The sequence below is a fragment of the Meleagris gallopavo genome, chromosome 4, assembly GCF_905368555.1.
Source record: "Meleagris gallopavo chromosome 4, MGAL_WU_HG_1.1, whole genome shotgun sequence".
NCBI lineage: Eukaryota > Metazoa > Chordata > Aves > Galliformes > Phasianidae > Meleagris > Meleagris gallopavo.
The window spans coordinates 62307305-62574317 of record NC_139407.1 but is presented as its reverse complement, the minus strand read 5'-3'; the positions used below and the strand labels follow the sequence as shown (position 1 = coordinate 62574317).

At 40.2% G+C, this 267013-nt stretch overlaps 3 protein-coding genes across 14 annotated transcripts; 2 read left to right on the top strand and 1 right to left on the bottom strand.

Moving 5' to 3' along the window:
* Positions 1-47529: 47529 nt before the first annotated feature.
* ZFYVE28 (zinc finger FYVE-type containing 28) lies at positions 47530-192824 on the bottom strand. 6 transcript variants are annotated; one of them, XM_085223591.1, is made up of 14 exons: positions 192471-192823; positions 122111-122251; positions 103798-103935; positions 101033-101235; positions 99255-99344; positions 97951-98040; positions 93521-93622; positions 86199-87560; positions 77154-77258; positions 63834-63988; positions 63145-63261; positions 61347-61451; positions 49975-50078; positions 47530-49785 (listed from the first exon to the last, which is right to left on the bottom strand). In XM_085223591.1, the coding sequence occupies exons 1-14, from the start codon at positions 192507-192509 to the stop codon at positions 49654-49656; spliced, it is 2883 nt and encodes a 960-aa protein (XP_085079717.1). In that variant the 5' UTR covers positions 192510-192823; the 3' UTR covers positions 47530-49653. The 6 variants fall into 6 exon arrangements, with proteins under 6 accessions (XP_085079717.1, XP_085079718.1, XP_085079721.1 ...); XM_085223592.1 differs by having other exon boundaries at positions 63834-63985; XM_085223595.1 differs by lacking the exon at positions 192471-192823 and adding an exon at positions 118877-118926.
* Positions 192825-193221: 397 nt separating this feature from the next.
* CFAP99 (cilia and flagella associated protein 99) lies at positions 193222-241904 on the top strand. 3 transcript variants are annotated; one of them, XM_031553201.2, is made up of 17 exons: positions 193222-193381; positions 193457-193592; positions 195358-195485; positions 201692-201836; positions 204644-204738; positions 211066-211178; positions 213195-213369; positions 217059-217139; positions 219716-219781; positions 220793-220855; positions 224794-224882; positions 227026-227230; positions 228364-228505; positions 229684-229835; positions 233438-233643; positions 239174-239336; positions 241391-241904. In XM_031553201.2, exons 2-17 carry the CDS (start codon positions 193508-193510, stop codon positions 241556-241558), a joined length of 2076 nt encoding a protein of 691 aa, XP_031409061.2. In that variant the 5' UTR covers positions 193222-193381; positions 193457-193507; the 3' UTR covers positions 241559-241904. The 3 variants fall into 3 exon arrangements, with proteins under 3 accessions (XP_031409061.2, XP_010708760.2, XP_085079723.1); XM_010710458.4 differs by lacking the exon at positions 193457-193592; XM_085223597.1 differs by having other exon boundaries at positions 193222-193592.
* Positions 241905-244559: 2655 nt separating this feature from the next.
* RNF4 (ring finger protein 4) lies at positions 244560-260730 on the top strand. 5 transcript variants are annotated; one of them, XM_085223599.1, is made up of 8 exons: positions 244560-244698; positions 249636-249803; positions 250322-250442; positions 251359-251438; positions 252736-252745; positions 254006-254171; positions 257685-257733; positions 258104-260730. In XM_085223599.1, exons 2-8 carry the CDS (start codon positions 249795-249797, stop codon positions 258251-258253), a joined length of 585 nt encoding a protein of 194 aa, XP_085079725.1. In that variant the 5' UTR covers positions 244560-244698; positions 249636-249794; the 3' UTR covers positions 258254-260730. The 5 variants fall into 5 exon arrangements, with proteins under 5 accessions (XP_085079725.1, XP_085079729.1, XP_085079726.1 ...); XM_085223603.1 differs by lacking the exon at positions 249636-249803 and adding an exon at positions 249532-249608 and having other exon boundaries at positions 244594-244698; XM_085223600.1 differs by having other exon boundaries at positions 244636-244769.
* The last annotated feature ends 6283 nt before the right edge of the window (positions 260731-267013 follow it).

Sequence of the window (267013 nt, the reverse complement as noted above, 5' to 3'; positions counted from 1 at the left end):
TAAAAAATTATAGGCTTGATTTCTCACTGCCGTATGTAGTCTCTTATGCCACATAAAGCAAGTGCAATCTCCTACTCTCTTTTATGGGTAAAAACATAGAAACTGAGTGAACAGTCAGACAGAAGGTCTGCGAAGATCTCCTGGGCCACTCTTGCCTGAGACTGGATGGAGTTTTGTACTTCACCACATTGTGGTGACAGGGTGTCTGCTATTCTTGCACAAAGGGTAAAGCAGGTAACATGAAAATGTGGAATCTGCAGTAATTAATTAGATAATGGGAAATCAATCATGCTAATGGGTACGTAAACGTTGTCAGGCTCTAAACATTACTGCATGGATGGAAGTGATTTAGTGAATACTTCTTTCAGAGGTTGTGGGTGGGAGGCTGCAGAGCTCTGGCCAGCAATGGTAGCGTGTGGTGCTTTCCTGTGCTGCTTCACAGCTCAGCTTCCAAGCTGAGAGCTGGCTTTAGTGCTTTAGTGCCTTAGTCGACACACTGAACTCCAGCAAAAGGAAGATCTTTGCTCAACAATCCCACGACACTTGTGACGGGTGGAGAGTAAAAGGCATGGCCTCCAAGAGACACAAAATTGCTGAAAGCAATGCACGGTTGGATGGTGATAGGACAAAGGGGAATGATTTTACACTGAAAAAGGGGGAAGATTTAGATTAGATATTCAGAGGAAATTCTTTATTCGAGGGCAGTGATGCTCTGGCACAGAGAGCTGTGGGTGCCCCATCCCTGGAAATGCTCAAGGCCAGGTTGGATGGGCCCTAAGATGGTGGGGGGCACCCAGCCAACAACATGGGTTGGGGGTGGTGAGCTGTAAGGTCCTTTTCAACCCAAACCATGATTCTGTGATAAGTTCTAGTCATGCCAAGTAACTCTGTCACTCATACATTTTTGAATGAAATGACGAGGATCATTTTAAAATGTCATGTATATTGGCAGTTATCCCACATGGCGTGAAAATTAGTAAAAGTACATGCCTGGATAGAAAAGGTAGCTCTAATGTTCACAGGTGCACTGATGGGACTTAAAACTTTAACTTCGAATGAACATCTCTCCGGCATTTGAGGTAACCCCTGATCTACAGCTATGAGGGATTGTAATTAAAATCCAGACTCCTGTGAGCTCAGAAAGTCCCTATAGGCAATAAAGTCTGATTGCTGAGCAGCAGTACTGTTCACTTCTGAACTGCTGTCACAGGCTACTCCAAATATGAATGGATGAACAAGATTCAGACAAGAGGCAGCTATTGTCATGACTGGGGCGGGACCGAGGAATGGTTGTGGCCTTGTGCAAAGCAGTGTAGATCTCCAGCCCACAAAGAAAGAGTCGGTGCTGGATGCTTTGGTCCTGCAGAGCACTGGTTTGTGCTTGATGGGGGACAAAAACCCAAGAGATGGCGGTTTGTTTGTGCACACCATGTTGCAGGTGGGTGGACTTATTGCACAGAGCTGCTGCCATTAGCAGAGGAGCATGTTGTGTGTCTGTCCTGACATCAGGTAGAAGAACCCTATCTGATGGCTCATCTCTCTGCTTACAAGCTTGCCTCTGCTTCCCAAAGAAAGATAAATGCTTTACACAATGCAGAGAGTATGACGGCTTAATGAGGAGGTAGGAGGTGACATCTGAGCGTGACCTCTGCTTTCATTGTTTGTTTGTGCCTTTGACATCTCATAAAACACATCAAACCACCCCAAATGCACACATCTGGGCTTTTTGTGTTGAATACTTGATGGTTTTTTTTAGGCCTTTAGTTACCTGTGGAGCCTACTATTTATTGCATGATGTTTTTTGCCACTTAAGCACTCCGCTTAATCAGATTTGTAAATTAATTCTCTCCTGGGGTTTCTCTTTGTGTGCTCAGAAAGCATAAAAAGTGTTCATGACATGCTTCAAAACACACTGGTTACATTAGTCATCCTCTCAGCATAATAGTTTTATGGAGAACACTTCCTGTTAAAAAAGTCCTTTAAACCAGTGTCTTTATCCCCCTTTGATCCCTGCAGTTATGTTACATGTTAGTAAACAGCTATGCAAAAGCTGTAATCGTGATTTTTCTCAGGAGGAATTACCTACTGTTTCTGTCATGAAATATCTATTATTATTTTTTCATGATTTATTCAACTGAAAGCATTTTCATACTGGATCCTGACCTTTTCCCAGCAGCTTGGAAGCTACTTAAAAAAATCAGCACTGCTGAATCATTGCATGCCTCATGCCTGTTCTCCATCACCTCTTTGCTCACCAGTCTTTCACTTCGTGTTTAACAGGAAACCAGCAGATAAATCACTGCTTTAAATTTCATAGAATCACAGAATAGCTTGGGTTGGAAGGGACCTCAAAGATCATCTGTTTCCAAACCCCCTGCTGTGGACTGGGCTGCCAACCACTAAGTCAGGCACTAGATCAGGTTGCTAGGGCCTCATCCAGCCTAGCCTTGAACACCTCCAGCGATGGGGCAATTTCCTAGTTACTGAAAAAAAAAGAAAAAAAAAGTAGAAGCTCCTAAATGTTCAGAGGCTCAGAAAGGCTGAAGCAGTTGGAAAAAATAAGTAGGCAAAGGGAAGACCTGAAAGCAAATGGGGATTTCACATTGCTGATGCAGGGATCTTGCAGACATTGCCAAACTCTTGCTCGTGGTTATATTTGCCAGAAAATGCCAGAAGCATGTGGTGGAGAGAGCCATATGTTGGAGAAGGATGCAGTAGCAGAAAACACTTTTATCTGACAGAACAATCCGTGATCCTGAAAAGAGAAAGCTTTGCCTTGAATCTCTGCTGAGAGGAATTTGCTCAGCACAGTGGGGAAGAAGCTGGCTCTGACATTGTTCTCCAACAAGACCTTGGGGCTTTCTAGACACATTTCTCCCCAAATCATTTATCTCTCAGTTTCTCTCATTCCCTGGATCTTGCCTCAGAGCTGTGGGATGGCCAGAACCCCCAGGAATTCCCCCAGTCTTCACCCATAGAGCACATGTGATGGCAATAAATGCAGATGATGGAGCCCCAGAGAGAAGATGGAGGGCAGCTGTGCCCTCCAGTGTTTTCATGGTCCTTGGTCACCTGGAGAGCCTGAGCTCACCGAGCTGCTCCCTGATCTCACATTCACTCTCCCATTTCTTCCTTCTCAATGTTGGTTTGCGGTGCATGAATTAATCCCTTCCAAATGTTCCTTCATTTGGAACTAATTCTGGGAAACAGGAAAGTCATCCACTGGGATGAACCTGTGGGCCAGGTTGATGGGACTGGACCCAATCCATGGGTATCCATTCAATTCTGCCACCACTTGAGCTTCTCTCTTGCTCTTTAGCTGCTAAGCCCTCTGCTTTCCCCCTTCCCTCTGAGAACAGCACAGTAACATGTAGGAAGCAGGATTCTGCTGCTCTGCTGAATTTGGGGAGCAAGTGCTACTGTTTTCGGCCAGGTGCCAAGAAACCCTTGTTCACAGGCACAACTTGCATTTCCTTCCTTAGCAGTTCCTTTACTCACCTGCACATCTGGGCCAGAGGGAGATGGGAGGTCTGCCAAGCACTGTTGGCCAGGCTTGTAGGCAGCTTTGCATTTTAGGAGACGATCAGGAACCAGTATGATATTTGATTCCCGTTAAAGAGAAGTGTCACACTACATGTGTCACACTAGAGGAAAATAAAACAGATCTAAGGAGGACCAAAGTGGTATATTTTATGGCTCTATATAGAGCTTACATCACAGATTAACTTGCCTCATCAGTGCAAACTCTAATTTTGTCCAGCAGTAGCGAACAAGCCCAGGGGCTAAGGCAGAAGACATAGGGACAAGCACCTCAGTTTTGTTCTTGATGTGAAGTGAGTGGGATTTGGTTTCCTGTATAAAACCAGAGCATTGATGTGGATGGGACAAGGGGGAATGGTTTTAAACTAAAAGAGGGGAAGATTTAGGTTAGATGTCAGGAAAAAATTCTTCACTATGAGGGTGGTAAGGCACTGGCCTTACCTTACAAGCTGCCCAGAGAGCTGTGGATGCTCCATTCCTGGAGATGCTCAAGGCAGGATTGGATGGAGCCCTGGGCAGCGTGAGCTGGTGGGGGCAACCAGCCCATGGCATGGGTTTGGAACTGAATGGGCTGTAAGGTCCCTTCCAATCCAAGCCATTTTATGATTAAGCCATTCTATGCTGACCATGTAGAGTTCTGGGGGTGGGGAAAATAGGATATTAGTGCTACAGATGCTGTATTTTTCTGGTGATGCCGCATGACATTTCTGATGCTTGTCCAGCATATCTGACACACTGAAGAAATTTAATTCCTCCAAAACACTGCATACACTGAAGTGGTACATGTCCCATGGGAGTCAGAAATGGATAGTAGCATGAGCTGGATCAGGAAGATGAGCTCTTTAGAAGGTGAGGTCCTTACTATCCACTCCTAACAGGGCCCTGGGGAACAGGTCGGAGAATCACGCACCAAAGGATTTCAACTCAATTGGGCTCCTTCCAGATCTTCCTGTTCTCACTTGCAATTGTTTTATCCGTAGCTATTGCAGAATTGCACAGAGTGCACGTTTCAGCCTGAGACTGTCCTGCTTCCTTTTGTATTCCCCTTATGGTATTACACACAGCAGACATTTTTGGCGACATGCAGTCTTTTTTGTAGTTTGGGTATTTCTCATAACAAAAAGACTTCTAAGCCTGGTGTTACTTCTTTCCCTTACTGGGAATATTCAGTCAGCGATTACCTTTGCCAAAGATGATGTATTGCAAGCAGGTGTTGTAGTCTTACTTTTAGCTGTAATACATGGAAAACACATTTTATTTCTGACAGAAATCTTGCTGTTTCAGTGGGAGGCTACCCCATGCAGAGATAGGCTGGTAAGATCAAACTGTACTAATTGCACAGTGCTTTTGAAATCTGTTCCACTTGCAAACAGAATGAATCTAACACTTTGTAACATTGAATTAACAAAGGTCACATTTCATGAATATTGCAGAGCCATTTTCATAGATAATGCAGCAGGCTAGTTAATGATTAGATCAGTAAACTCTTGACGTAAAGCCACGATGAATAAGGGACATATTTTTACAGCTTCCATTATTATTGCCTTAGGAATTTTAACCAAAGCCAGCAGAAATTACAAGGGTACCACATATCTTTAATATCTAGCCCATCCATTTCTGGTCTTTGCATTGGCTTCTAGATCAATAACAGCAGCTAGAAAATGTAAGAGATTTTATGGTGTCAGTCAGATTCTCAATGGAAAAATAAGCACATTGGTTTCAATCCAGTTCTACTGGATTTTGCAATTAAAAAGCACCCGGCCTCAATAACTGATGAGACTTGGCAGCACTCAAGCTAGGCCCAGATTCAATTCTCCCTCCTGCTCCAGTGCTGGGGCTGTCAGGTCAGGACAGAACATGCAAGGAGAGCTCTGGTTGTGCTCCGAGCACAGGCCCCAGAGATGGGCTCCAGCTCCATTTCTTCAAGTGAGAAGTATTCAGGCTACCTAAGCAGCAATCTGGCTGAACTCTGTGGGATTAAGTCTGTAGTGGGGCAATATTTGATGTATGACGCGTAAGAAGGCTGTGGAACGAAAACCTGCGTGAGCTCAGATTACTCAGAAGCATGAAAACAGGAATCTTGGGCCCGTGTATAAACAGAGCACATAAAACTGGAGAATGTAATCTTCCAGGATTTAATTAGGTGTGATTTATATCCAATGCTGCACACACACAGGCAATCCATATTTCTCAGTAGGGTTTTATCTACTGTGAGACTTTTGTGTCTGAATTGGATGGGCAAGGGAATCTTGGTGTAAAGCTGTGCAACCACTGGCACCATTCCAGGAGGAATTTGTATTTCCTTCATCCACAAGAAATCCCCAGGGGATGGAAAGTGACTGGTGTTACTCTGCAATGTATTATTGAGAAAAAAATTTGAAGGTAAAGCCTTTTTGGGAACATGTGGCTGTGCCCATATACTTTGGTGGAGAACTGGGGCCAACTGAGCCCGTGCTGGGGAAAGCTGTTGTCCGTGCAGTGGCACTTGCCGTTTGGACATTACAGTTCTTAAATTTTTACTTTTAGACATTTCATGCCTTGAGGCCATTCAGAACCTAAACCGTAGGTCCTTGAAAATCTGATGCAAATTGAAACAAAACCAGAAACAAAACTAAACTCACCAACCTTTCTGCAGGCAGGACGCTCAGCTACACATAAGCCAGCCTCAGCTACAAAACCCAACCCAGAGCAATATCGGCACCAGGGTCACACAAAACCTTGAAGGCTTTTCCCACAGCTGGACTCCGGGGAACCCTGGCAGGAAGAGGGAGGGCTGTGGGGCCACTGCTCCTGCAGGGCTCACCCTGCCCACAGTCAGCACTTTCTCCAGCCCTGCCTCCGTCCCAGCTGGAACGGGCTGAAAAATAACTGGAAGTTTCTTGTCGCAGCACACGCACGGCACAGCCAGTTCTTCCTTTGACAAATGAGCGAAAGAAAAAAAATATATTACGCTGTCATTTAAAAATAGCTCTGGTGGAAATACAGCAGGGAGGGCTTTGGTATTATCAGCATACCTGGTGCTGGATAAAACCTGATCCTGCTGCAGGCGTTCTCGCTCCAAAGGACGGACTGTGGTGTTGCAACAAACACCTGAGAAACTGTAGTTTTCTGATAGTGCTGGAGTTTGAGACAAGGGCTCTCTGCTCCTCGCCTGCAGCACAGCTTTGGATAAGCTCCACATACATGGTCTCGCAAAGTGATGTTCCTGGAGCTTGTTGAGTCAGGAGACAGTGAAAGAGCTTAGGCACTGTTCTTCTTCCATACCAGTTCGCTGTTCATGGAAAAAGCAAGCTGGCATATTCCACTGCCAATCTGGGGTCAGTAACCCTGTGCAAGAGTGATACCATCCTCAAAACTCAAAATGAAAGTGATCATAAAGACAAGATCCTATTGTAAAGCTCAGCCTTGGTATGGAAACTTCAACACATGATGTTTGTGCTTTCTATCCATGCTCTGACATGGTATATTTTTGTCACAGGCTTTACCATGTGATTTTTAGGAAGTTGAACTTTGAGCTTTCATTGCAGGGTCATCAGTGTCTTTTTAAAAAAGCAACATGAATCTGCAACAGAGTTTTACAATGACAGAGCTCAAATTGTTCGAACCAAGGTCAGGGTCACTGCAACTTTTGACATTCTTTCTGGTCTTCATCCTCTCAGTTCTGCTCATATAAAGAATTCAGGTGTTAAAATGAATTTATTTTAGATTTAATTTAAAATGAGTTTAGATCCATAGAACATCATTTAGTTTTCAGCTTTTGATTGGATCTACTTTCACTGTTCCAATTATTTTCCCCAAAAGGGGAATCAATATTCACTAGCTGAAGAAAATCAAGCAATGAACCAAAAAGAGTCTCTTTCAAGAGACTCTTGGATATATTTAAAGGTGAAAGAAAAAGTGGATGGAGAAAGAGCAAGTCCACAATAGGGATTCTGGGATAGTACCGCTTGCAGTCCATTGCAGTGCTCTCAAAACCTGCATCAACCCATCACTCACCTAACACTTCACAGCTGGAGACAGGGGTGAAATCTAGAGGCTGGAAGCACCATTGGTATTAAAGGAAAACAAGTACATTAAAAGTAGAGTGATTGCAAATGTAGCTTTGCTAGGTCAAGTGTCATTCTCGTGACCCTAAGATTAAAGATCTTTCCTGTTTTTATGTAGTATATCCTGACTGCTTTTTACATGGGACTGCATTAGCAAAGCACATCCTGATCAAAATATATGACAAAAAAACACCTGAAGAGATACATCAGGTACCGGTGACAAGCTCCAAAGCAGGCTTGTCCCAAGCTGCTCTTGCAGCCACAAGCCTGTGTGTCCTCTACATGGCATCTGCAGTGCATGTGGCAACATTCCTTCCCTTTGGGATCCACACAAGTCATTGCTGAGGCATTGACATATCCACCATGCCACCGGATCTCCGCTGTCCTGATCTTGAGACTAGTTTAATACCAAGGGGCTATGGAGGACTGGTTCTTTTCTCAAGCAATATAGGACTGCTCTTCAGCTCTTCTTCATGCTTTTCTGCATGAAGAAATGGAGGGCTCTGTCCTGACATACACCTGCTGCAGATACAGAACATTCAGTCTTCCTTTAAAAAAGTCTGCCAAACCTTGAGCAGCTTTCTGTTTGGGCTCAGCCCATTCCAAGGATGGGGAGTTCCTCTCCCAGGGAACTGGTGGAGAGAGGCCAGCAGCACGTCCTTCTGGAAGCAGGCACCCTCTACGCTGCTGAATGCTTCACATTCCTCCTGGAAGCTTGTTGGGACATCAAGAAGCACGAGAGACCTAACAAAGAGGTCAGTCAGTGTAAGACATTTGTCTCTGATTGCTAATCCTATCACCTGAAAAGATGGGTAAGTGTTGTTTTCTTTTTACCCTTCTGTGTGGGTGAAGCCACCGTGACCATTCTCCTTCAGTATACAGTATATATAGGCAAGTGGATTAGTAGTGAAAGGCAGCATGGCTTGGGCTTTTCCCTGTGCTGCGATAACTAAACAACCCTGCCTACCTCCCATGAGTCTAATAAGTATTTCTCATGTATGAGGTTCAGATTTTGAAGAGCTCAGCACCAGCATGTCCTACTGAGAATAAAAGGAGTTGCTGAAATGTCAAGCCAAAAGCCATTTGCCTGTAAACACAAGATTCAGAGCTGCTGTCCCAATCCTGCTCCTCCTGCATTTGGAGTCAGAGAGGGAGATCAGCCTTATTTTAGGAAGGAACACAACCAGGACAACAAATTGAGGAATTTATTTTCTTCTCCCCGCCTCTCTCCTCTTTGACTTGTTCCCACACTTTGTGGCATTGTTTCCATTTCCCCAGTCTGATGTGCTGCTGTGCAGAAAGGAGCTCATTTAAGAGGGAGTTGGGCCAAAAGAAGGAAAGCAGCATCTGAGGACAATATTTTAAGAATTACTGAAATAGATCCTGGTATCACTTATTTTTTAGAACAAGAAGTCAAAAGTAAAAGAAAACTGGAAAGTGCTGCATTTCCCCTTTCTATCATCACAGTTGTTAAGAAGAAGGTGACATTTGCCATCTGCCTCTGAGGACACTGACACCCAGGCAGCTTTTCCTCCTGCCCCAGAGTTTGCCCTGCGGTGCTGCTGCTCTTTGCTCATTACTGCTGCTGTTATCACTCCCCAGGGTTATGGGAAGATAAAGCAACAGAAAAGTTTGCAAATCCAGGTTTCAGGAAGAAATAAGAGGCATACATCTGGTGGGGGAAAGAATGAAAAATAAATTGTTCTGGTGACATGCAGTTGCCGGCTGTTAATTCCTTTGAGGATTTTGTAGTGCTTCCAAAGCAAATACAGGATTAGCAGTTGGAGTGGTGGAGTAGAATGGGATACAGATCCCAGGGTTCTTGTAAACCAGATGTTATTTTTTTAGCCATCACAGAGCAAATCTACTTACAGATTAAATTTTGTATTCTCGGGCCAACTGTGAAGTCTGGCCGCCCAGTAGCCCGTATGATAACCTGAGGAAGCCATGATCCTGGTGAGGCAGTAAGTGGTGGGACATTCTCCAGCTCCAGACAGGATGGATGTCCCACCCTTGGAGCACAAAGTTCCTGAGTTGCCAGGAGGGTGCCAGTCCTTTCAAAGCAGCTTCATCTCATTATGCAGAGGTGAGCAGAGCGAAAAGCTGCCCAGTTGCACGTAGCAAGTAGAAAGCAGGTCTCATTTGCCTGGCACATTTCTGGTGATTTCCCAGCTGGAGGGGCTGCCCATCCCAGCTGCACCAGTTGGTGGTGCTCAGAAGAAATGCCACCGCTATAAGAATGCCACTGTTTTGTAAAGCTTTGTCAGGACCTTCCAGTGCCAGATATCCAGACATGCTAATGCAAAATGCATTAGCCTGAGCAGCAGGAGCTCTGGAGTTGCTGGCGCCATTGAGTTCCACTCGTTTCATCTTTATTATAAATACTGCATTGTCGTCTCTTTCTCTTCTCTTATCCTTTCTTTAGAAAAGAATTAGAAGGCTTTAGCTGACTGGTCCCTTTGACGTAGTACAGTTGTTAAACCACAGGCAGTTAATACCTCCTTCAGTTGTTTAAGGTGAATATGTGTATTTCATCGGATCAACTGAATTAAATCTGTAAGAGCCAAAAGTCCCCTCCTCATGGCAGATGCATTTCTCCACCTCTGAGCTAAACGCAGAAGAAATTCCTTCTACACCTGAAGTGCAAAATCAGCCCACCTTCAGGCTTGCACCTGCTCAGAGTTCAGCTTTGGGGGGTTTAGGATGTATTCTGATCAGGGATTTGGATGAGTATCAACGCTCATTCCGCAGCTGAGCTTTCCCACCAATTCCCAGCCCACACAGAGCTCCAGAATGGGGCTGAGCAATGCACGTCCACCCTCTGCTTCTACACTAAACCTATTGCACAGGGCTGACTGTGGGGGAATTTGCATTTCTCAGCTATACCAGTGTAGTCATCAGCTGCGCAGGACATCATGGGTTTGACCCAGTGCAGTTTGAGATGAAAATATATAGATAGGGAGAAAGAAAGAAGGACTATCATTTGAAGATTCGGACAACAAGGAAAAGCTTTCACTGATTTTAAGAACTAATATTGCTTACTTTCTTTGAAGTTAATTTGCAGTCTACTTAAAAGGAAACAAAACAGCATTTAACCCAACAAATCTTTTCCAGCCTCACATCTTCCCTGATTTTGCATCCATTCACATTCTCTGGCTCAGTTCAGCTGCCACGTACTACCTCTGTGCTCCTCGCTCCCATTAGCAGCTCTGTCTGGCAATACACTTGATGCAGTGTGGTTCAAGCCCATCCCCAAAAGGCCAAAAATGCACAGCCCCAGTGATCAGGAAAGGCCACCAGTTCCTTTCAGCAGGGTGACTCTCTGCAGGTGACTCCAAGAGATGAGACCCCAGCTCACAGCACACTGTTTATAATTAGTCTTCTCTGTATCATTTTACAATTGCAAAGCATCTCAAGATCTGTCCCTCCAGGAATTCTTCAAGTTTATTGTACTATATTGGGATTTTTCCGCACACTCACTTTAGTGACTGCCACGTAACATGCTCTTGAGGTTTGAAGGTTAATATTTTATTTATATATATTATATATATATCCTAAATTTGTATATCTGATTTTGTTTAAAAGTGATGTTATTTACTTGTTTTAGAAATACTTTGCTTACTGGGTACTTATTACAGTCCCATCTAAATCTTGGGTGGTGGATGTTATCAGCAGCAGCTATAACTGAACCAAACAGGCTTTCAAACATCTGGATTTCAGCCCCCATCTAGCTCTCAACCTGCTGCCTCCAAGCTTCTGAAGTGATACACCTTAAGGGTAAAGAAGCTCATACTCAGCTGCCCTGAGCTCAGTATTTCCTCCAGGACTCCACTCTAACTTTCCATTCTTCTAGTTCTTTACTCCTGGCAGCTCATGTGTCTGACAGATTGATGTACAAGAAGACTCTGCAGAGGAACTGATTAAAGTTACGTTTGCTTTATGCTTAGAAACTCTAGCAAATGATGAAAGCACCTCTGAAAAACAATAAACACCAGAATGCCTTTCCCTGTATGGGAGTACTTACTGCTTCTCCAGTCCTTTGAGGTTTCACTGGTATGTTTCAAAAATTGGCATAAAATGGCTCACCACCCTTTGCTTAGTCTTTTGTTTCTAGACAAGGTGTTGGGGTTTTTTGTTTTGCTTTGCTTTTTTGTTTTTGGGTTTTGTTGTTGTTGTTGTTTTGTTTTGTTTTGTTTTTTAGGCTGTCTGTTTATATTGGGTATTGATCTATGTGGTGTCTTTATAATGCTCAAATTTTGAATTTCTCTGTTCTTTTTTTCCAGTAGCATTTTAGAAGAGACCCCTGGAAAGCCAAGGTCTCTCAGGGCAGTGCTGATGATCCTTGGTACTTTGATTTGGAGCTATGATCATTTATGCTGTCTGCATAAAACAGACATTTTAATTGACACTGAGTTAAAGTTCATACAATCTTTAGAATTCAAATGGAATTTATATATACATAAGAAAATTCCTCAGACCATGTGTGCATAAACATGTATTTACAGATGTATGTCTACATTAATACACACAGAGACACAAATGAATAAAAAACCCAAACTACATTCTGGCAAAAAAGGTGTTAATAAAGCTGTATCACAGAAAGTCAATAGTCAGTGTATTCAATAGCATAGAAAACATCCAGTTACCCTCACAGAAGACGCCATTTTCCTAGTCTCACCCACAGGAACCGTGTTACCATACCCATATACACAGTGTCCACATTACTCAAGGATTTAAATGGTGCAAAATAGCAACATATTTTTCAGCTGCTGGTTTTCAGGGAACCTTTCTGCTCCGGAGTTTCTCAGCTTGAGGAAGTGCTAAGCTGTGCATAGAAAATTCCTGCATTTAGGCCAGCTGTGCAAATTGCAGTATAATTTTTACCACGCCCAGCTTGAAATATAACTTCCATCTTTCTCCTTAAGTGTATCCTAATGTGAGACAATACTGTATTGAGAAACACTTCAAACTACAATAGTAGCAAAACAATTCTTTTGTTTTACTATCAAGTGAAAAGAATCCCTGAGGACTTGAGAGAACTTCAGAGAAGCCTATAGAAGCAAGAAGAGAGCTTTCTTAGGTTAAGCAGGGTTCTTACTCATGTATTGTCAATGTGCATGTTCACACAAGGAATGCGCAAACACTCAAGTATGATGGGGATTTTGGTGAGGGACCCTTCCCTCTTGCCCATACTGGGGGACCAAGGACTAATATCTGTCACCATTCATGATATTTCAGACAGTCAGATGAAGCATACGAGCAGAAACAGGTCCTGCCATAGTCTGACTCCTTCCTTTTTGTGGACAGATTTTCTCCTTTTGTATTGACATCTGCAGTAAAGATGTTTCATTCCAAGTGTCTCTTGCCTGAGGAACCAGCCTACAAGGTGGCAGCATTTGTATTCCATCAGAAGTAGATCACTCAGGCTGTCAATTAAAAGCATTCACTGAAGGTGAGCAGTGGATAAATTAATATATTAGGAAAGCTCCATGGGTCATCAGTTCCCTGTCAGGGACGGGAATGTCACAGCACATTGCTTTCTGGCATTGCACATGATGGTAATACTGTCTGTCATCACCTGGAAGCAGTGTTAATGACACCATTGCCTGCAGCCTGCATGGGCTGTCTGCACTTGGGAAGCAACTCTGCCTCTTGCACTAGAAGAACTATTGTCATATGCCCAAGAGGAGGTAAGTCTGGGTCTGTGTATAAGCAGTACTATGTGGAGTCAAGATTGCAAGTGATGAAGTGCAGTCAGCGTGGGGCACGGCACAGATACAAGCCATAGGAGATCCTCACAGGTGTCAGCAGCATTTGGCAGTAGTTATCAGCCAAGGCAACAGGGACGAGGAGGTCCCACATGCTCAGCAGTTTTCTCCAGGTCCAGAGCACCGGCAGTGGAGTCCAAAGTCACTCCAATGGAACACAGACCAAAGTAGTGAGCTCCCAACCATTCGCGGTGAGTTCCTGTCCTCTAAAGCAGAGGTGGCCCAGGATCATAGAACCACAGAATGGAAGATGGAAAGGGCATGATGGAAGGGACCCAAAAAGATGATTGAGTCCAGCTCCTAGCTCTGCACAGCACCACCCAAACCCAAACCCCATGTCAGAGTGCTGTCCCAAAACCCCTTGAGCTCCAGCAGCTCAGGGCTGTGCTCACTGCCCTGGGCAGCCCGTTCCATGCCCACCGCCCTCTGGTGCAGACCCTTTCCTCAACCCCCAGCTGCCCCTCCCCTGACACAGCTCCATGCCGTTCCCTCGGGCCCTGTCACTGTCACACAGAGCAGAGCTCAGCGCTGCTCCTCCGCTCCCTGTGAGGAGCTGCAGCTGCCATGAGGCCTCCCCTCAGCTCCTCTGCTCTGGCCTGGACAAACCAAAGGACCTCAGCTGCCCCTCATACACCTTGCCCTCTAGAGCCTTACCGATCTTCATAGCCCTCCTTTGGAGTTTTATGTCCTTATATTGGGTGCCCCTACCACTAAATAGGAAACAAATTACAAGCAACGTGTGAAGACATGACTGCTCATAAGATGCAGAAGAGCAAATCTACACACAACGTACATCAGAACTTGAGGAGAAGGAAAGGAAAAATGCTGGTGCTCAGCAGCACACTCTGATGGTCATTTGTTGCCTAGAATAATGTTTAAAACATTGTATTATTGGCTGATGTTCCTCAGCCAATCAGTTCACATCTGTTTTTTTCAACTTCTTCATATTTATCCTCCCAGAGACCTCTAAGCGGAAGTACATGTTTTCAGAGATGCAAAAGGAATTCTGGATTAGTTTGGGGTTTTTTGGAGATGAAGAGGAATTTGAGGGCAAGAGCAGTTTATATTTACTCACCAAACCCTGTATTTTGTAATATAGATACAGACATGAAAGAGGAAAGTGATGGAGATTTCATGAACAGCAAGGTACCTTCTATCCGTTAAACATATATCCAAAAAATTATTTACAGTCCAAGTAATGAAAAAACATCCTTTACTGGGAGACAATTGGTTTGTCACAATTCAGACAAATATTTGTTATGGAAAAACAATTCTTAATTTAACAGGGCAGCACAGTACCTTTGGGACTGCTCCCACAAGCTGTATTCCTGTCTCTTTGGAAAAACAAAATGACCCAAATCAACTGTTTGCATTGCAGCATTGGGTCAACTGCTCCGAAGGCATGATCACTGGGCACAGGAGCTTCTTCTGCCAGAAATCCTAGACATTTTACGTCATGTGAATTCTGGTTCTTAGTTTCCTGTTACTGTTTTCTTTCAGTTTAGGGATAATCCGAGATGTATGGTTCTTGCCATTTAAAACCAAGAGAAAAACCACAACAGTGTATAAAGCCAAAATCTTTCACATGTGCCAACTGTCAGAGCAGACAAAAGCGCTTTGATCATAGTCAGACACCATAACTAGCTACTTGTTTTAATTACAGAAAGTTTTAGCTATTATTACACGACAGGCTGCCACATTCAGCACAACAGAATTTTATGAAAGCTTTTCATTTCTCTCAGCACAACTCCAGCCCTAGGCTATTTCACTCACAGCAGAAGCATAGGTTTGAATGATCCCGAGGAGATAACTCAGCCTGAGTCCTACAACAACCCCCATGTGCACCAACTCTGCTCCCAACAGGATGGGAAACCATCACCTTCTCTGCCCCATCCGGTGCAGAGCTGTGCACTGCCCACAGGTCATGTGCTTTCTTTTGTTCTTTAAATTCTTCAGAACTAAACAATTCTAAATCCATGGGTTTGGGGGACATATTTCAGCTATTTTAGAATTCTTTTACTTGATTTCTATTTCTTTCTATTTTTAGTACACTAGCTGTTTTGAGGGGCTGATGAGCTCTATTCCAAACTATTGATTTTTTTTTCCTGCCTGGATTGCTGTCAGAGAATCAGAAAGAAATAGCTGTGGCACAGGTCAGCCCAAACATTTTCTTGAGGGCTGTTACACGTTTTCATCTCTATTAGCAGTACTTTCATTTTGGCAAACCTTTCTGTGAGCAAACTCACAAAAGCGCTGATGAAGAGCAAATCAAAGGGAATATGACAGTTGTCAAAAAGGTTCTGTGTTTTCTGTTTGAACAACTGCTTATGAGTACTCATTTTCTCATAGCTCGGAGCTCTAATCCTCATCTATTCAGCACATTACAGAAAAAATACTAAATTACATCCCCTATCACTGCATCTAATTCCAAATGAAGTCAAATAAGTGCAGTAAAAAGAATAAACAAATAATTAGTGACACTGATAACATAGGAATTGGGCTGAAAGAATGTCTTTCCTTTGGAAAAAAGAGAAGCAGTGTCAGAGTTGTTGATTAATTTAACAGCCATTAAAATATCTTATTAACTCAAGTGCTAATTGAGTGCTTGGCAGGAATAACAGAGCAGAGCCAACCACATGCATACATACAAATCACTAAAATTTGAAGAAATTCTCTGGCTTAATATTTCATTACTTCTGTAACTTGATTTTGTAGTGTGTTTGGCTGGCTTATGTGGCCTCACTTGCCTGCTTTGTGTCGGTTTTGAAGATGCCATGTTCTGATAGCTCACAGCCTCTATTGTTCTTTAAAATGTAAGTCCATTTACAGTCCTCATGGCTGAGATCTTCCAAATCTGAGTTAAACAAGTGTCTTGCAGTGTATCTGGGTTTGTACAAGGGCTGAAAGGTGCCAGGTGCTGAGCTTTGGAAGGTCTCAGTGCTGTAACTGCTGAAGTAACAGGCACCAGTGTGAGGAAACAACTGCTCCAACCATTCCAGTCAAGAAATCACAATCATGCTCACCTCCACCTTCATGGAATCACAGAATCATAGAGTGGCTTGGGTTGAAGGGACCTCAAAGATCATCGAGTTCCAAATCCCGTGCTGTGGTCAGGGTTGCAACAATAAGTCAGACAGCCAAGAACCCATGAAGCCTGGTCTTGAACTCCTCCAGAGATGGGACATCCACAACTTCTCTGGGCAACCTGTTCCAATGACTCACCACTCTCTGAGTGAAGAATTTCTTCCAAACATCTAACCTATATCTCCCCTCTTTCAATTTAAGTCTTCCCTTGTCCTATCACTCCCCCTTGTCCAATCCTGTGCCTTCCCAGGAGCAGTGTTTGGTTTTCAGAGCACAAGATAATTTTTTTTTTCTTGTACACGGGCAGTGTGCAGGAAGAAATTAGACTAACATTGCTCCATCATCTGTATTTGAATCCCAGATGTTTGTGGTTGAAACATATTTCTTCCCATGTCTTTTCTCCCCTTGTACTCATAACATGTAAAACATCCCTAGATGGCAAAAGGACAGCCACATTGCTGTACTTCGCTTCTGTAGAAGCTCAGCAGAGAAACCTCCACTCCTTCTCCACCATTGCACCCAGTGGGAGGGAAGCAACTAGTTTTTCCTATCTGAGCAAGGGCAGGACATCACACTGTGTGAATTTTGCTTGGGATCTGAAGGGGAATATACACCACTGCAGAAATTGTTGCAAAACTCCAAACTTCTCCCACTGATGACTACAAATGTGGTGGTAGGGAGCTCACTCCTACAGGGCAAACCCAAACTTCCAGTCATTTCATATTAGTTAGCCAAATACAGGCAGGAGGTATTTTGAGCTCAGACACTTCAACATCAAGCGATAGCCAGCAAGATGGAAGAAAACTTACAAGTCATGAAGACCATGCATAATACCACCTTAAGTCTGTCTTCCAGACCTCAGAACAGACACAGCTGAAGTTATTTGTTTTTAAATACACAGGAAGCAATGCATGAAACCAGAAATTACAGCCAGTCTACAGCTGCCCTCTTTGACCCAAGCTCCTGACTCGTGTACGGCTTCTCCATGTGCTCCCATATGACTTCTGCACGAGCTCCTGTATATTGTGAGTCTGCTGTTATTGCAGTATCTGCTGCTCAGCAGCAGTTTTGCACAGAGCTTCTTTGAGCCCGTAGGAGCCTCTGAAAGATTATTTAGCTGCAGCTTAAAATCTACTAAGCTGCCCTGGATGGTCTGTTTGCAGCTCTACTGGAGTGTGGGCCAATAAGCATGAACAGTCAGGGCAGGGCTGGAAGCTGTGTCTGGGACAACATTTAGGCTCAGGAGCTCAGGTTATAAAGTGCTCTGAAGAGTCGAATCCACTGGGAACCTTGGTCAGAGGAGAGTGGGTGTTTGTGCTGTGTCCATTGCCTTTCCCAGCCTCCTAGAAATGATCAGCCACCTAGCACTGGTGCTTATTAATAACTTTGCTTAAGGAAATTGGCTGGAGTCTTACTTTTCATTGTGCTGAATGAATGGGACTAAATATAATCCAGGGCTCATTTTGGTGGATAACAATGCGAGAGAAACTTCCTGTTCGAGCAGAAATCCTCTGTTTAGAAGTAGGAGTTTCTCCAGGCTTGGTGAAATTCTTCAAATTTCAAGAAACATTAAGGTCACCATCTAAATCCTCTATTCTCCCAAATAAAGATATTCTTTTAATACTCTGTGTGAAGGGTAATGTAGTGTCTTTATTAGAATCCAGCTGAAAGCATATTTTAATCAGTGAGAGCTCAGAAACAAAGGAACGTCTTGGCTGAAGACCCACATTCAATAATTATTATTTTTTTCAGCTGAACTGAAATAAAGACATTATTTAAACATTTATCTGTCATCTCACACTGCCTGCAGCTAGCTGCTGGGTCTCTATTTCTCAGGTGCACTATCTCCTTGTGCAAAGGGAAATATATATATATATATAACAATTTCCTTGCATGGCTTCACTTGGGATTATGTCTTCTTACATCTCTGTTACTGGAGTACTGTGTCAGGAGGGTTCCAGGTGCTGATGGAGTGTGCTCCATCTTTGCAAACATGCCTGCTTGTGTTGCTGGTTTGCAAAACCAAGGCCCATAGTGTCTGATTTGTCAGTTGATGCTGATTGAAGGACAGGTGCAGAGACTGCAGGAGAGGGGAGCACAAGAGAACCAGGAGCTCAGCAGCAGTACTGCTGCCAAGACTGAACTCATGAGATTCAGTGATGAAAAAATGCATTAGCTTTGCCCATCTCCCTTCCCTCATCTTGCCATTAGTTACCAAGCCATCAGCCTTTCTGACAAATTCTCCAGGAGCTCTGATCCCCTGGTGCTGCTGGCATAAACAGCTTCCCTGCAAAGATCTTCTCTCTGGAAGAAAAACAAGCTCACCTGTAAGTACTCTTTCTTTGCAAGTGCAACATCTGTATTTTCCTGTTTGAAGAGTGCCACACATAAACGGACCTGAAATCAGCACTGCCAATAAACAGACACTTCGCCGTCTCAGAAGGGCAGAGGCAGCTTGGTCCTGCTGCACTTTGAGCTGCCCCATGCATCAAAGACCAAGGTGCAGGGGATGGAAGCAAGGAGGTGAGTGAGGTCAGCAGGCTGTGTGGGGAAGGATGTGCTGGAGATGAAGAGGAGAAAGGGCAGGAGGCCCTACGGGTGGAGGAGTGAGAGGAAGTGGAAAGGAAGAGACACACGAGGTACCTGCTGGGCTTCTGCTGGTGATCCTAGAGTTGTGATTCTCCACAGGGGTCCCTCCACTGCCCTCAGAGGAGCTCCTGGCACCAGTAGGGCCATATTTCTGAGCCTGGAGAACTTGGATGAAAAGCTGGAAGGCACGCTTCTGCCTGTGTGTCGTTGAGACGGCCAGTTGTGCAGGACAGACAGCTCGCACCCAGGCAGGCCCTGCAGAAACCACTGCGTGCAAGGACTGGCTGCAGGACACAGCAGGAGATTTCGTGCTCTCTCCCTGTGCTTTGATGCGCTTGGCTAACAGGTTAATCAGCTGTTTGTTGTCAGGCCTGATGGGAAAATATCAACAAACACAACTAGAGGATGGAGAGAGCAAAACCTTTTCTGGCATGTGCTCCTTTGACTGCAACATCAAAGATCTCATTAAGATATTTTTGTAGAAGATTATTTAACTCCAGAATAGTCAGGGACGTCAAACCCCATGTGCAGAAAAATCTGGGGAGGAGAACAGCACTGAATGGGCAAGGGTGTTTAATATTTCACAAAGGGCATGCACAGATGAACACACAGTTCTCAAAACATCCTAATTAAAATGCTTTAATGAGTGTATGTTTATAAACTAGCAGACAGAGCTTTGCAAGTCGCAGTTATATCAGGTACCACGGGGGTATCCTTTCTTTTCCCAGGGGAAGGATACATCTTAAACCCCTCAGAACTTCCTTTTGTCACTGGATGATTTTCCTCATCTCAAAGGGCCAGGAGATTTTTTTTATTCATCTGGAAACCAGTCACGCAAAGCAAACAAAGTCAAGAGTGTGAAGGGAGCAGCAGAGATGATCTCGTTTCCTCTCTAGGGCTGTAGTTTCAGTTTCCCAGTGTCATCAGTGGCATCCAGAGCAGGCGCCCTCCAGCTCTCCCACAGGTACTAGGAGCGCTCCTCCACCCTCAGCCACTTCGTCTTGTTCTTGGAGAAGAGACAAGAGGAGTCCTTCAGAAAAAGCCAGATGATACAAATCCAGGGACATACTCCCATTTCCAAAGTGACATTTTTTAAATGGAGAAAAAAAACTGCTTTGGACACTGAGAAGAGACAGTGAGACATGCATCTCTGAAGAACAGGGCTGAAAAAGCAAGATAAGAAAAGGCAAGTCTCTTGGGTCAGGAAGGGCTTGGGGGCTCTCTAGGAGAAAATCTTGCTGCCAGGACTTAGTTGCCACCTTCACAGGAAAGTCAAGGACTAAACATGCTGCAAAGATCAAGTGAATTTGCTCACAAGGAAGCATGCTTCGCTTTATCTGCTTTATCTGCACAGAGATAAGAGTTGGCTGCTGCCCTTCACAAACAGCTCCACAGCCCATCCCACTGCAAAGCCACAGAAAAGCAGGATGGCAGCTCATCTTGCATGGCCTTTTCCACTGACTATTAACCTGGACTGAATGCACGTTCTCAGCAGTTGCATTTGGGCAGCACTGAGAGAGCAACCACGAGCTGGATCTACAGAAATGTGCATGCTGAGTGAGCAGCTGGATGATGGAGGAGCCTCCACCTCAACTTGCAATGGACAGGGAGAATATGCATTTTAGTTATGCAAACCACGTGCACATTTTTCTCATAAAAGAATGAAAAATAGGTCTCCACTTTGTCTTTCTGTGAAATCATCACTCGGTTTGGAATCTATGGATAATTAACAACATCATCAGGCAAATTTAAGTGCATTGTACTTTGTCAACTTCACCTACCTTCCAGAGAAACACGGCACTGCCATCAGGAAGCGCTCAGCACTATTTTTAGTGTGACTCTGTGAGAGAGGGCCTGTGGGAGGGCATCTTCCAAAGGAATGTGGATGATATCCTCTAGGAAGAATTAATCCTTAGGAAACCATTACCCTCTCTCACCAATGACCAGAGGTTATTTTTCTCTCTGGGCTGGAGTTTATACACAGAGCGCCGCGTGCGCTGAAAGAAAATCATGACTCATTGAATTTAAGAAACTGTTCAGTAAAGCCAAATTTTCCAGCGCTCCTCCCTCTCCCTTGGCTGGCTGTCCCCTGGGCACACCAACCCTCTATCAGCAGTCACAACAGAGTCACAAAGTCCTTTTCATTTCCTCTGAATCGGAGAACTCAGGCTTTGTCAGGACTGCGATTCCGCAAAGCTCTCGTGCGTCCTGAGAGCTGTGTGAGAGGATGCTGGCATGTTAAACTCAGCTCATTTCTGTGCTCTGTGATTTTGCAGTGCTGCTCCGTCAGCTAAGCGCATCTGGCAGCGGGCTGGGCTCCTTATCTCTGCCCCAAACCCCACTGTGTCTGGCACAGCAACATCACAGCATCGTGTCTGTCACATGGCTGCAACATCTTCCCCAAGGGCAACCATTGTGTGAATGAGTGTTGCCCTAAAAGTAGCCACTTTTCCCCCAAGTACCTAGAAATACATGAGCTGACTCCTATCCAGGCTGGAATGTTTTGCTAGTGTCAAAACCCACATAAACTCACATTTTACCTGTGTATGAAGTACTCTTAGCAGCATCACCTATGGAGAAAAAAACTAAGAAGAGAAAGGCATCAATACTTTATCAACAAACAATTGTAAATAAAGTTTGTGCATTTTTTTTTTAAATACATCCCCTTCCCTCTGTTATGACTCAAAAATGTTTGACCCCACAGACAGCATTCACAAATCTTTACGAAGCTGTGACTTCAGAAATGTTGCTGTCTCCCTGAACATGACTGGGGTGGAGTTTTGTGATGCTGTGCAGACGGGACTGCAAAGCCTTTCACAAAGTTATCACTGAGGAAAATAAATAAGCAAAAGCTGCAACTGGTGTTGGCCTAAGATTTTAAAACATTGAGTGACTTTTTATGGGACACATTTCCATTTATCAGCTTCACAGGACATGTGGTGGGGGTCAGGTTGGCCACTCATCCATAGCATGAATCTATATTTCTAATTTTGCATCCTGCTTGTTGAATCTTGCCTGCAACTGCAAAGTCTTTAGGGAAAGACTTACATTTTCCTATGTGTCTGCAAAATGCCTGCCACAATGCCCAAGCTCTCGAGATGCTACCGAAATAATACTAATAATTATAACCATGAGCATAATTCCCATTGTGAGCAGCATGCAGTTAGGCAGCCAAGAGCCCTGCCGTGAGCAGTTTTATAGTCTGCTGTCTAATTACTGGCATAGAGAGGGTGCAAGAAGATTGGCTATATAGGGAGAAGAAGGAAGAGCTCTTGGGGGAATCAGAATAGCTTGAGTTGGAAGGTACCCCTAAAGGTCAACTTGTCCTCCTCCCCTGCAATGAACAGGGACACCTACAGCTCCATCAGGTGCTCAGAACCCCATCCAGCCTGACCTTGAGTGTCTCCAGGGATGGGGCATCCACAATCTCTCTGGGCAACCTGTGCCATTGCCTCACCACCCTTATAGTAGAAAACTTTTTCCATATACCCAATCTAAATCACCTGTCTTGTAGTCTGAACTCATTTCCCCTTGTCCTATCACAACAGACTCTGCTAAACAGTCTGTCCCCTTCCTTCCTACAGCCCCCCTACATACTGAAAGGCTGCTGTCAGGTGTTCCTGGAACCTTCTCTCCTCCAGGCTGAAGAGCTCCAGATCTTTCAGACGGAGAAAATGTGAGCGTTTTACAACAAGGTAGACTTGCTCTCCTTGCCCATGCTTAATGAAGGTACTGTGACTAAATATCTTGAAGGTATTGCCCTAGACATCCCTGTTTTCTTCTGTCGGGGAAGTCTGGATGGATTTTGAGGTCCTTCTGTGTTTCTGTGGGATGTCTACAGGCTGGAGGAGGCCTTGAAATGCTCCAAAGCAGTGACAAAAATCTCAGCATGGCCAACACACATAAAACCACCAAGCCTGGGACAAGGCTTTGCTGGCAACAGGCTGCACAGGTGCTAAGGGCACACGCAGAAAGTTGGATGTATCCTGAAACCCTCTGATTTATGGCCCAGCTCCAAGCCATCTGCCTAGCACACAGCTGAGAAATCTCACATGGAAACAGAGCAGCCTTAGGCCTGGGACAAAAGGGACCATCCAGGCAATAAATAAAGCACTGTGGTTTTGCAGGGAACCAAGCTATGTATTACATTTAGAACTGAGCCAGGAGGGAGCTGGTTCTTGTTGCATTTGGTTTATGTATTTTTTTTTTTAATGGGAAACCCCAGCAATTTTGGAATTTGTTTTCCACTCTGAGGCAGGTAATAAATTTGTCATGCATTGCAATTCTAAAATTGCCTAATTTCAGCCAGATCAAAGTACTTGGTTTCCATGAAATCAGCCTTGAAAATCATGCACTATATCTATTACACTTTTGTATGAGATTGAAAGAAATTCAACCCAAACATTTCAGGATGGAAATTAAAATTGTTCTTCCTTGTTTTTCTTTCAGTTTCTCCATAGAAATGAAATTCTCCAGTTTTCCAAGAGGATTAATTTCTCAGCACGTTGGCCTTTCCATAGAGGACACCAGGTGATCCATCCCCACTGATGTGACCACACTGCTGCTAGAAGCTTGTGCCAGCAGGGTCAGCATTTGCACTGGGAGCTGGTGGCAAAAGCCCAGCCTGCAGCTGCAGCTGATGATGAGATGCTAAAAGGCAGCCTAAAAACTAACCACTGATAGGGGTGAGGAGAACCAGCTGTTGTATCACTGCCTCAGTCAATGACAAGCATGGCACTGACTGGGAGGATTTCCCTTCATCAGGAGCTGTGCTCTGACTCACAGGTTGTTGCGTCTGAGCAAAAACAATCTGTTGACTTAATGCTGGTGCAGGTGCCGGGCTGCATCTTGCCCAACCACTTATCAGGCAGAGCAAGCGGGGCACCCCATAAAGGATATGAAAATCCCACAGCTGGAAGAAGCTGGGGATTTTCTTGTGGGTGCTCAGCTCTTCCTCACTTCCCCAACGCTGGGAGTAGGCAGAAGGGAACATGGACAACACTTCTCCTGCAAGGAAAAAAAACAACAAAAAAAAACCAGTTTCACATCATCTGCACAGCATGAGTGGACCTCCCGAGCAGATGTGTTATTTAAGGAGCATTTCAGCAAGCGCAGAGTGGCTTTCCACTGCAGCCAACCACACCTCCGGGTGCCCCGTGGTGGTGCTCAGCAAAAGCAACTGGTCTGGCTGGGCTCCGGTAGCTGTGTTTACCGGTATTAAACCAAAGCAGGGATCTCCGGCCGCGCAGCACCCAGGGGATGGCGTCGGCGTGGTGGCTGTGGTGGGGACGCAGCCATACCAGGCACCATCCCCACCGCGCCGGCAGCCCTCGCCGTGGGAAAGCCTTTGATGTAACCAGAGCTCCGGGGCCGCGTTTCCAGCCCGGTACCTGATCTCGTAAACATCAGCGATGGCGCGGCCGCCGCGCACGCAGAAACCACATCCTGTCATCCGCTCGGCAATCGGCGGGGCCATCTCGGTGGCCGGGACGTGGAGGAGTTGCGACACTTGTCTGCGTGCTGCGAGCAGGAGCGGTTCCGTCAGGGCGAGGGGTCAGCGTTTTGCACCCTGCGACCCCGTGGGCTGATGAAAGCCCGTCCGTGTGCAGCCGGGGTTTGAGAGAGCCTACGTGTATCGGCTGATTTTTGCCAGAGATTCTCCTTCCACGGGAACACGGAGCTGACTTTATAATTCATGCATGCCTGGGAAGTGCAATCCAGTCCCGCTGGAGTAGCAAGCTCAGTGGGAGTTTATTTAAAGCAGTGCATGCAATAGCATGGAAAAAAGCAAATCTATCAGAAACCATAAGTCTTAATCCTGAAACGGCTTTGCTTTTTGTAAAATACGGTCTGGAGAATCTGCTTTTACAATGTGGCTTCCACAGAGCCTTGGCTTAACATTTCAATCCTCACAGAACTATATTATAGCATAATAATTAAAACATTTACAAAATGAAGATAATCTATGGCTGATCCAAGTTTCTATGGAAATTTGGAGGCTATGGTGTATGCAGCTGTTCCCATCTAATGCAAAGGTTGGCTGTAGCTCGGCTTCTGAGCACATTCGTAACTTAGGGGATAATTTATCCACTCTGTTTACACAGTTCTCAGCTTGCACAGCCCTCAAACCTATTCTGTGGTTCCCAAGGAAAAGGCTGCCTCCCTCCCCTCTCAACCTGAGCAATGCCAACAAAACTCCTCTACTGAGAGATATGTGTGCTCACATGGGTGCCGTAGGCTCTGTTGGAGATACGTCAGAGCAACTCACAAGAGACACAGAGATGCGTGCACTCTGCCCTGCAGTGTCCCATAAACACAGTGCCACAAAAACTCACTGCCTTTCCCCTTGGTGAGGAGTTGAGCTCCTGTTTGCTCCCTTCCTTAGCAGCACCCCAGTGCTGCTGCCTTTCTGGGCAGCAGAGGAAGGGGCAGAGCTGGATGGCACTTCTGTGGTTCACCTGTGGGTATGGGATGTCCTGCTCCTGAGGGGATGTTTCCTCCTGCTCACATTCATGGTAGGACAGGGTCTCACATTCACAAGTTTATCAGCTCCAGTGAGTCTGTGGATGATGCAAGCAGTTTTCATTTTGCACTGTGAAATTGCTAATGAAGGTGTTAATGACCGCCAAGCAAAGGAAATAAGCCAGCAGCACGCAGCTCCAGCAGCCACGCAATGATCCAATGGGTGCAAATATCTTTTTTTTTTTTTTTTTTTTTTTGAGTCTGAACTCAGAAAGCCTTAGAGTGTCAGTACTTTGCAGTCTGAGGGAAGAAAAGGAAACCAATAAAAAATCAATCAATCGATCGATTGATAACACAAACAAGAGATACCGCAAACCCCATTGTTTTAATTCCGGGCCATGTGTAACTGCTGCAGCACAGCTGAGCTGCTGTGCGGATGGAGGTGGTGGGGGCTCAAAAGTGCCACTGATTTTGAAGAGCAGCTGTATTCATAGGCCCTCAGTCAGTTCTCAGTGAAAATAATTTGCAAATAAAGATACACATCTCAAGACACTGAAAAGCCTGTCAGAACAGAGGGGAACTCAGAAGCTGAGATTGCTATCACATGCAGCATGCAGCAAGTCTTCACTAAAGAAGCAATTGCTCTGTTTCATGCTGCCCAAATCTTAGCACCTCAAGCTTGTTCATGTGAATACTCAGAGGAAGAAGTGTTCCCTGCCATCCTGAGAATATTAATTTGGCTCACGTGTGGTATTGCAGGAGGTCATGCCAATGAGGAGAATCTCTGCTAATAATGATGTTTGCAGGACTCACATGCCCTTTACCATGATATTACTGCAAGGGAATGTTTGTGGCATGTAGTTACTGGGCATGTGTTTATTTTACACTGCTCTTCAATGTATTATAAAAGACACCCAGAGCAGAAAAGGGGTTTGTTTTGTCTTTTTGTAGACCTCTGAGTACATAAGATTCCAACACAGAGAGTTGGTAGTGCAGAGGGATGCAAGCCAAGCTGCCTCTGACCGAACCCACTGCTGACTGTAGGTGCAGAACCACAGCAGGCCAATGCACAGAAATGGCCATGCACAGAAATGCCCCACTCACTGCCTGACATCACCTGGGAGGGTGTTAGGAGCAGGGCTGGGCTTTGGAGCAACACCAGCATGCTTTCCTAAAAGCAGAGAGCTGTGTTCACACTTGGCAGTGCCAAGGGCTCATTTCAGGATCATGCTTCCCTCTTTACCTATGCCAGTGTTTGCAGCAACCAGTTCTGTCTCAGCCGTTTGCATTCCTTATTCCCCTTTGGAGCCGTGTTGCTAAGTCACACAGTTGTGTCACTGAGGAGAACCTATGACATTCATAGTTAATTTATTTTATTTTTTCCCCAGCCTACAGTCTGGATGTCCTAAATTTGCAGCTGTATATCAGCTGGCTTTTTCATCATTGTCTCACCTTCAGCTTGGACAGGCCATGAGGATGTCTGCATCTAACATCAGTCCCTGACCACCACATTAACAAACTGGAATTAAACAAGAACTGGAATAAGACACTGGAACAGGCTGCCCAGAGAGATGGTGGAGTCATCCCTCCATTCCTGGAGGTGTTAAAGAAACACAAAGATGTGGCACTGAGGGGCATGGCTTAATGGGCATGGTGGGGATGGGTTGGACTTGATCTTAGTGGTCTTTGCCACCCTTAATGATTCTACAACTCTAAGAATTAAACCAGATTAGACTAACAATCATTTAGGACCTTCAGAAATCCATCAGAAAGCAATTTACACAGTCTGCTTGCTGTTTTGCAGAACACCTTCTCTCTCTGGGATTACACTTTTTTAAACCAAGAACCTAAAAGCTCCACATGTTCAAGTCCCTTGCGTAGGTGAAGACTTCTGATTTTTTTCAATTACTGACATTTTGGTAGAAGGTTTTCTTTGTAGCTACTACAGCCATGCTCATTAAAACAGATCTGAAGTTAACAGCAATTAGAGCAAATGCTAAGACCCACAGCCTCTCAGGTCTTCTAAGGCAAAAACTATTCTCAAGGCAATCCAAGAATCACAGCCTCATTACAGTGTGATGTCTGTGCAGTTAACAAGCAGCTGTGTTACTGCAAGGCACCTCACAGTCCAAACTGCAAAATGCAGTGGTTGGTGACAGATAGGCTTATAGAAGCTGCCCTCATAAGGAGAGGCTGCTCTTTCCCTCTCTAGCACTGTGCAATACTCAGATCGATGCTTTCCTTTACCCTGACCCAACGCTCACCTCCTCTGCAGCCCATCAGTGCCCATTGCACCCCAGCAGGACTCTGGTGGATTGCTGCCCCATCAGTAGTGCTTTCTGTGTCCTCAGGTTCTCCTTGCTGGTGGGAGTCTCAGCATTACATTTGGGACCATATGCTAAGCGATGCACAATTTCAACACAGCAGGTCAGGAGCCATGGTACCAGCTGAAAATATGAAGCACAAGCATTTGCTCTCACATTTCTGTGGCTGCTGGCTGGCTCCCCAGGAGACTGAGCTCACACTCAAGAGCACAAGGCAGGCTCCCATTGTGTGGGGGAGATGGGACAGTGAATCACTGCCAACAGGGATTTACCTCCTCGACGGGGCAAGGTCAGGTTGAATAGCCAAGCCCACGCTGGCGAGCTCTGAGCCCAGCCCAATATACCCCAGCAGGAGTTACCAGCTACCTCCCTCCTCATTCTCTTTGCAAAGTTTCATTGTGCAAAAGTCAAGCAGCAGCTCTGTAGGCTGCATCCATCTTCCTCTCTTCTTTTTTAGAATCATAGGATCATTAAAGTTGGAAAAGGCCTCCAAGATTTACCAGTCCAACCATCCACCTACCACCAATATTTCTCTACTAAACCATGTTCTTTTGTACCAAATCTACACATTTCTTGAACACCTCCAAGGATAGTGACTCAGTCACCTCTACGGGCAGCCCATTCCAGTGCCTGACCACTCTTTTTGAGAAGAAATTTTTTCAAATATCCAACCTGAACCTCCCCTGGTGCAACTTGAGGCCATTGCCTCTCTCCATATCGCTGTTACCTGGAAGAAGAGGCTAACCCTCACCTCGCCACAGCCACCTTCCATGAAGTTGTAGAGGGGAATGAGATCTCCCCTGAGCCTCTTCTCCAGACTGAACAATCCCAGTTCCTTCAGCTGCTCCTCCTCCAGACCACTCACAGCTTCACTGCTCTTCTCTGGACACACTCCAGGACCTCGATGTCTTTCTTGTAGTGAGGGACCCAAAACAGAACACAGTTCTCAGGACATGGCTTTACCAGAGCTGAGTACAGGGGGATGATAATCTCACTGCTCCTGCTGGCTGCACTTTGTATGATATAAGCAATAGATTTTAAACAAAAAGTTTTTTAAAAGTGTTGATTCTGCAGTGATTTTGCCATTTTCCTTTGAAATGAATCTGTCAGAGGGAAAGCAGAACTCATCAGCTGTACCAACAGCTAAAACAAAAAGGATGAAGATTGAAAAATGGCAAAATAATAAAAAGCAATGCCAACAAGAACATTCTTCAAACAAAACGGAGAAGTAGATAGAGAGAAAACAGAGTTAGGCAAGAGGGAGAAGGTAAGTGCCTTATGCTATGCAGTCCTCAATATCCTTTGCTTTTCAGAGAAAAAAGAAGAGAGCTGGATCTCAGTTCTTTCACAAGGACATTAGGAGATGATTACATTTGCAGATGCTCTGTCACCTCAGCACATTAACATCCCATCTCCACACCCTGTGCAATACTTCCCTGGAGATGTCACCTTTCATCACATCTGATGTCTAATAAAGATGTAAGAGAATTTAATAACAGCCTGCACAGGGGGAGTTCTGTTCAAACAACCAAGGGAACTGCTGATGTGTTGTTACTGGAGATGCCCAAGAAGGATAAGAATGATCAGGAAATTATGGGGTATCCAGTTTTGGAGGTGGTGGTGTTGGATCCACTGATATTACCCCAGACGTACTAAATGATGCACAAAATCTTTTCCAGCCATTTCAGCTTTGTCTGAATGGTGCTCAGGTCCCACCACTTGGCTCCACGCTTGACTCCTCATAGGGGCACACCAGCCCCAAAACTGTGTCAAGCTGAAATAAAGCCAGTTGACCTGATCGCTTTGCCTTGAGATTCTGGTATAGGTTATTCATGCAGTGTCTGCCAGTTCCTTTTTAGCCAATTCTCACTCTGCTTTTATAAATCCATATTCACATCCTCATTTTGCAGAGACATAATGGAACATTTTTTATAAAGACTTTTATTGCTCATGAGGGAAGGCAGGCTTCACTGCAAATTGTTTATGACTATTCTCAGGCGTATGTTTAAACAGAGAATGAAATAACCCAAGTGTAGACAGATACTTGGTTGCAAACATATTATTGATATTGAAAAGTAAATATGGATGGGACATAGAAATGCAGACCTGGTTTTCTGAGAGCAGAACCAGGTACCTGAGAGCAATGCAGCCTGTGCACTTTGGCATCCAGCTCCCAGTTCTGGCTTTGGTGTGCCAAGGTGTCATGGCTCCATGTTACCCAGTGACTGTGTATCAAGGCCAAACAGCAGCAGCCTCCTGCTTTTCACAGCCCCCAGGCCTCAGCTTCAAGGGGCTACCCTTTCTCCCTTAAGACAAAAACTTTTATGTTGTTTGAGTAGTTTTAAATGCAAGTAAAATCCTGCTTACAGGATCTCAGGATTAGCACCTGCAAAAGTTGACATTCTCTCCAGTGCCTGAAGGGAGCTTATATACTGGAAAGAGACCAACTTTTTACATTGTTTGATAGTGATAGGACAGGGGGGAATGGCTTTAAACTAAAAGAGGGGAGTTTTAGGTTAGATGTTAGGAGGAAATTCCTTACTCAAAGGGTGATGAGACTGGCACAGGCTGCCTGGAGAGCTATGGGTGCTCCATCCCTTGGAGGTGCTCAGCATCCTCCTTCTGCTACTGAAGTCCCATCCTGGCACCATAGAACTTTCTGTGTCAACCTCTTCTGTGTCACCCATTTCTGTGTCACCTTCCTCTGCCACTCAGTTGGTCCCCACCACCTTGCTGCCAGATGGACTACTAAGTCACAGAGAAGCAGAGGGTTGCAGAGCCCAGAAACAATTCTAGGGAGAGGAAAGGAACATGCTGACTGCTGGCCAGCTGACAAAGGCTCTGTATTGTGCTGGAAGGTCACATTGATGTGGGCTCATTGCTACAGACTGGCTTGCATTCACTTCACCAAGCATCTTCTGAAGGGCACTGCCATGGTTGCACTGGACTCCTCTGAGCTCCCTGCACAGCCTCATAGACTTTGGGTCAATAATTACTGTAACATAGACTTTTTTTCTTTCTTTTTTTATTGTTTTGAAATTCATCAAATAATGAAAGGGCTGGGGGCCACAACCAGAACTACGTGTCTACAGCAGGATGTGAAGTTATCTTGTGTTTCGCAGCATGGCATGAAGGTCTGGGCATGGCCTCTCCTGAAATGCTTGGAGAACTGTCCATGGCAGAGCCTGGTGCAGCCCACAGCAGGTTTTTCCATCTGCGTAACACTGGAAAAAACAGCAGCCTGCCAGTCGTGGCGAGGCTTCTCCTTGTGATAAACCAGTTGTTTTGCTCCAGAGCAGAGACAGAAGGGAGCTCATATGCATGCTGTGGAGACAGCCGGTGAGCAGAGCCCTGGGGGGGAGCACAGGCAGCCAAATGGGCTGGGCAGACCGAGGTGCGTTCAGATCCCGCCTGGTGACACCAAGTGATGCCATCTCCCTTCACCCAGTACCTGTGATCAGTGCTGCTGGTCCCTGCTGCCTCCTGGTGTTGTCACAAGAGTCGTGCTGAGGGGTGTCTGGTAAGTGGGTGCCCCTCATTAGGTGCTCTTCCTGCACTGGAGGTCCTCCAGATGAGGACAGTCCTTGTGTCCTGGATCCACAGCATTTTAGTTACTTTTAGAAGTGAATACAACTGAAAAACAATGCTTCTCTATCTCAATTGCCCTAGCCTTTAATCTGGGCCCTGAATAGGGTTTTAGGTTTTGTTTTAGTGTCTAAAGGGGAACAACTTTTTACATGGGCAGATAGTGATAGGACAAGGGGGAATGGATTTGAACTAAAAGAGGGGAGATTTAGGTTAGATACCAGGAAGAAGTTCTCTACTCAGAGGGCAGTGATGTCCTGTCCTGGAGGTGCTCAAGGCTGGGTTGGATGGGCTCTGGGCAGCCTGAGCTGGTGGGGGGTACCCAGCAGGGTGTTGAAATGGATGGGCTTTAAGGCCCCTTCCAACCCAAACCATTCTATGATTCTATGAAACTGAATAACCCGTAACTGACTGATTTCAGCAGCTCCCTATTTACAGCGCATGTTTTCAATATGGCTGTTTGGGCTGCAGAGCAGTATGAGACAGCCTTATTCTCTATAACACACGATCTATTTACAGTAATACATGAAAATGTTTACTTTAAAATATAAATGTAATTATAAACGTATAATTACAGATAAGACTGTGCCTCTTTGAGCCACCTCAAATTACAGCTTCGTGTTATAACTATAAAACAGGATCGCATGAATGACCTTGATTAATTTCATTACAGAGAGGAGCGAGTGCACTCGGCACAGCGCTGCCTGACCTTGTTCCACCTGCACTCTGCCCTAGCCGTGCCGTCAGCCCCATCGCCATCAGGTGAGCCCAGACGTTGCTAAGCGATCGGCTACAGGGTTATAAATGTGCAATGCTTAATACCTGGAAGCACAGATAACTTTTTTTTTCTTCCATGTATTAAGAGACCTGGGATTTGGCTCAATAGCATAGAATACAGAGCCAGAAATTAACCCAGATTTAAGGCAGCCATCAGTACTCGTTTACAGACTGAACTGATTTATCGTGCATGCTATGCGCTGAGTTGCAAAACCTTGCTATATGAGTGATTTAACCGGAGGAACAATTTGATTTGTCATTACCAATAGGGATGTAACTAAATTAGTCTCCCAAATGCTATATGTTGATGAGGTCATGCTTAGATTTCCCTTGTAGATTTACATTTCAATAGCTTTAATCATGGCTAAGACACGTAGCATGAGTAACACTATTATGAAATGCTGAAGTACTTTCAGAGGGGTTTACAAACCCAGGAAAATTATGGAAGTCAAAGTCAAAGATAGGCTTTAATATCCAGCTCTGTGCTATATATCTGATTAAATATTAATTCACAGCAGTGTTTTAGGTACTTACAATTGAACTCTCTTGACCCATTTGAAGTGCACAGCCGTATATATGAACCTGGTATTGAAAAAGAGTAGGTCAGCCCCGTAGATTCTACTTGATTTTTTCCAACAGTTCTTGCTTAATTAGCAGCCTGACCCTGCCTTTATAAGTTGTTGACTTGATCACTGGCGTGTTAAAAAAACAATGCTGTAAGAATTGTAATGAAGGCTTTGAAAAACGCAGAGGCTCTCCGCAATATCATTTTGTTCTTATCAAGGAACAAATGCAACCAAATTCTGGTTTATTCAAATAATTTGTCTTTTTGCTGCCAGCAACAGAACTGCAGTCTTTATGGAAACATTGGGAATTGGACTGCTATCTAGCTGAAAAGAGTAAAATAGAATGTCACTGTATGGAGCAGCTTCCTGAACTACTTAGAATCATAGAATTATTTAGGTTGAAAAAGACCACTGAGAACATCTAGTCCAACTATTGGCCGATTACCACCATGCCCACCAAATCATATCCCACTCAGTAGAGTATGATGTGGGAAAACAAGGGGATAGCATAGTCCACTTAGGATGCCTATTTCTCCAAAACACAGCGGCGCAGTACAGTCTTCATCTTCGGCAGGGCACTTGGTGAGAAGACAATACACAGTACAGGAGTTCTACCGCTGCTTCTGCCCTTCAGCTTCTCAGGAGGTACGTGATATCCTCGGCCATTGGCCAACGCATCCACATCTGTTGGTGAAAGATTTGCTCCTCTCAGCCCCTGCTTTGTCACAATCAAATAGTCAGCACTAGCATGGGGCCACCTTATCCCTATCCACTGCCAATCCTCTGTTCCAAAGCCTTGTACTGAAATTTCTTGATAATTTTTTGCTTATAAGAAAGTGTTAATAGCTTTTTATCTGGTATCACTGCTTTGCTCTCCTGACTTAAATACCGTATTAATTCAGAGCTCTCTTGGGTGGATGAGTTTGCAGTATCAGTAAACCTCTTCTGCTGGAAGTCTCAAATATGATTTGGAAATGATTTTGTGCATTGTGACAGAAAGAAAAACTCAGTTAATTAAAATATAGGTTTAAAATATAGATTTATATATATATAAAGGTTTATATCTTTAGGTGAACCAGAATTCAGATACCAGCTCTTTGCATTGTTTTTGCACCACATTACAGCAAGTATTTATATTCTGCATGATCAGTCTAGTAAGACTCCTTTCTGGTAGAAAACTAAGACATTTTCCAGAATGCCTGTGAGCAATGAGCTAGCTGGATCCAGGAAAAAAGTAGTTATTGATTCTTCTTTTGGGAATAGTAACTGAGCTGCAAATTTTGGGAACACCCTATTTGCATTACCCCCTCAACTTGTGAATACTTTATTTTCAACTCTGTCAAGCAGTCCTTCAAGGTGTTTTTTGTTGGGTCCACAAAAGGATCAAGCCTAAGTTTTGCAAAGAGCCTCTCAGCTTCCCACGTATTTTTTATTTCTCACCAGGAACTTGCTTGTGGGCACTTGGTAACCTAAGTCCTGGCAGTACTGAGCTGGCTTGGTCTGAGCTTTCCATCCTACTTCCCAACAGCTGCCAGGTGCTTCCAAGAGCAAGAGAAGGAACAAGGTGACTTCATCACCCAACACCAGAAGAAGCCTCTTTGCTGGTGACGATGATCACATCTGTGTAAGACTCAAGTCTACACAGTCTAATTCCTTTGTTTGTTGCTTTTATGTTGTTGTATTGTTGATATATTATTTTCTCACCTTCCTGTCTATAATCAGCCTACTGAATGCCGTAATAACTAACTAAGCCCTGGGCTCTGTGTTCCATGCTCTACCTTCAGTCCCCATAACTCTTACAAGCCTGGTCCTGGGCAGGACTGAAGCTGCTGTGGAGGTTGTGGGATCAGTCTTGTGATCCTCCAACTCTGTCCACAGCTTTGCAGGACCCAGAGCCTACATCTCTGCACTGGTTCTATTCACCGGACATAAGACACCATCCTACCAATAATGACTCTAAAGTGGGCTGAATCCTAGTTTAATTCCACCGCTGAGATCTCCTCATCATCTCAAGGGAAAACCAACCCCTTGTTTTCAGTGGACAGGGCTGCCACCTGGAGGCACCCCACTTTTCCTGCATAGCCAGAGGGTCAGACTGCAGGGTCCAGAGATGTCTGAGTTGCACAGGGTGTTGTTTATGGTGGCCATCTCCCTCTGCTAGTGTCAGGAGATGGCAGTTTTGGAACTTAACTCAAGCAGAGCCTGTGCTGTTTCCTGCAAGGCTGAGCTGAAGCATGCAGGGAGTTTACCTCCAAGACCCAAGTTCAGGTAGGACCCTACCTCCTGTCTTCCTACTGACCTAACATTCTGTTAAATAAACGTGGAGCTTCATTCCCCTGTGAGCACAGGCACCTCACAAACTTTCTTAAAGACACATTTTTAATCAACTCTGGTCAGTGCCAACCTCTGGTTTCTTCTCCAGCACCTGCAGAAAACTGAGCCTGGCAGAAGGCTCAGATTGCCCAACGGCACTGTGCTGCTGTGAGGCACAGCAGTGAGAACAGCAGAGTTGCAACACGCCTTTTGGCATGGTGGGATGGCAGAGCCTGCACTCACCCACATCCGACAGTGTGATAAAGGGGAAACAACCTCAAAAACACTAAATTGCTGCACATTTCTTGAGAAGTCAGTGCCTAGGCAGAAACAAGGGATGCAACTGAGGACCCAGCAGTTCCCTCATCAGCGTACAGCCCAGTCACCTCACTTCTGCACCAGCAAAAACAGAAAAAAAGAAAAAGAGGAAAGAGAGAGAAGAGTCTTTTCCAAATCTGCCTTAGTTTCATTTTTTAATAGAAATCTTGAAGGATGTGAATTCCTAGGCAACAGTCTAAGAATTCAATAAATTAACTATAGTAAATTCCCTAAATTAGCTCTAGAACAAATCTTACCTTTTGTCTCACCTGCTCCTTGCTTTGCTCCTAGCTTTCTGTTGGCTGCAGTTTCACCAACCATTTGCAGCAAGGGAAGTTTTCTGTCTCCCACTAGGTGAGTTTCTTCAGTTTCCAGGGCTTGGGCTTCTAGCGCTCTTTGCCTTTGTGATTAAAGGCTTCATGTGGAGAAACAGCTGTCACGGCAGGATTCAGTCTGGCCCTACACATTAACTGGGGTAACTGGAGCTGAAGCTCAGTTGAATCACAACCTTGATCTTAGCTCAGGGTGACATTTCTCCATCTTCTGGAAATGAAAGGCAGAACAGCATTGTGCCACACAACACTGAAGAGCTGGCTTGCACCCCAAAAGTTCCTTTCCAAATGTCGTTCTTTTTTGTTGTCCTTTTAATGCTCATTCACACTTGCACAACTCTACTCAGCAATATAAACTTATTCTTTGCTCCATCTGAAGCAGCATTCCCAGTGCTGGTACTGGTGGTGCTGCTCCTGCTCAGATACCCTCTGCTCCCTTGCCTTGATGCCATCACAATCCCCTCATACTAGTAGATGTTTGTCTGGAGCAAACCACTGCTGGCAGACTTTTGCCACCTTACATTCACAGATTATTAAACTCCAGTCAGTTTAAAAACATTCAGTACCTTCTATATGTATATTTATTTTGTGTGATTTGTGGCTCGCTCTGAACAGTTCAGCTCCGGTGCTTTGCTGGGGCTGGCTTCACTCCCTCCGTTGCTGAGTGCTGTCTTTGCAGCCAGGATTTTGGTGCTCACACTAAAAGACAGCCAATTTTAAATCCCCTTTCCATCTGTCCTAAAGACAGGAGACCTCTTCCTCTGACAGCTGTTGATAAAACTTGGTTGTAAAGTCAGAGGCACAGAAACATAAATAGAATGTCAGCATGCAGTGATTTCAAATGCATGTATTGAAGGAAACATTCTTCAGAAATGTATTTACTGAGTCCTTCTTTTGAAAGGAGTGAAGATTTCCCTTTCCTGTATGTCCAAGGGCCATTTGTGCTTGGATGGTCTGGAGGTTTATTCATTTCTTAGACATGAGGGATGGAAAATGCAGCCTTTCAATAGCACATTCTCCCATGAGAGTTGTTAAAACATTACGGAGCTCCTCTGTGGTTTTCATCAAGAGGAAATTTCTTCAGGAAAACCCCACTGCTATGCAAATACAGTGGCCAGACAGATTGGGACAAACCATAACCATTCAGCTTTGTAACAGTAACCTTGGAAAAGAGAGTGATATGGTGGGTCTTCCCTTGGTATGGTGTGAATTCCCTCTGGAACTTACCTGCAGACTCAATGCTGGGGTACAGAAAGAGTAATTTTTGCTTCCTTTTATTATGTCTGCAGGCTCTTGCCACCCTAAACACTCTTTGGGTCAGAAACCAGCCAAAATCCCCATCCCTGGGAGTATTCAAGGCCAGGCTGGATGGGGTCCTGGGCCCTACCTAGCACTTGATTTAGTGGTTGGCAACCTTGCCCATGACAGGGGGTTAGAACATGATGATCTTTAAGGTCTCTTCCAATCTAAGATGTTCTAAGATTCTAAATATCTTCCCTCTTCTGTTTTCCCCCATGGATGCCCTTCTACCAAGGCTCAGAAGCTGTGAACTTGCTTAAAAACTCCCGTTTCTGTCCCAGTGCCTTAGAGGAGAGGTGTCACATTTTGGAAAAGGACTGGAGAACCTCTAGGATGTTACCTTGCAGTTTTCCACCATTTGTAGCCCAGCTGTACTCAAATGTAAAAAAATATATAAAATAAAATAAAATTAAATTAAAAAAAATGGCATGAGATTGGCCCAGACCTGCACCACGCTGGTTGCTCTTGCTGCAGTTTTCTTGAGACTTCCTTGTTCACGGTGGGCTGATGGCTCCAGGCTTTGGTGGGAAAGGAGATGTCCTCCCAGGAGTGAACTAGAGGTCAGCCTGAGGAAGGCCAGCTGCATTGGGCTTCAAAGAATTTTCTTTTTTCCTAAGTAACGAATCAAGATGTATATTTTTCAACTCAGTCCCTGTTTTAAAATGAAGCCCCAGTGTAATATCCATGCTAATCAGATGAAAGCTTGCAAAATACAATTCCTTCAAGATCTGGGGGCATGCATGAATTTAACTCCAGGTGACCTGTGACTTTGTCGGTGACACACACCATTTAAATCCGCACAAATGAAAACCTTGCCTATGCCACAGGCACATTCTTTGCTTTTCCCAACTCGCAGGGAGCTGGAAATGTTTGATGAGTGAAGTCTCGGTGATGCATTTCAGCAATAATTCATATGCTATACATAATTTAGGCGCTCGCCGCAGTCCCCCCGTAACACAAGCTGCATGGTGTGTACACACAAGGCCAGGAGGAAGCTTTAAGGAGGCTCCAGGCACAATCCACAGCAAGACTAAGTTTGATCCGTCTCCAATTTGCACCTGCCAGATCATGAAGGGAGCTAATTGGATTAAAATATTGTAATTATCGTTTCATTTACATGCGGTAAAACCTTAGGGAAACATTTTAAATAGCAGAAAAATTCAGTCTCTGAAGTCTGCTTCTTAAAAATGTAATGCTCTCTATCCTCTGTTGCCTGAGACTGGGGTTTTTCCCTAGGAAAAGGCGAGCTTAGTGAGGGATGTGCATGGAGCCAGTGTAGCACAAACACAGCACTGCTTGGTTGGGTCATTGTCATCTTTGTTATGGCTGCTCAGATGCCTTTTTCATCACCAGTGACTGTACTCAACTCCTACAGGATTTCACCCAAAAGTCCAAAGGATGTCAAGGTGCAGAACTAGCTGTGAGTCTGGAGAAAGAAAGTCCCTTCCCTGGGCAGTAGAAGCAGCCTTCGTTTATTCTCCACAGGCAGATAGTCCTGCATTCATTTGAGAAGCATCATGTCTGCTAGGAGGTCACCCTCCGGGTCCAGCAGCCTCTGGAATGGAGGGCAGCAGCGGTGGCATGGGGTAGCCATGCTGGTGGCTGGGCATTCACAGGCTTTATTTCAGAAACTGATGTAGCAGAATACAAGAAAGGACAAAAAATAACTGAAATCAGTGTCTCCTCACACCTAGCAGGTGCCCGCAGAGAGGTAACTCATTCTGTGCATTGCAGAGGACATACCTGTTTGCTTCACAAGCCAAGACTGGACTTCACCAAGTCCCACATCAGCTGAAGACCTCAGTCTGGATCAGGTGTGAAATCATACCTTGAAGCTGCGTGCTCAACAGTGAGGCCTACACCAGAAGATGTCTAATTAACTTCTGTATTCTTTCTGTGACAAGGAGTGAAGAATAAAATCATGGCCATGATGAGAAGTAATGTTGCTATGCTCTTTAGTTTGGATCTGCTCAGGTCTCCTGTGGAACTGGCACATCATTGCTGATCAAGAACAGCTTCAAGCCTGTCAACGGTTTATGGGCTGGTTCAGCCCAGTTCCGTGACTAGCAGGACAGAGGGATGCCCCACTGAGCAGCAGGACCTAAACATGTAGACATGCTTTGTGCTCATTGAGAGCAGAAAAGTGGCAATGGGAGAGCCCATATTATTCTCACAGAAAAGAAAATGAAAGGAAACCCCATTTAGGGGAGTGTATCAGCCCCTTACCTGAAGACAGAAGGCTTTGAAAAGTATACTGTACAGTGCAGGCCCTGCTCACATCACTGGTGAAGAACGGAAGCACATGAGGGCTGCTTCAGGAGCTGCCTCAGCACTTTGCATGAGCTTTGGCAGCCTGCAGTCTGCTGCTGACACACTTACCCGATCTCAAGGTTACAGCTTCTTTTTTGGAGCACCTAACTCAAGACACAGTACATGGATCAGATGTTCAAAGGGCAAGCACCCCACCCAGTCTGGAAGCTGGAGACTGAAAGACATGTCCCATTAGACAGACAGAAATCAATGCCTGCTTGGCCATTAATCACCCTGGAAGCCTCCACCTTGGTGAGTCAGCCCAGGAGCCTGGCATACCTTGCAAGCTGGAAAGGAAGATGCCTTTGTTTTGTTCCACCACCTCGCAGTTCTAACTGGAGAAGCACAGGCAGCAATCACCCTCCTTGGGAAATCAGACCTTCACACGACGTGAAATCAATTTCTGATCTCACCAAGTCACATCTAACGTGTCTAAAGAACATCTGGCTGTCAAGTTCCCTCTCTTCAGCAAAACAGCAAAGAAGGAAGCAAGCCTCACTAAAGCAAGCTACTTAATGAGCTTTGTTAAAAGCACAAGACCCAAAGAAGGGGGAAAAAAAAATCAAAAGGTAGAATTTCCTGATACATCTCCAAGAAAGGCAGCACAAAGTCCCATTGCACTCAATCACACCAAACATAAGCAGCATTGGTTCAGCCAAACGTTGATCAGGACAGCATTGCCATTCACACTGTTCTCCAAGCTTCAAGCCAGATATGTCAAGGCCAGTCTGGATTTTCATTCTCCACCTGGCCATCTCAGAAGGTCATGGGATCCAACTGGCACAGCATCCTATGGACTGCTGCAGAAAGTTAAACAGCACGATTCCTGTTAACAGAACAACCGCAACTGCTATGTGTATATGCAGTATAAAGAAGCGATTCAGAATTGCATCTGTTTAGCACTGGCTTTGCTTGCCTTAGCCAAGCAGTATGCAAGATACTCGTCCTTCCCAGGTTTAAGCCACTGACACACCTTTGTATGCAGGCAGTGCATCCTCCATGAGGTTGGAGAATCCACACAAGAGCCATAATTTACACTCTTGCCAACTCTATGTCCTGCTTGGGCTACAAATGCACATTTGTTATTTCAAGTCTCAGTTCTTTAAAAAAGTGTTGATACTGACAAAACTACAAAAGACAAAACAATAGAAATAAAACTTTTAGCACTAACTTGCTGAAGTAATGCTAATGATGGTTTGTAACCATTGTGTTTCTGTGAACCAAGGGATTTAACCTTTACATTTTGGACAGGAGAGGAGACCATCAGCACAACTGCTGCTTTAGTTTCCTTGAGACACAACGGTGAGTATCTGTTTCCTTAATAACAAGGCTTCTGATTTCCAGTAGAGCTGCTTAGGTGAGCACCAAAGAACACAGGCAGGCACACAAACCCACCACAAGGCAAGGAAGCCCAACACTTCAGTGCTTTCCTAGCTCAGCTCATCACCCCACGTTGTACCACTCAGCACAGAACTGGGATACGTTCTGCTGACTCCCTCTAATGGTGGATGGCTGCAAAGTTCACAGCTGTAAGACTTCAATGCAACGTTATTTCAGAGGTGACCCAGAATCGTAGAATGATTGGGGTTGGAAGGGACTTCTGGGTCCGTCTTGTCCAACTCCTGCTCAGACTGGGCCACCTACAGCAGGCTGACCACGTCTTAGTGCAGGTGACTTCTGGGGATCTCCAAGGAGTTTTTTGATGGTGATGGTGATCCCCTGGGCATTGCATTCAGAGGAACAGAACTTCAAGCTCATAGCTGAGTTTTATGCCATGATGTAGTTTCTGGCTGTGGAGAACTCTGAGGCTCTACCAACATTAGGGGACCATTTATTAAGCAGATGTACAGATAGTAGCCAGAGTTTTGTACATGTTGCTATGCTTCATCGATGACACAAACCTGAGTGCTATGCTGGCTGCCAAGGGACACTTAAAATACTCTTTAAGCATCATTAAGTGTTCAGAAGTGCCCAGAAGCAGCCCAGCTCTTTTCCTTGTGCTGCAATGTATTTCAACATATATTCCTACCCTATGGCATTTACTTGGCAATAAGACTTTCCCACCTCCTCTCCTGGAAGGGTGTTAGGGTTGTCTTCCCTGGGGACTCATGGAATCATTAAGGTTGAAGAAGACCTCTAACATCATCTTGTCCAACCCCAACCCATCCCACCATGTCCACTAAACACGTTCCTCAGCGCCACATCTACACGATTCTTGAACACCTCCAGGGACTCCACCATGAAATGTGCCTTGCTCAGTGGTGGGAGTGGGGAAGGTTGGGACTGCACGGGACTGGGGTTTGGAAAAAGTGTCCTTAAGGCAGAGAGGGAAACATCAGCACTAAGCTCACCTCAGTCACCTCCTGGGTATGCCCTGGTTGCAACCTGTGTCAGGTACTTGATATTTCATGTAGAGAGCACAGCAGAAAGGTGAAAACATCTGACGTCTGGTCAAGGGGACATAGCTGTGCAGCCCTGCTCCTCTGCCCATAGGAAGGACGCAGGCCTGGTGGGACAGCCGCAGCCTGCCGCACCACAGAGGCATTCCACGTGCGGTGTGAACTGTCTGCCGGAGCGCTGCAGAACGGATCGCTCAAGGTTAAATTGGATTAAACTGTTACAGCTAAGCTTTCCCACGTGTGGTTTAAATTTAAACGCTATAAATTTCATGGTGAGTTATTAAAACCTTCTTGGCAAGGAGAAGTCATCTCTGTAGGAAAAAAAAAAAGAAAAAAAAACATTCTGCAAGTTTGCAAACCCACGGGGAGGCTGTAAGTCGGGGCACGGGGAGACTTCCAAGCAAAGGGGATGGACCAAGGTCTTTCAGTGTGGGACTGGGGCTGTGGAGGAGTCTGGCTCTGCTCCCAGCTCAGCTCTCTGGTTTGTGAGCGCTTGCCAACACCAATTAACAAACAAGCAGCACAGGAGGCCATGAAAAGCCTTTTTTTTTTCCCCCCCTAAGAATTCTCATCCTTTCAGTCTCAACAACCTCTGCGGCTGCCACATGGTGTCACACCAGCTCCGCACTGCCGTGCTGCTGTGCCACGCTCCGTCATCAGCTGCTATTTATAGGGACAACCAGCCATTTCCAGCCCCAGAGAGGGCACTGGGGGCCAGGACGGTGGCAGCAGGGATGGGAGAGGGGATGAGAATTGGGGAGGTTGGAAGTTGCAGTGAGATTTGCTGCTTTTATCCCATTGCCATGCTTGGGCCAGGCTCTTGAGAACCCCCTGAGGTCAGTGGGACCTCTGATAACACCTGCGATGGGAAAGCTTTGGGAGAACTAAACAACCTGCAGTTTACCCAAACGATGTGCTTTGTGTTGGAGCAGTGCCACTGTGTGAATGCTAAGCAGAGAGCAGGAGCACTCAGAGCTCACCATCAGTTCCCGTGCTACATCTGAGCTCTTGACCTAAAAGTGCAATTATACAGTGCAGCACTGTGACAGCAGGTAGAGCAGGAATGCTGTGAGAACACAGCCTATTGCTATCCCGGATGCTGGTCCATTAAAAGAGGAGACACTATGATTAGGCGAAAAGGCTTGGCACGAACAGCTTTGCTGCATTTTCAATATGAAATGTTTGTTTTGTTGGAAGATGACTCTAGGATACTGTACCATGTCTTACCGATACTCAGAGTCCCCAGTTGAAAAAAAAAAAAAGCAGAAACAAATCCAGTTGGCTGCTGAGAGTAAGGTGAGAGCAGCAGGGCATCAGGTCCAGCACTGTGGGACAGGGGCATGGGAAGAGGACAATCAGAGAGGCAGGCAGATAGGAGATGTCTTCCATGTGGTTATGCAACATAGGATGCACAGACGTGGCTGAGATGCTCCTCCGAGCAGACAGGCAGTCAGCCACTTCCAAATGTAATTAACTGCATCGTTACCATCTAAGCAAAACAAACTGTTCATTCTGTGCTACACTTAGCCAGAGAAGATATCAGTGTTGAGACCCCCAGACTGCAGCTATTACACTGCAGTGCTGCTGACATCCTGCAGCACTGCATTGCTTTCTTATTCCCAGTGGAGTTACCAGGAACATATTCCAGGTTTCCTCAGGTGCTTCTATTTGCACCAGAGAGCCACTGCTATATCCCCTCATATGCTGAGCATCCTCAGGATGTCAGGGAATGATAACTGAGACAGAGCTGCCCCAACAAGCCCAAAGGAAGCAATGGATATGAAAGCAGAATTGATTCTTTGGAAGTTGACCTTGACCTGTGGTTGAAGTGTTCGGCAGAATTGGAGATTTTTAACAAACCAAATGAAAGCAAGGGTCTGCTTTTAGGATGAGGGCAGCCTGCCAAAGAGCACGGAGCCTATGGCACACCAACCCCTTTAAGGAGAAACTGACATTTTTGAGCTGAAGACCAAAGCCACCATAGGCACCTATTTATATGGAGTGGCTTTTGGAGTGGCTTAGATGTTTTCTACACATACTCTTTCTCACATCTCTAGGTCAGAGTCCCAGTGACAGGCACAGAGTAAAAGGGGCCTTTTCAGGCAAGAGGAACTCAGGCTGTAGGGAAGGGCTAAGCTTCAAAGGGTAGTTTAAGCATCAGAGCCTGGGAACTTCACCATCTCAGTCTTACAGTGTACTGAGAAGACTGAGGTATGGCATTTGTGCGTCTTCTTCTATGCGTCACAGTAACGTTTGGGCAGGTGCAGCTGCTTTGATCTATGCCCTGCTCCCCAGCAGGGTTATCCTCCCTGCTTTCCTGCTGATGGCAACTGCACACAGTGAGAGTTTTGCAGTTCCAGACTTTCCCTCCCTTCTTTTAGACCCTGGATTCCCAGACAGCAGCACACTTTTCCCCAGCTTCCTCCTCCACTGTGTTTGATCTGTGTTATATATTTCTTCTCTGCTGTCTGCAGCCATACACCACTATGACACCAGCCCTGGCACAGGACCATTCCCAGGGTGGCATGGGAAGAGAAGGTGCTGAAAATCATAGAACCATAGAGCTGTTTGGGTTGGAAGGGACCTTTAAGTACATTTAGTTCCAAAGCTCCTGTAGCGGGGGTGCACCTCCCTCTAGACCAGGTTGTTCACAGCCCCATCCAGCCTGGCCTTGAAGTCCTACAGGGAGAGGGCATCCACAGCCGCTCTTGGGCAACCTGTTCCAGTGCCTCATCACCCTCACAGTAAAGAATTTCTTTCTAATATCTAGTCTAAATCTACTCTCTTCCAGTTTAAGGCCATCTCCCCTTGTCCTGTCACTACCTGCCCTTATAAAAAGTCTTTCCCCAGCCTTCCTGTAGGTACTCTTCAAGTACGAGAAGGCTGCTATAATGTACCTCCAGAGGCTTCTCCAGGCTGAAGAGTCCCAGCTCTCTCAGCCTGCCCCCTGTCATGAAATCATTAAGGTTGGAAAGACCTGTAAGGTCATCTAATCCAACCGTTGACCTGTCCTCCCCATGCCTACTAACCATGTCCCTCAGCACTGCATCTATGTTTCTTGAACACCTCCGGGGCAATATTTCAACCACCTCCATGGGCAGCCCATACTAATTACTCTTTTAGAGAATAAATTTTCCCTAATAACCAACCTGAACCTCTTCAGGTGCGACTTAAAGCCATTATGTCTCATTCCATCACTAGTCATCTGCCATGAAGCCTCTGCTCAGCCTCCTCTGCTCTGGGATGAACAAAATGAAGGGCTGCAGCTGCTCCTCACACACCTTGTCCTCCAATCACAGAACAGTTTGGGATGGAAGGGATGCAGTCCATCCAATTCCAACCCCCCACGGTGGGCTGAATGCCCCCTACCCACTCAGGCTGCCCATCCAACCGGCCTTGAGCACCTCCAGGGATGGGGCACCCGCAGCTCTCCAGGTATAGCATGCCCTGTTGGAGGTCCTCACAGCACTTCTTAGCACTAGCTCTGCTCAGGGCTATTTCTTCAAAGCATCTTCCCCCATGCTGACAAGCTCAGCAGTATCACAGCCTAATTCCAGGTAGAGCCTGAAAGCTGGGCACTGCTAAAATATTGCCTAGAAAGTAGTCACCTCAAACACCCTCCCTACTGCAGTTTTCTTTCTTTCTTTTTTTACTATTAACTCAGAGAATAAAAAAGTTGTGGCAGTAACATTTCACTGCCCTGTAAAGTACTATGGAAAACGGAAAAAATATGTAAATAAGACTCTGTGAAACAACACACTGGCTTAGTGCTTGTTCAGGTGATATAAATGCTTGGCAATGGTTATGCTCAGGAAATAAAATCTCTGTACTTCTCACCAGCCTGCAGGAAGGAGGGGATGGCAGCAGCCCCAGGACCAGGCAGCCATGGGTGCATTCCATGGTCTTTCCTGCAGACCAGCTCAGTCAGATCCCAAACAGCAACCCTGTGGTGATGGCGTGCAGAAAAATACCATGCAGAAAGCAACAACTCAACGCCGTACAGCTGAGTGAAACAGAAGGGAACATCTGGGCCCACACCTAGACTTCAGAGCTTTCATGGTTAGCGAGCACAAGAAATGAGCTCATGAAGCACTAATTGCCTGGTTTGTTCTGTGCACAAGCATGGTCGTGGTACCTGCAGTTACAGCTTGTTTTCAGACCAATTATTTCATTAAAACATTACCTCCGCATTTCCAGATTTGCTGTAACAAGTCTTCGCTTCATCCTTCCGGCTCAATGCTTTGCCATTTCTTGGTTTGAGACCATGGGAGAGAAAGCCAGATACAAAATCACAGTCTGTATAACATCTATCACCCCAACAGCTATTAAAACCTCAGACCAAAGATCTGTCCTTTCTCCTTCTGCAAAGCCAAGGGGCACTGCGGGACAACAGGAAGGACTCGAGAAGGGGATATCTTGCAGGGCCAAGGACACCAATTAGAGGTTTGAAATGAGCCCGTGCCTGGAACCTGGGGGGAAGCCACGGAGCTAAAAGCTGCTGAGCTGTTAAACGCAGCCTCTGCTCTTTGCTGCGAGGCCTCTTCCCATGCAGCAGGAAAGAGAAGGTGGATGGCAGCATGGGGGAAGGGTGAAGAAGGGAAAATGCTGAAGGATCCTAAAAATGTCCATTGAGAAGAGCTCTTCCAAACAAGCATAATAAATACAGCACAATACAATTCAGTAAGGTGTTATTATCAGAAAAAGGTCGACAGCAAGCACTGTGATCTCCAGCACAAATGAGGATGCCGAAGCCATCGCAATCCCTCTGACGAAGCAGAAAGCTGCTGCCTGTGCGGGGATGGAGCGCTGCAGTTCTGGTGCCTGCTGATGAGATGCTATCGGGGTTACCACAGCAACGGGAGGATGCAGCACCAGCAGCTTTGACTTTGCATAAACCGACAGCGGGTTCAGCTGGGGACGAGGCACTGAGAGCGCTGCTGCTTTCCTCCAGCTCCAGGAACAGGCGCAGTGGGGCTGTGTTCTGAATCCCTATGGCCACGTCCTCTGCCCCCTCCACTCCTACAGGCAAGGCTTTGTGTTCCCCACTATGCACGCACCCCAGCTTTGATCCTTCTCCTCCCAGACCAGCCAATGCACACAGGGGTTGTTTCCCTCACACATCGCTTCCCCCAGCTCCCTCCTCCCTGTACTGCCTCGTGACCTCTTCAGTCCTTGGTCTCCCAGACAATGCAGAGACTCTCTGCCAAAGCTCCTCTCATGGCCAGGGCAGCCACCAGGTGAATGGTGGCCACGTCACTCACTCCTTACCTCGTATCTCTGCCTATGTAGCACCCCAACAGGAAGGGAAAACCACAGTGCAACACAGTGCTGGGCCTTTTCTTCTGACAAGTACTGCAGCAACATGAACTTCATGAATTTCCTTTGAGGAAGCTCTACTCTTCACTTATTTATAAAAAATTAAGGCTGCATTATTTGTCCATAAATATATACACATAAATTCAACTGCAATCCTAAGCCTGCATGCAGACATCCCATTCATTTTTCCTGCTGTAGCAGCACTGAAGCAAACATCCCAACAACACAGAGCTGTAACATTTCTGCAGGGAAATGGCATCCCAAAGCCCTGCACTGAATCCTATGGGAAAAGAAAAGAATCCCAAACCCAGTGCAGTTCCATCAGGCAGGTGGACAGGCTGGTGCTGGCACTGCCATCCCTCTGCATCAGCTCCTTTCCTTCATCGTATTTGCAAAGTGGGCAAAGTGAGAAATAATTAAGGACAGTTTCCTCGACAGTCTGGCAGCTGTCACTGCACGCCAACAGACCCAGAAATGAAAGAGCAATCCAGCACAGGGAAGTAGAAAGTCCTGACATTTTAATTATCTGAAGAGATTACAAGATGAAAGTCTTCCTTGAGGCAAATGTATATTAGTATTGATATAGTCATTGTGCTTTTCAGTAAGAGAAATAGGAGTCTGTATTTACATAAGAAACTATAGTGTCTGAGATCTTTAAATATCATATTTATGGAAATGATTCTGAATTACAGCATTTACAAAATAAAAACAAGCTTGAATAAATATCCAGTCCATTAAATAAGATTTTTTTTCTCACAGAAGCAACTTTTTGTGCATATTTATTACACAACTGAAGTTTTTGTATTTTTATCCTATAAAAGAAGCATTAAATTTGTTGGTTTTTTTTTTTCTTTCTAAAAATAAAACTGCAATAATCATTGCAATGTGAAGCCTGAGATTTAAGCCTGAATAAGTACCATTGCTTGCACCGCGCGCCCGCCCTCCCTGCACTGCTGCAGCCCTGCTGAGTGCTGACACTCCCACCCGAGGATTCCATTGGAGGAATTTCAGGGAAAAAAACAGGAAAAATATAAATAAGGTGAGGATAACACATTACAGCTGGCATTGGTTACAAACAGCATCGTACAGCTTGTGCGTAATGCATCAGCCAGGTGAAGCTGCTTCAACTGATTTAAAATGACAGCAGTGCCAAACTGTGACAGCTTTCAATGGCTCATTAATGCTTAACATAAAACCACATAACGAAGGGAATGTCCACAAGGCAAACTAAAACCAAAGAAAATCACCCCGGCCAGTTTTGTTTTGTCACTTGGAATGATGAGTTCTTGAGAATGACACTGCAAACAACTTCCCTCATCTCTTTCTTGAAGTTATCGTTTTGAAACACACCGTGTAACACTGCATGTCAGGAAAGGGGATAAGCAAAGAGCTCTTGATCTCCCTTCCTCTGTAACCACAGCACACAGAGCCTTGCTTTTAATGTGGCTAACTCAAAGCTTGTCCAGACGGCTTTGAAACCTCAGCACTCAGGGAGCTCTCACTGTAATAGTTTGTGCAAGATCATAGCAGGAATCCATGTGAATCTGACTTCTTTCCTCTCCAAGTGCAAACAGGAATGAATCCCTGGTGTTTCAGACAAATACAAACGTCTTCCAATTTGTTAGCATGAGTGAAGTTGCAGTATGCAGTATTTTACATGGTTACTCTGCCAGATATGGACAACACAAACCCTTCTCTGGTCGACCATTGTAGGACCTTTCCAATACATCAAGTTTGCCTTTTAAAAATCATTTTAAAAACTTGCGTGGGATAAATCATTTGTCACAATACTGAATTCTGCTGCTAAGCTCTTCCAAAAGTATGCATTTCAATATTAATTCATGCATTTGGTAATCATTTCCTCTGAACTTTGTTTCGTTAAGTTTTAGGTGCTGATACAGAAATCAAAGCTCTGTCTTATAATTCTATTACCAGAATTTAGCATAAGTGATGCTGATTATAAACAATATGGAACTAGGAGTCATAAATCTTAATTTTTAGAAGACAACTTGGAGTTATTATTCTGCTCAGTAAATTAAAGGCAACAGAAATTTATTGCCTCAAGACCTCCAGTGTGAAAGAAAGAAAGTTTTGCTTTTAGAAATACTGAAAATGGATTCCAAGTATTTTGCTTTAATGAATCCTGTCATAGGTACAAAACCCCTAGTGCTGGGAAAGTTAAACCACAACGGGAGGGAGAGGGCTGATGCCCATAGCCATGCTGGAGTTAGTGAGCACATTCCATGTCCAAGCTCTGGGGCTGCTCTGCTGTAAGGAACTAGTTAACCACCTGCTCTGAGCTTAGCATGGCAGATAAGCAGCAACGCTTGTTCAGTTCACTGAGCCCTATTTCTTTCCACGCAGTGCATTTGTTCTGCATATGGCATCGTAACATTAATGTTATAAATTTATGGAAGACTACTGCAGCCTTAGAGCTGCAGACGCTTCATCCTTCCCTTTAGCAGCTTAGTAAAATGCAGTAAAAACTGTCTGTACAAAATTTATAACAATGGATGTCAAAGCTTATACACCCTCACCCGCTCCCTCTTTCACATTAACTCTTGGCTTAGGTCAAATGCATCGGTCCGTGTCAGACTCCAGTGGACACAGCAGTACTTTAATATGTCAGATACCGGCTTTGTCACTGTAGAAAGGAGTGACATGGAACATGTAACAGTGAGTGCAAACGCGGACAGGCTTCATCTGACCATAACGAGGTAACGGCGCAGAGTGGGAGGAGCAGCGGGAACAGAAGATCTGCAAAACAAGAGGAGATTGCACTTGAGTTCCTTGGAGAATGGAGCGAGGAGAAGCTGATCTCACCTACACACAGCAGCCATCCCACGTAGCTGAACAGTCAACAAACGCAAACACTCATCGCTTGAAATTCTTGGGCGAGAGCACGTGGCTCTCAGTAGGTTCCCCTACATCTGACTGAGTCATTACCTTGCCACAGCTCCTGCAGTGGTGCTTCCTGCGGATGACCGTGAATGGAGCCTTGCAGGCAGTGCAGTAACTGCAGACTTCATCTGGAACCCAGTCAGGAGGATCTGTCAGAAGCACAGCAACAGAAGGGGAGATAAATCAAAAGGGAATAGCACCAAACATGCGGCTGCCAGGTCCTCCAGGGAGCAGGGAGGATAAAAACATAAAGACAGCAGCTTTCACCTAGGTCTCTCCAAACACTGTGTGAGCAGGCAGGGGGGTAAGCTGAGGAATCAGGGAGGGCTCCTCTGAGGCAGTCACCTCCAGGATGAGCAAAGCATGCTGAGGGCTCTGACCATCCCCAGCCCCTTCAGCCACTGTGACAGGAAAGCTGGCTGCTCTTCCTACAATTAGGCAAGCAGATAATCAGCTCAGAGCCCACTTATTTGCTGGTAAATTATCAGAACTCTTTCTGGCTGGCTGCCTTAACAGCAATGAAGCAAATACTGAAAATCACACATAGAAGACACCAGAAAAAGAACTCAAGCATTATCCCTAACAGCATGTCTCGATTGTTTATTTTTCCTGTGAGCTCTACAACCTCTCACAGAAGCCAAGCAGTGAAATGATTTGTTTTTGGCAAAGCAGAAAGTATTGGGCTTGCTTCTGTTGAGCTGTTTCTGACTGTGACAGGCTGACGTGACCTCTGGGAGACTAAAATTATGAGTGTAGAAATGATGGAGCCGATTGCTTAATTAGGTTAATAAAAGTCTAATCAAGGGCAAGCCAAGTTCTATCCAGAAGGAATCCATGGGCACAGTGGAACGCAAACTGCTGGGCGTATTTACCCACATGGAACTTCCCTCCAAGCACTATTTACAGTATGCGGCCCAAGCGACTGCTGATTTATAAACTGACGAGCAAAATCCCTGCCCCGAGGAGCACATAATCAAACAACAAACTATACGGTGCACTTAATGCAGAGATCAAGTGGATGGTGGCTACAGGTAGAAGGAAGATAATTACATGAAAATTCAGATCATTCCATTATATCTATCAGCCAAATGTAACTGACCAGTCTTCGTCATACAGCAACATGTGTGAAATTGAAACTATAAAAGATAAGCATACCAATGAAGAAAAATGTTCAAAAAACAGGCAGAAAAACATCTGAACAGAACTTCAGATTCTGAAGGATTTTAAGGACTGCACATAACAGCCTTCACCTTATCCCTGGGAACACCAGAGCAGTTCTCTGTGGAAGTAAGGTCACAAAATCCCATTTAAAAGCCATGCCTTCCCACAGCAGCAGGGAGAGGCAGCACTGCCGGCTTAAGTCGAAGCAGTGATGTCAGTGAAACCAAAGGATTTCCCTCTTCTTTCTGCAGCTTGCCCAGCTACTGCACATAACACTCACCCAGTGAAAATACCCCTGAAATCAGAATGTGATGCTGACTTTGAAAACTTCCTATCACTTCCATTGGAAAAAACACAAAAAACAGATCCTTTTTGTATAGGTTGCATCAGGACAGTATGGAGCATCCTGTCCCATAACTCCTCCTTTCCCCAGATCAAACTAATGTAGCTCTGGAGCTCATCAGCAGAAAGCAGCTTTCCTATCAGTAGGAGTTGACCATTTGGGTTTTGTGTTGTTTGCTTTGTTCTGTTGCTGCCCCTGATATGCACTGGTGAAAAAGTTGTTTTAAGTGACTTTACATGGATTCAATCATTCCCAGAGGTACATAAAAGGGAAAATCGCCAAAAAAGACAAATCAGAAACAGAAGTTTTTTGGTAAATAGTGACCTTATAAATTCATAATAGTCACATAATCCATAGTTACACAATTACTTGACTGTCAGATGAATTCATCTGAATACTTTGTTTTAATAACTGCATAACACAAAATATTAAAAATCACATGTCACTGGCACTCAGTGTACAGAAAGATATAACCCTCCCTACAGCATGTTCTCCCAGACTAGGGAAACACCTTTTACTTTCAAGTTGGTCTCAGTTTGGCCAACTCACCTCTCCAGAATGAATGCACCAGCAGAACAGTCCTAGGACACATTGTCATTGCATGGTTTGGGTTGGAAGGAGCCTTAAAGCCCACCCAGACCCAACTAATGCCATGGGCTGGCTACCCTCATCAGCTCAGGCTGCCCAGGGCCCATCCAACCCAGCCTTGAGCACATCCGGGGATGGGGCACCCACAGCTCTCTGTGCAGCCTGAGACACCTGCCCCCAGACAGAGACTCAGCACACTGAAGCACTTAGAGCCATGCAACCAGCACTGTGCCCCTTTGTTTCTGGGCTCCAGTGCCCTCCTAATGCCCAAATTCCTTGCACCAAAGTGAGCCGCACTACAGCACTTCCCAAATAGTAACACTTTGTTACATAAAGGCATGTAACATTTAAAACGCCATGCATGCGTTGTCTGCTTTCAGTCACCACTCTGTGTGGGGAGAAATCAGCACAGAAATGCCTCACTCAAATCATACACTCATGCCATGGTGAAATAGGAACCTCTGGGGGTCATCAGCCCTGTGCTTTTGCTTTCACATGTGACTTACATTCAATATAAAGAATGGAATGCTCTTTACGCTGGATAGAGACAGAAGCTTCATTTTGAGGTTCTGCCCTTGCTCAGGAATGAAGCCCAGCCCACCTTCCAGTGCTCGCAGGAAGATGAGGCTGGGAAAGATCACACAAACCCCAGTGGTGACAGAACCCGCATCCCTAGGTTCTGTCACAAGCTTTATCTCACTCAACCTTGGGAGCAGCCTTCTGACTTATATACATTAAGGACTGAGTCATCAGGCTTTTTATAGAACAGGTTTTGGAAATATTCTCAGAAGAGCAGCCTCAAGAGGGCATGAAGCTTCAGTGTGAGTAGCTTAAACCTCCAGCATTATCCCACAGACAGGCCGGGAGCAGGGCAGCAGCAATGCACCCAAAGGCTTTTACCATTACAGTCCTTCTTCAGACTCTGCTGCTCTGCACACAGCAGCAGATGGAAGCATCCAGTCTCACAAGCCCTGCCCGCCTGTGCTTCGGGGACTTGCAGCAGGCTTGGAGGAAAGGTTCGCTTCTGGGCTAATTGGCCCTCTGCTTTATCAGGCAATAAGAGCTAAGAAATCTGTTGGGAAACAGCTAAAGACCACGGCAGAAACATCAAAGAGGAGGAGGGAGGGAGGGAAGGGATTAACGAGACAGAGTAGAGAAATGAAGTTTAGAAGAAAACATAAAAAGCATGTACAGGAAAAAGGCAGAGAAAAGAAGTGAAACGAGTATTTTAATGCAGACGAGTAAGTTTAGAGAAAGGAAAAAAACAACTCAAGATGAAATGGTGTGAAAACTAAAGAAGACATTTGAAGAAAAAGAGAAACAGCATTTCCAACTCCAAACTATTCAGAAGTCTTTCATTATGACAGCCAGTAAAGTGAGAAACTTTATGGTCTTTTGTTTCATTTTATACTGTAGCTTTCAGAATTCACCTTTACATGTCCCTGCAACCTCAGTAGCTAAAAAAGTTCGTTCTATGCTACAGAAGTTAAAATCTCGTATAAATCCAAAGCGGTGGAACTTTAAGAAGAAAAACATGATCACGACAAAATTCAGACACTAGAAACAATGTCAAAAAGCCCACATGAATTTATTTTGCTTAAATGCCTGCTACAAAACTGCTGCAGCCATATGTAACCTGACCAAAAGAAGGGTAACGTTTGTGTCTCAAAGCAGGCGAAGAGAACCTGCACCTGGATCTATCAGCAGCGCTGACTGAAGCAGCATCAGGATGCACTGCAGTGTATGCCTCAGGGAGAGCTCAGTGCATTTGGCAGCAGCAACCCTGAAGACTGAAAGATCAGAATTAAAAACTGAACCTAACTCTCTATGAGCATATACTTTCCAAATCCAAGTTCTGACACCGTAGAGCCACAGCTCAGAAGTGACACTGAGCTCTTACAGAAAGCACAAGTGCGCTGTGACATTGAGACACAAGAGACTGGGTGAGGTGGGCAGAAAATATCCTCAGAGGTGTTGAAGCCTGCAAGCTGCCTTCATCTAGCAAATCTGTAGACTGAAAGAAAACAAACACATTAGAAAGCAAGCACACCCTGACTCCCTGCTGAGCCCTAAGCTTACTGCAGTGCCTGACAGCTCAGAGGATCCCTCATCTTATGTTTTTACCAAATATCCCTCATGCAGAACTCCAATCTGGAAGTTCCTCCCAGATCGATGCATAATAGACTTTAGAGCACATCATGCATAACCCTGAGTACACATTTACCAACCATCCTTAGGAGGGCTGTTCCTGCAGCCTGTGAAAGTCATATCTCTGTAGCTATCAACGTGCATTATCCTCACAGCTGCAAGAAAAGTCAGGCTGCCTTGCTGCCGTTCCCTCAATGAATGCAGGAATTGTGGTCCACCGTAAATTCAGTTTTAAGTACAAAAAGTGGAGAATTAGGGTGACATGACTTCACCTCTCACTTCAACTTCCATGGTGCAACGAACCTTTTTGACCCTTATGACATTCAATTTTCCACGTGTCATTCTGGGTAGACTCCAAATTTTATGTAAGATTCCTTGGAGGCAATTGTACCACAGTAATCTTTTCCCTTGCTCAGTAGATTCAGTGTTGATTACAGCTGGCTTGAAATTTTTCAATTAAAATAATTTTCTGCTTCAAGAATATTATTTGATAAAAATTGGGGTGGGGGAGGTGAGGGAGAAAACGGAGGTACAGGCTGGCTAGCTTCGAGAGCAGCTTTGTCAAGCGGCTTCCTTAGGATGGAACCTCTGCACAAAGCTAGGGAGCTGAGGGCACAGCTTGGCACTTTGTCCCTGCAGAGCTATGATAGAACACAGTCCTGACCACAACATGCTGTATCTGCTCTGGACAGGTGTGTGACCAGCAACTCATTCTGTGGGCTAACTAACCATTACTAGGAGTCCTTTGTAAGAGCTACCAACAACCAGAACAGCCATCTTCTGGATTTCTCTCAGAATGTTCTGTTCTCCCTTTGCACCCCTCCCCTCTTTTTCTTTTTAATTTTTTTAATCTAGTCTTCTCTTCAGAACAGAGAATCAAACATATTCTGAAGCCTAAAGATTGTGATTTAAAAATTATATATTATAATAACACACATTTAGAGCAAGTATTACTCTAATAACATTCTTGACATAGGTTCTAAAAACTAGAATCAAGTTGACACTGTAGATCTACACCACATGCCAGCAGAACACTAAAATGCGTATTTTGAGGGTGAAGAAAATTCAAACCTAATCGAAATCTCAATTATGTCACTGTGGAGACAAATGAGCTGGTGCTGTACGGTAGTTGTGGGGTGTTATCTCCTCTGCAATGAAGTCTCAAGTTCCACACTGTGCTGACAGAGAGAGATCGTATTTGAAAAGATAAGAGATCATGGGCAAGTTTTTAAAACAGAAGTCACACTGAATTACTGCAATGCTACCTCAAAACTGTACAATTGGAAATCTCGTAATGTTGCATGCATAATTGAATGTGCTCAGCTGATTATAAAACAGTGCCTTATTTTAGAAAACTTTACACAAAACTCTTCTCTTGTGCAATGAAAGCAGGGCAGCTAAAAAAGGAAAAAGTGAGAAGTTATACAGACAGAACTTGTTTGGCCACTGAACTGTGCAACAATTTAACTTCTTTCATTTAGCAAGTGTTGCTGGTCATCATTATAAATAATAGCATAGCCACAGGCATGCAGAGGACAGAAGAAAAATGGAAGCATTCAGCTAGTGTTGACAGCTAATTCTGGGCTGATGGTGATTAGGTTCTGCACACACAGTAGCACGGGCAGGTTTTCTTGACTGTGTGACTTCATATGGCAACGTGAACAAGAGCTTGAGCTTCAGGACCATAAATTACTGAACTGTGCTCATGCTGCTGGTTGGAGAGAGCAAGGAGCTGCTGGTAGACAGAAGTGGGTGGGCTAGAAAGTTATGGTATGGGAAGGGATTGCAGATTAAGACCGTGTTGTTGTGCAGCAAACAGATGCTAACACCATTTGGCACAAGCAGTTATTTGTACTGGCAGGCACAGCACATGGATTGTGGCTGGAGTTATAAGCAGGTGGCAGTGAGCAGGGCAGTTCTGTATAAACAGGAGAGGAACGGGGAGTGAAAATGAATGTATGGCTGCAGAGAGCAGTGGGATGCTACAGAGAGTATTCTCCTAGAGAACAAACAGCTTCCTAATGCTTTCTGATTTTCCTTGAGAAAACCTTTTGATTTCTGAATGTCCCATGCTTGTTCCTAGAACAGGAATACAACCTGTTTTGTTAGCTTGTCTGTAACTTCGTGACACTGACACATTAGAATATTCACCTTTCTTCAGGGAAAGCAGGGATTTACGTTCCATCACATTTATATACTGATAAATAAAGGAATATACACAAATCCTTATCAAAACAAAGAAGAGAATTTACTGTGTATATATAGGAAACTGCTGGCAAATAGAAAGTAAATGTTGTGTTGGGACTGGAATCAAGATCCCAGACACACAAACTGCATAAAGATATCACATTTCTATGTTTCAAATTAAGTCTCTGGGAGCAACATGGCCCTGACCTAGTTGGGATACGCTTTAAGTAGGTTAACTGAAAAGTAATTTTCTTCTATTTTCAAATACAAATGTTTGCTTTAATCCCTATATGACTCATGTTGCCCACTCCCAGTCCCAAATGCCTTGGTCAGTTTGTTATCTGACTGGCTGGACCCACATCAGAGCTTGAGAACTTCCCAATAACCTTCTCCCTGTGCAGGCTGCGAGGTCACCACTGGCAGAGGGATAAAGGCAGTACCATAAAAGGCCCCAGGATACACAGCCCTTCTGTTATCACCTCAGAGCAAGCACCCTGGTGCCTTTTCTACTAGCAAGGAACCCAACCTGCTTGTTTCTGAGCAGCTGCCACCACCATTTGATCTGTGTACAACAGACTTTGTACCCACTGGCCACCTTCTCTATCATATGATCAGAGCATATTTTATTATATTAAAAACTCATTTATGGAATACTGCATGAATTCATCTTATATTCTAGGAAAATATATTGCATTCTCTCTCTTTAAAAACAGAATGCTTTTTACAACTATACATTATAAATAAATATGCTTCCTAAAACAAAACAAAACAAAAAAAAGCAAACAACAATAACAACAAAAAACAACCCTAGAGCATTAGGAAAGCAAAGATGGATATATACACCACAGGCTTATCTGGACTTTTGAAAACGAAAGTGCTTTTGTTCTGGGATGCCAATTAATCTGCAGTATATTGTATTTCAGCCTTCAGGAGGTCACAGGATCCAATTCTTATATTCTTGCCAATGTCAATTGGCTCATAATAAGCATTCATATTTGTTTTATGACCCAGACCAGCTGGTGGGTTTTATATAGGGTAAGAAATCTGACAAAAACAACAACTGATTCATTTTTATTATCTAAGTAGAGGCTGGAACCTTCAGGAAAGTCTTAACACTTTTTTTTTTTTTTTTTGAGGGGGGGGGGAAGGGGGCTTCTAGGCTTGCTTGTTGCTTACTATTAATTAACATTATTTGAATACAAACTTAAGCATTTGGTACTTGTGGTAATAGAGTTTTATTTGATAATTGGAAAGAGTTTTCCTGGCAGGTAGCTTGCTGGACTTTCTCAGTTTGATCCATGCTTGTCTTATGTCATTATGGTAGAAGGGAGGAGCTTACCTACGTGCTCATCTGCTCTAAACTGCTTTACTTTTTGCTGAATCCATTAAGATTTTAAGTGTAAAAATGATGTAAAAAATGGATATAATTAATTTTGGTGCAGTGATGTCAATAGATTGGTGCAACGATCACAGACTTTGCACTGAACCATTTACATGACAACTGCAGTGTATTCCTGTTGGTGGCCTACTTCCCAGTTTTAGCCTGAAGGATGCAGCCAACAGGCTTGCTGCAACAAATAAGGAACACTGTTAATGCAGCAAAGGTTGTCCAAACCACCAGACAACTTCATATGTATCCAAACATCACCCAGCACAATGTCAGGGGCTATTGCTTTCAGAGTGACCTGCAACAATTATACAAGTGGGGAGGTGTTACGAGGTGGGGAGGAAAGCAGGTATCTGCTGAGGTTAAAATACTGCTGCAATTATCCATCTCAAGGAGGATGCCTTCAAGACAGCAAAGATTGTATCCCATTAGCTATCACTAAGTATCTCAGTGATAGGTACATAGGTAGTAGATACAAGCCTGCAGAGCTTTTCTAGCAATGACACCTGTGCCTGAAGTCTGGAATGTACTGGAAAGGGGACAAGATGGATGTTTCTAACAGTTTCCACAAATGCAACAAAACAATCCACTTCAGGTGCCCCTTTTTGTAGATCTCGGTTTGTTCTGGTTGGGAAGTCAGAGTTCATCTCCATGCTTTCTTTCACCCTCTATCATTTTGTAATGCCTCCCAGTATAAGGAGGATCTGGTCATATTGGAAATAGTCCAGTATGAACTACTTGGTGACCACCAAGAAGATGAAGAGACTGAACCATCTCTCTTTATGAGAAGAGGCTGAGAGAGCTGGGGCTGCTCAGCCTGGAGAAGAGGAGGCTCAGGTGGAATCTTTCCAATATCCACAAATACTTCAAGGGAGGCTGCAAAAAAGACAGCCAGGCTCTTGTCAGTTGTGCTGCATGACAGAAAAGGAGGCAATAGGCACAAGCTGAAACACAGGAGGTTCCATCAAAACATCAGGAAACATTTATTATGTGAGTGATGGAGCTCTAGCACAGGGACTCAAAGACATTATAGGTTCTCTTCCTTGGGGATCTCCAAAAGCAGCCTGGACATGGGCCTGGGCACCCTGCTCAGGGCAGCCCTCCTGGAGCAGGGGTGGGACCAGAGGGACCCTGAGGTCCCTGTCAAACTCAATCATTCTGTGATTCTGTAATTGTGATATGTGCCTCTTTCTGACAAAGTTCCGCTCATCTGACAGCTAAATCACGAAGCAGACTGAAGAAGTTAGTTTACACAGAGTAGCTGTACTGGTTTGTACAAGCAGCTATTCATAGCATGAGCATTTACACACCAGCCAAGTAAGGCTTCGAGAGAATGCTGCAAGGACATGGATTCAGACTCACCCAAGCCCTTCTGGTGAACGAGGACAGGTATCAAAAGCAGAGTAATTGCAAGAGTATAGTCCCCACTCAAGGAAGGTGTCAGCATGGCAAAACATGGTGCCAAGACAGCCAATCTGATTCTGGGATCCAAATTTACTTATTCAAAAGGGGCTTGGACTATCTCACAAGGCTCTGCTTCTGTCCCACAGACATACATGAAACACATGCTATTTACAAAGTTGCTGGCAGTGATTTGTTCCACTGTAGTTATCTCCACATGCTACTGAAACTACAGGGTGGGTTTTACCACTCTCATAGGGCAGGGACACACCTGATTTACACTGTCTGGATGCTACAGGGGCTATTGGAGCTCCCGGCACATAACTGGGATTACTTGGATCACCGAAGATTCCCCCTTACCACACTTCAAAAAGCCAGTCATAACATCAAGACTGATGCTCTCTGTTCCTATAAACAGTATCTAAGTTCAGAAGCCGTGCTTCTCCATACACAAAACCTTATCGTCATAAGCTAAAAGTCTTAAAAGCTGAATAACATGCCATAGGAAGGAAGTGAATTTGCTTTGAGAAAATACACATCCACTGTGAGAAGGTTATTCAGCACCCTGCAGTTCAGAAAAACTTGCATTCAATTCTGGAAGTCAAATACACTGACAGCATCAGGCATCGATTCAAAACAAAAGAAAATGAACTGAAATGGTAGGGAGTGAATCATCTCTTGCATTCTTTTCCACATCAGCCTGTATATGGCAGATATTTTGCTTAAAGATTTGTTCTTCACTGTGCCTTCTGTCACATTCTCAATTATGGCACAATAGAAAAATCAATTAAAATTATTCTGAATAGTTCTTTACTTTATCTGTCCTCAAATCATCTTCCTCCAGAAGCGATAATTTTTCTACAGTACATTTTACATAAATTAGTCCTGCTGCTCTAAATAAATAGATTAGTTTTGAAATCCTTTAGCCTGTAGCTACAGAAGAAGGGTTAGCAAGCTCTCCATGAGTTTTATATAAGCACAAAACAACTTATAAATACATACATTTCTTTCAAATCTAATCTTTAAGGTGGTTGTTTTCCTGTGATTTCTGATCTTTATTACAAACAACATGAACTAACGTTTCTTGACTGTTGGTCATCCCCTTCTGCATACAAGCTGAGATGTATGTTGCTTATCACTCACATCATCCTGGATTCAAAAACTGACTGGAGGAACAAAGATGTACATAGGCAAATGGACAACAACAGAACAAAGCACAGCAAAGTTACTGCGCACCTAAAGTTCAGGGAAGTTTAAATATATTTTCACAGTTTCTGGTTGTCTAGTGCTTTCCACCTGACCAGAGACAACACCTCTCCAATAACAGAGCTTCTGGAGTGATGAAATCATCATTCAGCCCTCACGATCAAAGCCAGCTACTTTCCTGTTTGCTCCATCTCATACATCTATTTTTTTTCTCTTATATTCTGACTGCAAGTGCTTTGATTTCTTTCAGTCCATTTTTTACACACTGTTTACTATACTGAGGCTGCAGTCATAACTGACTCCTAAGCACTCCTGCAGCTCAGATTCAAAACACAAACTAGAAACTTCTGAGCTCTCACAATGCTTGAATCCTGACTCAAACTTTCAGTTATTATGCATTTTCCTTCACTCTTAACCTTACAGTCAGTGAGACTTAAGTACCCTCAGAAGATTTACTAGAACTGTCTTTTCTTTACTTTGAAGTAATATGGCGAAGAGTTTGAAAACAGTAACCATAGTATTTTGATCATTTTCCTCAGACACAGATGTGCATAAAATATGCAAAGTATTTCTACTGGGGAAAAAAAGTAGAACCTCCACATCTAGCTAAAGACATAAGAGCTGCCCTTAGATTTGGCTGCACCACCTTACTTACAGCAGTACAACTTACACAGCTGTTTGAGAGCTGTCACGTGTGGTGTCACCTGCTGTATTAAAGTCTTTACTATGGAGAACCTTCTTTCACTGATACAGTCATAATGGCTTTGACAATTTGTAGAACACAGTTTCATGAGGAAGTTAGGAAACATTCTTGAAGACATATACATACAGTTTGTCTCTAGACCATATAATGACAACATTTTATATTCCCTTCCCAGAGCCAAACTTGAAAAGAGTTTTTTGTTTTAGTTTTTGTTTTCTATTTCAACATGGATTTTTTTTTTTAATATCAATATTGTCTCACTTTTAATTACCAAAAAAAAAAAAAAAAAGTACCTTCGAAGTCTCCATCTCTGGCTTTTGCTGCAAGTTCTGAGGATGATATACTTTCTTGACATAAAGCACAGTCTTCCAGTGCTGCGCTTCTTAAACCCTGATTAACTGTAAAACAAAGCAAAAAGTACCTGAATTCACATTTTTCCAATTTGTACCTAAAAGGTCATAGTTAGGACTTCAACTAGTAGATATTGGTAGAATCAATATGTGGTTCTTCTTGCTCTTTCTTTACCCTGCCACACTTAAAAATATCTCCTGAATCCTTCTTTGAAACAACAAGAGCAATTAAAGATATTGTTACAAAACATACAGTCCTCTTACTTTCAGCAGCTGAGCTGCATCCTATATTTCTCAGTTTTAACTTTGCATACTTCACAAAGCAGATAAAAACAGAGAATCGCTAGGTGTATCACACAGAACACAAAGAGAAACATCACCTCAGGAGTTCCTGGCTTTCATTCTCTTATTTTGTTTATACTTACCTTTGTTCACATGCTTTCTTTTTTTAACCTAACAGTTCATTTACTGGAAATCATTCCAACTAAGTACCACTGCCTACCATTTATTTTCTAGTGGTAATTCTGTAAACCTTCAGTTTCTTCATTATTTTCACTTGAATATTCAGTAGGTCTCTGATCCACCTCTTTCATTTTTGCCCTACCTCTGTCTACCCCCTTTTCTTCCTTGCCAGTGAAAAGTCAGTCTGTTTTCACATCAATACATCCTGCCACCACCAAACGCCAGGGAAGTTTCAGCTGCAAGTAACTGAAGACTTCAGTGCATGTTGTGCACTATTCCACTGCATAGTTGAGTAGCACTGGAGTTTTTTCTGCTAAATTTAACCAACTTTAAACACAGTGTTCTACATAAAATCTCCAGAGGAAAAAAAAAAATAATAAAAAAAAAAAACCAAAACACCAGAAAATCCTCATTGAAACATGGAGAAGTGGAGAAGGAGCTAGAAAAACTTTTCAGTCCTGAGAAAAGAAAGGAAAGAAAGGAGCTCTGATTACTTTTAGATGCTGACAGGTGTAATCACAACAAGGACAATGGTAATTGCAGTATTACTGAGATGGCATGGTTATTTTTAGGTAAATTAGCAGACTTGAATCTTTGAAAAAGAAATAATCCAAATGGTGATAGAGGAAAAATGAATAGAATAAAAAAAAATGTTGCACTGGCTGATAATTCAACTCTGGCTCCTTTATCTGAATTATCTAGAATTCAAAAAAGGCTATTTTTTTCTATTTTGAAGACAAACTCAGCATTCTGTGATTTACATAAGACAGGCCAGATCCCAGCATCATGGTGGGCATTCTCATATCTTCTAGTCTGCTTTTCTTGTGTGGTTATTTGAAGTCCAGAAGCAAAAACAAACAAACAAAAACACCAAACAAACAGATACCTATCTTGCTAAAATAAAATGCATCCACTGTGAAATAGAACAAGGAAAAATAAAAATAAATATTGAATCTGTGAACTCCAAACATTGCCTACATCACATTACGACAAATAGGCTAAAAACATTCTTCTGTTATACACAGGGATATGGAAAAAAAGCAGATATATTTTGAATGCTTTGAACATTTGCTTTAACACGTACTCCCAATATACAGAATTCCAGTGGTTTCACCCTGTTTAAAGTCCATTTTCATGACTTGTTTTAAACTCAGGTAAAACCATTGTACAGTGAGTCCAAATTCAGCATGGTTTTAAGGAAATTCTTGTCAAATAGTTCATATTTTCACACGGGGCCACCAGTAGAAATTCACTACGGAGGCTGTTTTAATCTGGTTACCTTTCTTTTGCTTTTCCTTGTCTTCTGTTTCGGGTTTAGTTGCCATCACTTCAAACAAGGTCTTCAAGATACTTCGCAGATCACTAGCATAGTTTGTCTGCAGCTGGTCAGCAACTCCTGGGGGTTTGAGGAAAAAGCCAGAACATTACTAGACTATTAGAACCCCCTTAAAAAAAATTAGATTTGTTGATACCAGTAATGGCCTGGTATTTATATTTGAAAGATCACTAGCTCGTATCAGTAATAAAAACTGATGATTTAATTAAATTCATTTTCTGTAATGGCCAAGCCATATTCTGGCCTTTATGTTAGCTGCAATTTGAAGCGCATCTTCCTTGTCTTTTTGGCAGAAAGGGGACACTCCTCCTGTGTCAAAATAAAACAGCTGCATCTTATTTCTTCTCCCAAAGACATAGGGCATCATAAAGAGAAAGGAAGCAATACAAAGGCAAATCCATTGCACGCCCTAAACCTTCATCATTATGGATCTAAGAGGTCTGCATCTCTGCGTACACCGCTCTTCATGAGTTAACAGGTTTTTATAAGACTTAAGATCCACAATACAACATTCTGTTGTTTCGATCTCTAGTCTGTTGTAACATATTTTTATAAACCTTAAATAATAATAAATACAGTGTTTTTAAACTCAGAACTAAAGGATACTCTTTGTGATTCTGTGATTCTCATACCTGAGATACAGACAAAAAGGCGGTGAATAAGATCATTGCTGCCATGGAATCTGGATCTGATCTTTTCTCGGGTGGCTATTTTAGCAGCCTGCAGGGCAAGCTGGATTTCTTCCTGATCAATGTCATCGGATGAACAAGAACTAGTCATTAAGCTGCTGTTGGAGAAAAAAGGCATGAAGAAGAAGAGTAATGTAAGTCCTCACTTGGTTGATCAGAACGTTTAGCAAATCCTAAAAGATTTATTACTCAGGCAATACTCTATAGCAAACAAGAACTAATTGTTGTAAATTCTTGCTGAAGGTAATCAACATGCAATCAATCACCGTCATGTTTGATTTTCACTCTGTGGCATAGTTGCAAAAAACTTTAAAGCAGAAAATCATTTGTCTGTATTTTATTGCATTTCCCTTAGCTATTTCAAAGCACAGGACTATTTTTCACATTAACTCCAACTAAAAGCTCTGTCCTGAGACCATAACTCTACCAAAAATGTAAGAGGGGAATGTCAGCCTAAAAATAAGAAGGTCAGTTCTGAAGTCAGATGAGAAATTTATTAATGTGGGAGTTAATTTGAAAAAAGAATTTCTGAATTATGTTACCTCAGAATAGTGAGAAGAGAATCCAAATATAACCTTATATAAAAAATGGAATGGGTGACAAAATACAATTTACACAGTAGAGATTAGCCTCTTTATATACCTAAGCATAGAAGTTGCCGAAATGTCAAATGATGAGCAAGAAAATGGCTCATCAAATCCAAGGAGATTAATATGTGTCATCAGGTGTCTACTAGAGGCTTAACCCTTCTTTTTCAAAACCAGATGCATGGTTGCTAGCAATTTCCATCACTATCACTCTTAAGAAAGGAAAGGTTGAAACGACCTGAGGCTGCAGGAAAGCTCTGGGAGGAATCCAGATTCTTCAAATATCAGGAATTACCTAAACTGCCTGTAAATCAAAACACATTAAAGAAGGAAATACTTTGGAAAAATGTAGCACTTTGCCAACAAAAAACCCTGAATTGGGAGTATAGTATGGAATGCAATCACACCGGAGTCTTAAGGATTCACTTTGCTGACCAGAAGGAGACACTGCCCTCTCACTCTATTACAATGAAGGACAGAAGAATACAAAACAATTTTCCCCACATACTGGAGATATAGTAATCTCATCAATGACTAAAGAAAACTAGAATGTTTTACTTGAAACCATACTTAGGCTATCCAGAACTCAAGTATTCCTTACTATACAGACATCCACTATGGGGGAAAAAAAAAATCAACATAGAAAAAAATTATTGACTACATAAATAGCATTTAAGAGGAAGGATGTAATTGCTAATGCATTTTGAGCTCGACCTGTAAATTTTTTTAAGTGCTGAAGCCAAGTAACATTCACCAAGTAACAGATCCTATCCTTATGACAAACAGTTATTGCAGGATAAGACATAGGCAGCATTTAGAAAAAAAAATAATTATTAAAAAAAAATTATGGAGTATCATTTTGAAATTCCTCTCTGTGAGCCATATAGATAATCCTTAAAATGTAGAAATGAATTTATTAGACTATACATCTCAAAAGTCCTGGTAAAAACAGAAATGAAAACACATAAATACTAGAGATCAGTTATTGATAGAAATATCAGTGGAAAATGTGCAGCGCAAGTACTTTAGCTGGCTTCCCATTCTTTCAAATACTGAGTAAGGAGTACACTTAAAAGAAACTAATTTCTGTTTATGGCTCCATTGCTATTAACAATTGCAAATTCCTGTAAAAAGATATTGTGCTTTATGTTTAAAGCTCCCTCAGCAGGTTGACTGACTAGATTTATTGAAAATACTGAGGATATTAAGAGTTCTCCCTCTCAATTTTCCCTTTGCTTTTCTGTAGAGGATAAATGATATATACCATCAGTGGGTGTGTATATGTACGTGTATCTATCTATATGTGTATATATATTCAACAGCAAGTCTGTCAGCGTGGAAAGATCTGTGTTGAAGATGATGAAAAGGTCATGGAAGAATGTGGCTTATGAAGGACTAAACTGAAATTTACTAAGCACCACGATGATACTCTTGCTTCACAATGGCATGCAGTTGGAGGATTTTCTGTTTGCAGAAATGCTCACATAAACAGACAAAAGGGTGTCTGTCTGCCTCCCAACATGGACAGATAAGGTCTACCCATTTTTTAATTATTATTATTTTTTTTAAAGAATCAGTCTCATACCTATTGTATGGTAATGGAATATTGGTGGGTATGTACAAGCTCTACTGCGATATCACCAACATCATCTCTGATGTCGTGGGCCAGCATAACAACATAGGAGGCATTACTTTCGGAGCAGCCCTCATATTTAATCTCAGCACAGCAGTGTCCCTAGAAGTCTCACTCTAAGCCAAATCCAAAGTGCAGGGCACAGACCGTGGTGCTTCAGGGATGACTCCCTCCAAGAGTTGCATGGTGCCTCATTAAGGCTGGCTATGTCCCGTGGTCCTTTTCAGCCCAGGCCATTCTATGATTCTATGATCATAAGACTGTCTTGGGTTCACCCTAAAACTCCCCAGCACAGAGCGCATAAGAATTGCTGTGGCACTGTGGAATGAAGGTCAGTATGAACATATACTTGCATTCATAACATACATTCATAGCACAGACCTATACCATACCTAAGTATGATTTCTATACACAAAAGGTTCAGGAAAAAAAATATTTTGATTGCTTGTGCCACTGCCAAGTGCAAAGTGAACATTCAAGAATAATTTAAAACTAAACCTAAGTATCATTACCGTTAGAAAGAAATGTTCACTCTGCTTTTACCAATATGACACAGTCAGATTTAGATCAAAAATGACTCTCAAAGAGTGACTAATGACCATCTGTTCTTTACTTGAAAATACATCTTACTCCTAAAGAAGGTAGTCAGAAAATATTTTAGACACAGTCAGAAACACAGGAAGAGCAGAAATATAACTGTTTCAGATACACAGCTTCTCTTGCAACCAAGTATTCCAAATAGCAGTAATTGGATCTATGCAAATGTTAGAGATCTCTGGATTTTTAAACTGACAATTTAGAAAGCAAACCTGAATTCTGATCTATAGAGTTTTGCTTACCTTTTGTCCATATTATTCATTCACGCTATCTTTATAGCTTTAAGAGGAATGCCATTCCTACCAAGCTTATCTAACATGCATAATTTGGATAAAAACTCTCATGTGATACCAAGTGTGTAGGAAGCATTTCATTAACGTCAGGCTGTGCTCAGATTTAGAATGTTTTATCATCAGGATCTGCAGAAATACATATCACTGAAGAACACAAATAAACATATTTAAGTACCAAGTGGCTAGCGATGTGTTGTCTATTTTTCTACCTTCTCTGTTCAAGGTAACCCCCTGCACTAGCCAAGGAATTAGTTTATAAAGAGATACAACAGGCATAGAATTCCCTCTGTGAAATGCTTACTGTAAAAATGCTCATGTATTTATTTTTCGTACTGTGAAAACACTGCAAATATAACATGCCTGAAGGTGAATATAAAGAAAGGAGACATTATGTTAAAAGTTGATTCCCAACAATAAATCTGCTTATAAGTTATAAAGGAACTGGTAGATAGAAAAAAGCAGCTTTTCACCTGACTTACGGTTTTAAATGACTCTCCATTGATCACATTATAAGAGCAGCAGGACTGTCTCAGCACGCCACAGCTTTCTCTCTAGAATGGCTGCCTGGTCTCAGCACTTGACTGTGAAATTTAGTCAAATATGTACAAGCAAACAAAAGCCAGTAATTTGTTGTGCACAAAATCATCTTCCATCCATGCAACCAATACGCTTCACAGCTTTTAAATTCCAAAGCAAAGTAACGCACACAGAGTGGGGAGCAGAGCTGTGGAATAGAAGAAGTTATGACCGATATCTTCAGAAGGGGACAGTCATCTTAGGTAACCAGCTGTGATCCAGCATGCCTTGTGCTCCATTTGCTGAGCACTGACACTCATCCAGAAACAGTAAAAGCAGCAAAGCCTAAAACTGAGCAATCAAACCCTACAAGATTAAAAGTCAGTCTAAAATTAAATACTTCAAATTTGTGCTCAAAAAAACAGGCAGCGGCAGTAGAAGTCTATAACATGTCGTAGATGCTTCTTTTCAAATTTACAAGTACTTCCTTCACAAAACCTAAAATCTGTTCTGTATTGAATGCAAAACATAAAAGAATCTCTCAAAGAATTCCGCCTTACTCTTCAAATCGCTGAGAACCTTAAGTATCCATTAAATACACACCAAAGTGGATAAGCACCAGGTGGTCACTCCTTTCAGAGGAGAAAGAAAATCCAATGTATCTATTCTACTAAACACAGCACAACTACATCAGCAGTTTTTAGAGGAAAGTAAGACCATCCCCTATCTTTCTGATCTCATGCAAGATTTTAAACAACTACTTTTCAGACTTCAGAAGATTGTCAGCGGTGCCTTTAAATCAGGAGGGATCAAGTTCCAGAATGACAAACTCAACCCAACTCAAACATTTAGAAGTTTTATGAGCAACACTACAGATGCCTACCTGAAAAGTGTTAACATACAATTCAGTGACTATCCTCTCATGTTCACTGTTCAAAATGCTGTATTTTTTTTTAACATCTTATAAACATAGAGCTGTACCATGTACAAAAAGTTCCCTATATGAATGTTTCAAATATTTGTTCTTAAATACTTCCATTCTATTTCCTCAAATAATTTTCTCATGAGCTCCCTGGCTTTCATTTTTGATCATACAGAATTTATCAAATTCTGCGCTCTGTGTCTAATATCAGTAACACACACTTCTCCAATCTGCAATATTTAAGCTTTTTTTTTCTCTCATCCAAATTCTCTTTTATTTTAAGTAAAAAAAATCCCTTTTTGCAGGCAAGTCTGCTATTGTCTGAAAAGAGCTGCTAGAACTACTTGGGCAACTGCTGCATCCATCCCACTGATGCTTGCGTAGGTTGTAACTGGAAACCCCACCACTGAGCTGCAATTATCTCTCCTAAGCTATTACTTTTACTTGCTTGTGCACTTCATAAGTGCCTGAAGGCTGCCTTCAGCATTATGTTCCATTCTGCAAAAAGAGCAGCCGACTGCTCCAAAGACCATCTGAAAGATCATACACAATAGCTGGGGGAAGGTAAAGGGTGTATATGTGAGGAATGACAACAAGAAAATGATAGGGGTTTGAATAAGAAAAGTGTGACTTCATGTAAGAAAGAAAAAAAAAAATTACTTGTTCCTATCCTGCATTTTGCTCTGGTATTTCTTTTCAAGTTATCTAACAGAAAAAAAAAAAAAAAAAAAAAAAAAAAAAACCAAACAGAAACAACCAATAAACAGTAGGCAAAAACTTTTTTGTTTCTACTAACTACTAGTTTTGATATGATTGGGAGGGAAACTATGATGAGATTAATGGCTTCTTACAATTATTTTAAGTGAAGTGGGTGGCTACACACTCAATTGTAGAGTCATTTAAACCAAATTCAGAACATGTCTCATTATTCGGTTAATAGCATACACGTATTTTAATCAATGATCTCAGAACCTACATTTAAAGCAGACTAAAAAAGCTTTAATTCTGAACTCTAATTCCTGACTTTCTACCCTCGTATTATACATAGGCAAGAGGGTTCTTGTATGCAATTTCTTACGTATTTTCTCTCTATTTTAAGAAAGAAGACAAAAGAGGAGGGGAAAAAAAAACCTTAAAATGTTACCAAGTCTTCAAAACTTTATTGCCTTGAGAAATGACTACTACAACAGCATGCAAACACCTCTAGCAATGACAGCTTAGCTGGGCAACCCGACTGCACTGCAGTATTAACACATGTACCACTTGTGTCCAGCTCTATACATACCAGGACACATGCTATAAGCCTCATCAGCCTCATCTGCTGTCTGCCTTTTGAAGTCCACAGTAGAAGTATTTTTCTATAACTGCAAGACTTGCAGAAGCTCTTTCTTAGCCTTTTTTTGCCCCTGCTGAGGTGAGCAGACTAAAATAAATAATTTGGCAAACAGGGTGATTCAGTGTTCCAACTGATATCTTCAACCAGAGGAAACTGAGTTTGAAGTCAACAAAAACAACCTCTACCCACAACCTGGCAGCTTCAACAGCTACCTGCTCCATTGGAAAGTCATCTTGAATCCTTCCTTTAGCATCTCAAACTGAAGAGCACTGTTGTTGTGCATACAATGTTGGACTTCTGAAAAGCACACCTGTTGAAACACCATGTTGCTAAGCAGATCCATGCTAAGAAACTCTGCTACACAACTGCCTTATTCAAAACTCATTACCACTCCAGCCTGGCTTTTCAGAAGAATGCCGTGATACTGTACTCCAACTGGGAATTAAAATGAATGACATTGCCAGCCCAGGAATTACTGTCTTGGATACTGCAGTCTTCCAAAGATCATTTTCTTATTTGTTATGGATAAAATGACTATAGGAATAAGAACATATTGCTTAGAGCACTAGTAATAAGTGCAGCTGCTTTCTTACCATCAAATTAAATATCAGGTACATGCAAAGTACTATAATTACCACTTTCATGAAAATTCAAACCAAAGAGGATAAGATCTGCAAGATAAGAACATTGTAAAATTCAAGAAAAAAATAGAAATGGAAACATAAGAAGTTAGAATTGCTTAGGTTCTACTAAGATTTTCCCAGTTCCAGCATGATGTTCTGTTTCTAACGCTTCCCTGTAATCAAACATGCATTTAAAGCTCTCAAACATTCACTCATGTTGCGAATGAAAAATAACGAGATTAGAGATTAGAAATACTTAAACTTCAAAAATAACCCTGGACTGTAAAAATTGAGAGTGAAAAATAGAAATAGTTAAGTGCTTAAGAAGAAATGGTTTGTAATACCAGCTCTGGTATCTGTTACGATGATAGAAAAGTAGCAGTCCCAGCTTTTCATGTCTTATCCAGAACTTACTGTCTTATCCAGGAACATACTGCCCTGGATATTTGATGTCATATACAAATATTTCCAGTGGCAAAGTCATATCATAGAGCTCTTCAGCAGCGTCCTCTGTAATATGCAAGCAATTATACTGTATAGTTTAACTTAAAGTGAAATAATTTAGCATCCAACTCCAGCAGAAACTCTCCAGTTAAAACTGCTGTGTGTGGCAGACACAGAGATGGAAAAGAGTGGAAAACAGTTTGCAGCACAAAGAAATCTTAATGATGGAGAAGCTTATCAGCAGAAAGTTTTCCTATCACCTCCTTCAGTTCTCACAAAAGGTTATAGAAAACATAGAGGTGAAGCATTAAAGCATGCAAATCCCACAGGAATTCTGTATCCAGTCATGGGAATCAAAGCTGATACATAAATACATCACAGTATAAGGTGGAGCTTAAAAATTGTAATTAGAAAATATCTCTCTCTTCATTTTTCAGCTTCAATGCTGCTGTAAGTATTTTTTCTTTCAATATAACCTTGGTTTTACGCATTGCTAAAAAACTCAACAACCTGGAAACCTGCAGTTGCTATAGTGATTTTGGTTAATTACACAATCTCAAAACTCCCAAACATGCTTTTCTAAGTTTTTTGGGGGCATTTAAAAAAAAAAAATCTGTAAAAGAGAATCTAATTTCTGCGAGGCAACAATCTTTGTTCCATTAGAAGCACAGAGAACACCAAGTGACATTCAACAGCAGGTTTTACACGTCATTAAAATGAACATAATTTTAAATGTGGCCAAATTACTAAAAATGGAAATGACAATTTAGCTATGTAGGAACACAAATACTAACCCTTTACGATCACTTTGTGCCTGCCTCCAGCCAAACATGCTGGCTGGAATGCAGCCCCATAATGGCAAATATGGGGGTATTTAGCAATTTTGGTAGAACAGACTGCTTGCCTCTGTCACTGACGCTACTCAGGTTAAAATATTGCCTTATTTCACTTCTTTTACACGGAGAGTAACACATTTTATATTTAATTCACTTCAAGCATATTGGGCACTTTAACATCTTTAAAATATGAACCTTACCATTTCAGTAATGAAAGAACAAAACAAAACAAAGCAAAACCCCACCAACAAACAACTCCCAACTGTGTTTTTCACTTCCCACTGTAGCAAGCACTTGTTAACAAGTTGCTCACACAAGATGCCTGGTTCACTCCTGAAGAAAATAAAATCTGCACCAGCTTCTTGTTACTCAAGACAAATCTATACATATAATTTACCCAGAATTATCTTATGAAATTTCCTATATAAGGGAACACTAAGTTTAGAAAATGCTGCACTGTTTGGAGATTTAATTTTTGTCTTGCAGGGTGAAGAATAAGATGGCATGAAACACATCAAGAAGGATGCTGGCAGTGAGAAACCAGAGACATCTGCTGCACTCACATATGCCTCACTGACTGAAATCAAGCAAAAGCTGACAGACCTCATCAGCGCCGACGGGTTTGTTTTGCTGGTACTGCTCAGCTGGTTGTTGGGGCAAGGGATTTAGCTGCAAAGCAAAGAGAGTCCCCACAGCAGTCTGCTTATGATGGTATTAATATGCATATTAATTGCCCTCACACTGCTTGAATGACAGAGCTATACAAAGCAGCACAGACTCACGGTGTTTGAAACATGGACTGAAAATTTGCAGCTCAAAACCATTAGGAAGCATTAGCATCCATTTCAGAAGTCATTTTAATTTTCTTAAGGTACAGAACTCTTTCCTGTCCTACAACTTTTTCCACTGAGCTTTTTATTTCTGTGATTCCAATACAGTATACTGCAATTATCATCAATCTTCTGCCAGTTGTAGAAGCATTAAGGTTGGAAAAGATCATTAAGATCACCTAGTCCAACTGTCAATAAGCAGCCTTTCCATAAGGAGGGGAAAAGGAGGAAGGAAAATCTAAAGAAATTAATTGATCAAATCAAAAATGCCCACCACAGTGAATCCTGAATTCATCTGTTATTCTGCACAGCTTAAACAAGTGCAATTGTAAAACTGCAAGAGGGAAGATTTGGAGACACAGATGATGAAGTGACTGTGATGGAGCAATGGAAATAGATTGGTGGCACATTTGTTGTCCTCCACACTATCACCTCCTTGACCAACCCCAGGAGCAGTTGCCATCTCTTGAGGGCAAATAATCTGTGCTGTAGTTTAATCCGTAGGACGGATTAATGGTTAACACTGGACCATAAGATGAAGAAAATGAATTCTCCTTCAAGTCCTGCTGAACAACTAAGTTCTGTTGACTTCTCATGTTCCCACTGAGGCACTGAGTTCTGCTGAAGAAAAACAGTGTAATGTGTGTGTTTGTAAGGAATGGTCCAGTCAACAGGAGCTGGCTGGCAAGGCAGCTCCCTGCAGGCTCTGAAGCAGATAACCAAAATCTCATCTTTCTCATTTGTATACTGAGATAACCCTGTTTCACATGTACGTGTTCATTCAAACAGGGATAGACTGAAATTATGCAATACAATAGAATATCATTTACTGTATTCAGCTACATCCAGCAATCTTGGGCTTGGCCTAATGCATGCAGATACAAATACTGTAACAAACAGACAGATAAACATCCTGCTCTAATTGCTGGCAGAGCCTTGCTGCTTTGGCACAGGCTTGAGCCACAGTACACTGTAGATACCTCCCTTATAAACTGTACATAACACGGGCTAAAAATTCACCACCAATTCTTGTAATGACACAAAAAGAATACTATAAAATATTAGTATTTAGGACACAGGGATATACCTCAAAAAAAAAAAAAAAAAAAAAAAAAAAAGTGACCGGTGAAGGCATCTATTGCATCATTAAAGTTGCTTTGGAAAGTTACTTTTTAAAGTTACCATTTACTGACTTATCACAATCCCAAAATGAAGAAGTAGGCTTTACCATGTTCTTTAGGCAGGCTAATTACTTGAATGCAGATTTGTTGGTGTTTCTTCTTCCTTTGCATCATTTTTGTCAAAGAACTCCAAGGCGGCTTGAAGTCAAATAATTATAGTTACTTGTTTTTCTTCTGCCTCATTTTCCCACCCTCGTTATTCCAAAAAGTTGTGTTTCATGGCCATTTTCAGCTCCAGTCTTTCAAAGAACTTTGGTTCTTTGGCATATCAAGTTATCTCATTCAGTTAGCACACAACTAGCCTTCACTTCTGTTTCCACTCAAATTAATGGCTCCCTCAGGATCCTGCCTGATAATTTTAATGCATGTTGAAAGCTGACAGACAAACAAATTTCTACAAACAGTTTATTTTTAAAAGCCATTGGCTTTAGTACTTCTAACAATGAAATGCATAAGCTCCCAGCATTGTACTGAAACACTAGCTGCCTATTGACAATAAGTTATATTAAAAATTGCTCTAAAAATTACATCCAGGAAAGAGATACCAATAAAAAGGAAGACCAGGATGCATCATTTCCCAGAGCTCATATAAACAATGGACCAATTGCCACTTTTCCTTGCTGTAGTTACAAACATCTGATTTGCACTTAAGTAAGCTGTATTACTCCACGTTCACGTTGATGTAAGAGAAAGATAATACAAACTCACGAGTCTGCATAAAAACATGATTTCTCTGGAACTTTCTGAAATACATAGAGTATATTTACTCTTCACCGAGAAAGTTGGATACGTATATATAGGGATCTCAAATCTGTATACTACATTTTGCAACATATCTTCTGAACAGGGACGAAAGTTCAACTTCTAAAAGTTTTATTTTAACTTCTAGTTCAACTATCTAACCAGATTGCTACAAGTGAAATAAACAAATCAAACTTCATTAACAAAGCCTCCTCAGGAATCCTCTGTACTTTCTTTTTTTGCCCCTCAACTCGTGCTCTACAGGCAAATATTTCATCAGGACAGTCGGTAATAATAAATAATCACAGTTCTGATTTAAGCCTGAAATTTTGTGGCGTAGATGCATTTGAATAAAACGCACCGAACTAAGAATTGTTTTTCTCCCTTGATGAAACAGGGAACCTAGAGCAACAAAACTGATTGAGGTGTATTGGTCTGGTGCATAAAGTTAGGAGGGATGAATCTAGCTCAGAAAACTACACAGCACTGACTGAAGATTTGAAGGCGCCTCCTTTACAGGATCCCAATTGGATCCTACAGTTTCTGTTGCTTTTTCTTCCCAGTTATAAATAAAACAGCAAACAATGAAGCATGAGTCAAACTGTGCTCCAGGATGTATGGAGTGAGAATTTTCTTTTTGGTTCTCCACTTGGAAAACAATGCATGCACAGATAAGTGGAATTTCATATGTACCATACTTCAATGTTTCAAATCCACTACATTTATGCTATTTAATAAACTAGTTCATTCAACACTGTATGCTAACTCTTCCGCTAATCATTTTTCAGAAAAAAAAATCTTAAAATTAGTAACTGTTAGGATTACAAGTGAATACAGAAAGAAATTGAAGACGTAGTGAAATGGTAAAATTTTTTCAGAGGAAAAAAGAAGAAAATATTTTAGGTATTATTTTGAGTAGGCATATGACATCAGGGAGAGTTTGGTTATTTCATACAAGAACATTTGCATAGTCTGTGCAAAGAGCATTCTTGTTGTTGTAGATAGATAACAAAATTCTGTTTAAGTTGTTTCATAGCTTAAGAAAACACTTTATATAATGCAAGACAATAGTGAGGCCTGTAAAAATAATTTTGAAATGTAATATAAAGATGTGCTGAAAACTCCATTTTTACGCACGCAGATGTAGGAACTTCTCTGAAGCAGTCAGACTTGGGAGCTTTATTTCTTTTTCTTTTTTCTTTTTTTTTCCAAATTAAGCTGTGTAAGCATTTCGAAAGGAGAAATCAATTCACACCTGTATAGTCAAGCAGGCACCTAACTGTTTCTATAGGCTCGTTAACTACAATAGCTAGATCCCTAGCAATATCAATGAGATATAGAAAAATTAATAACTTGAATTCCTACATGATACCTGGGGATGATATAATGCTATAATCTACTGGGCAAAAGCTCAAATACAAAAATATTGTCCTGTAAGCTAGACCTTAAGAAAAAAAATGAAGGAAAAAAAAAGAGAAGAGAGAGATCTAGTTTATTTAATCATCAGGATAACTGAACACAGTGACAAGTACAATATCAGCATACAAAGGCAGCACAGTAAGGCCTTGAAAAAAAGACATTGTGCATAACGAAGGAAGATTCATTTACTTTACTTCAGATATGCCCAAAGAATCATTGAGGTTATTTCTGTTGTCCATTCAAATAGTCAAACTGTCTGTTCCATGCCACTGTCCTTAGCAGAGGGCAACCACCTCATGTTGTCAAATTGAATTTTGTTTGAAGAACAGTTAAAAGTTAGTGTATTTCAAAACAAAAAAACATGAAAAACAGATATGCTGCATCTTCCTTCCCTTATGCGCCCTTTTAAAACTTGGATATATAAAAATATTGAGCCTGATGGTGAGAATATCCTGAAAATACTTATTACTTTATGTAATATTTCCTCTATCACTTTTACTGCCTTCTTTTTCTCAACTCTATACAAAAATCAGGAATTCCTGGAGTTAAAATGAAGCACTTTGTAGAGATAAATGGATGAAAAAAGGGGAGATGAGTAGCAGTGGAAGATTTACCTTGACTGAAATTGTGGTATCCTCTCTACCTGTACCAGAATAACAGTGTTATTGAGTAGAGTGTATGCAATACATGACATACATGTATGGCATACATACCTTGAAAATAGTCAAATAAATCAGGTTTTAGTAACTTTTTTTCTAATCTTTATTTCTCTATTATTTGCTGCAGGAGTTCTCTGCAAAACAAACTGAAGTTAAAACCCTCACATGCAGGCTCAGAAGATGAGAAGGTAAAACCAGTATTCTTAACAACTTTAGCCAAGAAAGCATTGGAAGTTATACTGCAGTTATCTGGCTGGCATGCAGGTCTCACTTTACTACTGCATTCTTCACTAAGTGAAGTTAAGTGGAAAAAAAAAACATGCTTTCTAAAAATGCAAGACCTAAGACAGACATTCGATGCAGTTCAAGCCAAAACCTTCAGACTCTCAAGAAATTCTACATGGACAAATAAGAGGAAGATCACTGACACATCGTATAATTCAATGAAACATGCATTAAAACTTTTCTGAAAATAGTTGCCTCTTCATTGCGACAGTGCTAAAGACAACTGCTGGGGAAAAAAGCATCCGCTGTTCCAAAGGAAGAATATTCAGAAGTGTTGCTGTCACTTGATTGTTAATGAAAATTTTCAACCAACCATAATGCAATACAATTAGTCAAATCTGACTGGGAAGGGAGTTATTACCTCAGAGCGTATATGCTGGAGAGACTACATGTAGTGACAGAAACACTCTCATAGTCACTGCTGGAGATGGAGCTGAGGGGGGAATCACGTAAGCCATCCTGAGAACTGAAAAAACATATGGAAACAAAATGAACTGCTGAAAAGAACAAAGGCAAAAAAATAAAAACAAAAAAAAAAACAGCAGTGTGGTAACATGTGGGTTGTCATTGAATATACAGAATTAAAAGTAAATTGATAAGTGTATTTTCTGTTCCTCTGTGATATCTACCTGGGGTTCTTCCCAAAGGGACAGGCAATTTGGCAAAGCTGGTGAGCACACATTTTTATAAAAATCCTCAGTTTAATTTATGACATACAGTTACATCATACAGGAAAGAACCAAGGATCTTGCATTTTCATAAGCCATAGACAGAACAGTGCACCCACACTCTTTTAATCTTATAACAAAGGCATAACATCACTGGAGGTCCATAAAGTCACTGCATGCTTCAAGGCAAGATCATCTTCATCAATAAGATCCAAGAACTTCTGAAATACCACAGGTTTGGTCAAGATTTTCACAGAATGAGAAGGAAAAAGTCCATGAGAAAGCAGACAGCTGACTTTTAGTAAAGGAGATGAGGACTTGCTATACGTTCATCTCTAGCCTGTGGCTCTACATCAACCAGATGAGCACAGAGTAGAAGTCCCATGACAAAGCATGGAGACTTTGTTAAAGGAAATCCACTAGCTACTAAATCAAAGAACATGAATAACTTCAGTTGATGCTATACAACTTGCTTCTGTTGTCTCTGGACTAATGAAAAGCCTTTAAGTGGTACGTTGCTTCAGATCTCATGTCACATTAACAACACAAACTGGGATTAGGAGGTTAAAAGTAGTTTCATAACTGGTCTTGGAAAGACCAATTTTTTGTTTCAATAGCAATGTAGTGCTCAGCTACTGAAAACTGCACTAAGCAGAGGAAAATTAAATTACACAAGATAAGAAAATATGTAATCTTGAGCAAATGTATCAAAGCTGTATGAACTCTAAGCTGCGCAGAAGAATTACTCAAGGCTGCTGAACTCAAAAATTCAGTCAAAAGAAATATTTGGAAAATGCAGAGAGAAATGTAAGAAATATCAGTAGTTAAAAGAAAGAATCAAATAGATCACAATTCTTTTACCTTGCTCCTCCTCCACAACTATCAGATTTCTTAGGCTTGACTGAATTGTAGGAGCACGTGGGCTACATGTTCAAACCAGCTGCGTTCCAAATTCTTTCCTTCTACCAAATTTACTATTGTAGCTGTTTTTCAGCTAAAAGTCTGGAATAATGCTTAAAAGGAATTCTTCAAAGCAGCATACAGAAGGTATGTGCTCTAATCCCTCTATGGAATAATAGGATTTGTTTGCATACCTCCCACTAATCACTTGCAAAATGGACCCCTTCGTGTACTTCATTTCTGATTGCCAATTTGAAAACAAATTCCAAGTATAATATGCTTTGATTAAAAGGAGAACTGTTGCAAGTGGAAAATAATTTATCAGACTTGAACAAAAATCTTTTTAACTTTTATTCATTTTATATAATTTTCCTTGCTAATTCTGCTCATTATGAAGAGATGCATGCATTTAAATAAAGGCTTCCACTTTTATACTTCATCACCTTAGGCATCCAATCTTACAACATGGTCATGCCACTAGAACGTACTTTTGCTTCTGTGCCAAGGATGTAAAAAAAACCAAACGATATTAGAATGCGATTTCACAGCATGATTGAGCAGGAGAAACTGTCTTGCAAAGATGAAATGTATCATTCAGAATAAAATAATCTTTAAACAATAACACCAGAAAATGACTAGCAAATTCAGCATCTCCTTTTGTTCTTTCACCTCCCCATCATTTCCAGTTTTTTGTAGTCCAGCAATCCTCCCTGCTGATTTGGGCAGTAACACTTTTGAGAAAGGTAAGGTTTGTTATTTATCTTTGAGGGCTTTCTTGAGAGTTAAGCTCTGCCTGATATGTTTGAAATCCAGTGCAAATATATTTTATCAAATCAGTACACAGAAAAAAAATCATGAGACTATTTAAGAGCCTAAATTCAATTCACTTTCATAGGTTGTGTGTGGTTTTTCTTATATATATTTTTTTTAGAATTTGAATTTTTCAGTTATACTCAAGACCAACAGGCCAGCACTTTTCCTTTCTGTAAGAGCGAGGTATGTTTCTGTGACCTAAATGCTTCAGGCTAGAAGATGACTAAAACAAACCAGCACCACCCTAAGTATCATCTCTCTGCTAAGAGAGATTTTAGCAACTCTGTCCCAAGAACAATATCACCTCAATCCTCAGCTGATTTTTTGGATAGTATGGTCCAAGCCAGAAGGCAAAATGATACAGAGGGCTGGAGCACAACGGACTGGGACCTGATGGTGGATAAGCATAAAGAGGAACCACAGAATTGAATGGTATAAGATTGGTGCACATTATCAAAAATCTTAACAGTACCTTTATTTTCACTTTCATGGATGTCTGAGTCACCTATGACTAGTTGTTAGCCGTAACAGCTAGCATAATTTTTTCTCTTCAGTTCTACTACCCGTCTATTTTTAAGTCTTAAAGCTGATTGTCACTGCCTCATAAAGCCCTCATTTTCCTCTGCTTTATCTCTCACTCACTGTAGGAGCCTGGCCAGGTGGAGCCACCCACTGATCTCACCCAGCTGTCAGTAACCACTTGGTAATGTTGTTTGGAGATGCTCTACACAAATCCTGCTCAAACAGGTCAGTTTCTTGTACAAAAAACCCACACCATTTAGATAATTACACTCTGCAAATATTTTTCGCACTTATTTGTACCACTGCAGATTGAATTTTTCTACCAGAAAATAATATTTATTATTTATATTTATTTCCACTTGATATTCATACCGGAGTGCTTCAGAGCCAGATATTCTGTGTTTATTCAGTACCAAGAAATGGAAATCGAATAATGAGAAGCCTGCTTTACACCTTTCTCGGTACTACATAAAATAACTTTTTAAGAACAGATTTCTGACATATTCACAACATTTTTATTCCTCAGTATACACAGATTCGGGACACCTCTTCACACAATTTTCTTCTCATTAGCGCCTGCCTGACACTGTAGGTACTGATGTGAATTGAGCTGCTTTTCCCAACTCGTGGCTGCCGTTACAGCTGATGCTAGCAAGGTGCATGTGTCCATTAGCACAGTTATAGGAAGGGACACAGGCAGGTTCTGTGGCAGCCTGCAGACCCACAGAGCAGCTTCTCTTTCCTTCCCACACCAGCCCATGTGTGAGCTGAACTTCATGGCATTTCACACTCACGTGAACTCAGTGCCAGGCTGCATTGGACCTCTGTGCTCACAGGATTCATGAAGCTGTGTTCCAATTATGTAAAGTGGCAAAATTCTGTTTCATTTGTGAGCCCTTAAATGCCTACTGTGTTAACTTTAAAATTGCATTCTAGGATGGCATAAAACCACCATCCACACTCACCAAAATAAAATTATTCAGCACTTCTGATAAGGACAGAATAAAGATCTGAGGCAACAGACCAAAGGGCCATGGGGTGATCTCTTTTCATGCGCTGCCATCAGACCAAACCACTTACTTACAGCTGATCTTTGGTATTTTTTGCAACTGTGGTAAGCTTAAATAAAAAATGAATAAATCAAAGCCACTTTTGTCCTGTCTTTTTTTTTTTTTTTTTTTGTGTATGTGTGTGTGTGTGTGTGTGTGTGTGCTCTTTTCTATTGGAATGTGTTTCCAGCTTCCTAGAAGTTCAATTAAATCTCATGTCATCTCACTGAATGCCTTCCTTGTGCACCTTACTACTTGAGTTACAATTATATTCCACATTATACTGGTTAATTAGCACTTCCCTTCTTGGTCTGTCTCACACTACATGAGAGCTAACCCTAATGCCTCGTGTCAGCAGTGCCAAACCAACTCAGAAAAGTGACTTCTAAAACATTGTTTTACCAACTAGACATATAGATATGTACGTTGTCAATTAATACAGTTCCCTGATGCTGCATTTTGATATATGGACCTAGTAAGAGGAAAACTGCTCTACAACACTGACACCTTTTATTTGTATGCTAATACTTCCCAACAGGAGTTATGTTATCAGATACCACATGGAATCTGTTCCCTGTTGAACACACAAGGTCACACATTGTCACTTTTAATTTCAGACTTGTCTTGTTAAAAAAAGAAATCAATCAGAGCAGGAGGGATTGAAAGAACTTATTTGTATTACATCTGAATTTTTTCAGTTGCATGAATAAAAGGTTACATAGCAAAGAAACAGAATACCAGCAGAGGAACAAAGGAATTTCAATCAACAGACAGATAAAAGACTGCTTAAGAAAAGTTTTGCAATCAGAAGGCTGGTATGTTTTCCCCAATCAGCTACTATTTCCTTCTTGCTGATGAGAAATTCTTTCTCCTGAACAGCTACATAAAAGACTAATCAATACAAGCCGGCTAAGCAGACGTGTTACTGCTTTTGTGAACAAGCACAGCTGTCCATTAATTTCTCTGGAAGAGGCAAATTGTCATGTGAAGACAGGCACAATCTTCTTAAGTCTTCCTGTGATAGGAATATTATAGGGAAGACAAGAATTTAATACACTTAATCGAGTTATTCTGTACTGCTATATCAATCTAGTTTTGATAGAGGAGCCACTTACAAAATCAAATGCTATAAACTCGAAGACAAGCTAAAAAGGATTTTTTAATTATTACTATCATTTTTTTGAAGTAAATTCTATCCAAACTCCAGATTCAAACAATTGTTTTCCATCCATTAATAGTGGTGGAATGACTGTAGTATCTTAAAAGTTTTCCTAAAGAAAACGTAAGCACGTCACATGTTGCTAAAGTGAACAAAGTAGAACACCAAAACTAGAACATCTACTGTATAAAACAAGTGTTCATCTTTTTACAAAGCCATTCTAACATGCTGAGAAAATAACTATGTTAAGTATATTCTAGTTTTACAATTTTTAGACTACTATTTTAGAAGTTGAAGCTAAGTAATGGGATATGTTGAATATCAAGAAGGAGAAAATTAAATTATTAATCTCACTGTAGAATTGCAATACAGGTCAGTAAATAGCAAAACACGCTCTTCTGGAGGAGGATGTCTCATTCCTTTTCCTTACACTGCAAAAGCATATGGCAAAGCTATGCTATTTTTTAAGCCTTTGCAAAGAAATGCAAACAGTGTCAGTATCTAGCGGCCAGTGGATACACTTAGAACTTGCAGAATGAATGCAGATGAGATGTTCTCCTCGCCACCAAACTCAGCTCCTTTTGCCAAGTCTCAGCTGCACTGTAAAAGGCTTTGTTAAGAGTAGTATGCTCATCAGATATGTTCAGGTCACAGAAAATGGTAAAAAAAAAAAAAAAAAAAAAAAAAAAAGGTATGATTTAACTTAGACATAACAGATGTACAGAGGAAAGGAGAGGAACTGTATTTAAGAATTTTTTACACACAAATTGTTATGGGTCAGTATATAGAAAACGGAATATGCCACAGAACCAAGTGTTTAAGACGGATGCACAAAAACACTACCACAGCATGTCAGTATGAATTCCTACTGTATCTGTAGAAGTAACAGAAGTTTTACAAGGACAAATCAATGCTGAACAAAACAGAAAGCCAGAAACTTCCAAAACACCAAACTAAAGACAAAATAAACACAATGTGTTTATCTTTATTTGTCCTTGTACATTCTTCCGTCAGAAATAAGGAGGGAGAAAATTCTGACAGAATGAGCATTTAGAAACCTGCAGCAGATCAGATACGAATGACATTTTTGCCAGTGCCTCTCATATTTGTATAACATTAATCCTGCTGACAAAACTCTGTGTTCTTTGTGCAAACAAATAACGGAGCAAAGGACCCAAAGCAGTAAAGACACACCACTGTCTGGATCTTAAGCAGAAGAGCATTTAATCTTTACCTTAAGCTCCACTGAACATTGATGCTAGATCAAGAAATACAAGGCATTTCAGACTTAAAGGATTAGTTACAGTAAACCTGACAGGATCATTGAAATTATACTAATAACATCATATTGTGCTGAATAAGAACAGGTTTACTAAAAGAAGCAGTTTATGTCACAGCATACACATTGATAGCTGCCTAATTCAGTCAAGGGAAAGAAAATTTTCTTTTCCTAGTTTCTGAGTTACAGTAACTAGAAAGTAAATACATTTATCAATTTGATGAACGAGCAAGCCCTGCAGCTATTCCATGTATATTAGATTGCTTATTGTTCTAGCTAATGGGTCCATCATTCTGTGAATTATCCACTGTCTCAAACATTTCCCCTTTGGTTAAGTTGGCATTCACAACCATGCAACAGGGAGCAGTCACAGAAGCCTAATACAGTCTTCCAATTTAAAAATACCATTGGAAAGCAGTGATTAGTCACCACTCAGGCAGCGTAAGTAAGAAAAGGTCCACAAAGTTGTGTTTTCTGAGTTCTCTCTTCCTGATAACATGACTCGTGATTCAGAGGCAAGAACCCAGTATATAAATAGGCATACATGTATCTGAAAACTAAGGAGCAACATATGCACTCAATTTTTTTAAGCTAATGTCCTTGATAGACCATGCCAGCACCTCCATTTCCCACAGAATACACTGGAGGAGTTACATCAGAACAGTTTCCAGTAAAGAAGCAACAATCTAGCATCAAAATGCCTTTCATTTCACTTTCCCCATTTCTGGCAAAATGGACTGCTGCTTCTTAAGTAGTAATAGAGGCACTCCAGTCTCCATAATGAGAAGAGAGAATTAGCTGTAATTAATAAGGGAACTGTGGAAGAGGCAATGGTGAAAACATACAAAATCATAATTAAAGAGCTATAGTATAAGAGGAAAGGTCCCAAAATGGGTAAATAATTCTTGACCGTAAGGTGGGAGGAGTTGTTAAATGAGCACTTCTCAAAATAGCAGGAGGTCATTGAGGGGGTTTTGTTCTCATATTATGTCCTGCAGAAATGGGGAGAACAGGCAGGTCTGAAGAGCACTAGAACAAGGGCAGACTGAGGAACAGGACAGGATCATAAAGACCAGATAACAGGTAATAAAATGGCAGGAGCTTCAACTGATAAACACTGGGAGAAGAACTTAAGCTTCACTAAACCGATGGTCTCCGAGCTCAGAAGGGGGATTTGGGGAGCTGGCAGACAACTGCAAAAACCACTAGCTCATCACTCAGCAATAAGCCAAAAAAATCCCAAGTCAAATATTAGGAATCATTGGAAAAACCTTAGAAAATGATGAGGTCACTGCACAAATCCACAGTTTGCCCACATCTTGACTAAGTGTAGTTCTGATTCCCTTATCTCTAAAAGGAAACAGTATAATAAAGAAAAGTTTAGAGAAAGACAAAAAGAAAGGTTACAGTTATGGGACAACTTCAATACAAAGAATGACCAAGTAGGCTGCGATTTCCCCAATCTCAAAGATAAATCATATCAGTGAAGCATGACAGGTCTACAAAGTCCCAAAGGGCACGGACTGCAGAAGGACTTGGAAAAGAAGTTGTTGCATACACAAACCATGATAGGCTAAAAAGACACTGATAGATATTTTTATTATATTTTATAGAATTGCCCTCACAAATTTCACTTAATATCCTACCCAAGGAAAAGGAATTATTAGACAAACTGAGTTGTGTAATAGATTCATAATTTATCAAGACATTGTAATTAAGCACACAACAGTATTCTACTTGAAGTGCTGTAAAATCATTAAATGTCAAAGGGATTTCTGAATTATTTCTTAAAATAAAAAGCACACAGTGTTTCAGTTATGAGGCCCTATTAGTGATCATACTTGCAAAGCCTAATATCACAACCATTCAGAATAATGAGGAAAATAATGTTTTCATTTCAGAAGTTGAGTTTTAAGCATGCTAAGTTGTATTGTACCTGTAAGAAGAATCAACTCTGGCCCAAAGAACTCTTAATTCCATTTCCACAGCTAGCAAAATATTTCATAATTCAATTGGAACATTATTAAATGATTATTTCTGCAGCCTTTATATTGTGGAAATGCTTCATGGTTCAAGCTGTCTTGAACTCTGTACACATACAACAAGAGAAATCCTGCACCATACATCCTCTTCACTGGACAAAGCAAGGCATAAAGAAAATTATCACAGAAATAAGGAAGACAGCAATAACTCATTTAATTTCTTTCCTCTGCTTTGTGATATTAATGCTCTAGGGATACTGAAAATATTATTCATTAAAAAACAAGTTATTCTCTAAAGAGTAAGAAAAAAATAAGTATAAAAATACAAATCAGCAAAAAAAAAGTTTGGTTTTCTACAAATGGATGTAAGATCCCAACATCCAATCAAACTTGAGTTGAAGCATAGCTTTTCCTTTCACAGACATTATGGTCTCTCAGTGTTATAAAGTTCCTTAATTTAACAAAATGTCAAACATTAATCTATGACCTCTATTCTTCTACCAGTTTGGGTTAAAATGGTATAATAAAGTTTAAAAGCTGTGTCTGCATTCTGTTAAGTTCCTTTGACACACGTATTCACAAATCCACTCATGCCCACAGGCAACTTGATTAGATAAGCCCTGTTTTCTTAAATGAAGTTAAGAATTGGGATGTATTTAAATCACAATTTCATCCCCTTCAGTGATGCAGAATTTAACTTTTTAGTATCTGCTAGACACTTTTTTCTGCAAAACAGCAGAATGCAATAAATACAGTCAACCAAGTAATGTACAATGGCAATACATCTTTTGTTACATTAAAATGGGAAAATTAGTCTACTTGGTTTCAAACTCAGCTGTTCTCTATTAGTTTTCTAAAAAAAGCTGATGAAAACCAACAAAAAGTTACTTGCAGTAAAATTATTTATAAAAAAACTTAATCCTTCAGCACAAATTTATTGCAAATCATCTATTACACACAGATCACTAAAGAAGAAGGAGAGAAGGATTTGTTTATATGCAAGTCTTACTAACAAACCATCAAGTTGGTCTTACCTTGAACTAGATCTTGACTTTGTGTCTTCCTTTGCTGTCCTTTCACTACCAGCATCTTCATTATTCTCCACTTTTCTCTCACACAGTTGTTTTCTCTTCTCCCACCTTTTCTGCTGACTTGAAGTGCTTTCTGCTTCTCCTTGAGAGTCATTTTCTGCTCCTACCTGTGAACCTGAGGAATGTGCCAGGCACTTAGAGGAGATGGGCAGATTTTGCTCTTCTCTGCCAAAGTCTCTTTCTGCTAATAAAGCAGACGTTTCAGGTTTTAACGTTTCCTGTGCAGGGACTGAATTGTCCAGGTTATCTACATGGTCCATTTCCTTAGACTTCACTAATGTGTACGAAGCATTTACAACACCTCCTGCAGAATGTTTAGTCTTTAAACCTTCCACACTCTCCTCCCTGCTGTCTTCACAGCTGCCACAACACACACAGGAATTAATTAGACAGTTTGTGGCAGCTATACTGAGTTTATGAGATTCATCCTCCTCCTCATTTGCTAACGCATTAGCAGATCCAGGAACACAATTAATAGCTGCTTCGGGTGTTACTGGGGATTCTGAGCTAGAGGGAGATTTAGGATTGAATATCACAGTAGCAGATATTTTCATTCCCCCTGTCCTGTGAGCTATCATTTCTGCCATTTCTGCATCATCAGCATAAGCATCCCAACCATTGAGGTATAACTGTGAATCCGGACCTTCTAAACAGCTGCATGAATTTTGAACTGAGATGCCAGACATCTGTTTGCTGTCTTCAATATTGTTATTATTGCTTACATCATTTTCTGCGTGTTTTAAAAGCAAAGTTTCCTCTGTTTGCTGACCGTTCTCATACAGTAGAGCATCTCTATATTGCAGGTTCTGTTTTGAATTGTGACAAGGGTTATTCACCCAAGCAAAAGTATCACTTACTGAATCCAACCCAGCAAGAGCCTCTCCTGCTCCATCTAGGTCATCCATAAAAAACACTCTGTCCTCTTCATCAGTTAAATTGTCAAGATGGTGTCTTGTTGGTGAAGCTTCTGCACTGGAACTATTTCTTAGGCTAGGTCTGTGAGCTGGAGACTGACAGATGCTTGGAGGGGAAAGCAGAGAAGACATTTCATCTCCAACTCTGTGTACCATCCTATTCAGCTGTTCCAGCTCCTGTTCATCATACTGCATTGAACAAGCCAGCTCAGCCTCTGTGTTCTCAGCTTTTGCTGAGAGCTCCTTTGCTGGCAAAGTTGCAGTTATGCCTGGTGTAATGACAGAGGGTACTTCAGGATCTGTTCTGACAGGAAAATCCACATCTTGAGAGATGCACAGGTTACGCTCCAGTGTGTGCAGTTCATCCTCAGTTAATGTCTGAAGTAGATCCCTAAAAATAAAGAAATACATGTGACATTGCTTTTACAATTACAGGAGGCACTGACATTACACAATTTAAAAAAGCTTTTACTGTCACTACAGAAATCCAGAAAGTGAACTTGGGAGCACAGAATGCTTTCAACTGCATAACTCAGGAAGCATTTTGCATTCATGTTCAGAACATGTGGGACTACTGGTGTCTGACTTTGAGAACACTCAAGCAAATACAGGGTACCAAATTATTTATGTCCTTGCAAAGAAGCCCCAAAAAATAAATCAAAGTAAAATAGATCTTCTTGCCAACTACTCAGAGTGAAAACATTGCTCAAATAAGATGTGCTTTGTAATTTTTAATTTGCAAATTTGATTAGTAAAGAAATAATTTGCCATCCTTTTTATTAGATCCTGAAAATTATTCTACGATAGAATACAGTAGAAGTTCCACACCCTTACACCATCAGATAAAAAGAGCTCATTAAAAGTATTAATATCACTTACACAACGCTGATATCCTAGAAGCCTATTCAGTGAAATAAAGACTGGAAATTGGGTATCCTCTCTACATGGAACAAAGTATCAGGGAGCTACACTTTTGCATGATCTTAAGAATCATGTGGGCCTAAAAGCATTTACTAAACTGTTTTCTGGAGACATAAAGCATTCCTACTATTATGAAATTTTGGACTACAAGCTCCTGAAAAAGTGTTGAGACTTATGTTTAAATGCCTTATAACTTTAAAACTTCAAAACAATGTAGCATACAGTTTTAGATCTGAATTTGATTTACACTATGCTTCTAAATTAGAAGCAGCACATAAAAGTGTCCTGCCAACAGCAGTCCGGTCACCCAGAGTTACTCAGCTTCCCTTCTAGAGACACAGAAAGCCTGACTGCTCAGATCTATTTATTAAATGTTTCACATACTCATAGTAAAGACAAATATATCTACAAATCCTGGAAATACATATTTACTGCATGCTAGTCAAATGGCCAACTTCACTGAGTATTGAACTCTTTGTTTCTGCCAATAACACCTTAAAATTTGAGAATTTGCAGTTAAAGGATAAGTAAACAAAGCTTGATTCAAAAATTAAATAAATCAGCTGACATTCATGTTGGCTTTGAGGATTTTGAGCTGGATCCCATGCCGCCTACAATGCTGTATACAACCAGTCTGACTATATGTTGTAGTCCTGTTATTTTAGTAGGGAAATCATTCCTACTTTAAATTCATGTGAAAGCTGCTCAACTTTTGAATTGCAACATCAGAAATGTTACTATGAACAGACATCATTTGTCCTCGGAAAAACAGAATCTGACAATTGCCTTCAGTTTCCTGCTTAAAAAAAACTACACTCACTGTGTTAATTTAAATACAGGTTTCCTTGCAACACGACAAACTTTTGATTAACAATTGTCACTATATTGTAAATGAGAAGTTATACACTGTATAGTAAATAAGAAAGATTCATTGCCAACATTAGGAATAAGGCATGTTTAAAATGCCTACACATTTAAAACATCTTGTATTGGGAACAGAATTAACGTTAACCACAACACAAAAATAAATAGTAAATCTCACTAGTGGAAGTTTAAAACTAAATGGCAGATATCATTGTCAAAGCACAAAGTTTAATTAAACTGAACCTACTTCCATGGTTCATTTCCTTTCTGTTGAAGCATCTGTAACTCGCCAGTAGATCCAGGCAAGTACTGTGCTCATATGAAAAAAAGAATTCTCCCTCTGCTCTCATTACTCACAAGACACATGTAATGAGGGCTTCTGCAGTTTACCCTGACAGCTCTGGTGCACTTGCTTTTCACTGAGGCTTTAGAAAACAGCAAATTAAGAAAAGTGCATGTTGGGTTTCACCTCCTTTTATTAGCATGGTATCACAGCAAAGCAATCTAACCTTGAAAATACAAGGAACATTTTTCTTACAGTGGCTTCAGCCATGAGACAAGGTCTTAAAATGTACTGTGGCTATTACAAGCCAGTAGTAACATCTACTCTGTGTACTGCAAAAACAATAAATGTATTTTACTGCCAATATCCAGGATGCAGAAATTACTTCTACAAAGATTGAGGCCATATGTCCACTCAAGGATGGCCAGCTGAGCAGAGGACAGGGCCACCCAATCCAGCTGCAGGGATCTCATATATCTGCCTTATTCATGGACTCTGCTCCTTGTTCTGACTGGCACTTTACACTGTTTTCAGAAAGCAGCATCATTGTTACTATTGCCAGCCTATGATTCAGTCTTTACTCTGAACAGAACACAAACAGCTCTCCGTTTTATGGGGTTGCCACTGGAAGACGTGATGTAGGTCTGGAAATGCAATTTGTGTCCTGCTTCTGCTGCAGCAAGCCAGGCTCAGCACAGCAGCACCAGCAGATTGGCTCCAACGCAGCACACTGAGAAACTGACGCTGATAAATAACAAACATCACAGTGCTCTCTTACTATAAAAGTCTTGAAATCAGCTCCAAATTTTAAACACAGCCATCTTGGAAAAACTAACATATTTTCCCTAAGTCACTGTGTGCAAGTTTCACAACCTTTCCCCCTGTATTCTTTAACACACAGACAGCAGGTATACTACATTTGATTTCTAGTGCATGTGGAAAGATTTCAGTGCATGTAAAATGGTAAGGTCCCCTGATTCTGCACCATTTAATCTTCAGTCTGCTTGACTGCACACCACTGCAATCCACAGGGACCCTGCCATCAGCTGTAAGAAGTCCAGAACCAAGCAACAGGGGGCTTGGAAAAGAGGGTAGGTCTAAAGAGTATTGCAAAATCCCTGATTTGCTAACCTCAAAAAATCGCCACCTAGCAGCCACAAATGCACACACAGCATATGCAATATTTTATCTCAAGAATGTTCAGTCATAGGCACCTAAATTAAATATATAGGTATATACCAGGTTATATGCTTGGTGTACTTGTAAGGCTGATTAAAGTAGTTTGGCAGAAATGGTTCAAATATCAAATGTAGTAACTCTACTACATATGCTCTGGTAGATAGATAAAATACAATGCTGATGTTTTATTCTAAAATCAAAATCAACACAAGGACCTTGCACACATGACAATATTCAAACTGACCATATGCTGTTCAGCTTCACCAGACCTAAACAAAAACCCTTAATACTTTTGCTGAGAGGGTCTCCACAAATAACAATCGCTACTATTTTCAGTGCTGACAGCCACAGAACATTGCCTGAGACAAACATCTATTGACTAGTATGTAAACATAATGCTTACTGCCTTTAACAACAGGCTTGTTTTTGGATAATACAACTTAAAAGTTATCAGCTGTATACTTGGATATATTGGAGTGAAAATATTTATTTGGCTAAAGCTTAGAGGACACTGAATTACGTGGAGAAATTTGTTGGGCTGTCACCATATTCTGCAGTAAGATGTTCTATATTCAAACATCAGACAACTGCGATGTAAATGAAAATATTTCGCAGAAGACTATTAGAATTATTTTTCATGTCTTAACTATTGTTGATGGAGACTAGAGAAAGACTCTGGAAAATAATGCTCCCTTTTTGCTGGAAGTATATTGAAATATCTCATTCCATCTTCCTTGTAGGGCTGTGAGCACTCTCAGTGGGCAAGGATTGCAAGTTAATGAGTTAAAAAATCTGTAGTAACAGAAGAAAAAAGACCTACTTTAAAAGTGCCTAAACTGTCTATATTTCATTATTCTTGCGCTTACAGCCCAGAAGGCCAGTGGTATCCTAGGTTGCATCAGAAGAAGGGTGACCAGTAGCATGAGGGAGGTGATTGTCCCCCTCTACTCAGTCTTGTGAGGCCCCATCTGGAGTACTGTGTCCAGGTCTGGAGCTCCCAAGAGAGCAAGGATGTGGAGCTTTTGGAGAGGGTTCAGAAGATGGCCATAAAGATGATCAGAGGGCTTGAAGTACCTATCCCATGAAGACAGGCCAAAGGCTTGTTCAGCCTGGAAAAGAGAAGGCTGCAGGGAGACCTCACTGCATCCTTCCAATATATAAAGAGAGTTTATAAACATGAGGGAAATCAACTTTTTACAAGGGCAGATAATCACTGGACAAGGGGAAATGGTTTTAAACTAAAGGAGGGGAAATTTAGATTAGATGCTGGGGAAATTTTTACTGAGAAAGTGGTGAAGTGCTGGAATAGGCTGTCCAAGAAGGTTGTAGGTACCCCATAACCCTGGAGGCATTTAAGGCCTTGGGCAATTTGATCTAGTGCTTGATCTGGTGGTTGGCAACCCTATCTGCAGTAGAGGGGCTTGGAACTTGATGATCCTTGAGGTCCCTTCCAACCAAGCCATTCTATGATTCTAAATGAACTGCCCTCTTATCTGTATCACATCCTTCTTTGTTTTCGTACAATGTATTTTTCACTCAAAAGTATTAAAAAGGACTTTTTTAAAAGCCCAATTCTTTCAAGTAATCAACTTTTTTTTGGAAGAGTTCTTTGACAGCTCCCCCTGACAGCAGGGAAGTTGGAACAAAATGATTTTTGAGGTCTCTTTCAACTCAAGCCACTCTAAGAATCTATGTGATTCTATGTCTGATTTCTTCAAACCACAGACTGCCACTGAGAAAAAATTTCATACTGTACCTTAGCTTGTTCAATTTTTTCACAATGTCCTAACAAATACTGCCTCACTAGACACACTTTGCTAAGTGTCTGCAAGAACACCAAAATAACATTTCTTAATGGTCATTCGAAATAATAACTTATATACATACGTTTTAGAATATCAGAATTCCTTTTTCGAAAAATGAACCTGAGTCTTTTCCTTTTTGAAAGTGTGTAATGAAATTTATAGATACTGAACAGACAAGGATGTTACTCATGTCTTTTCAACCCGTGAATTAAGTCCAGAGTAACTGAAAATTAAATGGACTAAGCAATAAGCTGACTTCACTGATTTTCATTTTCCTCATTGTAAGGAGTAAGCACAAAGTATGGATTTTGAGAAGTGTATTTGTTTTTAAATATATTTGGCTTTAGCCAACCAGTGATCTGGATATTTATAAAAACTAACTGCAAAAATAGGCTCCTCACCAGGAGATTAATCTGAATAAATGTAGTCTCCATGAAAATCTTCTTACATCAAACCAGTATTGTGACAGACAAAAAAAGGAAACATAGAAGTGAAAGTTGGACACAGGAAAGAAAAACTGCCAGGAACTATAGAAATAAAATTTGCAGTTGGCATACGAATCTGAATTATAAGAAAATAATAGAGTCCATGGATTGAGAGAACATGTGGTTTTACAGGCTGTTTAAAACTGTATTTATTTTTTAAAATTTCCAGAAAAACACCATAAGTGCAAATACAAAAAGCGTAAGGAATAGCTTGATATCTCCAAAGGAGCACATCAATCTTCTAAAGCACCTCAACTAAGCAAAAAAAAACCTATTTTAATACCCTTTATACTTGAATTGAGACAAAAAACACTTCTCCAATGGTTACTAAGACTGGAACATTGTAAAAAAAGGTACATATAAAATGATACATCCTGTAAAAACAGATCCAAAATATGAAAATTTATAGTCACTTCTATTAGATTAAGAATGACCTGAGTACTGCATCATAACATACCAAGAAAATATAATAAGCCTAGTTAAACAGAAACATTGACGCTAATTAGAAACAGGATCTCCCAAAATAAACTGCAACTTTAATATTTCAGGCATCAACCTACTGCAGGGAAAAAGTGAAATGTAGTAAAATGATATTCAGAGAAAAGAAAACAGCAAAGAAATGAAATGTTCAGAAAACTCCTGGTTGCTGAAAAACAAGTTAGACATTTCATGGACACACAAGGCAGATGAGAGGAGCATGTATCTTAGTGTTCACTTAGCAAACAAACACTTCTGCAAGCATTTATGCATACTATTTTATCATCTGATTTTCAATGCAGAAAAGAAGCAGTTCTAACCGTTGTTTATTACTTGCCTTATTTTTCTTAACAGTGTGTGAAAGGGTCTGAAGAGTTCAGACATATCTTCTGGCTTGTGGTCCAAGTTTAATGGTCCCTCGGAGTAGACTACAAGGCCACTGCAGTTCAGACGTGCATGAATAGACAAAAATGAAAATTTAATCACACAGAGCAACTGCTGGTTGAGGAATCAGAAATGAAACTGCACATAAATATTAGAACTATACTCAAGTTACTGAATTTTCATACTGCTGTCTTGTCTTATTCACCTCTATTAGAACTAAATGTTACTTAAAGCAGCAGGAGAAAGATCCCCTTCCCTCCATCCCATGCTCCTAAAGCATGGGAGAAAGAGCAATGGAAGCCGAAGAAAAAGAAATTGATTTTAATTCACTGTTGCAGGTGGACCAAAAAAAAAAAAAAAAAAAAGAATAAACCAAGAAATTGATTATTATTAGGTAAGTTGGGGAAGAATCACTGGCTTGACAGTGATTACTAATTACTAATAGCTTTTTCTTTCAAGTCTAAATCATTTCTAGGCAATAAAGATGACTTGAACTCTTGTTTTTCTGCCTTTAAGTATAACCTGGTGGTATAGTAACAGGAACTAGAAAAGCCACACATTAAGTTACATAGAACACATTTTGATAATAGCATGCTTTTAAATGAACTCTGTACTTGTAAAATTTCCCTGGGAAAAGGTCAGTTCCCAAATAAATGCATGTACTTCACTGAAAATACCTAACTAGTTGTGTTAGAAAACACTACACTAGTAGTGATGAAACCCATCTGCCATACTGGCTGAGAGAGTGGATCCCACCAACATCATGCATGTTGCTCATAGCTATTTAATCCTCTGCCCATTGCAAAAACAACTTTTATTTCTCAAAGGCAAATGGGTTTTGTTCTCATCTCCAGATTATATATCACAAAATCACTGAAACACAGGAACTGGAAGGGATCTCAACATACCATCGAGTTCAAATCCCTGCTAAAGCAGGTACCCTACAATAGGTTGCACAGGTAGGCATCCAGCCAGGTCTTGAATATCTCCATAGAAGGAGACTCCACAACCTGTCTGGACAACCTGTTACAGTGCTCTGTCACCCTCATTGTAAAGAATTTCCTCCACATGTTAGTACAGAGCTTCCTGTGTTCAAGTTTTAGGCTGTTATTCCTTGTCCTACTGCTACACACCACCAAGAAGAGCCTGACCTCATCCATTTGCCTCCCACCTCCCTTTTAGACATTTATAAACATTTATTAGATCTCCTCTCAGTCTTCCCTTGGCTGAATAGATCCAAGTTTCTCAGCCTTTCTTCATACAGGAGATGCTCCAGACCTTAATCATCTTTGTGGTTCTCCACTGGACTCCTTCTAGGAGATCCCTGTTTTTTTTGAACTAGGGAGTCCAGAACTGGATACAGTAGTCTAAATGTGGCTTCACCAGAGCAGAGTAGGGGGGGAGCATAACTTCCCTCAACCTGCTGGCCATGCTCTTTTTAATGTACCCCGGGACACCATTGGCCTTCTTGGCCATCAGGGGACACTGGTGGCTCATGGCCAACCTGTTGTCCAACAGGACCCCCAAGTCCTCTACAGGGCTCCTTTCCAGCAGGTCATCTCCTAACCTGTACTGATGCATGAGGTTATTCCTCCCCAGGTGCAAGACTTTACACTTGCTCTTGTTAAATCTCATCAGGTTCCTCCTGCCCAACTTTCCAGTCTTTTCAGGTCTTGGTGTCTTCTATTCACTTGTTCACTCGCAAGCACCTTGCACAGCCACCTAAAGCTTTCTAAAATACACTAGCAATGCTGCTGTCACAGGTAATACAAAACCCACTGAAGTATTTTAATTTTTTTTTTAAAAAAGACCATCTGGGAAATACTGCTCTTTGTCTTCTGTTTATAAACTTCAAGTCTGGCTTACGCCCCGGTACCAGGATAGTACTGTAGTCTCCCATCAGGCTGGAAGATGGCCATTGAAAAATTCAGAATTGTCAAGGCAACAGAAAGTTCAAGAAATCTGACTAATGAACTTGATTAACCTTGCTCTGGGGGCTGGTGCTCTGAGGGCAGGAGCAGGGAGGGGGGAGAAGTGGAGCAAGAAGCAATTTGTTTCTTTTGCAAGTTTGTGTGTGTGTGTGTGTGTGTGTGTGCGCGCGCATCTTAATACAAATTATCCTGTTACCAAGGATACATACTTTTTTGTTTTTATTTTAAGCTTTATGAGCTTCAACAAGAAGACTGACACAAAGCAACACAGTTATCACTGACTCATGTAGTAATGTTCTGCCTGAACGTCCCTTCTTTCTGAGTAGAAGCTAGAGACTGCTTCTGCTGAACTTCAAGCAGACAAAACATCATTCTTTCACTAGTTTCTAGGTTCTCTTTCTTTAGAGCTTGATTCTAAGAAGAAATAGGAAAATATAAGAAATAGAAAAGGGCTACAGCTCTACATAGAATGATTGCGAAAAGGTCTCTATTTGATACCTTTGAAAGAGTTCTGATCCAAGCTTGAAACTAGCTGTACCATGGAACGAAATAAAAACTGCAAAAAAAGTGTATCTTAGTATTTCTTACTAAATTCAAAATTCATTGACACTTGTTAACACACAATGCAACACACAATGTGTACAGCAAGCCAATGTCTGAAAAGAAATCGTAAGGGAAAATGACTCTGAAAATGACTCCTTAAAGAAAAGCCTTGCTAGTAGAGGATCGAAGGAAGCAAGCACTTCTCCTTGCCCTAGATGCATACTACATAGATTATATAACACCAACAACACAGCAATGTGAAATGAGAGACAGATGCAACTCAAAGGCTTCTCCTTTCACAGTCCAAATAAAAGGCTTGCAGTTCTTTGAGACACCATAAGGATGGTGTAATTTTCCTGCATAACTTTGCATGGCAGTGATTTATTTTCAAGTCACCAGATACTCGGGAACAGTTAAATTGATATATTTTCTCTCTCTCTGTCCTTCTTTGTAGCTTGGGATTGGCAATGCATGTGTTTTCCAGAGAGCCTTTGGTTTTCCACTGAGCGATTATGTTCTTATTTGTGTCCTCCAAGAGCTTCAGATTGCATTCTCACATTCATGCTGTCTTTTGATAATCAGATTATTACTGTTATTTTCATTAGAACATCACTTACAAAGAATATCCTGTTTAAGAGAAACAATGAGCCACAGGGATTTCCAGAAGAACGCTACACTCAGGATTTGAGGCTTCTTATTCCCCTACTACCACTATACTGCTCCTATACTACTTTTATTAGCTAACTTTAAAACATTCCCAGTGGTAAAATATTTAAAATGTACTGGCTTTACTCCAGAGAAACTGCTGTCTTATTAAATCAGGAACAAAATGCACTTGACCTGATCAATCTTGAAAAAACTGTGAGAAGCAAAAAATCTGTTTTAATTCAGTTGTTGGAACGATCATTACAGTTGGACCGGGTCCAGAGGAGGGCTACTAAGATGATCAGAGGGCTGGAGCACCTCTCCTGTGAAGAAAGGTTGAGGGAACAGGGCTTGTTTAGATTGGAGAAGAGAAGGCTCCAGGGAGACCTCATTGTGCCCTTCCAGTACTTGAAGGGAGCGTATAAACAGGACGGGGAACAAGGGTGGACAATGATAGGAAAAGGGGGAACAGTTTTAAACTGAGACAGGGAAAATTTAGGTTAGATATTAGGAGGACGTTCTTAACACAGAAGATGGTGACACACTGGAACAGGTTGCCCAAGGAGGTTGTGGATGCCCCATCCCTGGAGGCATTGAAGGCCAGGCTGGATGTGGCTCTGGGCAGCCTGGTCTGGTGGTTGGTGACCCTAAACATAGCAGGGGAGTTGAAACTTGATGATCATTGTAGTCCTTTTCAACCCAGGCCATTCTATGATTCTATGATACAGGGTACAAATTCATACAACAGTTTATACTTATTAATACTTTCCTTGCAAGAGATTTAAACGAACTCACTGGTCGCAATGTACTCAGCTTGTTATGACAGTTTCTATCAGATCTTGACTAACTAAGAAAAACACACAATAACTAATAAATATGTTTGCTTTTCAGAACAAGCTACATTATTTTTGAGTGACAGAATATCTGCTTTCAAAAAGAACTTTTTTTGACAACATGGCATTCTATATACTGATGTTCTTGATTCACCATTCAAATACTATTTTTTTCTGAAGGATGACCAGCCAGTAGTTCTAGTACCCTGCTTTCTATAGCCCACCTCTTCTTCTCTTTCTTTTTGCTCTTGACCTTCTACAATAAACTGGCAATGACTCTTCTTAAACAAACATTCTCTCTTTTCTGTAAGAAAATGCAAGAAAACTCAGGTGAAAGAAAATTTGTCAACATTCGGAGCCAAGTTTTCTAAATCTTAAATCATTTTGTAATTGAACAGAAATGAAGCAAAATAGTTAACAGAATTACTTACCATACAATGGCTAATCTTGGAATAGTAAACATTAAAGCTGGTTCATAGTCATCAATCATATCTTGAGTGAGGTATCCAAGCCTTAAGGCTCTAAGCAGAAGAATAAATTGATTTAGCAAGAGATTAGACTCACACAGAAACCATTTCAACAAGAAAACAATCTGAAAATAATGTTGTGAGGTAAGCCCAAATGACTGTTGCAGTCTCCACTGTAAAAAATAATATAAGAAAAAAATATTTCAACATTAAAAGCATTTAAGATTATCCAAAACCAAAATAATTTTTACGCCACTTTCCCTTCTTATTCACTTTTTCATGACTGTTTTCACTTGTTATTGGATAATACTGGTGGTTATGGGCTTGCAAGCAAAATATTTCTAAAATAACATGAAGTATTTCTTTGCATTTTAATTAAAATTTGCTAAAATCTTTTCGGTCAAAACACACTAAGATTACAAACATAACTAAAAGAAGTTAAATAAGGAAACAGTTATCAGAACCCCTCATCATTCCCTAATAACTCTTCTACCTTAAGACCCTTTTAGGACTGAAACCCTATTTTTTAACTTTTTAAGGCTTTTCAACTTGACAAGATTTTCAAGTTTCTAGTTTCTTCATAGTTTCTTAATTGCTTTATAAGTTTCCTAAATTTGTCTACATAACTGTGAAAGATGACAACCAAATGGCACATTGCTGCAGCTGATAGAGTTGTTCCTGAGCAGAATAGAATTAACAGCTTCCTCTTCTTCTTTATCTGTACTTCTATTCCCAAAGGCAATAAAATGACCACAGCTTGCTTGGTACTAGCACTAGATGGACTTATTTGATATGTGACTAACTACAATTTCTACATTCTTTCCTACAGTCCACTGCCAGATTATCCAAAGCTTCAAAAGACAAGCCACGATTTTCCTCTGAATGGGCAAATATATGGTATTTATATTCATACTTGTTGCACACATTCTTGACTGAATTATCATGAACTGTTGATGTCTTAAACAGATTTAGCCCATTTAAATGCTAACTCTTTGTTCACACAGCTACAACTAGCCACACCAACAATATCACAAGATTATTGCCTTTTCTTTTATAACCAAATGAAAACACTTGTACCTGGCAAGCCTGCATAATATTTTTTACGTTTGTAGTTGGATACTTGCTAGGAAAGCATTTAGCCAATACTTTTATCATGCTTCTTAAAGGCTACTGGTAAAGTATTTCTAGAAAAGTTCAGATTGAAAGCTGAATGCTTCAATGCTATGAGGCATTGAAATGAAAAACTAGGAATTAATTGAATTGCTTACCTCTCCACAGTTTCACAAAAAAGTACGATTACCTCCTGTTGTACATAATATTCTTTTGGAGACTTCACAGGTACCATAGCCGACACATAACTGCAAAGATTAGAAAATAGTCAGTGTACAACTTTTTTTACATGACTTACCAATTCAGACCGTAAATAAAAACAAACCTAGGCCAAATCACCATGGAAATATAACATTTCCTAAACCACTTTATATCTGAGAGCTCTCACTACAAAAACTGCACAGGGTAAGAAGCTTTATGAAATGCAGCTGATTTACTTATTGCAAATTGAGGTAATACATCTCAAAATTAATTTATACGTGTAAATACACACGTCACACAATTGGAACTTCATTCTCAATGGCACAGGGAGACAGGTCCTACAAAGATCTTTATTACCACATCTTGACAATAGAAGAGTTGATGCTACATTTCACAGAGAAAAAAAAAAAACAACTCTAAAATACATATCTTATCTGAAAGGTTTCAGTTGAAATTCTATTAGTGAAATTCATTTATTCAGCACAGACACAATTTAGGAGACTTTAAAAGTTGGCCTCATTTCTATGTGGGATTATATCCAGAAGCCCTAATGGACAAGGCAAGAAACACCAGTAGAAGGAAGTGGTTTTCTGTCATATTATCCAAACAGTATTTGAGGACTACACGCAATGTAGAAAGGAATAAAGTTGCTTCAGAAAACAATGGCAAATAAAACTGCTGTATGTACACAGGTTTGAACAGGTCAACTGTGCAGAATCAGTGACCGATTGTCACTTGTGTCTGCATGAAAGTCACACTTAGAAAATGTTTTCAATCAGTGATTTTAATGTTTCGCAATACAACAACATATTTATAGTTTTCTGAATAAAATAAATGAGTAAAATAAAAGAGTTTACAAACACTGAGGTACAACAAACTGTAACGGAAAACAGTATATTCTGGGAAATACTCCTAAGAAAAAATTAAGATCGCATCCAAGAAAAACAGTTCTGCTAAAGGTAGGAGCAGCTGTATTAGATCCATTGATATTCTTGCTCAGGATCCTGTCTCTAAACCAGCACCTCATACTTCTACGAGACATACAGGAAGCTGGCTTAAATCACGCAGCACAATACAAGACTCAGTCAATAGGATCTTTAACCCAATAAGTAGTTATTTTTCTAACCCCAGAAGCAATTATTTTTATTTCTGCCATAAACCTCCAAGCCATAATTCTATCACAAGCTTTTAAATCAATACGTTCTTGACTTTAATTATGGCTCATGTGTAAAAGCATTTCCTTCATCAGATTTCCATTTGCCTTCTTAAATTCAGAGTACATCCCACTTTTATCCCTTAGAGGAGAGGGAGCAAAATCTCATAATCTCTATACTGTTTGTTATCATAAATATTTTTTTAATGTCTCTTACTTGTCACCTCTTCTCTGACAAAGAAAACATTATGGGAAGAGATTTATGGCTTCCTTTTGTGTTTTGGATAACCTCCCTCAAACGCCATATGCCAGCATGCAAATGGAAGATTACAGCTGACTTGCAGAGAGCAAATGCCATTTGCTAAAAAAGCTATTTAATTTTCTATTATTGCTACAGTGGAAGAGAAAAATATAACAACATAGCACATTACTGAAGAATTCAACTGCCGTGATAAAAAAAAATATAGATTTTTTTTTTTTCTAGAAAAAGAAAACAGAAAAAAATAGCCAGCTTCCAAAAAACAAAAAGTAAGAAACAATGACAGGGAAATGGTCTCAATGCATTTACTTTGGATACGTTACCTTAATTCAAATTCAGCAAAAAGGACATCAAAATGCTTGAGTGAATCTTTCATTTTTTCAGTGTAGAGGTTCAAATCTCTCAAGGCCTGGTCACGTATGATATTTCTAACTTCCTCTAGGCTGCGGGTCAGATCCTTGGCCAGTGGTCTCATTGCCATACTCTCAATTTCCCTATTCATAATAATTGAGCCAGCAGCCAGACACTATGAAAACACATTGAGAGAGAAAATATTTTATAAAGTTAATTTCATGTTAACAAAAGCAGAAGATATTTGATACTGTGACCAGGGGTAGGGGTTAGCCTCATTTGTTGCTAACTGTTAAATAACTCAAAGATTTAAAACTGATATGCTGAGAGTCCTAAGACTTCACCCAAAAGGTCAGGGGGCAGCTCAGTCAAGGAGATAAAAGAGTGAGAGGAAGGTCAGCAGATGAACTTACAGAATGCTCTCCCCCGACTAACAAGGAAATCTGTAATAGAATGTATCCTTGGTGTGTGCATGGATTGCTTGCAGAAAAGGGACACAAATGCAGATTAAATATGATCAATGGACTGCTTAAATTCAGGCTGGACTGCTTCAATTTATAAAATAAATCCACCCTTACAAAAAGGAAATAAATTCTGCTTAAGAGATTCCTTCCTCTGACTAGCTCAGAGCCACTGAACGTATACTTTTACTTGAACATATTAACAAAACTTTTTTTTTTTCCCCAATAATAAAAATAAGTTACTTAATAATCTTTGCTCTTGGCTTTGTTCCCTTACAGATAGTTTAGAAGACAGATTAGAAGACAAGAAGCACAGACATAAGTTCTCCAAGCTGTATTAACAGAAATATTTTCTTTAACTGAAAATGTAGAGGTTTGTTTTAACCTAAATTCTCGTTTTATTCTTTTCAAATTCCCCTCTGCAGCTCTGTGTCACTGCTCCTCCCCCCTGCACTCTGTGGAGGGACCATTTCCGCAGCCCTGGATGGAGGAGGGGCAGTCCCAGCACTGATCAGCAGCCACATTTCTGCTTTACCAATTGCATTGTTTCTTCTTTTAAGCCAAAGCAAGACAAGATAACGAACCTATAGGCTCTCTTAGCCTGATGACTGAAAGTGTCCACACTGACAGGACACGAGTACTGTGTGTAACTTCAGCACCGCATACATTACATCTCCAAAACCAATAGGACAGCTCAGACCACAATGAAAGTTTGAACTGGAAAGATTACAAGTATGAGCTTTGGGAGGAAGTTTTTTTTCTCCTAGAAGATAGTGGCTAACTCAGTGATTCCCACAGCATCTTCCACCACGCACTCAAAGAGAGGTTATTACCTTCATTGAGATTTTTCCTGTTTGTTTCTGCAATCCCAGTTTGTTAGTCCCTTAGAAGAGAAAAATAATGGGACTCACAGGGATTCAATATGAAAGATGGCCATGCTTGCAATGGGGGAAGATTGGAGCTTGATGATCCTTGAAGTCCTTTCCAATCTGGACCATTCTGTGACTCTGTGAAAGGTTTTATAAGGAATTACCCCATCTTATTCTCTCTAACTACCAAGGAAGGGCTACTAAGTCAACGTAGCAGACATCCTCAGCATTTTAAAACTGAGCTGGGTGCCATCTGGATGAATGTAGGTAAGGTCACATCTTAAGATGAAGAAAAACTGCTGCTTTCACTGCTGAGCACAGGATTATAAAGCACTGATACTGCAAATTCCTTTTGTAAATTCTGTCCAGGACAACCCCAACCCAAAGGAGCCCACTATTAACAACTGCCAACGAAATCTTCAGAAACAGAACACACAGAGATATATTGGACACAAAAAGACAGGATCTGCTGATATAAAAGGAAAGGAGGCACTGGTAGAGGTTAACAGCAGAAGCTGAGGGATTGCTTCAAGTAGAAAAGATGCAAAGCTGAAAATACCACAAGGTGCTGTTATGTGCTGAGATGCCTACTTCTCCTCTACCTTAACAAAAGCACTGTGCTTAAAGTCATCTCAAGTCTAGCAGACCTGAAGATAGTAAATTTATCATAAAGATGTCATAGTGATTTTTTTAGCCAACAGATATCAGTATTAATGAATAAGTACCTTATAGACCACATTCTTTTTACTAATTCTTCAGGCTTCTCTTGGTTAATATAATTGTGGCTTACTTACTATAAAATCCCCTGCTCCTATAGGATGCTGTGAAAGTAGGTCTTTGAGAGAAACCAGGTAAGAGAAGGAAATGTTCAATGTTTTGCACAGAATCCATCATATTTTCCACATATGTATAGAATGAGTACATTAAGTAATGTCAGCAGAACAAAATTCTGCATGTTTAATTAGTTAATACAAATACACACACACATTACAAGAAAATGGCAGCATACACTTAAGTTTTGCACAAGAACTTTTCTCCTGAGAAAATTTCCTTATATCCCTTTGCTTCTAAGGCTTTCAAAAGCATGAGCTGTGAGATGGCCTATCTGGATAAAATTCATAAAGAATAGAAATCAGATGCTAATTCAAAAAAGATCAGTTTTTATAAGGTGGTCATATCGACAGCAAAGAATTACAAAAATCTGTTCCCAATAACCAAAGCCATAGTGAAAGAATCCCCTTCCAGTATGCATTCACAGCAAGTTCTCAAAGATCTCTTTCCACAACTCTGTAACTAGATGGACCATCTTCAAAGAAGTCACAGGGTATGTATTAAATTCCAACTGCAAGCTTTATACAACAAAAATTTGTCCATTAATCCCAAGTAAAAGAAATACAAGAGACTTACTTCTGCTCCAAACCAAAGCTGTCCTGCAAGGTTATCATGGCGTATTTCTTCTGGAAACTTAACACAAAAATCTCGGTTGGCCCGTTCATGAGGAATGCATTCATCCATGATTTGATTTATGATGTTCAAAACATTATCCTGAAGAAAAACACAAGATAACATATAAACTGTTCCAAAGAAATTCCAAACATTTTTTTTTCCTAATTTTTAATGAATTTATTAGTGAGACTCCAAATAAGTAAGGTAGAAAATGCAGTATGTAACCCACAAGGTCATCATACACATGCACCCCCTTTGGTGAAGAAAAGCACAATATTGCTTGGAAGAAACTGTATAATCACAAAATACCCCCGAGATGGAAGGGACCTATAAGAATCATGAAGTTCAGCCCCATTCAGGACCACCCAAAGGAAGAGTAGGAATCTACTTTTTGTAGTTTTCTGATTGTTTCTCAGACTCACTTCACTTAACTTTGAGTACTTTAGTGGGACTTCTGATGAGGAGGAATGACTTAAAGACCTTCTTACCTCCGGCTATCTATCTGCAAGATACTGGCAAATCAGCTAGAAGTACAAGTAAATTAGATTTCTTTCATTTCCTCTCAGCAGCCCCAGTGACATGCATTCCATTCTTCCTGAAAAGAATGCCCTACAGAGTGACCTGGAGCCATATAAGAAATTGATTTATGTTGTGATAGTCAGGGTTGTGTAAACTTGAGTTTGCCCCAGAAATAGAGACAAGGAGGTTTCACCACTCCAGCCCCCAATGGGCAAAAGCTGGCACTCCTCTGTGCCTTCCAGACCATCCAGGAGGATGTGGGGACACAGCACTAATTAGAAAGTGCTTAGTAATGGCTCTAACCTACCTCTGGAGCAGGACAAAGAACAAAGTGCTCTAACCAGCTTCTTGATATGCAGAAAATAATCTGTATACATTGACTTGAGAAGATAATTTTCACACAACCCTTTTGGGTACTGCAAGGAATTTAATTACCATAATAAAGGTAGACTCAGAGCACGGGGAAGGCTGAGTGCTTTCATTATAAAGATGCTTTGTTTGTCTCGGGCTTTTTGCTCTATTTACAGAATTCACATTCTACTTAAAATATTTTTCAAGCAAATAAAAACAAATCTGTCATGTATAGAACTGTTTAACAGGCAGAATTGCTTTGAGAGTGCTCTTCGCTGTTGTATCTTTCTCTGCATTTAAAAAAAACAACAGAGGACGAGAATTTTAAATAAAGCTGCCTCTTCTGTACGCTCCCCAGTGAGAAAAAACAAAACCTACTCTTAAGTAAAATAAATAAATAAATAAATAAAAATCTATATTTTTTGTAATTCCAGTGCAGACTGCTGGTAGTGCTCTTGCCACAACATAATCTTAGTATCAATCCTATAACCACAAACTCCATCCAAAAAATAAACAAATCAACCAATTATGAGCGGCAATATTTATTACACAACCATATATGGTATTTTATCTATTGCTGTAATTATTGAAGCACTATTATATGAATGTGTCTAGCTTATTTAAACACATGAAACTACTAGAGAGCGTGCAAAGGAGGGCGACAATGATGGAGAAGGCTCTAGAGGGTGAGATGTGTGAGCAGTGGCTGAGGGCCCTTGGTTTGTTCAGCCCAAAGCAGAGGAGCTGAGGGGAGGCCTCATGGCAGCTGCAGCTCCTCACAGGGAGCTGAGGGCAGCGCTGAGCTCTGCTCTGTGTGACAGTGACAGGGCCTGAGGGAACGGCACGGAGCTGTGTCAGTGGAAGGGCGGGTGGGGGTTAGGGAAAAGGTCTGCACCAAGGGTGGTGGGCATGGAACGGGCTGCCCAGGGCAGTGGGCACAGCCCTGAGCTGCTGGAGTCACTTATTTAGCATTTGGTCAACGCTCACAGACATCGGGTCTGAATTTGAGGTGGTCCTGTAAGGAGACAGGAGTTGGGCTCAGTGATTCTACAGGACCCCTTTCAGCTCAGGCTATTGCATGAAGATGCCCGCACCAGGCTTGGCACTGGCACTCTTGGCCACTTGCTGAAGGAGCAGCAGCCTGCCACCACTTGCCTTCCTCTGGGTAAACTGGACTGAATTATGTGCAAATTAATAGGTAGCATCAGGGTGACGAAGGCAGATTAATGGCAAGTTACTATTTTCCTTCCTCCCTTCTCCTCCTCCTTCTCAGTTCTGTATAATACAGATGTAGATAAAAGGATCAGTAGAAATGCAATGTCTTAATTCCTTCTAGGTAGTACTCTCCCCACATCATTATACAGGCAAGATCTAGCTGGGAAACCAAAATATTTTGAATGTAGGTCACACAAGGAAATCAGCTCCTAAACCATTTATTTCACTTCTCAAAGTAACAGAGCAAAGAGCAGAACTGAGGTTTATAACATATAAATTGGAGAAAGTCACAACTCACTCGTGATGTATTTTAAATCAGTTACAACTGATCTATTTCAAGTGCAGGTGCTTTGTCTGTAGCTCTCTATTGGCTCCAGAGCAACAGAAGTTGGCACATCAGAATGAAAAAAGCAAGATTTCTGTTTTCAGGGTATTGGTATAAGTTTGCAAAGATCTTTTAATCTCTGCATCAATTCAGTATTAAAAGTAACCCTACCAGCTGAATTTTTACAATGGCTGCATAAAATGTAATAACATATATTAAAGCAGGGAACTCAGAAAAGAATTGCATTTGAATCTGATTTGTATCAGTTTAAATAATCCAGTCCAATTTTAGTTTAGGACATGATATTCCAACTGATTTTACTTGGCACCAAACTTGAATATGAGAAAGTATAGTTTCCCATTTCTTGTTTTCTAAGAAGCTGCACAGAAGAAGATTGAGGTCCATATTGAAAAGCCTTTCCAGATTGCCTATTTAAATAATCATTTAACATTAATATGCTCCTTTTCACACACTACCTTATTTTACAGCAACACGACAGACAGAACTCCCATTTCATAATCAATTACATTGTTACTTAAAATTTCTGATACACCAAAGACAGCTTTATGCAAATGGAGTGCAGGCCTCATACTCGTGTTCACCCAAGTTCCCAACTAAATCATCTCAGAAACTAATTACAGACATTATGAAATTTTGTACCTTAATGCACAAATCACATATTGTATCTGAAAGCAGTAATATGCAATAAAGATAACTATATTTTTACAAAGAGGTATATTCCAGTTCTTCAGTAAATCATTTGTTTACAGTGTAAAAGGCATTTGATATTTTTTCCATTTCTTCAGGAATTCCTAGAGCTGGCAGATGCTTCTGCTCTAAAACACCACCCAAGATCTGTCATCACATCTCCATATATGCCATGTTTAAAATAGGTTTAAGAAAGAAAAAAATAAGCAAAAACAAAAATACGACTTATTTGTTATTTGCACAGTACTAGCAAGTTAAACCATTGGCAATAAGGGTTTTAATATAATACACACTTTCTACTGGAGATAAATCACTCAACCTTTAAATAATAGCAGGTTTTTTTCAAGAGTTACCTGGCTTCACATTGGCAGCTGGTCACTGGGACAAAAAGCAACATGAAAAACACAACTAAAAAGATGATAGATAGATCCTAATCTATTGGTGATACTGGAAGATTAAAAAAATAATATTTCCTAGAACTTTAATATTTAGTAAGTGCTGAGACTGTTTTCGATATTCCAAATGCATAATTTAACAAATTCTCTCTACTGTGTTTATTTTATCCTACTACATGGAGAAGAAATCAAATACAGTTCTCCATCAGGTTCCTCCTCTGTTCCATTCCTTCTTCTTATGACATCCAGAGCAAAGAAACCTAAATAGGAAATTTAGAACACTTGCTACTATAATGATTTCAAATCTCAGCTGCTTTGAAACTGGAAGAATGCCAGCCAATTTAGACAGACTAGCCAATGCATTGTAAGCAAATTAGTCTTTCCTTTAAAAGAGCTTTAAGAAACATTCAATTTAGTTAATTACAGCATTCTGCTTTGTAAGTGAACGAATGGGTTCAGATACATGGCAGCACAGAGGTTTTGCTATAATTTAAGCAACAGAAATCAATTAGTTGGAATTGAAGTCGTAAATCTTTCACTTGATCCATCTTTCTACATAAAAGCCTCCGGATGTTAATGTATCCTTTGGTGGCTTTATCTGTTATCTGCTGGATCATTTGCATACAGGGATGACACTTCTGTTTCAGCTGCTCTCTTCAGGTTTTCCAGCAGCACAAAGGCCAGTGCTGCTTTTGGGATTTCTTCCAAGTTCTGCATTTCCTGGAAAACAGAACTTCCTGTAATGAGGAACATTTCCTTATATTTATTTTGATAGGAAATATAATGAGCAGCAGAGAGACAGTGAATGCAGTTAGCCGCAGTAGAGGACAAAAAGTTGGTTTATTTTTGGCCCAGCAATAATTGGCCATATACTCAATAATCAGAGCAAAAAGCCAACAGTAACCACTGCATTAGCCTTTGGATATGTAGAAAAAGAAGAGCTAATATAGCTCCATCTTAGCTATGGTCTAAAAGGTATGCTTCTGTCAATGAAAGGCAGACTTATCTAACCTTCCGTACTTACCCTTGATAAAATCTGTGCTGCCCTCTATGCCATTAAATTTAATATAATTTTCTTGAAATCCTCTACAAGAGGAAAGTAGCTTCCTGTGTTGCTAAGTACCTACCTCTCTGTTCTCCATTATTTGAATTACCGTAGTATCTAGCCATGGTAACACAGTCTGATAATATTACCATGAGCTCAACAGACAGTGTTTTTTAGCATCTTCATTGGAATATGTCCTTCAAAATTCCTGCTTCTTTTTCTGGCTTGACATTAAGTTGCAGACCACTTCAACAGTGTATTGCTGATGAAGAGAAGCGACTCATAAACAGAAATTACATAAAGGGACATATAGGAAGATCCTTCTCTAATTTAAGGAATTAGCTGGCACTCAGGTTTTTATGGCTTACTCTAAGCAAAACATAACAAATGAGGTATGCTTTGTAAGTAAACAGGACTTCAGAGAACACCCACATTCTGGCTTCAGAACCCCACAGGGTCTCTGCCAGCCCTTTTCAGTGATCACAGTCTCTTTCCACACAGCAACAAGTTCCACTGCTTTCCCTCCACCCCATTTTGCACAGATGTCAAGTCATACTTTCAGTCCCTTTTTTGTCTGATGAGCTTTGAAATTATTTCTCTCTGCTAACTTCTAGATGTTCCCCTTTCTAAAAGTAACTTCTGACTTTCCTCAATTTCGTACATTAGCTAACTCAACCTAGCACACTATAAAATTCTTCCAGAATTCACTGTGACTGAAAGACAGCTTGGATCTCTAGCAATTTAAACACTGTATCTCTCCACCACAGCAGCAACAATTGCTGCAGTCTGTGTTGAACTGCAGCAAAGCTTCTCTTCCCAAACAGCCTTGATGGCATATGCTTACAAAGGCACAGCACACTCCAAATAACACAGGTTTATTATCGGAAATGTTGATCTTATCTCCTTTATATGCTCCAATTTATTATGCATACACTGAAGAATTACATCTGCAAGCAGAGTAATTGATGCGTATGAGCTTGTGAAGATGGGCACCAGTTTTCAAACAGAAGTTGCAGATATTTGATCAGAGCCTCAAACACAACTTTTTTTTTTTTTTAACCAACAATTATTTATTTATTTCCAGACTAAAAGGACATTTTCACTAAGCCAGCATGCATTCTTCCAATGGATTACATTTATATTTGACTTAAACCTGCTCTGAGAGTCTCCCATTAACACAAAGTCCTAATCGTGGAATTAATTTCTCTCTTTTTGTGCTACCCATCCAAATATAGCTCTCAGTGAATACAAGAGAAATCACCATTTACAGAAGGGATGTTCCTAACTACCACCAAAGTGTAAATCGACATTAAGTAACACATCATTGCAGGGTATCCTCCCTTTGCAAAGAAGAACATTTTCAGATCTCAGAAGATCTCAGTGTTCCCGATGTCATCATAGGGAAAAAAAACAAAAACAAACAAAAAAAAACTTGTTTTACTTCTCCACACCAACAAGCCATTAGTTAATAACTGGCATGACAGCCTTAACTGAAATGAAGCATACCTGAACTCGTACTGAAGAACTGGGCTATCAGCACAGAGCTTTTTGGCCAAGCCTTCCTTCAGCAAGAAGGGAAAACTTAATTCTGTACACAGTAAAACAAGGTATTACTAGTATTACTAGATAAACACTGTGGATAGAGACACGCTCCTAAAACAGTTTGATAACTACTTGAGCTTTTTCCACAAAGACTCTACAAGATTTGTCTTGTAATAAAAGATGCTTGAAAACAATCTAGTAAGTAAACTGGTACTTCAACATCCCCTTTTATATAGTTTCATAACAACAGAGAAATAATTTCCTCTGAACATGGGCATGTGCTAGAATAAACATTACCAGGTTTCCTGGCACAGCAACCTCAAAAATGCCTGAAAAGGCACTGCAGGATCTTTCAAGAACTTTAAAGTTGGTATCTGCTTCTGAGCATTGCTTCAAAGGTACTCAGCAGCAGAGGCCAAGAGCAGAACAAGGAACGCACCATCATGACTTACTGCCACCTCTAGTAAATGCTACTGCAACTCTTTATTCCAAGCAAAATATTTTAAAATATTAATATCCCAACACAAGACCAAAAAACAGAAAGGGAAGAGAGTCCTTGGTTAGTTGATGGAGTTATTTGATGACCCCACTTATGGCCAAGCATTTTGTATTTTCCAGCCTCCTTGCTCATCATTCTATAGTCAAAAATAATGCAAATCACCAAACAATTCCCAACAAAGAAGAAAAGCAGTTAAATAGACATAGAAAGCATAGAAACAATAACTATTTTATTTTCTAATTTAAAAACATTTAGTGCTGCACATTTGTTTTTCACCAAGTTCTATCACTCTGTTGGTAACTTAACTTCTGGAGAAAAAAAAAGAGAAAAGCAAATGTAAAATCTGCAGACATAGCCTACTTTGGTTATAAAACCAAAAAAAAAAAATCAACATTTCTGATACTAAGAGTAATGAAATAAGAAATAATGTAATAAATTATTAAAAAATAAGATGAAACTACAGCCAAAAAAAAATCTTTTATCAGATATAAACAATGCAGTACAAGCATTCATTTTCTAGAATTTAGGGATAACCTTGATATCACCAATTAAATTAATCAAAAAATGCTTCTGTTTCATTTTTCTTTGTCTTTTTTTTTTTTTTTTTTCCAACAGACACTGTTGTCACTTTAAATCAAAGCGTAAAAGAGAACAATTTTCTCTGAACAAGGCTAGGCTCACTCTCTTATCAGTCAACTGCCCAGTCCTTCTGGCATGAATGTCTGAGTTTCCTAAATCTGTAGCAAGTCTCTTAAACATAGCGCCTGTGGGAATTTCTCTAGAGCCCAGCAGCTCTGTTATACTTCATGTAAACTCACAAACAGGTGCAAATCAGGATACCAGCATGAGTCCATCCTTATCACAGACCAATGAATAATGAATACCCAAGTGTTCCAGTTCTATTTGATGGAGAGATTCTGCCTTGGATTCCTACTTTTCCCCTCTGCTGTTCAAAAAAACACCCTTATTATCTACACTTTGGGAACAGTAAGACAAAGATTTTCAATTTCTTTAAGTTCATTTCTTCCCTATAGCTCAAAAATTGCCCGGCTGTCTCTTTCACTGACCTCCACTAATATCACTAATGCAACGTCTCAAGGGTTGCAAATTGAACAGACCAGAAACACTTGGCCATTACTTCTTCTAAAAGTACTCCGGGCTCAAGTCATGCTGTTTAACCTTTATATCATTTAACAAAATAACATAAGAAATAGATTCTTGCCAACTTCTAACCAGTCACAAGGTCTCAGAATCCAATGGAGAGTTTCTAAAAGCCTTAGTCTAACTTGTCTCATTTAATGGTATCTATTTCTGTCTAATTCCAGAGGAAAATGTTCTTCGATGGACAGATGCAATCAAACATGAAAATGTCACACCTCTGAATTGCCTCACCGTTCACAGTGATTACAGCACATACTCCCAGTTTGCACTTGTCAAGAATGCTAATGAACACAATTAGTATTCCCGAGATAATTTGCTGCCAATTCACTATGACACCATCATTGTCCTATGAGTTATTTAACAGCTCTTCACAGGTATCTTCTTCACCAAGAGATGTTCATTAAAGCTGACTTTCATTTTAAACACTGCTTTTTTCATCAGCACGGATACAATTCAGATAAAATAAAAAATAAACGGCCTGTTCTAGAGATCCCTGACTGTCATACCACTTGAAATTTTCAGATAAGAGAAGACACTTTCAGATTAGTCAGTTTTTAAAGATGAGCAGCAAACAGCATTAGGCCATTCTGCAGTATAAGCTGACAGGTAGCAACGCCAGCTCGAGAAGCCTAGCTCTTATCTCTCCCACTTTGCAGCTCTCAGTCTTATCTCCAGCCTGTACCAGGCAGTCTTATCAGCACTGGCAGCTTCCTTGTACACAGGGCATATGTGAAGGGGTTCAGTGCACTGATCCACAGTAATCCAGGTCATTTCCCTGGTAAAGTTCATGGGATGACACTGCAAATATTTGCATCAGTACAGGTGAAAATGAGGCTTCTTAGCTGTCTAAAGCTGGCCACAGCTTATTTAAACTGGCTCTGGATAAGGATCTATACAACCACCCCGCTCTCCACTCCTGGCTGTGGATACTCATCCAGCTGCACATCAGCAATTTTATACCATTGCGCAACCATACGTACAGCACATCAGTTTTGCTGGGAAAGCAACTCCAAAGATCTGGCTACAGGCAGGCTTCCAGGCAGACTCAACCCACCTCAGAGCTTGCTCCAGCCCTGCTGGAACACAAACCTGCTTTCTGGGACAGACAGACTGCTATAGGAAGGAGAGACAGATAAGGCTGCCTTCTGGGATAGCAACACAGACTCAGTTTAGATCACTTCTAACATGGAGTTCTGTTCTGAGGTTTTACCATGCTAAAGTGCAGGGATAGGAACAAGAATTGTGTGAGCTGGTGATGGAAAACCTTTATAGTAGCACTGTCAATGGATCATAGAATTACAGCCAAAAGGAATCACGTGCTATAACACCAAAATCCATATTTCAGGAAATGTTTTCAAAATGAAGTTTATCTTGTTTGCTCACACTCAGCCACGTATTCAGACTAGTACGGTACAACACCAGCCATCAGCCATACAGTTCTATCCAGCAATAGTTCAATTAAAAAATACCCAAAAAAGAGCCTAAAACTTTGCAGGTACATATTCTGAAACTGAGTTTTCAGGCTCACGAACATTTCAACTGTCAGTATATTTAACATGACTAATTTGAGAATTTCCTTGTAAAATAAATTACGGAAAGAGAATGCTGCCTGTTGAGGAATGCACTTAGAATTTGATTTTCTCAATTATAAAATATGATGTGCTTTTAGGATCTTATTTGCAATGCAGAATAAGTCAGACAACCACAGATATGTTAATTAGATCTACCAAGAGAGCCCTTCTCATTCCAGTTAGAGGGTTAAATTATTTCCCAGGCAAATTTGCAAAACCCCCACAGAAGCACAGATAATAAACAAGGCAGATCCTGAGGCCACTGGTTTGCAGAAATACACAAAAACAGTAGAATACTTTTTTAACCCAGCTACTGTGAAAATCTGAAGTACACATTGCTACATAAGCCTGATAGAATCCATCCTTTAAATATTTCTAAGATTACACCATCTCTAACAAAAAAAAAAAAAAAAAAAGAGAGACATTAGGTCAATATGACAGTTCGTCTCAATGCCTCTTGTATTTACGCAGATCAATTCACTGAGCTTTGCAGTCTAAGAATGATCACTTAGCTATTTTATCCCTGGGGCTCCTGAAAAATCACAGAATACAAACATCTGCTGCTTGGTACTTGCTTCTGTAAATTTCATCCACTGAAAACTTACTCATAGGACTGAACCAAAAATGCATATGGGGTACCCCATACAACAACACCAAGAACACAACTGCTGTTTTTCTCCTCTTGCCCTTTCTCTGAACAGGGAGCACTTCCACAGTATTGCCATTTGGGAAGGACCATGTACTAAGGTAATACCACTGCTGTTTATCTCACCACTGCTTTTAATGGAAGCAATACTATTTTGTGTAAGAAGCGAAAATCCAGCAGAAGTAGATGCATAAGTGAGAAAGTGAGCATTCTTAAACTAACAGAGCATTCTTCCTGCATAATTCATTTCATACAGATATTTGTTTTCCAAGGTGTCCCAACTTTTCGTGTGTACAAGTAGTGCAAAAAACTTGCAGGAACAAAGTCTACCATCTGCTGCCTGCCTCCAATAAACAAACCTAGGCTCATCATAAGCTGTTTACATATCAACCTTTTCCATCTTCTCTGAAGTGTTCCTAACTTACTAAAACATGTAGTACTTTGAGAAACTAAGTTATTTATAATTAAATGACTGTTGTAAAGTCTGCACCAATCATTTGAGAACATTATGCTGCAATGAGCTAACCCACATTCTTTCCAATGCAGTCTGAGGAAGACATAGATTGCATCTTTACAATGCAAAAGGAGCTAGGAGTTATGACTGAACTATTTATATTTAGTATTCTTCTCTCTATCTTATGATAAAGTCCCAATGACTGATCAACTTAGCTTAATGGCTAACAGTTTTTTAATTTTTCCTGTTAATATGCAGAAATCCTTGGTGTGCCCAATGTGTAATACATGTAGACATAGATCTGTATGCAGACTTTGTATAAAGACTTCCTTTTGTTAATAAAAACTTACAACCTATACATGATAAAAACAGGTTGCGAAGTATTCCACGAAATATTCATAATAATCCCATATTTGAAATACATAGGCAGTATTATTAATTAAGTATATTGCTGTTATATTCATCCAAAACAGGAAACAGTTAATGACTTATGAATGATTTCATATAGGAAAGTTTAACCTTTAGTTTTCAAAGCTTTAAGATCCCAATGTAAATTGAATTCCACTGCTACAGATTTTCTTTATGAAATTAATTTGTCGTCTTGTGTTTCTTATCATACTTATCCAGGATGAAAGAAGAATTAAATGATTTATTTTCTTAAATGATTAAGTGAAAAGGCATTTAACAGCAGAAAACAGACTTAATCGCCAAGGACAGAAATATCAAGTAAATAATTTGTACATACTCAAAATGGCTTAGGTTGGAAGGGACTCGAAAGACCATCTAGCTCCAACCCCTCTGCCATAGGCAGGGTTGCCAACCACTGACCAGGTTGCTGTAATGGTTGTCTCGGATCACCTCCTTGCTTTGCATGTGCCTTCATTTCTTCCATGACCTTCCCAGCATAGACATGAGGCTCACCAGCCTGTAGCTTGCTGGGTCTTCCTTTCTCCCTTTTATAAAAAGGGTAGCAATGTTTCCCTTTCTCCAGTCACAAAGGACTTCACCTGACAGCCGTGACTTTTCAAATACGATAGAGTGCAACTTGGTAACCACATCAGCCAGTTCCTTTAGGAGCCTGAGATGCATGTCATCCAGCTCCACAAGTCTTGTACATGTTCAGCTTTATGACTCTTCTCTGTCACTCAGCAGTACATCCCTCTTCCCCCACTGAAATCTAATTTAAAGCTCCAGTGATAAGCCCAGACAGCTTGCTATCCAACCCAGAATACTCTCGCCCCTCCTGAGCAGTTGCATCCCATCCAATGTCAACACACATAGTCTACTGAATCTATATTGTTGATCTTGCAAGGATGCTAGTAACACGTATGGAGAAGTTGAAGAAAGAAGGGATGTTGCAGTGTATTTAAGTCATAAGACTGCATAACTGGTTTAGATGCTGATATGTGAATTCATCCTGCTTTGCAATAGTTAAAAAAGAGAAAAGAGAGAGAGTAAAGAAAAATGGAAGTGACAACAATTCTCTGATGACAACATTGAAGAGTGTGGAAAAACTACAAAACTATAAAGCCCCTGAGAGTGAGACACATTAGATTAGTGCCCACAGAACTGGATCTGGTATATTCCATATCTCACAAATGCTGAGTAAAGTCAGTTTCAAAATGACCTTACACCCTAGCTAGTCCTTGTTTAGCCTTCAAATGCACAAAAATTGCCAGTATATCTCAGATACACCAAGTCAGCATTCAGTCAAGATACTGACACGTCCATTCTTCTTAATATGAAAAGTATAATCTAGGGCTCACAATCACACATAAGAAATAGAACATCTTTTTAAACAGTGTCAGAAGACTCAAATGAAGAACCTTCTGATTATTTCTGGCTTAACCTTTAGCAGCTGAGTTCTCTTTCTCATAAAAGAAAACACTTTTATTTTGGACAGAAATGTCTTGATAGAAAAAAAAAAGTTTTAGCTTTCTAATTGAAGCGCATATAAAATATTAACCTTGTTTTCCTGTTAAATGGCTGACTACCTCATCTTCCACCAAAGATAAATTATTTTTCCTTACAAGTTTGCATGCAAAGAACCTGGCCATCATGAGCAGATGGCGCAGCGTGACCGAGCATCACAAGCCCTTTCAGCAACAACCACCCGCCTCCCCAGCATGCGCTACTTAATACAAACACATCCCTCTTCACACTGATAAAAAATTAATCGTATTTTATATACAAAGACAAGTTTCCTTTTTTATTATTTAGTAACTTGTGATTCTAGCTTCAGCTTCATCCTTGTGAGACAGAAATACACACAAAATAAAGAAATCACACTGAAATACTTTCCATCCCTTGCTGCAGAGAAATCCCCACATGCTCTGTGACAGCTTGCTGCATGCAGGGATGGCTCTCCCCAGCTAGCTCAAGATGCAGCATAAGCATTTTTGGAATCCTGCAACCACTTCTGCACTCTTGGTTTGGCTGTTTTTTAATTAAAGAAAAAAAGAACCTTAGCATTTACAATCTTAGTTATGTACATGAAGCAAGCAGAGGCGAAAGGCAAGCAGACTGTCTACCTCATATCAGGCCATTGCTAACTCCTTCCAGATGTGCCCCATTATCAAACAGCGATGCAGTTTCATCTGAACACCAAAAAGCACCAGATCAAGAGACTGCCCATTTTTAGATTTCTCTTACCAATCCAATTCCAGCATCAGAACGCAAATAATATTTTAATGCTTATTTCAATGACGAAGGCTGGAATTCTTTTCATTTCTAAATTAAAAAACAGATTTTAGCACGTCAAGCTGTGACAAGGGAGGATCCTCAGAGGACTCCAGCAGCATTTTGCCTTCAATCTTTTTATTTGTTTTTCCCAAAGCCAGTTTTTACCCACTTTCCACATAACACAGGCAGCTCATGCAGCCCGTAGCTGAGAACCAGCTTGTAACAGGTGCGCTCCTACAAAGTAAGAGCCAAGCTCTGTTTTCCTCAGCACTTGAACAACAAGCAGCTCATCTCAAACTGATATTTTCAGTTGTTGAAATAAGCTGTAAGAAATAAGGAGATAAGTATGACTGGATGAAAGAGAGCATTTCTGATACCATTTTCACAATGTATTTTCTATTGTTACAGAAAGTGAGGCAGACAAATGATAACAACGAAATGTGTGTCAGCTTCCTCTAAGGGCTCTGGTTCCCCAGTAACATCAATTTATACCAGGATAGATAATGAGGTTCAGACTCGTAGGTGCCTACTTGGCCATCACTGTATGGACTAACCTGTATTTGTAAGTTGTACACTAAGGACTACATACATTTAAAGCCTGACGTCTCATCAAGTTGAAACTACAGAGCGATGACTCAAAAATGATGGACTTCCAATTTAAGGTATTCAAGTAGTGTTTCCCAAGTGGCTCCATCAAGCAAATAGCAGGAGAAGAGAAGAGCCAGTATAATGTTACCAGTCAATCATTCGTATAAGAGCTGAGAAAAATAAGGTTTCACAAATAGTAGAAATTTCTCATTTTACTACTCTGTGGCAAAGTGCAAGAGGTACCTTATCTCAGCGAGTAAATGTCTTGCTTCAGATCAATGCCCTGGCAGGGGCAAATTCCTTCCCAGGGTGCTTTAATGGATGGAATGACACAGTGCTGAGACATAACCTGCAGTTCAAGGAATTATTTTGATAAAACCATGCTGGGAACTGACTCATCTGCTATTCTGAGATCTTGCTGCTTTACAGAGAGAAGTAATTCTCAATGTACTAACCCAGCAAGTACTATGATCCTGGGAAAACTTCGCAATGGGAAGCTCTCACAAACCATTCAGTTTTGGCCTCTCAAGATCTTACAAAATCTCTGGGTTAGAATCAAAGGTGTTTCTACTGTTCATTCTTCAACTTAACCATGATCTGCCATATTTAACATTAAACCTAATTCCATTTAGATGACTGAGAAATCATGTTAAATAAATCTATCAGTTCATTTATCATAATATCAGTCAATGTGAAAATAGTAATGGTCATGACAAATACATTCAGAGAATTACCACAAATGTGCGAACGATTAATTAAGAAATATACATCAGGTATTGTTCCTCCTTATGAAATTCAATGGCAGAAAATGCCCTCTGATGTTGGGAGGGGTGGGAACCACACAGAAAACGACATCTACTACTAACCCTAAGATAAAAACATTTCAATTAGTTATTTGTATTGCAAATAGAAAAAAAATACTTGGATGAATGAGCACTGCATATTCCTCAAGACACACAGATGCAAACATCTTGGTTTGTTTTTAAGTATCTTCCCAGTATTATCATCAATCAAGTTCAACAAATCAAAGTATATCGCCCTACCTTTTGGGTTTTTTTTTCACTTAAGTGCAACACATATAACTTTTTATCATGCATCTCTGCACACAACAGAGGAAGTGCTTTAACCTGTTAGATATTAGCCACACTAAAAGTGCAAGACAACATATCTGTTAATACAATACATTCTTATAATACTTTGTTATTGACACGCAAACACCAAAGCAAAACAAGGGATATCATTTTTGCAGTAAGTTACCATAACCACAGCAAACCACAAAACACCACCTTCTTACGAATTGATACATTCTACTTGGCACCATGCTAACCAGTCAACTCACTGCATTTAAAATTCAAGCTGCAAGATCTTCGGTTTTTGCAAGTTAATTTACTGTAAGAAATGTGATTTTATCATCAGTGAAATGGTACTAAAGCAGAACAGTAAAAAAAACAACAATCAGAGTTGCAATTTATTTTTCACATCCTTGAAAACTGAAGTTCTCTGTATACGTGAAAAAAAAACCACCACAATCAAATTGTTGAAGTACCAGAGCTTCAGCTTGCCTTGACTGATATTGCTATTATTGATAAGACAGAAAATACCAAATATATCCATTAAAGTACACTCTCTAGGTAGAGTCCTTCTGTTTTGTCTGAATTAGTTTACATACTGCAGTAAACTTGGAACTCTTTTGAAACAGTTCCAAAAATTGAAAATATAGACAAAGATAGAAAGCACATCTCCTGTGTTACAATCAAGATCCAACAGAATAGAACCTCTTGAAAAAAGAATCAGTTCCTAAGACTTGTGGATCTGTCATAAAACAGCACTAACTTAAAGGCAGTTCTCTCTAGTAAACAAAACAGTAAAATTTCATAATATCACCTACTAAGGAAACACTAATTCACCTGAAAATAAACAACCTAAAAAAATTTTTTTTTAAGCAAGAAAAGGTAGTAGGTCAAGGGATTTCAGAAATAATCAAGTCTGATAGAAAGAAAGACTACGTATCTAGGAACTTTAAGGAGATAGTTTTTACCTAGATTGCAAATTACCTAGATTTAATGAATTATCCAGATTGAAAATGAGCTATACATCTTACTAACACATTTAAAAATCAAGGACAAAATACGAAGGAAAAAAAAAGAAATTTTAAGCATAAGGTTGAGAGTCTGTTTAGCTATATTTGCTGTGGGCACAAGACCTTTTTCAGAGACATCATGTGAAAGAGCCCATTTCACACAATGTAGCTGCTGCATTGCTTTCACATGCACAGCCTTGCACGACAGTTATTTTGATCCATCTGCCTCAAACACCACCATACTTCATCTGCAGCCCTCTCTTCTCCTCTCTTCCTATGCGATATTTGATTAGCAAACACCTACACTTGGAATCCTTTCTAAAATACTGCCCTTTATTCTGTGTTCTTTACACAACAAATTCTTAAGGAAAAAAAAAACAAAAGCATAACACAAATATATACTTTTTAAGCTGCTTACTACAAAATAATGCAAGGCCTGAACAGCAAAGTCATTTTTGAAATAACATTTGCCTATAATCTGACCTATACTGTAGAACACTGAAAATTAGAAATTGCAAAAATAGCTGCATAAAAAAATAAAACTCAATCTTTTCTTTCTTGTCCAGCAACAGATTGTTTTAGTAACAGCAATCTGTTAGACAAATGAAAAGAAGAAATTACCAGGCATCAGACTGTATTAAGAGTCATAAGACAGTGAGTCATTACACAGCAAGCCAAGTAAACTGACCAAGGACTATGAGAGCTTGCATTTCTTGCATTCCTACAGCTAAAAGATTCAGAGAAGCAATTCTCTGAACAGGAAGGTCTGTCTAAACTGCAATAAACAAATAGGAACACCTGTGCACCTGCCGAGAATCGGGGAAGAAGTTTTTACATCCAGGGATAAAGCATCAAGAATAAACTGTTCATCTACCCTTGTTATCAGAAAGCCTTCACTAGTATCAGTCGGGAAAGAGTTTGCCTAGGAAGTCTGTGGAATGTCCATTACTGGAGGTTTCTAAAAAGACAAGTCAGATAAGTTTGTGAAAGGTGGTTTAGGTATAGCTGATTCATCTCAGAGAAGATAGACATCAATGACTTTTTAAGATACCTTCACACCTATCTTTTTCCTCCAAGGTACTGAATTTTGACTGTTTCCAGTTTGGTAGACTCAAACTCCACATTTTTTTCTAGTGACAGTGCAGTAGGAAACCGAAGATAATCAAAGCACACAGAAGTATTAAAATTGTTTTTAACACAGTACAGTGGCTGACGGCTCTTTCTCTGTAAATGATCTTTGGTAAAGAAAGGAAAAAAAAACGCACTTTTTCAGTTACTTTCTTTTCCTTCCCTTCTTCATCAACAGACTCAGGTAACTCGACGCTAATACTTGTTATGTTGACAGGGCACTACTCTTCATATTTATCTCAACTTGATCACCGGTAAATTTTTTCTGCATTAAAGAAGTTTGGTACATTCCAACTAATGGTAATATAACAAATTCAAAAAAAAAGAAAAGTTGAAGCAAAACAAATCCTTTGCATAGGACTTAGATTTTTAAATATTCAGTGGGAATGATTTTTTATTACCATGGTCTCCGCACTTGCATTTCACTCAATTGACAGCAAGTGCTTACTTTTCATAAAGAAATCCTCCTGAGCGTGCTGAATCATGGACTCCAGGACTTTGCATTACGGCACGCTGGTCGGTGCGACAGGGAGGGTAAGTATGGAAGCATTTGTGCAAGAATGAAGTGTTCCACAAAAGCAGTTTACATTTCTAATTTATTGAATTTTATTGTTGAAAAAACTTGTTGTAGAATGGTATACATTGTGACATGGAAGTCATATTTCTCAATTATTTTTCAATTTCTGAATTGTTTTTCTTAACAAATCAAATCACAAATTCATCCAAGTTAAAGAACTAGATTTAACTTGTCTTTGCAGTCTCCAATTCTTCTCCCTTCAAGTCTTGCTTAAATTATAGCCATATTTTCAGCAAACAGTATGAGGAATCATTTCCTCAGTGAACTATATTATGCAACAAGAACTTAGAAACAGATTCATACTTTTGAAATACTTTTGAAATATTTACAAATAAATACCCTCTTCTGTTTGGTTCCTCAGGAGTTCCTTAATTCCAAAGCTTTTTATGTGAAGCAGATAGTATTCTTTCCAGTTAGCAAAGATACCAGCTGCTCTTACATAGCTTATTTACTAATTAAAAGCTATCAGATTTATAAAATATAAAAGCTAAGCATCTACAAATGATGTGGCTACTTTACACTGCCTAAAATGTTGCGGTATTTCTCTCATTCTAGTGAGCTCCATGTGCAAAGAAAAATCTTTATTATGTGCCCTCATTTAAAGGAAGCCATCAAAAAAACGCTTATGAATAGTGTTTTCAAAGAAAATAGGTTTTAAACTAATAAAAGGCAAATATCTACCAAAGTCATTTTAAAGGAATTTGACAATAAAAATTAATTCATACAATAAATAGCATTTAATGCACACAAAAATGCCATCTAAATCACGAAGATGTCATTTTCATTACCTGACAAGAACGAAACTGGTTGACCAGCAGTGTGCATCTCTGTGGGTCTTTTCTTCCATCTAAACTGTCCAGTTCAGCTGCTACTTGATTTAGTTCTTCATCGGCATAGTAGAACTGAGCAAGGAGCTGTGGGTCTGTTCTCTGTGTAGAAGAGATGCATAGAATATTGCGTTACAGAATATTACATTACTTTTTCGCAATTAAAAAAATACTCCAGTGAATTATATTGATTGTAATTTATTTTTTAAGTCATTTAAGCCAGATTAGTAGGGCATCAGCACAAAAAGAATGACATTGAGACATTTACATACACTCACAAAATCTTCCCAACTTGAACAAAAAAAAATCTCTCCTCCAACAAAGTGGGTATTATTAAACTACTGTTATCTCCAAAACCATCCTGGCATTCTCACCCACAGTAGCATAATTGCCTGGTGGACAAACAACTGAATCACAAGCTTTGTTTATTAAATAAAAGCTTGCTTCAATTTTGGCAAAACAAGACAACAACCACCACCTGCTGCCAATACAAAGCAATGCGAGGGGCCTTCAGGAGAAGCTTCTACAGCTGCTGGTTGGACTTGTGACCACTGCAGTGACTCCTGAAATCCAACCATCTGCAGAGGTTTATGGACACTGGCGAGATCCACCTGAGCATTCTCTTTTCTAGGCTAAGTTGTCCAGCTCTCTCAGGCTCTGCTCAGCAACAGAAACGGTGAGAGCACAGAAAGTAATGTGAAATATCATATATTCACAAAATACAGCTCCAGCAGAAAAAACCCTTTGGGCCTTTGCATTACACAAGCATTAAACCTACAGAGCTGTACAGTCACGCAGTTAACTACTGTGAGACCTGGTCTCATTAGTGATGCTACAGACCGCCTCACCGGTGCATGCTGCATGGTTTCTCAACTAGCAATTTAACGGCACAACAACAACAACAGCCTTCCCTGAAAGCAAACACACCAGCTCCTGTTCCTACATGTCCTACTTATGCATGGATATAATGATTTTAGGCTATCTTTCAGCTTTCTACACTGGTAGTTCACACCATTTGAACTGGAAGGCAACTCAGATATACTTTTTAAGTTGATGAAACATAGTAATAAAAGTAATAGTTATGAAAGTTAGGATTTATTTCTTTAAGCAGGAAACCAGTTGCTTACTACAAAATAAATGACAGAGAGCCTTGGCAATCTTTAGATTTTTCCTCCGCATTCTTTCAATGTTGTCTTTTATTAAGCAGCTACAGTACACTGAGCATAAGCTGTGAAACATTTAAATTTTGGCTCCATTAAAACCTTGATAGAAAAATACGCAGGGAGAGAGATAAAGCTTGTAGTATATGGGGAATAAACAAAATCCAGAATTAAGGACAGTCCGGAGAGACCCTAAAACTGAATTACTTAATTTGGTTGAGTTCAGCACTAAATTCTCACATCTTCCCTACCCTATTATTTTTATTATATCTGCTGTTTACATTTTCCTTTAGTATTTACTGACATCAAGAAAACTTTCTAGATAAAATCGTTAACCGAAGTCACAGGAATTCGTGCATGGAAGTGTGGCAAAACACAACTTATTTATATGCATCTAAATTGCACTGCAGAAACAAAATAAGGCAATTTGTTGAGTGGTCCCAAGCTAAAAAAGCAAATGTAAGACCAAGACAGTTAGCTCCCATGTGGCTGATCTTTTAAATTGGAGAAACAAAAGTTTTAATTGAGTTCTCTCTCCCATGTTATGTTTGTTGCGGATTAGTATCGTGATCCTTGATTAATTGTGTCAATCATGTGGGCCCTGGCAAGACAAAGCTGCATGAGATTTTAAATCTCCTAGCAGGGAGGCATTTAAATTCAATGGCCACAACTTTCTAAATTCAATTTGTACCAACCAGTATGAGAAAAGAGGTAGCACCATACTCTGTGCCAATTTTTGCTTTCAGTTTGTGCAAAACATGGTTCAAATGATTCCATCAGAATAGGTTACTGTTCACTGGCAGAGTAACAGTATTTCTCATCTTCAACTGTTTAAGTTAATAGAAAAACTATATTTGAGTGCACCTAACCTATTGCTTAATATTCTACTTATTTCCAGAATTAACCACATTTACAATCAAATTTGTTCATCTAGATTCTTGTTGTGATTAGCTGGATTCATCCTCTAGGTTTTGGATCTTGCCTTTTTCCACTAGAGCATCATGTGTTGCAGTTACTTCTGTTCACTTATTTTTGTATCCACAGACTGCAGGAACCCTTGTTGCCACAATGTCCTTGCACAACCCCTGCAGATTTTTGTTCCTGTTTTGTTGGGGTGATAACAGATAAAAAACATAGCCAAACACCACCCTGAACCTGGACTCTCCACATAGGAATCTCTCCACTGCACAAGAACATCTCGTATTCCCTCTGATGTTTTTCTGCATTTCACAAGTCATGTTCTAAAAGCCCACCAAGTGATGCAGGTTATCCTCATGTAGCATAATTGCCAGCATGTGACTTACCAACACAGGACTGCATTCACCACAGATTCAAAATCAGTTTTTTGTGCATTGGTAATCATTTATTATCCTCATTTATAAGATATAAATCAAGTATTACTCCAGTCAGTACAAAGGCAGGAATTGGCATATCATCAGTCACAGTAATAGTGCATTATTCCTTCTATTAGGAAAGATCACTCACAGAATTTTTTTGATGTGTGCATTCTCACCCAACAGCACACACACTTATTTCTTATTAGGTATTACTCTTCATTCTCAGCTCATTAGGTCAAAGATTCAATGCAGAAGACTGCCTACCATTGCCAAGCTCAGTACTGAACAGCCCATGTGAGAAGCTGTATTAACTACCAAACTGGTTACACACAGATTTTGCCAGCAAAACCCCACCTAGATTAGGTTGGTTCCGTTTACTGCACAATAAATTCTGATCTGATTTTTATAAGGATTTACATTGACTATAAGAGAGTGGTAAAAGGAAAACACCTTAGGTTTAAGTAAGCTGTCAGATACAGGTTATTAGATAAGTAACAGGTCTGTAAGATTACACGCTATCAGTTGAAAAGATGCTATTCTCACATCTTGTAAACAAGCTGGTCTTTATCAAAAACAGAAGTTGTCACTTAAAAAAAAAAGAAAAAGAAAAAGCGTAAGCAGACTGGAAAAAGAAATTCTAGCTCACACATCTCAACGCAGGACACAAGCTAGCAGCCAGACAGAAAACAGATACTATAATGAGAAGCCAAGGTGCTAAGAGAAATCTCAAACCAGTCAGTAATTCCAGAATTGTTTTGAAAATCAAGTTTCCAGAAATAAGGATTTTTCTAGTAGAGAATTTCCTTCTTTTGAAACAAGATTTGAAGCATCTTTCGTATGATTTTAATGTCACCTTTTAAGCATACTGCTTTTTTTTTTTTATTCAACTAGCTAACAGATAAAATATGCATGGTCTTATAAATATAAAAGACAGCAGCCCATAATTTGAACACCGAGGAACATTTTCCCCAGATTTCTGTGATCCTTCATAGAGGATTTTAAATTCTTCTATAGATGTCACAATACAGATGAAGTCTCCACCACTACCATCAAAAATAGAGAGGGAAGATGTCATCAACATCAATAAGCCAAAGAATAGACTGAAACAAAGGAACCAGAGAGATCAACAAAATCCTAGCTAGTGATACTGTTATTCCCTGATCTCCAAAAAATAACGTTCATCATGTTTGAATTGCTGATATAAAGGTTTCAGAACAACAACAGATAAAGCCCAGCCCTGCTTAAATAAAATTCACAGACTTGATATGAAAAGCTCCTTGGTTGTCCTTTTGCACTTCTTCATTATCTTAAGTATTCACAGCTCTCCCACATGCTCAAGCCCTGATGTGACTGAAAGAAACTACAAGGAAAAAGCTTTAAATATATATACCTTCTTCTGATGGTTAATCTAGATTGCTTTTTGACAAGGGAACACCATAAGCCGACACCTACTGGGGAAACTTTTCAAATAGCATAAACTATATTTTGCATATATTTTATTACACATTAAAGCAACTCCATCCACAAACATCTACGAGATGATATTGGGTAAGAACAGTCACTCCCTATAGGATAATTTTAATTGCTGTAGGTGCCAGGTTATGTTGCCCTTCCATAGCCAGGATCATTTAAACATCAACTCTATTCTGCTACAGCTGATGGGATTTTACTAGCTGACATGAGAAGCTGTAAAGAAAGACCACGGTGTTTGCATCAGCACAACTGTTATATCTATATGGCCTCCATTGCTCTCCATTCAGAAATGGGAAGGCTAGTATAAATGTCTGTTACTGAAGGCCAAGTTGTCAGTCTAAATCTGTTGCCTACTGTGTTTTGGGGCAAAGGAAACAAGTGGATTGCCACAAAACCAGGCAAACAGGATCAACCTCGAACTTTCCATTCTCTGGAATAAATGTAGCAGTTATTGGACTTTGCCAAATAGGAACAATTACTGCATGGCACAGAAATCAGAACAAAGTCCCCACAAGTGAAAGTACATTGGCTTTGAGATGGGAATTTGAAAATGCTATAAGTAAAAACATCAGTCCTGTTCTCCAGCACACAGATAATATTATGTAACATTTTAGAAAACAACTCACTATACACCATATGCTTTGTGTATCACAAGGCAGATCTAGGTGCTAAGAATTTAAGTATGGTCAGTTCTACATCTCAGAGGCGGTGTTATGTTTTCAAAGCCTAAAACAGATGTTGCACATTACTAGTTTTAAACTCATTAAACTCATTTAAGACTTATGTAGAAAAAAATAAAAAACTTGAGGGTTGGTTTCTTTTTTTTTTTTTCTGAAGTAAAAGGATTTAGGCTCCTTTTACTTAGACTCCCAAACATATCCATTGTAAGTGTGAAAAATAATAGAATCCTTAGAGTTGGAAGGGACTTCTGAAGGCCATCTAGTCCAACTCCCCTGCAGTGAGCAGGGACATGCACAGCTACATCAAGTTGCCCAGGGCCTGGTCCAGCCCAGCCTTGATAGTCTCCAGGGATGGGGAATCAACCAGATTTCTGGGCAGCCTGTGCCAGTGCCTCACCACCCCACTGTAAAAGACCTTTTCCTTTTATCCAACCTAAATCTCCCCTCTTTAAGCTTGAAGCCACTTCCCCTTTTTTTGTCACCACAGACACTGCTAAAGAGACTGTCTCCTCCTTCCCTGTAGCTCCCCTTTAGATACTGAAAGGCTGCTGTCAGGTCACCTCACAGCCTTGTCTTCTCCAGGCTGAACAGCCCCAGCTGTCTCAATCTGTCCTCATAGGAGAGGTGTTCCATCCCTCGGATCATTTTTGTGGCCCTGCTCTGGATGTGCTGCAGCAGCTCCATGTCTCTCCTGTACTGAGGACTCCACATCTGGACACAGTACTCCAGGTAGGGTCTCATCAGTGCAGAGCAGAGGGGCAAGATCACCTCCCTTGCCCCACTAGCCATGCAGCGCAGGGTATGGTTGGCTTTCTTGGCAGCAAGGGCATATTGCTAGCTCATGTCCAGCTTGCCATCTACCAGTACCTACAGGTGTTTTTTCAGCAAGGCTGCAGTCAATTCTTTCACCTATCAGCTTGTATTGGTAATAGGGTTACGTCCACCTGGGTACAAGGCCTTACATTTGGATTTGTTGAACCTCTGCCCACTACTCAAGCCCATCTAGGTCCCTCTGGATGACAACCTGTCCCTCTGGTGTGTTGACCACACCCCACAGCTTGATGTCATCAGCAAACTTGCTGAGGGTGCACTCAACTCCACTGTCAATGTCACCGATGAAGAATTAAAGACTATCAGTCCCAGCACCGACCCCTGGGGGAATTAGGGGGACTCATCACTGATCTCCATCCAGACATTGAGACATAAATGGACCTTGAGTGACCAACACTTATTCAGTTGAAGCACAACGACACAGGTCACTGATGCACTAGCAGGCTCGATTGACAGATGACTTATTCCAAAGATTTAAGGTATTTCTTCAAAAGGGGATTGCCAGTACATTGTTACATAACTTCATTGTCACCTCCTCTACAAGGAATGTGTACCACATCCTTTCCTCAGACAGATCCTTTGAAATTTTTTCATGCTTTGTAAGTGGTAATAAATATGAACAAGAAAGAATCACTCTCTAAAAGATGGATGAGTCAATATCTGATACTTCATTTCAAATATTATAATTTCACATTAAAGGAAAAAGGGTCTCAGCAATTTAAAACATTCAAGTTTTTTGTTGTTGGTGTTTTGTTTATTAAAACTACCAATTTTACGTCAAAAGCTGCCTGTTAAAAAAGTGGAAATTATTCCCCCAAGGTTTGTTATGTAGAATGTATGAAGCCTTAAAAATAATAGAAGTGCATTTTTAAATGATCTTGGCTTTCTGATGTTGCACATGCATAAAAAGGAGTCCAAGATGAGCCCAACAATTACCAGTTGGATGTAAGAATTCATTAAAAAAAGCAAGTACTGTGGGAAACGTTGCAGTCTGGTTAAAACCTTACCAGCTGCTCTGTGTTTATCTATAGAATATCATTACACAAGCTAGAAAGACAGGTAAACAGGTTGTTAGCACAAAAAAAAAAAAAAAAAAAAAAAGAAAAGAAAATGCTAGGAGTGCCTTAAGCAAAAAAGACAGTGAGATAACAAATTATTATTGGAAAACAAAAAATCAGGTGAGTTTTTCCAATACTAGCACACTCTTCAAAAATCACATTTAAATGCTATGTCTCCACTACAGAATGGTAATACCAGAGCAATATCAGCCAAAAAAAAAAAAAAAAAAATCAGGTTTCGCTGAACTAGAACAGCAAATATTTGAGACTGCCACAGTCAGATTTCACTCATGATGGATTAAGTCACTGTACACAGCTTCTATTTTTGTGTGCTCATAATACTAATCTAAAGAAGCATGTGCTCAAATTCATATTTTCTTGGGGAAGCACATAAGCATATGCTTAACATGTGTTACTTAAGCTTTTGGACATGCACTCTGCTGAACAGGAGTGGACTGCAGCTGAACCACAGCCTCTGTATCTAGGAAACAAACATAATCTGAGGAAGAAGAAATGGTTTTACTGTGGGGATATGAAGATGTCAGGCAGTGATGGAGTAGCCATGGAAAGCATGGTAACTTCCAGTGCTGCTTCCTCCCTGAGCCCACTTGCCAGGGATTTCCATTTCCAGAGTTGTCTCCTGCTAAAAACAAACACAACTATGAGGAGCCTTAGGGAGAGCAAGAAGTCATTTCCGTCTTTATTCTGACCTGTGAGCTTCTTCATCCTATTTCCTCCCCTTAGGCTATTGAGGAGCAATAGAGCTGCCAGGTGGGAAGCTAGGCTAGTACCCACCAACTCTACAGCCCTTCTTCCAGTCACAACCCACCTCCCTTCAGTTTGACTTTAGGATAATCATCATTCTCATCTGCTGCAAGAATATCAAGCTTAAAGGACAACCAAGTATTTAGAAAGAACAAATTCAGCTGGTTGAGAAAAGTAGCAAAACAGACAGACCATTCTTCAAAAGCTTTTATGCAGCTTGCTTCAGATTTCTCTATTTGTTTGTATTTGCACTCATAGGTTACACTAAGCACCCTTTCAAACAAAATTGATTCTCCCACATTTTTAGTCATCTGCTACCTATCACAAGGAAAATCACACATTTAGTCCCCCGGGCTTCCAAAGCTACAGGACCCTCTTTAATGTAGGGATAGCATTTGGAAGTGGCATCCAACTATTTTTCCCCCAATAATATGAAACCCTCCACCTTGCACACACACACAACTTCCTGCAATAAATGACTCAATATTCCACTACAGTTGTTACAATGTTTTACGAATCTTTTCAAGTATTTTTAAAAATTCCCAAACACTGAGATAAACCATGACCCCACTCTCGCAGGTCTTCAATGTCTATGTCTTCCTATTATTTTCTACAAGTTTTTTTCTTTCCTAAAAATCAAATTTCTATTAATTAAATAAACAACAACAACAAAAAAAACACAACTGCACATTTTAAGAATTGTTTTGCAGTCTGTCTGAAAAGCTCCATCTTGCTCTACATTGCTATATCAGGATATTTTTTCCTCCCAGGTGTGCAAGGTCTGCAGTCCCAGTGCTTTGCTCATGCTCAGCAGCCCTGGTTACATGCCAGCTTTGCCTCACTCTTCAGTACCAACCTAGTTTGAACAACCTGCCACGTACAGTATTTTACTTTTGAATCAAGAAATAAATGTCTTACTTAATCATGGCATAGACAAAATACTAGCAAGAGGGAAACCAGACCCAGCAGCAAGCTCAAGCACGCTGATTGTAAGAGTTACTACATAGTCTCTCTTGAGTATGAAGAGGCATAGAACATCCCTTAGGTTTTTTTATTTTGCAAGTGCATCCTTATTTTTCTTTGCCTCAGCAGATTTGCTCATGATGCATCTGAGGTGTTCTGTACTATATTTTATTAAAAGAACAATCATCTGCTTAAAGTTGCTCATTCATAAACTTGTTTGTCTGGTAGGAGGCTCTCAGTAACCCCACACCTTGCCAGATGTGCAGAATTTAACTACCTTGGCATCATATCAGTACCTCAGTCAATCACTGCAACAAAAAGATTTCATCAGAACTTTATTCTTAAATGCACCTGTTCGAACCCAGCAATAAAAGCAACCAGGCTCTCATCACAAAACCCTCTCTCAGCTGCTGCCTTCTATCTGACAATAACTTCAAATGAATGTCTGCCTAAGTAAAACTTTTGATCTTATTTCCACTATTCCAGCTAAAGAACACAGAAAAGTAGCTCTGAATGCCATCATCTGTCATACTGGATTTGTTTTTGAGATAATAGCAAGCTTCAGTTGGTGTTTGTCCACGCTCAGTACACAGGCACACAAAAAGCATATATTTGCTGGCAAGCAGTATGCTAACTGGATTCTGCTGCATGGCAGTGTGATCACCCATGTCCCTGCTCAACCACTGCAGAGCTGAACATTTTTGCTCCAATAAGGCTTTCTCTGGTTCAGTCAGATCATGTCCTCATGGTCTGCCTTTGGCACACAGATCTCTCCTGGGAAAGAAATGGATTTTTGTACAGCTATTCTTGTCTTATGTTTTCCATGCTAGCTCAGCACACAGTTTGTTTGACCATTTCTCCTCATCAGCATGCAGATGCTGGGTAAACTGCATCAGGCTTAGCTGTTCTCCCACCCCATCCCCAACTTTAGCAGGTTCCTTTTAAGGCAGGACACAGAACACACAAGAACTAAGCAACAGTACAACACGAACGCTTTCCTGATATATGTTTTCCTGGTCAATTTTATATTCACTATTGAAAAGAAAACCATAGAATGATAGGAGTGTTTGAGCTGGAAGGGATCTTTAAAGGTCATCCAGTCCAACTCTTGCAATGAACGGGGACACCTACAGCTCCGTCAGGTTGCACAGAACCTGAAATAAAGAGAAATAGAAGTCTTAAAGAGAAAAATCTCTAGCCGTCATGTATGCTAGGATGTCAAAGCCATATATTGTCTCTTCTGGCAAGATCAATTTTGAGACCTGTCTGCTTCCTGTTTAGGCAAATACAACAATCCAGCACAATTACAGCTCTACCTATTTAACCAAGAGATAATTGATTTTCCTCATTCCAGAAAACAATTGTCAGAAAAGCTGTAATACATACCGCCTACTGCGTATCACTCCCTATTGATCAGCAGTATCATTTTCACATCACAGCTATATACTTTCATGTTCCCCCTCAGCAGCATTTCTCAAATTTCAGGCTGCCAAGTATTTTTTTCAGTATGTTATATGACAGAAGAGCCAGAGGCATTAATTGCAGAACTGCCTCTGAAAGGAAATGCATTACCAGTAGTGCTTATTTTAACATTTACAGTGCTCTGGCAAGAATGTGATTCAGACTAGTTTTAGTTTGCTATATTTGATAATGGTATCAAGAAAAAGAACAACAACCCGCTACACTGGAGACACCAATAAAAGAGAAAAGTGATCTTTGAAAAGAGAAGCATGATTAGTTAACGCAAAAAACTCAACTCCCACAGGAACAACAACTTCCATTTCCAAAGTAGACACCTGCTGCTGGTCTTTGCAGTAGAGAGCAGTAACCTTCAACTTCCAAAGCTGAGCTTTCTTCTCTGCCACCCCAGGCAGACTCCTAAAATGAACCCTTGCCAAGCAAAGTACCAAAACTGGAGGCTGAACTGTGATTTTTCTCCCACATAATGGGATGAAGAATTCCTATGCTTCCACAGCCTCGGGGAAGAACACCTACTGGAATATCTACAGCTTACATTACAACAGCACTACAGGTCAAAAAGTTAAACTGTTTTACTATAGAGATTGCATTTGATATAAAGCTCCACTTATGTGCAGTCTTGGATCAAAGTTATTCATTGCTTTTCAATTAAAAAACAGGGAATATTTTTCTCTGAATAAAACAATCAGCATAAAATCAACAAAGGGTCAAAAAAAGTTTTGACATTTCTGAAATCAAAGTTATTAACTATTCTCAGTAACTTCATGACTACTCTGCAAATAGATGATATGAGGTGAATTCATTCAATATGCACATGTTCTGCTTACAGTCATGCAATCACATTATTTGGTCAGAACAAGAAATATTGTTCCAGAACAGACAAAAATAACAGTTGTCATTTCCCAGCCTTCCATCTTTTTTCCAGCTCAAGACTTTGTGTTACAAATGCAGAAGCAGAGGTCACAACGTGGACATAATTTCCATCATGGTCTTCACTTGAACCAGTCAGCAGTTTGTCCTCATTCCTATGGACACTTGGATGTTCTAACAAAGGGGTCAGAGACAGGAACTGCAGAGAGACCAGCCCCATTAGTCAGGAGCATGGTGCTTCTGTCTAAAGGTGAGTTACATCTGCTGGAACCTATCAAAGTTCACACAACCATCCTTGCTGTCTCAGAAAACACGCAAACAAGCTGCCCTGCTTCGGCATTAGGCTCCAGCTTCCTCAGCCCTTTCACTTCTGTTCCAGCTGTGGCTGATAGTGACAGACATGAAGCCCGGGGGTGATCTTCTGCAGCCACCAGGTTCAAAGTAGGGAAGAGTGCAGAATGTAATTGTATTTAGAACTTCAGAGACTACCAGTGATTTTCAAACAGAATCTCAATGCATTATTAGACACAAGAGAAGTGCTTTTTATAGATATGACCAAACATGAGGGGAAAAGTACTTAAAGGATACCCGTATCGTGCCCTCATATAGATAACTGCAAACACTCATCAATTAAACAAAAAGTCTTACAGTAAAACGCTTTATTATTCTTCCAAGCAGTTAGCTTACCTAATTAGGCAACAGCTTCCTGATACACTGAATATTTCACAATTCTAAAGCCACATGACTTTTCCCTATCAAATCTAAGAGAAATTCCTTGTTCTCCATCAAAGAAGAAACTGTGGGGGCTGACAGATTTTTTAAACTACTGATATACATGTTAATAAAGCAGAACATGGGGGGGGTTGGCTCTTGTCAATTATTTTCCTTGATATAGCTTCTTACATTCAGTTATCAATCATATGTATTGAAAATCATTACAGTTAGATTAAAACAGAATATATGCAATTAAAGTCTCTGCTGAGAAAGACACCAGCTTCAGAGAATGATGTTATCATAACTCAAAATTGCACTGAGATCACAAGTACTATTCAAAATCATGACTAACACTCATAATTACAGCATGTGTGCAGAAACAATTTTTATTCATTTACTTTTTTGTTTATTTATTCGAGAGGAAAAGAAAGTCCAGAATTAATCAACTGGAGATGACAGGCAGAAGAATATAGCCTGGAATTTATCATGACTGGGGATACACATCGTTTGGAGGGATATCAAAGATGATTTGTAGTCAGCAAAACACAATTATGGTTTTGAAATGGACCGAAAACAGCAGTGTAAATCAAGCAGGCATTATGCTTCTGTTCTCCAAGCAGCTACTGCTCAGTTGCTGACAGCAGCACCTGCAACAGCACTGGGCAGCTCCCCACGAGTCCTACACAAAGGAACAGGAATTCACTACTGGAAGGGAAAAAAAAATTACCAGTAAGATTGTAAAATTACTGACTGATTACAACATGGTGACACATTTCCGCGATATGTGTTTATACATTTATTTTGTATATAGAAAAATGATATCATGTAAAGCAAAATAATCTGTTGGAAAAAAATGTATGGCAAAAAAAAGTGATTTCTAGGGGGTATATGAATATGAATTGTTTCAGAAAGATTGGTTTGAGACAGACATTCTCTGGAATTAAATTAAAAAAAATAATTTAAGAATCCACAGAAAATATAGTTCAACTCATCACTGGATGCTCAGGTGCTACAACAAGGAAAGCAGTGAGAAACTGAAGTACAGGGCACAAAAGCACAAACACACACTTGGGCGTAGACAGAAACTAACAATGATATTGGCATGGAGAACAGTGCAAACACAGGAGATAAAAACAGAAATGAAAAGATGGGTTTATAAGCTCAACACAAACCTCACCTCCTCCTCAAATGTTCAAATTCCATAGCAAACGTACCCCCTCTTGCCTACTGGTAACTTTTGAGGACCAAGCCCAGTCCATCAGACAATCAGCTGTTAAAACCAACTTCTAAACCTATGTTTAATTCAACCCTTATAGAAAATCCTTGAGTAAATGAGGCAACTTTAATTACAAGAGTTACACTAAGAGCTCTTCTATATATGCAACTGTCTTTGCAAAAGACAATTTCAAGAAAGCTATGCAATTTATTTTATTCCACAAAGGAGGAAGTATATCACTTGTGAAGTGAGACCCACTAAATTACCAGAAAAGCCATTACAAACAGCTTCATCTCCCAGGAAACATCTTCATTACAGAAAACACAAAAAAAACACGAGACTGCTAGGACTCCTAATGATTACGTATGTTTCTTACCAGAAAGCAGTTTACACTTCCAAAGTGCAGGTGAACCTGCCTTCCATGCTCCACGTTTCTAGAACAGAACCCAAGGGGAAATGGGAGAACTTTCTCACTTAAATACACTTAATTTCTCTCTGGACATATTACATACAAATTTGTTTTACAGCAATCAGAGCAAAATATATTGTACACAAAATTTGGAAAAGCACAGTTTAAAATAAGTATTTTTTCCCCTCCGTTCTGTCCAGGCCATCAGTGACTGAGTGCAGCTCCCCAGGCATCACCCCCTGCAACAGATGGGAACGCTCTCCTGCAGAGTGCTGTCACACACTTCAGCAATGAAATGTATGTAGTAGAAGACACAACTCTCACATACTGAGGAATTTATTCTGCCTTGCAATGGGAGATGTAAAAATAAAGGCTTGCCCTAGTGCATCTCACTGCAAGCATCAGTATATTCATGTGTGGTGGTAAAAATTAACATTTAAGATTTGAGAGGTCAGGTTAAAAAGTTTATCCTAACTAAAAAAAACAGTGCTTTTGACCCCTCTTCTGAGCTAAGATAATTCTGAGTGTACCATGGAGAAAAGCTCCATCCACCAAGAGCCAACTCTCTATATTGCCACACATCCACTATATGATTCCTTCTTGGGAATGTGTCACAGCAAGCTCCTCGAGCCCATTCCTGAAAGATGTAGACACCTTGCCCTGTTAACACAAATAATTGTCTAGAGCCCCAAGGAGGGATATCTGGCTTTATTAAATTTTCCTTCATTCATTTTCTCTTCCGATAAAGAAATGGATCTCTGTGATCACATGGTAGAGAACAGAGGAGCAGAAGGGAGTTGCTTTCCCAGTGATCTCTTGCTATGAACATAGTTAATAAAGTTTCTATTTGACCGGTCTTAAATTGTACTGTTATGAGACACTTAGAGCCCCGATATTCTCTGACACAGAAAACTGGAATTTAAAGAGGACATTGCACTTACCCAAGCAACTCAATTGTGTCACTCCTCAGAAAAACATTGGAGCCAGAAAATAGTTATCACAAGAGGTCAGTGCTTAAAAGTGACAACATAAAACAAATATATAAAGCAAGCTTTTTGCTCACTCCCTGGAACAGCACAAAGTCTCTCTTGGGATTCTGGAAAGCAGTTGCAGCATGTGTGAACCTGCTCGGACTGACTGGTCTTCCCTGCTCTCTGAATCAGCCCTGCAGACACGAAGCATGTCAGCCTGGGTATGGCAGGATGTGGAGATGTAATGCAGAGTAAATATGCACACAAGGTTCAAACTTCACACCACGATCCTATTCAATAAAGCAAGAACAAATCCAACATCATAGGAAAACATAGATAATAAAGACAATAATTTGCAATTAAAAAATCAAGTCATTATGGCTGTCTCCATTTTTCTTGGCTTGTCACTAGAGGTGCTTTCATTAAACACTGGATTATTCTCTCCTCAGTTAGCTCAGAACTGCTAGGAAGGCTCAAAACCAGCAAACAGACAAATGAAACAAATTGATTCTCAGGGGGAGTCACAATCCTAACTGGAGACAGCAGCCTACGCAGTCTTAAAAAATTAAATCAATTATGTTCTGAGAGTTACACACCCAAAATGTGGCCCTCTACTAAATACACACCTTACAGAGGAACTGATAATTAGCTGTTGTCTGGGAGAGACAAATCTAACCTGGTAGGGCAACAGTGACATGCAGAGGATAGCAGACAAGACATATGTACTTCAACAATTCAGTATCTATACTTTGTTTCCACATTTAAAAAAAAAAAAAAACAACAACAAGAATTGCTACTTTCCCTTAGGGCAAAAAAAAACATGGGCTTTCTTCTCCCACTCCAGCATAGTGATGTCACAGGAGTTCACAGCCCCTTGCCCAGCACGGCCAAAAACTTCTAGACTGGGCCAACCTGTACTGTGGATTTCTTCCCATTTGTAAAATCAGCACTATTCATAGCTGGGAAGAGAATCAAAACAAGTGCTTTTCTCAGACTTAGGTTTGACTGTCAGCTTGTGCCAAGGAAAATCTTGCTGAAGCACAGTCTCAGCACCTCAGGCAGAAAGAGGAAAAACATCAAGTTGAGCAGTCCAAAGGAAAACTGAGCTCTGGTACAGATTACACCACGTTCTACTGAGAACTGAATATTCAGGAGCTGTTCTCACCCAGACATCACAGCTCTGCATGAAGGCTGCCTGACCCCACATGAGACTGTGCCAACAAAACGACCCATTCTGCATGGGAAATTTCAGCCAGGAACCTACAGATGCAAATATTGACTTACAAACTTCCATACTATAGGTGGCTCAGCTATCCTCAAAAGCTTCTATTTCTGAAGATGTGCTCATTCATAGTAGCTTTTCCTCCTCAATCTCCCCACACGCCCCCCAGGCTTACCCTAGAGATGGCAGCCCTCTGCTGACACATTTTTTCTCTTCAAAAAGTTATTGCAAAGTGGAAAATTTGATCATCATGCTTGACAGCTCCAAACCATGCATGGAATAGCAGTCTTGGCTTATCCTCCAAAAAGCTTAAATGGGACAGCAAGTATGGTGTGGAGCACCAAGGTTACTTATAAAGAGAAGTAGCACTCACTCTCTAGGGAAACAGGCACATTACTTGGATTAGCCATAGTCACAACCTTGCCCAGGTAGCCCTGCACCAAACATAAACAGGATGAACATGAACTGAGATCAAAACATTCAAGTCTAAATCATTGGAAGTACAACAACAGAAAATGGCAAAGAGAGGGAGAGAGGGAAGAAGGAATCTCCTGGAAACTGCATCTACTGCCAAGGTAAGGTAAGATGAAAAAAAACTTGAATTAAGACTACATTCTATCTGTAATATAGCTCAACTTCTGCCAAAAAAAAAAACATTCAAAAAATTAAAAAACAATCAACTAACAGTATTTAGTTGTATGGTCTTGCATTGATTCAAAACAGAAAAAAATTCAGTGGATTCATCAAGAAAGTATGACAAGTGAAAAGCAGATTCTTGATTCGGGGGGAGGGGAGAGAGAAGAGTAATCTAGTCAGTGGAGTTTACTTGGTAGTACAATCATAGGGAACTTTAGTGGTAACAATGCACTGTGAATGTACACACTGAATTTGTTCTTCCTACTGCATTGAAACAATCAACTCTCCTGGAAAAACTGGAAAAAGTTAGACTGCAGCAATTGGGGAAGCCTGAAAAGGAAAGAGGTACGAGCTCTGCTTAGCAAGAAAAAAAAGTTATTTTTGTATAAACTCAGGCTTAATTCTTTCAGTTGTCCACATGTTGTTTCCTTAAAAATAAAATGCTACCAGAGTCTCATCAGAAGCAAAACAACCATAAAAAAGATTTTAAAAATCTGCATAGGAACATCTGGTATAGTATCATAAGTCTGTTTCTAGAGTAGAAAAAAAACTAATTTCGCACTACTCACATCCTAGTCAGAAGTTCACAGACTAATGTTACGGCAGCCAAGCAGTTCTAAGAACCCTGACATCTGTTTCTATCCAATAAATCTTTGGTTATTTTGACTCAGTGTGAAAACAAGCTGCAGTGTGAAAACCACTGCAGCACAGCTGGAAGAAAAAACAAAAATGTTTAGAAGTTGGTTTATGCGCAAGAACATACTTCAGTGTGGAATTACACAAAGTCCCTGTACGACTGTTTGCATTACACAGGAAAGGTTGAACTGCTTTGAGAAATGGTTTTGTAAGATACTAGAAAACAAACAGCATTCCAACGTGGTATCACTCTGCTAAAGGACGAGGGCTGCTCTGAAAGTAGCTCCTCCTATTTTATTGTGATGGCTTGTGCCATCAGACATGGATACTGGTACGGCAGTAGAGGCTGAATCATCCCGCCAGTATTCCATTTCACCTTGTTGCATTGCAACAGCGACATGAAAGACAAGCCATTTTTCAGATGGCCACACACAGCTGTCACAGCACAAAAGAGGAGCATCTTGATCAGCTCATCCCCATGAATCAGCTAATAGTGGTGACAGTTTCCTTTATCAAAGTAGCATTGGGCTCTTTGCATCTGTTGGAGTTTCCAAATAAATAAATAGGTGTTATTTTCAGAGCAACCTAATAAGTATGAACTTGTTTGCAAATACTCAGGTGAAAAATTGCACTGAGTAATAAAAAGCTACAAAGAAATATCTCCAAAAAGTGCTTATTACCTTTCATAACCAATATACCAGAGCACAGCAAAATACTGTAAGAAATAGCTGCATCCCCATTCTTGCAGCATTCTGCAGCATATGGATGAACAACCCAGCCAAAGGCAGATTTTGACAGATTTAGAGAAGGGGGAAAAAAAAGTCTTTGCTATTGGACTTGCTATTGGTTGCTATTGGAAAGGTTCACATGGAGTACCAGCCTGACAGACTGAACTTGTTGCTGCTACTGAACTGATGTAACACCATGCATCTTCTTACACACTTAAGATAAAACTTATTCATAGCTCTTCACTTATCCTATTTATGTCCCATACACAAAACAATAACATTGCAACATCCACTTTTCCCTGTAGTAACCCACGAAATTGATCAAATCACCAACAATAGTAATAACTCTCACAACACTGAAATGGATGTCAGCAAAATCAAAATGGGTTTTGTGCCACGTCACATTTCTTATCTTTCATTTTTAGACTATTAACAGAGTGCTATCTTCATTTTAGTTGGAAAGTAACTTAAGTTACTGCAGGTTTTCAAAAGCTGCTGCGTTCCATACTACAGTTTAATAACCACCCCCGGCATTTATGGTGCCACAGCTTTCACAAGGCTCCATCACATGGCACTACCATGCCATTCTGTGCATAAGAAAAATCCACTGCAGAATCATGTCTTTGAGCATTAATGGACCTGCTTATGCTGCAATGGTCCTGAATTGCACTGAGAAACCATCTTTAACCTCTTGAACTCCATGAAAAGGAAGAAGCCCACAAAGCAGAAAGCATGCAGCAGGTCTGCTTGGTCAGTCTAGATGGGCTGTCAGCTCCTCACTACCTCCCCTTTCTGCGACACTGTTGAAGCCCTCATCTATGTGCTCTGCTATTAAGGTTCGTGGTTACTCACCTTCTCAGTAATACCATTTTCTCTCTATAAATGCATTTAAGTTGCTAGAGCACAGTTTGATATAGAATAACAGGTTTTGTTTTCAGAAGTTGGCTTCTGCTTGTGTGTACTCTTCACAACAATTTGTTGCAGAGCAACAAGTAATTATGTGGATTTGACTTTCGTGTCAAATGGTTACAGGCATATCATTCTTCCCTCATTCAACAGCAAAGCACAAGCCAAAAAAGACAATGAAGACTGAATCACCTCTATGTTTATTCTTTTTTCTTCCCAAAAGTAAACAAGAACACCAAATCAAGCATAATATTCTAGTCCTGCTGTATTTAGCATTTGCTTGATAACAGGTTCATAGAATCCATAACAACAAACAAGTTATTGTGTTACATACATACACACAAATTCTGTAGCTTGCTCCTTGTTCTCTTAATAAAAAATAAAGCGTTTTGCTAAATTTAGAAGTAGCCTCATCATTCCTTCCCTTGAAGTGCTACAAATGAGAACCTGAAGGTTATTTTTTAATATATCAACATTCCTTTCCTTGAAACTGTGCCAGCAAGCCAGCCAACACCTTTCCATAGACTCACCAGGTAAGTGGACAAACATGCCCATTAACCAAGCAGTTGGCTCAGGATGCAATGAGAAAACTTTCCCTTCCACCAGGATCTCTGTACACTATTGTTACCTACCCAGGATTCATAGCATCAATTGCACCCAGCAGCTGAAAACCCTTACTGTGATAGACATTACAAATTCAGTAGCTTCTTCAGTTTCACTTAAATTTGTAAATTAACAGAAGCTTTATAACACTAAAAAAAGTAGACCCGAGATGCATTCTTACTCCAAATACAACAGACATGCCTTAACCTCCCATATACAACAGCAACAGTGGCATCAGTGCAGAAGTAGTGTCTGCTCAGGCCAAAGTCTTATTTCCAGCTGCGGTTACAGCAGACATCCAGCAGCTCAGTGCAGAAATCCAGCAGTATTTGAAGCCAACCAACTTTCTGAGCTGGTGCGGTGTCCAGAACTTACGCCATTTGTCCAGTTGCTTTCCAAAAAGGCTGTAAATACTGGGCATCTGCATATTGCTAGGGGGTGTTTCACAGGTTAATCATGTGCTGAAGAGTAACAGCAAGCCATCTGTTCACCCTGAACATGCTCCATTCAGCACTGCTTACTTTTTCTACTATTAGAAGTCACTGGACTCTCTTCCCCGCTGACCACAGTGTTACCATGTAAGCATCTGCTGTGTCATCTTGTTCTGTTTTGTCTCACATCTTTGAGGTAGGAATGGGCCAAACACATTAGCCTCTAAGCATTCCCATTAAGTCTGCCTGCAAGTAATACAGGATCCCCAGGAAGGGACACTTCAGAGTACCAGAGAAGACAGAAGGAATGGCTCAAAAAAAAATCAGTGTTTGCTGAAGCAGCTTCCAATTACTAATGGTAGCTAAGGCAGCAACCAGGGATCTATGCTTGAGACGCTGAGTTTCCTCCAGAAGTTTGTCACAAATACTCTGTGCATGTGCACATACTAAAATAGGGTTTTTTCCCACTCTTTCTGTGAATACTGTAGAAACTGAGAGTGTCTGTACACTCTGTGTCTGTCCCAACACTCTTTACAGACACTACAGTGTCTGTCCCAACAATCTTTATTGAAGGGATGAATGGTTGGACTATATGATCTTATAGGCCGTCTCCAACCTTGGTGATTCTATGCTCATGCACATTGCTTCAAAGGCAGATGCAAGTAGAAATATCACTAAATATAGATTGATGCTTAGAAAGGGTTTACTTAGGCATAAAAATAGGAGAAAAGAAAATCAAGAGAATAGATTATACATTACAACACAGAGAAAAAAAGAATGAGTGGATTCTACATCTAAGACAAATGTTATGGCTCAAAGGAACATCACATGTCAGCTTTAAGTCAGACACACAGTAGCCAAATCTTCGAGAAGGGACAAGTCAGACAAGTGCCTTGGCACAGATGTTGAATTCATCCTGCCTAACTTTACCTTCAGAGCAAGAGGATTTGTACTGTTGTATCGTAACTGAAAAGTTGCCCACCTGGGCAAGTTCAACATGAACAAACAAAGCACCACTGTGAATCTAACGTCTTTTTAGTTTTATTTTTAAACATCTGGAGATGAATAGCACTTACACAATTTATGAGTAATCACACAGAGTATTTCACAGTAACATTTGGTAAATTCTTGAAAGTATAAAATGCAAAACAACTGAAGAAGATGAGGTTAAGAAGTGCACTTGAACAGTTAGAGTGCAGTAATTCAATGCACAATTAATGTCTTTCATGATTACATATCTGATCTGGAATGAACCTTCAAGACAACTAATATTCTAGGAAACTTACAGCTGTAGCCCAGAAACTGCTGGGACTGAGGATTGCTACCAAACTAAAGCACTAGAAAATCCCATTTTCCTCACTGGATGCATTCTGCAGAATGAAACTACGAGAAAAAAAATTAAAAAATAAAGGACTTTGCAGAGAAAGGGCAAGAGAAGCCTGCACATATATATGGTAGATAAAGTTTAATGGCAGAAGAGAAACTAAACTGGAGTTCTTCCAGAAAAGTCTCATAATCCCAACTGAATTTTGCTAATTTTTCTTATTAAACTGCTTTTCATCACTTTGTAAGTCCTACTTGCATATTTATCTAGAGGCATCACTATCCAGCCAAAGCATAAGTGTGGTATCAATCAAATCTGGAAATTCATCTTCACAACATGTTACAGATTTTTTTCATTATTCACTCATAAAAGTCAACAAAAACCTGGCATGCCAACTATATAGGTAAAATGGATAAACTCCAATTCTGCAAGTAACTTCTTTGTAAGCAGAAAACAATCCTGGCTACCCAACACCATATGGAATTCCTATCAGATCCTCAGGGAAGGACTTGTGGTGCTGCACACTATTGGTGTCACTCCTTTCTTTAGTTCTTTCCTAGTCAGCCTCACAGATGCACAAATGATGATGTACCATGAAAACTGGGGATAAGAGTATCAACATAACAAATAAGATGACTTAGATGAAAAGCTTTCATAATCTTATTCCCTTTTCCCATTTTTATAGAAACATTCAAATGCATCAAAGCAAAAGCAGAACCTGTCAGTCAAGAATGGGAAACTTAGTATGTAGAATTGAATTCCTCCATTCAGAAAAACTTGCACTCATTGACATTCACCAGCACTTGCTAAGTGTTTACACCGACCAAACTGTGGATGTGAGCACAGTGAGGCAGTGGGTGGTGTTTCAGTAGTGGTGACAGCAACAGTGTGTTACCTCTATTGGCACAGATGTTTATGAGTGTGGCATGCAGGCAAAACTGCATAGTGAATAGTAGAGACTATGTTGAAAAACAGTGTTCTGTAGCCGAAAGTTTGCTCTATCACAGTTATTGTGCTCTTCATTATCATTTCCATAGAAATAAACTGGAGGCATTACTTTTGGAGCAACCTATTGCATTTCAAGCATTTCACACTCTATTATACAAAACCTCCCTCTCAGCTTATACAAATTCAAGTAATATAATCCAATTATTTTGAATCCATAGGAAAAAAAAACCCAAAGCTTGCACAGTTTGAGGGGGGAAAAAAATCATTATAAACAGAAAATGCTTCTGTTTTAACTGCTCTGCTACTCACAGCCACAGTGTTTAATGACAATGTTAGGGACTTATGAGCAAAAGCAACTTCAGCTATATTTTTAGGCTACTGATGTGATACAGATTGTAATCTGAAGCACCTAGGCTGGTGACATTTTGCTAAGGAACCATGATATGACAAAAAACTATATTGATTAAATAAGAAAAGGGGAAAAGAAGAAAACAAAGAAACCGGGAGGCCCCAATGGAAACAACAGAACTTGCATCCTCTTAACTCTTGCAGATGAGTTGTTTTCTCTTCCCAGTTTTCCCTCAGCTCTCTAATTTCTGTTCAAGTCATAAAACTCTGCAGCACAGAATCACAGAACACATCCTGAGTTGGATGGAATTGAGAGGAATCCAACTCCCGAAACCTGACAAGCCATTTAAAAAAAAAAAAAGTATTACTTAGAAGCTGTGAAAAATAGTATTAAATACAGCAAAACAAGAACAAAAAGCTTAATAAACTCACAAGTGATTAAATAAGGAAAGGGCCTCCCTGACCTTAGTTGCTCTTGAACTTTTATGTCCTGTGAATGATGAGAAAACCACCAGCCTGGGTACTGCAACTGTATGATTACCTGGGATGAACACTGCTCCAGATCATTCTGTGGCTACAGAACAGGTCTAGGCCTTGAACAATATGATTACAGCCTTTAATTTCAGCCTGTAACTGTATGAAGCGTTATGAGACTGTGGTCCCCCCTGTGACTTGTGTGAAAAGTCATCACAAACACCTTTTGCACTGGAACCACACGATACCCATCTCGCGCATGGAAAATGAAGGTAACATTTCATTCTCACAGCACTCCCTTTTTGCAAAGCATTGTAATACAGAAGGAATGCTGTGAGAACAAAGCCACTGGTGTTTATAAAGCAATTGGAGATTCTGGGATAAAAGTTGTTGTAAAGCAAAACTTGTTTACTCTAAACCAGTGGAAGCACTCTGCAGCAGGGAAGGAATCCTCGGCTAGCAGTGCCCATCCTCACAGCTCACAGAGAAGGCACAACATGAGCTGGTGCCCAAGTGCAGCTCTGCTCCGAGATCTGAAAGTACAGCAGGTGAGAAACTCCATCTTCCTCATTTAGCCGAGGCTGTGACACACTTGATCTGAAACTTCCAGGCACACTTCAGCTAGGAACCAGTACTGTAAGCCTTCAGTGGTGTTGCTCCCATTATCCTTCTTTTATTTTAACTAATTAATACTTACAGGGGGAAAAAAACATGACTAAGCAGTACAAAAGGTTAATGGCAACATACAATCAAAAAAAAAAATTTAACATCTGTTCACAGGATTTTTTTCAGCTTCACCTGGCTTTTTTCATTACTTGAGGACTACGTTAAAAAGGCCCGGCAAGATTTGCTGAAGTAACTTCTCAAGTATACAGCAATCATTTCACACAACAGAAGAGCTCTATTTCAGAACCCACTATGCTTGAAACTCTACAAACACACTGCTAGGGCCTCCATGCCCTAGAAAAATGACTTTAAGACAACGCTGACAGCAAGAATTTGTTGTGCAACAACTGTATAGGTAACATCTCCCTCTTTTGCATTCATAGGAAAAGCAAGTAGCAAGCATACAACAATTTAAAATAGGTAAAAGCTCAAACATGAACATTTTCCTATTTAAAGCCTTAATTTCTGTCCTGGCCTTGACTGGACAGCTCATCCTTTTTCAGAGCATGATGCTGCCAGCAGTTGCATAAGAGAATTAGAGATTTTCAGAAATACTGCCAAAAGGAGGGAAAAAAGCAGCCATTTGATTATGAGCACCTTATCCTAGACATATTATTCACAAGCAGTAATAACCAAGCAGTGTCTCAGCATTCTGTTCCATATTCATATGCTCCATCAAATGCAAAAATCCAATTATATATATTTTTTAATTATTGCATATTTGTGCTATTTCAATTACATGTAAAAATACTGCAACTCACTTTCTACCATATCCAGCAGATAAAAAGGTCAGATAACAAAAGGGGCCTAGTCTCTTTGGGAAGCTCTATCTTGAGCTTAAAAAAGTAAATATAGTGGGGAAAAAAAAAAAAAAAAAATCAGCAAGTCTCCAAACAGCAACTTGTGCTGCGAGCCTGGCGCAGGCCCTCTAGCAGAGATTATGTGATTATTTATGGATGCTGCAGTCATGTGGCTGCACAGCAAAGCTTTTGTGGGAAACATGACACAATTAGATTTGAGTCGAGCTGCTGGCAGTGACTTGTAGTCCTGCATTCTCCTAAAATCTGTCCTCAGTGGTAAAGAAGTCTCAGCATGTCGGTGCTGCCGCCCCAGCTGGGATGAGTTCACATTCCTCAGTGCAGTGCAAGGAGCGACTTCAAGGCCCCTCATCATGCAGTGTTCCAGCAGTGAGTTCCCTGGTATCACTACAGTTCTGCATCCCTGCTAAGAATGATCCCAGCTGAAGGAAGGTGCGGGTGCCCAGCCCTGCAGCACCCTTCCCTCCCATACACCAGCGCTTCCAACAACTCAACCACAGCATCACACACCGCACGTCTTCCATTGTGCTGCCTTCCCCATACAGCATCCACCGCAATACTGCATGACTGAATGCTAACTTCTTCCAAACAGACATTTGTCAAATATTATCAGTTTCCCATTGTATTTTTCAGAAGATGACCCAATTTGCAAGAATACCTTACAGTAGTACATAGACCAAGTAACTCATTTTAGTTTACTCAGCTAACTCTGCCTCCTATCACGTTCATCACATCTTTTACCCATACATACTACATTCTCACTGCCTGACACTTAAGGTACTACAAAATACTTGTCTAAATACCCAATTTCAGGACAATTCACATTTGGCCACAAAATCCAAGTCTTCTAACTCAACCACTTGCACAGCATATCTTTGCAGCACTTTGCTTTCTTTCTGAAAGCTTGCAGAAGAAATGCTCAGCCAGTAAAACGCACTCCCATCCAGCAGCACTTTGCAAAATGCTGTGAAAATGAAAACCTCATATTAAACATCATGGAAACCTTCAAACCCCACTGCATAACTGCATACCTTAGGCGGGTTCTGTAAGGAAGAAACTGCTATCCCCAGATTCACATCAGCTCCTGCTGCCAGCTCTGCTTGCAGAGCTATGGCCACGTTTGCCATTACAGCAAGGTAGGATGTGGCCCCATCCCAGCCACCAGCACCAGCACATGAGGCTTTCCTTGCACACCTCAACTCAGCCCATAGCCCACATGCAGCAGTTTAGCACAGCGCACATGGGGTGAGGTAGAGTTTAATGCACACTCAAATACAGTTGACTAGAGATTGGATTTTTTTTTTTTTTTTCCTTAGGAACATGCTAAATGAGCCAAGCCATAATGAGCTCTGTTGTAAATGGTTAATGACTTTCATACTCTAAAATAACCTCTGAAAATGAAGAACAGCTACACAATGAAAGCTTGAAAAATATTATTTTGCACTCCCAGTACCAACGGGTCTCAGTTTAAAGCAGCAGCAGAACCATCAAATTTGGACAAGTAGCAGCACATCGTAGTTAAATATCCTGCTCATCATTAACCAGCACAATTACTCATAGCAATAGGAACATCGAGCTCCCATTTGAAGCTAAAGAGAGCTGAGTTAAACAGGGATAATTAGGAGAAAGTGCAGCTCTGCCAAGTCTTCTGAAGCGCTCTCGTCACACACACCTTTCCAAAAAAAATCTGCACTATTACTAAACCTGCCAAAGGTCAGACAAAGTGACTTTTCCAACCACATTTATAGTAAACAGAGGAAACAAAAAAATTACAGCAGTTAGCTATTACTAACTAACTTAACAGATTTGTTCACTGTAACTCTCAGACCTTCCCATGACTAATCACAGCCCCTTTAATCTGCTCTTACTTAGCAAACAGGCCAGTTACACAAGTACAGTAATAAAAGAAATGTACTGCAGACTTCCTTTTTGGGCTTTCAACACCTCCTTTCAACTCCACTTCTTCCAGATTAATTCAGCTATTCAGTATCTGGACTTTAGAACTACAGAATTGCATTCAGGTCTTGTAAATATATACATATATTATTATTTTTAATTTTAATTCCTGATCTCTAATTGAGCCAATATCATAGAATGGCTTGGGTTGGAAGTGACCACAACAATCAAGTTCCAAGCCTCCTGCCACGGGCTGGGCTGCTGGCCACTAGATCAAGTACTAGATCAGCTCACCCAGGGCCCCAACCAACCTGGTCTTAAACACCTCCAGGGATGGGGCATCCAGAGCCTCTCCAGGCAACCTGCTCCAGCACCTCACAACTTGCTCAGTAAAGAACTTCCCCCGACATCTAATCTAAATTTCCTCTGCTTTCATTTAAAACCATTCCCCCTCATCCTTTGATTACCTGCCCTTGTAAAAAGTTGATTTCCCTCAGATTTATAAACATTCGTTAAATATTGGAAGGCTGTAATGATGTCTCCCCACAGCCTTCACTTTTCCAGGTTGAACAAGTTCCTTCAGCCTACCTTCATAGGAGAGGTACTCCAGCCCTTGGTTCATCCTTGTGGCACCCCCTCTGGACCCTCTTTAAAAGCTCCACATCCTGCCTGTACTGGGGTCCTCAGGCCTGGACACAGTACTCCAGATGGGGCCTCACAAGGGCAGAATAAAGGGGAACAATGACCTCCTTCACCCTGTTGGCCACCTCTCTTCTGATGGTGCCCAGGATACTATTGCCCTTCCAAGCAGCTAGTGCACACTGCTAACACATGCTAAGTCTTTCATCAGCCACAATCCTTAAGTCCTTCCCAGTAGGGCTACTCTCAAGGACATCTGCTCCCAGCTTGTATATGTATCTGGGATTATCTCGATCCAAACACAAAATCTTGTACTGTACTTTGTTGAAGTTCACTAGATTCACAAGGGTCCATCCTTTGAGTTCATCAAGGTCCCCTCGGATGGCATCTCTTCCTTCTGCTGTATCAACCCAAGCCATTCTACGATTCTGTGATCAACCGCAGTGCTCAGTTTGGTGTCATCAGCAAACTTGCTGAGTATGCACTTAATCTCATCATCTAGGTCACTGATAAAGATGTTAAAAAGACCAGTCTCTGGAAGACACTGCTCATTATCAGCCTCCACAACCTCAAGTAACAACTGATACAGCCACATCTGCTTCACTTCAAAGGAAACCTGAACAGAGCACTAAATGCATTGAGCTCCTTATTTATCTCAGTGGTTGTTGAGATGCAGAGTGATACAGATGATCCACCTTCAGCATTTATCTCATGGTTTGGTAATTCAATTTCACATTAAGCCCACTTACCAACTTGAACACAGGCAAAATTGAAAGAGTAGAAGCCCTGATGCATCTCTGTTTATAGTTTAATGCCCCTGCTTGCCAATGCAGGAGAACAGTTCCACAGTCAGATTATATCAACTTGCTTATGAAGTAGAATTCTGCATTAATTTGGCAGTGGAGGATGTTATTAATAACAGGCTTTCATTCTGTAACTCACTGTGTAAAAACAGTTTACAAAGACAACATTCCAGAGACACCCATGTCCAAATCCCTAGACACCAGTGCTAACAGCTCATCCACTCAGCCAAGCATAAGAACAGTCAGGCAGCCACAGACTGTTTGCTACACAAACTCTTTCTGGAAGGGAATGGCCCAAATGACCAACATGAAAACGACAATTTCACAGTTGCTCTAAAAATGCAGACTCTTTTTTTCCTATCTCAAGAAGCCCTGAACTGTTTGAAAGCCCTCTCCAGGCTTTCAGCCCCACCAGCCTAACCAAGACTAGGGCTAAAGAACAAGCCATGGCACCCAGCTGATTGCTGCCACCAGCATCCAGACCAGCTTACACAACAACTCCATTGAGGTTCAGTACACCTTACCTTGCAACCGCCTTAATAAAGTCTGCTGCTCAAAAGGAGGAATAAATCCTAACTTCATAAAACAGGTCTGGTCTCATTCATCCCCATAGGCAATGGCTATTGGAACATATTCCACAGCAGCCAGCCCTGGTCAGCAACTCAGAACCAACCCTGCCTTTCACCAAAGGTCTGGGAAAAAAAACCTAAGGAAGGCAAGACAACACATGCATTAAAGTAACAGCAATGAGAACAGTTATTCCAACATATCTCTGAAGCATCAAAACCTCTAACATTTGTTTCTTCAGTTCCGTGTCTGGGACTTACCACTGCCAGTCTGAAAAACAGGAGTATTTCCCAAGGTGTCTCCATCTTTAAAAAGGCATTTTCGGAGGCATTTTCTTGTTTATTTTTAACCATTTTAAACCACACACATAACTAACTTTTAGCTAAAAGTCAGGAACTTTGTGTTCTCCATACCACTGAGGACCCAAAAGCAGAGGAGGCAGACTACCAAACAAGAAATTGCAGGCTCACAGCAGCAGCACAGGGCCACCTTGGGTGAACTTGAGAGGATTTTTGTTTCTTCTTAGAGGAACGGTTGTTAAGTTTTGAAAACAAACAAACAAAAACCTATAAAGTAAATTCTGCACAAAGTACTTAGACACTGCCAGGCAGAAAGCTAAAAAGGAATAGAAGCACTCCTTTGTACAGTTTTTACTACTAATTCCTTCCAATCCTACCCTTCTAGTGTAGGTCAGTTCTGAAAACTTTGGGGTTATGCTTTGTGTTTTATATTATTGTTGAATGTCCTTTGCTTTCTACAGTTACGAAGATGAAGACTTCTTTTTTGCACCATTGCTCTCCAGAGGTCCTTTACAATGCAGTTGGCAGTCATCTAAACCATGGTAGAAAAGCAGTCTTTAAACTACAAGATCCCTAAAACTCTAGTTACACAATCCACACTAAACAGTTCTTAGACCTGCAGCTACTTCTGCTCCATCTCCAACAAAATCCAGACAGACAGACTCCTGGCTGCTATGAAAAAAAAGAAGAGTTGCCTTGGTTAATCTACTCTAAACTTGACAGAGTCCTCTTCAACTTGAGGTTGCCAACCCGAGACACGCACTCATCTGTTTGCCAGCTTAGGTGCTCATTGGTGCTAAGCTTGAGATGCTGAAAAAACTTTGTACAGGCATTCTCGTGTTGAAAGATGTCTATGCTCCACATGTTCAGGTCTTACAGATTGATCTCAGAGCTTTTTGTTATTCAGATTCAATTACCCCTGCACACAGTTATGGTCTCAAAGGACTGTACAGTAAGAGGTACTCCAGCCTTACTTCCCATCCCTCCCTCCACATGCTTGCTTCCCAGTAGAAGCAAAGTAGACACACAACCTCCCCACAGTACATTCAGAGTCCTGCATGTATTTCAAGAGTCACCTTATAATGATTATGTTCAAAAGATCCAACAGGAAGGCTGGAAGGCTTTAAGCACCATCTGAGATCAGAATTAAAGACCATTTTAATATGAATCTGAGATAGGTTCAAACGGAAACTGAACTGCACTTATAATTGACAACATACGAGTTGAATTACAGCAACAAACATTAACATCTTTGCAGTAGTTTTGCAGATATTTAATTTCCAGTATTTTTTACTTTATTAGACAGCAGTGGGAAAAAATTTTGCTTAGAACACGATTATACACTACAAACACAAACTAACCAACTTGATGCAGGTTTCATTACAATGTTATAATCTACTGAAATTCAAAGATAATACACAAGTTGAGGGGCAATTTAGATTTTTTTTTAAATGCATCTTAGTCCCTCCATTTCGTTCCATAGAATTGCACAATAGCGAAGATGACAAACTAGAAAGACAACAGAACACCTCATTAAAAGAACTCTGTCAGGATGCTTTCTCATTGTTAAATTCTGCTTAGCTAATGACAATCTACTCTCCACCATTTTCCCCTTGAGCCATTACCACAATAAAATTTGGTGACATTTTAAAGTAAAGGAAAACCATCTGCTAACACATGGATAGCTAGCATCTTTGACAGCATAATTTTCATCAAGGACAGCAGCAGAAATGATGCCTTGTGAATGCCACATACATCACAAGTGACATCAGCCTGTGCTTTTCATTATTCACCACAAACTGCATGTGGAAAGGAAGATGCAATCTCGCATTAATACATAAACTGTGTTGACAAACAATGAGATAACCACACAAGTCAAAAGTCAGAAACAAGCAGAGAGGGATTTCTTAAGGGTAAAAAACAAACAAACAAAAAAAAAACCAAAGTGATTAGAGATGACAAACTGATGACCTGAGATTTGTCATTTGTGTAAATGAAAACTGATGATCCAAATTTGATTTTGTGCTTAAAAATGTGGAAGAGATGAAGTTACGCATTTTAGTCCGCAACAGATCCACATCCTGCTGACCAATGTCAGGAGTACTACAAAGGCCAAATGTTGTACAGAAAACATATCTGAGTTTGTATGCTGCAAGATAAAAGTTCTGTAGATTCCATAAAGTACAACAGTAAAAAAAAAAAAACACATTAAGAAATGAAACCAAGATTGATTTCAGTAACATTTTGTCATACCATCCCCACAAAGGGACTGACCTCCTCCATCCCATGTCACCCAGCTGTGGGGTAGGAGTGATGCCAAATTCTCTGTCATATCCTGTGATCCATAAGAAAATACATCATACACATTTGGCGAATGGAAAAAGAAAAAGGAAGGGGTGGGGGGCAGAGAAGTAAAGAAAAAAATCATGCCTCTCCTCAGCATCACGTATACACATCTGTGTGCATACCTACAAGGAACATGTTAATTGAATTAATCTATTACACAGTTATGAAACAGGATGCTGTTTCAAAGAGATTTTCTTCTACCTCATATCAGATTCGTTAGGCAATTTCAGTTACAGAAGTGTCTACGTATTGTTTCTAAAACATAAGATGCTCACTTGAAAGAACACCAAGTCCTAATCTTAATCAAAATCCAACTTCCAGGTACAGAGGGAAAACCAAGTCCGAAGATATAGGAGAATTCTTGCACCAGCACAACCAGTGAGACTTGACACTTCCACGTGCCCAACGACCACATAATGAAACAAACAAATTAAACAAAACAATCACTGAGAAAAAAGACAATAATTCAATGCAAATGTTCAACCAACAACTTAGTTTGTGGGGGGTACTGTAAATTGTTGTCTCTGCAGAAGGTGATCCAGAAGTTCTGCATTGACAGGCGTTAATCTCACTAAGCTTAACCTTGTAATTCAATGCTGCCTGCCAAAACTTGCTAGGGGCAAACTAAAATGTTGTGCTACTTGATAAATCAACTCATGAGCAACAACAGCAGTAAGAGACAACAAGGAAGCTGCTCTGAGGATAAATGCATTTAATAAAAACTGTTAAAATCCCTTTAAGGGACCACGCACTACATGAACTCGTATTACCCAGCTTAGTCCAACTTGAGGACAATATTCCACATCTATTCACATGCAAAAAACTAAATAAAAGATGGTTGGAATCACTTGTCTCCTTTTCCTCTGGCCTTCAGAGGACCCTAGCAAACACACAGTATATTTAACAAAGAACCTCTGCACTTTCTATCACAGAAAAAGATATAAAATTAGGATGTATTCAAATACCATATTGAGGGAAAAAATTAAACAAAGTGTAACTTAATTAGGAACTATTTTCTGTTTTTGTTGAGCATGTGTACTCACTCACACTAGCTTAAACTGGCTCATTTCTTCAGTCTTCAGTGTGGCAATGCATGAGGATGGGAAGCCTCACTTTACAGGCTGACTCATGGCAAAGTGCTCCCAGAATAAAACAAACACATCTGGATGTTAAATGCCATTAAAGCTACAGGTTCATAACAAAGGGTGCAAGAAAGCAAACCAAAATATTTCTTAACAAAATTGTTTCAAAACTGTCTATTCTTTAAACCATGGCTTTGAATTCCTCCTCGTCCATCTCAATCTTGCTTTCATGCAGTGGTTTCTCTGCATGAACAGAATACAAAAGGTTAAGAAGATCAAGCACGGCTTTGTTTAGTTTCTTGAGACAGTATTGGATATATCATCACAAACTGCATTTGGTCTTACCTAGAGTTTCTGTTAGCCCAGCCCTAACCAATGTTCCTACTACAGTTCTGGAAGTGCCTTTGAGGCAGCATGCTACCAAACAGTGGGCAGTTCTAAAACACAAACTCCACCTGCATTTCCCAAGTTGAAACACATGAAACAACAATAACTTTTGTGACTGACACAGCAGTCAGATTTGATTTATATTCCAAACTTCTCCTAGGAATTACAGCCATGCAAATCATTTTACTTTTAAGCCGTATATATGAATCTATAATTAAGCAAAATAGGCACAGGGAACCGACAGCGCTGATAACCATTCAAAATGTGAATATTCAAAGTTACATCTTACGCACATTTTGTGGAGTAGAGCAACATGATCAGCTCACAGAGCACTCAGATGTTCTCCAGTTTTATAATCTCTTACATAATTACTGGAACTTATTAGATTTTGTATTTATTTTTTTTCCGTAGGTGTATTTTTAAACTAAGAAAGGCTGACACTGATTCTTGTGTGCGCTCACTGAGTAGCATGTCAAACACACCATTTGAGACTTTCAATTTTTAACCTTACAGTCTAAATTATTAGCCTTCCAAAGCCTGTATGTGGATTTATAACTGCTGTCTGAAGAATTCACTCGAGCAGCTTTAAAACACTCAGAAGGAGACAGCACAACATCTGTCTGCGACAAGCTGCTGAAAAGCAGGCAGTAAGCCAAGCACTCCCTCCAGTTCCAGATTAGCAAATCAGACAAATTTCAGCAGCTGTAAACAGCAAAGCAAGAACGGCCTTTAACATTAAATCAAAGAAATATAAAAACTTGCAACAAGTAATACAATACAGCATTTGCTCCTTAAAGTTTCCCCAGAAGAATGACAGGGCACAACTCAGCCAGTCGTATCAGTGCATTACTGTTAGAAACGTCCTACTGGGGAGATACATTCATGTATTTTAAACTGTCCCAGATACAAAACATAGGGAGGGCTTCTTCTTTGCTTTGCAAAAATAAATTGATCCTCCATTGAGAAGCTCACTTTGCCAGTTCAAAGAAGAAGATTGAATAGAGCAGACCTTTAGAAGAAGGAACAATCGAAGTTAAGCATTAAGATGCTTTTGCTGGTTAGGTCCCACATAGAGACTTTAAATTGTCTTGATGTCTTGGGACTTGTTTTCCTCTTAAGGAAAAAAAAAAAACAATGAAACTGGTATTACAGCAATGAAAACTTAAGAACAGAAAGAGTGAAAAAGGCATACAAAGATAAAGAAACACCAATAAGCAGAGGTGAAGTGATGCGAAAGAAAGAAATTCTGGAAATTCTGACAGAGGAACTGTGGAAGATGTTATCTCCTGGTAAAAGCAGAAGAAAACTAACTGTACAAAATAAGGCCTAGTTTTATTACTTAAAACAAAGCCCAAGTATTTTGAAAGTATTTTGAAAGAGAATAAAAGCATCATCTCCTTCAGTATCAAGAATATACAACTCAAAATTTCTAGGGATAACAAGGAAAACACTTCTGACCATGTTGCATTAAAAAAATATAATCTCAGAACACGATGTCAGGCTGCAAAATAAACCTTCAAGGGAAATTTTACCTAAACACACACAGTCCCATGTTTTCATTTGCTCAAAACAGTGTTCATGTATCAGATTTCTTCCTCCACAGAGAAGATTTGACCACATTTCTTCTGCCTTCTGGCAGCAGGCTGATGAATCATACCAGATGGAAGAACACACCATCCTGAGGTGCCCTCCCTTTTCATGTGTGACAAGGAAAGTTAACTGCATGAAAGATGGGATGATCCATGAGAGATTCGGATGATGCCTGTGAGTAAACTGAGTGCTGTGGCAGCTCTAGGGGACATGGTGCAATCTGCTTCTGAGTGCTGCACCCCTGCACATCATATGTGCTATCTGAAGGCACGGGAGGCTTGAGACAGAGCAGCCATAGAAGCACAGCCAAATGGGAGCATGAAGCAGAAGCTGTCTGTGAGAACCCTGTATTCAAAGCACGTGGTGCAGGAAGTCTGCAAAATACCCCAAATCTGCTCCTTGAAAGCTGCTTCGTGCCACAAGGAGAGCTGATGGCAGAGCTGGAGGACTGATGTCCTTGTGAGGTCAGTGTTGACAAGTGCAGTTGAGCAGGTCTGGCAGTATTAATTACAAGAACCAGGTAAGAAGATACTCATCAGATACACCACTCGACTTCCAATTAACCTCCTGGTGCTCAGGAAGCTGAAGCCCTGCTCATGGCTCGGAGCTGTGCCATGCAGCAGTCACACAAGGTGCTGCAGTGCGAGGGTCTGAGACACAAACACCAGCTGACAGTCAGCATCACGCACAGCAGGAACCCACACAGCTCTTCATCTCATCAGCCTGAAGCAGCTCAAGCTTCAGCTTACACAAACTGTTTATTGCTACTGTTTTCTTACAGTCAGGTGGTATTTAAGAGGCTGCTACATAATTCTGAATGGCCTTGTTTTATTTTGGTTGTGAAGGGAACGGATCACCTCTAAGATCTTCATGCACTCTCTCATGTCTGCATCTGAGTAAATGCTACCAATAACACGACAAATTTTCATGTAAAATACAAAAGCATAAACTTACAAGCTGATGGACAGTCATGAGGAAAGCAGAAATGCTAGTTCCACAGAGACACACCAAGGTAAGTAAAATAGCAACTTTGCATTAAAAATAAGGATCACCCGAGGTAACTTGAGGCTGCCATGTAACAAACTTCTGAAGAACACTTCTGAATGTCATTCTCCTTTCAGGTAAATTACTTTGAACATTAAGTGAAACACTGCAGCCTTGAAGTGCCACAGCTACATCTGTATCTTTCCCCACAATAAAGCAAATATTGACAAACTAATTTTTTCCATTGATCTTCGTAGTTTTGCACAGAAGATATTTTGTACCCTCTGTTGACTGATAAACCAGGCTCTAACAACACTGAGAAATGTTATTTGTTACAGTGGGCAGTGTTCAGTCCTGCTCTAAGCCAACACAAAAGTTACTAGCATCCGAAAAACCTAATGAAAAAGAAAGCAGAATTTATACCACAAGCTTCTTTAGGAAAACAGGGTTTAAAAGGCACAGGCTGCCCAGAGAAGCTATGGATGTGCCATCCTGCAGGTGTTCAAGGCCAGGTGGAATGGGGCACTGGAAAACCTTGTGCTCTGGTGGGGAGCAACCAGCCTGCAGCAGCAGATGGTTGGAACTAGATGGTCTCCAGGGGCCTTTCCAACCCAAATAATTCCACAATTCTATGATTTCCCCCTAAAAACAAATACATGCAATGTGATACATTGCTATTTTGCCTAAAAGGTACAAGGTATGGTTTAGAATCTTTTTTTATGGAAGATCCACTTAGGTCATCTGTCTGGATTCCAGTAAAGCCTTTGATATACACCAAAATTCTTATCTGCACATGAAAAAGATGAACTATCACTCATCTCCTAGTCTCCAAAATTTACTAAAAATCAATATGCATTGATAACACCACATTATTATTATTATTATTGCATTGTTTGGTTTTTGACTTTTTTGTTCTTAAACGGCATTAAACAAAATGAGTTGTACAATCTGCATGGATTCCAGGATGTAACACAACGTAGCTTATGTCGATACCAGCATTACTGCTGCAATATGAAATGCTAGAGAATCTGTTTGGAGAAAAAATAACAAAACTTCATCAGTATTTTAGCTAGGCACAGAGAGATGAGATGAAGTACATATTCAGATATCTGAGTTTCACAAGGGTTTTCTGTTTGTTTGTAAGAGTACACCAAACAAACAAGGTCACTTTTACTCACAGTATCAGCCAGCAATCACAGCATCCCCTTTGTTCTGCATGCAGCTTAGGTGAGTTATAATTCAGACTGTTAAACACAGAATAAATTCTCACCCCAGCTTAAAGGACTTGTTTTCAACTCTCCCTTATCCAGGAAGGCCTTTTCTCTCCTATCTCCTGCCTGCACTGGACATCGCACTGAGCTTCAAGTATTTATTTGGAGAGAGAAAAAGCTTTAGGATTTTCACTCCTAAATGGGAACAAGATATACCCAGCATGCCAATTAGTCCCATAAGGAAGCTGGCTACAGTCAAGTTTTTTATGACTATGCAGGGAAAAAAAAAAAAGCAAACCTGCCAAGGAGCAGCAGGGAGCAAAGCAAGCAGAACAACCTGGTACTCGTGTCCGGCTGCGTAGAGCTGCTGACATTTCTGTACTAAATGAAGCCTCCTACAGGCACTGGAGTTAGGTGGGCTGTATCAGGGAGGAAAACAAAGACAGTGAAGAAAATAGCTTCTGTGCCTGCTATGAGAGGAAGGCACTGCAAAACAGGGCAGAATAGACTTGTGTAGCCACAATAACTAGGATATTACTCTGATTGAATGAATCCAACTGCAAGGGGGAGAGATTGTATTTGGTACAGTGAAAGAATACTGCATAAAAAACCTGACATGCCAAGTTTATTTTTAAAGTGCCTCCAGGGCGAAGGCACAGAAAACAGAGCTTGGCAGATGAGAAGGCCACTTGTTCCCCGGGAGGTGCAGCCAAGAAGCTACACAGTATTGAGAGCCACAAATGAAAAACCTTATTAACAATATTTGATTATTGGTAGAAAAGTTGGACAGTTCAAGAAGACCAACACTAGCATACACTATATAATACACTACCTGACAGTGTTAGGAGAACTTCAGGAATATTTCCATTATAATACTAATGTTTTCCATTTATCACAACTCTCCAGAGCAATCTTACAAATCAATATTTTTCAGACAGCATCCTTCTCTGTAAGCAATTCCCCCATTATAAAAAAAAAACAGGTTTAGCAAGTTACTTTATGTTAAAACAAGTGAAAAAGGACAAATAAGCTTTTCTAACTAGGAAAATAACTCTTGAAATGTGAAATAATTACAAATAGTTTTAGCAGTAATATCTCTGAATGCAGAGATCAACCCAGGCAGCTTAATACCCACCTCTGGGAAAGATAACAGACAAGGAAATTGCTCCACAAACATCTGTAACTTATTGCTACCTGATGGTTTTATGATAACTTATTGTAACTATGCTTTTAAAATGCACAGAGCAGAAGCTACTGTGAAGCTGTGCTTTATTTTACAGTAAGGTTTGCAGTATTTGTAACATTCAGAGTCATACTGCAGTTAGAAACCTGACTGGCATTCAGACTTGACCAGGAGTAATACATTTGGTAGTTCACTTCTAAGGTTTTATGTCCATTAAAGACTGCAATTCCGCCACAGATATTTCCATGAAATTTGAGCCCTTCAACAATAATTAGCATTGGTTATTTTGGTACAAGACAAAAATCAGCCAAGCACAAATACAGACTGAGTACAGACAACAGTAAAGATGCCTGGCTTGAGAGCAGCCCTGAGAAGGATTTGGGGATGTCAGTCGATGAAAGACACAGTATGAGCCAGCAACTTCAGCCCAGAATGCCAACTGTATACCCAAATCATTCTATGATTTCTCAGATTAAGAATGAACTCATGATGAGCTTATTACTAAACAAATGTTTTTAAAACTAAATCTAATTGATGAAGGAATGAAGAAAAGTAGACATAACAGCTTTCAGATGTCACATGGGAAACCTCTGGGTTTGGGTATTCAACTTCTCACATGTTTAAAAGGACTGTTTCAAATTAAAATGAACACTACCACCTGGAGAAAAGTTTTATTCAGAACAAGTCAGATATGTATTATTAACATACCTGCATTTCCACAATTTCCACCAGTCTCTCGTCTCCTTGCCTATTCAGTACACTGAATGCTTCCTTTCTGAACTCTCACATCTCTGAGTTATAAACAAAAGCCAGTGTTCAAAAACTCTTCTCACTTCCTGATTAAGAAAATGAGAACTGCCAGTTTTCAGATAAAGAGAAGATACTGAAATAAGAATCATAAGATACAAAATAAAAATTCCAAGGCAATAAACTTTTCTCAAACACAAAGGCAGTGAGGTGTTAGCCAGAAAAAGTTCTTGCATCAGACATCCCAGAGAAGGAATTTACCTTCCTATTTAATTTAGAAGAGTAACTACTAAGCAAGACTGAATTAAGTGGAGTAATTTACAGCCTCAGCTCTGCTCTTGGCAAATTCTTTATCCTCCATTTCAGTATTCCACAGGAGAGAACATACGTCTTCACCTATAGATAGGGAAGCATTCGACAGGAAACACACTGTACAAGCTTTAATCAAAAAGAAAGTTTAAAATTTAATTCCTCTGAAGAATATTAAGAAAGCACAAGACATCAGTTCTTCAAATCTAATTGTATGCATTCATATTCCAAACTCATGTCTCAATACACAAAACAATTTCCAAAAGACTGTTGACTTCTCCTTTACCTGCAAGGTCTCACTAAATCAGACCACCAGGCAAGGAAGAAAAGGGTTAGAAAGACCACTAAGTTCATCTTCAGAGCACACACCACCGAAACAATGAATTAAATCTGCAGGCTACCATCAGTCCTGAAAAAGTCTTTAACTAGTTATTTTGTGCAGTTCATTGTTTCTACTGCAGATTTATGATACAAAATGAATTCTACACCCATTCATCTTGCTAGAAAAAGGGAACTTTTTCTTTTAAAGAATCAAGATGAGTTTGAGTTTGTATCATTAAGTGCAAATTTGTAATCCTCTTGAATCCTTAAGAGGAAGGCAGTACAAGGCTGCAGTGGTGGGATATAAGAGGGAAACAAACCATGATGCAAAGGAATGCATAACCCGAACTGAAAGATAACTGACTTCTTCCAAGACCTAAAATGCAAGAGATAATATCTTGCTTGATTGTCTTTAATGTATAAGAAAAACAAATGCTTATAACAGTTATGGTGGATGATCACAAAAATACTCATACAAACCACAGGAAATTCACACATCAAGTATGTGATTTCTGATTAATCATGTTAAAGTTTAAATACTTTTACAGCTATAATGCTGGTAAATTTAGAAAACATTCCAAGGATTTCTTTTTAACAACTACATTATCTGCAAGCTAATGAAAGAAAGATAGGAGAAATGCAGCTGTAAATTGTTATACAGACTGCGGATTCCCTTTCAGGCCACATAGCTACTGCACTACATTCCTGTATCTACACAGGATGAGTCTTTTCATGGAGCTCTTGAGCACATAAAACAGGGGAGTGTAAAGGATTCTATAAATATTCCAATTACGAAATACAGTGCAAGATTAGACAGCTTTTTTCCCTTATTTATTTTGACTCAGCTGCATTATTTCTTCACATGAAGAACAAAGCTCAAGTGAGAAGAGATAAAAGACTCTTCTGATGATGTGGTATACTGATGATCCAAATCTGCAGTGTAGCCAGCTACGCTCAAGTTTCAGTGGAAGCAATTCCAAAATTTAAGTATTTTTGTCCATGCTTCAGTCTTATGGAGCAGACTTTGCCCAGAACAGTTGGAGCTGATGAAGCTTTAAGCAATTCATGCTAAATAGAAAGCTAAGCAAAGGGTGGTCATTGAACTAGTCACGCTAACTTCAATATAGAATTTGACATAATACTTAGTTGTACAGACCATCATTTCATACTTAAACCATTCCAGAATTACTATAATCATGAAAGTACAAATTGCTCATAATAGACAAAAATTGAATAAATTTATGAAATCCATATTCCTCTTGCTAAGCTGCTTAGTAACATTATTTGTGGTGTGTATCATTCTAGCTTCCAACTTTGAAAGTGAAGTTTGGAGAAACGCACTGTTTCTAAAAGTAATCTACTTGTCTGAAACTTTAACCAAAATCTAAATCCTATGTTATATAAAGCACTCTTTCCTGATACTGATGATGCATAATATGAGTCACCACTTCAAAGCCTCCAACACACCACACAATCCACAGCCTTTTAAGTTGTTAATAAACCTTCAAGTGATTTCTCCCATCCTGCTCCTAACAAAACATCCTCAACTCTCAACAGCAATCTATAACTCTGCCAGTTAGGAGAAAATCACAAAAATTTCCCAGTGGTGTATATTTATAGACATCCTTAACACAAAACACAAATGTTTCCCATGTGTATTTAAGCTTCATAGAACAGACAACACAAAAATTGAAGTTACCAGGGGAGTGGTAGCAGGGTACCTCTGCAGCTGTCAGGCTGCCTGCAGTGAAGGTGCGGAATGGCTCCCAGTGCCATTCGAGGAGACATAAGCAGCTGCAGTGAGGGCCTTGGTGCTCCTTGCCCATGGCCAAGGTCAAGCAATTGGAGGCAAGAGTTCACCACATAAGAAATGGTGACTAAGCAAAAGCTTCACACCACAGAAAAAGAATTATGAGACACCTGATGATGCGCAGTAACTGGCTGGTGTTACCTGTTCCTGAAAAATCCCAACTCTTGTTTGAAAGAGGAAAAAATTGAACCAGTTACTCTTGCTCAGGAAGTAATCATTCTGCAGCTGATCACTTCATCAACAGGATACCCCTTCTCACTGAGTTGCAAGCACTTCCACTTGCCCTAAACAGTGACTGTTGACCAGCTAGATACCTCCTTCAGGCCCAACCACAGAGTCTACAGACACAGGCCCAAGCTGAGCCAGGCATCTAGACAGGAACACACTAACTCACAGTGACAGTAATTCATGTCTTCGGAAGTGTTTTGAGGAAGTGATACTGCTTGCATTTCAGAAGTCTCCACTGAGCATTTAATATTAGAAAGACTTTAAATCTTCTGATCAGCTTCGCCAAAAATCTGGGCTCTAAAAAAAAAAAAATACTATGAAGAATGCAGACTGCATGATGGTCTGATGGTACTGCAGCTACTCTAATTCAGCAGAAATCACAAGATTAACATTACTTGTATCACTATAAATAAAACAGCTTATTAACTAACAGTGAATAAAATTTGAAGTCTTCTGAGTAAACATTGTAATGTATAAATACAGAAGTTACTACAAATATGCATTTAAGAAACATTTGAATAGTTACAAACAGTTACATAGTTGAAGTTTGGTACCAAAGAGTGTAAACAAGTAGTGCTGAATTGTTCAGCAAAAACAGAACAAGTAAATCTTAACAGAAAGCAACAGGATTTCCCTTCCTCGGGAGTACCTCTGTCACCTCACCACGAGATGCACCAAGTGCATTTCCACATGCACCAACTCAGAGAACAAAGTGCTGACTTCTGTCTCCATTTATTCTCCCCAGAGTTTATTTCAGAAGAAGTATGCAGTAACAGTACAAAAATTCAATCAGAAAGACATTCTGGTGCATTCTCTTTTTCCTTCAGAGGAACACTTCCAGCTTCAGTAAGGTCACTACTCCTCCTTTGAGCTATAAGTCCTCTTGTTTATCACTGAAGCAAAAGCAAAATTATTTCTTCACGAAAATACTCCTGTGACAGGAAATATGATGTTAAAAACTGTTTATTAATAGTTTGATTCTTATTTTATAATTATAAAAATGAAGGGTGGCTCTTACTGTCAAGATTGTTTTCACATCCAAGCTTGTCTTACAGTTGAACTAAAACCACTGCAGAAGTCCATTCAGCTCGGATAAAAATCAACAGGGAGTGGTTTGCATCAGAGCTGAGCACCCTGTTTGCACCCTGTGAACAGAGCTGGCCAGCAGTGATTTGAGAGTAACACCAGCAAAATGAATCTGCTTTGAATACATACAGAAGTGGTGTCACTGGGTGTAATAGCAGAACTAAAAGTACTCATCTTCAGGATGTTGACTGCAGTGGACTTGATGATCCTAGCAGTTCCAGCTACAAAGTAACTTTTGCTCTTTAAACTAAAGCTTAAGCAGATCTTAGCATCTTTCGCTGTAACCAAACACAGGTGGAAAGCCAGCTGAGATTCTTGACATGCATTTCATTGTATTCTAACATCTATTTATACCTTCCAAATCAGTAATGGGTGATTTTCTTGCTTTGTTTCTTCGATTTCCATTTCACTTCATTTCGCATTGCAATTTCAGTTACTGCACAGTTCAACAACAACTTCACTACCAAGATGTGGGGGAGAAAAAAAATAAAGGTGTCTAACCAAAACACCTTGGTTGGAAGAGACCTGCTGAGATTGAGTCTCACCATCTGACCACTTCAGATAAATATTATAAGCACAGAACCCTGATATGCCCTGGGAACAGGAAGTCCAGATAATTCTGAAGAAAAAAAAAAGCTACAGTGAGCAACACCACAAGAGACTCTGCAATGCTCCAACACTTTCCCACACAGCAAAGATTTGAACAGGGAAGACTCCTCTCCTGAAGAAACTTCATTGGTTAATGAGCATTAACCAAAATCCCAGACTCAAACTTGATGATACATGAGTTCAGCTTCCTTCCACTAGGATGCAGTGTAAACCCAATGAAGAAATAATTGTGATAAAATTACATAGGCTCTAGACAACGTTCTGTGAAATAGGCAGTACTTATTTTGACACAGCAGTCTGGTACAATCAATGTTGCTTACCTAGCATGACTAGTACCATCCAAAGCATTCAAAACAAGTTCTATCATCCAGGTATGCCAAGGCCCCAGTGAGATGAAGAATTCTAAGTGAAACAGCTGCTTTAATAATGGCCACACAAAGGAGGACAACACAAACTGCACAAGCTGTAGGAACAGCAGACCTTACCTTACAGTCTGTAGGTGAGTGGGATTTGGTACTTCAGATTGAACTGAAAAAGCCACACAGACTTGAACAGCCAGAGTATTAAAGACTGATAATTCCAAATTACAAGTTTTACTGCTATTGGACTTTTTTCCCCTCCATGTTACCTGTATCAGAAAGCCTACTCAACAACTAATGCAGTACCACTAAGCTAGCTCACTGCTATTTAAGAGAAAGATTACATAATATTACATACAGCCTGAGCAACTCAGCTCCTGGATGGATTCCTCCCTAGGATAAGGGCCCAGTTTAACATCAGCACTAATTTTAGCACATTTAAAATTATTACTATCCCTAAAACTAGGAAAAAACAAGTCAAAACTTACCACTCAAAACATGCCAATGCAACCTGAGTGAAATAAGTAAAAAAATAAAATAAAATAAACGGTGTATATTAAAAATAAAATGATACAGCATTGACCTCATGGAATATCTGCAATTATAATTGTTTACACACTCTGTGCAACTAAACCTTCTTCAGGTTCAGTCTTAACTCCTCTCTGTCTAAAAAAAGGTAACTACTTCTTCACATGACTTTTTCCTTGCTTTTCCTACTGAGCCCCAAATAATTCGAAGGCATAAGATAGCAATGACAAAAAGTGTTTGATTGCAGCATACCACACTGCTTTATCTTAAAATACTAAATGAAAGTGCCCCATTTTGCCTTTATGAAGCATGAAAAACTGGTTTCTTAATCCGATGCACTAAATAGTGACAACTAGCTCCTAAGAAAGGCTTTTTTTTTTTTTTTTTTTTTAAGTCATACTCACAGCAGGGAGCTTTTGATAGCAGATGGAACTAACTGTGGATTTCTGGTTTGGAGAAGAGCTTTTCACTGCATTAATTCTTGCTGATGACCAACAAGTGAGCAGAAACTAATGATAAAAAATCATTTTATATTGTAAATGACATCTCCTGCAGGAAGATCAACCTGAAAGATCAAACAAAGGCTACCTTTTCCTATGCAAGTGTGCACAACGAATATGTGCAAGTCAACATGCATTTCCCATCTTCAGTTAATTCTATTAGCTCTCTTCAACTCAACTGGATAGGCAAGCCCTTAGACATAATAGATGTTAAAACAAAAAAGCAAGCTTTAACATATAAAAAAAAGTTGATGATTGGAAGAATTACAGAAAACTTAAAAACAGAAGACCTGAGAAAGCAAAAGCTCTAGAATTTTTATTTTGCTCCAGGAAGTACAGCTTAAAGAAAACTAAGTGATAATGCAGCATCTTCCTCCAAAGCGCACAAGCAGCACGCTGCTGCAGGGAATTACACACAGGCTCTCTCTCCCACTTTTATTGCACACAGTTCAAGGCAGGTAACCTTCCTTCCCCCAGAAGTCCCCACCTCATGCCCTTTGCAGTAGTGCAGAAATGCAGACAGATAAACAAGTGAGACAAAACAAGCCTGTAGTGCACCACATGGTACAGATTTTTAAACAAAACCAGACATGAAAACAAGTTTAACAATGGTCTCTTGGAGCATTCCCAAAAAGCACTCAAAGGTTTAAGCTCCATAAAACTTACCTGGACTAATTTCTTTCTCTTGCAACAGAGGAGTCATGAAGGTATTTTCCTTTACCTAGCACAGAAGACTCGCAATCTCTCAACTATCAAGTTCAGCATCAACAAACCAGATCTATGGCCTACCTAACAAAATCATGGCTTCCTCCATGCACTTGGCCTTAATAAATCAGCTCACACTGGCGTCAAAAATCAATTTATCCCCAACGGTTCCATGCTGTTTTCAAGATAACATTCAGCAGAATCTCATACCCTTCCATTCACAGACCTGAAATCTCTTACGTCTCTAAGAAGAGAAATTCTGACTGAAAATGAAAGCAAATTAAGGCCTCAGTCAGGTATTTGCCCATTATCCCAACATATAGTTTACTGAGCTGAATAAATTAACACATCTAAAAACACCAAATGATAGACTTCATTAAGTTGCAGGTAACACTTCAGGTATTTTATTTTTATTTTTTCAGGATACTTCAGAAATCACACAAATTTTGCATCATCTCAATTAGAACATTATCCACCTGCTTTAATAAACAGGACACAATTTACCAGAGTTAATTCAGTGGTGACATTTTTAAGGATAAAAACTATTTATTAGTTACCTAGCTGAACAGTAAAGAAAAAAAGAAATAAAAATTTGCATGCATACACACATTCACATCTATTCCTTGTTCCATGACATGATCTCTATATACAAAGCTCAGAGTGGAAGGATTTCTTTATGGTACCCTTCAAAATCTCACTATATGTTACCTTCCAGCAAATGTTTAATGGGTCTATTTCTGTTCTGCTGATTCCAAGGCTTCTCCTGCAGAACAAGTCTGTCAAATTTGTCAAGACATTGAAAGCACAGAACATGCAGTAACAGAAAAATTTGGAAGGTTCAAAACCTTTGCAAGAGAACATTAACATAACATCAAGGCTTACTTCAGAACTAAAAGAAAAAAAATGATTTAAAGCCTGGAAACTTGCACTGAATAAAGCAAAAGATTTTCATTGCAATGTGATAACTGCTAGGCAATAGTTGCAGTAAATGAATGCTGCTCTCTTCCCAGAAGACTTGTGTTTAGTAAGCGAGTCACATTACGGGCTGGTTCGTAGTCACTGATAACAGCAGAAATCCAGGACCTGCACTGTCCATGAAGAACGCAGGGTCTCTGGTTAGTGCAATCTTCTGCAAACAGCATTCATTTAAAGAAAAGCCAACAAATCTGCTGGCTGTTCAGTTTCTGCAAACTGATGCACTCAGAGCACTGACTGCTCCTAGAGCTGTGCAATGTCAACTCACCTTCCCAGTGCAACTGTTGCTGACAAAACCAAATGAGGTGTAGTTTCCCTAATTCCATAATTAAATTCTCCAGCATCAAGACGTTGAATTCACATGGAAGCTTCCTCTGCAGCCATGAGCACACTTCGAATGGTTACCAACAGATTACTAAAGCCAACACTACAACAGTTCTAATTCCTTACAGGAGTCTCAGCAAGTTTCTTTTGTTTCTTTGCTTCTTTTGTTTCATTTTTTTTCTTTTCATTTGTTTTAAATTACTGCTATATTACAAATACAACTACACATGAGCAATAACAAAATCGACAAGGTAAGAAAGGGAAATGGTTTTAAGTTGAGGGAGGGGAGATTTACGTTGGATGTCAGGGGGAAATATTTTTACAGAAAGAGTGGTGAGGTGCTGGAACAGGCTGCCCAGAGAGGTTGTGGATGCCCTGTCCCTGGAGGTGTTCAAGGCCAGATTGGATGGGGCCCTGGGCAGCCTGGTTTGGTATTAAATGTGGAGGTTGGTGGCCCTGCATGTAGCAGAGGGGTTGGAGATTCATAATCCTTGAGGTCCCTTCCAACCCTGGCCATTCTGTGATTCTGTAATATTCCAATCACATACACCAAGCAAGTTGGACTCCATGGGTCTCTTCCAACTCAAGATAGTTTATGATTCTACAAAGAGAAACTATTACAATGACAATTTTCTTATTTAGTTCATTTTAAAAGCTTCATTTAAAACTGAACTCACAAAAAATGCAGCTTTGAGCTACAAATCAAACGTGACAGCAGACTGATACCTGAGCACTTTTTTAATAACAGATTTTTCTGATAATCACCTTCAGTCCTATCTTTTCCAATTTTTAAACACTACCCAGTTTTTACTCCTCCACAAACAGTTTAAGAGTCATATTTAAGATTTAAATCTTACATCTCACTAGGATTTGGTCTTTCCCTGATCAGAAGACAGTATTTGTTCTTAATGCATCACTTCCATACTGGATGCATCTCTGCAAAGCAACCACAATACTATTAAGGTTTTGTGATGTTGCCTGAAGATCTTAAGATCAGCAACAAAAGGTCAACTAGAATTTTCATTCTGAATTCATACCTTCAGTTTCGAACACTGTATTCAACATCGTTACTTCAAACAGCAGAAATCAAACTTCTATTTCTTGTCACTGAAGTGTCACACTTCTAACAAAAAAAACCTCTGAAAATAAATATGGTTAGATGAAGCCAGACTATGCAGCGTACATAGCTGAGTGAGGGGACCATGTCAACCCACTGAAATAGTTGTCACACAATACATCCCAAATTCTATAGTGAAACTGTGGCAAAATCTATATTTAACATTATATTTGAAGTAGTTCATAAAAGTGTAAGGGTCTGTGGCTCACTCTGTAAATAATTTTGTAATTAAGAAATAAAAGAACGTGGACAACTTCAATATTAGAAAGATAGCACATCAGACCAAATACGCTGAGGAAAAGGAGTCCCCTATCTTGACTACTTTTTGATTGGGATAATTCTTCCTTAAAAAGCACAAAGAAACTTAGGTATAAATATATTTGAACATTCATGTTTCTCATTCTTTTGCCAATATCATCTCTAAGTCTATCCACCTCATTTCTTACTGATTTTCCTAGAGTTAGAGTAAATATCAGCTTTCCAGATTAAAATCAAAGTTAAGAGAAACATGTTTCAAATTGGACATTTTTCAAATGAAGGTCTGTTAAGGCTTAAAAAGATTCGAAACTATGCCAGAAATCAGTCTATCACATGTGAAGCAGTCCTGCTAAGCACAGGCTCAGACATGAGCTGCAGGAGGTGCTCTGAAACACAGGATTTCCACAAGTTGGTGCATGGGGCGCATGCAGCTCCTGTATACTATGCCAAAAATATAGCTAATTAGTAAATTGTTACTAATTATCTTCTGAATGCATTCCACAAAGCACAGAAACATCATCTGACCTTAAATCCAGGGGAAAAAAAAAAAAAAAAAGAATATTACAATAATTTATTTCATTAGAAATAAAATACACAGGTTGCAAGTGGTTTTGCCCCCCAAAACAAATGTTTGCCTTGAAATCCAACTGATCCAAATAACAACAGCTTTGATAAGGATGTGAAAGACTCCGGTGGTTCTAGTTTAATAATATCAAGGCCTTTCCTCTGCAACATCAACCACTGATAGGCAAAAATTTCATTCCTAATAACCAGAGAAAACTTGAAAGAAGAAAATCAGAGAACATAAAGGAAAGAAAAGAGTGCTCACTTTGTAACAATGTTTTGGGTTTTTTTTTTTTTCCCCTACTGAGTTCCATGAAAAATTGTTACCAACTTTACTCAGAAGGATAATCCCCTCCTAATACTTAGCACCCATTTTTGTAAGGCAGACTCCTTTTCAGGGGCTATTCTGCTTGGATCTTTATTAAGCCACCTTCCCCAAAGTAGTCAGCCACCACTCCTATAAATGAGTTGGTGATTTTATGCAACACACCTATAGGTACTTCAGTGCGTTCTGAGAGTCAGCAGCAGCATTCAAGAATTTCTGGTTTTTGATCTCATGTGCGAATTCAGAAGCATTTTGAATCCTTCCACACTAAAGCACTAACAACCTTTTTGTTAGAAAGCAAACAAGCATAAACCACTGCTGCTGAAGAACATGCTATCTTTGGAAAGAAGCATACTTTTCAAATCTCTGAAACTATTGCTTTAACTACAAGACAATTCTATAGTTATTTATGTATTACAAATAAAAGCTGTTGATGTTATATACCCTTACAACACATTGCTAATTTTGTAATATACTGTCCACTTATGGGCACCAATAGCAATAAAACCCCATCCAATAATCTGTATAAAACAGCACAGTAGGTGCTAGCCACAGGGTCTGCATGCATGAGAATGCCAGGCGTACTGCAACCCCTCCAACATCAGAGAGAAAAGTCTAACTTCAGTCATGGATGATCTTGTCTAAATTGGTCCCAAACTTCATGAAGCACAATGTGGTCAAGTGACAGCAGCTCTGTCAATGAATCTAAATTTGCTTCCCATTGTTTGACTACAATGCATTCTGCTATTTCTGAACTCCAAAGCTACCTGCAATAGACACAGCTTAGATTAAACGATTACTCGCACAGCCACATTCCAAGAGCCACCCTCAACCATACACCAGATTCCAAAGGGAAAAAAAAGGGAGAAGCAGTCTCTAAAATCCCAGTCTGGCCTACATTCAAGCTCTGTAGTTTTGACTGCTATAAGAGCTGGGGGGAGGTGGAAGGAAGAACAGGATAGAGAGCCTTACTCTGGATTCAGTTATAACAGAGACAGACTAATTTCTAATAAAGAGCAAAGATTTTTCTTTTTCAGATGTACTGGGTAAACACCTTCAATGTGTTTACCCAATGTACCCAGTGTAACCAACTTAGAGTTATTAAGTACTCTAGTTCTCCCACTTTGCCTAGAGCTCATGATACATAGCTTAGTTCTAAATACCAGCTTGGAACACTTCAAAGCCCATAGTCAGACCAACCTGCCTCAGCAGCACCAGTCTGCAAGGGTGGAAGAACTAAGAGTTACCAACACACTACAGATTCATTTCTCCAAAGCACAGCAGAGATGGAAAAAACACCACGGATAGTGAGGGATTTAAGGCAGGACTGAAGTTTTGATTTCTTTGAGCTTCACCATAAAAATGTCATGCCGAATAAGAAAATACAACATAAAAACTGCCCTGTCAGCAGTTGGCCTTTTACACTGCACATGTTAAGTATCAGTGCTTTGATCCTAGCCAGCTATAAAAATATACACTGCTTATTCAAACAAAAGGGAAAAAAAAAAAACAGAAAAGATAGCATGTCATAATGAGTACTCTTTGCCTCCATCTGCTGCTCAGCTAAACCTTTCTAAGAAAGAACCTCAGTAGAAATCAGTGACACCATTAGCTAAGGTTCAGTTATTAATGTTAGTTTTTAACTAACTCTGTTCTCAACAACCAATGCAATGCAGTATGACCTATGATGATCTAAGCTATAATGCTTATTCAATTATTCCCCACAGCCACCTCTACATCTGAGAATCGATAGCATTAAAGCAAACAAGCAGGAAAATGCAAACCTGAAAAGGCCTCCAATGCAGCAACAGAAATTTGCACCTGCCTTCCTGCAGCCACTGCCACCCGTACTATTCCACACACACACAACTTCATGCAGAGATTCACTTGTTAAGCTGCTGGAAGTATCTCAAATACAACAAAACAGAAGCACAAAATACCCACCCCCAATTATATTTGACTGATTTTCAATGAGGGTGTTTTGAAACTGTGTTCATTCTTAGTGTACAAATAACAGAATTCAGCAAAAATACTAATGCTATATTCCAGCTTCTACCTACTGTGTTAAAACACATTCGTAAAGGTTATTGAAACCTGCACTTAAGAGTGCTACATCATAGGACTGGATGTTTTCAGCTATGTTTCCAAAGGTTACCTGATTCCCTTGCATTTAAGTGCTATATGCATTTGGATATATAGTGGTTTTTTTCACTAATTCCTCTAATAAGTGAGAAATCACGTTAAACTGCCATTGCTATAGAAAATGAGGGGTTTTTTTTAGTTGATATATGCATGAAGAAACAGAACATGCAACCTACATAAACCGATGTTAAACGCTGAAAATAATATCATCTCAAAAGTTATGGAAGTTTCTTTGTACAGACTGGACTCTGATGGGCAATTTGTTTTCAGCCACAGTACACAAGTTATAGCTGCTAAGGAAATAATCCAAACATCTGATTAGAAATACTGTTACATACAGAACTACTTCTGAAGTATTTCGTGTCCAGTCATCACACACAGTCACATCCACTTCAGATGTGCATTCAGTTTGTGTACTGAGTGACTTTATAAAGTAATTACTACAATGGAGGCCAATTATCTAGTAGGATTTGGGCAGTCAGTTGTTACAAAACACTACTGAGAATAACTGAAGCTTTTCCAGTCTCACTGCCACCATTTGGAAACTGTTTCTGCACATCACAGCAACTCTGCCTGATGCTGTAAAATTGCTAAGTCATGCAATACTTGCACTGGCTGCACCAAGTCTCCTATGTCTCACGTTAGGGACATCGCATGTGACAGAAAGGCTACTGAGAGCAGCTCTGTCCCAGAGCAGGTAGGTCACGCCAATTGTTCTTTCTTCAAAAATCTAAATTAAATAAACACTAACTAGGACACTGACATTTCTATGTCCTAGTAGAAGAAAACAGAAGTAACTAATGTGACATGTGACTACACTTCCAGGCACTACAGTCATTTACTTACCTTCTCCTCATCACTTGGGAGAAAAAATTTTCAGGGGAAAAAACCTCACACCAAAACACTCTGTCTGAAAGTCTTAGACCAGATAATGCCTACCAAAAGCTGGATAGGAAGTTTTGCTTCCTGTGAAGCAAGCAATACAATTTCCATCGACTTGGAAAAGGACAAGGATGTCACTCCAATCTCAGTTTCTAAATCGTTCAGCACACCACAGGGAAATTTTTTCTGACCTATTCTCAGTCGTCCCCAGTCTCAGAATCTGAGCTAAGCTCTCAATACAGTAATACAGGACCACAAGTGTAATACCAGACAGCAGATCTGTTTTCCTTCCATATCTCTATGAGCTTTTGGTCATATTTACTGTCTCACCACTACACTGCAGTCCCACACATTGCTTCTTCAGGCAGGCAGGCAATGTACAGGCAAGCAGGGAGCTAGGAATAGACTTCCTAAGCCACAGAAAAAAGCCTCTTCTCCTGCCCTCAATAACTGTATTAGGCTTCTGCTCTCCCCCAAATTAATATCTGTACACTGAGCAATTTGTCCCTACGGAGAACATTATAAAGGCAGAGAGAAAGGTAGGCGTCAAAATCAAGAAGTTCAAGACAAACTTGTGTACACACATTCACATCCTAATTATATTTATATACGTTGTAATACACATTTACAGTGATTACTCCATCCACCTGAAAACTAAGATTATAACTCAATGGATGCAACCTAAGCAACCCAACCTAATTTGGAATCAGATTTAACTTGGAAGTCTGCCCAGCTCTGAGCAGAGAAATAACCTGGAGACCCGAGAGAATCTCTCCAGCCTCACTTTCCAGTTATTTCTTGATAAATAGTCTCCAGCTTAACAAAAAATAGTTGTGGTACAGCATGCCAAGATGGATTTAAAAAGTAATAACAGCAAGAGTCTAACATAATTCTTCCACAAAGAATTTCCTCCAATATTATTAAACTGCTTGCTCAACAGGTAGAATAAATGACATACAGGACACTAATCTCCAAGCTGCTCCAATAGAAGTTTTTCATCTGTTAACATCACCACTAAGAAAATAAACTTCTTAAAATGAAGACTGACTCATCTAAATACATACCCCTAACATTATACCAGTTACATGGCTTTTTTCATTAACGTTTGTGATTAAAAAAAAAAATGTTCCCAAGATGGAGATGTACATCCATAAAATAATTTATTACTTCACCCTGCTCTTTCAGTGCATGAACAAGGTAACTCCACTGGTGGCAACTAACATTCTGCTGAAACTGGCAAACCTCTCCTTGTTGTGGGAAAGGAAAAGGACAATTCCTCAACAAAAATGAATCTATCAAGAAGGGCTGATTTGATCCTTTTTAAGCAGTTCAGGAAATTCAGCTTCTGAACAAGGTATACAAAAAGCAACTCTGAAGGAGGGAGGAAAAGAAAGCAAACAACATAAACCACAGGAGTATATTGTGCCCAAAATTTGTTCAAGGGAAAAGCAGAAGTGAAACATCACCTATGGGTATTCAAAGTTGAGATTAATACACTATAATCAGATTAATTCCAATACAAAAAGGCAAACTTCCACACTTTTCATGTGACAAAATGAGGACTCTGCCTTACTATACAACTATAGAATCACAGGACAGCTGGGGTCAACAGAGGCCTTGGGGTTCAAGCTTCACATCCCATTCTCATAAGGCTTTCTGCTCAAGTTCACCAATTGTTCAGACAAAGCTGCTGGAAATATCAGTTAAAGCTCAAATACTGCTGATGTTTAGAAAAGTGGGACAATGGGGATACAACACGGGCTAATCTAGCAGCAACTGTGTAATTTGACTTGTTCCCCAGTGTAATGCAATGGAAAGCAAAGCAATGGCAGCAGAGTAGCAAAGTCCTAAGCTGCAGCAAGCGAGGACTTGCTCAAATGCAACAGCCACATGCACAGAAACAAAGGAAAGAATCTGCTAACTTTTGGAAGGCTTCAGCTACATAGAGGTCTCCAGCAAGATACCCTTACCTCCTCTGCCAACCCTTAAATGAGGTCTGAGAAAGGCTGGACCCTTGCTCCACCCCTTCCAGTTATTCAGGTGCATTGCTTGCAGCTGCGCTCCCCTGGGTCGGCCCTGCCTTCCCACCAGGTGCTCAATCACTGATCCAAGCTGTGACTTAGCATTTCTTCCACACCTAGGTAGAGTTACTTTACTTCAAGCTACAGCAGTTAAACATATTTTTATTTATTTTAAGCAGGACTTCATAATCAAGAAAACCTCAGGCCACTTCACTTTTAGGAAAAGACCAAAATTGTGCCGGAGTTTTGAGATGGCCACATCTCTGCTACTTGACATTCAACTACACAGATGATGCCAAAAGGGTAAGCATAAGATTATCAAATCCTTGTGAGCTTTAGCTGAACTGACACAGGTAACGAAACTGAAGGTACCAAGGATTAGAAACACCGAGAAAAGGCCAACAAAATCCTAGTGACTACTTGAACCCACATCAACCCACAGTCATGCTATAATGCTATTCTACAGTGATCCCTCTCTTGCTGACAGCTCTGAGACACGACAACAGATCATACTAAATGCAGCCTGACAGCCCCAACTATCTTTCTCAAATAAGTTACTTGGGCTTGTTCCTAGTATTAAGAAACTCATAAAGCTTTTTTCTTTTTTTTTTTTTTTTTTGGGGGGGGGGGTGGGCAGAGGAAGGGGAGGGATGAGGAGCAATGCATAAAAGAGAGAAAAAGACAACAATTCTTTCTTCAAGTTTCTCTGCAAACATGACAAAACTACCAACAAAATCATGCCTATTAATACCTGCAAACTTCAATGCCAAAATATATTGAAAGTTTTATGTTTAAAAAACAAGCTTCCAATCCTCTTATTTTCTTCTACCCATTCAACTAAACCAGTAAGTTATCTTAAATAGATACAATATTTTCCAGTCTTCAGACTGGAGAACAGAGAAATGCCATAACCAGTGTGAATTTCCTAAGACAGTAATTGGACTTTACCTTCAGGCAGTCGCTCCACTAACAGCATTCTGGAACCAACGAAAACACTATTTGCAAAAGCTAGATGAAAACAAGTGAGCATAAACCAAGTTATGGCAAATACTATTAAAAATAAAAAGTTTTTCCATCAATTTCTTTTATTCTTGGAAACCATATAGCCTTTAAAACAAAGATTCAAAGTGGCCAGTACTGTATTCAATAGATAAAAGACTGAAGTCAGAAGAGAAAAACAGACTAAAGTAACACAATCAGTACTGTGGATGTCCTTCAGTGTCTTTCAGGCTTATTTGAAATTTTTCTTGTGGAAGAACATGACATAAGGAAAGGTCAGAAACTGGAGGAATCCTACATAGCATATACAAACATTTATTGATTGCTATGATTCATCTCTTTTCTTCAAAACCCCTAAGATATTTGACCAACAATTGTTTTATTTACAAGAACAGAAAGTGCCTCTTATGGAAAAAATAACAGCACTTCAAGTGCTAGCAGTCAATTTCTCAGCTCACCTCTGGAGCTCAAGCAGCAGCAGGCACAGATATGCAAAAATGACCTACCCAGCTTTACAGGCAGCCACGAGCACAAGAGAACAGTAGCTCTTCCAGGTGGCAAACAACACCAAAAGCTACCTGCAGGGGCTATAATCTCTTAGCTGCAGAAGCATCTTTTCCATCCTTGATGTAGGAAGCAGGCCAGCTGCACTAGGCTAAAGCTGGCCTTTGACAAAAAAAAGAAGTCAGTGTAGGTTTGTTCTCAAGCACTGGGGTTTTCAAAATAAGGCTGTTTTAGGCAGCAACACACATTCAACACACACCAGCAGCAGCCACCCTGCCCCAGGCTCTCTTCTGCTGCAAACACTCAACAAGCTACCTAAGAAACTGCTGAGGTCTTGCAGACTCTCTTCATCCATTTGCTACCATAATACTTAAATCAAGAGCTACACCTTGGACTTTTGGCTACTTTCATTATAAAAGGAAAGCCATAACTCAAACCTGAAGTTTTCCCTGAAGAGACTTCAAAAAAATACTTAATTCAACATCACACAAAAAAAAAAGACATTCCAGGATGCCACAAATAAATACTGCAGAAGTCAAAGGAAACCACAAAGTAAAACAAGAATATAATCAGTCATTATAGGAAGTCTCTCCCCAGCTTTAGTCTAAGTTCCTTCAGGTATTGGAAGGCCACTATAATGTCTATCCCAGAGCCTTCTTTTCTCCAGGATGAAGAGCCCAACTCTCAGTTTGTTCTCTTGGGGGAGGTGCTCCAGCCCTCTGATAATTTTCATGGCCCTCCTCTGGATCCAATCCTACAGCTTCAATTCGTTCTCGTGTTGGTGACCCCAGAACTGAACACAGTTCTCCAAGTGGGGTCTCATGAGAGCAGAGGAGGCAGCAGGATCACCTCTCTCAACTTGCTCGGTCATGCTTCTCTTGATGCAACCCAGGATATGGTTGGCTTTCTGCACTGCAAACCCTTCAATAGCCTTGGTTACTTCATGCTTATTTATGGCATCTCCCAGATCTTCATTTGTCTCAAGCCAAAAGCAAAAGGGACAAGGAAGGGAAAAGAATTCAAAGAATTATGGAAAACTCAGCTTAAGGCAACACTTAGGAAGATATGAAATGTGAAAGGCTGGTAGAATTATGAAACTAAGTTTGCAATATTTAAAAGGCCAATATATTATTGTACTATTAACATTATTTTCTTATACTAAGGACAAATTGAAAAAAATTTCAATTGCAACTTCATGATTGGTCTAGTGAACAGAGGAGGGTCCTCTTTTGCCTTACTAGAACTCTTCACACTGTCTCATGTGACACTATTAACAAACTAAAGAAACAATCCAGATAGAAATAAAAGCCTGCTTAAGTGCTTGTGTATATACTGTAGGCTATTAAAGTCTGAGTATGCTTCAAATTCTGTCATGGGTCTGGCTCTGTACAATTTAAGAAAATAATTAAGTGTGGTTATAGTCCACTTGAATTGCATTAAGGCATGAACAATGCTTTCCAAAGCAGGAACAGAATTTACATTACAATAAACTGACTCCATTTTACAGATGAACTGTAATGACTTGCTGTTGTCAATAGAAATCCCATTTCTCCAGAATCTTACTCCCTTGTTCCAACATACCAGCCTGGCTGCTAGTCAGCTCTTACACTTCAAACTGAAAAAAATGCTAAGGTGAAGGAACCAGAGTGGAAGTGAGGTCAGTTCAATTCTCAAAAAACCATACACCATTTTCCTATAGGCTGAGTCAACCCAGCAAGAGTTCCAACAAATACTATATGCAAAGTTGGGGAAGCAACGGGAACACTGAAGAGCTCACTCATCAACTGACAAGCTCAGGTCTAACAGAAATGAACCAAGAAAGCAGTACTCAAGAAAAATAGGTTCTAATGAATGAGCAATTCAAAGCAGGATCAACTAATTACCACAGATCATAAACTGAAGAGAAGTCAATGTCATAACACTGATAAAACCAAGATCACACATAACCACTAGAAGTGCATTCCAGTCTGCATGGCACTCCTGTTTACCTAGTCAAAGAACTGGCCATCAACCTTTATATAAAATCTACATCTCAAACTGGAAAAAGAGCAAAAAGAAAGAAGAAGAATTTTCCAAAAATACAGCTTATAGATGTACTAAAACAATTATAGCTCATTGAGGACAAAGAACTAAAAAAAACCACCATGAACAACAACATTCTCATGTGTAAGGAGTTAAAAGAAAGATGACTTCTTCCACACTCATTCAGGCTCATGAAAGAAGGAAGCTAAATTAATCTGCAGGAAAAAATGATTGGCATTTTGAGTCAGAAAAGACCCAACTAAAGGGAAAGAGCAATAGATTGTCCCAAGAAGTGGAAAAAACCATTTCTGACAAGTTTGAGAACATTAATTGAGGCCCAGTACATTCTGCTTACAAACTACAATACTGAAATAGTGAATCCTTTTTTATGTGTACTTTTAATACAATAAATTGTTAGTGTGATTTTAGCATCTATTTAAGAATAGAGTTTTTACAAAAACAAAAAGGCAATCACAGCCCTCAGACATCACAAGATTCAGCCTTTTCAGGGTCTGGCTTAGAAAAATCCCGCGGGATAAGGCCCTGAAGCCAACCAGGAGCCAGTTGACCATCTACTGGAACTGGCTGCCCAGAGAGGAAGTTGGGGAAACAGGTCAAGACCGCTGGATATTGGCCTGAGAATCCTGCTCTGAGCACAGGGGATGCAACATGCAGTCTGCATAGGTCCCTTCCAGCCTCATCCCTTCTGCAATTCTCTGATGCTTGCTCAGAGCCCAATTGTCTATCTATTTACAATTACAACGTACAAAAAGCTTTGATGTAATAGCATCAAAGCAACGCAATTCTGCGCAGACATAAAAGAAAAAAATCCACATAATTGATTACTTGATACCATTACACTATTCTGTACCAATCCTTTAAAGATACTGAAGTAACAAAGGTTTCACACAGCATCACCAATTTAATAAGATATTACAGAAAAAAATTAAATTGCAGTTGTACATTCAAAATAGCATTCCCCTATGAAAACAAATCACAAGGACTTTGCAGCTCAGTTGTCTCGTAAGGCAGTGAGGACTGCACGTTATTCTTCACCCAGCTAGGTTGGCTCATAAATTAAACAGGGTCAGGCTGTTCAGCAGCAGATTAGAAGAAACCCAGATGTTTCCAGGAAGGCCATAGCAGTGGCAATGCATTTGGCCATGCTCTTTGCCAACCTGACCTGAACCCATGTCCCAGTATGACATCAGATTAGTCTGTTGCTGAATGTGCAGCTCATATGATTCACTGGTTACCAAATCCTGGGAAAACTGCGATCAGAAGGCAGTAAACTAGCTCTCAAAAAAGGCAAATTCTTAAGCTTTTCTCCCCAGTTTATTTAATGGCATTACAATTTGTCCATCATACAGAACTAATTCTCATGCAATTTCCACTGGAAGCAGTATTTACTTTTCAGCCTGAACTGCAGTGAACCTACAAAAGCTGCTGAGGATTTTCTTGCCAAGAGAGATATGCTAGGACACCAGGGGACTAAAACACTAGGGTTCTAGACACAAAAGGTCTAAAACATGCTAATTAATTATTTTCCCTAAGAATCTGTCATTGTACTTGGATGGACCCATAAAGCACCCGGATACTTGTTGGTTTTTTTTGTTATATTCATACCATTAAGCTATCATCAGAAATGTATAAAGCTCATTTGAAAACCAGGAGGCTGCAGAGGGTGCTCCAACACTGCTCATAGCCAATTCCTATTCAATCCCCATATTCCTCAGCACATCTGTCATCAATTTTTCAGACCTAATTAGAATTTGGAAATAATGCCCTAAAAATAATTTTGAAGGCAGATTAAGATCAGACTTCCCCAACTCCCTCTAAATAACCCACAGAGAAAAGTGGCACAAATCAAAAAACTTATTTTATCCTCAACAAAAGGTATTCTGTGTGGGGAAAAAATCTAGGAGGAGAGCATGCCACCTTTTTTCTAGCTCCTGAACTTAATTGTTCCACATTGATCTAACAGACTGGGCAGTGGGGAAAGGGGGCACAGGGACATGGAAACACACACTGCAGTATCATAATCCAATTTGCTTAAGGAAACATCCTCCCAAGTCCCTCAAGAAAATATTCCTCTTAGAAGAAAATTCTGTTGCTTTGAGAGTAGCTTCTCAAAAAGAGCAAAACTCTTCACTGTTCAGGCCACTGAGCAAGAAGATAAAGCACAGAATGCAGAACGAAGTAAGCTGTGAAGACAGTACTTGACACTTGATGGGGAAGGGGAATGAGTACAAAGTAAAAAGATGGCCTCTGCATACCCCATATATTACATTTGTATTTAGCACTGCAAACTTTTACTTGCTGCCATTCAAGCAAGCAAAATGAAGATAAACTTCTTTCAGCTAAAATTATTGTACTTCTCCTCATCCTTACAGTTCCATTAATCCTTATTCCAGTAAGAGCAAAGTGAAAAACATTACATTATCTGACAATACTGCCATTAAATATATTAATAGTGAACCAGCTGATGAAAATTAAATAGAGGAGATGCTTTTAAAGACTTGGAAATTAATTAAAAATGTTGAATGTGGCTGATCCGTCACTTCACTGGCTCCAAGCTCCAAATTAGCAAGTCCTAAGTTTGACAATTCATATAATTAACTTGAAACAGAAAACAGATATGCCAAACAGACAATACAGCATTAACTGGATACTTCAGTACCTTCACAATCCCTGTTTAAAAGCACAGCTAGCTCGAAGCGTCAAGCAGTTCAACTGTGCAAAACCCCATCCTTTCATAGCTCGCTGCTTCTGTAGCTTTGCTTTGTGCCTTTGTCACCGCAGCATTACCTACATTAACATTTATACGTGGTCTGTACCCTAAGTCACCTATAAATAACTTGAGGTGGGCCCATGTTTTGCAATAAGGAATTGAATCACAAGTCCAACTCTTTTAGTTCCACGTGACTTCACCATGGTTTCAGACTGCTCCCTCACTATACAAGTCTCCATCTTCCATGCAAAAGGAGCAATAGAACAGGTGCTATTGGAACGTGAGACATCAATACATCTTTCTTCAGATTACAGACTTCATTCTACCACTACTTGTTATGAATATAGAATGTAAATCCAAAAGACCGAAGAGACAAATTCATGGTCTGTACAAGGTAATACAAAGACCTTGTTGCCACAAAAAAAGAGGTGATCCTGCTGCTCCTCCACCAATGAAGCTGACAACACACTCTGCAAATTTCTGTAAACAAATGATATTTGTCTCCAGCTGTGTCAGGACGTGATCCAGTGCAGAACACGACCCCAATCCTCACACAGAGCCAGCAGCCTATAAAGCACAGGGCTGGCCATAACCCTGCCCTCTCAGCAGAAGCACTATTGTTTTCAGACAACTTAAAATTCACAAGAACACCACCGATATTTTTATAGGTATATATTATACTGAGTTCATATATTTTGAATGCTGAAATAGATGAGTGAATACTTCTGTTGCTTTAGAGGATCACTGCTGCACAAATATATTTGAGGATACAGATAGTACTTTACAAAAAATTTGTCATTACAACAGAAAAGTTGCCTAATAAGCAGTAAAAGAAAGGAGTCACAAACAGTATATAGTAGCAGAGTTAAGTAACCAGACTTGTGATCTGGAGTGGCTATAAACTGACTCATATTCTAGCAAGAGTTTGCAGCAAAGAGGTTCAAAGTTTGAGTTTTATCATTACTGACAATGCTTTCATCCAGTGCTGCAAAACCTCTACATCTCAGATGCCAGCATTTAAATGGCAGTTTTTATTCCTACTTCATTATACAGTGTTGATTACGTTTTTTTTTCCCCCTCCACAAACCAAATAAGATGTAACACCTTTCAGTAAGGTACCCCATCTCAAAAGTATTTTGCACTTCCGACTGCTGGATAGCTATTGAATAGATAGACACTCTTCCTCCATCCCAAATAACCAAAAAGCTTCAGCAAAAGTGAACTTTTTCGCCCAGCAGCTTTGCTGATACACTCCAAGGGCTTTGCCACCGGGGGAGATGGAGAAGATGACACAGAACTGACTGAAGGCACGGGTAGCGAGGCACCAGTCTGAACATGCCTAATTAAAAGCTGAAAATCACCGTTACCTATCTCCCATATGTTCCCATTTGTAAGCAGGAGTTGGGCAGTGAATCTTAGCATATGGCAACAGTAAGCTGCGCTCCAGTCGTCGAATAGCAAAGTACATACAATCTGGTCTTCAGTTTCAGCTATAAACCACAACAGTACTGCAACCTTAAAAGGAAAAATAACATCATATAAAGTTGTGGACAGGGAGCAATGATGGATAAGGAATAAAATAATGAAACCCCACATAAAATTTTTCTGGCTGCTGTGACTATTAACTTATATTTGGGATAACTAAACCTTCGTGCCTCAGTTCCCCTTTTGAAAGCTAGAAAAAAATAATCCTGTTTGGTGGTTGAAGAACACACAGAAGACACATGAGTTGTGGATCACTCATGACATGTAAGCACAGAGAGAAAGAGAACGAGAATGAGCCAGAATCGCCCTGATGACACTGCATCACTTGGCCTGCCCAGTAACACACAGTTCTGGGCTTGAGCCAAAGCTGTGCTTGGCTTTCTTACGCCGAAACCATTGCTTCCAGCAGCAAGGTCATCTAGAGATTCTTCAGGAGTACTCATCAAGAAGTATTTGCAGTAATTTGACAGGCTTTATTCTTTTGAAAAAGTATGCATTGATATTTAGTGCGTAAATGTTTTCTCTAATTAAGAAGCTTTTTAAATACTGATCAAGTCAAGTGAATTCAAACAACCATCTAGCTCTGTTTCAGGTAGGAAACAAACAACTAGACAATGATTCACCTGTCGTTATTTGCTAACATCATAATAACAAATGAGCACATGTACATATATTGATATACACACTGTATCAAGAAATTAATAGAACATTGCTACAGAAAAAAAGTTTATACCTAAATTTAAATTGTGCCTTTTTCAAGATGCATTCATTTTTTAATAATCATTTGTTTTTCAAGTTGAATCCCTGTTCTACACCTGAACATACCAGTTTGGAAGTAATTTCTTGCTAATCACTTAATTAGAAGGAAAAATTAACCAAATGAACAATGACATCAGTGAACACCAATAGTTAAACAAGATACACTTCTTAACACAAGACACAGAAATTAATCAGCCTTCTTCCAATTGTTTGTTGCTCATCACAACATCACATTCCCATTTTAAGTTCCATACAAACATTTCAAAATACCTACAAAGTACAGTGAAAGCTCATATATTGAAACAATCCTCGCTAGTTTTTATTCTGGAAAAAAAAAAAAAGCCTCCAAACATGGCCAAACTATCAAAACCAAACAATCAAATTTTGATTAAAAAAAGCCTAAATCAACACACAACATTCTAACACGCCTCAACCACCACCTAGCAAATCAGTGGAGCCTACACAAGAACATAAGGGATCCCACCACATATCCCCAGAGGACCTACACACATGGAACCCCACAGGCAGCACATTCCAGCTTGAACACACACCAAACACCACCAAGGACTGACTACTATTTTCATTTCATCTCTTACACCTCTAAAACCCAAGGCAAAAGAAATCATGGGTGTAAGATGAGATTTGCTTTACAGCTCTTTATGATTTCTTCTACTTTTACATCCTTTTAACTCTATCTTATTCTCATAATCCACCTTGCACCACAGAATGACATCATTTCAATTGCGTCAAGGTACCTCTATATGGCTGTCAAGTAAATGAAGTACACTCATTCATCTCTATAAAAACACTTTACAAAAGCATTAAATAGCACATTCAGAAGTGCAGGTACTCTATCTTTCTGAATCTTGAAAATTAAATAAAAGCAGGTGGTTCTTGCAGGGAATCTGGCAGAAAGCAGTCTGAAATGTTCTTCTTATTTGTATGGTAGAACACTAAAACTCCAGCAGCTGGAAACAGACAGGAAGGTGAAATGTCTACCAACGGTTGGTGCTTATAGAAGGAGAATCAGGCAATGAGGCACTGATATGAGAGCCTCCCCTCGCTCCTAAATAGACTCCTAAGATAACAAACATCCAAAAGCCAAGATCAGACAAACATACAAGAATCCTTTCACGCTCAGCTGTATAATATTGGTATTGAGAAGAAACTTGAGCAAACCGATTATTCACACTATCTGATTAATTTCAGGAAAATTTTCCTACCTTTAAAAGGTTTACAAAGGAAGGTGAAAATTAGAAGTATGCAATGCAGAAATGCAGAACACCCTGAACATCTGGTTAGTTTAGCTACAACCACCTGTAATTCTCAGAGATCAAAGTGCTGGCTGATGGTAGGAATTAACACATTCCAGCATAAACATCATGCCAATTTATTTTCACCTATGCCCCAGTTGAAAATATAAAGAATGCAATCTGAGAGTGTCTTTTTTTTTTCACCCTTAAATTGTATTTCAGACATTTTTATTCCAAGCACTTTCTTCCACCACCTCATCTTCATCTCTCCTCCTCAGTGTCCTTTGCCCAGTAGCCCTCCTTTCATTCATTCACCCAGCCAGGAGTACATGGAAGTGACACGATGCTCACTGTTACGTTATTCATTCTGAACAGCTATCGAGAGTGGATAAGATTCTGTGAAAGAAAAAGATGATCCTGTAGCCTATAAAGACAGAGCAAAGCAGGGGAAGTCTTTACATGACATTCTCAAAGGTCAGTCTCACTTACTGTGCAACGCTATACATACTCACAGCCTCACTGTAGAATCCTATTTCCTTCTATAACCCAGTTCCTGTTGATCAGTTCTTCAGGGCATCCTGATCCTAAATGATATCAGAAGCATTAATACTCTAAGGAGGAAAAGATAGTGAGTGTAGAGGAATAGGAGTAAGCAGAGCCACCATCAAGAGGATTAGGAACATCAACAATTTCCAGGCCAGGTCCATGGAGGCAATGCACAATTGTTACTGACTACTGGGGAGACGAGAAGAAAAATCCCATAGGCTGCAGAGGAGAACAGAAATATAAACAAAATGAAGCAAGCCTGATCCACCTCATCAAATATGTAACAAAATAAGAGTTAGACCCTCCAGTTTTAGCAGCAAGGCGTGCTGAAACAGGAAGGCTGTACCTTCTTTACACAAACATACAATCTCCCCAAAAGCTCACCTCTTCCCGTATCCTAAACCTACGGCTTTATAAAGTGTATCAGAACTTGTGTCACCTACCTGCTTTCCAACAGCAGGCAGCTGAGGCTGCTTCAGCAAAGGAAAACTGGGCTCTGTTATACAGCAATGCCTGCTGTATGTAGGCTGAGTGCTCTGCTTTGTTGACTTGGGATAGCTCTGGCTGAGGGGACTAAATAGCTTCAGCCTGCCTGAAGGGCAGCAGTTCACTTCCAGAAAGCAAGCATGAGGCCATTAAACAGTTATCCCTAGCTGGCAATTTTAGTTACAAAGTAGTACTTGCATATTTTGTATCTTGAAAATGAAAACAAAGACTCATGAGAATGGGTAAGACAGACTCCAATGTAGCAACACCTTCCAGTAAAACAATCAAGCTTGAGAAACTTGCTTTGTCAGATGCACTGCAAAGGCAGGTCAGTTTGCAGACATGAGCCAAACATACCAACTCAGCCTTCAATTAATTTATTTTTAACATGATTATTTTAAAATAGCATTACCGAATGCATTTTCAAATGAACGTTGTTAGCAAAACTACCAGGACAGGAGACAGTAACCATTGAAATAACTACTGAAATAACTCAACGAATCTTGTCAAAGGTATTTTTACTGCTAGTCTCTTTCACTTAGCTCAGGAATAAAGCACTCTTTGGGCACTCTAAAAATACTTGAGCTTGAAGACTGTGGCTCAATGCAGATTTTTATTTTTATTTTTTGTATCATCATTCTTCTAAATAACATAGAACACATTGTGTTCTAAAAATATACCTATATATCAAAAAGCACTAGAAAGAAAAAGTATTTTTCTCTACATTCTGTTACCACCATGGCAGTGCAGTCAGGGGGATCTCAAGATCCAAGACAAAGAGCAGAAGGGAATCTGCAGGACAAGGGCACATCAGGTCACACTGATGGACACTTGAAAACACACATCACTAGAATGAGCCTCACTTTAAGCACTCATTTCTAGTAGTCATTATGGCAGCCAGAAGTATAAATGGACTGAAAAAAATGATTAGATACTAAGGAAAAATGTTCCCAAGCTATTGAATTAAAAGGGCATAATCTGTAGCTGAGCATGCACCTAAGATGCAGACTACCATAAACTGAAAAGAAATAAAAGCCCAGGGGACATATCACTTTCCATTCATCTCATCTTTTTCCCCAAGGCATCTGTTACAGGACACTGAAAGCCACCAGAAATGACACTAGGCTAGATGGACCTTCAATCTGATACACTGTAACTCTGCTTACAGTAATCCACATCAGAAGAGTCATTTTGCAAGGCATATGCATTTCTCTCGCATCAGAGTAATCATAGAATCAGCAAGGTTAGAAAAGACCTCCAAGATCACCTAGTCTAACCATCCTATCACCAATATTCCCCCACTAAACCATGTCCCCAGTACAACATTTAAGTGTGTCTTGAACACCTCCAGGGACAGTGACTCCACCACCACCCTAGGCAGCCCATTCCAGTACCTGACCACTCTTTCAGAGAAGAGATTATTCCAAATGCACAACCTGAATCTCCCCTGACATAACTTGAGGCCATTCCCTCCAGTCTTATCACTACTTACAGGGGTGAAGAGGCTCACTCCCACCTCACCACAACTTCCCTTCAGGTAGGATACAGAGCAGTCAGATCACCCCTAGGCCTCCTCCAGACTGAACAATCCCAGCTCCCTCAGTTGCTCCTCACAAGATTTGTGCTCCAGACCCCTCACTGCTTTGTTTCCCTTCTCTTGGAACACTCCAGGGCTTCAATGTTTTTCTTGTAGCAAAGGGCCCAAAACTGAACACAGTATTCCAGGTGCGACCTCACCACAGCTGAGTACAGAAGGAGCACTTGGCTGCTCCTGCTGGCAACGCTGTTTCTGTTTTCCAGGATGGCCCTCCCAGCCACCTGGGCACACTGCCAGCTCATCTACAGCCCAGTACTGACCAACAACCCCAGGTCCATTTCTCCATGCAGTCTTCCAGCCACTCTGCCCCAAGCTTGCAGCATCATCTGCTGTTGCTGTGGGCAAAATATAGGACCCAGCACTTGGTCTTGTTGAACTTCATCCCATTGGCCTCAGCCCAGCGATCCATCCTGTCCAGATCACTCTATAGGGCCTTCCTACCCCCAGGCAGATCGACACTTCCTCCCAACTTGGTGTCATCTGCAAACTTACTGAGGGTATTGTACTCTCAATCCCCTCATCCAGGTCATCAATAAAGCTGGATTTAACTCTATTCACCAAGTAATTAAGCACAGACAAACAAATCTCTTAGTTGACAACTGCAAGAGTTTACCTACTTGACTTTTTCAGACATAGGTAAACCAAGGCTAAGAAATAATAAGACTTGAGGTAATTACTCTAAGTTAGCTGCTGAGCTGCAGAACAAACAGCTAAGAATTATTCATTTCCACACCGGAGTTCAAACCACTAGATGGTGCTTTGAAAATGAAGCAGAACTGTGAAGCTAGAATAACATATGCTGATTTATAGGTTGCCCTTCTCAGGATTTTTATCAATATTGCTGATCACTGTAGCTGCAGCCTCTGATCAGACAGAAGTAACAAGAAGAATCAAGCAGGTAATTGAGCAAGATCAAAGAGCTGATTTAAAAAACAGTGAGCATCTTCAGAAATCCAGTGCTGTTTCCCCAAATAAGACAGATTCCTGATTCTTCTGTTTTCGGAAGCCATTAGATGTTAATATACACATGGCATTAAGTACCACATTTTTATCACTAACAGCATGGTACAGAAACTTGGATTACTGTACAGCACCAAATTTGTGCTACAAATAATATTTACTTCTTTCACTCTTTCTTCAAGTTCTCCTAAGACACTTTTCCTCAAGACTGAAGTCACTCTGGTTCTCCCCTGTGAGGAGTAAATATTTCACTTCTAAGATGTAGAAACCACATCTAAAATGAAATACTGCTTCCCAACAATTACTCTATAAACTGGTCCTTTTCCATTCACTCACAACTTGTCTCAATAGTTGCTTGGCTACTCCAGCAGTTTCATCTTTTTATGACGGGCAGAAATGGTGAGAAATGAAAACACAGCTTAAAATAATGCTCCCCCTTCCTACATCTCAATTTACTGAATCAACTTTAAAAGTGTTCTTCACAGTGTGTTAAGCACATCCTTGAGACTAATTTTTACTATATTCTGCTGCTCTGTAGTTCGTATTTCTATTCATCTTCTATATACAACTTTATTTTCCCTTCAGAAATTCCTACTAAGATCTTTTTCTCCTCCTTTCAAAAAAAAAAAAAATATCAATTTTGGCTATTTCTCATAATATTTATTTCCTACTTCTACTTATAAAGTAACTGGGAATGCTCCTAAGCAAGATAACATTCTCACACGCAACTTTTAAAGCTCAGTTCTTACTTGCTCTTAAATAAAAAAAGAACAAAACAAACACCACCACTACCACACCTGTCCTTGCACAAGGTAATGCAGAAGCTCCCAGAAGTTATTTGATTAATTATTTTTTATTGCCACTGGCTCTCACTTTTCTAAGTAAGGAATTGCTCTTTATTTCCTAGGAATGTTCTTATTTGCACAGTATCTTCTTCCTAGGTCAGTCCTTGGCAGAAGGGGTGCTAAAAAACAGCATCATGCCTCCAAGCCCTTGCCAGCCTGGTGAACACCTGACTGGGACAAAGCATGCGTAGAACAAGGCACCTGCTATACCAATAAGTATGAATTTTGTGTTAACCAAGAATGTAAGGAATTCTTGAACATTCATCACAAGATGCACCTACTATCACATAGTAAAAGAAAAGCAAAAATAAAAATAGAGTAATGAACGAACATCTGGAAAAAAAAAAAGAAATCTCAAGAAAAACATATTTCTTGGCTTTTATTCCCACAAAAGAATAATACAGAAAGTGAACATCCATCAGAGGTATTGCAGTCTTTTACTAAGCAGATTAAAATATCTTTAACTTGTGGCTGGAAACAGATTTTTTTCTTTCCTAGTCAAATGCAGAACAGTTCTTTCAAAATATCGATAAATCAGAGCTCCATTCAACACTGACCCTGGTGAGCAAGTTACCTGTTTTTTGCTCAAGCTATTCTCAAACCTCAAGTAGCAGTATTCATAGGAGTTTTTCTGAATACTTTGGTTATCGAAAGCATTTCATAACTGTATAAAAGCAGCCTGTTCCAATCCTTCTGTGGGATGCTGACATCTGCCTGGGAGCAGGCTCTGACCTAGCACCTGTGGAATGTTCCGACAGCAAAAGGCACAGGATAAGGAGTGACAGGAAATGTTTCTATTATATCTGTGCGTGCATTCAAACATTTGCGTTTAGGAGTCACTCTTTTTCTCAGAGCAGCAGCTGTGCCAAGGAGGTAGTGGGATTTCTGCAGCATCCCGAGGCAGTCACAGCACACAGCTGCTGCACGCTGCGGCCCTGAGCTGCTTCCAGTCACTCCTCTGCACCTTATCCTGGTTCAGAAGTAAACACTAACTCCTTTCCAAAAACTTACCATGTTGTTTCCTGTTTGGGGACTGCAGATTCATCTCACAGAAAGCAGTCAAAAATTAGATTGCAACCTATGTAGCACAGGAGTTTGAAAACAAAGCCTCATCTTTCTGCTCTGCCTCTATGATCTCAGCTGAGAGCAGCCTCCTACCAGCTGCATAGATCACGTTGCTGTTATCTGTTTGACTCTTTGTTTACCTCAACCATCAGCATTAGACCCGGTTTATTAAATCTGGGTTTCCAGCATACCTGGAGAGCCATAACAGGGCCACACAGCAAGAGCATAAGGATGCAGGAAAGTCATGCTATCCTCGTGACATGTTCCCAGCATTAGTCAGGACTCTGCACGTCCCTGCACTAACATTTTCTCTCACATCCTTGCTATGTTCAAACAGATGCAGCAGTTTCAAAGTCAGTGTCTGTCCCAATGCAGGTGCTGCCTCTTGCAGCAACTTGACAATTATACTGATAGCTTTGTAATTACATCCTGTTAAGCAATACCTGCTCTGTTTCATTTTTTTTTTTTAGCCTCCTCTATGTAAAAATATTATTTGAAACAGTTTACACAAATACTTCTGGGGAATAGAACTATCAAGTTCATTTCATATCAAGAACTATCAATTTCCGTGGGATGAGAGCATCTATTGAGCTCTCTGAATGGGCTGCACTGTGAATGCTCCATGCTCTGAGCTCATCGCCTTCTGCTCCTTCCCGATCCCATTCCTCCACTGCCTGTAAAGTTCCCTCTGGATGTAACCAAACAACAAACAAACAGCAACATATGCTGCCATGCAGAAGTCTATTACATGATACTAGCATCTGGAAAATCCTCCAGAGAAGCAGTTTCCAACACAAGCAATAGCAATACGTAACTGTTAAAACATACCTGGCACCTTCAGTGCCTAACAAGATTATAACTAAGCAACATCAGTAATGATAGCCCCCACCCGATTGAATATCCCAAATGTAGCCATCTCAAGATACACGATATTCCAAAGTGTTCCAAAAGAAAGCTTGGAACCCATTAACCTTAGCAGAAGGAATCTCAACAATATCTTGACAAAAAAAAAAAAAGGACAGTAAGCAGTATAACCTGGGAAGTTACAGTCACAGAATCATACAATCGCAGAATGGCTGAGGTTGGAAGGAACTTCACAGCCCATCCAGCCCCAACTCCCTGCTAAGGGCTGGGTGCCCTCAGCCAGCTCAGGCTGCCCAGGGCCCATCCATCCCAGCCCTGACAATCTCCAGGGATGGGGCACCCACACTTCTCTGGGCAGCCTGTCCCAGAGCCTCACCACACTCTTGAGTAAAGAATTACTTCCTAACAACTAACCTAAATGTCCCCTCTGTAAGTTTAAAGCCATTTCCCCTCATCCTACTGATATCTGCTTGTGTAAAAACTCAGTCCCGCTTTGCTTATAAAGCTCCCTTCAAGTACTGGAAGTCCCTATATGAGAACTCCATCTTAAACACTGCTGAGGTTTGAAACATTTCATTATTAAGTTAACTATGTTATCCATAAGAATTAAATCGGCACATGAGGAGAAAAAAAGGCTATTTCTGAAGAACACACTGTCACACTGACCCATTTTGAACATGTGTTTAAAGGCAGCCCAATAAGCTCCAGAAACCAACAAGGACCATTTGCAAACTACGTCTCAGTGGGCCACAACTCTGCCTACCTCGGGCAGTTCCCTGGAGCAGGAAGGCCCTGCTGCTGCCTGCAGTGCAATGGCACGAGATGACAGTGGTAGGTGGGGCCAGCAGCACGCAATGGGCTGGGAAGGTCCCCCAGCACAGCTCAGCCCCATGGAAATAAGGACATGCACTGCCCAGTGCACACACTGGGTACTGAGAGCACAGTGTACAGCAAAGTACTGCAGAGGGGTAGGTAGGTCTTACCATAAAGAGACAGAATCTCTATTAGAAAGAAGATTTACGTGAGATTATTTTTCATCATTATTGTGAAATCTGATTCATTTTGATTCAGAAATCGTGACAAAAGCGACACTTGCAATTTCCTGCGCACTTAATTCCGCGCATATTTTTTTTTAGCTCACTAAAAGTTCACTGATATAAAACAAGAAGTCTTTCGAAAACTATTCGCAGTCAACTGCTGCGTTTCCTTTCCTCCATCTCTCCTTGATTTCCACCGCGGCCGCTCGGAGCGGCGTCGGAACTCCGCGTCCCCCACGCACGGACCGGCGCTGCCCGCACACACCGCCGCCACCCGCGCTCCAGTTCTGCAGTCTCATCTCAACTTTTCCTTCTATTTCTCCTAGCCCAGCAGCGCAGCGCTGTCACGCGGGTGAACGAGCTGCGTGCGGGAAAGAGCTACGGGAACGAGCCTCAGCGCTGCCGCCGAACGCTGGAAGAAGGACGGGCAGCGGTGACAGGACAAAATTCAGCCGAGTGCTCCATAAGGTGAATCACGCCGCCGAGGGGTAACGGAGACGCGGCGGATGCTGAAATCCAGCGGCGCTCCTCGCGGCGCCCCGAGCACGGCGCAAGGTGCCGCTCGTGCCGGAGGGGAACCGCTTCGCCACGCGGCGGCCGCGAGCCCTTCGCGGAACCCGCAGCCCCCCAGAGACGCCCGGAGCCGCGCGGGCAGCGCCGAGGCGGCGGTACCCGGACCTCCCGCGGCCGTGCCCCGCCGCTCACCTTGGGTTTGTAGAGCCACTTTCGGAACCTGTTCATCATCCCCGCGGCCGCTGCCCCGCCGCCGCCGCTCGGAGCGCGCCGCCCGCCGGCTGCGGCCACGGGGGCTGCCGGCTGCCCGCCCGCAGAGCGGGCTGCTCGGGGAGCGGGGCGAGCCCTGCCGCTCGCCGGGAGGCTCCGCGGGGCGGAGGGTCTCAGCGCCGCCCGAACGAAGACTGCGCGCTGCCGCTTCAGCGCACGGACCGGCCGCCGGCACGGGCAGCAGCGACTGCTCCGCACCTCAGCGCCCGCCCCCAAAACATTGCGCGGCCGCCCGCCCGACAGCGGCGCCCCCCCGCCGCTGAGCGCATGCGCAGGGGCAGGTCCACGCGCTCCCTCAGCACCGCCCACCGGCCCCGCGGCCAATCGGAAGGCGGCTGGGTGCGGCCTCCGGAGGGATCGCCCCTCCCACCTGGCCGCTTATTTGCGTAACACGCGGCGGAAGCGGGGGACTACATCTCCCAGCATGCCTCACGACGCAGCCGGAGGCGCTATGCGGAGGGCTGTGGCGCAGCGGATGCCGGGATTTGTAGTCTTCTCCCCAGGAGCGATGCTGAGCGTGTCGCGCTCAGGGCGCCGAGACTCTGCTCGTCACAGCTATCCTTATCTGAGTGCGTAGCAATCGGCCGATTAATTTCTAAGCCTCTCATTAGCGCAAGAACCAAGGAGAGAATAATCGCGTTGCTCAGCAACGGCGGCAAACAATCGCCGCCATCTTTTCTCCTGCCCGGGTAGTTCTTCGCCAACGCCGGCGCCACTGAGCCGCACGAAGGAGAGCGCGCGAAGAACTCCAGCTCCCGTCAGCCCCCGCGCCCCTCAGCAACCGTGGCGCTGCGACGGCTGGGACGGAAAGGCGGTGAGATGGTGAATGTGAGGTGAGGCGCCTCGGTGAGGCTGGGCTCGCTTTCGCTGCGGTGATTTCGGTCAAGCAGCTATCTCGGTCTTTGTAGGCGAGGAGCGAATATAAAACCTGAAGGAATCTCCCAGATCAGGCTTAGCGTATGCAGTTGCTTTCCAAGTATCCCCAGGCTCTGCTGCGAAGTATGGCCACTTCGGGTTCCTCCTTTAGCAGGAGTTCTGTATCAGGTAATGGAAGACAACAACGTTTTCTTCAGGTCTAATTTCTATCATACACCAGAGTTAGCATTTTCTCCTAAATGTACTGATGCACTCCATAACTCAATGCATTTAGTTTGGGGTTTTATATGATATGTATATGTTTTAAAACAGGATGATAATCACAGCAGTTTGTTTAAATACATTCACAAGGGAAGAGCCCCTCCATGTCCAGAGCACTCGAGCTGTTAGTTTCATATTCCTTTTTTCTGTCTTTGTAATGACTGGTTTTTGGGAAGGAGGGAGAGGGAGGAATATCAGCATGTACAAAGGATGAGAGCTCCAACTGATTTCTGCTATGCCAGGAGAAAAATTATTTGTCACTGGGAGAGCTGTTGGAGTTATGATTCAGTCTGAATGAGTGCAGACGTATTTCTCTCCCCCTTATCCAGAATTCCTTGTGAGTTTAAGAACCTTGGCAGGTACAGAGAGTCACGTAATGTTCTGCAGAGGAGGGAAAAAATGATGATTGCCCTATGACACACACACTGTAGCACCTTTTCTGTACTTGTCATCACTTGTCCTGATCCAATCTTGTCTTGCTGGTCATTTATTTAATTTGGACATTTTGTCTTCATCACACGAGGTAACCAAATGCCTATATTGCACATAATCACAGACAAACACTTTTTTTTTTTCAGCAGTAATTTAGTAATTAAAATACTGCTTAGGCAATTATGAGTGAGTTTGATAGTGCTGAAAGGCAGGGTATAAGAACACAGTATCAGGAAATGTTACAACATCCTTTTACAACAAGAAATGAATTATCTTTACCACAGTGGCAGTGAATCATCTTGATGAAGCTTTCTTTCCCAACAGCAGAATATGTATATACATATATATATATATATATGTATATATATATATAAAATGCAAGAACAATTTTCAAAAACATATTTTTCCACCATGCATAATTACTTCTGTGTTCATTTTTTTTTTTTTTTCTTATTGCTAAGCCTGATTAATGACTTTCAGACCTGATCATTGCTATCATTGGTCTTTAACACAGCAACACACACATGTGTATAAACTAATGAATTACAGCTCTTGGCACGCAAACATTAAAATCCAGGTAGCCACACCTGAACTCTCACACCTAGGAGTAAGACATCATTTGAGAGAGACACAACCCTTTCACTTCGGAAACAAAACATCAAGCATAAAAAGTAACAAACTGCGGTGCCTTCAGAAACGTTGGCAGTGGCTGAGGCTACCTATGTGTTGTCATCACTGCCCAGCCTGCTGACTTCCTTATGTTTAACGTGTCTCTAATCCCAGTCCTTTTTTTTTTTTTTTCTTTTTGAAAAATGGGCTGTTAACAACAGTGTGTAACAAGATTTAAGACTAAAAATTCTGTTTTCATTTACATCTCACTGGGAAGATCAGTGTGTTAAGTAGGACCAGTATGGCACACATGGAAGAATTAATGCTTTTCTCGAGACTGTATTTAATTACACTGTATCAAGTAACCTGATACAGAAACCACTTAAAGTATCAACCTGGTGATCTCTTGAGATATTTGCAAAATAAGAAATGCGTAATTATCTCTTGTATTTTATTGACATTTGTACAGTTTTCTCATTTCTCCTGCTAGCGGTTCTGAATAACTGTGATTTTGAAAGCTTGACCTAAATGTTCTCTTGTACATTACTGCATTTTCTCTATGAGCCTATCAACATATATTATGCTACAACTGAAGAAGGCATGAAAAATTAATGATTTACTATATTTATAGGATTCTCCATGGTGAAGATGGTCAGCCATGGAAAACATATCACAATAATAATCCAACAGCTTAACAAATTTAACCCAGAAAATCAGAGCATGGAGGATTTCTTGAATGAATCAGCTAAGATGTTGCAGGTACATTAAGTTTCAGCTCATTTTACATCGTTCTCAACATTTTAGTAAATTATTTTAAATATGAAGTTATCAATTTTCTAACATACTCTTGTAACTTTCCCAGATTTTTCTTACAGTACCAATGTTTTTCATTCATGATTTTAAGTCCTATCTTATTGTGCTTATCACCAGAAAAGAGAAAAGTAAAAAAAAATAAGTAGTTGCTTGGGTTGCAACAAAAAGTGGGGGAAGCAACAACATCCTAAAATGAATCTGACAGTCACAGGGAAAGTTTCTCTTCCACTTCTAAACTGTTTTGTCATTGCCTTTCACCTTTTCTCCTTCTAAATGAAAGTTCCCATCAGCACCACATATTTATATATACAAAAGCAGTTCAGAAGCTGATTCACAGGATCAAGTATTCTTGCTTTGAGGACATAAGTGATTGTCACAGCAGTAGGATAGAAGGCAACTGGCAGTGAATTGATTACCTGATTCTAATGTAATACTGCAAGTAACCAGACCAAGGTCTGCCAATCTGTAGCTGAAGTAGTTCCTATCCTTTACTGACCATGCTCTGTCATCTTTTCACATTTCTTTGTCCTTAGTGACACCCTAACTTCAGCTGATGCAGCCAGTGGATTGAATCAGCTTTAAAAAATCATGAAGACATTAGTATTGTTAGCCTACTGTTGTCTGTACATGCTGTGTACTAACAAACTACATTGTCAAAACTCTGATTCTCTACTGCCATGTGGCTCAATTACTCGTTTTCACTTCTGACAATAAAGTCTAAAGTGCTGCTATTCCATGTAATTAGTTGCTTCTGTATTCACTCTGCATAAATGACTACAGGGATATAAAACTCCAGAGGTCTGATAGGGAGACCACAGTTAGAGGTGTTGAATCCATTTGCATTTCTTGACTATTTGCTTTCTTAAATAGTTTCCAGTTAGGCACCTATTTTCTGCCTCTTGCACTGTACTGGCATAATTCTTTATGCATTCATGTGTTGAATTACATCAGGGAACTGATCCAATTTCAAAATAATCACTTTTCACTGAGCAAAGACTGGGTAAATTCAGCTAAATTCAGCTGCCAAAATAAATACTTGTAAAAATTAATATTCAGAGCATCGCTCTTCTCAGCCCAAGGAAGGTGGCATATAGACAAAAGGAGCAGTAACTCCACTGGAAAATCGTGAATGTTAGGATTCTTATCAAACTCTTTCAAATGGAGAAGAAAACAGAACATAGCTGATGTCATAGATAAGGCAAAAATCTTTCTCTGAGATAGTTTAAAACATTCTATTTCATTTCACTTGCTACGTAGTATTTTTGCTGGGAATTTATCCACCAAAATGAGATCTGTTTTTATACAGAATTCAGCTTTAGGAAGTGTTTCAGTACTAAATAGGTGATTATATAATTTCTCATGGAAAATCCATTTGACTTCTTTCTAATTCTATGAAAATTTTGTAGTAGGTTTGTGGTCCCCAAAATATTGCTTTTTTGTACACGTGATCTCCAGGCTTGGCCACTTACCAATTAGTCAGTGTTAATGACTTCAGCAGAAACTTCCTCTGGTTAGGATACTGATTAAGGCCATCACTTTAAACCACACTCGATTTGAGCCTTGGTAGGAGCATTACAATTTGCAAACCTGACATTGTGAACTACTGCCCAGACAAAAATCAACAGGGTCAGATTTCAAAAGTACAAATCCTTATGATGGCATGACACAGCTCTTCATTCAGTTGAGTGGGTACCCAGTGAATCAGACTTGACTTCTCAACGAGTTACTATTTTCTATTCTATTAGAGTTTTCTATCTGATTAAATAGTTTTCCATCTCCTGGGAGAATAATCAGATTCCATCCATTATCAACTGTTTTTCGTTAATATTATATATCTTTAAATATTGTATTTGTATATTTCTAATCTTCATGCCCTTCTAATATAATACCTGATATATCTTGTCTAGTTCTTTGATAACCTGTTGACAACAGAAAATATTGTTATCTTATTGTTCAGCTGTTTGATGTTGTTCCTGGTGAAACTAACACGTTTCTGCTTGGTTATTTCTTTCAAAATAAAAAGGCAGCACGCACAAGTCACTCCAGAGTATGTTCTGAGATTCAGCACCTTCCCCAGGCTCTCTACAAGACTGTGGGAGCCACTATGGACACCAGTATTGTAAAGTGCCTGGTCCTCAAATTACTTCAGACAGCCACATGCAGATACCTGGAATTGCAAGGAGAAGATAGCAGAGGACATTTTACACACCAAAACCTATTTTCTTTCAGAACAAAGTAAGTTTTGTGGAGCGATGTAGATGCTCATAATAGCTGAAGTTAATCTAGTTCCAACACTTCAAGGTGCACAGGAGTCATCCAACACGGCCTTGAGCACCTCCAGGGATGGGTCAACGATAGCTTCTCTGGGCAACCTGTTCCAATGCCTCACCACTCTCTGAGTAAAAAAATTCCTCCTAACACCTAATCTAACTCTTCCTTTTTTTAGTTTAAATTCTTGTTACATCACTGTGCATTTTTCATTCATATTTGAATATGTTCTAAGTAAATCTCATAGGTTAGAAAACCAAGTTTTCAAGAGAGAACATAATCTCTCCAAGGCCACTCAAGAAGCAAGAAAGAAAGGCCTGTTCCAGTCTCATTTCCTCCTTGCAGCTCCTATTTCTTGTTTTTATAAACAAGTGGAGTTAGGGAATCTCACTGATTGTTAGCCTTCTGTTTTTAGAGTAAAACAAATGAAATTTGGTTCCTTCTAATTAGAATGTTATGATAAAAATTAGTCTGGAGGAAATTCTGTGTTAATTTCCATATATTTTATTTCTGCATCATGTTAATTTTATGTCATGAAAAGAATTTATGTTGATTGTTCCCACTACGTTCCCATACGTGATTTTCTTCCAGGAAAGAAATTATACTTTGACTTGTAATTCAGCTATTTACAATCTTTATGTTTATTGCATAGCATTTTATAATGCTTGGAACACAACACTGGACTTGTTTTTCACTGGGAATATTTTCAAGAACGTGGGTTCCTTCGTTACCTGATGTGTGATTCCTGGTTTCAACAAGCCAGTCTTCACCTTTGATCTCAAAGAGTCTGTTATGGCCTTCAAAGCTCATAAAAACAAATAGTAAGTGCATATAAATGCTCTTGTTCCAGTGTTATGACCTCACTGGTATTAAAACAGAGTTCAATTTGAATTGCCTGGAAAACACATTAACTTAATTATTTAAATCTATCTTGGTTCTTTAAATTATGGATATTCACATTCAAAACTACATGTTCATTTCTATTATTCTTTGTTTGAATGCAAACACTGCTTCTCTTTTCTTATCTTCCTAAATGCTTTTTAATACTCTTCCCGTCAGATTGATACCCTCCAGATAATATCTTCATTTTTGATTATTAAGGCCCCTTCTTTTTATTAAATATCTTCAATTAAATCTATTAAAAATGATCCACATCCATAGAGATCCTTCATTAAGTGTATTTTACATAAGGACATGATTTTATCAGGCTTTCTATAAAAACGGACTGCTCCTGTTCATTTTGAAGGGAAAAAAGTTTTGCATCAAACTGAATCATCCCAGGCAGTTTTTCTTCCAACTGACTGCTACAATCAAGATTTTGCTATGATAACAAGACATACTCTAATACAGAATCTATCATGCAATATTTGTGCCTTTCTCTATGCAAATAACTCACTTTATTTTCTGCAGAATTACTTGCTTCAATTAGAATTGCAAGATCAGACCCATCATATGACCTTTATAAACCCCACCTACTGAAAAGCTGGAATAGCCACTCCATATCCACTGTTCTATTCCTTTATTCCTCTCATATTGATAGCAAGAGGAACCTGTTTATGAGCTTTCCATTTGCAAGAACATGGTGTAATTTGGCATAACTCTTCATCGTTCTCATTTGTGTTGGTTCAGCTGTATGTCTCACACATGCCCACTCAACTGTGAGTAAAATCTCCAAATGTCAAATGTCACTGGTTTATTTTTTGATATGAAAATAATTTAATGGAAGATTATTTTGATATATGCATTGGAAAAAAAGTCCTACTAAACTGCACAAATCTAGTTTGTATTATTGCTTACTGAAATAAATGTATGTTATGATCTTTCTAAGAAAAGGATGGAATCTGATTTTTCTGCAACATCCTGCTCATGTAACTTAATAAGTACAAGGGAAAATAGCCTTAACTATGCCTCCTTGAGATGATCAGCATTGTTACATGAAAATACTAGCTGGTGTCTGCAATATAGACTGTAAATAGCAGAAGCAGTGTATTCTCCTATTTATACTCTAACATCCTAGAGCTTTTTTCCCTATTGAAATAGCAAGAAGCATTTTCACTCACTGCAGGGGTGAAAGAGGACTCAGTTCTGGTGGCTGATCCAAACCCCAGTGAAGTCAGTGGGGATATTTTCTTTCATTTTCATGGCATTTTGATTAGACCCCTGGAGAGGACTAGCACTGATATCTGAAGTGCTATAAATTAATCAGAGAGCATCTGCAAAATGTGCATATTCTGCCTAGAAGTAGGCAAGATCAGCACATGAAATTACACAGTCCTCTCAGGAGGTGAAAGCTATTTTATCTTTTCATCAAATATTATCTTCTTCCATAAATGTTTGTTTCACCTTAAACTAAATCCTTATCCTGAGGAGTCTCAAGAAGGGCACGGCTGATGTTCCTTCCCTTCCCTTCCCTTCCCTTCCTTCCCTTCCCTTCCCTTCCCTTCCCTTCCCTTCCCTTCCCCTTCCCTTCCCTTCCCTTCCCTTCCCTTCCCTTCCCTTCCCTTCCCTTCCCTTCCTTCCCTTCCCTTCCCTTCCCTTCCCCTTCCCTTCCCTTCCCTTCCCTTCCCTCCCTTCCCTTCCCTTCCCTTCCCTTCCCTTCCCTTCCCTCCTCCCTCTCCCTCCCTCCCTCCCTTCCCTTCCCTTCCCTTCCCTTCCCTTCCCTTCCCTTCCCTCCTTCCCTTCCCTTCCCTTCCTTCCCTTCCCTCCCTTCGCTTCCCTTCCCTTCCCTTCAGAAAAAAGAACTTTTCTTTCTTTCCTTACCCATCCTTTTCTGAGCTCCCCTAAACAGCTCCTATTGTCATGCTTATTATCATGCACCCACACTGGCAAGGCTTGCTTTTTGCAGATACTTCTCCATGTAATTTGTGGTATTTCTAGTACTAACAAATTCTGAAAATTGTGTTCACAAATCCTACGCTTATGCTTTCTTACACTTTCTCTTCTGTTCTGGAGGCAACTTGACCCATTCCCAGCCACAGTTAAGTGTCAAGAAGCAGGGAAAATATGCCCCCAGAAGCAGACCAAGGGCACTGGAAATCTCTCAAAAGGCAGAGATAATGCCAGTCAGAACATATTCGTACATGAGTCAGTCAATCTCATGCAAAGGCAGGATCCTTCTTTTTCAACTTAAACACTTGGGAATCAGGAAAAAAGAAATTCTATGTCATGAGGAGAATGTGTTCGGATATTTTTTATGAGAATGACATTGTGAACACATATTACAATGTTTTACTTACATCCAGTACAGCCATTGCTCAACACTGTGATATATAGGCTTCCAAACATTAAAAAGATGGAACTGTCCAGTATTCATCTCTTATAAGCTTACTATGCTTTACACAACAAAACAGATAATAAGCTGTAATATTTGAGATAGAGAGGTTGTTTCTGGAGACATATTGTTCCAGATTTATTGTCTTAGATAAATTTCAGTAATGAGTGCAATAAAAGATGATAGCTGCATGTTACTTTCACCTTTAAACTATCTGCCCTTTCTCATGCTGGAGTACTCACGAGAGATGCTCACAAAGCTAACCAACTAGTAGTTGAGGGGAAAGCAGTTGAAGAGTAATTGAGAAGATAAGAACATGGCCTGATGGACAGTAGAAAGACACAAATTTTAGCATTTATGAATTTTTTTCTTGTTGCTACCAATGACTTTGTGTTACCTAGAGAAAATCTGTTACTAAATCTGTACTGCAGTTCCAGATTTGCAAAATATTACCCAAAAAGGAATCTATTTAAAAAATGTGATGTGACAGCCCTCCGAGCTGTTCAGTATTTGTATTTTTCAGTTACCTCAAAATGATTGTACTTCTTTTTGTACACAACCAATGTTTTATTTCCAGAAAACAATAATCATTATTAATTTCGTGTCTCTCTAGACTCTTAATGTGGCAGAAGAAAAATTTGTATTGGACACACTAGCTGGATGCATAGAATATAAATCCTTACTGGATGTAGTAGTCAATGCCTTTTTTGCTCGCGATGGGAGATACTGTCTGATTTCTGAGCGTAATCTCTACATAGGTAAGCTTTCCTCAAAACAGCAAATATGTTTAACACAGATCTTTAAAAAAAATTATTTTGTTAGTGCAGGTCTTATTATTGCATTTGAAGTATTGTGCTCAGTGCAGTATGAAATACATAGGCTTTTCCAATAGCCTAATGTTGTAATGTCTAAATCTTGAAATTGTTATTTAGTTTGGATTCTCATAGGTATCAGCTGGATATTTACCTGAGGAAATTCAGTAGAATATACCTGCAGATTAGGTTAATTGTAACATATAGGCTGGAAATAACATCACTGACTAGAAGTATCATGAGAACTCATTGTTTTCCTTTATTATTTTCTATGAGATTCAATACCTTTGCCATTCAGAAATGAAACTGAATAACAAAGCTCTGTGTGTTGAGGAACACTGCATGTCTCACAGTATAAGAAACCATTGTTTCTATCCATATATTAGTTTCTTCATCATTAGTCATCACAGTGCTGTAGATAGACTTATGCCTTGTCTCCATGTGTAAGGTCAGTTGTCTACCTTATAGTAGTTACTAGATTAAAATCAGTTATAATGCAACTATATCTGATAGAATGAGCTAGTTAGCTAGAGTAGATACTATCACCAATGTTATTTCAGACATTGAAAAGTACTTAAAAATCATCTTTTAAATATTTTTATGCTATGCATTTAATACAGATACACTTAGGTTGAGTTATAAAGTTCCTAAATGAATTGGAATCATGAATTGCGCTGGCAATTGTTTCACTGACTCCTTTGGGGTACTTTGTAATGTCCAGACTGTTTCATTCAAAATGATTGAAAATATTAAAACATAGCAAACATAAGCACATCTACATTTTATGTTTTAAAAGCTATTTCATTTTTACTGTAATTCCAGTTGCTTCTGTCAGAATCCCATGAAAGATGTAGAAGTCTAAATCAAGTAACAACCTAAAGGGAATGTCAGGGACAAAATTCATAGAAGATTGAGTTTGTTGTAAATGATAATGCTTCACTGTCTCCATTTCTCCAAAGCTTTGTTTTTCAGTGTCTGGATCAAGTAAATTATACCTATAAGCTGAGTGTTGTTATAATTGGATTGTCAGGACTGGTCCACTCAAAAGCCTCCATTAATCATAGACAAAGGGGAGACCCCAGAAGATTTTCCTTTATCAACAAGTTGAGAGTCTAAGGTCATTGGCTTATATTTTTTTAAGCGGCTTGTGATTCCCTTTGCCAAGCTGCATTGACACTTAAATGATCAAAGCTGCTTATAAAGGCTGTTGCTATGTGTGAGCAGATTTGAATTTAATAAAGCTTGTAGGAGATAAATGTATATTCTACTAAGGCTGCTTAAATATGTTGCTATGCTAAAGCACAAGATTGAAGCCTAACGATACACTGAGTTTGGTGCAGCATATTGGTCAGAATTTCTTGGTTTGGTGGCAGCTAAAATACTGCAGTGAGAGTGAAGTCTAATTGATGCAAGTGAATATAGTCAAGTAAAAGCTGATACAGAAGCCTGTGAATTTTGCAGGCTCGTTGAAATCTCAAAGAACTGATTCCTCCTATATCAAACTGCATACGTGCCAGAAGGGAATGAGAGAATCAGACTTGGATTTCTCAGAGAATTTGCTATAATTGTAATTTAGAAAAAAAATAAAAATAAAAATAAAAAATAAAAAACTGTATCTATGCAAAATAGTCACTTGCAAATAAAAGGGAAATTAAATACTAGAATTTTTATGTTTAAAATAAATACAATACAATAAGTACAATAAACTATGATTTGGGAATAGGTATCCTCTCTAAAAATATTAAAAACAGAATATGTTGAATATGTTGAGAAATCCACTATCAAAGCCTTTTTTTTAGTTTCTTTTTCTTCACTTTAAATTTTGCCAGAACGACCTTTCTTATACGTATACGAAAATGTTCACTACATCACAAGAGAGCTGTATATAACAATTTAATTCTTTCAGCAACTTTTCAGTCATGCCTCTTAGGAGCCATTTGACTCCTGGTATCCCTGCCTTATTGCTAGAATGATATGGAATTTCACTGATGGAATATGTACTTGGTGTTTTGGATGGTACAACTGCCCAAAGAAATGAGCCTTTTCCCCATCACTGGCCTCCCATTCTCACCCCCATGAGTTAGAACAAACTTTTAGCCACCATCCAGCAAACTGATAATGAAACTGTTTCAGGTTAAAATCCACAATCTGATTCACCTTGGCTGTGTGCGTGATGTACTTGCCCCAGAGAAGAAATGCCAGGAAGTAAAAGCAGAAAATGGGAACAAGCATTTAGAGGTTGACAGAGCTGCTTATTTTATAGTGATGAGGTTGACATAATAAAATGTCTGCAAAATCATGGCAAGATCTTAGAGGATTCCAAATTCTGCACGAATAGATCTCCCAGTTTTGCAAACAGATATTTGCAGGTATCAGGATGATCTCTATCATGGGTACTTTTTGGATAGCTACAGTTGTTTTACATTTTTAGTGCAAGTGGACAACTGTTACAATTTTTGCATTGAATTCTATATAAATTCTTCATAAAACTAAATTTATGCTAGCTTAGATCTAACTCAAGAAACAGATAAGAGATTTATATGAACCACAGCATAGTCACAATGTGAATAATATGCATAAGGTGAATATTGTAACTTTCCTTTTACAATTGCTGTCAAGCACTATATTGCCCAGTTAGATAAGCAATATTGATGAGTATTTAAGATTAAAGTGCTGATTAAGATTAAAGCATGCTGAGCAGAGGGTACACCAGACTTTCCTGTTGCATTTTAAATATATTTCTCTTTTGACAGTTATTTGCTATTTGGCGACTTTTCAACTCGAAGAGCTTGGTCTTCAGCACTTCAGCAGAATTGTGAAATCTCTAGACACTGTAAAAATGCATAAGGTAATAAAAGTACAATTTTTTTCTTCACTAATTATTGTTTTCTTCATTGTAAATGGTTAATCAGATAATTTCAACTTTCAGTATAATTTAAATGGATAAATTAGTTTTCAGTTTAAATTCAGCAATTAAATAGGAATTATTATTCTGTTATCACAAAAATCTTGAGTTTCTGTACTTAAGCAGCAACTACCTCATATTCAATCAAAGATTGTTAAATTGTATTTTTTATCATCTAAAGAAGTAGAATAATCCCACGATCTACAGTTCACGTGATTTACAGTTGTCCTTCTAGCTTACTCTTGGCTCTGCTTGCATTCCATCTTTAACTTCAGGCAATAGAAAAAGTTTTTACCATACACGAAGAATCTGTTCATGGCAGTTTGTATTCTTTTTTTCCCAAGAAACCCACTCTCACTTTGATGATTAATGCTATTGCCCTTCCAATGCTTTTCCCCTTTTCCAGAAAAAGCAGAGTTCCTAGTTTGCAGTTATGCGTGTACCATCATTACAAAATCATTACATCATTACAAAATATATACAATTGATTGTTCCATTGCTGCCAAACAGAGAGCATGACAACAAAATTCTGCCTGCCTTTTCCTCCCTACTCATCAGCTTGGATTTCTCTCCTCTACTTGTTTGCTAGTTTTCGTGAAAGTTGTAAAAATGTAAATATCTTTTGCTTCTCTTTAACAATGTTTGAAAGCACTGACTATCTTAAAAGCTATGCTTTAATGCCAGGATGAAGGATAAACTGGCTGGCAGTGCTTTCTCATACGCCCTGCTTTCTTGGGAAAATAAGCTAAAAATTAGATTACTGGTGACATACTTGTGTTAACTGTGACAATCTGGGTGTTGCAAAGCACATATCAACACAATGTTTGAATAGCAAATTACAGTCTTCTACATACATGTGAGATTTGGGGGATAGCCAAATCTTAATCATTAGTACTCAAAAGGTGATGCTTCTCTTTTTTCTGAACATTGAACATTCATGTGGATGGCTGTATCTTTCTCATGACCACAGTTGCTTTGTATTATGTAGGAAGAAAGAAGGTTAGGTTGTCTGCATAATGCTTTTAGGAACACTCTGGTCTCTTTGTTTTCATGTATTTACCATGGATTGTTTTTATTAATTCCATTCAGAGAACAAAATTCTATATTTCATTAACTGTTAGAAAAAAAACCACCAAAGAGGTGGCTAAAAGAATTACCTTAATCTGACAGACAGACAAATCACTCTGTCTAAAATGCTCTCCCAGCATCTTCTTTAGTAAACATCTTCGAAAAAAGCCACTGGATTGGATGCATCTTGAGCTCATTCAGCTAGCAACACAATCTTCCCACTTCATACCAGTTATCTCTTGTTGATTCTCTTCACACAGATGTATATGTTGTCAGTACCGTGATGTTTTATTTCAGACAGTTTCTCCTTTCTTGTCTTTTGTCTGGTAGGGAAGTGCTGCACATGTGATGATCTGCACCTACTACATTTTTTTCTCCTGTAGATGTAACTTTGTTTGCTTAAGTATTTTATCATATCTTCATCACCATGGTACCTAGGTTTTCCTTTCTTGCATTAGAAGAGGTCCTTTGTCTGCAAAGTAAAACTAGATTATACTGATGCACCTGCAGTAGAGGATTTAGAAGCAGTATTTGGTCCCCCAGCAACTGAGACAAAAAACAGCCAGAGGCAGATTAACAGCCTTAGCAACAGCCTGAAGTCGTCAGCAATTTGGGATTCTCCATCAGGATGCTGACCTGTACATATTGCCTGATGACTATTGTGCCTATGTTCAGTTGAGGTAGAAAATAATTTTTCACACGTATTTACTCAGAAAAGATCTATTTTGGTTAAAAGAGAAATGTTTCTGCATATCACAGGCTGACTGGAATTTTCTTAATCATGCAGATAAACCATACACAAATAAGTAGCTTTCATAAAATTAAAGGCACTATGTTTATGAGATCTACTGGTGTGTGAGTAAACCTTCTTCTTAGAGCACTGCATGACAGAATCCATTTGACTGAAATTCAGAGTTTCCCTATGACTGGTGCCTGTTCAAGTATTTTCCAGGCAGAATGATAATACTACGTTGTTCACACACATTCATCTGCTTGAACAGAAAATTATAAGATCACATTCTGTACTTTTAAGAATACATACAAGAATTCTTTGTGGTTGTATACTTACAGAATCAAAGATAAAACCCAGTTTTGTAAACTTAGCAGGATTGTTCTGCGTTGCTAACTCAAGCCTATTTTCATGCTTAATTATTCATCCATTTTATTATTTTATTTTTGTGATAAAATTTTAGGGTCTGTATGATAGAGGAAAGACACTGTTGAAATAAAAAGTTGAAGTAAACATTTATAATTTCATACTTGCCTTGTAAATAATGCATTCCCTGGAGCATTTAAGAATAGGTCTCATTCTATTCTGTTCTGGCTGTTACCGGTGGCACTGAAGTCATTTATAAAGAACTTCTGAAATCAGCAAGTAAAATTACTGAATAAGAACTTTATATTATTATTTCTGTTGTTATGAGATAGGAATAGTAGGAAAAGATCAGTAGGAGGTAGGACAAGACCATCCTCCTCAAGGATATAAGGACAGAAGGTCAAACAGTGGCAGAAGGACCTGAGATCATGCTAGGACACTTTTCTGCATACATTTATCTCAGGATTCTGAAAATGGAGTTGTCCATTTCTTGGTAGGAAAGCTTACACGTGGTTCAACTTCAAGTGAAAAATAAGAGGGAGAGAATCAACAGGAAAAGAGTGGACTGGAAGGTCCTTGATTGCCTTTGCTAGTACAACAGATAGCTGTGGTTGTGTGCAGCCAAAGTAATCTCATTCTCAGGTAGTGGCTGATCTGCACAGAAAAAATGATTCTACTGTTTCTTGCAAGTACTTCCTTGACTCACGAATCAAAAGCTTATATCATGAATGTAAATGGCTGTGAATGTGAAGATGCTCTCAAATGAGGAAACGTCCCATTTTTAAATTTTCTTCTTAGAAATAATACCCCTGGGTAAAAATATATAAAGAGAATATTAGCAGGACAGTTCAAATTCTCACAAGCAAGAATTAATTCAGCCCATCTGTACAAATGTATTACTACAGCCAAAGGATGTTAAAATTGTAAAAATGGGTATAATTTCTGGTGTAATTCCACCACTTTCAGAGAAGAAATGAATCTAGCTCATCTTGCTCAGTGAGTAGTTAAACTCTTGGACTATGGACATTCAGGACAGCGGAGTAAGCAGGGTAATGCTGTTATCCAAATGACTGTCTGGTGTATTCACTAAGGAGACAAATACTGATAACAACTGAACAGAAATCTGAGAACTGACTGTTTTTTGCTGCTATAAAAGGAAAGAACTATTATATTGGGCTTGCCACCTGCTCACATGTGACCAAAGACAAATCAGAAATGTAAGGGATTTTTCTTAGTAATTCAGCTCAGAAAACACAGAAGTTTCTATTGCTAAGAAACAAATTTTTCTATTATTCTGTGGGTCTGATTCTGCCCAGATTTGCTGTTTATAATGTGAATTATTAAAGCCAATACTGTGGATTTGGGCCCAGGCAGCCTAGGGTCAGAACCAATGTCTGGCAATCCCTGCATTATCACTGGTATCCCCTGCATTACCTGGACAACTGTTCCAGGGCAACAGCCAAGTCTTTAACCACGTGATGCATTTTGGGCATATCCTTACAGCATTTCTCTGTGGATTGTAACTGAAACACAAAAGACTAAAATATACTTCACAATATCTGTGTCTGATTATACAGTTAACCACTCTGCCTCACAGGAATACATCATAGCATCTATCCATCACAGAATTACCCATTTGTCCTAACATGGTGTTAATAATGAGTACATGACTGGAGTTGCAGTGGGAGACCTCAATGATCATACTCAGCTGTTTAATACAGCAACTAGAAATCACAAAATATATGCTTTTATTAGTTTCATCTGCCTTGGAGAGGTAGCTGCAAGTACTTTGTAGAACATTATTAAAGCAAATATTTAGAAGACCTTGACAGAAAAGATCAGTCAGGAAGAGCTCAGATAACAATAATTCGGAGGCTTAGTTTCATGTGGCAACATAATAGAAAACTGATTGAAGGCTCTGAGAATGGAGTAGGCTATAAAAGAGGAATACTGAGGACACAGACAGGGAAGAGGAGTTCAAATTAATAAAAGCCAATGAAAGAAAACTGGAGGATTTATAAAACACCACCTGCAGTATTTCCACAGCAGCTTCTCTATAAAGACTCTGAATACTCCAAAATTTGAAGTTAACTTCTCAGTTCAGAGTCTGCTTCTTTTTAGCTATAGCAGCTCATGTTCAATACATCCCTATATACATACTTGCTTACGTGGGATGTAAAAATACATTTTTTGGTAAACTCTGGGTGTAGTCAGGGCCTTCCATAGGGTAAGAGAAGTACTTTGGCAATGGACACGATGCTCTGGGTCTATCATCATATCTGTACCTGGGATACCTGAATGTAAAATTAGTTGTTGTGACTGCTAGAAGTAGTGCATATGCAGTGCATTGGTACTCTTGGAGACTATGTGCACTGTCTAGACTTTCAGCATTTTCTTTTTACATTGCATAAGCACAAATGATTATGTTATGTGAAAAATGAAACTGAACATGTGTATTACAGAGAAAGATTCTCCATAAGGAGAACAAATGAGTTTCTAAAACAATAGGCTGCAATACATTCACATATCATAACATATATTAGGCAAACTTCACTGAACCTGGAAACAGGAAAAAAAAAAAAAAAGCAAAAAAAGCTTCACAATTCAACATTTAGTTTATAGTCCTGCTTTTAGACATAGATGTATTCTTCTAGGTAGTGAATCAGCATCTGCAGTTTGGGGGAAGAACAGTAATTTCTAGACATGAATGGGAATCCAAGGTGCTAACAATCACTTTATTCAGTTGTCATTCAGTTTTTGATAAGACATTTGACTCTACCAAAAGCCAAATAGATGAAAATAAGAGAAAATTTTCAAGTTGATTCCTTGGAAATTATCAGAAGTCTACAGATATAAAGTAGGCCTTCTGTGCTTCTGTAATGTCTGCTGCAAACACCTAGATCCAAACCTATATTGTTTATAGCTGAGTAATTCCTGAGGCTCTAACCCATCTTGAGCTGGGCACCACCTGTGAATTAAGAAGCTGCCTGTTAGCCCTCTGGAACAGAAACTCTATACAAAGACCTGTATGGATCTGTAGCAACCAACCCAAATAAGAAAGAATAATAAGACTGAAACCAGGTCTGAAATAATAAGACCTGCAGTCTCCACTGGATAATATTCAAGTGACTGCATGCAGTTTTTCAGTACGTCCCACAGTGTCTGTATTATTTAGGGCTTTTTTGCTATCACTGGGATTGTTTTGGTGTGATACTTGGCTCTCTTCCACTTCAAGATGTTCTATGATTGCCAGGCATTCTTTCATTTCCAGGAATGAAAAAGTTCAGGTTCAAATTTGAAATTTATATGTCCATGATACATGCTGGATCTGAGTGCCATTTTTAAGAGGGTTTCAAAAGTCTGTTTGAAGAGCTCAGATTTTAAAGAAAGGCTTTTAACCTTCTGGTGAACTCCAGTGGAAATCACAAGTTCGAATGTTGTTATTTCTCAAACACGTAGAGCTGTATAATTTATATTTGCCAAATTGAAGCTTCCTAGTTTAATGGGAATGTGCCCATTAATTATATTTCAGTAAAAAATGACCACATTGTATAGCAGCTACTGTACATCTCACCAGTTCTCCTTGCAAAATTCCCAGGGAACTGAAAAGATCTGAAGTAATTCAGGTGCACTGCCAGGCCTGAGATATTTTGGGGCACTATGGCTCACCCAGTTACAAGTAATCAGGAGTTGGCTGCACGTATATTAGACTTCAAAACTCTATTGAGTAATGAAACAAAAATCAGGGTTTGGGAGTAGCAATTACTTTATTTTTTAATGAAAATTTGTATTACACAATGTTTGAATCAACTTAAAGATGCATCAAAATATCTCCATGATGCCACTAGATTTTTTTTTAGGCCATTAAAATATTTTAGTATCTATTAATGTTTCATTAAATAGAGCTGAAGATCACGAGGCTTTCCAAGCAGAACTAAGGACATAGAAGTATCAAGCAGATATGGTTATAATACAGGGTATAATAAAACCAAGTTCTTCAGCAGTGTTTGTAAACAAATCATGGTTGTTTGTTTGAGGGTTTTTTGGTAGTTTTATGTACCTCATACCTTTAATAAGCATATTGAAAATAAATCACTTGTTACTAGTTTCTTAGATTCTTCTTCAATGCCTTGTATTTGAACACATGGATAAAAGATGAATGGAGTCAGCTGTACGATTCGCTGTATGTAAAGGAGAACTGGATCGATCCACTGCTGAGGTAAGCAGTCAGTACTTAAGTAACCTGTGCTCACCTCAAGAGTTTAAATGCAATACAGAAACCTTCTGATGAAAATTCAATTTGCTTTTAAGGTATTTTTCCCAATTAAGTCACTGAGAACATTTCTTGTCTTCATGAGACCATAGTAATCCCTTTTAGTTGCCCAGAGGCAAAGTTTTCTCATAGAGAAGTCCTTCCACAGCTGTTCTAAATTAGTTTCTTATTGCCCATGAATAGATCAAACATCACACTAGCAGGTTCATGCTCTCTCAGGGAATCCAGTCTCATAAGTCACTTCGACATCTGTATGATATTAGGAACATGAAAAAGAGCTTGGCTTTGTGCTCAGATTTGTTTAAACAGGCGGTTGTAAAACCCCTTCTGAGCAAATCAGATAAAAATACTTGTAAACAAATAAAAATAAATATTTGTAAACAAGTATTTTTAAATTATTATTCATTTACACAGTTGCAGCATCACTTAATGGTTTAAATGCTTGAAAGGGCCAGATGTGACCACACACTACTTTGGTGGAGATAGACCAGCATGAATACCTTTGCTAAGCTGGAACATTTTCACATGGAGGAAGAGTACCTGTATTTCAGTTACTCAGCAACTTGTGTCACTTTTTAGCTCTTGTTTTCACTCAGGACAGATAAATTAAAGCTAACTTGGGTACACCTGCAATCACATTTCCTCCTCACTACAATAGAGATTACCTCAAATGATGGCAAATGCTGTTAGACAGAACTGTTATAATCAGTGCCAGTTGAAAAGGAATTTGTGTCTGGTTCTATATCAGTCACTAGAATTAACCCTGTAATACCTTACAGAATATGTGAAATTAGTAAACGTAGTGCTACAGATTGGGCTTGAAATACAACTCCAATGCATACTACAATGATTACAGAGACATACCTGAAGTCAGAATTTGGCTCAACATATTCTTGTGTAGTAATTGTAATTATAAAGTATTCTTACAACAACAATATAAGGATGCAGAGATACAGAATAGCAATATTATCTGTTGCTTGTATTTCATTAATTGTAGGTTTGTGAGAACTGTCATTTGCACACAGTCTCATTCAGTATAATAAACACACATTTTGCCTACAAACAAATGTAAGTTGTACAAGAATTTTAAAGACCTGACTTTGTTACTAGATTTGAAACCTCTTCCAAGGGCCTGAGGATCCACTGGTTGGTTTAATTACTTCAGTAGCTTAAATTCATTGAAATATGAAAGTCTAATTACTTTCAGAAGGTACTCATAAGACTCATCCCACAGTGGCAGTAGTGGCTAAGCTAATAGTCACATGAAGAAATCATGATAAATTTGCAGTCATCTGATTTTTACTTTCTGGGAAAACTCCATTGCATGTGTAATACAGGTTGAATAAACATAGAGGCTCAGTAACTGACATTAAGCTGTGAACAAAACCAGCCTTGTGATAGCTTGTTTGTATGCCACCTTGAATTCTGTACCTTCCTGTCATTCCTGGGAAGAAGTTTGAACCATCATACAGTCAAAAAATCCAAACACAGAGAAATCAAAATCATCTCAACTGCCCAACAGGCACCAACTTGTCTTGAGGGTTCATTGTTAATTCCACCAAATTCCTTACATTGTTTTATCTGTTGTTTGTTTTTTTTTTTAAAAAAACATGTGCTGTGAGATTATCTGTGCATACTCTGTCAGATGATGACAATACTGAGACCTCTGTCTGTCCATATTCTCTTCATCTATAAGTACTCTGCTTCCGAAAGCTGATTTGCTGTTTCATAGCCAGATCCTGCTGCAAAATAAGCTGGCAACACAGTTGCTTATTGGCTATTTTACTTCTGGGCTAGCATTTACCAACTAATTCATAAGTAGAAATTAGTGGGTTTATAGGAAGAAAACAGTGGTGTAAAGTGTTACAGAATTCATACAAATGCCAACTGCAAATACTGTATTGTAAGTTTGTACAATAGAAAACACGAAATAAAATGAAAAAATCTTATTTTTATTTGAAGATGGCAGCCTAAAGTACAGCAACTGATAGAACAACTTGCGGATAAGTTAAGCAGTCGTACTACCAACGTCAAAATATCAACGGTCACTCAGCCAAAGGAATTTAATTTGACTGTTCCCAAGCCACGTGCCATTCCTGTACCTCTGCCAATACCAGCTCTGGAAAAAAGTCTCCCTGTGAGTTTTTTTATGCTTTGTGAGACACTGTGGTTTTGTGCATAAAATCATGGTAAGTGATTTAATGGCCTCTTTCAAAATAATTGTAGAAAATCTAAAACCTTTGACAGACGAACAAGAATTCATTTCATTTTCAGTATTACTGAAGGTCAGATTTCTATAAAAATAACTAACTGTTTTCATTTCAGTGAATCTTGCATAAGCAAACTGTAGACCAAAGAAAGGAAAGGGAAATGGTTGTTTTCTGTAGTTGTTTTGCATCTTTTGGACGTAGAACTACACAGTGGATACACACTGATGAAAGCACGATATAAAAATTTGTGGTAGTCCTTGGATTTGTAAAATTTGGATAATGCAATGAAGCAGGTAAGAAAAGAATATTCAAATGAAAAAAAGATCATAAACTAGCTGGATATTTTTAGATGAACTTGTTAAAACAAATAGCAAAGCAATTTCAGTGGAGATGAGATGGACTCCAGTTTTGCAATTCCTTGAGGGTGAAATTTTTTTTGTCACTATTTGTATTAATGTTGAATCTCTAAGTTTTCTTTCTTCTGTTGAAATTTATTGCTCACATACAAATGAGAGATGAGTTTGTCTTTGAAATGGTAAGCTTTTATTTTATTTATGTTCAAGATTCTGATTCAATCATACTGGTACAAATCAGAGACACACAATTGGTTTTAAGTTACCTCACTGGGGTAAGGCAACAGAATTTGGGATCAAGTTGCTCTGAGTAACTTAATAAAGACTTCAAAATTATCTATATTTAAATGCAGTGGGAAGTAAGCTTGGAAGTCATTGTTTTGAGTATTATCTGCAACCTTGCATTAGCACTTCAGATTTTAAATTAATGCATATGTTGAATGCTCTTAGATACCATTTACATCTTAGGAGAGCAGAGCAATTTAATGGTAGTGTGTTATACAGTTAACGGAATTTTACATTGGAACAACTTAATACTGGGCTCTGAAAAACTGCATTTAATAACTACTGAATCGGTATAAGAATGAGTCATGTTGCTGTCATTTTAATGCCTTTATGCTGCGCAGCCCCTCTTAGAATAAATTTGCTTTAATGCAGATTAATTTACTGAAGTTCATTTGCGTTGTTAGGGTTATACAAAATTTGGATTACATTCTGGCCAAGTCTGCAAATGCAATAGTTTGTGTGAATCTAAAACCTTTAGCACAGTAATACATATGATGTGCCCATCTCTTTGCCTATCAGCAAATAAAGCTTCAGTTTGATTTGCCACATTATTGCCAGCATCACCATTTTAGATCATGAACATTCAGCAGAGACTGAAAAGGCAGTCCAGATGGCAAGAAAGATGTAGGAAAGTGAGAGCAGTACACTGGTTTGGCTGTGTGGTGGAGAGTTGTATGTTATTAAGAGGAATGCTAATACAAAGAACAAACAATACTTGCCTTTATGATCTTATTATGTATAAAACCAGAAGATTTTTATAGAATAAGCATTGCTTACAACAGTAACTTTAAAAAAAATAGAATTCTGGTCACTACCAAAGTTCAGAGTGCTTATTCATCATTCTGTGCAATATTTTCCTCTCACACTTCTTCCTGAAGCTTATATTCTCCTGGCATTGTGACATTGCCTCATCTAACATAAGGAATTTCTACTTGGGTGCGTATTTTGGGTGTGATTAAACAAAACTGAACAGTTTCTTAGAAATCGTTTGGCATTCTCTGGATATTTGCTTCTCTGCTCTCTAAATAGCCCGTGTTGGGTCTGGAATTTATCCAGAGCTGCTGTCTCAGGGCCCCATAGAAAAGCCTGTAGTTCTGTTTCTTTCTGCACGGTGTCAGCTCAGCCATTATGTCATGCCATTTTGTTCTTCCTTAAAATTCTCATGATGCCTGCTCCTGAAATAAACCTCTGGTAGAAGCATAGCCAGAAATCATGGGTGAACCTGACCACAGGCTAGGGGGAAAGGCAAGCTTGGTGTGTGTCTCTCCCAGCCTCTTTTTTTATACTAAAGAATTAAGTAGGTGCAGTTTAGCCTTTCCAGTCTCTCTATTGCTGGCATTTACAACTTGCCTATAGTGATGTAATCATCCTCTTCGGACAACTGCAAGTTGTTTATTATTAGAAAGGGTAATTGCTGTGTTGTCTATCTGTCTGCCTGATTGGTAATCATAACCATGGTACCTGAGGGCTAAATCACAAGGCTAGGGTCATTTCTGAAACAGCTGATTGAAAAGTTTCCTCCTTAAATTACTTGGAATAAGCACAGCATTTTCTGTGGAGAGATCTTCAGCTTACACTGGCAGATGATTGCAGTTTTGCAGGTAAAGCACATGATTGGGAAGAATGAAATAAACTGATACTGCCTGTGCAACTCTTTGCAAATCCTTTGGGCTTTAATTTCTCCATCCTTAAAAGCATAATAAAAAATTGTAGATATTGCTGGGAAATACTTTCAGTTCCACTTCACTTAAAAAGCTCACAAAGATATTGAGTAGTCTCACCCATGCATTTAATTGCTGGCCTTTTCTATCTGTGCATTTGTTTTGCCTGTAGATAATGATGTCAGGTAACAAAGGCAATGGAAAGTACATCAGTGCCATGAGTTTTTCAAAGCGTAGCTCTCTATATAGTCCAGCAAAACCAGATGGGATGCCCCCATTGCCATTACAGATTTTTCCCATTAATTCTTGAATTAATTTTGAAACTTCTATTGGAGGCAGAACATTTTTAGCAAGATAAATATTTAAGCAGATGTCCTGTAAGCTGGTAGACTATCTCACCCACACAGGAAGGAGACATCCAGTCTTTTTCCAGATTCTTCTTAAGCAAATACTGAAATCCCTGAGAAGTTTCAGCTGTAATGAAAACCATGCAGCTCCTGTTCCCCCCTTCTGCCTAGTTTTCTGCTCAGCCATAGGACAGCCAGACTATATGTTTTTTGTTTCATCTGTAGCATTTCCTGAATTCCTGTGAATTCTTGCCTGAATTTCTGATTAAGGCTGAGTCCTCTACCTCCAAACATTTAAGCTACATCTCCAATTATATCATTTTACAAAAGTACATCCGGGCAGTCTCAGTAGACCAAAGCAAAGGCTTATTTTGCCCAGTGTGTTTTCTCCAGCAGTGACCAAACATAGATGTGTAGGAAGAGCACAAAGAAGAGACAAGCTTAATTGCTGCTTTCTCCAACAACCTTTTCAGATTCCAAACATTTCAGCTCAAAGAGTTCCTGCAGTTCCTGGACATTTAATAACCTGTGAAGTATGTATCTTCCCTAAACTTTGGCCATACCCTGTGCCAAAGAGCCTCACCTTTTAACTTTTAACTGCTACAAAGCTCAAGTTTATAAGATGTCAAACAGAACTTTTCCATTTCTAGCAACTGCTTTTCCCCCTTCATAGGGCCTGTGGTGTTTATTATTTCTTTAGCCTTTCCTGTACTTGTTTTTGATTTTTCTTTCTTTCTGGTCCATTGTCCAAGTCTTGTCTTATACTGGACAGGTCTGAAAAGCTTGGGTGGTCCCAGCTAATTGGAATCTGTCCATGGCTTCTGTGTAGGCACTAATAGAAAATAAACAATATTTTAAAAATAACTGCAGCTGATTTATAGTGGAGATGAATGCAGTGTTTTCATTGCAAGACTATATAACTTTGAATATTTTACATTCCATATTGTGGATATTATTGCTTTTCTTTTAGGTTCCTCCAAGCACCTACAAGCCTCCAAGGGAAAAAAAGCAATTAGAGAAAATCAAAACAAAAAATCGCCAAAAAGCAGAAGTAAGTATATTATGTACCTGTTATGTTCTTTTCTTTCTTCTAATCATTTGTTCTGCAATTTGTACCAGTTTTCACAAGTCATCAAACTCTATCTGAAACATTTTTGCTTTTGCAGCTAATAACTTCTGGCTCTTTCCCCAGAGTCATGAAGTTTGTATTCTCTAATCTGTTCTATCACCCTTTGTTCATTTTCATTTTAATATTAATTGTCTGAATGTAGGTCCACCTTTTACTCACAGAATAGGAATTACACGATAGATTATGCAAATAACTATGAAAGACAGTAGAAACTCAATTACTTCCTTCTCTTCACAAGCTAAATTGTCTCTTTTACTTCTACAGTACATGTGGGTATTCAACACATTCACTTAATAATCAAGACTTGAAATATGAAATATGTTCAGACTTGAAATATGGAATATATTCAGTACTTTTATTTGCCTTCTGTAGTAACTGATAAATAACCATGTAATTACTCAGAATTTTAAAATATCTGTAGATTTTAACTTCTTTTTCACACAGACTTCATGCTCTTTCTTTCAGTGGACTAAGAGAGTGGGAAGTCATCATGATTTGTAAAGAAGCAGAGTACATGTTCTGTGTGTTAAAAGAGCAGGAGAAGGGAGTGTCTGATAAGGGCCCTCATAGAAAAAGACATCTAGATATTTGAATTGCTACATGAGCTGTGTCTTAAGAGAGCAAGAGAAAGGAGGGTCTGTTTATGTGCCTTCACAGAAAGAAACAGTTCTAGCTATTTGAATTGATCCAATCTTTGTTATGAAACCTGTTCATTAGGTTAGCTCCTATTAGGGTTAAAGCAGATTACTGTCTGTCTTCTTCTCTTTGGAAGGGAATTAATTAAATGTCAGTTCCCTCTTCTTTCTTTCTGCCCACACTGCAATCCCATATCCGATCCAATCACAGGATAAGTTTGATAAAACGTGTGCTATTTGACTTGTTTTTATCTGAACTCTCCCACCTCCATTCTGAAAATGCCTTATTCTAACTTTTAGTAGCTAGTACTCATACAAAACCATTTATCACTGTTCTGGGCTCTCCTGATGCCCTTGTGAAAGGGGCATTGGATTTTGTTCCTAAACCATAGTAAAAGCTACAACTTGTGATAAATTCTAGGGGGATAAATCTTGCGTTCCTTTTGCTGACCCATCACATTGCCAATGGTTGGTATTTTACTGTCAAACAGTACTGCATTATTTTTTATCCTCTTATTTCCCCACTGTGGAGAAAGCACACATCTATTTGTCTGTGTGCTTATTTGTACGTATGAACTTCCTGGAAAATTTGTGGAGGAAAATCAAGATATCACAGTGCCTATATTGTTCAAAACTCTATGACAACTATAAAATCACTTAAATATCAGCCACATTCTTCGGTGAAGAAAACGCATGAATACAAGGAACAAAAGAAAACTATCACAGAAATTATAGCTGCAATAACAGCAGTTTTTGTTGCCTCTGGAACATTATAAAAGGAATCCAAAGCATTCACAAAGGTCACTTCCCTAGACTCTTTGCTAAACAAGCTGAAATGTTGGGTCCTAAAAGAAAATGCCATTTGTTTTGTAGCATTTTTGTAATAGCTACAGCTTTAAGTACAAAGTCTGACCAGCTGTGAAAAATGGGGTGGGAGCAGTGGTAACCATATGCTAGATGGTTATAAAAGTGCTGATACTATGGACAGCTGACCACAAGAAAGACATTGGAAAATCTAGTCTGTTTCACAGATTTTATTAGAAATTACAATGAAAAGAAATATCTAAAAGCAGGAAATGTGAATGCTTGTTCTTCCCCTCTCCCCTCCCCATTTGAAATGACAGCTGGAATTACTGTTATGGAATTGGACAATCATTGGTGCTCAGATCTTCTGATCACAGCCTTCTTATTTAACAGAAAAACAAAGCCATTTTTCATTGGCTACGTGGAAACAGTTACTATCTGTGAAACTGATATGCTGTAGATGACTATGAGGATTTTAAGTAAAGGTTTAAATAAGCAACATCTTTCACATGGGAAGACCTAACATGAGGTCTGATGCCCTGTGCAAAAGTTTGAACCAGTTAAACCTATGTAGACAACCTATGTAGAAACTAGAAATGTTTCATGAGGAATGACAATTCAGATAAATAGTAAGTCCAGGTTTAGAATCACCGAGATTGCAACAGACCTCCAAGGCCATCTCATCCAGTAGTCCACCTACCACCAATATTTCCCCACTAAATCATGTCCCTTAGTACCACACCTAAACATTTCTTGAACACCTTCAGGGACAGTGACCCAAGCACTTCCCTGAGCAGCGTGTTCCAGTGCCTGACCAGTCTCTCAGAGAAGAAATTTTTCCTAATATTCAACCTAAACCTCCCCTGGTGCAACTAGAAGGCATTCCTCTGGTCCTATCACTAGTTGCATGGGAGAAGGGGCCAACCCCTTCCTCACCATAACCCCCATTCATTGGAATGAAATTAGTATATTGTCTGTGCTGCAGGGTTTTTTTCAAACAGAAAATTAATAGATACTATGAATGTACCATACTCCTTAAGCTAATTGCTTTTATTCTAGGATCTGCTTCTGAAAGCAAACACTAACCAGTTCAGGTGTGCGGCCATGAAACCTGAAAAAGCAGAGGTATGCTACAAAATACTCCATTGCTTAAATATCTCCAAGTATGAAGATGAAAATAACAGTTGTGTAAAGATATCTCAAAATATTTGAAAATTTTTGTTTATATGGGGCTAGGAACTATGTGTTGTCACTTAAAACTGTGTTGTCAGTTCACATCCTTATTATTGTTTTCAGATTGTACAACCATACTGACATTTGCCTTTTTGCATTTATAATGTACAACACCCTTTTGTTCTGGTCCTGCTATTTTATTCTCCTGACTCTGAGACAATGAGACCTCCCATGGTACTACTCCAACAAGTCTCCAAACCAGCAATATTCTTCTAAACCTGTTATTTTTGCATTAACTTTTAAGGCCACAGATCAGTCAAGCTGAGGCAGTAATACCTGTTTTCATATGAAATTCTTGCTTTGGTTGATTCCTAATTTACACCTCTGTCACAAACTATTTATATAATATATTCATCACATCTGCATATTCTATTCACTATGTTCATCCTTATGATGTGTAGACACTTTTATGTCAATATCACCCTAAAATGAAATTAATGACCTTCATTAGAATTTGAATACTTTCATGATTCCATGAAATATCCTCTGACACTACATTTTGTCTTACCAATATCTATTTCAGTTAAGAGCTGAATACCGTCATGGTTGACAGGTAGAATTCAATAGGCAAATGAAATGTCACCGTTACTTCTTTGGCATTATTTTAGTCAATGAAGATTATAGAAATAAAATAATAATCTTTGTCATAAGTTTTTATTTGGACCTACATTTGTATTGTCATTTGATATGAAATATTACCATATTACCATGAAATATTACTGTACTGGGTGTATATAACAAGTTTTGAATGTATAACAAGAAAATATGTAACAAGAAAAAATATATCCTGTGATCATATTTGTTGCTCTAGCTGAATACTCAGGAATGATTTTCAGTACGGAGCTAACATTGTTTGCTGAGTATTTGAAAATATCTCTCTGAAAAGGAAAAATGTGATTTTAGTTTGAACAGCAGGACAATATGAAGAGCAGGCCAGCATTCCAGGCTCAGAAGATCCAAAGCAGGGTGAGTAATGTTTTAGATCCCATTGCTAGATATGCTTGGAATTTTTTTGAGTGAAAAACACAGATTTTTTGATGGTGTGAAGTCTAATGGAATCTTTGGTTTTATGTCATATTCTTTGGCCAGAATGGAATGGATTAGATTTATGGTTTATAAGTTTAGGCCTGCAGACCTTTAACAATTCACAAGGAAATGGTCAGGGAGCAACCCAGAGTTGCTACTCCAGGAAGGAAGCCAAACTAGAAGCCAAGGGTAACAAAAGCACAGGCAGTGCCCATACCATCCAGGAAGAAGGTTACAGTGTCTGCCCAGAGCAAGGCAAGGCTGGTGGTTGTAGTGACAGACTTCGCTGACTGCCAATCATTTTTACACCAACAATGAAATGTGAGGTTTGGAGTGCCTCCAAGGAGACCAGTTAAGAAACAATGCTACATCAATGCAGGTACATACTGGAAGTCCAGTAAGGACAGCCACATACCAAGCTGGAGAGACAAGGAGCTGAATTACCTCCATTGTAACAGGAAAGCACTGACAACCCCCCACTGAGCTTAAATGGGGATCCTGGACTAATGGGCAAAAGGTCTGAGAGGAGGTGCTAGGTGAGGCTGGTCACATCAGTTATAGCCTGTTAGTTCCCTCAGAACACTAACAAGTAAGTTGTCTGCAGTTGCAGCACGAAACTATATTGTTTTAACCATGTTTTCAATTCCAAGGGAAAAATTTATATGTAAAATGATGAGTATTAAGAATAGCCCACAGGGAGAAAATAATTGTGAACTAATGGCTTAAGCACAATGAACTCAGCACACAGAAACAGAAGAATCTTATATCTATGAATGACTGTTTCAAAATGAGACCCTAAAGAATGATGAGCACTGACTCTGGATAATGACTGCCTGATATGCAATATACAGTCCATCTGGTTATTTATCTTCTGCCCTTTATACACATACTCAGGTCATAAAATCCACTAAACTGCATGTTTCTCTGCTAGGATTTGCAAGGCTCAGAGAACTGTAAATACAGAAAATTTGTTCCACTCTTGGTTGTATAATACATGAAAACTCACATTGCTATCTCTCTTCGGTAGTTATGCTACAGATAATCTTCAGTCTGACATCATTCAATCAGTCACCTCTCATTTAAATTCATATCCAGAATAGTTAAATGTAGAAGTTGTACTATCACCTAAAAAACCTTGTGAGCAGATCTGCCTACTTTTTAAAACTGAATTTAGATACAGTTCTTACAGACTTTGGGAAGTCTGGTTCCCTTCTTGAAGAACTGGGCTTCTAGTAAAAAATTCTAAGGAATATCAGGCACAATCACATACTGAAGTTGTCGTTAATAACAGTATCATCTACTCAATCTGCTTACTAATGATCTAAGGCCATATAAATTATGGGAAAACAGTCACATCCCAATTCCTTTTGCCCTCAAAAGAAAAAAAACTCAGGATACACCTCCACAGATACAAACATATGACCTGTAACTACGTGAACTTGGTTCAGGACTATGTATATTCCACTTTTGTCTCTCGTAATTTAAAAAATTGAAACCTAAGTGCCAGTTCAGAAGAGTCAAGCCATCTGCCTAAATCACATAAAGAAAAATGTGGATCTAGCATCTTACTCTATTGGTCAGAGATATTTCTAACACCTTCTAGTGTCTTCTTTGGAATCAAAACCAGTTTTATCTCATCTAAACACATTTGCCATAAAAGTTAGTTAGATGATATTCAAGGAGCCATTATAACTTTTGAGACAGGCATATTGTTACTGGCTTTCAAAATACTTTCTATTCCTTTTGCCTTCCTATCTGTGCATCATAGAGAAAGGTTTATCCATTATGTGTTACAAAGAGTATAATCTATCCTCAAAGGAATGACATCAGATAATGTTTTAACCATTATGTTCTTTTTCTCTTTTTAGAACACCCACTGTATGTTCAATACATTTTTCAGTTCTATCAAGCACACTGATTGTGTGCACCAACAATTATTTCTGATTGCTGTTACAAGATCTCTATTCATCTTTTTCACTGTAAGAGTGAGACAGTACAAATGCATCATCACTCTGTCTCAATCTGCTTTTTGCTCATATCTGGTCCTCTTCTCTCTCCATGTATTGGTTTTGGTGAGCTACTGTGTGTTTATTAGTTGGTCATAGTGAATGCAATCTTTTTCCACAAGACTTACAGTGGTCTACATTTTGCCAGATTTCGTCTGTTTTCTCATCTTGAAAAAGGGAAAGTATCTCGCAACAGAAAGGGAATGAGAAAAATTTAGAAATTCCTTGATACCACATGAAACACAAGAATCATTCCAGTTATTTTACTTATGCCTGTGTTTACAGATCTTGGAAGTTCCAATAATTTTGACTATATGAGCTTCATTCATACTTCTGTTTAACAACGTGAGAATCTGAAGCTAAACTTGTTTTCGTAATCAGACTTAACTCAGTTCTCCAGCCACATTTTCTTAGTAAATACAGAACTTGAAATCTGTTTATGAAGGTAATTGCCAAATATATGGAAATTTCTGCATGTGTTAGAGAAAATGTCTACTCTACACCAGTATAGGGTATAATACAGGCTGGAGAAGGAATGACAAGAGGAAATGTCAGTGTAATGCAGAAGACATTGATAAGGGCTGATAAGTGGACCAAAAGGAAGGATTTAGTTAGGCATTGAAAAAAATAAGTATAGTGAGTCAAACAAAATTGCATTCTTTTCCTAAATACTTTTAGCTGTCATCATTTTGCCCATAAGTAAGCAAGCAGTTAATTTTTTGCCATTAAAATTTTTTTGCCATCTGTGAGGAAAACTCAGTAAATCTACTTAGTGAATTTCCAGGTAATAGCATACATTCATTATCTTCAACCTGCCTAATTAATATCAATTACAAAATATCCATTTTCCAGTTAACTTACGCATTTCAGGAGACTGCAGTACGTACAATATTTGCAATATATAGCTTGAGTGATTCTGTGCATCTGTTTGTCAGCTTCTCATTAAGCTGTTAATTTGGAGTTTAAATACGTTTGGATATTTACCAAAGATTTTTTTCTGGAGTTAGGTCAAATGTGTCATGACTAAGCTTTGTTTTCTGCAGGAATGATCCCTGTTCTTATCCTGTCTGCTCTGCTTTCCCTTCGTTCTGATCACATCTAATTATATGCATTTGCAAAGGTGCTATATTTTGTCATCTGAGCAGTCTACATATGCAAGGAGTATTTTTAACTGGCAAAGAGATTGTTTCCTTCTTCATGCAGTATTTAGAGATTGTCTGGGAGTTTAATCTTAAGGCAGTACTCTGAAGAACTACAAAGCAGCCACAGGATCTGGTCCAAGTTGTAATGTGAAGACTGAGTCACTGAGAACTTTGCTTCCAGGATCTAGAAAATGGATATGGCAATTGGTAACGCCAGTTGTTTTAGAAACATTTTGAAGTTAAAATAGTGATCATTTGGAAAAAAAAAAAAAAAAAAACAAAACTTTTGAGACCTTCATGTAAGAGGTACTGCTTGTGTTTTATTTTAATGTTTTTGGCTAATTTACCTTCCCTCAGAGACAGGCACTCAAAATATTTTATTCTGGAAACAGTTTACTTCCTTTGTCCAAACCAGATGGAATCCATGCACACTATGAACTTGAGCACTGAATAAATGAAAGGAAGTGAACATTCTAAGGGATTTGACATGGTCCAAGAGTGATTACAAATTTATAATCCACTTGGGGGACTTTGCTGATTTCTTAAGCAGCTTGAGTGGTTTATAAACAGCATGCAATTTCATTGTGAATGTCAGATTAATGCTAGATGAATGCTTTAAACAAAATTTATGCTGTCTTTGGTCGATTTATTTAACCCATTGAAATGTTTTTATACTCTGTTTTATGGTTTACATTACTAACGATAGTATATACATTCCCTCTCCTGACAGATCGACAATTTACCTATTAAATTAAATGCAGCAGCTATTTTAAGAGAGGGTGCCCTCTATCAGCGAAAAATGGAACAGGAGCTCCAGAGGTACGGTCGCACATCTTCCTCAGACTATTTTTCACACCTCTTGATAAAGAATAATTGACAACATTACAATAATTACACAAACTCCAGGTAAACTAATATAAAGGACCTTTTATAAGGCATTAAGAAGCTATTCTGTAAGCATTGGTGACAAACAAAAAAGTGGACTAAAATGAAAATTTACACTGAATTCATTATTTTACTGTAGATAATGTGCTGTGTGGCTCTGATTTTGCACTCTGGGTAGTGTCCATTTGTAAAGTCCAATAAAGATTGATTGTTACATCTGTTCCAGTTCTTCAGAATAAATAATGAGCCAAATACACATCTACCTTTGTGTCCGTTATAAAAGGAGCATATATATTAAGCATATATGTTAAACATTTCATATACTTTTTTTTTTTCTTTTGAGACAGGGGGAAGTGGGGGGAATGCATGCAGAGTTGATAGTTGAATTTGTTTATCTGTGTATAGGAATAGAAATACCTGCCCCTTTCTATCACATTAAGGTGTATGGGAGGACTAAGACCATGCTGGTCCACAAGCTGGATGAGCAGGAGTGTGGGTGACAGCAAGGCATGCAAGGGCAGTGTCCTCACTGAGAAGCCACTCAGTCCCATAGTACATTGGCAAGGCAGCAGAGTGGGTCCAACAAGGGGAAGCAGGGTCAGCCAGCAATCCAACAATTGCTAGGCAAGACTATAGGGACGAGTAAGGCCAAGGCCAAGCCCAGAGACAAGTCAACAAGATGGGGTTAGCAGGTGCAAGGCTGGGCACAGGCATACCTGCAACATAGCCAAGGACAAAGGCTTCTATGTTTAAATGCAGCTTCCAGGAAGAAGCTCCACAGATACAATTTTCTCAGCAGTTTTCCACACATCTCTTCTCTCTGCAGCCAGATCCAGTGGTGCACAGCTGCACCATAACACAGCTGTGTTTGAATACAGGCAACTAAATCCTAGGGTTGGGTAATAAGATCTTGTAGGTCCATTTCGTGCACATGGAACTCTTACGTAAGGAAGCCTGACTATGCAGCACAGATTTTCAGCTGATATTAATTGGGCTTCTGAATGTCTGCTGCAGACTGTATTCTATAACTAGAAATACAGAACATTTTAGTAAGAATTTTAATTAAGATAAAACCTGTATCATTGTCATTTTGATTTAGTATTTTTACTAATCCACCTGACTTAGCAAGATAAGGACTAAATACTGATTCTAAGTCCTGGAATGACTGTCTAAAGTTGAATTTGGTTTTTGTGTAAAATTTTGATAAATGGATCAGAATTTCAGCAGTAAGATTTTACACATCTCTCAGGTTGTGCTATCACCTATTGTTAACAGCTGTGTATGTATATTGAAGTTTTTCATACAATTATACGTGCTTTATCTGGCAGAATTTTATTGCACTCAGCAAAGAAATAATGTTCCCCTTAATATTTTTTTTTATTCATGATATGTAATGTCCGGCTGCATTTAACAATCAGCAAATACATATATACACATTGGAGAGCAACAGTAAGGCACAACTCACTGCATTTTTGTGTCTTGGCTCATTCAGTCCTTTGCTGCTGGACTGTGAGAGGCCTACTGCAGGGCTTTGCTTTTCTCTCTTGACCATCCAGAAAAAATAAGAATGTGTTTTTACTTAACAGCTGAATACTTCCTTGCCTCATTACAACAATATTATAGATTATTTAATTGGTGAAATACAAAACAGGAACAGAAATAGCAGAAAAGTTTTTATTTCTCTATGGCAAAGTTGGCAAGAAAACTGCCAAAGAGAAAACTTATTAGTTCTTTCTACCGCTAAGCAAAATAATCTTCTGAGAAAATTTACATACCTTTGGACTGATTCTCATTGCTCCTTATAAGAATGGACGCGTAAATAAAGTCTTTGGGCTTTACTGTGCTGACAGCTTTCACATCCATGCCTTCATACACTTTCTTACTTCCCTATTTTCCCAGGCTTTCTACCTAGTAGGACCTCTTGAACTGGAATTAAAATACATCTGTTGGATGTCTTCACAGTGACTGCTTGCAGGGATCAAGTGCTTTATGTCACAAAAATCTTCTAGAAATGTTTTATAAACCAAAGTAGGGCTGGAGAGCCAGAGTATGATATACTCTTCCTTCACTCTTGCAGAATTGAAAATTTGCTACGAGGGACTGGAGACCCGTCTGAATTCTTGGAATGGCAAAAGCAGATGCGTGGAAAAGATTTGGAAGAGCAGTTGGCTGAAATAGAGTGTAGAAGGCTTCAAGGGAAACTGAGTCATGAAGAGGCAGTTCTAGCCCATCAGAATGTAATTCAAGAAAATAAGAAGAAAGCTGATCTAATGAGAGAAGAGGTAATACAGCTTTGTTCAAATTTTGCCTGCATTCAATTACTGCAAAATTTACCATAGATGATGCCTATTACAAGTAGTTATAGAAGTTCTGAACAGTGTCTTTACTCATTGGAGTCTGTAAACAATGGATAAATAATGCTAAAACTTCCAGACGCTGCAATGTTTATACATTCAAGTAGGTTTTATAAGTGTTTGATTTGATTGATAGCACTTCTGAATTCAATTGAGTAAAAACAGAAGTAGAGCATCCTTCCCAATTTCCATGTCATTATTAATATTCTTTTTGCTCAGATACTGAGATATTAGGCACCATTTGCAATGAAATCACCAATATGTGACTAATTTAATTATCTTGTTAAATGGGAGTCATGAATATAAACAAATTTGTTTCCTTAAACAGATAAATTCAATTTATTTCATATTATCCTACATGGCTGTATGTCTCCTGGAGAAAATTCAGATAGGAACCCTCTGTAGATCTACAGATATGGAAAATGGAATACTTAAGCCAGAAAGTACCTTTTAACATATTTTCCAACTTGGCAAATCACATTTTCCCCAAAACACTGCTAAGCTTTTTTTTTCCAAACTCACTTTTTTTGTGGCACTTTTCTCATAAACTAAGCAAATGCTCAAGAAATAATCAAGTATTATAGAATTAATAGTTTCAAAAGTGGCTGTGTCCACTGTTTTTCTTTTCTATTAACTTGGTTTGTTGCTATGCCCTGTAGGCTGACCACTACTTTTCTCTTGATCACCTTTCACAGATGTCAGTAGTGACTCAGCAATTTAGGATAGACCCACAAAGATTTTCAAAAAGGGCATAATATAAAAGGGAAATGTGCTTAATGGGGTCCTTTTCTGTCCTTAAAACAATACCTTTCAGCTACTCTGGCATTATGTTTGTCTAGACAGACTATCAAGAAGCAACTTGAAATGAACCCTAACTGTACAACTGAACATAGTGTGGTTGCTTTCAGCCATACAAAAATGATTGTAGCCATTATATTATTCTCAGTTTCAGGGATGATATAGTCCAGTGAATGCAGTTGTCTTTGCACTATTTCAATTATTTGAAACACTCATATCATTGGTTATCAGGAATTTTATTAACTTGTTTTTTTGGGATTTAGAAAGCAGAGCTGATGCATGAGTATGCAGAGAGATGTCTACAGGAACGGAAAGAAATGAGAGAGCTGGTGGAGAAGGTCGTGGAAGGACACAAGAATGCAAAGCAAGCTAAACTAAAGCTTCAGAAATACAAACAGCAGATAGGTATTTATATATCACCAGAAAAATTAGATATGATGCCAAATGTCCCCAGATTATTTTGTTTTAGAGGGGCAATTACAATTTTTCTGAAAGAAAGAGGAAGTTGTGGAAAACATCCAGGATATAAATTCCCGTAGATGTAAGAATATGAATTTTAGGATTAAGTTGGTAGCAGGTAAATCAGAAATTCTAACTCACTGCTTATGGGAATTAAACTTTGCTTAAAAGGGAAGATTACAATGCTAATGTTCTGCAACTGGTTTCTCCTCCATCTAAAAGTATCATACTTGAATGGCTGTACTTTTTGTCAAATCAATTTAGGAAGCTCAGATTCCTGTGATTCATGCCATTAAGAGAGGATTTGCCTAGCAACCTCTTTGAAAGAATCATAGCTCAAGATTATTGTCTTCTTTAGAGAAGACAGTCTGGAGGAGATAATTGCAGCTGAAGAAAGAAAAGACATATGCCAAAAGAACAGTACCACAAAGGAGAAGGATTAGCACAAGACAGACCAGCCATTAGAATGAAGAGAAATTGTGTTACACATCCTCCACAATTCTTAAATAAAATTCCTAGTTAATACATCAGTGAATGAAATCCAGGCAGAAGGCTATACATATTCCAATGCAATACCATGTTAACAAATGTTAACATATGTTAATAAATGTTAACAGTGTACAAGTGGGCTCCCTTAAATTGTGCATATTTTGGTGAGCAGAATACTTTTCACTGCTTAACTATCTTTATACTTGTACTGAGGGTGGCAGAAACTGTTAGCCAATCTGAAATGGCATAGCAAAGCCCACCAAGCTTTAGGGGTCACTGATTTCTAGAATATGTACAGCTTGATAAGCTACAAGTGTTTGATGTTGTATAATATCCTTTTATTTAAAAATGAAACAATATGCATTAATTAGAACAGAAATTAAGAAGAAATCATTCAAATTGTCTACTTCATGTATGTATACAATATGCTTCTATGTTAAATAGAATGATAGATAGGGAGGTGGGAAGTACTCATTTTTCTTTAATTGTTCCTCCCACCAATGACAGATTGTTCCTTCAAGTACCTCCAGATATGTATTATTATCATTATTCACAAATGCATATGAGTTTTCCTCCAGATGGACTACTTGTTAAAATATGCAACCGGCTAACAGAGATCAGTTCTTTTCTTTCAGTTCAGGAAGTTTGCGAAGAAAATCGAGAACTACTTCGGCAAGCTTTAGAAGAAGAGGAAGAGAAACTTAAGAAAAAATATGAATTAATTCAACAAATACGAGCCATTGAATCTTTACCAATCCTTAAACACAAGTTTGTTGACTTAACTGAGGTAAGCTCAAAGGAAAAAACTACTGTTTTTACATTTATGTGTACTGTATGTGTTTCACACACTCAGAGGAATTGTGTACTGCACGGGGATGTGTAGTGTTAAGCACAAAGTGACCCCATGAGACAAAGATTAGATCCAAAATTTTCACAAAGTTTATAAAATATTATCATGGAGAATATTCTGATGATAAGTGAGAACTCACCACTTCTGATAGTAAGTGAAATCATAGGCTCTTTGAATTTCCTTTGAATTTTGCTGCCAGTATCTAAATTTCCAGATACCTTTCAAAAAGAGACTGCCAACTGGGTACAACATGTGCCATGCACTTTAACAAAGTCACAGATTTGTCAGTCTTCAGTGAAGACTGACACAAGCACAAAATGCAAAGTGATGTATAGTTGTTCATATTGCAGTAGTGATTGCCACAGTAATTGACAAAATTAATTTCCTGTGCTTTTAAAACTTTCAACATTCAGGTTTATGAAAGAGATTGTCTGGAAAGCCCAAAATCTGCTTATCTGTTGTGCATGTACTGTGCAAGTGACTTGTGAGTGCATATGCAATTAAGTCCATGAAAATGTATCCCAAACTTCCTGAACTTACTATTGATTCACAGCAGCTGATACACCTGACTCTGGTCACTTTCGCAGAATTTCCAGATATACACAGCATCCAGAAATCTCTTATCTTACCCTAAATAAAAAACAGAGTATCTAAAATATACTTCTTCATTTTCCTTCTCCAAACTGAAAAGAAGGATAACATAGAGTAATGCAAAATGACCTCATCAATTTTAAATATGGTCATTTTGGTTTTTTACCTGGATTCAGTCACAAGATGTGGGCTGCAAAGTCGTAAGACATAGTCTGCAAAGACAAAACAGTTCAAAGTAGTTGCACGTGGAAATGTCATTACTTTTTTAATCACAGCAACTTCTATAAAATGGTGCAGGCTCTCACTGAGGAAAATGAAGGTGACTGGAATGTCAGTACTTTCTTACTTTTGAACGTAGTTAATTTCATTGCCGTGTACGTGGCTGCCAGCTTGACACAGAGCTTCCACTGGATTTCTGTTTGTAACTAAGTACAGAATATGGCTTTAAAGTAAATTTCCCATCTAGCTCTTCTCAGAAGACAAAGTAGAAAATCACAATAGGTTTCAAGGAATATTTAAAAAAACTCAACTGAAATCAAGCTTATGCTATATCTACAGTAACTAAAGTGTAAGGTTGCTGAAAGTAGGATGGCCATACAGGTCATATTGCAAGTGCAAGAGAGTCAACCTGAATGATATCTCAGCTTATTTCACGTTTCACTTATACCCACTATTACAATGGTTCTCAGAGTAATTTAGCATTCTTTTGGTGATGGCTTGCCCTATTTGTTCTTTCTACAAAAGACTTTTATAGGCTAAGTGAAATTAAGTATGTATTCATAAAATTCATACTACTTCTCAAAATTGTTAAACTACCCAGTTCTTCCCTTGATGGCACTTCAGTTTCTCTAGTAGCAGCATTACTTACTGCACAAGTACAGAACTTTTCTTATTCTAGAAATCATTTCACTGTCTTTATTGAATATTTTTGGAATGCATGTGCTGAAAGTATTCATCCCTACCATTACATTGCTTCTCTTTCCTAAATCTTTTTGGTGTCTGCTTACGGTGTTCACATACAACCACTGGTATATATCCCTGTTGCAAAACACTTTCCTTTCACCTTCTGTGAATACAGTTCAGCAGTCACTAAGTAGCTTAAATTAGTGGCAAGATATTATAGTACTTGCCATTTGCAATTTCACTCAACACTGAAATCTCAGGAGAGAAATAATCATTTACTTTTTCATTTAGCTATGATGGTACATATTGATGAAGAAGATGCAAAGAAAAGATTAATTGAATTATTCTATCACTCTTCTTCTGATGCTATTCCTGTACTCGTGTGTACTCATGCAGACACAACCAGTGTTTAGGTCATGTTTGGTAAACATGAGGAGTGTGGAAGCAGAAACCATGGAGCCAAAATTGAAGAGTCAAACTTTAGGTAAAAAACAGTGAGGTGATGATTTCTTCCTACTGATTCAACTTTTGAAGCTTTAGAAAGAGAAGTTGTGGGGACCAAAACCACAGGAGAAACTCTTGGAAATGTTGGAGGACTCCACAGATTCCCAAGACTCATTGGCCTTCGCTGATGAGTTTATATCATTAGGCTCTCCAGACTAACTCCATAATAAGCACCATTGTAGCAGCAGATAGTTAAGTCTGTTTCTGTCATACTTGGTGTCTTGCAGCCAAACTCACAATCTGATATGTGTCTGTAACAGAACATCCTTCTCTCTTCCTGGTGGTTGATTTTTTCCCTTCCCATTCATGTTCTATTTTGTGAAAGGCAAGTTGTACTCTATCAACAAGCAACTCAGTATTCAATACAAGGGATTGTTTTTCTGCTGGAAAGGATAACTTGAAAACACATCAGCTCTTGAGCTGAATAATTTCTCTCCGTTAATATGACTGTAATGAGTTTTACTTGCATATATTTATCATTACCACTTCTGTTCAGTTTTAGAAATAACATTTGGAGGAGTGGTTGTTTGTTTGTTTTGCCTTCCTCAAATTCAGCCTTTCCAAACTTTGTCATTCATTTTCTGTGGAACTAATTAGATCAAGGTCCTTGTGATCAAAATCTTAACCAGTGTTTCACTCCTAATATTATGCAACTATATAGAAAGAGTCTGGTAGGAGTCTTGATATCCTGCACCCATGTCTTCCATTATAACATGCGATAATACCAGATCCTCATGAAAGATGTGTACCAAAAATATATTGTTAAACAAAAGAATATTAATTGCTGTGAAAGGGATGAAAGTTTGCAAAGATGGATCCAGAGTAGATCAGTATTCATATAGATTTGTGCAAATTTTCCCTATATGCAGATGTATTTATGTGTAGATTCAGGGAAAGGGAGAGTATATATAAGGGCTGAAAACTTCAAATGTGCACAAATCTGTTTAGAAATTATCTGCGTTCATATGAAAGCTAAGGTGCAGACATCTCATTACATCTCATAACAGGGCTCATTGTGAATGTAATTACAAAGTGAATTTTTAAAAGCCTTCAATAGACATTCAGATTTTGAATTTGGGCATTAAGTTTTCGATTTCCTGGGTATAAAGCATTGCTTACTCCTAGTCTTTTCAGATAAAAATGATAGACTAAATTGAGTGTAAAGTCAGTTTTGGTTTTACCAAAGTAGAAAAGATGCAGTTTTACAGATTTCAAAACTTTAAAAAGCTTATTAAAACTAAATGATAAATCAAGTAGATTTTTATTGCACAGCAAAAGTGTTGTGTTTGTGTTTATTCTATTTTTCAATATTTTTTTCACAAAATGTCTTGAGAGCCTTGTGTTTTTACACATACAGAAGATGATGTCTACACTTTAAAACCAGCTTGTAAATAGCAGTTAGGTTAGAGTCATCCCTGTCTTTTTTGAAGTCAAAGATATTCAGCGTGATTTGGAACACAATCAAAATACTCTGATTGTACTCATTTTCTCTCTCCTTGCCATTTACAGTGTTATTTAAATCTATACTTCTTATTTCCTAGACTGGTGGCCATGGTTTAATTTGTGAAATGTCAATAGTGGAACTACGTGAACGCCTCGCTCTACTTAGAGAAGCACAGAAGGCAGCAGAGGAAGAGAAGAGAGACCAGATAATTCAAGATAAACAAGCTAAGGAACAACTTCTTCTAGATAAACTGGACCAGATTTCCATTTTCAGAGCAGAACTCGGACGAGCAGCTGCATTAAAGTCAGTATAAAACAGTATATGACATTTAACACACTGAAACTTTGTTAATATTTTGCTAGTTCCATGAGAAGAAAAACAAGTCAAGAGCAAAATTCTGCCCTTTTATAAAGCAATGTAGCTTTTCTCAAAGGTTACACTGGGACCAAAATTTCTTTTTACTCCCGAAAATAATTTGCATCAAATTTAACAAATCTTTTTCATCAACTAGAATTTATGGTTGAAGACGCTGCATTCAGCTAGTATTGAGAGTACTGTGCTGTCAGAGCCAAAATTGTGTATTGAGTAAGAAGCTCTTTCCTCTGCTCCTTTTTAGTTAATCAGAACTAATTTGATTTTATTATAATCATTCTTACTTGCTATTTAAAGAGGTTTCTCATTTTCATCATTTTCTGATAATAATAATAAATTATAAATTAAATATACTATAGCTGTAGATCAAAGAGAAGAATCTTTGCTTACAGGCTCTCTGATCAAATTTTGTATTCATTATGCATATTTATTATTAATTATCATATTTATTATTCATTGTCATAAAGGATCCATAACCATCATAGATGGTTACATATATAGAAGACAGATCCCATCCACAAGCAATGTAAAATCTAAGTTTAAATTATTTACAAGTAAATCTGAGCAATAAGAAAGCCTGTGTAAGTGTGTAAAATATGGATCACCTCTTGCTCTCATGCCATTTTTACTGCATCTTGACTCTGCCTTTTTTTCTTGCAAGTTTTCTTTCACCTTTTCTCTTTTGTGACTTTGATATTTTACTTCTTGTTTTGCCATATTTATTTTTGCAAATAGATGTACAGGCTGACATTCTGAAGACATATTCCATCAGGCTAAAGCTATGCATCTTTAGACATGTTTTAGATTTGTGTTTATCACTTAGATACCAAAGGTGGCTACTTAGGAGTTCAATTCAAGTTATTGATCTATCTTCCAGTTCTAAATCTCAATTACAGAAGGCAGTATTGATGTATTCATTTAACTAGTTTTCACTGGTCCCAGCTCTGATTTGGTTTGTAGCTGATAGTTAATCTCCAAAGAGTGAGGTTTTACTGTGTTAGTACTTAAGAACTTATTTTAATGAGGTTAGTGAATCAATAACCGCAGCTCCAGTGGATTGACTGCATAGATCAGTGACCTTCTCTTCTTTGTCATCTATGGAGAGAAGACTAAAGGACCTGCAGTAGACTTTGAGCTGGAGACAAATTCCCATCTCTAAGCATTCAGTGTTATGTGAAATCCTGTGGGAGCAATTCAAGTCACTGCTTGCCACTAGAGATTCAAACCAGGCATTAAGAACTTGTATACTACATAAAACCTGTTTCTCTAGTAAGTATTCTAAAAATCACTTGTTATGGTAGATATGCAGTGTGTACATACTGTATGCAGCTGGGTTTCTTTAAAATAGGCTCTTTGTCTTAATTCAGAGCTAAAACCTTTCCAATCCTGCAATAAGCTATGCTGGAATGTGAAGTTAACATGGATTTCTCCTGATATATTTGAGATGTTATTTAGAACTGATGACCATGCCAATGATGGTAAAATACAAATAAATTTAAACACTGAATTAGCAAGTTTCTATTCAGACTCATGATAAGGAATACAGAAATATACTTTATTTTAATGAAGACCCATTTGTTCTCCAAATGAAGGAAGTATAAATTTTCAGTATCAATTTTACAAGACATTTCTTTTCACGCTTCCCAGGCATTCTAGGTCACAACTTGGGAGCATTAATTATAAAGAAGCATCACAATGTTGTTCTTCAGGAATGTCTTTAATGCTTGATCATCTAGAATGCAAATCTGTGGTGGTATTTCTGTTAATACACAGCATGTTGGCATACTTACGTGTGCTAGACTTTTTGCTGCAGCTTTCATTTTTCTCTAAACAAACCATAGGCTTTGTGCGTCAAACCTGTTTACAGGTCTAGACTCCCAAAATATCTGCCAAGTGAGTGTGATTAATTGCTTGAATTGTATTGATATACTGCACAGGAGATATAAAGATCAAATTATGCTTACAGAATTAATTCATAATTATAGGCATAGCAAATCTTACTAATGGTGCTCATAAGATACCACTGTGCATCAACACAAAATTACATATTATACCTGCAACTGTCTTATGTCAAAGGCTCTTGCTAATCAGCCGAAGTGCGATGGCTAAGCTTTGCTAAACAAATCTGTTGCAATTAGTGTCAGCTGGAGTTTAATTGGGTTCCTACAAAGCAAGTTCCTTTCAATGTCATTTACAGACATACATCAAGACAAAAGAAGCATATTGGGCAAGCATATAATGAAATATGTTAACCAAAATAGGAAATGGAACATGAAAAATCACAGAAACATCAGCCTTTAATAGATTGAAAGCCGTTACAACCATCACAGCAGTAGCTTTATAAGTGCTTGCAGAACATTTAAGAATCAGTTCAGTGTATATGCAGGACTTCCCTTTAATTGCTAGAATTCCACGTAGTTTGAAAATTAGCACCGGCATACGAGATGGACAAACATTTGAGTTCTCAGCTTTCAAACATGAACTCTAAAAGATTTTTGACTACTGGAATACATGCTAATGCACTATAGGTTTGTGCCCATATACTTCAGTTACAATTCTCTTTCACTCCAGTGAGGCTATGTCTATATTGCAAGTAATTTAATGCAATAAAAATCAAGCAACAGGTAAAAACAGTCAGTGCTAAGCCTTCAAATCTGTGCTTTGGTGGGGTTACTTTGGATTAAACCTAGCCTGGTCTTGAGCCTGCATGTTCTCACCACTCACCTGAGACACCACTACCAATACAAACTGGGGGATAAAAGGATTGAGAACAGCCCTGCTGAAAAAGACCTGGGTTACTGGTGGATGGCAAGCTGGACATGAGCAGGCAGTGTCCTCACAGCCCAGAAAGCCATCCATATTGTGGGCTGCATCAAGAGAAGAGTGGCCAGGAAGGTGAAGGAAGTGATCCTGCCCCTCTACTCTGCAATCGTGAGGCTTCACCTGGAGTACTGTGTCCATATGTGGAGTCCTCAGCACAGGAGAAACATGGACCTGTTGGAACATATCCAGAGGAGGGCCACAGAAATGATCCAAGGGATGGAACAGGCTGAGAGAGCTAGGGCTGTTCATCGTTCTTCTCCAGGCGAGGTGACCTAGTAGTGGCCATTCAATATCTAAAAGGGAGCTACAAGAAAGAAGGGGACAGACTCTTTAGCAGTGTCTGTGGTAACAGAACAAAGGGAAGTGGCTTCAAGCTTGAAAGAGGGTAGATCTAGGTTAGATAAAAGGAAAAAGTCTTTTACAGTGAGGGTGGTGAGGCACTGGCACAGGTTGCCCAGAGATCTGGTTGATGCCCCATCTGAGTGACTGTTAACTTACTTCCTTAGGAGATACGTGATATAGGGAGAGAGAAGTTGTATGAGGAATTTATGTCTCAAGTCCTACAAGTTCTTCACTGACCATCACAGAAAAACAGAACATGAAAAATCCCTTTTTTTCTTCCCTCTCTGGGTTTCCATTAGAATGTGATGTGGCATCTGAAAATTTATGCTTTCTGGAAGAGCATACATGGTTGGCAGACGACTTCATGTAGAGGAGGACTGAATATGTCTGATAATAGCCAACTATTTATAATGTTAATTCAGAAGCAGCTACTGCTGCTTCGTGAAGTAAAACCTCTTGTTGTTTCTCTTGTAATGGTATTTACAAGAATCTGGATTTGCATGTAGTGAAAGGTTTTGTTGCTTATTCCCATTGATGATATTTAATCACTGACTCTTTACATAAAACCTTACAGTTATATTCTCTTAGATCCCCTGGAATGCAATGCCTCATTGCAATGCAAATAGAAATAATCCATGTTCTCAATTACATTATATGATAGCACATAATTTTTAGACTTACAGAATTCTGTTGAAAGTTAAGCTCACTGTTGCAGTGTGTGTCTGTATTAAGGAGGGGACAGAAAGTTATCCCAAGTAGACAACATGATGCAAACTGAGAAGCTCAGGAAGTGTCTCAGGAAATCAACTGGAAATGAGAAACCAAGCTAGACTGTACCCTTTTTAAGAGTTCACAGTCGCATTTAGGAGTGTAGCATGGGTCAAATCTCCTGTGCATCCAATTTCTGAGGATTTGGGGAAATGTAGTCTAGAAGGGCTGTTCTGAAGAATACCTGCTATTATGAGGAATTTCCTCTTAGCAAAGATGAAGTTAACAAGACAAGCAAAAATATCTTTCTCAAGATGACAATAGTGTTTGGATCACTGGAATCTTGATGCAGACACTTCTGAAGGCAAACTGGTGGTTTTAGCATGAGAAGGAAAAACGCTTCTTCTTTTCCCAACTCCTTGAGAATCACAGCATCACAGGAGAGTTAAGGTTGGCAGGGACCTCTTCATGAGAAGAGGATGACCTACAGTGAAAACACCATGGAATAAGACCTGAGAGATGAGGGAGGAGTTCTGTTGTAAAACATTTCCAAAGGACAGCCTGTCCCTGAAATTGGACCTGGCACTCACAGAGTAAGAGTTCAACACTGGCTAACAAGGCCCCAATGCACTCTGCTCTTGGTTACTCCAAGTCCTGTTCTGATTTCCAATAATAGCAGTTGTACTGTAGTACTAGTGGAATATAAAAGGACCTTGCAGAAAACTATCCTTGCCAGCTGAGAGAAGACATCAGATCTAACCTGGTGATATGTTAGATAATGATGTATATTCCTTGGTAGATCAGACGCTTACTGTAGCACTGGATTTGGTCAGAGAATCACAACTGGTCATGACAGTACTGCAGCATGATGGTACCCAGCCAAGTTCAAGAGCAATGTTGAGGGGAACAAGAAAGTTGGATGTTGTAAGTCACAGTATAAGGTGATGCAAATTGCATGAAAAAAAATGTGAGTGCATTGCACCAGCTGAATGAAAGCAAGCAAAACCAGGCAAAAATGTAAACTCCAATAGGAGGGAAAAAATATAAATAAGACTATCCAATAACCACTCTCTATGCCTTACTCATATGCCACACATGGTTCTATCAATTTATCCTCTCCTAAAACTTCTAGTTTTAATATATCAACACCCCATGGATTCTGAATTTGGACATCCAGATTACACAGAGACAAATATTTTGCATTTGTCAAGGAATACAGCAACTGAGATGAATACTAAAGATCATGCTAAGAAAACTCCACAAGCAAAAACCTGCAGTGCTAACACAAGTTTTGCACATGTATTTTTTCTAAAGAATGTCATGTCAGGCTTGAAATATTGTCAGATATTGTCATCATGGAATCCTATGGGAAGAAATGATTCTATACCGTTTAGTAATGCTGTTCTATAAACAAGAAGCAAGCTGTGAATACCACATCTATTGAGCTATGTGATTTAAACCTGTTTTCAGCCAACCTGGTTCCCAGAAGCAAACGCAAATTCATTATCATCCAAGTAATATATAATCAGATGGATTTATTCTGTGGGTTATTACTTTACATTCTCATGGCTTCTTTTTCATTTTGCAGGCAAGAAGAAAAGAAAAGAAAGTCCCAGTCTGGTGAAAGGCAAATGAAAGATGAACGCATTTTAAATCTGCAGAGAAAAATTGCAGAGAAAGCAATGGAGCGTAAAAAGCAAGCAGGACTCTTAAAGATTACCCCCCAGAAAGCCAACACTGCATCAAGAAAGGTCTGGGCGTACATAAGGAAAAGAGCTCTGCAGAGTTTTGCTGTACTGCCAGCACTGGCAAGGGTGCTGGCATACTGGAGGGACAGTAGCAAGTCCCTGCTTCCTGCATAGGCACAGTCTCCTCAAACCGTGGCCTTGACCTCACCTTCCTGCCTTACATTTGGCTCTCACAGACTGGGGTCCATCCACACAATACCTACCTTTCCACTCATGTCACCACACACTGAAACAGCACCTAACCTCTGTCCCTAATTCTCTCACTGTCCTAACAGGCACATCTCACTGCATCAAACTGGGATGCTTCCCACATCCAAGGCAGGTTTCAGTTCATCATTCCCTTGATTTTAACCTGATCTTTCCTCCACCTGATCCAACAACATCAAATGAAAGCACTGATAGGCTGTAGGCTTAATGCTGGTGACACTGGTTGTGTTTCCTTGGCAAGCATCTGAAGTCAAGTGGTGAGAGCTGCTGATGGGGTCACATTTTAAAAGCTGTACCAAACCAGTAAGAAATTAGAACTACATCTCCCAATCCACTAAAATAATAATTCTTTACTTGTTCTGTGGAAAAGACAAAGCTGAATTCAGTGAAGAGGAAAATTGTATTTTTCAAATGCACATAGTTTAAAAACTGAAATAGTGCAATCTTTCAGAGTACCAATGTTTGCAGTTCTCAGTATCCCCATTTCAAGCCACTGCATGTGTAAGTGAATGCTTACATAGAGCATTAGGTCTGTTCCTCTTAGCAAATAAAATACTGAAGAAAGCATTTCCTAAATTGGGATGGCTTTCTGAACTGAGGCTTTGAACGTATGCTTAATCACTTTGCTGAATGGGGTCCAGTACAAAGTAGAGGCAATAAATGCAGACTTCAAAGGCAAGAAGCTATATAATTGCAAATGTGAGACATTTATAAAATAAACAAATTATAAATTCAGACTTTTTACTACTGATGTGGGTCTGTATGAGTGCTCCTGTGTTGCATAAAAGTGGGAAAAGCAAGCAAACAAACAAACAAACAAACAAACCAGGCTTGGTTGGTTGGTTTTTTTTAGCAAAAAACTGTAGTGCAATAGTTATTTGGCATTCAGTTTGTACCTTTTAGGTTCTTCAGTATGTAGAAAAAGAGTGAGACTAACCCTGCGTACAACAGCCCCAAATCCAGACTGTGGCTTCAGTTACTTTAGGGATAGCCCTCGAGGCCCAATGGGCTTGTGTTGGTTTAACTGAAAGTAACATTTGTTCATAAATAACTATTAAAATTCTTAGTAAAACAGAATTTATATTGCAATTGGGAAAACTAAGATATTTTCAGCAGTCTATAGGGACAGAACAAAGGGAAACGGCCATAAACTGGAGCACAGTGTGTTCTACACCAATATGCAAAGGAACTTCTTCACAGTGAGGGTGACAGAGCACTGGAACAGCCTGCTCAGGGGGCTGTGGATTCTCCTTCTCTGAAGATATTCAAGACCTCCCTGGATGCCTACCTGTGCAGCCTTCTGTAGGGCGCCTGCTTTACAGAGGGGTTGGACCAGATGATCTCTAGAGGTCCCTTCCCACCCCTACAAAAAAAAAATTAAAAATTGAAAACTACCATTAATTTAAAAAAAAAAAAAAAAAAAACATTTTCAGTGAAAAATCAGATGAAGAAGTAGCTGTTTTCTGTTGCTTCTGAGCTTTTTTTGGGAATGCTCCCTTGTGAACCAGCTTTTAAATCAGCTAACAGCAGAGTGTGATAGAGTTTGTTCATTTGTGGCTTCAAGGATAACTTGATTGCAGAGAAAGAACACGAGGTAGTGGCAGGGGAGCAAGCCATCCCAATAGTTTTCTATCGACCACACATTCTGTGTAGTGTTGCAGCTGTGTACTTCATCATAAATTGAGCAACCCAATTGAGTTCCTTTCCATTCATCATGCCCAAACTGATGATGTTTCCCAGTGTTAGCTGTGTTGCCAGCCAGACAAATTGTCAAATAAAAGTTCAGTGTATCCTCTAAACAAAACCATTATATTCTCAGCAGTCTGATCCTCTGTGTGTCATCTCTACAGGACTCTTTGCAGTGGAATCATTGGAAAGAACTGGAAGAGAGTCGGGAAAGGCGGTTCAAGACTCTTCAATACGGCTTCATGGCCAGAGAAACAGACCAGAAAATGGCTGCCTACGAGGCAGCAAGAAGCGGAGCCACAGCTTGTATACTGCGCTCCCAAGTAAAATAAAGTACTCTTGGAACAAACCCAGGCCTGCTGGAAATCTCCCAGTGCGACTATTTACTACAAGGTTGAATTGTAATCCTTATTTGATCTTTACCATTTTAATGGCAAAATTTGGGTCATTCAGACATAGTAGAATTGAAATGTGTTAATTTTTTATAATGGAATTCTATTTTTCAGCTGTAATGATATATTTTTTTTCCTATTAGAATGAAAAGCTGAAAGAAACCCAAATGTCCAGTGTCTGGGTAAGAATGCTGAGGTCTGTATTACTGTTATCATTGTACACTGTGCCATGAGTTGCTGTGTTCATTTTCCTAAAGAATAAAAATGAGGGAGGGAAAAAAAGCAATACTTGTTTACATCAGCATTTTTTCAGCAGCCATGCTCGGCCCGAGATCCCAACACATCATCTTACATGACAGTAACTATGTGTAACAAGATCACCAGTTTCAACACTGGTTTTAGAGGGTGAAAGAAAATTGTTTGGAAGGTTGAGATGACACCATAGCCTACAGCTGCCACAGGCTGCATTCAGCAACCCAAGAGACCATCCCTCTATTTGCAGTCTTCTCAGTCTTTAAACAGTGTAAGGAGGACATAGCTGGATCTCTTTGGCAAGCTGCTTGCAGGAAAGTCAGAATTTTGTTACTCACCTAGAAGATAATTTGCCCTCTATGACAATTTCTATACTGTGTAAAACAGCTCTTAAATCACAAGACTTATTCTAGGCACAAAGCCAAGCAGGATATAAATCTGAATTAAAATCTGCACAGCACTAAGACTACGCAATGTATTTCTATTTCAACGTGATGCCAGTTACTAAGTGTTTAATTAAGGCTATTGCAAATATTTAAATTGAAGGAAAACGCCACTGACATTAGAGTCAGGCAGCTGCTTTTAATGCTCTCACAACATTACATTTCTCACTTTTTACTGTAGGAAGTCTAGTGGAATTCTTTTGTTGCCATCTAGCTGTGAAGATTATTTCCACAATCTACAAGCTGATAAAATGTGCTGTGCCTTTCATTCATTGTAAGCACTGCAGTGGTGCACTAAAGCAACAGAGGACTCATTCTCAGTAGGAAGAGATAGGGAACTTATCTCCTAACCTAGGAGAGTGAAAAGAAGGAATGATAGCAGCAGAATTACAGAAAACAGGCAACTATGACATTATATCTGGCAGAGGAGTGTAAAAGCTTAAAATGACAAACAGTGGGTGGCAGGGAGTTGATCTTCCTTTGTGGATGTTCAGTATTTTATTGTGTTGTATTCCAGATATGCCAGCTCTTGACTGTAACATCTCTGTTTCCAGAAACTAGCAATTAACAAGGCTGACACTCATGGTTCAGGATATTGCATAGCTGAGTTGTACTTCTTAAACTTTTTGATGCTGCTTATGTTTTGAGAATGTTAAGGAAAAAAAAGAGCATTGAAGTAAGTGACAGAGAAATGTAAGAAATCTATTATACCATACGCTCCTTCCCCCCTTCAGAATTCTTACTGAATTGTACTCAAGCTGACTTATAACTATTTCCTTCTCCATGTTTTCCCAGCTTCCAAATGAAAGGGCTGAGGAATCTCAATAATCTAGCTGTGGATTCTTCACCATTGAAAGTGACAAAGAGCCCTGTTTTTGTTGCTTCAGGACCTGATGAACAAATTCATGCTCAGAATTGATATTTTGAGGAACGTAGAAAATTTCGAGTCTTTGGAGAAACATTCCAATATACTCCTTTTGTTCATTGCCCACTGATTTTATGATGATTGCAGATCTTGCAATAGATAACACTAAAAATACCACAGTTCCTCATAAAAAACACAGATAACTTGATGTTGGAGGCAGACCCTGTCTGAAGCCACTCTGCCTACAGCCACCAGAGCACTTAATATAAAATTGCTCATTCCAAGAATATGCTACACTGAGACCTAAAGCGATCCAACAGAGAGCTAACAAAGGCCTGGCAGGACTTGTTAGCTTTAAATTACAAAACCAGCTGTAATGCCATCAGAGCTGAGTGAGCTTTGATGCGATACAGCTGCATTCACTCTGCTGCCCCAGTGGCACAGATAACCCAAGGCCAGGCTGATTTGCACACAGATAATTGGGAGTCAGCTTGTAAACACAGGGGTGTGAATAATTCATGATTCATTTATTTAAATGTGTGTGTCTTAGAAGAGAGGATAAGTGGACAAGACTGGTTCTTAAATAGTCTATGCAGACACAAAATCAGAGATTTCTCCTGTTGGGGCTTAGTGACAGACTCATTCAGTAAAAAAGCTCTTTTAAATTTCACATTCTGGAATCACCTGGATAAATGTGAGATCTCTTGTTTCAGTGTAAATGACTGGATCGCAAAACTTCATCGTGGCCTGAAGGTATAAAGAGGCCCAGAACAGTGGTGGAAGGGCAGGAGGTTTCAGCTAAGGCTGTGTGCTGCCCTAGCACAGCCACTGCTGCGTAAGTGCCTGTTTCAGCCCCGCAGTCTCACACGGGGGCAAAGTCCGAGTGCCCGGCCAGGCACTCACATCTGCCCTAAGCAGCATTTCTTTGTCTGCACGCAATCAGAGACAGTGCTGCGTTGCTGTGGCAAGCTTGTGCAAGCTGTGAGAACTGTTCACCCAGTGGAGGAAAGGTGAGAGGAGACTCCAGGAAAAACTACAACTGTACGTGTAGAACGGCAGAGAGGCAGGCGGGGGCGGGAGGCCGGTCAGCGGAGTGCTGCTGAGGGACAGCGGCCAGAGCAAACCTGCTGACAGCGAGGCGAGGCCGTGGAAACAGCCCTGTGAGCTTCTACGGTGCGACAGATTGAGGACCGGGACTAATCGCGGCAGAGGCCACAGGGAACGATCCCTGGGGTCAGGGGCCGTGACGAATTTGCCCAGGGCGCGAGGAAACGTTTCCAGGGAGCAGAAGGAACGCACACCCGAGGATCGGGAGAGCCACCCCGGCGGCTCCAGAGCCGAGAAGGAACCGCAGCTCCCAGCGGCGCCCGGGGCCGGAAGCGAGGCGGGGCCACACGGATCCCCGCCCCCCGCCGACGTGCGCGGCGGCCATTCCCCGCGCCGCGGAGCGGCGCTGCAGCCAATGGCGGAAGGGCGGGGGCGAGCGCCGTTCTGCGCTGTTGCCGGGCCGGCGGCGGAAGGTGAGCGCGGCGGGTCGGGGCCGCGCCACAGGGCCGGGAGCGGGGCCCGGCCGAGACGCGCGGGGCGGCAGGTGAAGGCGGGGAGGAGGCCGCGCTTCTGCAGGGCGGTTCCCGGCCGCGGTGGGGGCGGGCCGGCCGGCGCCGGGTCGAGGGGAGGACCGGGCCGCCGCGCCCGGAGCTCGGAGCCGCGGCCGGGCGGGCGTTGCCGTTCTCTGGGGGCCCGAAGGCGGCCGCGGCCCTTTCCCCGGGGTGGGGAGCGGCACGGCCCGGCCCGGCACGGCCCGCGGCTCCCGCGTACCCCGCGAACTCGGAGCCGAGCGCGGGGCTTCGGGCCCGGCCTACCGAGCGCTGCTGGGCGCCGCCGCGGCCCGAGGTTGGGAGCGGGGCTCGGGGCCGGCCTGCGCTCTGCGCCGTGACGCGGCGCTGCGGGCGGCGACTGCCGGCATCCCGCCTCCATCCATGCCTCCGCGTCTTCCCGAAAGCGAGCGGCGGCCTCTGAGAAAAATCCCGCACCGAGAGCCGCGCGCAGCTCGATCTTCCGAGCGGTCCTCGTCGCGTTTTGTTGGCGTTCCGAAATAGGTCAGGCGGCCAAATGGCAGCTCTGGCTGCCATTTACGCCTGCCGGTGGGTGTGTGCGCGGTGGCCGGGGTGCGGCCGGGCCGGGACTGCGCTTGTTCTGCTCCGCAGCACCTCGTGCCGAGCTCCTGCGACGCGGCACTGCGACCCTCAGTGCGGGAACCGAGCGCGTTGAGTGGCTGCTGTCGGTGCGGTTGGTGTGCTGCGTCTGGAGAAAAAACAGGGCTGTCTATAACGACGCCTGGAACGCACGGCTGAAATTTGCAGGGATCTCTGGCCCGGCACTGCCCGAGCAGGATGCCCAGACCCAGGTCCAGGCAGCTTTTGGAATGCCGTCCTGCCAAAAAGGACCTGGGGATAACGGTGAATGGACGTGAGCCAGCAATGTGTCCTTACAGCCGAGAAAGCCAACCAGATCCTGGCTGCGCTGTGGCCAGCAGGGTGAGGGAAGTGATCCTGCCCCTCTGCTATGTGTCTGTGAGGCTTCACCTGGAGTACTGTGTTCAGCTGTGGAGCCGTCAGTACAGGTGGGACATGGAACTTTTGGAGTACATCCAGAGCAAGGCCACAAAGGTGATCCAAGGGATGGAACACTTCTCCCACAAGGATGTACTGAGAGAGCTGGGGCTGCTCAGCCTGGAGAAGGCTCTCAGATGACCTGATCACAGCCTTTTACTACCTAAAGGGGAGCTATAGGGAAGAAGGAGACAGTCTCTTTAGCGGTGCCTGTGGTAACAGAACAAGGGGAAATGTTTTCAAGCTAGAAAAAATAAAGATTTAGATTGGATATAAACAAGAAGTTTTTTACAGCGAGGCAGTGAGATACTGGTACAGGTTGTTGGTCAGGCTGAATGGGGATCTGAGCTCTGGTCAAGCTGTAGGTATCCCTGTTCATTGCAGGAGAGTTGGATCAAACAGCATTGAACTCCATTCCAACTCAATTCTGTAGTTCTCTTTTTCCCCAAGGAGAAGACCCCACACTTCTCTGGTCCTTGTGATAGCTCTTCTGTATCACCCAACACAGCAGTGCTGCCTGCTGGGTAGGAGAGCTCTTGGTCTCCAGGTTATGCCTCTGGTCCTGGCCTTGGGCACCACTGCAGAGAGAACCACAGAATTGTTTTTTTTTTTAATAGGCTCGCATCTTTGTTACTGTTTCGTGCTGTTAGGAGTGCAATGAGAGGTCTTGAGAGAAGTGAGGAGCAAGATGTGAAGGCACAACCTGTCCTACTCTGACAAATCCTACCTGTGCTGTTTGGTTTGGGTGATTCTTTGTGCAGCCAGGAGTTGGACTCAATGATACTTACTGGTCCCTTCCAACTTGGGATTTTCTGTGATTGTACAGTTGTGTCACTTGTGGTTTGCACGTACCAAGACTGATATTGCTGCTGAGTTCAAACACTGCTTTACTGCCTTCTGCACATTGGTAATGTTTAGAATGTTTATGAAGTCAAGTCATATTTGTGTTAGTCGAACACAGTGAAAATATTTGCTGCTTGCTTAAGCTGATTTGCTCCAAATCATTCTGAGCATGTGAGAGGTCAAAACTTTGTTCTCAGAGTCGTGCAAGAAAAGCTTTTGGTTCATACCATATAGAGAATGCAGTCTTTAGGAATGTAATTGAACCATTAAATGAGGTCAGCTTGAACTCAGTGGAAATATTAACTTATTTTATTAAAAAAAAAAAAAAAATTAATGGGAGACTTAAGCCATAAATATACCAGATGCAATGTTACTCTACTCCTGCTATTAACATCCTTTGTTTAGATGGCTTTTCCTTTTGTTTTTCTCCAGTATCTACCTGTCCAGAGAAGCTGGTGGCTGTAGTGCCAAAAATGTCTATAGGTTGGCTAGAATAAGCCTTGGGCTTCACTGTGAGGACAACGACACTTAAGATTTGGGAGAGGTGAATGACAGAACAGTAACTGCATATGGAGTGAGGAGGGACGAGCAGTTCATTCCAGGAATGCATCATCCTGCAATGATGCAATACAAGTGCTCTGCCAGTTGGAAGCATTTATGGGCTTGCTAAATTATCTGCAAACTTTTTGCATTTAAAAAGAATAGAATCTTGAACTTTATTTAAAAAAAAAAAAAAATCTCATTACTGAAAAAAAAAAAAACCTCATTCTAGAATCTGGAACTGATTATGCTGCAAACATAATAGATAACTTTGTTAATAGCTGCAGCTGGAGTTATTTGATGCTTCTGGGTTGGGGTTGCATCCCCCAGTGTCTGCTTGTGATATTGGGTGCTGGGTCGAGCAGTGTGTGCTGGAGGAGGAACTCACAGACCTTACAGGTTGATACAGCTATCTGGGCCTGTGAGTGGTCCTTTTAGTGCTAATTAGTGAGCAGGTGCCTAAATGAGCAGGGATTTGCAGCTGTTAATTCTGTTCTCCTGTAATGGTAACTTGATCTGTGTTGTACCAAAGAAAGTAAGCTTGGCTTCATTTTTCCTCCTCCTTGTGGTTTGGATGGTTAGTGTTGGGAGAAACTTCCAGAGTAAGCCAAGAACCTACTGTAGAAATCTGCAGCCACACAGAGGAGGTTTGTTGTTACAAGACAAAAATGTTGCTGGATCAGGAGATGTCTTCCGCAGTTGTATCAAATTCCAGCAGTCTGGTTTCCTTTGTTAGTGACTCTTGTGGATGCTGGTGGATCTTCTCTCACTGGGTTGTTTTCAGGTGGTTTTATAGCAGTGAGCTCCCTGCGGTGATCCATCTTCTACTTTCTTCTTTAAAAAAGCTCCCAGAGAAGTTCAGATTTGAGCCCTTAGCAACTAGAACAGAGCAGGAGCACTGGGGCTACGTGTAGGCTCTGTATTAAGTGTGGATACATCAGATTGCTTTAAGAGACTCCAACAAAAACGGTTCCAGTTGTTGATAATTTTAAAGCTTGTATGAAGATTAATTCCTTATGATCCTCATATATATATATATATGAGGATCATAAGGATATATATAGTGTGTGTGTGTGTCAGTATTCCCCAGCTTTTTATTTTCAAAGTATTTTTCCAGCTCTGTATCAGAGGAAAGCTGAGGAAGTTCTAGCTTGGCATACAGAGCGCAGTGGCACAGTGAGTTCACGTGCCTCATCTGTTGTTCAACCCCAATTCCTTCCTGCTGTGTGGGGAACAGCATGCTTTGCCAACATTTCTGAAGCTGGCAGATTAAGGTGGTATCTTGTCTTTGAGAAGCTGCAGTTTGAAGGAACACAGCAGTGCCAGGGCTGGGTTTAAGGGGAATGCTCTTTATTGACATCCCTCATCCCTCATGCTGCTTGCCTTCCTTGCTTCACCTCCCTCTTCTCCCCTTGTCTCCAAAAGCTCCAGGATAAAACCCGTAAGTAATGATTGTGCAGAGCAGGGAGGTTGTACAGCACCTGAAGATTGTGATCATAGAACAGGGCATCTGCTTTAGTAAAACAGGATCTTCCCAAGCCTTGGTAAGGCTGAGAGGTGGTGGAAAAGCTTCATTCACTGGGAGGTGAAAAGAAATCTCAACCTATAAGCAGCAGGATGAGGTGTGCACGCTCCACCCAGATACAGAATGGTGTGGAAGTGAGAAAGGTTGTGTGGGTGAGTTCTGTGTGCAGGGAGCATCTTCTGGGCTTACTGCTTTGAGTACAGGTAGTGGAGTGTGTGAGAGTCAGTTCAGCAGTGCTCAGATGTGTGCCCATGTTTGTGTCCCGAAGCACTAGAAGCTCACGGGGGTGCAGTTTGTGCAGACGTGGGCCTGTTCAGTGAGCCACTGTTGGCACCTTTTGAACTCTGGCCCTGAGCCAGACCTGTGAGCAGAGAGCAGTGAGCTCAGCCCTTCAGGGACAGTAGAGCTGGGTCATCCAGCAGCTAGCTGCCTGCTGAGCAGGGCACAGCCCCTGCCGTTGTGATGATGTTTCTCAGAGCGTTTCTGTGCAGTGATTTCTGTTCTCCGCTTGCTTTAGGTCCTTTCTGAGCTGCTTGGCTCCCATGTGTTTTAATCTGGCCATGGTTTGGAGAAAAGAGAACTGCTTATCTGTAATTTTTGTTCTCTAAGGATGGCTTCCTGGTTATTTCTGCCCCCACACAAACATTGCCTTCAAATAATCGGTTGTTTTTTCAGATAAAGCTTAATAGGGACTCCTTAGTATCTTTCTGCTTTGCTGTTAAACTGACTTTCTCTGGTGTTCAGCTAGGAATCAAGTGAGCCTAAGTGCAGCTTCAGGCCCTGCTCTAAGGCTCTGTAGCTCTGATACTAAACTTGTGGGACTTCCATTCCAGCTCTGGTCAGAAGCTCGTGGCTCAGAAACGGCATCCTTAAGTTCGGGTGTATTTGAGAGAACAAGAATTACAGATAGGTAATCTTCTCTCTTCTTTTCTTATAGGTTTGGAAGAACGTCATTCTAAGATACTGAGAAATCTGGACTTTTTAACAGTGTACTACCTAAAGAAATATAAGGAATTGAAAATTGTAGCTTCCTTGCGTTTAATTTTATGGTATTTGTACCTCTTATTTTTTCTGTAACTCTAGATCAAGAAACACCATGAGTACAGTAAGTATTTCACTGATCAATGTAAAAGTGATTCTTAAAATATATTGTTTATCATGTTTGCATAAAGCTTTTTAATAGTTTACTGTAAATACAATGTAGCACTAATTTTCCATTTAACTTCATGTTCTGTGATACTTAAAAATTTCTCATCTCTAGGTGCTAGCAGTGTTTCAGAATTACTTGGAGCATGAGTAAAAACTGTAGGTTAGACTGATTCAGATGATTGGCTGGAAGCTAATACCTGATGTAATTGTGAGCTCATCTTCTCATGTAGACCTTCAGAATGTGGTGTGGCTTTTTTCTTTGTGACTCAGCTGGTGGGAGACCCGACATGATGTCTGCTCCTTGATGTGATCAGTTCAGATAGGAGTCACCCATACCACTGTTATATTTATGTTGTATTTAGACTTCTAGCAGTGCATTTTGTCTACTTTGATGTGCAGACCTTGATGTTGCAAAAGTGAGGGCTGCGTTAATATTACTCCTAAAGAACATGCTAAGGCTTTCTCTTCTCTCAGACTCCAAGAAAGCGCCGAGGAGGATCAGCTAACTCTAGGCAAGCTCAGAAACGAAGCAGGCTGATAGCTTCTACCACAGAGATGGCTTCAGAAGGAGAGCCAATAGAACTGGAAGAAAGTGGTAAGCTTTCTTTTTTCCTCTGTGAGAAAACATGCTGCTCCTGGAGTGCTGGGAATCTGTTTAACATGTTTTTTGCCAGTTTCAAGGCCCTTTGAAAGAGAGTGGAAAGCTACTTATTTAGGAAAGGACATGGGATGGAGGCAGTAAACAGCAAGCCTACTGACAACTGTTTAAGATTGTTACTGGGGTGCAATGCTTTCACTTCCAGAGATAGGTGAATTAGGTAAGGAAGGTGCACACGTGTTGCTCACACATCCAGTTATCTAGCCTGATGCACTCGGAGTTACTGCGGCTGCTGCTTCAGATAGCAGCAAACTAAATTTGGGAACTTGCAAGTTTTTAAAAGATATTTAAAATTCTGTCATCAGTCCTTGAGGGGAAGGGCCCTGACCAAGTATGTTTCATCAAACAACCAGAATCCAAAAAAGCCTCTTTAACCTTCTAAGTAGATAATTAAACCATCCTCTGAAATGTTAAGAAAGGATTAGAAGTGGCTGTTGGTCTCCAGGTAAATAAGTGGCTTCTTCTAGTTTTGCTATGTATTTGGCTTTTGAAAGTTAGATGAGACGTGAGACTAGAACACTTACAGCATTGCACTGGAAAAGACTCTTATATCCTGTTTGATTCATGTTTTACAGTGTGATAAGCATTCTCCTATATTAATATGTTGCTGTCTACCTCTCACGAGCTATTGATATATCAGAAAGTATGTGAGGTCAGTTACTTATGCACTGCAACTTGCAGGAGCTGTTAATACTGTGTATAGACTGCTGACAGCAAAGCTTGAGTGAAAAGTTGAGTATGTTACCAAAGAGAAGGGAATGGGGCAATGTTGAGTGATACCTCAGCCTGTTATACACTGATGGGTAACTTTACTCCTGTGATCTCTGATTTGTGTTCTAACATTGTTTTTAAGCTGGTGAAGAAGTCGTAGATCTCACGTGCGAATCTTCTGATCCTGTAGTAGTTGATCTAACTCACAATGATTCTGTTGTGGTAAGTAGTGGCATGCTTATCTAAATGCTGTTATCAGATGTGTTCTGTGTTGTGCTTGCTGCTGATAGAGTCTAAGGATGAGTTCAAAGTTGACTTTTCAATATATGCGTTCTTTTGAAATGTGTGTTGACCTACGTTAGGAGATCTGTGTAGTACAAGCAAATGGATATACTTGCTGCAGAAATAAACTTAGTCTTTGCAAGATGGGGGCTTGGGTCGTAGTTCACCGGAGCCTTAGTTTTCCAGAAAATGAGCTTCTAAGTTTGTCTTCTGGCATCTAAGTAAGTAGCCTACCTTAAGTGGTTAAAGTGTGGCTCTTACTTAGCATTTCAGAGTTCACATGCAATCCCTGACAGACCTATTAATGTATTTGCACCTATGAATACCACCTGCAGGTAATGAGCACAGTCTAAAATAGCTTGTTGCTCCCAATCTTGGGGTTATACACCCATCATGGATCATGTTAGTAAATGCCATTTAAAGCTGAAGCTGTATTGAATATTTCAAAGAAAAAGGCTGATGATTTAAAGAGAAAATTAAATAAGTAGCAATAAGTCTTTAGTGTGACAAATATGAAGTGTTCAGGCATCTGTAGGTTGCTTGACCATGTTAGGAACTAGTTAAACTTCTCACTCTGGGAAGTCTTCAAAAATTCACTTTTTTGTTACTGTTGTTATTAAAGCATGAGCAGTATTTGATCCAGTCTGCAGTGTAGTTAATAGCACTGGTTTTGGGATGCCACTACTGCCTTGCAGAACCAAAAACAAGCAGCAGGAATAACAGGGTTTGTTGCTGAGCCTGTACAAGGGGAATGCCACAATCCTTATGGCATGATTTGCATTGCCCTGGCTTTGGTTCCCCTGAATGTAACAGCGGGTTGGTTTTCTGTTTATTTTTTAGCAGTTCTTAGTGTGATTTGAAGCATTCATGGATATCACACCTGAGCTTCTGTTTTGGGGGGAGAAAGAGAGAAAGCTGTCTCCAGCCTCAGTCGAGTTAGGGTACTGAAACTGGGGAGCAGAGAGGAGATTGTTAAGATGTTTCCTAAGCTGCCTCCATTTCTGTCCCTTAGCAGCATTGAAGGAAAAACCTGAAGTAATCGCTTAATAAATTAATCGTTGCTCTGAAACTATTTTAACACTTTGTTAATCAAAATAACACTGTGATATCCTAAGATTCTTACCTTGCTTTGTTGTTAATTGTGTAGATTTCTGATACTTGTACATAAAACTCCAGTGCATACTAAAATCTGACTTTATTTTTCTTTTCCCTCCCATGCCGTGTGCATTGGCTCAAGATTGTTGAAGGTGAGTTTCTATTTTACAAGTGATCAGGGAATTGTCCTGAACTTTTTCTTTTCCAACACACTTAAGCAATGTGAATTGAAACTGCTTTCAGGAAAAGACAAAGAACAATGCTGTAGTACCTGGCCAGCATCTTAGAGAATGGCTTCAATCTATGTTTCATGGTCTCTATGAAAGGTGATGTAAAGTATCTGAAATAAAATCCATCGAATGTTCTCAAAATACATTTTTCTCCTCCACTGCAGAAGTTCCATAAGCGTGAAGTCATTAGTCACTTGGGTTAGCATTTGTAGCAGTGGAATATCTGCTTTGAATAAGATGATGTTGTATTAGCTGTTACACTGAAGGAAATGGAGTAGAATGATATCAAAGTTCATAATATTTTCATTATGTAGTCTGACACTCCTCAAATGCAGTACTGCTTAGTGCTAACAAGTTGGGTATTTTCTACTTCAGGTGTAACTGTAATTGTAGGCAAGGTATAAAAAAATTAATCCTTTATACCTTTCAGACCTTGTTCTGATTACAATACCTGAGGTGTGTTAATAAGTTGTTAGCTGCTTGCTTAGAATGTAATCCATCTGGGGCTCTAAAGGAAGGAAGTGAAAAAACAACAAAACATGCAATAGAGGTTATAGCTCAGTAAGAACTAACTTTAAATTTTGTGGTTATTTATGTAATTGTAATTAGGGCTCCGTGATTGGTGTTAATGATGCAGTTGCAAAGAAATAATTCTTGTATGCAGTTTCTAATGGTGAAAAAGCAAGCAGCAGTTCTATAACCTCTGGGTTTTGCAGGCTGGCTAATTTTTTTCTGTTCTTGAATGAGAAGCCAAAACAACTACATAATTAAAATGTGTTACTTAAGCATCTCTTCTGTCACTTGTGAAAAATGACTTAACTTTGTGATCAGAAGAATGTTCTGAGGTGTGTGTGTTTGTACATATGGTCAGTAATCCCCTGAAGCAGCAACTGGCTGCTGGCAATGATATCAGTGCTCTAAGCAGTTTAGGTAATTGTGGGGGATGGTGCTCCCTTCTAATCTCAAGCATTGTACCATCCTGAACGAAGTGCTCACTGTTACCAAACCTTTTTGCAATGCTACTTCACTGTGCTACTCAGAAACTTGAGTCTTTTCAACCCTTTTTTTATTTATTTTAAAGAATCAAATAGAATTTTTTTTTAATTCTTCAAGGCAGTAAAATAGTGTTATAGAATTCTCTGTGAATTTTATGGTATATCTAACTTAATAAATAAATTACAGAGAATCAGCAACGGAGGAGAAATCTCAGACTCAGAGGCCAGCGGCAGTCAGACAGCTGTGTGCTAAGCAGTGATGATGAAGATGAAGCAAGAGATAATGATGTGTATGTGACAGATAAAGTGTCTCAAGAGCTGGGACCACTGGAGGATGAAACTGCAAGCTCCAAGTATGTATGCCTTATGACCTAACAAACATTGAGTTTTGCTGTTCTGTACATGCAGGACTAATTCAGATGGTTATGGTCTGGCTTATCTTTGAAATCATAACTTAGTTTCCACTTCAGATTAGTACAAAATAACATTTCACACAGTGACAAAATGATACTGTTTGCACTTCTTGACTGAAAAGCCAACACAGGAAGAATGTACAGCTTTGCAAGCAACTTATAAGTTAAAGAGATGTGGCAAGGAAGGAGGATTAGTGACAATCTGTGGCTCATGATGTATTGCATTTACTTCTTGTGCCAAGCTCTTGTAGTGCTGTTAAGGTGTGGAAATCTTTTTCACTGGTGTAGATGATTTGGTATCATAATTTCCTAGACTGAATGAAATCAACTTCCTTGTCTGCCCTTGTCACATGGTCACAAGAGAAATGTGGTCTAAATATCTTTGAAAATATGTTTTTGGGAGGAAAAAAAAAAAAGCAGATTCTAATAAGGGCTGTAATATAGGCTTTTGTTGACAGTAGTGCTGTGTGCTTTGGCCATGCTGTCCAGGCTGTATTACCATTAAGTGATTGTCTCTGACAAGGAAATAGATTAAACCAAACTGCAACGGAAGAGCAATAGATAACAAAAGAAAAAAAATCTGTTTTTCTTTGCATTATATATACTTCCTAAGCACCTACTAGATACTTTAAATATAGTCAAACTTAACAACTGACTTAGAGCAGTTACTGAGGAGGGACAGCTGTTCTTATCTCTCTGACAAGCTTACAACTTTGAGTATCCCCATCTGACCTTATGGCATGAGGTACTGGATCTGAGCCAAGTAAATGGCATTTACAGCACAGCTGATCTGCCTGCTCTAGTTACCAGGGAGTGAAGGATAAGAAGTTAGCAAAAGATGTGCCGATGATCTCCAAGCTGAAGAGCAAGGGGGACTAGAGGGGGGGGGTTGTTTTGAATTTTAAGTGGTCTATCATGTTGACAAAGACAACTCAGTGTGATAGTGAGGATGTGCTAAGTCGCCTTCTTTGCATCCCAGTGTCTGCAGGCATTTATATGTGGCCTTAACGCTCAGATTTTGTTAATCCTTTCTTTGGGTATCTTCGACTCAGATCCAGCTCTGTGGCCCAGCAATCCTAGGAGTTAAGACATGCACTGTGATTTAAAAACAAACCAACAAAAAAAGCCAAACTCACAAATGTATGGATGCTGGCACTAACTTCTTTCTTCTAAAACTCAGAGAAGTATTTTAAGGTGGACTCCATAACAGCCTCTTTGAGCTCATTTTGGGAAGCAGCTCATCGCACTGAGCTTTGAGCCTTTTAGTTTATGAGAGGGCAGTATGGGAGAGAACTTGGATACAGAAACATTGGTTTTCAGGTTATTAAATGTGCTATGTGAAGATGCTTGTAGCATATGAGAATAGTGCTCTTTGTCACTGAATTTGCAAACTTGTTACTTTGAGCTATTTTTGGTTAATGTAAAAATGTAATGTTTAGATGCCTCAAGCTTTCTTTAAAGATGGGCCTTCCTGCTCTGTGTAGGCAAGGCTAAAACAACTCAGTGCTGTAACTTTTATCACTGACATGAAGATGAGGTTATAGTTTCACACTGTAAATGGCTCTGTGGCAGACTACAGAGTTGAGTTAGTCTTGTTCATGTGAAGGTTATCATCAGTTGTGATGAATTATTGAGTTGGTATTATAGCCTCTGCTTAAAGAATTTGAGTAATAAAAGATGGAGAAATTAATAGAATTTAATTATGTATGTGAAACTAGGGATAGACTAGTATTACTTGCTGCTTGAAAATTAAGATTATGGGATGAAGGATATCTCATGCTTTTTATCCTTGTTGTCATTAATGAATTATATAAACTGTTGCTTAACATGACAGAATTACAGAATTGCAGGGGTTGAAAGGGGCTTCTAGAGATCATCTAGCCTGACCCCCTGCTAAAGCAGGCTTCCTGCAGAGGCACAGATCAGCGTCCAGAGAGGTCTTGAATATCTCCAGAGGAGATTCCACTACTTCTCTGTGCAACCTGTTCCAGTGCTTTGTCACTAGCACTGTAAAAGATGTTTTTCTGCATGTGCAGTAAAGCCAAGAGTTTATGGTATAGAGTTACTGAAGCTGCTTCTTGTGATCAATTGAAATGAAGATGAATCTGTCAGTGGAAGTGGCAGGAAGCTCTTACTCTTTCTAATAGAAAACAATCGGCACACAGAGATGACACATTCTCTTATGCAGGTTGTTGGTGTGTGGTGCTTGCAGCACAGCTGTTCTGGCAAGCAAAGGCAGGAGGAGGTACAGCTGTGACCTCAGCTTAGAAACAGCTGCCAAACTGGTCTTCTGAGCTAAGGAGTTTGGGGGAATATTTCCTTCTGTTGGTATGTGTTGCTACCCAGACCTACATGCTGCAAGAACTGAATAACATTTCCCAAGGCAGCAGTACCATGAGGGCTTCCCCTTGCCCAAGAACCCTGAATGTAGCGTGGTGTAGTGTGTAATGGTGGAGCTGCAGTGACTGTGTAGAGCTCTTAGTCCAGTTTTGGCCATGAATTGATAAAACTTGCAATCAGTAGTTGTGATAGTCAAGTCATTTATTTGCAAAGTAGCCTCTAAATTTTTACCTCTGAAGTGTGTACCTCTAAATTTTATACTAAATATAGTATCTGGATTACATCAAAACAACTCCTTGTTAGGTAAAGGTAAATTAATGAAGACAAAACACTGCAAAAATTCTTACCTGTTTTTATTTTCTGGTTGCAGCAGGAGCAGTCTCTGTAAGGTTGTGACTGATGACTGTGCTAAGACTATAGGCCTAAAATACACTGCTTACACCTAAAATAAAACTGCTTTTCTAGAAGATTATCTCATTCTTAAGAAAAAAAAAAAAGTAAACTCCCACACATACAAAAAAAACCCCACAACAAAAACAACAATGAAAGCACTGTAAGTCTTTGTTTTTCATGAAATCATTAACTAGTGTATCTTGCACAATGAATTAAGAGACATGGAAACAGTTGCAGTATATAAAAGAGCCAGTCCGAAAATATGCCCTGTATGATCATTAATTTTATAAGGAAGGAGATGTGGTCCATATATGTTACTGGGTTGGGACATTGCTTAATTAGAATATGGGATGTGTTAATTTGTCAGCCTCTTTCATTTCTAGAATGAGTAGTAAATAAAGGACAGCTGCATGGTTTTGTAACAAAACTGATATGATGTCTTGAAGATGGATGTTGCTGTATGTGTCCTGCACGGTGTGTGGGCTGCTGTGGGATGAATGAAAACCAAGAAGCTGTTTCCCTTTGGTGACAGGGACTCAAAATGCTTACTGAATGCAACAAATTGATGTAGTTTAAGATATGCAGGGATCTTCAGATGAAATGTCATGGCTTGTCAGTGTGGTCAGATGATTATGTGACATTTTATGTTTCAGTAACTCTCAGTGTACCATGAAATTGATGGATGTATGTTTTGTTTTTTTTTGTTCCCTTTACCACAAGGCCTTCTGGTACTGTTAGCTGTCCAATTTGCATGGATGGCTACTCGGAGGTAAGGATCCACATCGTCATTTGTTTTTCTTGTTGTTTTCTTTTCAGTGGGAGGGAGAATGGGGAAGAAGGTGAACTGCACAACTCCGTTAGGACACGTGGGACGGTACAGACAGCTAGGTTGAAGTGCAGGCGTGGGTTCTAAGGTAAAACTAGGTAGTAGCATGTGCAGGGGGAGGAATAGGTTGTTACAGCAGTAATGTACTGATTGTGGGAACCAAAGCAGTGCCAGTAGACTGGCAGAGCTGCATTCCTTGTTTGCCTGCTGTAGGGAGCCTGCTTTAACAGGGGTTGGACTCGGTGATCTCTAGAGGTCCCTTCCAAGCCCTACAAGCTCTGTGAAACACCTGTTGTGGTTTCTTTCCTTCCAGATCGTGCAAAGTGGACGACTTATTGTGTCAACCAAATGTGGCCACGTCTTCTGTAGTCAGTGCCTCCGCGACTCTCTTAGGAACGCCAACTCCTGCCCAACTTGTAGGAAAAAACTCACTCATAGACAATACCATCCGATTTATATATGAGTACTTACATTTCTCAGGACAGATTCAACTGGATTTTGGGGAAAAATGTCATGTTTTCAATGCTCTGAAGATTTGAGGAGCAGCAGGTTGTGCACACGTCCAAATAAAACTGATTTTTTTGAGAATAACTCGAGGAAATAACTTTCCTTCTACTTTTTTAATGCGTGAATAAGAGGGGTCTGAATATTTTGTTATTTCTTATTCTTGAAATTATTCCCACCATTGCGTACAGATATGAAATAGTTACCTATCAAACAGATGAACAATTTGCCATTTCATTACGCTTTAATTTTTATCCTAAAACTTGCTCGTTATGTATTGCTTCCTGCTAAATCATCTTTGCCCAGGTAGAATAAGTTCTGTAACAATGGATCATTTCATCATTAACTAAATTGATGTCCAGGACAACGCAATAAACTAACCTGCTGTTAACCAGCAATCAGATGGTTGGTTGTTTTTAAGCAGGCAGCTTGAACATGTAGATGTCTTTATGGACTCCATGAGATCTGAAACACATAGCCCAATTTGCAGCATGTACAATGTGAGGATACTGCCATGAATTCCTGTATTTGAATCACAACACTGAATTTATTTTCTGTTTTCTAATGTGATGAGATGGTCTCTTGGGTTTCCTGCAGTTCTACAGAGCTCTGTCTCCTTGTGGCTGAGGAGAAGGTAGTATTCTCTAGGCTTGCTAGTGATGAATGAGAAGTAAATTGTATGCTTTCCTCTTGTCAGCTGAATACCAAACTACCCAGGCAGATCTTTTTACTGTATCAAGTGTACCCAATGCAATGCCTCAAATTCAGTCCATTCACTTCATTGCTCTCTTCAGTTGCTGTACTGACACACCTGACTGGTTTTAGCCTGATGCGTAGGATTAAGATTTAGATAATTATAATGCTATAAATAGAGAGGGACAAGGAACTTTATTTAATCTCTTTGCTCTAAAGTCCATGCATCCTTCTTTTTGTGTGTGATGCTACCTGTCCTGGGAGAGAGCTCTTCTGTTTGAACAAGGCAGGAATGCACAGCTTTAGGCACTGTTGTCTGGTTACTTTTTTTTTTTTTTCCAGAGCAGAGTTAAAAATGTCTACTTAAAACCAGCTGAAATCTGCAGGCTGATGTGAAATTCCAGATGAGCTGATGCAAATAGGATAATAAGCAAGATAATTAAAATTGGTGTTTTATGGTCCACATATGCTGTAGCTGCATCTATGAAGGCTGAAATTCGGTATGTAAAGTAAATCCAGAATGAGACTGTCAGGTACCTTTTGGAAAACTGTTGATTATGAAAAGCCTTAGGAGTAGCATTCTGGGCTCTGGGCACAATGTGACTGTAGAATGCATTCAGTTAGCAGTAGACCTGATACTTCTTTGCTGACTTGTCCTAGGGATCGGTAGGAAGCCTTTAATTAAACCAGCTCTTTTAATTAGCCATCTCAAGTTCTCGATTGAAGATTGCATCCCAAGTCTCTTATTAGGATGTTGAGGGGTGTTACTGGGTGTAATAAAGCATCCCAAACTGTGTTGGGTAAAGGTCAGCTGCAGAACAGCAATACCTTCCTCAGCGTGTTCTGGGGAAGCTTGGGTTTGGCCCTGCTACCAGCAAAATGCAGGTCCTGCACTGGGGCAGTACTGTGACTACCAAGAAGTTACACATCTCTCGTTCCTTTGCGCCTCAATGGCAACATGAACTCATAAGTGAAGGAACACAGCAGTCTTAGGGTAGCTCAGCGACAGTGAGGGCTGGAAGTTCTGTTCCAAAAAAGGTGGAATGATGAAACAGTCCTAAAGATGACTTAAAATATGAATGAAGAGAAGAAGCAGCCCAACATTAAACTGTGAAAATATTTAAAGGCTGTGAAGGGGGAAAGAACTTCAGGCCAGTTTTCCCAGGGTGGCTGCTGCGTCAGAAGGATGGTAATGAGAGAGTTTAATGGATTACCTCTGGACGAGGCTGTGTCACATCCGTGCAGCTTCCATAGTTATTAGCTGTAGCCTGACATGACTTTGCACAACTCCCTCCATGTAAATACCACTTTATAGTTTGTGCTTCAGTAGCCCTAATTGGAATCTAGATACCCAAGCTATAAAATATTTAACAAAAAGTTTTTTTTTTTTTTTTTTTTTTTTTTTTTAGCTTTTGTGTACCCTGTGAAGTGCCACAAATCTGTGCATCTTAAACTTTAAGTTCTCAGTATGTGGACAAATGCTAACTTGCATTTTCCTCTTTTTGTTAAAAAGAAAAAGGAAACCCCGATATATTTGCGTTCCAGTGATGTTTCACATTGGCAAGAGCTGATAGATAATATAAGGACTTTTTCCATTCTGTAAATGTATGTCTCGTTGTATATAGTTCAATTTTTCCTGTATTTAATTGTATTCATGTCTGTATGTCACATCTATGTTGGACTCTGCTGGTAAGCAAACAGCTCTTTCAACAGGTGGAAATAAAAAATAATTTGCTCAATCAAGTATTCTTCCTTTTAATTGCTGCTGACACTTCCAAGGATTCCAAAGGACCGCCGTGTGCAGGGGCTGCTGCTGGGTGTTGGCAGAGCTCCTGGTGCTGCTTGTGAGAACCGTGGCTGTGTGAAACACACTGGGAGGGTGGCAGGGAGCAGTCGCTGTCATTTCATTTCTGCTCCAAACAAGCCAGAAAGATGCCACTGCCATCTAATGCTTTCCTCATGCTTCTGATTTGCCTTCCTTATTCTTTCTAAATGAAGCTCCTGCACTGTAAGGAGAGGGGAAACAACATTTCTGTCCAAACTGCCCAGTCGTGTCTGTGTAAGCTGTTTATAGAGATGTTAGCTAGTATCACATACTATACAAATGCCCCACATCAGAGGTCTGCATGTAATCTTGTTTATTCCGTTGGTCCGGAGGCCATTGTGTTAGGATGGACCTGCTTCTGAATTATGATGCTGCTAATAAAACTCCTGAAGTGTGTGTGTGTGTTTTCTACTGACCTTTGTTGCTGTGACTGATGTTCTAACACAGTTTCCCTAAATTGTTTATTAATGGCAAAAAGGATCACAGCTTCTAATTCGGCTGCCAGTGTTTCACACACGTGGATCGTGCAAACCTTCATGCCTCCTCCTTCTTGCTGCTGTGCAGGCAGATGCATTTTAAAACAGCCTAGGGTAAAGGTTTAGCCATTCAATGAACAAGGCTCTTTAAAAGCTTCGTTTCTAATCTGCCAAATGGGTATAATGGGTGGGTATGGTGCAAGTCTTCCAGTGTTGAAGAAAATGCCTTCTGTGTGCTGCAGTGCGATGGGGGCTGAGGACCACTGGGAAGTGGCTGCAGAGCTCTGATTAGTGAAGTGCTTGCTGAGGGCTGGCTTTACACTACTTCTGGCTGAAGTACATTTGAGGGGCTTCTGTAAGGGTGAGGGCTCTGCCGGTCAATGCAGTTCACCAGCTTTGCTATCTTTTCATGTTTCCCTTCTCCAGCCACTCACATTTAGTGCTTCTGCCATGCTGTCCAGCGGGGCCTCACTGCTCTGTTGCTGTTCCATTTCTGTTAGGGTGTCTGAGACAGCTCATTTCAAAATGATTTTGAAAGCAAATGTTTCGTATCTCTACATTTATGCTCTCCTATAAACTGATTTTATACTAAACATTATTTCTGCCACCTGGCTGGGTGTCAGACTACCATGTAACCTTCTTGCTCTTACCTCTGTGCTTCCACATCTGCAGCCACAACCACCTACGGTGTCCTTCTGCACACCCACATCTTTGAGAGAGCCTTTGGGCATTGTGCTGCTGCTATGGCTGCTCCGTTTCACCTCATGTTGATGGTGAGGACTGCAGTTCACCAAACCAGGATGCAGTGCGGGGTGCAAGCAGAGAAAACTGTGCTTTAGCTTAGGTCCAAAGCTTAGGATCTCTGGACCTCACCTCGTTGATGCCCTTTTCTCCCAGTAAGCACAAGGCAGTGCGTCCCTTATGTGTGTACTGTAGTTCCTCTCCAACCCTTAGCAGCCTTAGGGACACCAAGAGAAGAACAATGGGGACAGCTGGGGATCCTGGTGGTGCATAGGGAGGGGAGCTGTGGGTTCTACTCAAATGATCTCAGTGCCAACAGAGAGATTAACTGGCAGTGCTGGGACGGTGCTGTCTCACAGATCTCCCCTTAATGGCTCCAGGTGGCCAGAAATCTTGTCTTTCTACTGCTATAAAGGAGCTGAAACTCTGCTAGAGGAAAATAATGGGTATTAATTTGGGGAAGAGTGGTGGTTTGGATGGAAATAAAATTGCTGTGCTTGACAACGCGCTGGGGTAATAAGGTAAAGCAGTGAATTACTTAAAGCATTGCTGAAGGGGAGGGCTGTGAGGTGGGGTGAAACGTGCCATCATCTGTTTAGCAACCAATAATGCAAATTGCAAAAAGAAAGAGAAGAGGAGAGGGAAATAAATTAACTTTTGAAAACGCTGTTGAGGTAATGGGGAGGTAATGGTTTTCCTGACATTTGCTGTAAGAATGTGGTTGTTAATCCCACAGCCCTGGAGGGACTCCAGGTCAGTAGGTGCCACCTGCCAGCTGAGGGGATGGGGTGGGTCAGGGATTGGGAGTGAAGGCTGAGTTTAGTGAGATGGACTGCACATGTGGATAGGAAGATTCCAGCAATGGCTCCCCACTTTGTTAATTTTACATGGAAATCCAATCAGTTTCACATTGCTGTACAGCAGACTGATGTATCATTTCAAGTCTGGGTATGATTAATTAAAAAGAAACGTGGCTCCTGAAAGCTGCGTTTCGTATCTGCCCTTATCTGCCTCACGCCTGTTCCAAGCCCTGCGCATGCCTTGAGGAATTATAAGTCAATAAAAGTGAGCGTGTTGCAGAATTTCAGCATGCTGGAGGCAAACTAAAAGACTGCGACATTCATGAGCAGATGTAAACATCAAGAGAGATTTATTCTGGAACAGCGTTGGTGTTCCCTGGTGCTCCCTGTGCCGTTAGAGCTGATGGATAAATGCATAACCTGCCAGTATACACCATGTGCTGCTGGACTGATGCTGTCCCTAATGCAGGTGCATATTGTGCTCTCTGGATGTACTGTGGTGCTATTGGAAACTCCAGCCCACGCAGCAAAGGCGACACATGCCAATGGGCCGATGACTGCTCTCTGGCTGCCCATGCAGTATTGCAGCTCATTGTTTCCCAGTGTTTAATTTGATTGTGAACTCTAGGAGGCTGGACAAAACTTCCCTGGGAAGAGGTGACCTAAAAACTGAGTGTGGGGTTGCTGTTATTAATTCACAGAATCACAGAATCACAGAATCACAGAATTGTAGGGGTTGGAAGGGACCTCTAGAGATCATCGAGACCAACCCCCCTGCCAAAGCAGGTTCCCTACACCAGGTCGCACAGGTAGGCGTCCAGGCGAGACTTGAATATCTCCAGAGAAGGAGACTCCACAACCTCCCTGGGCAGCCTGTTCCAGTGCTCCGTCACCCTCACCGTGAAGAAGTTCTTACGCACATTCGTGCGAAACTTCCTGTGCTGCAGCTTATGTCCGTTTCCCCTCGTCCTGTCTCCACGTACCACTGAAAAGAGACTGGCCTCACCACTATGGCCGCCACACCTCAGATATTTATAAACCTGGATCAGGTCCCCTCTCAGTCTTCTTTTCTCAAGGCTAAACAGACCCAGTTCACTTAGCCTTTCTTCATAGGGGAGATGCTCCAGGCCCTTCACCATCTTTGTGGCCCTCCGCTGGACTCTTTCCAAGAGATCCCTGTCTTTTTTGTACTGGGGGGCCCAGAACTGGACACAGTACTCCAGATGAGGCCTTAGCAGGGCAGAGTAGAGGGGGAGGATCACCTCCCTCGACCTGCTGGACATGCTCTTTTTAATGCACCCCAGAATTCTCCTTTACAACGTCTGGCATCAGTTGCTGGAGGCAGTTGGCACAGGTGAACTCTTACTGGAAATCACCGTCCACCCTGTGAGACTGGATGCTAATGTGATGCTAGCAAGAACTGTGGGCTACATCCAAGTGTGTGCAGGATACACTTAAGGTTTCCCCACAGACTAACAGAAGGAAAACTGAAAGGAGACAAACCTTGTCTGGGGTGAGCTTCTCTTTGTTTTTGTAGGGAACCAACTGAAATGTTTCTATTAAGCAAGCATCCATTGCCTGCAAAACCACAGAGCGTTGTGAAATTCTGAGCTCAAGGACGTCAGTAGAAAGACTCCAGTGTGGCTGAATCAAAATAAATGCGGTTTGTTTGCTGCAAACCTCTGGAGAAGAAATTGCAGAAATATGTTATTCCTGAAGAACTTCTCTGAGATCTGAGGAGGCCGTAGGGCCATGAGGGGCCGCGTGCTTCATAGAAAGGAGTGCACACCTCGATCCACACAGCATCTTCCTCCCGTAACCTCAGCCTCAGTGGGAGGCACCAACTGCATTTGTATCCATTGCATTAGAGGACAGTGCTAGATGAGGATTAAATGATTAATTTTGTTGTTTACAATGGAGTTGCAGTGCTTATTCCCAGGTGCAAAGGCTCGAGCTGCATTAGAAAACATTCACCATCTCCCAAAATAAATGCCCTAATTTGTCTTTTCTTCTTACCGGTATTTAAAAAATAATTACAAACGGATCTTTTCTTTTTGCTTTTCCCTATTTCCTTGCAAACAATGGCTTGTCCAAGGACATCTCCCGACTACAGCTGCTGCTACCTGCAAGGGAATATTCAGCAGCCTTCACCCCAGGATCACCTTGGAAACGGTGGAGCAGCTTTCTGCAGCGTCCAGAGGAGAGCTGGATGTTGTGCAGGGCAACAAAAAGGACAGTGCTCCAGAGCCTCTGTCTGCTTGGCCACAGCACCCAGGTGCAGGCATCCTGGCTTGGGCTGATTCCTCACATCCACCCTTGACTCCTCAGCCTGGGTATGGTGGGGTGAGTATTTCCTGCACGTTCTGGGGCTGGGAAGTGGTTTCAAGTCTTGTATTGATACCAGAGATGGAGGTTTCCAAGCTCTCCGCACTGCAGCCCTTGGCATCTCATTTGTTATCACAAGGAGTTTTGGCACTGTGTCACAGAGGGAGCTCACTGCTACTGCAGCCAGGAAACTGGCCCCACCAGCCGGGGGTGAGTGGTGCACAAAATCATAGAATCATAGAATTGTGGAAACCAAGAATGGCTTGGTTTGGAAGGGACCTCAAGGATCATGAATCTCCAACCCCTCTGCTACATGCAGGGCCACCAACCTCCACATTTAATACCAAACCAGGCTGCCCAGGGCCCCATCCAATCTGGCCTTGAACACCTCCAGGGACAGGGCATCCACAACCTCTCTGGGCAGCCTGTTCCAGTACCTCACCACTCTCTCTGTAAAAAATTTCCCCCTGACATCCAACCTAAATCTTCCTTCCCTCAACTTAAAACCATTTCCCCTCGTCCTGCAGTTATCAAGCCTTTCAAAGAGTTGATTCCCCTCCTGTTTGTAGGCTCCCTTTAGGTATTGAAAGACTGCAATGATGTCACCCTGCAGCCTTCTTTTCTCCAGGCTGAACAAGCCCAGCTCCCTCAGCCTGTCTTCATAGGGGACGTGCTCCAGCCCCCGATCATCTTTGTGGCTCTCCTCTGGACACTCTCCAGCAGCTCCCCGTCTTTCTTGTATTGGGGGGCCCAGACCTGGACACTCGAGATGGGGCCTCACAAGGGCAGAGTGGAGAGGGAGGCAACGTGTATGTTCTGCCTCTTGTGGAGAGGGCTTAGGTGTTAATGATGCAGCAGAAGGGAATCATAGATGCCTAGAACAGTTTGAGTTGAATCCTTTAAAGGTCAACTGGTTCAATTCCCCTACGATGAACAGGGAAACCTACAGCTCCATAAGGTGCTCAGAGCCCCATCCATCATTATCTTGAGTGTCTCCAGGGCAACCGCCTCTCTGGGCAACCTGAGCCAGTACTTCACCACCGCTAGCATAAAAAACTTCTTCCATATATCTAATCTAAATTTCCCCTTTGTCCTATCACAACAGACCCTGCAAAAGAGTCTGTCCCCTTCTATCTTCTACCGCCCTTTAGATACTGGAAGGCCCCTGCCCAGCCGTAGGCATAGCATTTGTCTTGCTAAGAACCAAGGGGATGCCCCTTGTTTTGTCTGTTCACTGGGGAATTACTCAGTAGCTGTGCTATTGATGTGGCCTTGGGAGTGGTGGGAAGGGATTGCATGTGATAACCATAACGAAGTGAAAAGCATTAATTAGTGTAATTATTTGGTGGAGCAGAACTCTTTTGTCAGAACAAGCTGAGTTCATTGGGAAGATAACCCTGTTTGCATTGTTTTGCTTTTATTTGTAGGATCAGAGACAGGCACTGGGCACTGAGAACATCCCCGGTGCTGTGAGGCCAACTTCCCCCACTGTGATGTCAATGGGGAAATAAGAGAAAACAGGCAATGGTGTTGCCATAGTGACTCTGAGGTTAGACTTCTGGAAAAGGGAAAGGTTACAGGAATCCGGGTGCATCCAAAGTGTTAATTTTTAAGAAAATACTTCAATTGTTTTTTGTTTTTTTTGTTTGTTTGTTTGTTTGTTTGTTTAAGATTTCTTCACTTGTGCAGAGAAGCATGGATGACCTCGCATGCGTTGCATGGGGCATTTGGAGACCACTTCTGTGCTGAACTGTAGGACACAGGACCCACAAAGATGCACTGCCCTTGCACATGGGCCTCATGATGTAGAAGAATGAGTAGGTCAAAAACCTGACATATTTCTCGTCCTCTTTGTCTTT

Excerpts from the sequence above, each read along its gene's own strand:
- CFAP99 (XM_031553201.2), top strand. The coding sequence starts at position 193,508 with ATGCAGTTGCTTTCCAAGTATCCCCAGGCTCTGCTGCGAAGTATGGCC. Across the intron at positions 193,593-195,357 it reads TAGCAGGAGTTCTGTATCAG|GATTCTCCATGGTGAAGATG; the intron begins GTAATGGAAGAC and ends CTATATTTATAG. Across the intron at positions 219,782-220,792 it reads TGAAACCTGAAAAAGCAGAG|TTTGAACAGCAGGACAATAT; the intron begins GTATGCTACAAA and ends ATGTGATTTTAG.
- ZFYVE28 (XM_085223591.1), bottom strand. The coding sequence starts at position 192,509 with ATGATGAACAGGTTCCGAAAGTGGCTCTACAAACCCAAG. Across the intron at positions 87,561-93,520 it reads ACACTGTTAAGAAAAATAAG|GGATCTACTTCAGACATTAA; the intron begins GCAAGTAATAAA and ends CTTTATTTTTAG. Across the intron at positions 63,262-63,833 it reads CCTTTTTGTCTGTATCTCAG|GAGTTGCTGACCAGCTGCAG; the intron begins GTATGAGAATCA and ends TCAAACCCCCAG.
- RNF4 (XM_085223599.1), top strand. Across the intron at positions 254,172-257,684 it reads GATGAAACTGCAAGCTCCAA|GCCTTCTGGTACTGTTAGCT; the intron begins GTATGTATGCCT and ends CTTTACCACAAG. Across the intron at positions 257,734-258,103 it reads GCATGGATGGCTACTCGGAG|ATCGTGCAAAGTGGACGACT; the intron begins GTAAGGATCCAC and ends CTTTCCTTCCAG.